This window comes from Taudactylus pleione, unplaced genomic scaffold (assembly GCF_031769625.1).
Source record: "Taudactylus pleione unplaced genomic scaffold, aTauple2 ptg000179l, whole genome shotgun sequence".
NCBI classification, from domain to species: Eukaryota; Metazoa; Chordata; class Amphibia; order Anura; family Myobatrachidae; genus Taudactylus; species Taudactylus pleione.
The window spans coordinates 26,179,541-26,467,898 of NW_028284581.1; the positions used below are offsets into that span (position 1 = coordinate 26,179,541).

A 288,358-nucleotide genomic window follows, 5' to 3' on the forward strand; every position below is an offset into this window, starting at 1 on the left:
TATTCCCAGGGATCACCGCCACATGCCCTGTACACTTACACAGTGACCCATAATCATCTGCATATTCCCAGGGATCACCGCTACATGCCCTGTACACTTACATAGTGACACATAATCATCTGCCTATTCCCAGGGATCACCGCTACATGCCCTGTACACTTACACAGTGACACATAATCATCTGCCTATTCCCAGGGATCACCGCTACATGCCCTGTACACTTACACAGTGACCCATAATCATCTGCCTATATTATTATTTTTTTATTATTACATTTTATTAATAGAGCGCCATAAGTGGTCCGCAGCGCTGTACATACAGTAAAGGGTACACAGAACATTACATTACAATCCTAGGGATCACTGCTATATGCCCTGTACTGTAATCCACATACAGTAATCATCTGCTTACTCCCAGGGAACACCGCGATATGGATATGCCCTGTACAATTACACAATAACAATCATATGCATATTCCCAGGGATCACCGTTACATTCCATGTACACTTACACAGTGACACATAATCTGCATATTCCCAGGGATCACCGCTACATGCCCTGTACACCTACATTGTGACACATAATCATCTGCATATTCCCAGGGATCACCGCTACATGCCCTGTACATTTTCACAGTTACACATTCATCTGCATATTCTAAGGGCACACCGCCACATGCCCTGTACAGGATGCAGTCAGGATCCCAGCGGGCGCTATCCCGCTTGCCGATATCCCGACACTGACAGCCCAACAGGGGACTAAAGATAGGTGTCGAAATCCTGACGCCTATCATTAGCCCCACTACCAACACCTGACATACTGAACGAAGGTAAGCCGGGTGTCTTAGCATCTAGCCGCGCGGGGGGGGACCCCCGGGGGGATGTAGGGTTAGGCTGCCCCCTCGGGAGGTTAGGGTAGGGAAAGGAGGGGCTAGGGTTAGGCACCACTGGGGGGGTTATAGTTAGGCTTTGCTGTTGGCATGACACAGGACAAAGACTTTTGGAGGATGGCCTGGTGTCAAGAAGGGCAGCAAAGAAGCCACTTCTCTCCAGGAAAAACATTACGGACAGACTGATATTCTGCAAAAGGTACAGGGATTCAACTGCTGAGGACTGGGGTAAAGTTATTTTCTCTGATGAATCCCCTTTCAGATTGTTTGGGGCATCTGGAAAAATGCTTGTCCGGAGAATGAAAGGTGAGCGCTACCATCAGTCCTGTGTCATGTGGGATTGCCTCTCAGCCAAGGGAGTGGGCTCACTCACAATTTTGCCTGAGAACACAGCCATGAATAAAGAATGGTACCAAAACATCCTCCAAGAGCAACTTCTCCCAACCATCCAAGAACAGTTTGATGACGAACAATGTCTTTTCCAGCATGATGGAGCACCTTGCCATAAGGCAAAAGTGATAACTAAGTAGCTCGGGAACAAAACATCTAAATTTTGAGTCCATGGCCAGGAAACTCCCCTGACCTTAATACCATTGAGAACTTGTGGTCAGTCCTCAAGAGGCGGATGGACAAACAAAAACCCACAAATTCTGACAAACTCCAAGCATTGATTAGGCAAGAATGGGTGGCCATCAATCAGTATGTGGCCCAGAAGTTGATTGACAGCATGCCAGGGCGAATTGCAGAGGTCTTGAAAAAGAAGAGTCAACACTGCAAATATTGACATCTGACAAAATGGTCTAAAAACACTGAAGCAGCAAACTTTGTGAAAACCAATACTTGTGTCATTCTCAAAACTTTTGGCCATGGCTGTACATGCCCTGTACACTTACACAGTGACACATAATCATCTGCATACTCCCAGGGATCACCACCACATGTCCTATACACGTACACAGTAACATAGGGCCTGATTCAGAGTTGAACGGTATGCTAATGCCGCAGGAGACATCTGAGTAAAAAAGATGCCTCTTGGTGGCATCGCATATCGAAATGCTGTGTCCTAAGACACAGCATCAGATCATCTGTGAGACCATTAGCCATATGAGCAACCCTGAGGTTACTCAGATTGGCCCTTGCTGCTACATAGCCGAGGCCATGAAGTCTACATCGGAAGACGCAGACCCTGTCTTCAACACTCAGAGTAAATGGGGATCACACTGCCACATTTTCCAGAACAGAGGCAGGAACCGGCCCCACCCTGCCTGTTGTTGAAGCAGGATAATTGGCTGTGACAAGGTCAGTTTAAAATTGGATCGCAGCGACGCCATCTTGCGACTGGCCACAAGACGCCATCTTGGTAATGAGATCGCAAGACACCATTTTGCGAATGGCCGTCTAAGCGCCATTTTAGATAATCTCACACTTTAGTACATTTGGCGATAATACTATTAACAGCATGCGATTGCATCTGTGACCATCGCCATAACTTACGGCGATTCATCAAAAGCCCATTTCATGACTTTACGTAGTTTGGGTGCTCTGGTAAAAGTGTGTGTATTATTATAATTCCCCTAAAGGATATATTTCAGAAATGGCTGTACAGGATGTCAAAATTGGATTGCATTAGCTAAACAGAGCAAATGGCCACGTGACAACTAGCCTGTGAAGACAAGCTTCATGGACATAACGTCTGCTCTCACTCCAGGTGGCCCTGCTCGAATTCAGCAAGAGGGTCGTTTGTAGCACCTTACATTAGCAGGGTTCCTACAATAAAATACCTTCAAAGCCAAGAGTGTTATCTGAGGTTTGGGTCTTGTAGCTGTGCTAATTTGCATCTACACAGGCCCTGGGAGAACAAAGATCAGTATTTTGGAGCCTGAAAAGGGTGGGGGCTGCTGGGGCATGAGCAAGTCATGGAATTATAATGCTCAGCATTCCACACTGCTAGGTGTTCACTTCTAGGGATAGCTGAGAGCGAAGAAGTGCTCCCCATGTCGGTCTATGGTGGTCTCCCTCCACACAGAGGGCTTCATTCAGAGGCGGGCGTACTGTCTACGACCGCACGGCCGCCTCGATGTTTGTCCAGTGCGCATGCGCACGAGGGAGCCGGCTCCTTCGTGCGCATGCGTGAGACCCGCTACGACCGACAGCGCCGGTCGTAGCGGGTCTCTTTCCAAAGGGGGCGAGCTGTCAATGTTGATTGACAGCTCGCCCCGTTTGGAAGGCGGGCCGGGGGGGTGGCAGCCCAAATGGAGACATTCCCATGGGAATGCCTGCCATTTGGGGGAGGCCCCACTGACATCACTAGTGATGTCAGTGGAGAGCTTCCGGCTTTGACAGAGCCAGAAGCTCTCCGGGGCTTACGACAAGTGAGACCCTACCCTAGGGTCTTGTCGTAAGCCGCGATGGTCTCTGACCATCACGACCATCACCCTAGCGGTCGCTAGAGCTGTGGGTGTAAACCCACAGCCTAACGACCGAAACAAGCCCAGTTTCTGAGCGACCGCTTGCATCCTCCGACCGCCTCTGAATGAGGGCCAGATTCATAAGACTTCAGATCAGCGTTATCTCTGTGCTCTAATGAATTCATGTGCCTGTAGAGGCTCATGCTATAATTGCGTATTCACTGTGAGTTTAAGTGCACCATTTCTCATACACACATTAATAGGCACAATTGCGCTGTTAACTAGTTGATCTTGTATTTACCAGACTATGCTCAGTTTCTGATTTCACTAATGCTCCTTTCCCTCTCAGATCACAATCTTATCACCTGCACACTTTCCTCCATTACATCAACCTCAATGTCAGTGAAATCAACCAAACCTCCTAAAACCCGCAGAAATATTAATGTGATTAACTTTCAACAACTATCTACCTCTCTACAACAACTCTCACCAATTTCTGCACTCACTTCTCCTGAGACTGCTGCATCACACCTAAACCAGATTCTAGTAAAAGCCCTCGATGAAGTAGCTCCAGCTACCCATCACACTCCGCGTAGACTCAGACGTCAACCATGGCATTCTAACTTAAGGCATCTACAAAAACTCTCACGTAAAGTAGAATGTCAGTGGTGAAAGTCTCGCACTCCAAGTGACTTCCTCACATATAAGTCTATCTACAACTCTTATCGTACTGCTCTGGACACTGCCAAGCAAATATATTTCCAATCTCTTATCTCTGCTCAAGCCTCTAACCCCAAGCGACTTTTTAATACAATTAAACTGCTTCTTACACCTCCCTCACCCAAGCCACCTGCTACTATCTGTGCACAAGATCTTGCTTCCTATTTCAAGGACAAGATTGATAATATCCGAAAAGAAATGTTATTCTCTTCCTCAGCTAGTGACCTACTCAATTCCCTACCTGAACCCTCTGGCACATTCTTTTCATTTGACCCCACAAATGAAGATGAAGTATATACACTCTTCTCATCCTCCTACTCTATTACCTCTCCTCTAGATCCTATACCCTCACAAATTAGTAAAGCTCTGTCTCCTGTGCTCATCCCAACCCTAACTAAAATCTGTAATCTCTCTTTCTACTGGCATCTTTCCATCACTGTTCAAGCATGCAGTGATTACTCCCATTCTGAAAAAACAAAATTCTGACCCTAACACTCTCTCTAATTACCATCCTATCTCCCAGCTCCCATGCCCCTCCAAGCTACTGGAGAGACTAGTCTACACCCACCTCACACACTTTCTTAACACCCACAACTTATTGGACCCACTTCAGTCTGGCTTCCGTTCCCAGAACTCCACAGAGACAGCACTGACTAAGGTAGTAAATGATTTGGTCACTGCCAAGGCTAAAGGCCATTACTCACTTCTAATTCTTCTAGATCTCTCTGCTGCTTTTGACACTGTTGACCACTCTCTTCTCGTACAAACATTACAATCCCTAGGCCTTAAGGACACAGCTCTTTCTTGGTTCTCTTCCTACCTATCTGATCGCTCTTTTTCTGTTCGTTTTTCTGATTCTGCCTCCTCTTCGCTACCTCTATCAGTTGGAGTACCGCAGGGCTCTGTCTTAGGTCCTTTGCTATTCTCAATCTATACCACCTCTCTTGGCAAACTAATCTGCTCTTTTGGATTTCAGTACCATCTGTATGCGGATGATACTCAAATCTACCTATCCTCTCCAGATTTATCACACCTGTATTGGTCCGTGTCACTGAATGTATTTCTGCCATTTCATCTTGGATGTAATCTCGCTACCTGAAACTTAATATTTCTAAAGCAGAATTAATTATATTTCCACCGGCCAATAACAGTTACCAATCTGATCTCTTTATCACTGTTGATAACTCAACAATCCACCCCACCCCACAAGCTCGCTGCCTTGGTGTCATCCTTGATTCTGAACTGTCCTTTGTTCCAAACATTCAATCTGTCTCAAAATCATGTTACATACATCTAAAAAACATATACAAAATTCGACCATATCTCACACAAGACACTGCAAAAACTCTAATCCATGCACTCATTATTTCCCGTATTGACTATTGCAATAGTCTCCTTACTGGTCTTCCCAAAAACAGGCTATCGCCATTACAATCCCTTATGAATGCAGCTGCAAGGCTTATCTTCTTTGCCAAACGTTCATCGTCTACTGCCCCGCTCTGTCAGTCCCTCCATTGGTTGCCGGTTTTCTACCGTATTCAATACAAAATACTGTTACTTACACATAAGGCCATTAACCGAATTACACCAACATACATCTCTTCACTCATCTCAAAATATCTCCCAACCCGACCTCTCCGCTCAGCACAAGATCTGCGTCTCTCATCCCCGCGCATTACTTGCTCCCTTTTACGGTTACAGGACTTTCTTCGGGCTGCACCCACTCTATGGAATGCCTTACCACACACAATAAGACTTACCTCTACTCTTCAATCCTTCAAGCGTTCCCTGAAAACTCACCTCTTCAGACAAGCTTATCAGATTCCAGAACCGACCACATAACCTTCATAGCTTCCATGTCTTATTACATCCCCTCTCACAGTCCACACATAACCTCACATATTGTCTTTCTTTCACATACTCCTGACATTTTGACGACATTCCTGTGTGACTGGATCATGCAGCCCACCAAGAAACACTGCATTCTGGCCGGACCAAATTGCAATATATAGCACCTATCCTTGTGTATCAATGCCTATTTCCCTATAGATTGTAAGCTTGCAAGCAGGGCCCTCTTACCTCTATGTCTGTCTGTTATTACCCTGTTTTGTTCTATCAATGTTTCCAATTGTAAAGTGCAACGGAATATGCTGCGCTATATAAGAAACTGTTAATAAATAAATAATAAATAAAATATTAGCGAATGCATAAGACCCTGTATGAAAACGCTGAATATTAGCTCCATGCACACGCATCTGCCCCAAGTTAACTAGCGTCTTTACATCAAACCCCACATACTCACATATTACATATTCATATACAAGGTTCCATAAGCTTTAAGGTATAAGATTCGAGTATGCACATTTATTATCATTGCTAGGAAATAAAGGTTATTTCGTAACTAAGGTTTTATACGTGATAAGTAAGCCATGTTTGGTATTGTACTGATGCGTACTCTCAACAGTATTCCGGTAATATCAATGGAGAGATCGCAACATGCATTCTCAACTTATGGACCGCAGAGACTTCACGCAACAAAATGTACATTGTATGAACAACTGTTAGGATTTGCATGAGGCGGGAAACCAGAGACCACCAGTTGTTAGAGGCTGGATTGTGTCTATTTGAACCAACCTGTTAAATGCCTTGTAACATATGCCCTCACCTTTAGGACCAATGGTATTAGCAACAAACTTCTCTATTGTGTTGTTTATTCCTAGGGGGTATAAATATGTGTGCTCTGACCCTGGGTTCCTAGTCTTCGTGCTGAATGCTGATTGACGAGGGGTTTCTTGCTGATGCCTACATCTGGACCAGAGAGCGCTGCGTATGTATAATTGTACTTGGGTCTGTATAATCTCTTTGCGCTAAGATTATATGAGGATCATAACGTGTAACTGCTGTACTTTTACTTGAATAATACTTTGTGCTTTGGAACCACAGGTTCTAGGTCTGGAGTCTTTATTTACTGTATGACTGCGTACGCAAATTAGCATCATCCTTAGAGGTTTATAGGAAGGATATTAGAAGGTATAGGCAGGGGTATTTATAAGGTTCAAAGGCAGTATCGTTACTGTCGACGCACATGCATACATTTTAGGATTAGGCCCATAATCATCTGCATTTTCCTGGGGATCAGTACCACATGCCATGTACACTTCAACAGTAACACATAATGTAAGGTAATCAAATCTATTTCTTGATAGATGATTCCCTAGATGGTTTCTTTGAAAACATATCTTTATGCTCCCAAAAAACTTTGTTCCAAATGTCCAAAACAGGAACAGGTCTGTAGTTTTGTCACTTCTACTATTCCTCCTTTTTTCTATGGAGTGTTACTTCCACCATGTAAAAAAAATAGAGATGGAATGTGTAAAACCATATAATTTCTGACACAAAACAACAGACATGTATATAAAAAAAAAAGTTTAAAATTCATTAAAGTGCATCATAATCCGTGCATATAAAGTGCAAAAGTTGGATTCCTACCAGATAGATTAGAGACAAAATGCCTCACAACAGCGTGTTTACAAGATGGTTTTGGCCGGGCATTTACTGCTTGAAGTTTCAGCATATGTTCTGGCCAGGGCAGGTCATCAAATCTACCACTGTGAGTGTGCTCCAGGTTCCCAGATATCCTCTGTCTGTTTGCTGTTTGGATCCTGGCTCACTGCAACCAAGCTCCCTTGTGCTTTCCATTGAGGACAGACAGATACAAAAACTTGGGATCCACTAAAGTGATATAAATAAAAAGGAGGCATAGTGACTACCTACCAAGGACCAGAACATATGCTGAAACAGCATGTGACAGTGGGCCTGATTCAAAGCCGCTCATAAGCGTTCGCTCCGAGCGATGTTTGCCCAACTGCGCATGCGTACGGATCGTAATACGCATGCGCGAACCAGTCAGTGCGACCGAAAATCGTGTGCTCGCAAAATAGCGAATGCCTGCTATTTTGAGTGACAGAATGAGGCGTATGTGGGTGGTAACGGGAAGGTGCTTGAAAACGGGGAGTGGAGATCTGAACGCAGGCGTGCTTAAAGGTCAAAACGGGCGTTTTAATGGTGTGCATAATTAATACAGCAGCATCATTGACCACGTCACTGGGTTATTTTATAGCCAGAACTGCTCGCAAAATTGTGGTAGCAAAAACCAACCCCAAGAATAGCGAGCAGTTCATACCCTGGTTGATGTACTCGATTAATCTAATAAATAGCGGACATGACGTAGGATGCGAGCGGCCAGGGGGCGTATTTTTTCAAAAAACGACTGCAAGTTTTGTTCGCTCGTTCAGACATAGAGGCATGAACAGACCGCAAAGAGCGAACGGTTCATTTGAATAGCCACCCCTATTTTCTGAACGAGCGAGCGCAAATAGCGTCCGGCTCTAAATCAGGCCCAGTGTCCCCTCAACCTCCCCCCCATCTGTGGGACACTGCGGCTTGCAAGTGGGACATCGAGACAGTGCCCATAAAAGTGTGATTGTCCCGCTGAAACTGGGACAGTTGGCAGGGGTGATGGTTCATACCAGCTGCCCCCCTCTTATCGCATTCACTACCAACCACCCAGTCCCAGCAGCACTCTAACATACTTCCCCCTAAAGCACATTTGCAGCACCCAGTCATGCACTCTCCTCCCCCTGCATTCACTTCCAACACTGCAGCAGCACCCAGTCACACACTCTCCTCCTCCAGTCACATCCAACACCCCAGCAGTACCCTGACACACACTGTCACCGCCTCCCCATCTACATTTACATCCAACATCCCAGCAGCACCCAGACATACACACCTCCCCCAAATAAGTATATATAACCATTAGTTACAGCATCTGGCTCATGAGAATCTTGTTCTTAATAGCTACATTTTAATATTGCAACATCGTGGTGTTTTATATTGTTACTATGTATAGATATAGATGTCTGGTACCAATCATATATTTATGTTTTTATTTTCATAATGTTTTATTTTGTTACTCAAATTAGCCTCGTGTGTATACATTCTGACTCTGATTTAGGCTATTACTGAGCGCAGTGTTACCCTTTCTTTTCATGCTATGAGGGGTATTCAATATGAAACGTTAACTTCACTGTTGAAGTTAACGTTTCATATCGGAGTTTTTACCTGCGTTAAAGTATCGGGCGCGCTCCCGCTTATACCTGTATTCAATATAAAATTAACGAAAACGGGAAACTCCGAAGTTGGATTTGCGTAAAGTTACAAATTTTTCTTTAAAAAAATTGTAAGACCCCCCTAAAGTAGTAAAAACATGGGGGATCACTATGGGTACCCCCGTTTTAGCCTTTAATTGAAAGTCGGGGATTTAAATAGCCGCAGCAGGTGTTTTTTTTCCGACATTGAAGAAGTGATGCAGAAGAGCACTTAGGTTATTTTTTTCGTTTTTTTAAGTGGTCCCCTCAAATTTGGGGTACATGAAAATGGGTATTAGCATATTTTTATGTCCCTAAAGTAAGTTTTTAAAAATTCTGCATTTGTGCACCTGCCGCTATAATTCTATTCTAGAAAACATCTGCCGCATACTTGCAGAATAGCCCTGAACCTATTTCCCTATTGTTAAACAATTTTTTCCCATTTTTTTTTTTCACCCCAATTTTTAAATACATTTTTTGGGGTGTCCCTATTTTTTTTTTAAACTTTTTTTGACACAGTTCATTTTTAAATGTCAGTCCCAGGGGTGCAGGCTATTTTTTTTAAGCCTGCACCCCTAAACCCCAATTCTGCACTTTTTTTCGACACCTATTCAATGGTGAAAACTTATCCCCGTTTTTTATCAAAGACTTTTCAAAACTGCGATAAGTCTTTGAAATTGAATATGGTGTAAAACTAAAACCTGCGATAATGACGTCATACATCCGATATTAACGCAAAAACGATGTTATCGCACCCATATTGAATACCCCTGTATATCTTTTTGAAGTTTGCACTAAACTTCGTGCGCTTGTTGATGGTTTCTGTATGCCGGTTGTATTTTCAAATAATTAGCGTCGGGAGCTAGGTAGATTTTCTACTGTTTGCTGTGTGTTTTCCCCCAATTAAGCACCAATACCACAGTACACAAACACTATCTGTTGCTGATTAGGGTCTTCCGTTCTTGCTATTTGCTTCTCCCACAGCAACATCAGAGGAAGCAGGTCTCATCTGTGTGAGGGGGAAGAACCAACAAAGTAGAGATGGGCCATGCAGTCCAGGCTCTTATGGCGCACATCCACATGCCGACTAGGGAAAGACAGTACGATTACAACATCGTAATTGTACCATCGTTCCCCATCCCCTGCAGTGCCTACACTGAATGATCAGTCGTTCATTGTAGGCACCCTCCATCATCCCCGAACATTGGGCCAATCTGTTATCGGCAGCTTGACCGGCATATTCGGGCGATGATTGATGTTGGAAACGACCAGCGGGAGTGCGCATCGCTGGTTGTTTCCGACATTTGCATACCTGATTTGTGCCCAATTAATGAGCGATTGAATGATAACGATGTCATTATCGTTCAATCGCCCTGTTCAATTAGGTAGTGGGTACATGCCTTTACCTGCCCCTTTTATGTACATTGGTGCACTTTCTTTGCTAGACCCTGGACTCCATGGTGGGAGCTCCGGGATTGGAAGGACTACGGCACATGCCCCATGGGCTTAATGCTGTTTCCTGCTCTGGGGCGTATAAATCAGACCCTGTAGGAATGTATGAGGTTAGTGTTACCCCTTCAGGGCTGGCGCCCAGAGGCGACAACCCTCCATTGTCTCCTGTATTTAATCCCCTGTAACTGTTATGCCTACTGACTGTGTAATGAAAGCTTATTTTAACCTAACTATTAGATAGATAGATATTGAAATGCAGGTAGGATGTGCTTTAGAACTTTAATAAGCTGATCATGTGACTGGCTATAAAAGTGTAAAGGCCCCCCATACATCAGAGATTGATTGCAGCAATCATGCAATTTGCAATCCATTGTGTAGAAAGGCCTTGATTCAGAGCCGGACGCTCTGACAGAGCGCTCGCTCTGAATCAGGGCCATCCCTGTTCCTTTTTGGAGCGGCCTCCTGGCCACCCACAGCTGTAGCGAGCGGCCAAAATGATGGCCGAGATGATCAAGACCATCGCGACCATCAGGCTTGCGTCGAGACCCTTGCAGTAGGGTCTCGCTGCTGCAAGCCCTGGAGTGCCTTTGGCTCTATCAGAGCCAAAAGCACTCCCACTGACATCACTAGTGATGTCAGTGGGGCCGGCCCCAGACGGTAGGCATTCCCATGGGCAGCCACGCCCCCGGCATGCCCACCAAAGGGGGCGTGCTGTCAATCACCATTGACAGCACACCCCCTTTGCTGCGAGACCCATAACGACGGCTTGGCCATCGTTATTCGGGTCTCACGCATGCGCACGATGGGGCCGCTCCCATCGTGCGCATGCGCACGATGGGGCCGCTCCCATCGTGCGCATGCGCACTTGGGCAACATCGACCCGCTTGCGAGTGCTCAGCGCTCGCGAGTGGGTCTGAATTAGGCTCAAAAATCTTTCCCTTTTTTAATCGATTTTGGCAATTCTGCAATCGATTGAAAAAGGGAAAGATTTCTATACACAATCCATCGCAAATTGCACGATTGCTGCAATCAATTTCTGAGGAATCAGTATGATTTACCACAGGACCCATGGCCGGTGGTTCAAATCCCGACAGCGGCAGGCCGACAAGGATGAAAATCCCGATCGTCCCCATGTAAGTATTCACTAACCTATTCTACCCCTAACCCTCCCTTAGGGGTGCCTAACCATAACCTTCCGCCCAGTGCTTAACCCTAATCCTCCTCTAAGTGCCTAAACCTAACCCCCCCTTCCCCGCCACCTAAACCTAAGTCCCCCGGGGGGTGCCTAACCCTAACCCTCTCTCCCCGTAGCCTAACCCTAACCTCCCGGGGGGGTGCCCAACCCTAAATCCCCCCCGAAGTGGGGTGAAATGTTCAGTGAATTAACAGTTAAGGACATTTTCTTGTTTAAGATAATGGTGTACAGTATGTAGCAGATGCAACATAAATTACATTTTGAGATATGTACCATAACATTATTGTATCTATTTTGTGAATAAATTGTAGTTTAAAGATTGTATTAACATTTAGATTTTTACAACCAAAAAATAGGGAACTTGCAGAAATAACCAGTGCTTGAAAAGCACTAAGGCAGCAAATGAACATGCAAGACCATATAATTTACTATAATAAAAAGGCAACATGTCAACTTACTTCAATGAAATGTTAAATAAAAGTACAAGATACTACAAGTAGATTAATAATAACTGAAGAAAAAGATAATTTGATGTTTCAATGCTATTAAGCATTTTTTGATATGTATTTCTGTAACACTGTATACCATAACCTATTCAATCAGTCTTATACCCCTTTCAGACAGAGAAAAGAACCTGGTAATTTTCCGGCTCTAGCCGGGTCGACCCGGGTTTTTTTTCTGTCTGAAAGGGTCAACACGGGACCTAATTCCCAGTACTTCGACCCAGGTATTTACCTGGGTTTTTCCCGAGTCTTACACAGGTTGGCGTCTGTCTGAAAGGTGCCAACCGGGTTTTTCTACTCCGGGCATAGTAAGCAGCGCTTATTAGCTGAGATGGCGGTGCATGGGCTGCACTTTTCATGGCCTCATCTCTGTGTGCCATAAAAGCAGTCCATTTATTATGACACACTGTATATTGCAGGGATAATCTGTGTTCTGTGTGAAAAGGGTCGACCCGGGAATTTCCTGGGAATTATGTGCTGTGTGAAAGGGGGTTAGGAGCAAATTCCCGGGTCCTTCCCGGGTTGAAAGATATGGGAAAATCCCAGGTTTTAGGGATTTTTCTGTCTGAAAGTGGTATTATTTGTAGCAATTATTTTTTCCTTCACCATGTTCATAGGCAAACGCAGGGGGGGTTTCCGTCTGCCTCCTCAGCCCACACCATGACCACAATAGAAATAGTACTGTAATAGAATTTTACTAGTGCTGCATGTTCTTCACAGTATCACAAATGAAATAATTAGCACCACCTGTGTATCTTTTAACATGCATCAGTCAGTAATAAGTACACATGTGCAACAACTAGGAGATCTGGAAAACATTCACTGAAACTGCTATAGAGCCCAATATGTACATATATGTCCAGGGCAGTGCCAGGTTATTCTGCTGCTCCCCCAGACTCCTGGACTTGCTCCAATGCTCTGGAATGGTGCCCACATCTAAAATAAAAACATTCAGCTCAGGCAGGATGGCCCTATTGCCGCATCTAATGGGTTACTGTGATTGCTGGTCCTCTATATGCTGGATTTATGACACACAATATACTTTGTATGACGCATATTAAAGCTGGTTAAGTGCTAATTCTACCCTCTTCATGGACTGGCCACACTCACTCTAAAATCAAGCATTTTGAAACCCCCCTCCAGAAGTCCTGCGTTTGCCACTGATGTTATTGTACCATATTTGGGCCTCTTTCTCAGGCCTGAGATGGTCATGGTGAAGTCAGACCTGACATGGTCATGGTGCTTAACTCAATTTGGTTATGGATGTTATATTTCACTATTCCTGGATAAAACTATTTCTCATATTCTACAATAACATAGTCGTTAATATATAAAGTTTTGACCATGTGTTGGCCTCCATCTACATTCTCTTCATTAGAATTCTCACCTGAATTCTTAGGGGGAAATGAATTGTTTTTGCGCACTCAATCATCCATCTAAACCAGTGTTTTTCTACCACTGTGCCGCAGTACACTAGTTGTCAAGTGTGCTGCGGCGGTCAGCTCAGCGCACTTGTACTGTGGTGTATTTTATTCCTGAGGAGGCCAATGTAGTGTTTTATTTCTGTGGAGGCCAATGTGTAAGTATATTTTTATGTGGGAGCCAATGTGTATGTTTTTCATTGGTCTCGCACGCCGCATCACTGGATGGTGTGCCTTGGCAATTTTAAAATCTTGTGTAGTGTACCTCGAGTTGAAAATGACTGGTCTAAACAGATAGGGTGATATTTAATTGTTTAATTCTTTTGCGCATGTCATGCCCAAATATGCTGGCCATACACTAGTACGACCAGCATAAGATGCGATTCATCATGCAATTTCCATTGAACTCCCCGGCAGCTCCCTGGTAGTCCCGGGTGCATGATTTGGTGCGTTTTGACACACGATGTACATACGTTCTCACGTACGATTATTCGCCCCTATACGATGGGTCGTGATACGATTGATCGTGTGCCTCACTAAAAACATGCAATCATAATAGATTTAAATGATGCCGGTCATTGTCATTTTATAAACTGTTTAGTACAAATTAAGCAATACATTACCTTAGTATTTTGAAGCAAAGCAGCTCAGACTCGTTCAAACCTGAAACAGAAATCCATTTGCAACCTAGTCATAGGACTTTCGGATCCAACTAGAATCCTTTTAACACCAGAATGCTTAAAATCATAGTATTATACACTTGTTGTGAAGGTCCAGCGATGTCTTCCTTGCCGGCGGGGTCTTCCACTCAGCTGCTGGCAGCCTATGGGCTACTCTAACATGTGTATGCGTGATGGTCAGTCTGTGCATGTGCATGACTGACTAATCCGAGCGGGGAACCGGCAGTGCCTGAAAGGCTTAGCTGAAGCTGGAAGAGCTGCTGCTGGGAAACAATTTCCGGCAATGGGGATGGCAATGGGTACCTGGCAGCAGCAGCTGATGCAGTGACAAACAATGATAACCTTAGATTACCACTGTTTATTAAATACAGAAAGGATGATATAACCCCTTTAGCAAGTCCTAAAGGGGCTATGCCTTGTTGAGGCCCTGTATCTCTTAATATGCCTACTGACTGTGTAGTGTAAGCTTATTTTAACCTAAATGATAGACAGATAGATAGATAGATATGGTGAAATGCAGGTAGGATATGATTTATAGCCTTAATAGGCTGATCATGTGGCTTGCTATAGAACTGCCAGTTTTCAACTGTATCTGTTAATATGCCTACAGCCCATGTACAGTAATGTAAGCTTATTATAACCTAAGTGATAATGTAGATAGATTATAAATACATTATAAATAGATAGATAGCAATGGCAAAATGCATGCAGGAGGTGATTTTTCACCTCAGAAAAAGCATGTAGCCATAGGGATCATTGTGCCTTATAACCAATGCAGGGAAATGATACTAATGATCTCATTTGAATATATTTATCTGTTTTTTATATATAGCAGTGTCATAATGGGGGTAAGCTGCAATCAGGGAGATAGCTAGACTCTTCAGAGAGACGGGGAGATTGCTACTATTTCAGGGATTCTCCTGATAATGAGGGAGAGTTGGCAAGTACGGAGCTGGGCTGCAGTGGAAGACGGCTCCCTTCTGCTCAGCAGTAGCAGTCTTCTCTCCTCACACTGATCGTGCCTCCCCCTGGATTAGCGCTAGGCCAAGGGGCTCACAGCGCCCCCTCCCCAGCATGCTTTCTTTTTCTAAGGGAGCATTTAGGTCATGCCCCCTCACCTGGGCCGGCTCTTAGTGGCTTTGTATATGTTAATATATCTATATATATATTCTATATCAATACAACTACGAATTTTATCTGGCTGTATATTGCGGTTGAAAAATATTTTATATGTAATAAATATTTTTATATTAATGGTGGCCTTTGGGCCTTCTTTGGGTGTATTCTTGGTGCAAGGGTCTATTTTTAGATACATATCTCCTAAAGAAGATAAAGATCTTCCTATTAAGGAAATCAACCATATGGGAATAAAGCCAAAGTCTTTAACATTCAGAACGTGGACAAGTTGGCCATAGGATTTATCTCTTCCAAGAATTTATAATACTATAAATTGGATTATGAGCTAATTATACATTGGACTTTTATAATATATGTAATTGAAGTGAATAGTTTGTTATTGGTGTCCCTTGAGGCGCTTCTTCTATACTACTATAGAAAATATTGTGTTTTAGCCCCTACCAACAGGGGGGTTGTCTCTGGAAGAATTGCAGCCGTTTATTGTATACTAACTAAAATTGAGTGCAGGTTAAGGGCATTTTTTTTGTGTGAATATATATATATATATATATATATATATAAAAAATATCATACAAACTCGGCACTCACATGCTTTTCAAACTGCAACTCCTTTGAACATAGGGAATGTTGGTTCCAAAATATTGCAATAATTTGTTAAGCTGGCCACCGCTTCACGGTCATTCCCATCTAGCCAGTCCCTACACTGATTCTCAGATAAATGAACTTGATCTGCCATCTTGGCCTCAAGCTTGCATACATTTTAAACAGAAAACTGGGTCCTGCCTTAAAGAGACACACCCAGGGCTATCAGTTAATAAGCACCTGTATGCAAGCCTGAGGCCAAGATGGCAGATCAAGTTCATTTATCTGAGAATCAGTGTAGGGACTGGCTAGATGGGAATGACCGTGAAGCAGTGGCCAGCTTAACAAATTATTGCAATATTTTGGAACCAACATTTCCTATGTTCAAAGGAGTTGCAGTTTGAAAAGCATGTGAGTGCCGAGTTTGTATGATATTTTTTATGTAGATGGTGTGGTCACATACCAAGGGCACCCCAGATGGTCGAGTGCCGTGGATTGAGCCTGTCGTTTATTTAAATTTTGTGGTCACACTTGCTAGGGCACCCTGTTTTTCAAATGTAAGACAAACTTTTTTCTTTTTCCAGGTGCTTATTAACTGATAGCCCTGGGTGTGGTCCTGTCTCTTTAAGGCAGGACCCAGTTTTCTGTTTAAAATGTATGCAAGCTTGAGGCCAAGATGGCAGATCAAGTTCATTTATCTGAGAATCAGTGTAGGGACTGGCTAGATGGGAATGACCGTGAAGCGGTGGCCAGCTTAACAAATTATTGCAATATTTTGGAACCAACATTCCCTATGTTCAAAGGAGTTGCAGTTTGAAAAGCATGTGAGTGCCGAGTTTGTATGATATTTTTTATGTAGATGGTGTGGTCACATACCAAGGGCACCCCAGATGGTCGAGTGCCGTGGATTGAGACTGTCGTTTATATATATATATATATATATATATATATATAGCACTAATCCACGGCAATCACCTTCCTAGATTTGGGGTGCAACATGGTATGTGACCACATTGTTTAAATAGAAATCACAGGGGCTCTGCACTCACCATAATGACTAACAATAATAATAATAATAATAAACAGTAGGGTTTTGGTTTCTGAATTGATCAATGCATTTAAGCTTGCAGCCCCCAAAGTGGGGTCCTGTGACGGGGGCTGCAAGCTTAAATGCATTGATCAATTCATGAACCAAAACCCCACTGTTTATTATGTTTTATATTATTATTATTATTATTGTTAGTTATTATGGTGAGTGCAGAGCCCCCGTGATTTCTATATATGAAACAGAGAATCAGGCGGCACTCAAGCAGACTTGTATAATAGATCCTTTAGTCCACAAGTTTTATACAAGTCTGCTTGAGTGCCGCCTGACTCTCCGTTGTACATTTGGATGTGCCACCATCCTAGGAGGGCACCGCAGCGAGTTATTACATCAGCGGGGTGAGTGCCGGGCATTTGTTATATATATATATATATATATATATATATGGTTGTCGGGCACTCGCATTCAAGTGTATGTTTATTACTGGGGTGCTTTCCAGGGTTGCTTTTTCAGCCTCCCATACATATAATTATGCTATCATCACCCAATGACGCGGAAACACTCTCCAGACTTGTTGGATTCAACAGCAGGATGGCATGCCATAGCACAGAGCAACTGGAAGTAGTTAACAATTCTGATGTTAAAAATACTGATGCCGTGATAAAGGTTCAGCAAGAACCGAAACGTCGGCAAATTAATTTGGTATGCCTAATAAAACTGATTAATATTGCAACTACAAACCAAGAGTGTTTCCGCTTCATCGGGTGATGATAGCATAATTATATATATATATGTGTGTGTGTGTGTGTGGAAAGTGCTCTTATGTTGCGCTAAATCTACAAATCAAGTATTGTTAAATCAGCAATAGTATATAATCATATAAGAGCAATAGCTCTCAATGGATACCCCGTTAGTGTGATGCCCGACAAATACAGTAAGTATAAAAACAAAGATAGAAAGGACGCTCCAAAAAATTATTTAGTTACAAATTGGACCATCCTATAAATATCCAAATGGGCAACTGTGGGAAAACAATGATTCTTTTTTTCAATGTCAGTCAGTTCTTTTTTCAGGATAAAATAAAGTCCTCCTTTAAATGGGACAGATTCAGATGATATCGTCCTTTCATGAGAATAACCACCAGGACTCCTCAATATGAAGAAGGATGCCAGTAGATTAATTTTCCAAGGGACTATTCCTTTCTTTGGGTTCTACTAAAACACAGCCTCACACCAAAAATCACCCAGACAGAAAGGCCCAGAGGCCAAAATTAGTAGAATTAAAAGTATGTATTTGTACATAAATGTTTTAGAACATACGATATCAGCTTACATTTGATATTTTCCCTTTTGGTGAATGCTCACCCACAGGGATAAGAAACAATTCAACCAACCATGTGACATGTGTTTCGTCCTTATAAGGACTTCATCAGGGGTATATCATTAAATAAAGACAAAATAAATGGCTGGCTAATGATGTAAGGTACATAATAATGTTTCCATAATATTAAGTAAAAAATTTCCCATTGGATCATTATATACTATAGCAGAGCAGAGTAGTGGGTGTGCAGCAGGAGAATAAATGTTGTGCGCATGCACACAGCATCTATTCTCAGTTTAGGGGGAGCCTGGGGGCAGTCCAGCATCTCAGAGAGATGCTGGACATGACCCCACAGTTATGTGGAAGGGGGTGCTGTGAGGCTCTTGCTTCGTTCACAGAGACTCCACTCCCTTTCGGCTGTTTGTACAACCTTCGCGATGGTTATACTATTTAATGATTGCTGGATTTTATGTCGGAAGCTCAGCAACCATTCGATGCCGGGCTTCCGTTGTCCATTACTAGAGCACGCACCACGATTGCTTTGCGATTACGTTTGCACAGAGGATCCACTCGCAAAGTGAGTGATAGGTAGTCAGGGTTTAGAGGTGGTAACAAAGGCCCTGATTCAGAGCCGGTCGCTATTTTCGCTCGCTCGTCCAGAAAATAGGGGTGGCTATTCAAATGAACCGTTCGCTGTTTGCGGTCTGTTTACGCCTCTAGGTCTGAACGAGCGAACAAAACTTGCGGTCGTTTTTTGGGAAACTACGCCCCCTGGCCACTCGCATCCGACGTCATGTCCGCTATTTATTAGATTAATCGAGTACATCGATAAGCGTATGAACTGCTCGCTATTCTTGTGGTTGGTTTTTGCTACCACAATTTTGCGAGCAGTTCTGGCTAAAGAAAACCCCAGTGACATGGTCAATGACGCTGCTGTTTTAAATATGCACACCCATAAAACGCCCGTTTTGACCTTTAAGCACGCCTGCGTTCTGATTTCCACTCCCCGTTTTCAAGCACCTTCCCCTGTTACCACCCACATACTCCTCATCCTGTCACTCAAATTAGCAGGCATACGCTATTTTGCAAGCACATGAATTTTGGCCGCACTGACTGGTTCGCGCATGCGTATAACAATCCGTACGCATGCACAGTTTGGCAAACATCGCTCGGAGCGAACGAGCTGCCGCTTACGAGTGGCTCTGAATGAGGGCCAAAGAGGGCTGGTCAAAAAAACGCAGGCATCTCTAACCATTTGAACGCAATTTCATGGGCGTGCATAAATTAGCCATTGCGACTGCATTCGCAACAGGAGAACTCTCAGCGTTCGAGGAGAGCTGCAGTGTCTGTGGCTGGTCAGACTTGTAGCAAGGGTAAGATGGCTGCTTGATGTGCCTCAATGTTTTTTTTTTTTAATCTATTTTATTGAATTTGTAGAAAAATATAGTTACATGATGTATATATCTGATCGAAAATTACATTGATGTACAGATCAACAGATATAAAACATAAAGAGTACAATTATAGCAAGTTGTAATAAAGAAGATAATGATAATAACGTTGCACTATGAAGTATTAAAGAGATACAATGATGTGTATAAATGATTATTATCATTCAATAATTTTTGTTGTACATTTGTGAGTAATAATTATATCACTGAGCAATATATACTTAGAATTACAATTAATAATGGGGGAGACAATAGGATTAGGGAGATGGGGAGGAAAACACATGAGGGTAGTAGGAAAAAAGGGAAGGGGTGAATGAGATATGACCTCATAAGCCTAACAATAGAGAACAACCTCTGACAGAAATCTTATATTAGGATTTAAGATTGAGGATGAGATTCTGTTAGGAGTTGTCTGTGGAGACACCATTCCGTGTGCTCAAACACTTTAAACATATGAGACTGGGTATGTTAATCTAGTGAGTCAATGTAGAGAAAAAAAACTGATAACACCAGATTCTATATTTGTTTGAGCAGAGGGCCTGATTCAGAGCTGAACGCTCTGACCAGAGTGCTCGCTCTGAATCAGGGCCCTCCTACCTGTTTTTGGAGCAGCCTCATGGACGCTCAAATAGCTGTGGGTTACCATTACCACCCACAGCTTATGCGAGCGTCCATGATGATGGTCACGATGGTCAAAGACCATCGCGACCATCAGACTTGTGACGAGACCCTTGCGGTAGGGTCTCGCTTCCACAAGCCCAGGAGTGATTTTGGCTCTATCAGAGCCAAAATCACTCCCACTGACATCATTACTGATGTCAGTGGGGCCGGACTCAGATGGTAGGCATTCCCATGGGAACACCTCCGTCTGGCAGCCACGCCCCCGGCACGCCCACCAAAAGGGGCGTGCTGTCACCATCGACAGCACGCCCCCTTTGGTGCGAGACCCAGAGCGACGTATTTCTCGTTGCTCGCCGGGTCTCGCGCATGCGCATGACGGAGCTCCCTCCGTCGTGCGCATGCGCATTCACCAAACATCGACCCGCTTGCGAGCAAACTTCCCTCGCGAGCGGGTCTGAATGACCCCCAGATTTCCTATCAAAATATAGAATTTGTAAGAGTTTTCCATACACTTCAGCGAGTGAGGGAGATGACTTATGCTGGCCATACACGCTACAATTATCGGGGCGATCCCCCTGATATCGGCAGATCGCCCCGATAATTGTAGCGTGTGTGCGGGCGACCGAGGGTTAAATATTGCTCGGTCGGGCATGCAGGATTGTCCAGCATGTCCGTCCGATGCGATATTTACCCGGTAACTGTTGGCTGCATCTGGCAGTGTATGCCCAGCGCAGCCGACATACAGACATTTCCTGTGTTCAGGAACAGGGAAATGTCTCCTCCCCCGGGGGCAGAGAGCGGATGTCGGGCTATACACTGTGAGATTTCTCTCACAGTGTATGCCGACGACATCTGGGGCTGGCAGCCGGTCTGATAAAATGTCTGTCGGTCTGACAGACATTTTATCTGGCTGTGTATGCCCAGCATTAGAAATCCAGTGTGTTAGGATTATTTTCCTAGATACAGTGTGTTAGGATTATTTTCCTAGATACTGTTACTAGTACAGTTAGAAAAGGGATATTTGATTTACATGAGGGTCCCAGGTTCCACTCTGAGAAATTTGCGCATAAACAAGCTAGGGGATTGGGGGATAGTCTGATCGATAATAAACCATAAATAAAAACTAGAACTTTATTCCAAAATCTTCTGATTTGTCCACAATCCCAGATGCAATTGTAAAAGGAGGCTGAGGTAACCCGGCATTTTACTATATTCACCTGATTGTGATACATTAACCACTTAACTGACAACTTTTTTTCCAAAAGCCGCTCCAAAATTGTCATTTTTTTTATCAGTGAATTAGGTGAGGAACATCCATTTTAACTTATCCAAAATGGTTTCATAAAAGAAAAAAAAAATTTTTTTAGGATTTGTAAAAAAAAAAAAGTTTTTTAAAATAACTGAACATCGGAACCACCATTGGAAACATCGCAATGTTCAATTAGAGACCGGATACAGGAACCAGGTATCTCAGGGGCGTTAGGGGTGAGGTTAAACTTACTTTTCCCCAGCGGCTGCTCAGTTCTGCAGGAGCTGGGTATGGGGTCCTGCTTTGCTAACTGATCAGCAGTGATCGGCAACACAGCAGACAGAGGGGGAGAGGGTGCAGGCAAGCAGTGGGACCAGAAGGTCCCTCTGAGAGCAGCAGCTGCTGGAAGATTTTCTTCCTGCAGCTGCCCTCATGTTTATCTGTCTGGATGAAATATTACGTTCAGTACAGATAAAGAACTTTCTGGTGTGGACATAAAATTACGTCAATGCCAGGCAAGTGGTTAAATCAGGCATATTGAGTTGGGGGAATATATGCTCTTTGTACTGTACGTAGGTGAACCTCTTGTAAATAAGTGGAACCAGGGATTCTCATCATAGAGTCATGATGTTGACTAAGCTGCATTGCATCTGTAATTGACGGAAAATATTTTTGCCATTGCAGAATTAGTTTATCCCATTTTTTTTGTTGTTGCAGAAACAGTAGTTAAAATGGAGTAAATTTATCTAATTCTATAATGTCTATGTTCACATAGATTTAGAACAGATTGCAGAGGATTACGGTCGATATCTGTTTCCTGGGGGGGTAGATCGTGAAGGAGATACCAAAGAGAGATAATGTCTCATCTGAAGGTACATGAAAAAATGTGAGTAAGGGAGATCATATTTTTCCTTTAGATCTCAAAACTGAGAAATTATACCTCCCGGGTCAAACACTTTAGAGGAGTCTGATAACCCTTTCTTTTTCCAGGTTAGGAAGTTAGAAAGCGATGGAGGAAAAGCTGGGTTTCCCCATAGTGGAATATGTGAAGGTTAGTGGATTTCTCTTCAAATTTTTTATTAAGAGTAAGCAATGCATAATAGATATCATGAAATAACGGATTGTGTAGGATGTGGGAGGGAATATCAGTAGCTTTAGTATGTAAAAATGGAAAAAATAAAGCTGCATCTAATTTGAGATCTGTAAAAGCACTTCTGTCGTACAGCCAATCAGCAACACATCTAAACAGCGTGGATAAGGAATATGAAGCATAGTCAGGAACCCAAACTCCACCCGCTGTCCTTGGAGCTATGAGCTTATCCAAAGCTATATAAGGTTTTTCCCTTTCCAGAGGAATTTAGTCATGATTTTATGCAAATATGTAATGTCACGTTTGATTAGACTGATAGGCAGCATCTGCATGAGGTAAAACAACTCCGGGAAGACAATGCTCTGGAAAACCACTACCCTACCCAGGATGGACAATGGCAACAACCTCCAATTGTCCAGTAGAGAAGTTATCTTTGCTATTACAGAGGTGAAATTTTCCTCATACAATCTGGAGAGATCCGCAGTGACCTGAATCCATAAACATTTAATCTTAGTAGTAGCCACGTTAAAAAAAGAGATCAATGAAGATTGAGAAATTAGTCTTTGGGAGTTCCCTAGGGTGAGTAGTTCGGACTTGGCAATATTAATATGATATCCTGCTCTCTTTCCAAATGTATGAATTGTTTGGAGAATGTCGGGTAAGGAGGAAGCAGGATCCGAAACAAAAAGCAGCATATCATCTGCAAACAGTGCAAATTTTAGTTCAATACCGCCAATCCTAATTCCCTTAAATACAGTGGATGAACGTAAAGCAATTGCTAAGGGTTCCAGTGCCACAGCAAATAAGAGTGGGGAAAGGGGGCAGCCTTGCCTTGTTCCTTTATATATAGGGAAGGGGACAAAAAGGACTCCATTACAGAATATCTGTGATTGTGAATTAGAATAAAGTAGTTTTATTAGGTTAATAAAAGGATCGGGGGAAACCAAAATGTGGGAGGGCAGAAAATAAGTGATTCCATTCAACTAAATCGAAGGCCTTTTCGGCATCGAGTGAAAGGATTATATTGTTACCTGGTAGAGAAGAGGCAATAGAGGAATAAACAGCTGATAAGACCCGCCGGACATTAAGGGCCTGATTCAGACCCGGACGCAAGTGGCCGTTCGCTCGTTCGGCGTACGAGCGTAAAAATGTAAAATCAAGCGCTCGCTCGTATGTTCGCTCACAGCTAATCTTCCGCTCCATAGTCTACCAACCCCTCCTCTAGCTAGCGAAAGTTCTAAATAGCGACCGTCCGTCTCCTCTTTGGTTGCAGGGAACGCTCGCACAAGTCAACTCCGGAAGTGGCCCTGTCAGTTTTCGATTGCCTGCTATTTCATTCCGCAAACATACTTGAATCGATTAATGGCAATCACTATATTAAATACCTTAATTAGTATTCACATGTTTGCAATCCATTTTTTTTTTCAATGTCAATAAACTTTATTATTGTTAGTGTGTGTCATTGATTCCGCAGAATACGTACGGTTGGACCAAGGGGATGGTTGTTCAAAATTAAAAGTTTGTTGGAATGCTACTCTTGTTTTGCGTTTTTTATATAGAGATTTTTCATTTTTTTTATTAATATTTAAATTAGCTTACGCATGTCACTGCATCAAGCCTATCATAACTCAAATTATATTTGTGAGGGTGTAGGTCACATGACTCATACAATAACCAATAGAATGCTTTCTGTTAATTTACAAAGTACATTAGCCAATCAAATTTTTTCTTGGACCTTTATTAAAACTGTTTGGTGTAAAAAAAATCATTGCCATCATGAGAGCCGCAGCTTTTTGTCGCAGAGAACTCCTGGTCCTCACTGATGTGATGGACCGAAGATTAACCAACTCCACGGGCCCCATCACTAACCACCGCAAGCGGCTTGCCTACGTGGAGGTGCGACGCCGCCTGCGTAGGATCGGATTCCGCCGAAATATCGGACAGTTGGAAAGGAGGTGGTCCGATCTCCGGCGCCGATCCCCACGCCTGTTGGCCAATTTGCATCAGCAAATCATGGAAAGTGTTTTTTTAAAGAAAATTTAAAATGTAAGCATACCTGCGTGTGCATGTTTCCCGTATAGCCCTGTTTCTTTATTTTGGACATACCTGCGTGTGCATGTTTCCCGTATAGCCCTGGTTCTTTATTTTGGACATACCTGCGTGTGCATGTTTCCCGTATAGCCCTGTTTCTTTATTTTGGACATACCTGCGTGTGCATGTTTCCCGTATATAGCCCTGTTTCTTTATTTTGGACATACCTGCGTGTGCATGTTTCCCGTATAGTTCCGTTTCTTTATTTTGGACATACCTGCGTGTGCATGTTTCCCGTATAGCCCTGTTTCTTTATTTTGGACATACCTGCGTGTGCATGTTTCCCGTATAGCCCTGTTTCTTTATTTTGGACATACCTGCGTGTGCATGTTTTCCGTATAGCCCTGTTTTTTTTTTTTGTGTGTAAATTTTGGATTCTAAATTTTAAATATGTAATAATAAAAAATTTTCAACATCATTTAGGGGCTGAGCGCAGACTACGACGTCTCCACCGTCTCCGACGTCGGGCTCGTCCCCTCTCCCCCACTCCCACCCAAACATCCTCTCCCCACTCTTCCCCAAATTCCCCCTCCACCCCAGACCTTGCAGACCGTAAGGCCCCTCCCTCTCCTCACATTCCCATCCCTCCAACTTCACCCTCCCGACACCCCCCCTCTCTTTTCCTCACCCTCAACGTCTTCCCAAATCACCCCTCCTCCCTCTGTGCAGCACTGGCCCACCTCTGAGGAGGACGATTTTGGGGCACCTGGCCCAGGCAGCATTAGGCCCGGTATGTTTCCCTTTTAAACTATGGTTGCTTTTGCATTTTTTGTTTTTTGGGTGATGTTGTCCTTTTGCCTGTGCAGTTCAAAATTGTTAAGTAGTTCTGATGTTTTGGATATATATCTTTGTGAAACAATGTCTAGGATGTTTTCCCCTTACACATATGACACCTGTCCAAACACTCATACTTGTGTCTTTCTTGTTTAGGGTAACAACAAATGTAGTATTTTTGCATAGTTGTCCCTATTTTGTGTTGAATTTTGATGTCAAATTTTTTTATTCTTTTTTACAACAATCTTTGCGTTTGGCATTACTTTTGTTTTGTAGATGTTTTTATTCTCGTTTTTTGGTATAGTCTGATTTTTAAGTTGTTTGTTAACATATAAATTAAGGTGTCATTTTAGTAATCCCCACATTTTTTAAACCCACAGAGGACCAGAGGCGGAATGAAGAAATTTATTCCGGCTTGCAGAGCTTGAGGGGCCATGTAGTTGGCATGCTAGTGGTCTTGGATCATCTGTTGTCGCTCCTTCGCCACTAATTTTTTTGTTTTCGCCAAAAAATGTAAAAAAAAAATAAAATATATTTTTATTTATTTAAGTCTCATTCCTTGTCTGTAAATCTTAGATTGTGGAACCTTACATAAGTCTACTATTTTACCATGATGTTTTAAGTAATGAAAATTGGATTGTAGAAAGCTCAAGTAAGTATGTAAGCTGGCACATTAAACACCTAACAATACCAATAGGTTTGTAGAATTAACAGCAACAATAGTGTGTTCTTTTTTGGGGGTACCGTAAAAATTAAACCAAACCTGCTTAGGCCTACATTGGCAAACAGACTGATTCACCAAAATACCATTGGTGTTTGTTTTTAGCCACAAAGCGGGGTCAAAAAGATTACAATTTAACACATTAGAGGATTAGACATTAAGCAAGTTTGCCTTTTTTTGACCAGGTTACACTTGTTTGTAATTTACCCAGGAAATGTTTGTTTAACGGTAAAAAAAAGTTTAATGCACACAAATAGTAAACACCAAGTGATTTGTCACAATCAATTCACACAATGAAAACACACACAAAAACCCAAAACACACCCAAAACAACAAAAGTAAAACAACAATCAGGAACTGTTTGAAGAAGTAGCATGCCAACATGATTGCACAAATGAGGCGAAGAAATCATTGTTCCTGAAGTTATATCCAATGTGTCCACATGAAGTCAGTTTTTGGGATCAGGCATCGTTTTTTATGGTAATTTTATGGAATAAAAGAAAAAAAAATGTAAATTGAACATTAAAATCTTACATGTCTACATTGTGTCAATTAACTTAATTTTGGAAAATAATTACCTAAAAAATCTGTCCACAATGTCATTGCGTATGGCCCCCCCACATACTGACCACCGACCAACCTCGGGGGGGCCATCCTCAGGCAAGGCATCCTCTGGCTGCATTGGGACACCACTCCTTATGGCGATGTTGTGAAATATCCCACACAGGACCACAATTTTCGAAACCATAGCCGGCAAATACATGAGCTCGCCACCAGAGTTGTGGAGGCATCTGAATCAGCCTTTTAAAAGGCCGATACAGTGCTCCACCACCTGCCTGGTGGCTGTAAGTGTGGAATTATACTCACTTTGTGGCCCTGGTGTGGGAACCAAATAAGAAGTGAGCAGCCAGGGCGTGCAAGGGTAACCACTGTCTCCTGTGAAAATATAAAAACAATCATCAGAACCATTGTGTAACAAGCTTTGCATTGGTTTCAACAGAAGGTTTCAACTTACCCAGAAGCCACGCATCACCAGCTTGTAGGTTGTTTAATTTGTGCCAAATCCCTGATTGCCGGATGATGAAGGAATCATGTGCACTGCCGAGGAATTTGGCATTCAGGGACAGGATCTGGAGGGAGGCATCACATACCACCATTACATTCAGTGAATGAAAGTGCTTGCGGTTCCTAAAAATAGCCTCCAGCCTTGTGCCATCCACAACCCCTATGATGTGTGGGAAGCCAGCTATTTGGTAAAAATTCGCCTTCGCCACATTAAGGGTACCCATATCCAATGGCATTTTAATAAAATGATGGAGGTGTTTAAAAAGGGCCTCCATCACTGCCCTCAAGATCCTTTAAAAGGAGGATTGGGATATTCCCGCAACTATTCCCACAGTGGTTTGAAAGGATCCTGAGGCACAAAAATGTAACACCGACATTAATTGAGTAAGTGGTGGTATTGCTGTAGGACTGTCAATTTGCCGTTCAAGATCACTCTCTATTAATGAGAGAGTGTCTATGATGATTTGTGGCGGCAGATGGTATCGCCTTAATACATCATCATCTGGCATTCCAAAAAGGGTGACATGTGTTCTATATATCTGGGGCCTTGCACGCCTATGAGGCCTACGCCTCGGACGAAGTTGAGGTTGGTCGGGTTCTGGAACCATGGCCAATATAATACGACCAACATCAACCTGAAATGGTAAGCCAGGTAGTTGTTGTTTTAGACAAATGTGTAAAGAAAAATATACTTATCTTTTCTAAGAAATCCAAAGATGCTTACAGGCCTGGGCCGTGTCATGTGCAGAACACCCTACATTTCAAAAGTAGAAAATATGTTTAAGATTCATTAAATAAAATATGATTGTAAACAAATTGTTTTCGTGAAAAAATAAAGAAGGGAGCACACATTAGTTCAGAAAATAGTACGCTACATTTAGTGTTAAGGCATGATTTTACACAGAAAATTTATAAAAACATTAGTTTGCTAAATAGTACGCTACTTTTACAGTTAAATCAAGACACATTAGTTCACTAAATAGTACGCTACTTTTACAGTTAAATCAAGACACATTAGTTCGCTAAATAGTACGCTACTTTTGCAGTTAAATCAAGACACATTAGTTCGCTAAATAGTACGCTATTTTTACAATTAAAACAATTCAAACATTATTTCGCTAAATAGTACCAAAAACAGACAAATATCCCAAAGTTCAAAAACGTCACTGGGGCAAGGCCAAACTAAAACAAAAAAACTAAATATTACAAACATTTGTAAACTATTTACTATTATTTTTTACGGTGGTTTTTGAAAATACTTACTCAAAAATTCACAAAAAAATAGACAAACAATAAAAAAAAAACGAATGGAAAAGAAAGAAGCTCGAAAAAAAACAAAATATCACTCCAAAAAAGTCCTCCTTCTACTCAATAAGCCTCAAAACCACTCCAACGCCAAACCTCCAACAAACAACATGCCACATTGACTCCAGTCACACCAAGCCATAAATAGTCTTTATTTTCCCGCTCAAATTAAGGACGGACAATAGGAGCGCACAGTCAATGATGCGGACGAATAATGCTGACGCATGTATAAAAACGTCACTGAAAAGCCAAATCGGTCTGCTGTAGTGAGACCTGAAAGTCCAAAATGACTACAGAGCAGCAAAGCAGTGGCCAAGAGGCGCCAGGTAAGTATTTCTCTTTTTTGGGCTAAAGGATTATGTTTAACAATAATTTTGGGAACATTTTACATTATACATTTTTATCTCATTTTAAAAAAAGGTGTGGAGGATGCCATGGAAGAGGCTGCTGGGCCTAGTAGGCCAACTAAACAAAAAAAAAAAAGGCAGCCACAATTCACAAGAAAGGAGATGGAGGTTTTGGTGCAAATGTGCAATGATAACCTGCCACAGGCAGCAAGGAATATGGATGCAAGCCAGAAATGGAAAATGTGGGATGACATAGCCAGTGGTGTCAATAGGAAGGGTGATTTTGAACGTTCAACCCGGGAGGTCAAACGCCAGTACGTAAAAATGACATTTTAGTAAAAAGTGTTTACAGGTCCAAATACTGCAGTAATAATGCCAAATTTTTACCCCACAGATGGAGCGACTTCAAATATCGTCTTAAGCAAAAACTGGCTGATAGGGCTAGGGATGCAGGGGGGACAGGTGGGGGTCCCACCCCTGTGTCACTGGAGCTCACAGATTTGGAGGAGATGGCCCAGGGGTGTGTGCAGGATGAGGAGATGTTTGGCGTGTCGAACATGGATACCGACATGCCAGACTTTCCGGCTCCTCATGTTGCCCCAGGTAAATGTTGTAATGTTAACAACTCAGAAATGTGTTTGGGACAATATCTAGATTATAATGCTACTCTTTTCTCTTTTTTCTCACAGAGACACAGGTGGATGAGTCTGCTCCAGAGGGGAGCTTTGGCCGCAGAATTTCTGCTGGCTCTGCAGGGGAGGAAGCAGTAGATCCGGCTGGGGACCCTGTAGCAGACAGTCCAGGGCATTCCCCCTCGCAGGCAGTGGGCCTCCTCACTGATCTCAATATTAAAACGGATCAGCAGACCAAGATTCTGCTGAGGATGGACGCCAATCTGCTACGGGTGGCGGACGCCCTGGAGCAAAGTGCTGCGGCCAATGTGACCATTGCTAAGGCCCTGGCGGAAAATACTGGGGCCAACGTGTGAATAGCAAATGCCCTGGAGCAGCTCGTTCGCCAGCACATGTTGGAGCCGGCCTCCCTTCCTGCCGGAACATCAGGACCCTCCACCTCTGGCACAACAACAGCCATCTGTCACAGCCAGGGTATTTCAGCATGGCGCTAGGCGAGTGTTACCTGTGAGGTCATTGTGGCGCAGGCTGTCTGGTGGCGGAGCTGGTGTCTGGCGGGGGGCTTTGGCTGCGCGCGTTGTTGTGCGGGCCTGTTGTCACTCTGCGCTGGTAAGGCCTGGCGGCATCTCCATTCCGTTTGGCATGGGCGCCGCCATCTTGCCTTCTGGCCATGTGATGTGGCTGGCCAATCCTGGTGAGCCACATGTTCCCTCCGGCCAGTAACAGCACGGCATGGGGTATTTAGGAACGTGTAACGTGTATCTCAGCCTAGCTGAGAGGGAGTTCTCCGTGCTTATCCTGTTCCTGTGAATTCGCTGTCTGCCAGTCTGCCTGTCAGCTCCTAGCTCCCACTGGACTACCCCGCTTCCTCCATCACCCTTGTCCATACCTGAGTGCCTACCTGCACACCGGGACAGCTCTAATTGTTTCTACTTGGACATTAACCCATTACTCCCACCACAGAACTCTTGTGCACATTTATATATTCCTGGACTTTTATTTACTGCCATATTTTATGTCTACTCAAGCACTTATTAAAAAACCTAGTTTTTTATTCAAACCCGCTTCTGTGATCACTCCTGCTACCACCCCGGGTCCACAAATAACCCAGAACATAACAGTTTGCACTGGCCCCATGGAGCCGGCCATGGATCAGGAGTCAGGAGTGGATTTGTTCCGGTGCATTTCTGGTCATTTAGAAAATCTCTAAAACATGCAGCATCAGATGGCTCAATTTCTGCAAGAGATGTCCAAGCGACAGGATAGTTTGCAAACTTCCTTTTCTACCCCTGAAGTACCAGCATCTACATCCGCATCAGCGTCTGGGAATACAGGAGGCAGATCATCTCCCCACTTACATCTTCCTTTAACAAGTAAATTTGACGGCAATCCTAAACTCTGCCGAGGATTCCTAAATCAGTGTGACATACATTACCCTGCAGCCTGACAACTTTGTAACTGCAAGAACTAAAGTGGCTTATATAGTCTCTCTGTTATCCGGCCAGGCCTTGGAATGGGCTTCCCCACTCTGGGAGCGCTCAGATCCGCTCCTGGATAATTATGCAGGCTTTGTGTCATCCTTCAGGAGGATTTTCGATGAACCTGGGCGTACTGTATCAGCATCATCAAACATCATGACACTGAGACAAGGGGTCCGTCCTGTCAGTCAATATGCCATGCAATTTAAAATGTTAGCATCAGAGCTCAAATGGAATGAGGAAGCCCTCACCTCGACCTTCTGGCATGGGTTGTCAGACCTACTAAAGGATGATCTAGTCACTCGAGAGCTTCCTACTAATCTGAACGACATGATTTCGTTGTGTATCAAAGTTGACCTACGCTTCAGGGAAAGTCAGGCTGAAAAACACAGAACTGACCGGCAAAGGTCATTTACCCCCTCCATTTCTACCCGTCCCATTCCTTCTCCTACTGAAGAGGAGCCTATGCAGGTGAATCATACACACCTCTCCAAAGAAGAACGTAAGAGAAGAATGCAAAAGAACCTCTGTCGGTACTGCGGAGAGTCCGGTCACCTGCTGATCTCCTGCCCCCGTAAACCGGGAAATGCCAAATACTAACTGACGCTGGAGACATCAAGTTAGGAGTTATGAGCCTGTCTCCAAAAATTAAAGCTTTCACGATTACCCTAGCCTTGGATCTTAAACCCAAACCTGTCTTTGCTACTGCTCTACTTGACTCGGGAGCAGTCGGAAATTTCATAACGTCTAGTTTCATAGATAAATTTCAGATTCCTTGTTTGTTTCTCAACCATGCCATCTCTCTGACCTCTATAGACGGACGCCCTCTAACTAACAGGATAGTCACCAAGGAGACTCAACCAGTATTGGTCCGAATTGGGGCACTTCATTTCGAGTCCTTAAAATTCCTGGTGATATCAGAGGCCTCTCAAGAAATTGTTCTTGGTCTACCCTGGTTACGTCAACATAATCCCAGGATTGATTGGAGTTCTATGCAGATTCTGTCATGGGGTATGGACTGTCAGAAATCCTGTCTTCCAAAAATTCGACCTGTAAGAAAGACAGTTCCATTAGTTTCTTCTGCCATTCCCAAGGAATATCAGATGTTCGCCGATGTGTTCTCTGAGCAACAAGCAAATATCTTACCTCCTCATAGGGAATGGGACTGTCCAATTGAATTGATACCTGATAAGATACCACCTTGTGGTCGTACCTATCCGCTGTCCTTGCCTGAGACTCAAGCCATGACCGAGTACATCCGGGACAACCTGGCAAAGGGGTTCATTCGCCCCTCTACTTCACCTGCCGGAGCTGGGTTTTTCTTCGTTGGCAAGAAGGACGGTGGTCTAAGACCATGTATCGATTATCGAGGCCTTAATGACATTACTGTAAAGAATCGATACCCTCTTCCCCTGATTACTGAGTTGTTTGATAGGGTCAAGGGCTCTGTCATTTTTTCTAAACTAGATCTGAGAGGGGCTTACAACCTCATTCGTATCCGAGCTGGAGATGAATGGAAGACAGCTTTTAATACCAGAGATGGACATTTTGAATATATAGTAATGCCTTTTGGATTGTGCAATGCCCCTGCTGTCTTTCAGAGTTTCGTTAATGAGATTTTCCGGGATCTGTTATATGTTTCGGTTGTTGTCTATCTGGATAACATACTGATTTTTTCACCCTCTGTGGCTAAACATCAAGAACATGTTAAAGAAGTTTTGACCCGTTTGAGAGAAAACCACCTTTACTGCAAACTGGAGAAGTGCGTCTTTGGAGTGCCCAGTGTACCTTTTCTCGGCTATGTAATTTCTGGCTCCAGTTTAGAAATGGACCCCAAGAAGGTACAAGCAATTCTGGATTGGACCCGACCTCAGACACTGAAAGCCATCCAGAGATTGTTGGGCTTCGCCAATTATTATAGACGCTTCATTAAGGGATTTTCTACACTGCTGGCTCCCATTACAGCCTTGACCCGCAAAGGTGCTAATCCTGCCCAATGGTCACCTGAGGCAGAGTCTGCCTTTCATCTTCTAAAACAGGCCTTTATCTCAGCACCAGTTCTTCGACAACCAGATCTGGACAGGCCTTTTTTGTTGGAAATAGACGCATCATCTGAAGCTGTGGGAGCAGTCTTGTCTCAACGTTATGAGGGCAACCGAGTCCATCCTTGTGGTTTCTTTTCTAAAAAATTCTCACCTGCCGAAAAGAACTACGCCATTGGTGAGCAAGAATTACTAGCTGTAAAGTTGGCATTGAAGGAATGGAGATATTTGCTAGAAGGCACCAAGTTTCCATTTACTGTATTTACGGACCATAGAAATCTCCTATTTCTCAAAAACCTCCAATGTGTGAGTCCTCGTTTGGCCCGCTGGGCAATATTCTTTGCCAGGTTTCAGTTCACCCTGACCTTCCGGTCTGGAGCACTTAATCAGAAGGCTGATGCCCTATCGAGATCTCTTCTCTGTGATGATCAATCTGAAAATCAAAGCAATACCCCTGTCTTGGAATCAAGAGTTTTCGCCGCATTACAAGTTCAGCCTCCTACGGGAAAATCATTTGTGGCCCCGGAATTAAGGAAGCGGCTTCTCACTTGGGCACATTCCTCTCGCTTCGCAGGGCACTCAGGCACTCGGAAGACCTTGGAGTTCCTGAAAAGACACTATTGGTGGCCTTCTATGAAGGCAGATATAATGGAGTTCATCTCTTCCTGCTCCTCCTGTGCCCAGCATAAATCATCACGACAAGCTCCAGCTGGGGAATTGCTTCCATTACCTACTCCATCACGTCCATGGATGCATCTCTCCATGGATTTCGTCACAGAACTGCCAGTCTCTCAAGGCTTCAACACTATCTGGGTTGTAATAGACCGATTCTCTAAGATGGTTACCTTCTGCCCCTGACCTGGCACAGTTGTTTGTCCAACACATATTTCGTCTACATGGCCTTCCTGCTGAAATTGTCTCTGACCGTGGTGTGCAGTTTACTGCTAAATTCTGGAGGGCTTTGTGTTCTGTTCTTCAAGTGAAGTTAAACTTTTCCACGGCCTACCATCTGCAAAGCAACGGCTCCACCGAGAGAGTTAATCAAGATCTAGAGACTTTCTTAAGAATTTTTATGTCATCTTCCCAGGACAATTGGGCAGCCTTGCTGCCGTGGGCTGAGTTTGCACATAATGCTTCCTACCACTCGTCAACTAACCAAATGCCATTTCAGGTTGTATATGGCCTTCATTCTTGTGTTCCCGAATTCCGAAGCCTGCCTGTTTTTGATGTTCCGGCCGTGGAGGACACGGTGCAGAATTTTGCTGCCATCTGGACTCAAGTACGGTCTGATTTGTTGAAGGCTTCCTCTCGCTATAAGACCCAGGCCGATAGAAAGCGTAGAATAGTTCCACGCATGCAAGTTGGAAGCCAGGTCTGGCTGTCCACCCGGAATTTTCGTCTGAGGGTTCCTTCTATGAAATTTGCACCACGCTTCATTGGTCGCTTCTCCATAACAGAAGTTATTAATCCAGTGGCCTATTGTCTACAGTTACCCCCATACCTAAAAATCCCTAATTCCTTCCATATTTTCTTATTAAAGCCCCTGGTCCTGAATAAGTTCCATAATGCTCTACCTGCTTCTCCTCGAGTCCAGACGGAGAGAGGAGTTGAGTTTGAGGTCGCCCAGATCTTGGACTCTCGTCTACGCAGAGGTCATCTACAGTATTTGCTGGACTGGAAAGGTTATGGTCCAGAGGAACGTTGCTGGACCGATGCTCATGATGTCCACGCTCCCACGCTCATCAGGCGATTCCATTCTGCCCATCCGGAGAAGCCTGGTGAGTGTCCTGAGGCCACCACAAAAGGGGGGGTACTGTCACGGCCAGGGTATTTCAGCATGGCGCTAGGCGAGTGTTTCCTGTGAGGTCATTGTGGCACGGGCTGTCTGGTGGCGGAGCTGGTGTCTGGCAGGGGGCTTTGGCTGCACGCGTTGTTGTGCGGACCTGTTGTCACTCTGCGCTGGTAAGGCCTGGCGGCATCTCCATTCCGTTTGGCATGGGCGCTGCCATCTTGCCTTCTGGCCATGTGATGCGGCTGGCCAATCCTGGTGAGTCACATGTTCCCTCCGGCCAGTAACAGCATGGCATGGGGTATTTAGGAAGGGTCAGTGCCTTCCTTCTTTGCCAGTGCAACATGTATCTCAGCCTAGCTGAGAGGGAGTTCTCTGTGCTTATCCTGTTCCTGTGAATTCGCTGTCTGCCAGTCTGCCTGTCAGCTCCTAGCTCCCACTGGACTACCCCGCTTCCTCCATCACCCTTGCCCATACCTGAGTGCCTGAGCCTGCTGACATCCTGCTCATTTGCTTCAGTTCACTACCTGTATACCTGGCTTGATTATTTTCAGTTCACTACCTGCACACCGGGACAGCTCTAATTGTTTCTACTTGGACATTAACCCATTACTCCCACCACAGAACTCTTGTGCACATTTATATATTCCTGGACTTTTATTTACTGCCATATTTTATGTCTACTCAAGCACTTATTAAAAAACCTAGTTTTTTATTCAAACCCGCTTCTGTGATCGCTCCTGCTACCACCCCGGGTCCACAAATAACCCAAAACATAACACCATCCCTCCAAATGTGCCTAGCCCTATGCCTAGTCCAGAGGCCACAACATCTGCCTCTGGCCAGGCCAGCAGAAGGACATCCCGGACCCGTTCAGGCTCCCTCCCTACCCCGGCCAAACGGGTCAAAAGGCGATGACAGCACTGGCTAATTTTCCCACAATCCTTCTCAGTGTTTGCCCCATATTCCTTAATGCCCAAAACGTCCCTCTCCTTTCTTGTGAATTTTTGATTAGTTGTGTTTGTTTGTGGATTTCAAATGCCACTTATTTTGTTTGTGTGTTTCTAAAATCATTTTTTATTTGTTTTTACGTTATCAAGTTTTTATTTTTTCCCAAAATTTTTTGTAAATAAAAAAAAAACAAAATAAAATACTGTTGAAAATCTGCACAATTCTATTGGTAATTTATTCAAAAACTGGTTAAAAGGTAATCAATCCCGCAAACAAAATTACAACCAATACAACGGAAATCTAAACATTATTCTTGAATAAAAAAACCAAGGGTTAAAAATAATTTATGAGTTTTAATTAACACTTAGCAAAAAACAAAAGGACGATTGTTTTCTTGGCCCCTAAAAAATTAAGAAAAACAACAAACATGCGTACAATATTGTTGCCCTAAAAAAAGAAGAAAACAAATTTGGCAAAAACACGCAAATTGAAAATAAATTTGTAAGCTAATTGATTGTCTAACCCAGAAATTAGCAGCTGAGTAGTTCACCTGCGTACGTTTTTTTGCTACTAAAAAAAGGCTATTTGCTAAACACCTTACAAGCATTTTTGCAATTCAAAACTGATTGTTTTTGAGGCCTCAATTGATAAATCGGGAAACCATCGATGAGCCACGGGAAGAACGAAGAGACCATCGTCATTGCGGTAGAGAATACCAGACCACAAGCTGAGCGAGCAGTTTTAATGGAAAGTGGATCAGACAGTGACGTAACACTTGTTCCGTTTACATTGGCCGTTCGCATCAGATAATTTATGTACGCCCAAAAAAACGCCTCGTCACGCCTGCGTTTTCCCATCTCCACCCCCGTCACCGCCCCAAAACGGACAGTTCTGTCAATCACATTTGACATGTCACTTCCTGTTCGCTATTCGACGAATGACTGATAAAATTGATCGCAATCAGCCGTACGCACATGCGCACTGTTACACCAACGCATGCGTGGTTTAACAACATCGGATCTCTAAGAGCGTACGGCCACTTACGAGCGGCTCTGAATGAGGGCCTAAGTTCAGAGTGTCGCCCCCATATAAATCCTGTTTGATCCGGATGTACTATATGAGGAAGAAGTGGTTTTATACGATCTGTTAGTATTTCGGTGAGAATTTTATCATCTAGGTTCAATAATGAGATGGGGCGATAGGAACCTGGGAGGGAAAGATCCCTACCAGGCATTGGTAACACTTTAATAGTGGCTGTTTTGAAATGTAAAGGCATGGAATGAGAAGTAATAATAGAATTAAGGACTTGGGCTAACATGTTACCCATTCTAGAAAGTAGGATCTTACAGAAGTCAGAGCTAAGGCTATCAGGGCCTGGAGCCTTGTCTTCCCTAAGCCGCCACACCACTCGTTGAATCTCCTCTGGTGTAATAGGTGCTAAAAGGGATTGAACTAATTCTGGTGAGAGTTTGGGAATACCTAAGGTACTCCAAAAGCCTTCAACCAGTACCTCTTCCGGATTATTAGGAGATGAGGAAATTGAGGGCCCGGAATATAGATCTAAATAAAATTATCTCATCACTTATTTCTGCTTTGTTGTTAGATTGCCCTGTGAATTTCTCAGTGGTTGTGTAATCATGGGGGACGTGCACCATTTAAGAGATTTGTAAGTAGTTTACCTCTTCTATTGCCGAATTTATGATATCGGTAATTAACTTAGAAGTGATAGCGGTCACACATAGGCCCTGATTCAGAGCCAGAAGCTCTGACAGAGCGCTCGCCCTGAATCAGGGCCGTCCTCCTTAATTTTAGAGCGGCCTCCTGGCCGCTCATATAGCAGTGGGTGACCACCCACAGCTATAGCGAGCGGCCAGGAAGATGGTCGCGATGGTCAAGACCATCGCAACCATCTGGCTTGCGACGAGACCCTTGTGGTAGGGTCTCGTTGCCACAAGCCCTGGAGTGCTTTCGGCTCTATCAGAGCCGAGAGCACTCCCACTGACATCACTTGTGATGTCAGTGGGACCGGCCTCAGACGGTAGGCGTTCCCATGGGTACGCCTCCGTCAGGGCAGCCACGCCCCCAGCACGCCCACCAAAGGGGGCGTGCTGTCACTCACCATCAATAGCATGCCCCCTATGTAGCGAGACCCATAGCGACGGCTTGCCCTTCGCTATCCGGGTCTCGCGCATGCGCACGACGGAGCCGGGTCCATCGTGCGCATGCACAGTGGGCCAACATCGACCCGCTTGCGAGCGCTCAGCGCTCGTCAGCGGGTCTGAATTAGGCCCATAGTCTGCATGAACTCATCAAAGTGGGTTCTAACCAGAAGATATTGTTGTTTAGTCTCAGGATTTGGTTACATTTTGTATTGCTGAAATGTTGTTGACAGAGCATATTGGAATTCCATATATTTGGTAGAATATTTTTTCTTATTAGCAGAGACATAGGAAATAATTTTGCCTCTGAGTACAGCTTTCGCTGTCATCCAGAATAATATTGGATCATCTCCCAGATGTCAAATTATTGTTTTTATAAGTTTTTCAAGCAGATTCTAATCTTTGTCTAAATTTTAAGAGATTTGGCGAGATAAATTGGGAATCTCCACAATTGGGAATCATGATTATCTGATATATGTAAAGAAGTTGATACCAGAGCATGATCCGAGAGAGAGATTGGTTCAATCTGTGCATCAACAGTAATCGGGAATAAGGAATGAGACAATACAGGTTGAGTCTCCATATGCAAATATTCTGAAATACGGAATATTCCGTTATCCAAAATACCCCTGATCCCAAGCATTTTGGATATCAGAGACTCAACCTGTAGTATATAGTCTATTCTCATTAGTGTATGATGGGCAGCTTATAAACAGGTATATTCCTTGTCTGTGGGATGCAGGACTCTCCACACATCAATTAATTGTAAACTTTAAGCCACCATTGGTAATCCTAGTTTCTGTAAAGTGAGTTTACAAGGTGGTTGTTGAGATTTGTCTAGAAAAGTTGAAGTCACCAAATTGAAATCTCCACATAAGATTAAGGGATCAGATAGTAAGGGAGCAAGGAGTGCTATTAATTTTTGAAAGAATGATTTGGAACATGTGTTTGGGGCATATATATTACAGAGCAAATATTGTCTATTATCGATCTTAAGGGTAACTATAACATATCGACCCTCTGAGTCCTCATGAATCTTGATATTCTCAAATGGTATGAGGCGTTTTATTAGAATGGCAATTCCCCTAGCCTTACAGGTAAAAGAACTAGAGCCAATTACTGACCAACCCAACATGTTCAATTTTGCTACTTCCGGTGGTAAGAGATGGATCTCTTGGAGAAACGCCAAATCAACATTTTGTTTATTTAGATATAACAGACTGTGGGTCTCATTCAGACCCGCACGCAAGCGGGTCTATGGTTGTGCATTGCTCCGGGGCTCGCTACAAACGGGGCGGCCGACAGCTCGCCCCATTATGTAGGCGTGGTGGCTGCACAAACGGAGGCGTTCCTGAAGGAACGCCTGCCGTTTGAGGGCGGCCCTACTGACATCACCAGTGATGTCAGTAGTGAGCTTCCAGCTGTACTATAGCCAAAAGCTCACTGGGGCTTGCGGCAGATGAGACCCTACCACAAGGGTCTCGTCGCAAGCCCGATGGTCGCAACCATCACCTGGCCGCTCACAAAAGCTGTGGGTTGTCACCTACAGCTTAGCGAGCGGCCAGAAGGCCGGCTTTTTTAAAAAGAAAAGCAGCCGCCCTCATTCAGAGTGAGCACTCGCTTTTTGCGAGTGGCTCTGAATGAGGTCCTCTGTCTCCATTTAGCTGGAGAGTTAAATCCTCCCACATTACAAGAACCAATGTTTCTGTTAGGCATTTCTCAATTAAAGAAACAAAAATAGATTTGACATAACGAACCATATATGTGTAGATGTACCCAAATCAGCCTATGAGTGTAAGAGGGGGAGGGAAAGAGGGGGGAGGAATGACATGGGTGGGAGGACAAAACAGTAGTACACCATAGAATATCGGTGGTCACACAATACCATCATGAATATAGAAATATATAAGAACAAAAAAAGTGACCACAAGCTTCCGGTCAAAATGTCTGTATGGGTCATTTATAATTCACACAAGTATAAGATCTGATAGTAAATGGAGGTGAGCTCCGACCACACATCCCGAACATAAACTTGAATAAAATTATGTGACTCCTCCAGTGTTGACAATGTTATCATTAGCTAGAAGATTAAACAGGATCCTCATATTGGAAAACAGATAACAGCGATCTTGTAGTGAAATCCAGATGGTTCAACTAGAAAAGGTTACATCTTCATAATAGCCCGCAATAGTAGAAAAACAACAGAGCATATACTACACCTAAGGGAATATATATTCCATTTTCATGGAAATACATACGTAATCCGGACAGTCAATCACACGTCCGCAGGAGGGGGATCGCTGACATCTGTCGAACCGGATTGGGAGAGTTCCTTTAACTATGCAGCTGCATCCGCAGGTGAGAGGAAGTGTTTATGGGAAGACCCTTCATACAATGTGAGACGTGCAGGATATAACAATCCAAATGTCTGTCCCTCTGCGATTAGTTGTGAGCAGAGAGGGGAGAAAGCCGTTACGGGCCCTGGTCAGCTCCACAGAGTAGTCTTTTAAAATGAAGAGCTTATGGCCTTCCCTTTGTAAATTTTTGATTTTGCGTGATGCAGACTAGAATGTGGTTTTATGAAGATAATTTAGGCAACGGAACAGAGTCACCCGTGTGTGGGGTTTATTTGGGTTGGGGGTCGGTCCGACGCAATGGACCCTGTCTATAACCAAATCTCTGCATTCCTGCTCAATTCCCAGGAGAGAAGGGAGTGTGTTACGTACAAAATGGGCTAGAGATGGACATTTTATTGATTCGGGTAAACCCACCAGTCTTATGTTGTTCCTACGGGAACGATTTTCTATATCATCCAATTTATTCCAAATTTGATAGTTATCAGAAGTGAGGTCTTTTACTGACTGTTTTAACCCCCCTACATCATGAATGGCAGCACCTAGCTGGTTTTCAGCCTGTGTGATCCTTTCTGTGAGATGCTGCATTTGGCTGGTGATGTCATTCACAGCCTGGATTAGAAGGGGTGTGAAGGTGGATTTAATTGCCTCCACTACATCCCTATAAGTAACTGGGGAGTCAGGAGGGCGACATACCTGAGAGGCTGAAGTGCTGAGCGGGTCCGACGCTGATTTTTTTGAAGCAGGGGAGGTAGGATCCAACCCTGAGTCCGGTGTTTCCGGGTGAGCGGTGCTTCTCCTGGCATGGTGCTGCAATAGCCTCTGGCTGATTCAGCGTTGCTGAGGGGAGGACATAACGGTCCATCATGTTCGCGGCAGCAGACAGGGTCGGGCAGGAGGAAGACTAGAGGCTTTAAAAAACCTTTAAAAGCTGTGTGTCAGGGTAGTGAGGATGGAGCTTCAGGAACTCCCATCCTACTCCATCAAACCCGGAACCGGACGTGATGTGCGTCAATGTTATCGATATTTTTGCAGGTAAGTGACGTTGTACACAGATGAAAAGGCAGCAATGGGTGTCCCTATGCTCCAGTGATCTTAGCAACCATTAGCATATTTTGTCAGCAACATTGCGTACAAAATTGCAGCTGTGATCATTTTACCGTCTATCTCTCAGTCAGGCCCTGTATATATTAAAATGGGAGATACCAAGCGCCAAGGGGGAAATAAGTGCAGTAAATAAAAAATGTGCATACAGCTGCCCACCACCTGGGAGTATGCCAACACTCCCAAAAGGCACAATGTATGCCGTGAGTGAAAGAAAGGAGCAAATAGGTGGAACGGCGCTAGATGCACATAATATACCAAATGATATAAAAATTTATTTATTGAAAAATGAACAAATGAGTATAAAATAAATGACAATATAAAATAACAATGGTAAGTCCTCTGACCATGAGCTGAAAATAATGAGCATGGGTACTATGTGTTCAACCTCCACATAAATACAACATACCAAAACATGAAACAAATGTATCGTCTGTTTGGAAATGAGGTCACACTGCAGCGTGTACTAAGAGTCACATAAATAAAAGGTCACATGGGATGCGGATCACTGTGCCATTGTGATCGCTGGTGTGGGGATGGTATCAATGTCCAAGTGGCAAAGTTCTAACCAATGGCATTAGCTGATCGTGTTGCAATGGAACACTGACCATGAGTGTGATCAAGCTGACACTGGTGCCAAATAGGAAATACACTGTGGGCACTGTACCTGTTCACTGCAGTTAGTAGATGTTCACCTAGCTCCCGGCATGGCAAATGCACTCTCCAAGTCTGAGTCGCGTTGTCAGCCTGGATGCGAATGGCTGAATCGCGGCAGGAGGGTGCCGTGGATATGGTGGTGGTCCCAGTGCAGGCACAGGTGAGTGTGGGGAATATCGGCTGATGAATCCTGGTGTATCACCGGCTAGTGGTATTAGCTGTGAGTGCCCCAGCAGTGTTACTGACTCGCTCCAGAGAGGTGATGCGGCGTCAAACCTGACAAGGTTATTGCTGTCACTGTGTTTTGGATAATACTGTTGATGTTCATTTTATCTTATTTTTATTTTTGTTTTCAGTATAATATGCCAAATGTTCCTGAATATTTAGAGACAGATAATTTTTATTATTATTTTGATTTATTTTATTTAGATTTATATAGTATTATGTCTCTTATTTTGTCTTTTATTAATTCATCTGTATAGACATTGTATCTGACCAAATAACCTTTAACCAAGTACTTGAATTGTTGTTCCCTTTCATATGCACTAATTATTGATTGACACAAGACAGGTGTTGAACTGCAGGTGTCTAATTAATGAAATAGGGTATATATAGCCACTCATGTCAGTGCTATTCATGCTGCCTTTTTGATAAAGCTGCTGTTTGCAGTGAAACGCGTTAAAGGATTACAGATATTCCCTCCACACTTTTGTCACACTGCCGCTTGGCTCTCCAGCTTTGGACATCCTTCACCTATGGATTCCACCTATATCAATTTCCAGAGCCTGCACCGGGACTGCCTTTTCCCTGTGGCCGTCTCCAGCTGCGAATCAGCCTGGCTTGCCAGGTCTGATGCCGCATCACCTCTCTGGAGCGAGCCAGTAACACTGCTGGGGCACTCACAGCTAATACCACTAGCCGGTGATACACAGCGCTGAACCCGCCTGACACCAGGATTCATCAGCCGATATTCCCCACACTCACCTATGCCAGCACTGGGACCACCACCATATCCACGGCACCCTCCTGCCGTGATTCAGCCATTCACATCCAGGCTGACAACGCGACTCAGACTTGGAGAGTGCATTCGCCATGCCGGGAGCTAGGTGAACATCTACTAACTCCAGTGAACAGGTACAGTGCCCAGAGTGTATTTCCTATTTGGCACCAATGTCAGCTTGATCACACTCATGGTCAGTGTTCCATTGCAACACGATCAGCTAATGCCATTGGTTAGAACTTTGCCACTTGGACATTGATACCATCCCCACACCAGCGATCACAATGGCACAGTGATCCGCATCCCATGTGACCTTTTATTTATGTGACTCTTAGTACACGCTGCAGTGTGACCTCATTTCCAAACAGACGATAGATTTGTTTCATGTTTTGGTATATTGTATTTATGTGGAGGTTGAACACATAGTACCCATGCTCATTATTTCCAACTCATGGACAGAGGACTTACCATTGTTATTTTATATTGTCATTTATTTTATACTCATTTGTTCATTTTTTGCATTAAATACATTTTTATATCATTTGGTATATTATGTGCATCTTGCACCGTTCCACCTATTTGCTACTGTATCTGTTAATATGTCTACTGATTAGTAGTTTAATCTCATTTTAGCTTCCAACACCCCAGCAGCACACAGACACCTACTCTTCTTCCTTGCATTCAATGTCAACACGCCAGTAGCACCCAGACCCCCCCCTGCATTCACGGCTACAACACCCCAGCAGCATCCAGGTACACATGCTATCCCCTATCAACACCCCAGAAGCACCGAGACACACCATCTTCCACATCACTTCAAACATCTGAGCTGCACCTAGACACACACACCCTTGCATTCACTTCTAACAACATAGCAGCACCCAGACAACTCCCTTCCCTGCTTTCACTAACACCTTAGAACCCACACACTCTCCCTCACTGCATTCACTGTTATGCCAACACCCCAGCAGCAGCACACAGACACACACTCCTCCCCAGTGCTTAAAGTCATCCTAGAGACGTGGTGGAACGTACCCACTCCCGCCCTTGGCACTTTCTCAATAAAGAGACAGCATGTCACAAAAAGGGGTGTGGTCTCAAAAGAAAGGGGTGTGGTCTCAAAAGAAAGGGGCGTTGTCACACAATAGTATCCCCAATTCAAATTAAGCCACATAGTAGCACAATCTTATTCACATTACAGCACATAGTGCCCCTGATTCACATTACACCACATAGTAGTGTCCCTTATTCATGTTATGACACACAGTAGTGCCCCTTTTACACAATGCCCACATTAATGCCCCTTATACACAATGCCCACAGTAGTAGTGCCCCTAATACGGATAATTCCCACAGTAGTAGTACCCCTTACACATAATGCACACAGCAGTAGTGTCCCTTACACATAATGCCCACAGCAGTAGTGCAGGGTAATCACAAAAAGTGGGGAGGGGTGGGTGTGGAAGCAGGGTGAACACATTCAGTGGGGAGGGAGGGGGCAGTGGGAGCAGGGTGTACACACACAGTGGGGAGGGGCAGCAGTAGGAGCAGGTTAAACACACACAGTGGGGGGGGGTGGTGGCAGTGGGAGCAGCGTATACACACACAGTGGGGAGGGGCGGCAGTAGGAGCAGGTTAAACACACACAGTGGGGGGGGTGGCAGTGGGAGCAGGGTGAACACACACAGTGGGGAGGGGGCAGTGGGAGCAGGGTGTACACACACAGTGGGGAGGGGGGGCAGTGGGAGCAGGGTGAATACACACAGTGGGGAGGGTGCAGTGGGAGAGTACAGAGGTATTTTATAAAATGCCGGCCGGGCACGCTTAACCAATGAAAACGGACCCCATTCATACTGAAACCTGCAGGCCTGCAGCACGCAGTTGCCAGTTTCTGAAGCCAGGCAAAGTGGAACTGGTTCCACCACCCATTTGAAGTGGCGGAACGCAGTTCCGCCCCGTTCAGGCCCACTTTAACCCCTGCTCCTCCCCCACTTAACTAAGCCCAGCACAGAAACAATACTTGTTGCTGATCAGGGTCTTCTGGTCCCACAGCAACATCATAGGAAGCAGGTCCCACCTGTGTGAGGAGAAAGAACCAACAAAAGAGAGAGGGGCAGGGAAATTTTACAGGGCCGGATTATAGGCGGGCAGAATGAGCAGTCGCATTCGAGGCCCCCACACTGCTGCAAACATGGGGCCTGATTCAGAGTTGGGAATAGAGGACCTCATTCAGAGCTGGACGCTATTTGCGCTCGCTCATTCAGAAAAAGGGGCCGGATATTTAAATAGAGCGCTCGCTCTTTGCGGTCTGTTGACGCCTCTATGTCTGAACGAGCGAATGAAACATGCGCTCGCTATTTTTTTAAAAACGCCCCCTGGCCGCTCGCATCCTACGTCATCTCCACTATTTATTAGATTAATCGAGTACATTGAAAGGCGTATGAACTGCTTGCAGTGCTTGTGGTAGCATTTTCCTATCGCAATCATGCGAGCAGTTCAGGCTAAAAGACAACCAAGTGACGATGGTCGATGACGCTGCTTTGTTAATTATGCATACCCTTAAAACGCCCGTTTTGACCGTTTGGCACGCCTGCGTTCGGATCTCCACTCCCCGTTTTCAAGCACCTTCCCCTGTTACCACCCACAAACGCCTCATTCTGTCACTCAAATTAGCAGGCATTCGCTATTTTGCGAGCACACAATTTCCGGCCGCAATGACTGGTTCGCGCATGCGTATTACAACCCATACGCATGCGCAGTTGTGCGAACATCGCTCGGAGCGAACGAGCGGCCGCTTACGAGCGGCTCTGAATCAGGCCAAAGGGAGAGATCTCTCTCAACTGTGAACCTGAACAAACCATATCACAATGCAAGGGGTGTAAATACATACATTTTTTTTACATGTGGGGTAAATACTGGCTGCTTTTGCATGTAGTCCACAAATACTGCACAGCTTTATTATTACTCTACAATTTAGATGTCAGTTTGGAAACACTCCTCCCAAATCTAAATCTCTCTGCACATTTTAAATCTGCCCCACCTGAAGCGCACCATGGTTTCACCAACTCTATCAGTTGAGAGAGACGTCTCTCTCTATTCCCAAGTCTGAATCAGGCCCATGGTCCGGAACCTAACAACTCTGAACGCTACATGGCCGTCTCCCGGGCATCATCGCACAGCACAGCCACACATTGACTGACCGTCCGTGACTATGGAAGCCTCACCCCCTCACTGACATATTGCCGCGATTTGCAGGTCTATAGGTGGGGGCAGGGCCTAAACTTGTGAAGTGCCCCCCCTATAAGAAAGATGATGCTGCAACAGGTAGTGTGCTCTAGTTCTTCACTCGCTCTCTCCCTCTGTCTCCCTCACTTCCTCCTTCTCTCTCCCCCTCCCGTCGGCCATTGTGTACCAGTGATATGTCTATGAACTACGTTGTGTGCTGCACAGCCAATGGCAGATGTATCTCTCCATTATTCTGTGTTTACAGGCGGGCTGCACTTGCAGCAGAGTCCACGGGGATGGGGGTGCGATACACCCCCCAGCCAGCTGGACCCGCGGCCAGATGATGGTTGTTCAGTGTGAATGAACAACCATCATCTGCAGATATATATCAGGTATGTACACAAATTTAGGAGCATAGTAGTAATTGTGTGAGATAGTGGCAATTTTATTGATGGGACCCCCACAGATTTGTTGCCCCTGGACCCCCACAAGCCTTAATCCGGCCCTGCCTTTTTATGTACATTGGTGCAGTTTCCTTGATGGAGATCCGTCCTTACAGACCAGACTTCCGGGAATAGGCCCTGGGAGTGGAAGGACTGTAGCACATATCTCCTAGGCTCCCTAGGCTTATTTCTGCTTAGGGGCGCATAAAGCAGAACTTGGAACAATGGAGGAGGTCAGTGTGCCCCCTTAAGGGCTGGCATCCGGAGGTGAGAACTTTTCTTTGTCTCCTGTATTTATGTCCTGATGGTTGGGAGGTATAACATCACCACTAATGGAGAATGGGCCTGTTACTTGCAGGAACTAGTGTTTCTGTATGTATAACAAGCCTGTTCAGCTAAATGAATAGGCTATATGATCATCTGCATATTTTCAGGGATCACGCCACATGCCCTGTACATTTACACATTGACACATAATCATCTGCATATTCCCAGGGATCACCGCTACATGCCCTGTACACTTACACAGTGACACATAATCATCTGCATATTCCCAGGGATCACCGCTACATGCCCTGTACACTTACACAGTGACACATAATCATCTGCATATTCCCAGGGATCACCGCTACATTCCCTGTACACTTACACAGTGACACATAATCATCTGCATATTCCCAGGGATCACCGCTACATGCCCTGTACATTTACACAGTGACACATAATCATCTGCATATTCCCAGGGATCACCGCTACATGCCCTGTACACTTACACAGTGACACATAATCATCTGCCTATTCCCAGGGATCACCGCTACATGCCTACACTTACACAGTGACACATAATCATCTGCATATTCCCAGGGATCACCGCTACATGCCTACACTTACACAGTGACACATAATCATCTGCATATTCCCAGGGATCACCGCTACATTCCCTGTACACTTACACAGTGACACATAATCATCTGCATATTCCCAGGGATCACCGCTACATGCCCTGTACACTTACACAGTGGCACATAATCATCTGCATATTCCCAGGGATCACCGCTACCTGTCCTGTACACTTACACAGTGACATATAATCATCTGCATATTCCTAGGCAGGGGCGTAACTGCAGGAGACAATGAAGGCATTCGCCTCCGGGCACCCCTCCTTCACTGTCCCAAGCAGCTTCCTCCTTTCCCTAACAATAAGTGCCCGCAGCTGCCACAACCAGGGTCAGACTTGCCCGTTGGGCACAGTGGGGCTGCTTGTCGGGCAGTCAGCTATTAATTGACACAGCAGTGGCAGCTGTAGAGGCAGCGGGCACCATCTATGTGCAGCAGCACCGCTGATTCCATTTTCCGGAATCAGTGGTGATATCATGGGGGGAGGAGCCAAGCTGCTGCAGGCGCAGAGGGCTTCCTGCAGCCACAGGCAAAGATGAACGGCTCCCTGAGAAACACCCCCCCCACCCGAACTATGCTGCCCGCATGCAGGGAGTGGAGCCAACATGGGTAGCTCTGCCCCTTTCCAATTTCCCCACAAATTGCAGAATTATTCCTGCCCCTGTCAGCATCCTGCAGCAGCTGCTGAGCTGCATCAGAAAAAACATATATGTGGTATGTATAATATATGTGTATCAAAATGTGTGTGTGTGTGTGTGTTATATTTGTTATTTTTAATGTATATGGGTGTGTTTCATTATTTGATTTTATTACGGGGAGGTGATGTGTTTTAATACTGTCTGTGGTGGAGGTGGTGATTAATGTTGTGTAGGGGGAGGTGTATTAATATTTTGTGCAGTGTATTCATATTATCTTTGTTAAATGTGGATCACTGCTGAAGCTCTCTGCATTATATGGCGGCCACTGTGACACTATGCATTACAAGGCGGGCACTGTGACACTCTGCATTACATATACAAAAAACAGAGTTGCAGATGCACTATGCGATCATTACTGTATACATTTAAATTTATAATATAGAATTTCAGAGGTAGTTTGCATATCAATGGCCACTGATACGGGCCTGCCCACCAGCGTCAAGGTCACCTCATTGAGCAGGTCCCTAACACTCTGGGGTTCACATCTGGGACGCAGGGCACCCCAAAAGTCAGCTCAGCCAAAGACCTCCCCAGGGCATCACACAAAAAAAAGAGTGACAGTGAAGTATCAGGTGTGTAAAGTAATTAACAAGTGTTATAATAATGATAAGGATAGAATATGTGTGAAAAAATACATAAATAATAAACAAACATGAAAGTGATATATAAAGTGACTATATGTATTAAATGGTGATGCCCTGGAGAGGTCCAGCCGGAACAGCTCAGGGGGCCCCACAACCAAACGCTCCACCTCTCCAGGGTATAACCATTTAATACATATAGTGCATCTGCAACTCTGTTTTTTGTATATATCACTTTGAAATCTCAGCATGATGGCACCTTTCATTACTTTTAGGGTGTGCAGTCTAGAGCCCCTCCTTATACCCTGCATTACATGACAAGTGCTGCAACACTATGCATTATATGGTGGGCACTGCGACCCTGCATTATATGACGGGCCTGCGACCCTGCATTATATGGTGGGCACTGCGACCCTGCATTATATGGCGGGTACTGCGACCCTGCATTATATGGCGGGCACTGTGACACTGCATTATATGGCGGGCACTGTGACACTGCATTATATGGCGGGCACTGCGACCCTGCATTATATGGCGGGTACTGCGACCCTGCATTATATGGCGGGCACTGTGACACTGTGCATTATATGGTGGGCACTGATGGTCTCTGCATTATATGGTGGTCACTGATGGTCTTTGTATTATATAGCGGGCACTGCGATGCTCTCTGCATTATATGGTGGTCGCTGTGATGTTGTCTGTATTATATGGTGGTCCAGTCTGTATTTTCTGGCAGTCACAAAAATACTTTCAGTCTGAGTATTGTCTGGAGATCACTGATATGTTCTATGCATTGTCTGGCAGTCACTGCTCTCCATATTGTCAGGTTAGCGGGAAATGGGCTGTCACTGTATGGAGTGTACTGAGTCATATAATACTACTCCATTTTCCTTGGGATGTCAGGGGCATATAATTTGTTTTATGAAGTTAAAGAGTCAGCATGGGGGGTGCGCCAACATCTATGTTGCCTCCGGGTGACTGGGATGCAGTTACACCACTGACCAGGGATCACCGCCACATGCCACGTTCACTTATACAGTGACACATAATCATCTGCATATTCCTAGGGAATCACCGCCTACGGATTATCATTCCTAGGGATCACTGCCACACTTACACAGTGACACATGGGTTGGTTATGGAATCCTGGCACTCTGGATGCCGCCTGTCAAAACACCAACAGTGGCATCCCGATGCTGAGGATCCTGACAAGGGATAAGTATGCTATCCCTCCCCCTTCACCCCCTAACCCTCCCTACCAAACACCCTAACCCTCCCAGTTAGTACCAAAACCTAACCCTCCCCCTTAGTGCTTATCCCTAACCCCCCCTTCCCGCAGCCTAACCTCCCCCCTCCCGCAGCCTAACCCCCTGGGGTGCCTAAACATAGCCCTCCCCACATGCAGTTAACAGTTAAGGGCGCCCGCTGTATTTACGATCAGTATCCCAGCGTTGTCATCTTCAATCATATCAGGATTCTGGTGCTAGCCTTCTGCAGTTCGGAATTTAGGCGCCGGGATTTCATCAGCCGGCATCCCAATCGTAGTTTTTTTTTTTTTAACAAAATCCCTCCCATAATTATTTGCATATTCCTAGGGATCGCCACCACATGCACTGTACACTTACACAGTAACACATAGGGGTAAATGTATTACAGTGGCACGTATAGTACCTCTATAACTCATTCCTGCTTCCCTTCTTTACCGAGGAGAAGCAGGAACCACTACTGATGAGATGTATGAACAGTGGGGGAGTGACGGCTGCCGACTCTGGCAATCCCTGCCTGAGTACACAGCGCATCAGCCTAGTGCTGATGCACTGTCTCCCTTCCTGGCCGGCTCCAGTGGGCATGCACGGCATCTCGCAAGATTCTGCGTGCAGGCCCCCAGAGACAACACTTGCTGCAGCTGGGACAGTATTGTCCCTGCTGTGGTGGTAGGGCAACGACAGCTGAAACATTTCTGTGGACTGGATGGCACAGTCCTTAGCTGGTTCAAATAATTTCTGACCGGCAGGTCACAGAGAGTTTCTTCTGGAGTAAACTCTTTATCACCAGTGCCACTTCCATGCGGTGTACCACAGGGTTCTATACTATCTCCCATGCTTTTTGCAGTATACATGCTACCATTGGGTGAAATAATCAGACGTCATGGCCTGGTGTACCACTGCTATGCAGATGATACACAACTGTACCTGTCCTTTGCTCCAGGTACAAAGGACCCCATAACAACCCTAAAAGGCTGCCTAGCTGAGCTTCAGGAGTGGATGAGTACCAGTTGGCTGTGACTGAACCCTGATAAAACAGAGGTCCTTATGATAAGTCACAAGTCAGGGCTACTGCATAGCCAACCAACAGGACTTACGCTTGGGGGATCAGAACTACAAAACACTGAACATGTGCAGAATTTTGGTGTTGTCCTGGATAGTGGCTTGACACTTAAACATCAGGTATCAGCTACAATCAAATTATCATTCTTTCATCTGAGGAACATAGCCACAATCAAGCGCTTAATTCGCTCAGAAGATCTGCCTAAAGTCATAAATGCATTTATATCATCACGCCTAGACTACTGCAACGCCCTCTACCTTGGACTCCCAGCAAAAGAATTGCACCACTTGCAGATGATACAAAACGCAGCTGCCAGGCTATTAGCCAACCAGCCCTGTTCCAGCCATATAACACCCACTCTCTACTCCCTTCACTGGATGCCTGTCAGATGGCGAATTGTTTTCAAGATTGGATTACTAACTTACAAAGCCCTACATGACATGGCCCAAGGTACCTAAAGCAGCTTCTGACTCCGTACCGTCCCACACGAGTACTGCGATTCGTTGACAAAGGGCTATTAACAGTACCTAGAATCTCCCGGAATTCGTCTGGGGGTCGAGCTTTCAGTTTCGGGGCTCCAACCTTATGGAACTCACTTCCCCGCACAGTTTGAGAGGCCTCCACTCTAGAATCCTTCAAAAATAGACTCAAGACTTACCTCTTCACCCAAGCATTTCACTAATGTCCCTTGTTTAAGCTTATTTTGTGTTTTGTACTGTAAAGGCAAATGTAAGGCACTTTGAGTCCTTTAGGAGAAAAGCGCTATATAAATAAAATTATTATTATTATTATTCTGTCAGAACGGTCAGTGCCACTGATCGTTCATATATTGCCCTGCGCCCCTGTAATTTAACACCCAGGGCCGCAAATAGGGTAGTGCGACCCATGCCATGGCACAGGGCACCGCAGGCTGGAGGTGCTGTTTGGACCTGTCAATTTTCCTGTTTATTATCTTTCTCACTTGTAGCTTCCTCTTCTTTTATCCCCAGCATCTCCTGGTCTCTCCTATCTCTTCCCTGGCCATTCCCCATGAGGCTATGGCCCTTGTTCAGGTGCACTATTTTATGTCCCTATTGGGGGGGGAGAGCGCCAATGCACTCTCTGGCACAGGGCACCAAAAAGTCTAGTTACGGCTCCGTTAACACCAGACCCCTCAATAATACATGGGGGAAAACTGGTATCAGAGCACATAACGTGTGCTTATACCACTTCTTCCCCATATCGCTGGATAATACATCTCCCCCATAATCCTCTGCATATTTCCAAGGATCAAAGCCACATGCCCTGTACATTTACAGAGTAACACCTAATCATCTGCATTTTCCAAAAAACAATTATGTGTAAATTGTAATTGTTTACTATAAACAACAGAGCTTTCAATATCCACTAACGTCAAGGCTGTATCAAGAAATGATATGTTTGGCGTGTGTGTTGCTTTATGGTGTGTGTGTGTGGTATGAGGTATGAGGTGTTGCTGTGTATGTGTGTTACTGGCCAGTAAGAGGCAGTAAGGAGCCAGGCTGTATAAGGCCGTCTGCGCTCAGGCGAGTCCCCGGTTTCCATGGTTACCGACACACGCCGGAGCACGCAGTAAGTACTGAGGTCACGGTGAGGGGAAGCGGGAGCCGGTGTATATGTATCCTGTAGCCTGACTTACATGTATGTAAGGGGACAGTGACGTTCGGTAAGGAATAACCAGGTCGACCTGTTCAGTCGTACGGACAGTGCTTAGATAAAAGTGCGTTTTGGGGTTATATTTGTAAATATCCCTACGATAACTACTTAGAGCTGCTATAAGTTGATTTTATTCATGTGTAAAAAAAATATTGAGGTACTTTTTTTAAAGTAGTTTTCCGCTGTGACTTCACGGCTCGTGAGATTGATGCCTGATGAGGATGACTGTCCTCCATGGCCGCAGATGGTAATGCAGCATGGGTAGGGTCTGCATGTAGTTCTATACATGGGTATGGGCTCTTATAGGGCAGCATTTAGTATATATACATGGGTGAGGTCTCTTATAGGGCAGCATTTAGTATATATACATGGGTGGGGTCTCTTATAGGGCAGTATTTACTATAGTATATATACATGGGTATGGTCTCTTATAGGGCAGCATTTAGTATATATACATGGGTGGGGTCTCTTATAGGGCTGCATTTAGTATATAGAAATGGGTAGGGTCTCTTATACTGCTGCATTTAGTTATATACATGTGTGGGGTCTCTTATAGGGCAGTATTTAGTATATATACATGGGTATGGTCTCTTATACCCCTTTTACACCGGAGCTAAAACCCGGGTTTTTGAAGGGTTAACCCGGGCAGCTCCCTGGTGTAAAAGGGGAGAGAGTTGGATCGCCGGGTCGAGTGACCCCGGCAATCTTAACACGGGCGTAGCCCGTGAAACCCTGCTGTGGGAACAGCACACTCCGGGTCACGATGACCTGGAGTGCGCTGCTAGCCGGCCGATTGGTCCGGCTTCAGTGGCGCTTGGAGATGACGTCATCTCCAAGCGACCACTTTAACTCCGCAAAAGCCGGGTCTATGCAGACTCGACTGCCGTGTGAGCGGCGCTGACTCGGGAATATCCCGAGTCGGCACCGGCAAAATTCCGGGTCTGATCCGGATAGGAACTTTGTTCCAACTCCGGGTCAGACCCAGAATTTAGGTGGAAAAGGGGTATTATACTGCTGCATTTAGTTATATACATATTTTCAACGATTTTCTGTGTAAATTGAGTTTGAAATGAAGTTAGGAAGCATGTAAAATGCAGGTATACTTTTCTGTTCTTTGTCTGACTAATACATTCTAATGTTGTTATTTATAATCAGTGAGTGAAGAGATAATTAGGGGTATTCAATATGGAGCGAAAACGGCGTTTCTGGGAGGTTTTCGCTCGGATGACGTCATTTTCGCCGCTTTTACTTTTACAATATTTTGGAAGAGTTGGTAAGTAACCATACTTAATATTGGGGGACCTTATGTTACCCTGAGAGGCTCGGCAAAGAACCCAGATTTGTGGCTTCTGAGCTTCAAGGTGCTGCTGTAGGATGATGACCCCTAGGTGAAGTCTTAAGTATTTTCTGCGACTGTGCTGTCTGTACAGCCATGGCCAAAAGATTTATTCATGGCTGTGTTCTTAGGCAAAATTGTGAGTGATCCCACTCCCTTGGCTGAGAAGCAACCCCACACTTGAATGGTCTCAGGATGCTTTCATGTTGGCATGACACAGGACAAAGACTTTTGGTGGATGGCCTGGTGTCAAGAAGGGCAGCAAAGAAGCCACTTTTCTCTTTGGACTGCTGATGACTGGAGTAAAGTTATTTTCTCTGAAGAATCCCCTTTCAGATTGTTTAGGACATCTGGAAAAACGCTTGTCTGGAGAAGGAAAGGCGAGCGCTACCATCAGCCATGAATAAAGAATGGTACCAAAACATCCTCCAAGAGAAACTTTTCCCAACCATCCAAGAACAGTTTGGTGATGAACAATGTCTTTTTCAGCATCATGGAGCACATTGTCATAAGGCAACAGTGATAACTACGTGGCCCAGAGAACAAAACATCATCAAAATTTTGGGTCCATGCCCAGGAAACTCCCCAGACCTTAATTCCATTGAGAACTTGTGGTCAATCCTCAAGAGGCGGGTGGAGTGACAAAAACCCACAAATTCTGACAAACTCCAAGCATTGATTAGGCAAGAATACTGATCAGTCAGTATGTGGCCCAGAAGTTGATTGACAGCATACCAGGGCGAATTGCAGAGGTCTTGAAAAAGAAGGGTCAACACTGCAAATATTGACTCTTTGAATAAACTTAATGTAATTGTCAATAAAAGCCTTTGACACTTATGAAATGCTTGTAACTTTACTTCAGCGGTGCGGTAGCGGTGCAGGATACAGTGGTACCAGCGGATGGATCTAGCAGGGTCATTGTGGAGCTAAGTAGAACACATCCGTTTCCCACTGCGGCACTCCAGCACAGTAAGGAACATCAAGATGACACGCGCAGAAGCACAGACGGTGGCCATCTTGGTTAGGGATTGAAGTCTCCCTAAAGCAGGGTTTTTCAACTGCTGTGCCGCAGCACACTAGTATTCTGCGAGCGCTTGTTAGGTGTTCCGCGCGGTCAGATCTGCCGTGTTGCGGACCGGGCAGAGCTGAGCTCTTCTGGGAGTCTCAGATGTGCCCGGGCCGTGATCTATACAGACGTGGTGGTGTGACATCACAGGTCATGCACGACGCGTTTTGAGCCCGCCAGCCCTGCGGCCACAGCAGCATATAGAGATGCCCTGCATTAAGGGGAAATATAACCCACCCGTGGCTACCAGCACCACCAACCAGCCTGCCTCATCAGCCAGCCAGCCTGTGTGCTGCATGCTGTTGACAGCTCTGCCGATGAGGGACAGGTAGGGGCAGAAAAATGTAAATTAATTTTTTACGTGGGAGCCAGTGTAATTTGTGTTGGGGGGGGGGGAGCATTGTGGGGTTTTTTTTATTTGGGGGGCCAGCCAATGGTTTTATTCCTGTGGGGGGCAATGTAGTGTGTTTTATTCCTGTGGAGGTCAGTGTGTGTGTTTTTTTTAATGTGGGAGCCAATATGTATGTTTTTTCATAGGTCGCACACGCCGCATTGCCGGATGGTGTGCCTTGGCAATTTTAAAATCTTGCGTAGTGTGCCTCGAGTTGAAAAGGTTGAAAATCACTGCCCTAAAGGAGCCAGCATGGAATATGCGCAGTAGTGCGCTCTGGTGTAAACATGTTGCTGCTGTATTTCACATCTCCAGGACAGACCGCTATTATAATTTTAATAGAAAATAAATAATAATAATTATTAACTAAATAATAAATATTCTTTACTAATTCAGAGGTATAAGAGACCACACAAGCATACTTAATGCTGGGTACACATGAAGATATTAGGCTGTAAGCAGTGTGTATTGGCAAGACAATAATCTCAATGTCCAATAATTAACAATTGATGATTTGAATTATTATTGGGTATGCTATGGGTCTTACTATCTGCCTATGCATGCCAAAATCACTCTAGTAACAGGCATATATGTTTGATCCTCCTAAGCAGAAGGATTGGCCAGTGTGTGACCACCTTAATGAAAGACGTTCTTTAAGATATTTTCATCGTGAATGTCTTCTAAAGCTGTTAAATTCTGACATTGTTCTTTAAAGTTGTAGGTAGATAGTAAATCAAGCTCTATAGACACAAGGTCATACTGCTTCCATGTACTTTCAGTTCCACGGTATGGATGTCTTTAATATCATTCCTTAATTATTTTAAAGAGTTTTGTTTCCCAGTTAGTATTTAAATGATAGTACTGAAATATGGATCAATGTAGAAAAATGATGACGTTTCCATTAAAGAAACCCATTCAAGATTGTTATAGTAAAGATTAGAAGAGAGAATTATTGATTTAATGCTTGGATTCCATTTATGTATTTATTTAGATAGCTATTTATGATGTGTCAAGGTCTACATCAATTGCAGATATCTGCATTCAGATGACTCACAGCAAATACTTTTGGGTTTTCATTTGGTACAAACTGAGTTTATCTGTAGCATGGTAGATTGTCTATGGTAAGTAGAGTTAATAATTCAGTTGGTTCAAGGGTCAAGAAAATCCACAGAGAGAGTGGCCCAGAGGGAGCACCATAAGGACTTCATAGCCAGAAAATAATATGGAAATTGGTCTACCTCCGCCGATATACTTGTATCTTTGATGTAACTCTTTAGTCACCAGCTTTGCAAATACAAATTCATATGAAAACAGCTTGCCTTAAATTATGAGGGCTGATTGAAAAGTAATGAGACTGCCTCTGTTTTTCTGTCCCATAGGTAGACGTGGCAACGCTATGCTGAATATTGTGAAGCTCATACATCGATATGTCTGATCCTGTGGTTGGACAGCGGTGAAGATATTCGTACATTTCCTCACGGCGGATGAGGAAGACGTGTCTTTGAGATTACGTCAGAGATGTGTGATTGAATCTTGTGTTAAACTTGGAAAATGCGGAAATGTTTCCATACACTGGACTGTTGTTTGGATTCCGGATCATAATGACAAATCCATGGTTCGTCACTCATAACAATTGATGTCAGGAACTCCCGTATCCTCTCCGACATTCGAACGGTGTCCTTGCACGATTCAACACGTCGTCGCATCTGCTCTTCTGTGAGATTTCTGTGTACCCACCTGGCACACATGCGATGCATTTTCAGCTCCTTTTTCACAATATGCTGAACCCGTTCGAATGAGATGCCCAATGAAGCCGAATGTTCGCATAATGTTAACCTTCTGTCATTTTGCAACATCTATGCAGCTTTGGCAATGTTGAGATCTGTAAACCACGGAAGATGGTCTCCCAGAACGCGCTTCGTCAGTCACTCGTCTATTACCCTCTTTGAAGTGCTTCCACCACCGAAATACAGCAGCACGGCTAATTGTTTCCCCACCGTATGCTTGCCGTAACATTTCATGAGTTTTATTTCCGCTTTTTCGAAGTTTAACACAATATGTAATCGCACATCTCTGACGTAATCTCACAGACACGTCTTCCTCATCCGCCATGACGAAACATTTATAGAACTTCCACTCGCTGTGACCAAACAAAGACTACTATGGCAGTCCAACCGCAGGTTCAGACATATCAATGTATGAGCTTCACAATAACCAGCATAGCGCTGCCACGTCTGCCTATGGGACAGAAAAACAGAGGCAGGCTCATTACTTTTTAATCATCCCTCATATATTACAACATTATAAAGTGCTGCAACTTACAAAATACTATTTGGATTCTAATTCATTTTTATAAGGAATTTAGGAGATGAAAGAGTTCTTCTAGGATGTTTACATAATGTTGAATCATCATATAAGCATGATTTATGAAGCGGTAAAATGTGTGAACTGCAGAACATATGATGCTTTGTAATGTCACTTTTCAATTTTGTGCAAATGTGCTCTTATTTACAAGAAGCGCACAGATTGGGGATGGTGCAAAAGTTGCTGAAAGTTGGTGGTTTGGGGCATTCTTTACAGAATATGCCTTATATTGGCCCTCGATAAATACATTTCATGTTGCACCTCAAGACAATTTAAACGAACCAGAGCAATTACAGGGACATTCCTGGGTTAGCAGGTGGGCACAGAGCCTTTTCCTCTCTAGTGTCGAGGTCAAGCTCAGTATTTTTTGGAATAGTGGTGTGTAGTACATGTTGCAATATAGGTGCTGACACATTACTATTATAAATTTACTTCTTGTTTATTGTGTGGGATTGCAAATTCCCATTTTTCTATACTAGCTGCAGGTATGCTACATTGCATGACGCTGTTAAGCGCAGAATTTCCTAGATTTATTGACATCACAACTCGACGGGCAGTTAAATTTGCCTGCCCAGTTGACATGTCAGTGTCGGCAGTCCCTGCAACAAGTTTACGGGCGGTCGACCGGCCTCCCATACACACAGCCAGATGCACTGATATTTCTTTCAGATACAGTATATTGACATCAGTTGTGCTGCAGGGCCCACCTGACATGTCTGTGAACAACATCATTCACATATATGGGCATATATTGGGTGTACGATAGAACGAGCGATATATTTCCAAATGTGTACCCAGCATCAGTTTTAGTTTGAAATATGGTGATTCTGTCTACTATCTTTTTTACATCAGGGTCCATAGGATATCTACAGGATACCTTGGGGTATAGGCGATGACGCCAGACATCGGGCACCACAGAGTTCATTTTCAGCCTCCCAGGATGCACAGGGGTACCTCTCCTATACCCCGTCCCCCCTAGCCAGGGCAAGCCAGTTTCATAGGTGCCCGGCCAGGAGTCGGATCACCATAAAAGAGGGTGGCTGTAAGGCCCTTGAAAATTTTTTCAGGATGAGCTGTACAGCATGGACAGTCAGTACTGACGTCCATGCTGCCGGACCAGAATGCCGGTACTGATCTGGGGATGCTGGTAGGTATCTGGGGGTCACAGCTAGCGGTGACCCCGGATAACCTGGACTTTGGCCGGATTCAAGGGGGCAGGTAAGCGGCGGGGTCCCGTGGAGGGTCCCCGCCGATAACAGTCTTGTCTCCAGGCAGGGGGCTCCCTGGGGACAGGCATGCGCGTGGAGTCAGGAACCGATCCTGCGCTTCCATTAGACCACCAGGGACAGCGGGCTGCGGCGGTGAGGATATGCTCCAGCGTCCCAGGGGTTAATAGCATGCCAGGGGAGCACGCCTTCCCTGTCTGACAGCTGGCGCCTCCCCAGCTGCACAGTGCCTCTCCACAGCGGTTTGGCTGGCTGTGTTCAGCGTTCCTCCCCCGGGCTCGCCTCCTTTCTGCTCCTCGGCGGCCATTTTATTCAGATGTGCAAACGTTGCTGGATGCTGAAGCTGGCGGCTGTGTGGTCCGGGTCCCCCTGCATACTTCTCCTTCGAGCTAAGGTCAGAGTATGCAGCACTGTTTCCTACCAGGCTTCGTGTCTGTGTAGTTGATCATAGTGCTGGTGGTGGTGCAGGGAGTTATTTCTGCATTGTATGTGACTTAATGCTAGCGCTGTTGACTGTACTTTCACTCTGACTGTCAGCCATTTTACTATCTCTGTCCTTTCTCTCTGCATGTAATGTACCAATAGCGGAGGGTGCTGTAACCACTGAGGGTTTATGCAGGGCATGTTTTCTGATATCACGCCCGATTACTGTCACTGCGCCTGTGCAGGAACCACCCTGGGCTTGTTTTGCTAAGGCACTTACAACCCTTATGGGTCAGCTGGCCACACCCCCTGCAATGCCTCAAATGGGGTTATCACAGCAGTCGCTAGTGTCATCTCCCATGCAGGGGTTCCCCAGGCAGCTGATGGTACCCCAGTGTCTCCCACTTTTGCCCTCCCAGGTCTCGCAAGAGCCTGTGTGGGTTAATTAACTGTCCAATACGGTACAGCACCTAACAGACGTTTTGCAGTCATCATTGAGGCCTGCTAAGCGGCCTTTATTGTCTCAGATGGCTCATTATGATGACATGACGTGAGAGATTTTTGACTTTTCAGAACAGGAGCCCCCCCGTACTAAGGAGGTGGAGTCTAAAATATATATACCAGGCCTTATATGAGCAGTCCGTGCGGCCTTGGTTATTGAGGATGACGATCCCCCCCGTGGCCAAATCCAAATATGCCTTCTTTAAAGATATTAAAGGTGATGCCACTGTATTCCCTCTATCTGGTCAGTTAGGATCATTTAGAGGAGGCGTGGAAAAATCCGGGTAAGCAGTACCAACCTCAAACGTTTGGCCTTTGCATACCCCCTTGTGGATAATTTTTTTCTCCAAATGGGAAAACCTTCCACAGGTGGATTCTCATGTCACACACCTGGTGAGGAGTGCTGCATTACCCATGCCCTCCATGTAATCCCTAAAGGATCTTACAGATCGCAAGGTTGAAATATGCCTAAAATCAATTTATTCCCTTGCAGGAGGGGGGGGGGGGGCATCCAGACCCGGCAATGGCCGTGTGCTTTGTAGCCAGAGCTATGGAACGCTGGGCTGATAGCTTGGAGAAGTCTCTAGACGCTGACTCGTCACCTGAGCAGGTGGAGTTAGTGGGTAACCTCAGAGACTCGACTACGTACATTAATAAAGGCAGCCTTAGATATAGGGCTCCTCACTTCCGGAATCTCCTCAGCAGCAGTGGCGGCTCGCCGCACCCTATGGTTGCATTCTTGGAAAGCGGACGCAGATTCCAAAAAGGGATTGTAATGCTTACCCTTTAATGGACAGGTCCTGTTTGGTCCTGATCTGGACAAAATTGTGGCCACTCTGGCAGCAGCTAAGTTTGCGTGTCTGCCATCAGCAACAGTCCCATCAGGGTCTGGTACTTCGCCCTTTTGGCCCTAGACAGACAGGGGCCAAGAAATCTGCCAAGCCAAAGAAGCAGGCTTGGAGTACAAGACGTCCAACTCCCAAGTCGGACGATAAGACCTCAGCATGACGGGATAGACCTCCCCTTGGGGGATCCCAAAGTGGGAGGCCGGCTTCTTCAGTTCTCCCAGTGCTGGTGTCTCACAACCGTAGACACTTGGTAAGAGAAGTGGTCTCTCAGTGGTACGCCCTCTTCTTTTGGCGGAGGCCTCCCAGCCGGTTTTTCACCACTGGCCTTCAGTCAGACCAAGACAAGGCCTGGGAATTCCGGAAGGTGATCCACTCTATGCTCCAGGCTGGAGTTATAGTGCCGGTCCCGTTGTCCCAGAGAGGATCGGGGTATTACTCCAATCTTTTTCTGGTACACCCAAAGGGTCTTACAGGCCCATCCTCAACCTCAAATCACTTAACAAATTCTTGAGGGTTCCTCGGTTCAGGATGGAGACCCTGCATTCCATCATTTTGGCGATGAAGCCGGGGGATTTTATGGTGTCGCTAGATATTCAGGATGCTTACCTGCATATTCCCATTGTCTCAGCACACCAGTGTTTCCTCAGGTTTGCAGTAGGAGACCAACACTTCCAATTTCAGGCACTGCCCTTTGGTCTGGCCACAGCGCCTCGAGTGTTTACCAAGATCATGGCAGCCCACCTGCAGATGCAGGGGATCCGCTTGTTGCCCTATCTGGATGACCTTCTGCTGTTGGCAAGGTCTCCAGAGATCCTTCAGCGCCATCTGCAATTGACAGTCTCTGTGTTGCAGGCTCACGGCTGGCTGATAAACTGGAAGAAGTCATCCCTGGTGCCATCACAGAGGATGCTCCATCTCTGAGTCCTATTGGACTGCCAACATCAGAGGATCTTTGTGATGGAGGAAAAGATCTCTGCATTACAGGCAAAAGTACGCAGTTGCCTGCAGAGTTGCCGGGTGTCTATTCACTCGGCGATGAGGTTACTGGGATCCATGGTGTCCAATGTTCGACATGGTGGAGTTTTACCAGTTTCACTCAAGACCTCTGCAGAAGTTGATCCTCTCCAGATGGAATGGGTTGCCCCCCCGGATAAGGACACAGACAATCGTGCTGTCACCGGAGGTACCTCTGTCATTAGCCTGGTGGCTGCAGACTACTTTTGGATTGCGAATTGGGTCCTTCTGAATTATATATACAAATGCAGGGAAAAAGAATATAAATGTATAAATAAAAATTATACTTCATAAAACAAGAAAGGTGGATCATATGCTTATCTTAATGGGGTAATCAGACCCTGCTCATGGAGGCAAGAATAGTGCAAGTTGCAACGCGTTTCGTCAGTGATTAGACTTCATCAAGGGGCCTTCTATGACAGAATAATTTTGTGGGGAGGGGGGGGCGCAACTGGAAACTTTCGCACTGAGCTCCACAATGTCTAGAACCGGCCCCGAGTATAATATGGGTGCAGGGTGTGCGGTACGGGCCCCCCCTGGGTCCAGGGGGGGGGCGGCACACACACACACATATATATATATATATATATATATATATATATATATATATATTGTATATTATATTATTGGTGAATAGAGGCCAAAATATGAAAATTCTGTCAATGTCCCAATATTTATGGACCTGAATATATGTGTATATATATATATATATATATGTATGTATGTATGTGTGTGTGTGTGTGTGTGTGTATATATATACACACACACACACACACACACACACACACACACACACACACACACACACACACACACACACACACACACACACACACACACTCGGGTCCATAAATATTGGCTAAAAAGTGGAATGTTATGCAATGGCCAAGTCAATCCCCTGACCTGAATCCGATTGAGCATGAATTTCACTTGATGAAGACAAAACTGAAGGGAAAAATGCCACAAGAACAAGCAGGAACTGAAGATATTTGAAGTAGAGGCCTGGCAGAGCATCACCAGGTAAGAAACCCAGCGTCTGGTGATGTCTATGCGTTCCAGACTTCAGGCTGTAATTGCCTGCAAAGGTTTTGCAACAAAGTATTAAAAAGTGAAAGTTAGATTTAGGATTGTTTAGTTTGTCCCATTACTTTTGGCCCCTTAAAAAGTGGGAGGCACATATAGAAACCGTTGTAATTCCTACACCATTCACCTGATTTGGATGTAATTACCCTCAAACTAAATCTGAAAGTCTGCAGTTAAAGCACATCTTGTTTGTTTCATTTCAAAGCCATTGTGGTGGTGAATAGAGACCAAAATATGAAAATTCTGTCAATGTCCCAATATTTATGGACCTGAATATATGTGTATATGTGTATATATATATATATATATATATATATATGTGTATATATATATATATATATATATATATATAAAAAATCCAGAAAAAATGGCACTCAGGAGACAGCTTCAATGGCAAATAATTCGTGTATTCACATCAAACGTTTTCAGGGTCTCAGCCCCGTCATCAGGACAATACACACATACGTATATATATATAATGCGCACACACACACTCTGGGACCAGACATTACACTGACCTGTAGGAAGTAAATATGGATCTGCTGGGCTGCCTTCCCTCCTGATTCCCGAGCTAGACGACAGGATTGTGGGAGCAGGAGGACCAGGGGGCAGAGCTTCGGATGAGTCGGGGGAGGAGCTTTGGCGGGTCAGAGGTGGGCGGGGCTACGGTCGTCCGGTCCACCGGCGCGAGGGGAAGGGAGGGGAGGTGGGCAGGGGGTGTGGGAAAGGGCTAAGCTTAGCTGCAGGTGGCCGGGGGAAGAGTTAGCTGGGCTGGTAGTGACAGGAAAAAAAAAGTATTTTCCTGTCTGCACTGCAGTCAGTGTATGTGGGCCTATTTTCAGTGTGAGGCCTGGAGCTGTAGCTCCACCCGCCCCATTGTTAATCCAGCCCTGGTTTACGATCTGCAGTCATTTACGACCCATCTATATCGTTTGGTCGTTTGTACAATCGTTACGTATGTGGGCACAATATCGTTTGACCTGGAGAGTTCAGGAATTCAAGGGAAATCGCAAACGAGATTGGATCCTTTGCAAATCGCCTTTAGGTCCTCAAATTGATGAATTATATATCCTTAACATAGGGATCAATAGCGAATATCTTTACACTCCTAATACCTGATCCTTTATTGACAGTATTTTGATATATGCTGAATCAATTATAGAATTCGTCTTACTTCCTGATGATACGTTAGGGGTGACTAAAATCATTCGTCTCTATACACACTCTAGTCAGGGTACCCCGTTATTTTATAAGCGAGAAACAAATAAAGGTTATATTTTAATATACTAACTATTCTTTATTATATTATTGAAAAGTGTGCCCCAAAAAAAGAATAATTTTTTTGTCCTTTTAGCCCTGGCAAAAAATACAAACATATTGAATACTTTTATTGATTCCTGGGAGCACCTCCAACCTGAGTAATTAAAACTGATTAATACCATTATCACATATACAGGCTGATTCAAAACTGGAATTAACTTGACTTGCAATTAGCATTTTCCTGTGCCGGATATCTTTTTGTTATTTTCCACCTCTATGTATGTCTGTTTATTACCCAGTTTTCTTCTATTACTATTTCAAATTGTAAAGTGGAACGGAATATGCTATATATGAATCTGATAATAGTAATAATTCCTTTGCAACAAAACAAATTAATCCTAGGTACTTAGGGCCTGATTCAGCTGCAGCTCAGTTTTTTTACACAGATTCCCTATGTTCGGGAATCTGCCCATGCGCCGGACCTGTACTGCGCATGGGCAGTATGGGTCTGCAATGTTTCTCGCAGTCAATCACTGACAGTCTGCTGCTGTTTCGGGGCAGAGCGGGAGCGGCGACTGCCTCAGTTTCCTAAAACAAAGGCATGTCGCCAAAGTGACTAGGCCAGGATCTCCGTTGGTAGACAGAGATTTCCTGGCCTCTTTTCAGCATCTGTGGTGGCCGGCTTGCGCGACCCCATGGGTCACTTAGCCGGCCAATGCTATTGCATATTATCCGATTTTGCATTCTAGATCGCAACTCGAATCAGTAATGCATGCAGGAGGCATTACACCTCCTGCTGCATTATCATATTAGAGCTATCGCAGCTGCTACCATGTAAGCAGCTGTTATAGCTACTGTGTCCGCAGCTGAATCAGGCCCTTAGTACACTATTTGTATCTAAGACACAAAATTGAGGAAAAAGCATGCTCCACACGAGTCGTGCCAGGCGTCTTGGGCCGTATGGCACAAAAGGGATAGGTGTATGAGAAAACATCTGTACAATAAGTATTACACATCAAATTATGTGTGCTGTTTACCATCCTTTTCATGGGTAGCAGTCGGGAAGCCGACGGACGTAATCCCGACCGCCGACTTCCCGTCTGTCTAATCCTGGCAGGGGTCTAATGACAGGCGTCGAAATCCCAACACCTGTCATTAGACCTACGCTGGGAGCCCGACACCCGACTTACCGATCGAAGGTAAGCCGGGCGCAGAGGGTTAGATTTAGGGCTCCTGGGAGGGATTTAGGGTTAGGCACCCCCTGGGAGGTTAGGATTAGGCTAGGGGAAGGGGGGGGTTAGGGTTAGGCACTCCCGGGGGGAAGTTAGGGTTAGGCACCTCCCCGGGGGACTTAGGTTTAGGCAGCGGGGAAGGTGGGGTTAGGTTTAGGCACTTAGAGGGGGTGTTAGGGTAAAGGCACCCGTAAGGGAGGGTTAGGGTTGGGGGGCAGAATAGGGTTAGCAAATACTTACCTTGGATGATTGTGATTTTAACCCCTGCCGGGCAGCCGCTGTCAGGATTTGAATCACCGGCCGTAAATCATACTGATTCCCCTTTTCATATAGCCAGAGTCTGACTACCTCCATTAATACAGCTGTGCAAATTTGGGATTGCAAACTTTAGTACCATTCTCTTGTTGCAGTGGATTAGCTACATACCATTTAAAGCCGGTAACCCATATTTTGAACAGGTTTTCCGTTGGCAAGTAAATTATATATTGTCTCCTACTTGCCCACTTTTGAAAGACTTACAGTATACACTAAAAAACTACTTTTCTCTATAAATTAGGTATTTTGTTGAACTTGATCAATAATTATGTCCCTGAAAAGTGTTCCATGTTATATGTTAATCTTGCATGTTGGCTGCCAGGGTCAGACATTTATTGAATCTGGCAGGCTTTTCCACTACATGCAATAGAAGATTAGAGTCTGAGTCACATATGCTCACCTCCTTGCAAGGAGGTATACAGTCAGGTGCATAAATATTGGGACATTGACAGAATTCTCATATTTGGCGCCTATTCACCACCACAATGGCTTGGAAATGAAACAAACAAGATGTGCTTTAACTGCAGACTTTCAGATTTAATTTGAGGGTAGTTACATCCAAATCAGGTGAACGGTGTAGGAATTACAACGGTTTCTATATGTGCGTCCCACTTTTTAAAGGGGCCAAAAGTAATGGGACAAACTAAACAATCCTAAATCTAAATTTCACTTTTTAATACTTTGTTGCAAATCCTTTGCAGGCAATTACAGCCTGAAGTCTGGAATGCATAGACATCACCAGACAGTGCATGTCAGAGCACAAACCAAGCATGAAGTCCAAGGAATTGTCTGTAGACCTCCGAGACAGGATTGTCTCGAGGCACAAATCTGGGGAAGGGTACAGAAAAATATATGCTGCTTTGAAGTTCCCCAATAATCACAGTGGCCTCCATCATCCGTAAATGGAAGAAGTTCTTCCTAGAGTTGGCCGGCTATCTAAACTGAGCGATCATGGGAGAAGGGCCCTAGTCAGGGAGGTGACTAAGAACCTGATGATCACTCTGTCAGAGCTACAGCATTCCTCTGTGGAGAGAGGAGAACCTTCCAGAAGGACAACCATCTCTGCAGCTATCCACCAATCAGGCCTGAATGGTAGAGTGCACAGAAAAAATTGAGTGGTCCACAAGCGCTGTTAGGAACTAGGTCATACGTTGTCTTTTTTTCCTTTTTTTTGACGTTCACGTGATGACGTCCTACTTCCAAGGAATTCAAGGAGAAATAATATCAGTCATAAATAGGAGCCAGACTTTCAGGTATTTCAAGGAAACCTTTGGGCTCACCCGGGTTAATTACAAAATTCTCTGGTGTGATGAGACAAAGATTAAACTCTTTGGCATCAATGCCAGGCGTTATGTTTGGAGGAAATCAGGCACCGCTCATCACCAGGCCAATACCATCCCTACAGTGAAGCATGGTGGTGGCAGCATCATGCTGTGGGGATGTTTTTCAGTGGCAGGAACTGGGAGACTAGTCATGATAGAGGGAAAGATGAATGCAGCAATGTACCGAGACATCATGGATGAAAACCTGCTCCAGAGCGCTCTTGACCTCAGACTGGGGCGACGGTTCATCTTTCAGCAGGGCAACGACCCTAAGCACACAGCCAAGATATCAAAGAAGTGGCTTCAGGACAACTCTGTGCATGTCCTTGAGTGGCCCAGCCAGAGCCCAGACTTGAATCCGATTGAACATCTCTGAAGAGATCTGAAAATGGCTGTGCACCGACGCTTCCCATCCAACCTGATGGAGCTTGAGAGGTGCTGCAAAGAGGAATGGGCAAAACTGCCCAAAGATAGGTGTGCCAAGCTTGTGGCATCATATTCAAAAAGACTTGATGCTGCAATTGCTGCCAAAGGTACATCAACAAAGTACTGAGCAAAGGCTGTGAATACTTATGTACATGTGATTTCTTAGTTTTTTTTTTTTTTTTTTTAATTAAATTTGCAAAAAATCTCAAAAAAACATTTTGCATGTTGTCATTATGCGGTAATGTGTGTAGAATTTTGAGTACAAAAATGAATGTATTCCATTTTGGAATAAGGCTGTAACATAACTAAATGTGGAAAAAGTGAAGCACTGTCAATACTTTCCAGATGCACTGTATCTCTGAGACGATGGTGTACACCAGAGATGGTATTATATTATGAGAAGAAAGCTGCTGCTGATAACGTTTCAAAGCAGGCGCCTAGTGGTCTGGGCAAAGACTCATAAATTCTGGACCATTGAACATTTGTAGAAAGTAATTTTTAGTGATCAAAGTCACTTCTGCCTTTACGGGAATCAAGCACAAAGAATTTCATCACAAGGTCCAGATTTATCAATGAGTGATTATCTTGTTATCACTAAAGGTGCCTACACACATACTGACTTGCTGACGATCTGACATCGTGCACTATTTCCCTTGAAACTGTCCCCGGCAACTCTGCACACGATTTGGTGTCCAATCTTCAGACGATCTTTCCTACATCCAGTCTTTTTCCAGTGCTGGTCGTCAGATCTGCCCTACAGCACGGCAGATCTGACGTTGCGATGTGCGACCAGCGGGGACTCACGATTTGGCCATGTACAGTATTACACGATCTGTCGTTACAATGCGTCGGAATTGGCCAGATCGTGTAAAATATCGCTATGTGTGTAGGCTCCTTAATTTAATAATCTTAAATGGTGCTCCAAACAATCGGCTTCTTTCATTTTTCAAGCACATGACAGTTAGGAGTCGATTGTTTGGAGCACCATTTAAGATTGATCACAAGAATATCTCTCATTTATAAATCTGGGAATGCACCTTGCCATACTGCAAAAGTTGTGAAGAATTGGATCCCATTGCGTAACATCAGGTTGACGAATTGGCCTGAACAGTCCTCTGACATTAACCAAATCGAAAATTGGTAACACAAAGTTGGGTACAAGATTTCAAAGAAGAAGCCTACAACAAAAAGGAAGCTAATTGTTGCTCTTATGCTGCTTGGAATTTAATCATCTATCAAGCTCTTCTAGAGAACCTGGTTTTGTCAATGCCTAATTGCTGTGCTCAAGTGCATGAGCTGGCCAATCAAATACTAATCATTGTTGAGAGTTTGCTCCACCCTTCTAATATATATGCTGCAAAAAATATTTTTTTTGTATTAGTCTCACTTTTAGGTAAAAATAAAGCTACCTATCCATCATATAAAAATGAGTCACCCCAGAATAGCCAGATAAATTCTCTAAATTCTGGTATATAACATTGCATGTAGCTTAATGCAAACTGGCTTGAATTGCTATCTAAAGTATAGAAAAAGCATGTCACGCTAGCTATGCAGGACTTTTGACCATTGTAACTGTAACGACTGTGAATTATTCATCAGATTAGTGATCAAAGGAAGAGTGTATCTTTTTTTGTTGTTGTTTATCTAATGACTGTATTAATGCCTCAATCGGTGCAAGGGCAGAAACTCTCGCCTTTTTTTTTTTTTTCTCTTGACTAAAAAGAACTCTGCTGTTAATTAAGCCTTACTGATGATTCTTCTTGATATATTCTGACATTACTTGGGTTCCTGGAAGTGAAAGCAGGTAGATGCTGTCATAAGGAGAAGTTTTCCGTGGAGCTATTCCATACACAATGAGGAAAAAGAATTTGTGACCATTGTTTACTAAAAAACATTTTCATATGTAGAGTACTGTAGTATTAAGACCAGAGTTACAACACCTTTAGGAGGCATTACTCTGTTTATGTAGTGAGCTTGACACAATGGTTTTTAAGCCAGAATTTGAATAAAGCCAATCCACATGAGGTGAATGAAGTTGAGGCCACTAAAGGCCTAGTATGATGGAGCAATTGATCTAGTAGGGCAAGGATTTAGCAGGAATGTTATCGTTTGGTCATGAAGAACCTCTACCTATGTGTGTAGGGCGCCCGGCCAGAACAGAATTGTGCCACTCCAGACTCCTGCGTAAATTGCATCTGGGTAGACTCTTGTTTCTCCATTTTTACGATGTTGAAGGGGAGCAATTTTGGATGACATGTTGCTGCTGGATCCATTCTGTTGGCCAGAGTCACGCAGAAATATAACGGATCAAGCCCAGTTTGATGCTCCCTGAAATGGAAGGTATCGGATTTAAGGACAGGCATGCACATGTACCAAGTTTCCAAGATGGTGGGCAGCATATCGTGTGAGAATCCTGCCCAGTGGTGCCACTGGTAAGGCCCCAGACAGTGCTTCAGACCATAGTATTTACACCAACGGGTTTCATGTGCTTATCTGTATACAAATATAGAAATTCATATGCATTTGCTGAAGGTGTGAATGTACTATTAAGTTACTCATTGTGATGAATAACAATCAAATCAAATGTTTGTTTCTCAATCGATTGTGACCCTATATCACAGACTGCGCATCCCTTGATTATCAGCAGAATGTGCATGCTCGGCACCATGCATACAAACCTTTACAGAAGATATGAAAGTGGATGATATCAATGCGGAGCTACTTTCCTATGACCATGAGATGGGCATATCTGGGCATCAACTGGGTGGTTACTGTGCAGACGCATGGTACAGATCTGTGTCATGGGAATGTCCTGGGTGTGTTGCCTGACTTCCGTTGTTGTTGTTCGATATGTGTGGACAGAGAATGGAACACCTGTTTTCAAACATATCTTTTGCATCCAGCATTGAGTGGGTGTAAGTGTTGATACTAATGATGAAGGCTGTGGTTGGAAATACAGTAGGAGGTGCAACCATATGCATGAAGATGGATGATTATTCGTATTAATGTAAGGTTATAAATCTGGCTGCCTTGGATATCCGCTCTTGGCACTATTTTGCGTCTGACCGAGTCAGGCTCCAGTTGTGTAACTTGTAATTAATATATACAGTAGAAATACTGTATTATAATGAAGCATTGCTTTTTATGAAAGCAATTTAGATGGCATCATATATTTAACTTAACTATCTAGTTGTTCTGTCTGAGTGTTCCCTGTTATTTTCATGGATTGGTTTGTGTTTGTTTTCCATACTGAAGCATGCAGGTTATTTTGCTTAACTCGCAGTTGTCATGGTTCACACATTAGGGCCAATGCAGATTTGAACCCAAGATGGCCATAATTGGAACTACATTGTATATATGCCTGTGTGCAGAGCTATACGAGTCTCTGCAGTCAGAATTCCCCTATTTTTATGCTTTGTTTCATAGCCATCATCATTATGCACACTTGTACCAACCTTATCTTTGGTCTTTAGTCATGTATATTTACATGTATGCACAATTCTGTCAACACACTCTCTGAGCTTTGCTTATATGAGAATGCCCTGTTACAGCCCAGTTATGCACTTTAAGTCACAAGTGGAGATAGGCCTGAGATGTGTACATCTCTGCCCGTAGTTGTGTGATATACAAAAAGAGAAAGGAGTGTCTAATCGGTGCACAATTATTCAATATACCTTTTATTTCAAATACTTAAAATATATATTTGAATCAAACTTGGCCAGTGATATATTAAAATACAGAAAAAGAGAGTGAAAGAAATAGAAGAATGTGACTATTAAATATTCTCTTCAAAAGATCTGTCCTCAATTGTCTTCCTTATTTATCTTTGTTGCCGTATAGATTTAGAAGTCTTTTAAATCAGTGAAAATAAAATATTATAGTGGATAGAATTATTGAAAATACACTGCTGAAAATACAATTTTCATTCCCGTTTGTGTGTCCAAGCAATCCTGGCACCTCATAAGTACCCTAATGAAAATCTTTGTAGTTCCCTTTATAATACTGTATAGATCAGAGTAATGGAATATCTGTAAATCAATCATTCATTCAAATCATCCCGCAGTATGGTATATATTAAGTGTCTAAAGTGACTTGATCCAAATGAGCTCTATATTATACCCTAAAACGGGTGATCGGGTAATTACACCCAAAATTATTCAATATGCTTGTACTGGATTTTTTATATAGATGATGACTGATGTTTATCACTTATCCTTTTGTCCCAGGTAGTCTTGAGATTCCATTATGCAGATTTACCAAAATAATTTGAAGAGTAAATCTATACATAAAACAAGGTTAGCACATCTCAAAACAGTTTGTATAGATAATCAGATATTTAAACCCACAGTAATTGCAGTTCCCTGCAAATTATCTATTGATGTATACTTAATTATACCAGTAGGTTATCTTGTAACTAAATTAGCTGTTACGTTATATCCACACTTGATAATTGGTTACAAAAAGTAGCAGGTACTGCAAATTGTATCTACGAGGGCTGATCGAAAAGCAATTAGCCTGCCTCTGTGTTTCTGTCCCATAGGTAGACGTGACAATGCTATGTGGTTATTGTGAAGCTCATACATTGATGTGTCTGAACCTGCGGTTGGACTGCCGTAGTAGTCGTTCTTTGGTCACAGCGAGTGGAAGATCTTCATACGTTTTGTCACGGCGGATGAGGAAGACGTGTCTGTGAGATTACATCAGATATGTGTGATTGAATTTTGTGTTAAACTTAGAAAAAGCGGAAATGAATCTCATGAAATGTTACTGCAAGCATACGGTGGAGAAACAATCGCTGTGCTGCAGTATTTCGGTGGTGGAAGCATTTGATTCTGAATAAAAAAATCAGTCTCCTTACTTTTCAATCAGCCCTCATAAAGAATGTCCATTCGGCATCGTGTGAGAAGCTCACAAGACTATATACTTATATAAGAGACTCACAGTTGTCAACATTGCTAAAGGAATATGCACTGTTGTAATTATCGTCCGAGGTCCGCCGCACAGCACTGTGAGAGAAGCTAACAATGCTATATACTTATATCGGAGACCCGCAGCTCTGAATAACTTGCAAATATTATATGAGACAGCTAATATAGTGGATCTTTGATCAAAGTTATTGGCATATCTATATACAACTTATGTATTGGTTACTTTTGGGATATACTGCTAAATAAATCCACACTTATGTAACCTGTGACAGAGGCTCGCAGTACATAGTGCGGTTACCTTTGGAATGTGGATGGTAATAGAGGACAAGTAGGGTCCCAGTTGTGAAGTATTCACATATATGGGGCAGTGCATATATTGGATCTCTTTGACTGAAGTTATCAATACTTAGGGGCACATATATAAGCAACTAACATTAAGCTCCACTTTATATCCCTCTCAATGGAACAAACATAGCTTAATGAGAGACATTTTTATATACAATTTGCAGTACTAGTGCATCTCAACGCCGTTGCATGGGCGTGCATAAATTATCCACTGCGATACCAGATGCCTCATAAGGTCTCATAGCGTGCACAGAAGTTAGCAATTTCTGGGCTTCCTTAACTGTGCATATGGTCTGATGTTACTCAATGTTACCGATTAATTTGTTATGTTGCCTTAGTATATGGATGTGAGTAAGGGGAAGTTGGCGTCCTTAGGTCAGGCTGCATACGCAATGTGAATGCACACATTTAATTAGCACCGCTAATATCCGCAACTGCGGTGCGTGCGTATAAACAGAATTCCTCTCCTTGCTGAATCAGGCCCTTAGTTACAATTTAATATACATCAAGAGATACTTTGCAGGGAGTTGCAATTACTGTGGGTTTAAATATCTGATTATCTAAATAAACTTTTTGAGATGTGCTAACCTTGTTTTATGTATAGATGTACTCTTCAAATTCTTTTGGTAAATCTGCATAGTGGAATCTCAAGACTACCTGGGACAAAAGGAAACATCAGTCATCATCTATATCAAAAATCCAGTACAGGTTGAGTCTCCCATATCTCTTACTTGGGACCAAGGGTATTTTGGATATCGGAATATTCCGAATTTTGGAATATTTGCATACCATATTAAAATGTCTTAGGAATAGAGCCCAAATCTAAACACATAATTCATTTATGATTCATATACACCTTATACACAAAGCCTGCATTTAATTTTATACAATATTTTCAATAATTTTGTGGCTCAAACAAAGTTTTTGTACAGAATTGAAATTCATTTGTTTTATATACACCTTATACACACAGCCTACAGGTAATTTTATACTGTATTTTTAATAATTTTGTGCCTTAAACAAAATTTGTGTACATTGAACCATCAAAAAGCAAGGGTTTCACTATCTCGGTTATGCTAAAAATATTCTGTATTTCGGAATATTCCGTATTTCTGAATATTTGGATATGGGAGACTCAACCTGTATAAGCATATTGAATTACCCTATCATCCGTATAGGATTGAGAATACTGAGATAGAGGCACTGGAGAAGTTGGGGATGGCATGTATGTGTGTCCCAGATTCCTGTCATATGTATTTTAAACCCCCAGGAAAAGTCTGTTTTACCAAGCAGATTTGAGTGTCGGCTTTTGGTAAAAGACGGATAATGGGTCCTGGGGGTGTGGATGCGAGAGAGAAAGGAGGGCTCCCTCCACAGGGCCGCTTCAGGTGTTTCTGCTTTGATGCAGTGTCTCACACCCTGGGGAGAACAGACATTGAGGTTTTTGTTCTGAGACACTGTGATATTGGTATGTACTATGTTTGTGGTAAGGCAGTAGGCCCTGCCACATGTAGAGAGGGAGTTACCTGTCTAGTTAGAGCCCAGACGGGCTAGGGTTTATTTTTATGTTTTGTTTGTTTGATTATTGGTGTCACACAATAAAAACTGGTGCCGACCAACTTGCACGAAACCCACGACTAGTGCTGTTTCCTGGCTGCTGTGTTAAGGAGGCGTCCATCTACCGCAGGAGAGGGACCCCTTTCCCGATCATATCACAATTGGTGGAGAATGTAGAGAACTGCACACTGAAAATTGCAGCGAGAGGAAAAGTTCTACATTTAAAATTTAAAGTGACAGACACCAATTTGTTGTGTTGGATATCAACTCGTGTTCTGTGAAGTCCATGAAGGTGGCGTCGACAGATGCTTAGAGAAGCCAGGTTTTGCTACAAACCTACACCTGAAGAGAACATGGAGGGCATTGTTAAGACCTTGCTCCAATCTAACAAATCTCTGCAAGAGGCTACCAGATCCCAGCAGGAAGCTACCAGTGCCCAGCAGGAATCTACCAATGTGCAACTAATGGCCATGGAGGCAGCCCAGAGGCAACAAGTCACCATGGAGGAAGCCCTGAGGCAACAGCAAGTTGCCATAGAGGAAACCCGCCAGACCTGAAAAGACGTGGTACAACAGTTAGTAGTCCGGTCTGGAGATGCTTCCACTGGACTTACAAACAACACTCGCTCCATACGGGCCAGTCACTTTCTGCAAAAGATGACCGAGCGTGATGATGTGGAAGCGTATCTTTCGGCCTTTGAGAGAACCGCAGAAAGGGAGAGTTGGCCCAAGGAACACTGGGCAAGTCTTGTGGCACCTTCCTGTCTGGAGAACCACAAAAGGCCTACTATGATTTTGTGCCTGGCTGATGCAAGGAACTATGAAAAGCTAAAACTGGAGATCCTAACTCGCTTGGGGGTCACCTCGTTTGTTCGTGCCCAACGAGTCCACCGCTGGGAATTCCAAATGGAAACGCCTCCACGCTCACAGATGCATGACTCGTCCATCTAACCACAAAATGGCTACAGCCCGAGACGCTGACAGGACCACAGATCGTCGAAAGAGTTGTGACCGGTATCTGCGATCGCTACCTGCATCTCTGCGCAAGTGGGTGAGCCATGCAGACCCTAAGTCCGCAGACCAGTTAGTTGAACTGGTGGAGAGGTATGTGGCGGCTGAGGAACTGTTGAGTGTGTCCCACCAAGCCCCGATTCTGCAACGGCAATCTCTCATGACTACTGGTAAGACTGTTCCAGGGGAGAAGGGTGCTGGGTGGTGGAATGAACTTAATACTGTGGGTTTTTGTACGGGAAACATCCAAGGGGATTACCTGACATTGCCAAAGAGACATGGGAGGGGCAGTCCAGTCCCTATAAAACTGTCATTGAGCCTAGGAAAAGAAAGCCAGAACAGTTATACCATGTAAATCTTATCAAACCTTGGAAGGATAGAGCAGCTCTGTCAGCCATCCCGGCCCCTCCAGTAAACCAGGGCCTTTGGTCCCTGAAGTGACAATAGCTAAAACCCTGTCGACTGTTCTACAGCAGGAAGTTAATTAATTTCTTATCAGAAATAGGGTTTTGTTCTCAGATGTACCGGGAAAAACCACAGTCATTAAACATGACATAATCACTGATCCAGGGGTTAAGATTAACCTAAAGCCCTATAGGTTACCAGAAGCCCAAAGAAAATCGGTGTTTACGAAATTTTAAAAAATGTTGGAACTGGGTGTAATTGAAAAATCGCATAGTGAGTGGTCAAATCCCATTGTGCTTATTCCAAAGCCTGATGAGAGTGTACGTTTCGCCAACTATTTCTGAAAATTGAACAGTGTGTCAAAGTTCGATACCTACCCATTGCCTAGGGTGGATGATCTAATTGAAAGGCTAGGAACAGCCAGGTATTTAACCACTCTAGACTTAACCAAAGAGTATTGGCAAGTGCCGTTAACTGAGAATGCCAAAGAAAAGACAGCTTTATCGACACCAGAAGGGTTGTTCCAATACAAGATGTTGCCCTTTGGGTTATGTGGGGCACCAGTTACCTTCAAAAGGATGATTGACAGAATTCTAAGACCCCATAGTCGGTATGCTGCTGCTTGTCTAGGTGATATAGTTATTCATAGTCCTGATTGGCAGTCTCATTTGCCCAGAGTGCAAGCAGTGTTGGACTCCATCTATAGGGCAGGGTTGACAGCCAATCCAAAGAAATGTTGCCTAGGGATGGAAGAAGTAAAGTATCTTGGTTACACCGTTGGCAGTGGTTTAATAAAGCCACAGGTTAATAACAAGGTGGTTCTTGGTGTTACAAAGTTTCAAGTTCACAGTAGAACACAGGCCAGGATGCTAGCTGGCCAATGCAGATGCTTTATCATGTGTCCATTGTTTGGGAGCTGCAGTTGTTCCACCCATAAGTCTAAACAGAGGGGGGGAGGGGGATATGTGATAGAGGCACTGGAGAAGTTTGGGAAGGCATGTATGTGTGTCCCAGATTCCTGTCATTTGTATTTTAAACCCCCCAGAAAAAGTCTGTTTTACCAAGCAGATTTGAGTGTCGGCTTTTGATAAAAGCCAGATATAGGGTCCTGGGGGTGTGGATGTGAGAGAGAAGGGAGGGCTCCATCCACAGGGCGCTTCAGGTGTTGGGCCTTTCAGCCTGAGACCAGGCTAATTAGTGATTACACCTGGAAGTGGCTCATAAGAGCTGTAGAGTTTTGATGCAGTGTCTCACACACCCTGGGGAGAACAGACATTAAGGTTTTTGTTCTGAGACACTGTGACATTGGTATGTACTATGGTTGTGGTAAGGCAGTAGGCCCTGCCACATGTAGAGAGTGAGTTACCTGTCTAGTTAGAGCCCAGACAGGCTAGGGTTTGTTTTTATGTTTTGTTTGTTTGATTATTGGTGTCACACAATAAAAACTGGTACCGACCAGCTTGCACGACACCCACGACTAGTGCTGTTTCCTGGCTGTTGTGTGTAAGGAGGCGTCCATCTACCCCCGGAGAGGGACCCCTACCCCGATCATATCACAATACTTATATACTCTGGATGCCCAGACTTCTAAATCTATACAGCAACAAAGATAATTAAGGAAGACAACTGGGGGCAGCTCTTTTGAAGACAATATTCATTAGTCACATTCTTCTATTTCTTTCACTCTGTTTTTCTGTATTTTAATATATCACTGGCCAAGTTTGATTCAAGTAAATATTTTAAGTATTTGAAATAAAAGGTATATTTTATTAATTGTGCACCGATTTAGAGTCACTGCTTTTGTCTTTTTGTATATCATATATTGTTCACTATAGTGTCTACGGTAGCACACCCTTCAGAAACTCATAATCAGTGAACATTATAGGATTATAAGGGTATCATAACATAATTGTGATAATTAAAATTCAGTTCCCATAATTCATTTTGAGACACCTGTGTGATGGGATTGACTAGGTTCTAATACGCAAGATACACTCGAAACGAACTTGCTTCGAACTCTCCATCAGCCTCATTATGGATGTATGGATGTATGTATAGATTTTATTTTAATTGAAGGCAGATTTCTATGCTTCATCATTATTTTCAAATCATTTGGTCTTTATGTTTCTATTGTAGTTGAGACTTAGTAAAGAGCAACCCCATAATGGCAACTGGACGTGGTTGGATTCGTCAGCAGCACATTGATCATATGCAGAAACTGAAATCTGGACCAGTGACACCGCTCTTAACCTCATCTAAGATACGTGGAACCTGTTCTTTAAAAGTGAAGCAAAACTGGTATGTACCCAACCCTTTGTTTTATTCCTATAAAGAAGATGTTATTTTGTTGTGTGCTAAAAGAGCAATATGATCATCTACGCATTAAATGTTCCCGATAAATGCAATGTATTATATGTTTGTTATATATTAAAGATTATTATTTATATATTTTTTGCTGTGTAGGGAAGAATGACAAGTTGTGCAATCACAGCACGTGCACTATGCATTTTTACTTTCTTGTACAACATGGCTATACCTTTTGTGCAAATATCCACACACATCATTATGAGTATCAGTCATGTTTTATGAACATTTTGTCAAAATGGATAAAACACTTGGAAAATATGTAAAAATGCAGCATTTGCACCTTGGGGTATTTTTTTTTTATTTACTACTCCTATAGAGAGAATCTTAGTTAAAGGCTTGACTGCCACGCATTTATTTAAAGTTTAATTGTATAGGCCAGTGGTTCCCAAACTGTGCGCCGTGGCACTCTGGGGTGCCTTGGGACAATTGCAGGGGTGCCTCAGGTTGATGGTCCAGCACCAAATCAAATTCTTTATGGTCAATGTAATGTAAATATGCGGACAAACATAAGTGCAAACCTGTCCCCCACCACATAACTGAACATAAGGATGACAGATAAGCACAATTTACTTAACTTTACTACTTCACTAAATATTTTCTGAATTTCTCAATAACAAACTTTTGGCTTAGGGGAGTTGTGAAAACATTGCTGATACACAAGGGCGTTGTGATTCAAAATAGTTTAGGAACCACTGGCATAAGCCATGTTCTGTTTAAATGTTCAAGCTATAAATAAACTGTAGCATTATTACTGTTATTGAGTAATTTCTATTTGCACTAGGATTATCGCCAGACCTGGCATTTTATGTGTGCTTTACTAATGGTAATAAATACTATAGTAAACAAGACTGGGTATTTGCAAATAGACAAAGAGATGAGAGAACTCTGTTGCCATACTTCAATCTTATGTGTCAATTCAATTAAGCGAGAGGGTGGGTGTTTTCGTTGCAGTGGCATGGAAAAGCTGGCAATTGTACCTTACTTCGCACCTTTAGCGTCTCGATCTCGCTCTGGACTCGAGGATCTTTGTATGCAGCCTTATGAACAAAAATCGGCAAGTCCGGAGCTATCATAAGTGCAGCATATAGTGCAAATGAGTAATTTGTTAATTCTAGAAATATTTATTCAGTTTAATGTACTACATTTTGGAGCCGTATGCTGGGGAGATGAGGTTAGAGTAGGGCAGAGGTAAATGACAACTGAGGGAAAGAAGGAATGAAGGAACCGGTCTGTTTAATTTGTACTCTGCTTCACAATTACCAGTGGTAGCCATGGCCTTGGTTGTTGCATGGCTTTGCTGACATTTCTACGGTGATGACTGTCATCCTACATCGTACTTAGAGGTACATTTTACAAATTTTTTGATGGCTGGTGTGTTTTGCACAGTTTCTGTCAACACGGACATTGGGGGAAATGTAATAGCGTGCATCTTTCAGGCATTGGCAGGATCCCGTCGAGTCTGCCCAGAGCCTTTTAAATGATTACCAGATAGAACATACTGGCTGGTATCTCACCGATGCCTGAAAGTTGCAGGCTGTTAAAATTCCCCAATTGTGTTTCTTCTTCAGGGTCCATAGTGTCCACAGGATCTACCTTGGGGTATGTAGTGGGAACGATCCATTGCACCAAACAGCTTACAGCTTTGAAGCTCTCAGCATGCACTGGTCCTCCTCCCTATATACCCCGCCCTCAGCCACAGGCATTCAGTTTTTTTGTTTGGTGTGCTGCAAGACGCATCTGTTATACAGCGGGACTGCCTAGGCAGTGCCAGACTTTTTTTCTTTTATGATTTACCTTAGTTTTTGAACTACTGAGTTTAGCAGTACCAGGCGCCATTAATGGCACAGGTACTGCGACTCCCACTACCTCCGCCGATGCCGAAACACCAGTACCACTGTATGCCTTGAGGTTTTCGGCGGGCCTCAGCGTGGCTTAGCTAGCGGCTTTTGTTAAGCTCTGGACTGCAGTCAGGCACGGAAATAACAGGTAAGCGATTCCTAATGGGGAATCGTGTGCGGCAATCCTGGCATCTGGTGTAGGAGACTCATCGGGTGCAGCTGTGGGTGAAGGCCTCGTGTGACGTGTCCTCACTAAGGCGGCCGGGTCCATATCGTCTGTCACCGGGGATGGGTTGTAGAGGCACTAGAGCACACCAGTGAGCGTCTATTACTATGAGGCCAGCGTACCTGTGCTGTCAAAATCGCAGCTTAGGGGAGATAGGCGCTCCCCCGGCCGGTCCTCCCCCAACCCAGACGCAACTTCCGGTACGGATAGCGTTTGTGTGTGTGTGTACTGCTGTAGCTGTTGGTCTGTCTCCCTGTATACCTCTCCTTTGGTCTGGTATATAGCCCTCTATATCCTACCATTACCCCTGCGAGGCTGGTTGATTCAGAGTCCATTTGCAATAGCAATTGTGCGTATTTATGCATTGTATGTTACTTTAATGCTTGATGCTGTTTTTGTACTGCCTTTTTGTTTTCCAAACTGTCAGTTATATACCTATCACTGTGTTTCTCCTCATCCCCCTTGAAAGGGGTGGGGTGTTTCATTGATAAGGTCACATTGCATTTATACTGTGCACCTTACACCATTTATACATTTGTCATGTCTAAAGGTAAAGGTGAGAAGGATGATCTGCCAGTACTAAGATCATGTGTGTCTTGTTTGGCAGGCCTGTCTGAGCAGGATGTTAACCAGGATAGATTGTGTAGTAACCGTTGTAAACAGCTACCTGTTCGATCCGGTACATCTGCTCCAGCGCTAGAGCCACCCGGGTGGTATCAGGTATTGTCACACTTAGTGGACAAAGTCTCAGAAAATGCGGGCTCCGGCTACGGTATTTCCTCATGCTATGAGGTGTTCACAGCATTTGCATCCTTCTATATGTATGCCCCCATGAATTCATGTTGGGTTAATTCTACTGCTCACTCTAGTCAAAGTATGTCGCCATCTATAGGTCCTCAGCAGCCAGATAGACAAGTGGCGGTAAAGCAGGGGTATAAGATAGGTTCCCATCAGTTGTCTCATGACAACCCAGACTCCTCTTCAGACTCTGTTACGCAGAGTTCTGGGTCTTACTCAGTAGAAGAAGACCATAAGTCCCTTGTGGATGTCCCCTCTCTGGTGAGAGCGGTTAGATCTGTCCTCCGTATAGAGGAAGAGGAGACTCTGCTGACAGCCAAGGCTCTGGTCTTTAGGCGGTGGCTAAGGATTATTTTCCTCAGTTTGAGCAACTTACGAATCTTATGTGTGAGGCATGGAGTACTACTGGTAAGCATTTCCATGCTACAAGGAATATAACCTCTCGATTCCCATTTGCAGTTGGTGAGTGTAACAAATGGGAAGAACGATAGATGCTCATGTCACAAGATTGATTAGGAGCGCTACGTTACCCATTCCTGCAGCATCCTCCTTAAAAGAGGTTACAGATAATGAAAACATTGATTTCAAATAAGTTTTTTATCTGGAGCTATTACCAGACCAGCTATGGCTGTAGCCTAGGTAGCGAAAGCTATGGAAGAATGGACAACATCTCTGGTAGGTACTATGCCTGATGCTACCAGAGAACAGCAGTCTTTTCTCTATCAGATGCGTTAAGCAGCTGTGTATATGGGGGAAGCGGTCATTGATGCAGGTATTTTGACTTCTAGGGTCTCTGCAACTTCGGTTGCAGCTCGAAGATCCCTTTGGCTAAAAACCTGGAAGGCGGATGCAGGGTCCAAGAAGGCTCTTGAATTTTTGCCTTTTGCGGGGAAGGTACTGTTTGGACTAGAACTGGATGACATAATGACTTCTCTGGCAACACCAAAGTCAGCTGAATTGTCATCTATGACTACCCCTAAATTTAGGCAGTCGGCAGCTCAGTCCTTTCGCCCACAGAGTAGTGCAAAAGGTAAGTCTTCCTCTAGACAGAGTCATGGCCGCAAGACATGTCAGCCCAAGAGATCTTGGTCAAACAAACATACGGCTTCCAGGCCAGATAGTCAGTCTACTGTCTGATGGGGCGGGCCTCCCCCTGGGGAGTCTCAGGGTTGGAGGACGACTTGTACAATTCACCCAGGCCTGGTATCAGACAACTACGGATGCCTGGGTTTGAGAGCTGGTCTCTCATGGTTATGCCATCACGTTCCTGAGACATCCCCATCAGAGGTTTGTGGTTATAACCCTTCCTTCAGACCCGGTCAGGGCTTTGGCCTACCGGGACTCTATTGGGGCCCTCCTGAAGTCAGGAGTCATAGTTCCCGTTCCTGTGATGCAACAGGGAAGGGGTTATTCAAATTTTTTTTTGATTCAAAAACCAAATAGGTCGCATCGCCCTATCCTGAATCTGAAGTTTCTCAACAGATTAATCCATGTGCCAAAATTCCGAATGGAAACCCTACGGTCAATTATGCTGGCGATGGAGCCTGGAGATTTCATGGTCTCCCTTGACATACAGGATGCATATCTGCATGTTCCGATTGCACGATCCCACCAATGATATCTTAGATTGGCGGTAGATCAGTAACATTACCAATATCGGCCTCTACCCTTCGGTCTGGCCACAGCCCCTCGGGTATTTACCAAGGTAATGGCAGTGATGATGGCTCATCTCAAGCGACAAGGAGTCAGGATACTGCCATATTTGGACGACCTCCTGATATTAGCACAATCTCAGGAGATGTTGCAGGGTCATCTGCAGATGACCATTTTCTGTTTACAAGAGCACGGCTGGATAATCAATTGGAAAAAGTCGTCTCTTTCTCCAAACCAGCAGATGGTGCACTTGGGGGAGCTGCTGGATTCTCTGGGACAGAGGATTCTTCTACCAGAAGACAAGATTGTGGCACTACAGTCTCGTGTGCGCGGTCTTCTCTGCAAGCAAACAGTGTCAGTACACTTGGCAATGCAGGTGCTAGGCTCCATGGTATCCATATTCGACATGGTGGCTTATGCCCATGCTCTCCATATTTGATTTTTCCTCAATATAGAGCTGTCCTCCGTACTAAGGCGGGTTATCTTCCAGAGGTGGTTTCCCGCTTCCATATAAAAGAGGAGATTGTAGTTCCGGCTTTTGTCTTCAGACCTGTCTACAGGTAAAACTGCCCTGGATGTGGTTCGAGCCCTTCATATTTATGTGGATCGTACCAACTCCATCAGGAAAACAGATTCACTCTTTATGTTGTATGGGTTTCACAAACTAGGCTGGCCAGCAAACAAGCAGACTTTGGCTAGCTGGCTGCGTACGACTATTTGTCAGGTCTATTCACAGGCTGGTCTCCATGTCCCAAACAAGGTGAAAGCACATTCTACCCTGTCTGTGGGACCCTCGTGGGCGGTTAGACATGGCGCCTCGGCTGAACAGCTGTGCAAGGCAGCCACTTGGTCTTCTGCCAATACTTTTATCAAATTCTATGCATTTGATAATTTTGCCTCCCAGGATGCTTCCTTTCGGTGGCGGATTCTCCTCTCTGCGCAGGAGCGTCCCCACTCTTAAGAGAACTGCTTTAGGACATCCGTAAGGTAGATCCTGTGGACCCTGAAGAAGAAAATTAGAGTTATGATATAACATACCTCAGTTAGCTCTTTTTCTTCGAGGTCCACAGGGCACCCACTCTGACGCACCTGGCCTCAGTTGGGATCTGTTCTTTCTGCTTTTTCGTATCACTGAATCCCTCTTCATATGTTGAGTGTTTCTTGTGTGCGATGTACTTCCTTCTCCACTTATCGTCTCTTGCTGTTAGGCTTGTTTACAAACTGAATGTCTGTGGCTGAGGGCGGGGTAAATAGGGAAGAGAACCAGGGCATGCTGGAAGCTTCAAAGCTATAAGCTGTTTGGTGCAATGGATCATTCTTACTACATACCCCAAGGTATATCCTGTGGACCCTATGGACCTCGAAGAAAAAGAGTTAACTGAGGTATGTTATATCATAACTCTCTAATTTTTTGCTATTACTACTCCTTTCACTAGTTATGTCAGGCAAGTCAGCATAGTAATGTTTTCTTTTTATATTATTTTTTTATATTATTTTTTTCGTTCTGGTCACGTGTAGAGTCTTTGGCAAAAAAGTAAAAATAGCATGTTCAAACAAACCGCAATATGAGAAATAAATCCAGGGTTTGGCCTTGCAGCGTCGTGTAGAATCTCATTTAAGTTGCTGCATCGTTGAGGTAACCTTTTGTCCTTTGAAATTCAATTAATGTAATTGTTTATATAAGTGCCTGTGTTTATGATCGCTTCAGGGCTTGGTACACACTTGCCAAGACTGGAAGAGTCAGCATCTAATTTTCGTAATGGCTTGTTCCACCCCCCGCCCCCCACTGGTCAATGGGTTAATTCTGCAACTGTTTTATTTGCAGGTAACACATTAACCACTGACATTAGTAATAGCTGTATTAGCTGTTTGGGAACTTTTCTATTGTATTTATGTGTCTACATAACATTCATTATAAATATAAGATAGAAAAAAAATAAATTTTATAGAATCTAGTTATAGCCATGGAATTGACTAGAATTATGTTGCTGAGGTAGGATACAGTGAGATGATTTTAAAATGAATTCAGTATTCAGTCATGGTAATTAAAACGTATACATTTTATTCACGACAAATTATTATTTTTCAACAAATGACGCTGATTAAAATGATATGCGGCATGCCTAAATTCTGTGTTCGACTTTGGTTATAGCTGCATGCGAAATGCTATGTTACAGTGTCAGCGGATTTAACACTGTAACATTTCACATTTAGATGTAACCGCAGTCGCACACAGAATATAGGCATGCCACATATCATTTTAATCAACAGAAGCTGCTTGTGCATCCTATTCGCATCACTTTGAGAATAAGATGCATTCTAAGGGACAAATTTACATGAATAAACAGTTGGCACCAAGAAACTCATGTTCATCATTGTTTGCAAATGACCATATCCGCTGCTGGCCAGCCACCGGAGCATTAGTAGATTCCGGGCACTAGAGTGTGCCCGGAGTCTACTGCGCATGCGCAGAACGGCAGAAAACTGGCTGCGGCGGGCTTTTTCCGGTATTCTGAGCAGCACTGACACCGGACGTGGGACCACGGACAGGTGAGTTTAAAATAATATGGATGCAGGGTGTGTGGTGCAGGCCCATCCTGGACCCAGGGGCCCGTGTGCCCTGCACACACTGCACCCATTATAGATACGCCTCTGGCTGCAGTACACATTACTGTTCCTGTGATACTTTGTGTACATGTGTAGCATACATTTTCCTAATGATGGTAGAGAACAAATAAATGCACATCCACACGTGATTAATGTGTTCTAAGAATTGTTTATTATGTAGTAATTTATTGTTTATTACATGTTTATTACTCCTTTTCGCCCTGATCATGAATTGCAAAAGTTCTGCCAGTAGATGACAGCAGAGCCATACAGAATACCTACAAGATTATCATATGTGTAGAGGTTATAAGGTTATGGCCTCAAACAACAAAAAAAAAAAGCTAAGTAAACTAATTAAAAGTTATGCCAGGCAAACACTCCTTCCTGGGAGAGGAGACCATTTCATGCCCGAAGAGGCCGACTTTTAACTTGCAAAATATTGCATCAAATTGACGTTCTGGACAAGAATGGGGGAGGGGTGGGGGTACTTTTCATAGGATGGATTGGGAGGGCACAAAGTTGTGGTGTACAGGGAAATAGGATAAATAGGCATCATTTTGAACCAACTATAGTCGCAACAAAATAGTCCAGTGTAACTAAAATATCCCTTAAAATTCCACTGTATATATCACTAGTTCATCAATATGAGAATATCCTTTAAAGCAGGGAATGGGCAATTACTTCAGGTGGTGCTATGTGGTAAGTTTTAATAAACCTTAGACTACCACATAGTGGTGTCATTAGAGGGGTTTGGGCCGTGTGTAGCACCAGATGACACCATTTGAGGGGGTGGCACCAAAATATCTTTGCTATTTAGGCGTCACCCCTCGAATGGTGTCACCGAGCATGTGCATGTCATTTACTGTGCCAGGAGAGGCTAGTGGCTTCCCAGCAGCTCCCAGAGTCATGCACACATGATGAGAACAACCAGGGGGAGTGGCTTTGTGGACATGTGCACGCTTGGCATGCGCGAAGTCTACACACTACTGCACCAGGTGACACCACACACATGGTTGACACCACTGGGGCCACACACGAAATATGTCATTAGGCACTTTCCACATGCCACTTTATGCCATTAGACTGCTCCATGTGCTTCATTTATGTGGTCAGATCCCTCCACATCAACCTTTTATGTCCTCAAACTGCTTTTAATTTCCCTTTTTAATGTCATGAGATGACTACATATTCCCCTTTTTATACCATCAGACTGCTGTGCATTTATGCCAACCGATCGCTCCACATTCCCTTTTTATGCCAACTGACTGCTAAGTGTGCTTCTTTTTGTTATGAAACACCCCTGCATATGTATAAGTCCCCTAGAGCCTCTTACTGAGATCTTCTGCCTATAACAACAACCCGTTGTTCCCATAGAGTTGAATACACTCGCCGGTACTTGGGCGGCTGGCAGTGTTAAGCTCAAGCAGTAGGGGCTTATATAATACAAGGGTGATCGTAGGATATTGGCTGGAGTAGATTCAGAACCAGTATCAACAGGGTTAATTGCAGGACAGATTGTCTGGATAGCAAACGGGTGAATTAACAGACAGCTACAATTATCCGCAACAGCAAGACTTGCAGGTGTAACAGCAACACAGAATCCAACACAGTATATACTGTACATTGAATGGCAGAAGAACTATAGCCCAAAGTTGGTAATTAGCAGAATAGCATTCACTGAGGCTGTGTACTTGCAGATATAATCAGCGTGGAGATATATATATATATATATATATATATATATGTGTTCACTCTAGCTCCGGCGGCAGGCAGGGTGCCAGAGCTAGAGAGGGCAACTTTGTGCGCGCGGGTGAAAAGGGGGCGTGGCCATAAAAGGGGGTGTGTCTATAAGATGCGTCCCCTTTTTCATCATACTTGGGGGCGTGCCCGGCACTTACGGACATGCCGGGCAGCCCCCAAGCGCTGCAAACAGGGAGAATAGATGCCGGGCGCATGCGCCCAGCGTCTATTCTCTGGCGGTGACCGGGTCACCGTACATTTCTCCACCCGCGGGACACTGCATCCCGCGGGTCAAGAATGCACCCGCAGCCTGTGAGGGCAGGGTGCTTTTTGCCCTCCAGAAGGCAGCCTAGCGGGAACGCTATATATATATATATATATATATATATATATATATATATTTATTATACACACACACACACACACTGGTCGAAGAAATACAGGGAACACTTAAACAACATAATGTAACTCCAAGTCATTCACACTTCTGTGAAATCAAACTGTCCACTTAGGAAGCAACATTGATTGACAATCAATTTCACATGCTGTTGTGCAAATGGAATAGACAACAGCTGGAAATTATAGGCAATTAGCAAGACACCCCCAATAAAGGAGTGGTTCTGCAGGTAGTGACCACAGACCACTTCTCAGTTCCTATGCTTTTTGGCTGATGTTTGGTCACTTTTGAATGCTGGCGGTGCTTTCACTCTAGTGGTAGCATGAGACCGAGTCTACAACCCACACAAGTGGCTCAGGTAGTGCAACTCATCCTGGATGGCACATCAATGGGAGCTGTGGCAAGAAGATTTGCTGTGTCTGTCAGCGTAGTGTCCAGAGCATGGAGGCGCTACCAAGAGACAGGCCAGTACATCAGGAGACGTGGAGGAGGCCGTAGGAGGTCAACAACCCAGCAGCAGGACCGCTACCTCCGCCTTTGTGCAAGGAGGAACAGGAGGAGCACTGCCAGAGCCCTGCAAAATTACCTCCAGCAGGCCACAAATGTGCATATGTCTGCTCAAACAGTCAGAAACAGACTCCATGAGGGTGGTATGAGGGCCCGACGTCCACAGGTGGGGGTTGTGCTTACAGCCCAACACCGTGCAGGACGTTTGGCATTTGCCAGACAACACCAAGATTGGCAGATTCGCCACTGGCGCCCTGTGCTCTTCACAGATGAAAGCAGGTTCACACTGAGCACATGTGACAGAGTCTGGAGACGTCAAGGGGAACGTTCTGCTGCCTGCAACATCCTCCAGCATGACCGGTTTGGCAGTGGGTCAGTAATGGTGTGGGGTGGCATTTCTTTGGGGGGCTGCACAGCCCTCCATGTGCTCGCTAGAGGTAGCCTTACTGCCATTAGGTACCGAGATGAGATCCTCAGACCTCTTGTGAGACCATATGCTGGTGCGTTTGGCCCTGGGTTCCTCCAAATGCAAGACAATGCTAGACCTCATGTGGCTCGAGTGTGTGAGCAGTTCCTGCAAGACGAAGGCATTTATGCTATGGACTGGCCCGCCCGTTCCCCAGACCTGAATCCAATTGAGCACATCTGGGACGTCATGTCTTGCTCCATCCACCAACACCACATTGCACCACAGACTGTCCAGGAGTTGGCTGATGCTTTAGTCCAGGTCTGGGAGGAGATCCCTCAGGAGTCTATCCACCACCTCATCAGGAGCATGCCCAGGCGTTGTAGGGAGGTCATACAGGCACGTGGAGGCTACACACACAACTGAGCCTCAGTTTGACTTGTTTTAAAGACATTACATCAAAGTTGGAGTAGCCTGTAGTGTGTTTTTCCACTTTAATTTTGAGTGTGGCTCCAAAACCAGACCTCCATGGGTTAATAAATTTGATTTCCAATGATAATTTTTGTGTGATTTTGTTGTCAGCACATTCAACTATGTAAAGAACAAAGTATTTAATAAGAATATTTAATTCATTCAGATCTAGGATGTGTTATTCTAGTCTTCCCTTTATTTTTTTGAGCTGTGTGTGTGTGTATATATATATATATATATATATATATATATATATACATACATATATATATAAAATAAATAATATAGCCTCCCAAAAACGCTCGGCACTCCCGCTGTGTATGATAGAAAAGTCCTGGGTGCCTTCCCCAAATGGATATCAAAAGCACAAACAAATAGATATGGGCGGCACTCTGTGTATAAGAAAAAAATAAGACTGGATTCCCAGCCTCTTGCTCATTCAACGTTTCAAATTTACTTCAAATTTTTCGTCAGGAACACAGAAATAATGCAAACTTCTTACCTTAAATATCAGTGAAAGACTCCCTCCACCGTGACTGATCATGGCTCCCTCGTGTCCGGACTGCAATGCTGACGTCATCCACCGCGCCGTATCTCAGTGGGTCTGACGGCAGACGCCGGATTCGAGGTTGCCAGGCAACACAGACTAACAACAACAAAAAAAACATCGTATAATGAACACCAACATTAAAAGACAGGAACAACCAAGTAAACAGAGAAAGAGCAGGAGAACACTTCGTATAAAAAATAGAAAAATCTAACACCTACTAAGCCATTAAATATCGCAAAAAGGGCTAGCAGAAATTATCCTAGGTATATAAAGAAGATCTAAGACTACATACTGTAAAGATCAAATATACGAGAAAAAATCTCTAAGGTTAAAGTGTGACTAATAAGGGAAAATAGAATTACAGAAAACAAGTCAATGATAGATTCTCATTCAGGCCGAAAGTTCTGATTGTATTTAAATCATGAATCCAATGGGCCTCCCTTTGTAACAGGTTTCTGGCACGATCTCCTCCTTTGATGTCAGGTGGAATTTGATCAATCATCTTGTATTTGAGAGAGGATAAATTATGGCCAAACTCCTTGAAGTGTCTGGCCACTGGCTGCTCCGTGGTCCTTCCTTCTAGAGCCAAACGTATGGCGCTTCTATGCAGAGCCATTCTCTCTTTTTAAATTGTCTTGTAGTTTTGCCTATGTAATATAGGCCCTCATTCAGAGCCGGACGCTCTGAGCAGAGCGCTCACTCTGAATGAGGGCCGTCCTCCATAAAAATGGAGCGTCCTCCTGGACGCTCGTATAGCTGTGGGTCACCACCCACAGCACATACGAGCGTGCAGGATGATGGTCGCGATGGTCTTGACCATCGCGACCATCGCCAGTGCGACCAGAAGCCTGTGGTCGGGGTTTTCGACCACAAGCCCTGGAGTGATTTTGGCTCTATCAGAGCCAAAATCACTCCCACTGACATCACTAGTGATGTCAGTGGGGCCGGTTTCAGACGGTAGGCGTTCCCTTGGGAATGCCTCCGTCTGGCAGGCACGCCCCCGGCACGCCCACCAAAGGGCGTGCTGTCAATCAACATCGACAGCACGCCCCCTTTGATCAGACACAACGAGCGAAGGAAAGTCCTTCGCTCGTCGCGTCTGGCGCATGCGCACGACGGAGCTCCCTCCGTCGTGCGCATGCGCAGTGCACACCATCGACCCACTTGCGAGCGGACAGCCGCTTGCGAGTGGGTCTGAATGAGGCCCATAGTCCACAAAGGCATTTGATGTAGTAAATTACAAACTGGCTACTACACGTAAGTCTATGTTTGATTTTACACACACTGCGTGTGCGCAAACCCCGGAGCGAGAGAGAAACTCTCTCGCTCCGGAGCTCACTATAAAATGGCCGGCTGTCGATGTTGATTGACAGCTCGGCCCGTTTTGTAAGGAACGCCTGCCGTTTTGTGGGCGGCCGCGCTGACATCAGCAGTGATGTCTGTGGGGAGCTTCCTGCTCGATCAGTGCAGGAAGCTCCCTGGGGCTTGCGGTTGCTGAGACCCAACCATAGGGTCTCGTCGCAAGCCCCGACGAGCGACCATCACCCTGGTCAGTCACTAAGCTGTGGGTGGTAACCCACAGCTTAGCTAGTGACCAGGAGGCCGCACTTAAAAAATAGAAGCGGCCGCCCTCATTCAGAACGAGCGCTCGCTCTTGCGTGCGCCTCTGAATGAGGGCCGCAGTGTCCCCCAGCCTGACTCAGAGAGAAGGATTCAACGGCAAGTACCCAAAAATACTATTTTCTCTTTCGTCTGGCCTGGGGAACACTGGACCATGGGATATTCAAAAGCCGCCCCCATGGGAGGGAATGCTCAGATTGCTCGACCGAAGAACTGTACGCCCAAAATGGACGTTCCCGGAGGCAAAAACATGAAACCTGTAGAACCGCACAAACGTGTGGACAGAGGACCAGGTAGCTGTGCGACAAACTTGTTCAGCCGAGGCCCCGTGATGCGCCGCCCAGGAGACTGCCATGGCCTAGTGGAATGAGCCAACATCCTAGTTGGTTCCGGGCGCCCCGCCTCTGAGTAAGCCCTTGAAATCATTGAGCGGAGCCATTTTGCAATGGTTTGCTTTGTGGCTGGCCAGCCCCGTTTGTGGGCGTTGTAGAGAACCAATAGAGAGTCCGTCTTACGTAAGATCGAAGTTCTGTTTAAATAAATGCATACGGCCTGGACAACATCCAACAGTGATAGATTGTCCTGGTCCCCTGAGGACTCTGTTTTTCCTGTTTTCTCATCTTCAATCGCCTGGTTTAAGTGGAAAGATGAAACCACTTTCGGTTGAAAAGAAGGAACCGTCCTGAGCACAACCCTATCGTCATGGGAAACAAGAAAAGGTGGTTTGCAGGACAAGGCCCCCAACTCAGAGACCCGCTGAGCCGAGGCAATGGCCATTAGAAAAAAACACTTTCCACATTACGAACCGAAAGTCCACGGATTTCAAAGATTGAAGTCATAAGCGCTCTGCAGAAATGCTAAAAACCTTGGCAGGAGGAACTGGGCAGTATGTACTCCCCGCTGCTCACACCACACAACATAGGTTTTCCAAACCCTCTGGTAGTTCTGCACGGAAACCTGCTTCCATGCTCCTGATGACTGAAGGGGGAAAAACCCCTGGCCTGCAAGAGCCCGGTCTCAACAACCAGGCCATTAAAGCCATCTGAGGTAGGCCCTCATGACAGAATGACCCTGTAGCAGAAGATCTGGCTGCAGAGGCAGACTCCAACCCGGCCCCTGCGGCTAGCCTGAGAACCACGGCGAAGCACGACCGGCGCGGCCAGTTTGCAGCCACTAGGATGACTGAAACCTGCTCGACTGTGTACTCTTGGTAACATGGGAATTGGAGGAAGAAAGTAGGCCAGACGGAAGTTCCAGGGAACTGTTATGGCATCCACTACAAATGCCAAAGGATCTCATGGAACTTGCACAAAACCAAGGTCCTTGCAAATGTGGCGAGACGCCATCAGTTCCGCCTCCGGCATCCACCATCTCTGGACTAGCTGTTGGAAAACCTCTGGGTGGAGAGACTACTCCCCTGGCAGGAACGTAGTCCTGCTGTGGTAGTCTGCCTCCCAATTCTCCACCCCGGAATGAAGACTGCTGAAATTGCCGGGGGGGAACGTCTCCACCCAAGAGAGAATGAGACTAACCTCTGCCATGGCAAGTGCGCTCTTGGTTCTGCCCTGTTAGTTTACATATGCCACTGCCATGGCGTTGCCTGATTGGATCTTCACTGGTTGGCCCGCCAAGAGTGCCTGAGCCCTGCGCAGTGCCCGATAAATGGCCCGGATCTCCAGCATATTTATTGGGAAACCTATCTCTGATGACGACCAGGTCCCCTGGAGGTTCACTGTCACCGCTCCCCAACCTCTGATACTTGCGTCTGTGGTGACAATAATCCAGTTGGGAGTCACCAGGGACTGACTCTGGAGAAGGTGATCGGTAATCAGCCACCAGCGAAGTGACTGACTAGTGCTCTCTGACAGAACCAGCAACTGAGAAGAAAGGGCGTCTTAGCGGCCCGTCCAATTCCGGAGAATCTCCCACTGGAGAATCCGTGAATGGAAGCGGCCATACTGGATGGTCTCGAAGGTAGAGACCATCGTGTCTAGTAACCTCATGCCCAGCCAAACAGATGGCCGAGGGGCAGACAGCACTTTCCTGACTAAGTCCTGAAGGGCCCAGGCTTTGGGCTCGGGCAAGCAACCCCTTTCCAGTTCTGTATAGAAGATCACCCCCAAAAACGTCAGACGTTGGCACGTCCTGAGGTGACTCTTCTCGAGATTCAGTATCCACCCATGATGCTGTAACACCTGCACAGTGTGATCCAGGTGGAGCTGAAGTTGGGCAGCGGAATCCGCCTTTATTAGCAAATCGTCCAAATAGGGAATCACCGTTATACCCTCGGAATGCAGTAAGCTTGCCATTGCTGCCATGATCTTTGTGAAGACTCGCTGAGCTGTAGCCAAACCGAACGGCAGAGCCTGGAACTGGTAATGGGCTCTTCCGACTGTGAACCTGAGTAAAGACTGATGCCCTGCCCAAATCGGTATGTGGAGATATGCATCTCTGATGTCGATAGATGCCAGAAACTCGTTTGCCGACATCCTGGATCACTGATCAGAGCGACTCCATGCAAAACCGATCCACCCACAGCCTTGCATTCAAGGCTCATAGATTCAAAATCGGCCGATAAGTGCCGTTGGGTTTCTGGACTAGGAACAGGTTGGAGTAAAAGCCCTGTTCCTGTTGAGACACTGTTGAGAAGGGGTTATAGTTCAGATTCCAGAGGGAACTGATAGCCTGGTTTAAGGCCCGTCTCTTCTCCGTCTCCCTGGGTAATGCTGTAGCGAAGAAACTTTGTGGCGGCTGCCCCCTTAGGTTGATCACATAACCTCGGAAGACAATGCCCCTTACCCAGGTATCTATTCCCAAAGCTACCCACCTGTCTCAGAAAAGGAGACAGCCCCCTACCTTCCCTGAGACTGGATTGGCTGAGATCCTGTCAGGTACTCTGCTTCCCAGATGCCCTGGCGCCTGAATGTGACGGAGAATCTACCCCGGGGGGCAGAACCCCTGGGAAAAGTGTGTCCTTGGGACCCCTGACCTGTAATCGTTCCCCCTCCTCGAAAGGAAGAATGGAAGACTCTGAAATGTGAGCCCTTTAGCTTCTGGGGCACCAGAGGCAGAAAAGTGCTCTTTCCACCTGTCGCCTGGGATATAATAGTATCAAGCTCTGAGCCGAACAGGATGCCTCCACAAAAAGGCAGAGACTCTAAAGCACGTTTAGATTCGGTGTCCGCCTCACAGGCGCAAAGCCAGAGTGCTCTGCGTGCCGCTACTGCCGTGGCTGAGACTCTAGGGGAAATCTGCGCTCCATATTGTGTGGCCTCACACGCCTATTCTGCAGCCGCAGGTATCTGTTCTACCAGTACCAGTAAGTCCTCTCTGGATGAGTCACTGGCAAGGCCTGCCATTAATTTGTCAGCCCACTACTCCATGGCTCGAGAGACCCAAGCAGATGCCAATAATGGGCTAATAACCATTTTGGCGCCCATAAAAACACTTCTAAGGCATCCCTCCAATTTTTTTGTCCAGCGGATCCTTAAAGGAGGCCGCTCCTTGGACCGGCAGAGCCGTGTGCTTTGCAAAACGAGCCACAGCCGCATCCACTCTTGGAGGCAGCTCCCACTTAGCGACCTGCTCCTGTGAAAAGGGATAAAGGGCTGCAAACTTACGAGGAGTAGCATACTTTTAATCTGGGGTCTTCCAGGCTTCCTCTACCAGATCTGAAAGATCCTGAGACACTGGGAAACAAACGACCCTCTTACGCCGCCACTTAAACGGCCCTTCCGCCCTAGCTGAGGCATCAAGGTCTAGACAGTCCAAAGACTGTTGTTCTGCCATAATAAGGTCCTCTGCACCCTGACTTGACACAGTCTGAACCTTCGTTGTCGGGCAGAACCTCCTCTTGGAGTTCCCCTCCTCCTCTTCTTCCTTCCCCTTGGGATCTGACTCCCAACAAGACACTGGATGGAGGAGGACGCTTATGCGTAGTGCGTAGTTTAGACTCCTCAAAGAAGCGTTCCATAAAGGCCGACACTTTGTCGATCCCTATCGCCGAGCGCTCATGGTACGGACCCAAGGAGGATCAGGACCCTGGTAACTACCCCCTTCAACAGCAGGCGGAGAGGGCCAAACAGGCGCTGGTGCTGCTTGGGCTAATTCCTCTCTACAGTGGAGCAACGTCACCAGGTCAGAGAGTGAACGGCTCATAGCCTGAGCCCATGCGGAGTGGCTCCCCAATCTGGATGCGTACACGTGGACCCCAGCTGACAGTCCATACACAAAGCCCCTTCGTCCAGTTGTCCACACAGCAAATTAGCCTGACACTGGGCACATGTAAAAAAATATAGCCACAGTGGGGTTCTGGCCCTTTGTGGACTTTTTGTCCGTCATTAGCGCACCTCCCTTCCTGCGCTGCCCTGCCGCAGCAGTCTGCCCGAAAAAAGCTTTTTTTTTTTTTTCTTTTTAAACAAAATACAAAAAATATAACAAGTGGCAATGAATTTGCAAACACTCCAAGCAGGCACAAGAACAGATTACAATAATACTGAAAACTACTTAGCTGTATGCTGCAGAGGGAAAGGAGCTTGCTTTGTACTCTCTCCAAGCTGTTCAGGCTTGTGTCCTATAAAAAGCTGTGATAAGACTTCCTGGGAGCCTGCATTTTGCCAATGGAGAGTGGGGGGAACCAGCAGCCATGGCTCCTCCCCCCCCGTCATACTGAAGCGAACCTCACTGCTCCTTCCATCAAGTGTTACTCCCCTCAGTAGGGAAAGCACTTGGACTGACCCACATTTACCTACAGCACCTGGTATTCCCAGGTGGTCTCCCATACAAGTACTGTACTAACCAGGCCCAACACTGCATAGTTTCCAAGAACAGCATGTCCAGTGTGGTGTTGCTGTAGGTCTCACCTGCGGTCGGTGGTTGTCGGCGTTCTCCCCACAGGAGCCGCCGGCAAGATGGCGCCTGCCATCCAGGACCAGGCTGACTGCCTGCACCTCTACCAGGTAACAGCAGCGCGCTATCTCCGGTCCCAGAGGGTCTCTTCAGAGACCAGAGTGTGTGGAATGGGGGAAGCGCTCAGCGACATCCCCACCTTAGATGCAGCTTTCACCGCCGCTTAACACTCCAGCTATGTGCTGCTATAAGCAGCGCACAGTACCTATAGTAAATATTACAAATAAAGGAAAAAATCCCTAAGCTAAACCAGAGCAGCCCTGAAAAAACATGCCTCTCTCCACAGGCACTAAACTTACACTGAAGTCAGGGGTTGCATAGGGGAGGAGTTATAGATTTCAGTGTTAGTGCCAAATCCACGCCTTCCCACCTACAACCTATGGTCCAGTGTTCCCCAGCCCAGATGAAAGAGAAATATATTTTATATAGAGATGAGCGGGTTCGGATTTCAGAGATCCGAGCCCACCCGAATTTAGCAGATCCGTGTCGGATCCAAGCAGGCTCGATTTTTCCCGCCTGACTCTGATCTCAAAACCGAGGCAAAACTATAGAGTCTGAAATCTCGTGGTTTGCAAGCTTTCGTCTCTATGATCAATGTAGTATATAAGGGACCACGCGACGGACGCCATTTCACTCCGGCTGTGGAGACTGAACAGGGAGGGTGGGTAGTGTAGGGCTGGGAGAGGTGCTGGTGCTGTCTGCTGTGTCCTGGGCTGGTGTTCATCTATTCTGGCTGGGCTGGTGCTGTCACTGTGCTGTCTGTTGTGTCCATCTGGGCTGTTGCTGATCCATCTGGGCTATCTGCTGTGTCCTGGGCTGGTGTGTCTGTACGTGTTAGGCTTTTTTAATCAATTGTCTTTTTTTGTCTAATAACTTTGTGTGTGTGCATGACTGCACGTGTGTGAATTTTGCAACCACACCTTGGCTACACTATTGGTGCTTGTGACACTGCTTCAAAACCGCAGAAAATATGGAGGGCTGTCACATGCCAGGAGAGCAAGGCCAAGAACCACATGTTGTAGCTACCGCCAGCAGTGCAAGGCCGTCAACTTCCTCATCCTCTATGAAGGCCCAAGCCCCAGGGCTTAAGTCACGCCATCGATATGGTAAAGATACTACTGAAGTTAAGAAAAAAACATTTTAAGGAAATTTGCCTTTAGATAAACACAAAATTGGAAATATGCCATTCACTACACAAAGTGGCATGGAAAGGATAAGGCCTTGGCCTATCTATAGGAAGACTGCTGATTCTGATAGCCCTTCGGAAAACACAACTGTGTGCCCTGAGAAATCGAAATCAAATCCCCGAGGACAGTTCAAGTGTGTCCATGTGCCATGTGTGAGCCAGACAGAAATACTAGTATACTGGTGGATCCTCCAAGTTCCAACATTTGTGTGCCCTCTGTAAATGTGGGGAAGGGCAGTCAACATCTTGCAGACTTAGCCATCGAGGAAGCTTCTGTGGAATTGCACATGGAGGAGGAGGATATTTTGGTAGTTGAAGGTGCTAAGGATGATGAGGATATTGATGATGAAGATGTTGATGATGAAGATGTCCTTTGTGTAAGTAAGGCAACAGCTGTTGCCCATGGATTGAAAAAGCCAAAGCCCATTGTTGTCATGCCGGGACAAAAGACAAAAAAAATCCACTTCTCACGTGTGGAATTATTTCCACCCCAATCCGGACAACAGTTGTCAAGCCATATGTGGCCATTGCTAATCAAGAGTGAGTAGAGGGAGGGAACTAAACCACCTAGGAACCTCCTCCTTGTTACGTCACTTGGAGCGCATTCATCAAATATCAAAGTGTACGTCGCCAAGTTCCAAAACTCAAAATGTAACAAGTCCAGTGTCACCTACCTGCTCGCTCTCTGTGAGCTCCAAGCGCCTTTGATCTCAAACACCCAACATCTGTATCATCAACATCCTCATTAGTCATCGGGAGTAGTCCTGCTGCATCCAATGTTGGTATTCGAAGCATGATTGACTCCTATCCTTGATTCCTCAGAAGGATCCTTGATGACTACGCCTGTTGCTGCTGCTGTTGATGTCAGTGGATCTTCATCCCAAAGGGGACCAGAAGGACTTGTAGCGTATCCTCCAAAAAACAATTAACTGTCAATCGTTTGCAAGGGCAAACAAGTATGACAGCAATCACCTATTTGCACAGCAGATTACTGACAGCATAACAACTATGCTGGTATTAGATGTGTGTCCAGTGTCCGCCATTACTGCAGTGGGTTTTCAACAGTTAATTAAGGTCCTGTGTCCTTGCTACCAGATCGCTTCTAGATTACACTTCGCTAGGCCAGCAATTCCAAGTCTGTACAAGGATATTAAAAAAAAACCTTATTAATGTCCTCAGAAATGCCGTTGTACCCACTGTCCACTTGACCTCGGATATGTGGACAAGTGGGACAGGGCAAACTAAGGATTACATGACTGTGACAGCCCACTGGGTAGGTGTATTGCCTACAACAGCAGCAGCAACAACATCTACCAAAAGACAGCTGATACAGAGGCAGGCTACTCTTTGTATAACTGGTTTCACTAAGAGCCATACCGCTGAGAACCTCTTAGAAAATCTCAGGGAAATCATTGCTAAGTGGCTTACCCCACTTGGACTCTCCTCGGGATTTGTTATTTCGGACCATGCCACCAATATTGTGAGAGCATTACATGTGGGCGAATTCCAACATGTCCCATGTTTTTCTCACACAATTAATTTGTTGGTGCAGCATTTTTTAAAAACTGACACGGTCGTGCAGGAGATGCTCTGTGTCCCGCAAAATATCCAGACATTTTAGACATTCAGCGACCGCTTGTCGAAGATTGCATCACCAGCAGGTACTGTTAAATTTTCCCTTCCATCAGCTGAAGCAAGAGGTAGTAACTCGGTGGAATTCTACCCTCCTATATGCTTCAGCAGATGGAGGAACAGCAAAAGGCCATCCAGGCCTATACAACGGACTATGACATAGGTCGTAGAGGTGGAATGCACCTTACTCACGCACAGTGGAGAATAATTTCCGTGTTGTGCACGGTTCTCAAACCCTTTGAACTTGCCACACGTGAGGTTAGTTCAGACGCTGCCAGCTTGAATCAGGTCATTCCCCTCATCAGCTGGAGAATGCCTGCTGGTCATGCAGATCGTTCACCAAAAAATGACATCTGGTCGGGCCTGAGAGAACTGTCTACTAGTGACATGTCTTCTGTGTGTGATAAGGTCTCCATTCACAGAATGGTAGAGGACTATTTCAGAGATAACATCCTAATAGGCATGTCAGACAGTCCCTTTCAGTACTGGCAGGAAAAAGAGGCAATTTGGAGTCCCATACAAAAACTGGCTTTGCATTAGTTAAGTTGCCCACCCTCCAGTGTGTACTCCGAAAGAGTTTTCAGTGCAGCTGGCAACCTTGTCAGTGATCGGCGTTGGAGGTTAAAGATGATGTTCATTAAAATTAATTACAAATTCCACGAGGAAGATCTCTACCAACAATTACATGAATAAATTACAGAGGCGACTATGGTGGATTCCAGCGGGGACAAATTAATATTGTGTGGAGAAGTGGATGTACACACTGATGGGGATGACGAGGACGACGACAACTAGCCAGTTTGTGTATGGGATAATTTTCATTTCCATGTCCATATCATATTGGCAGCTTGTTTTATGGGGGTCCAAACAAACCAATCATTTGAAGCACAATTGGCAGTCCTTGTCGCTGAAATGATTGGTTTGTTAAACTGTCCTGTTTCGTATACAATGTAAGGGTGGGTGGGAAAGCCCAAGGACTATTCCATCTTGCACATTTTTCCTTTCTATTATGTGCTGGTTTAGGCATTGCTGTCTGACATTTTAAATTAATGTTATGGTTGGTTTAGGAACCAATGATTTATTTTTAAATTAATTTATCAATTTTACAGCCTGGGGCTGTACCAATGAATTTCTTTTTATTATTCAGCTTGGGGCTGCACCCAATGAATTGTTTTTTAATTAATTTATTATCAATTTTACAGCCAGGGGCTGCCCCAACTATCAATTCTTCTATCCTCAAGGGTATCCCAACCATTCTTTGCACAGTCCTCAACTCTATTAATAATTATATTAATCAGTTTTGAGCCAGCAAGCTGGATGCAACCTTTTGGCCCTATAACTAGATGGAAAAAAAATCAATATTGTGAGGTGGTCAAAATTGACTGGAAACGAGTGGAAATAAATGTTATTGAGGCTATTAATACTGTAGGAACAAAAAAAGGCCCATTTTATGTGATTTTAGCTGTTTGATTTTTTTAAGAAAAAATCCAGATTTTTGCAGATGATGTAATTTCGCCAGGCGGAAAAGTATCGCCGAATTCAGTTTTAAAGCCTTTCCGCCTAGGCGGAAAGTCAATGCAATGTAATAGGCGAAAAAGTTTCGCTTATAAATAGGCGGAAAAAAGTGCAGAATTGGGGTTTTGGGGTGCAACGTTGCTGGAACCCCTGTGCAGCCTTAAGACAGTCCTCCAAAGGTAAACTGCAGCAAAAAAATCTTAAAGACTTAAGAACACCCAAAAAAAATTACTTTCATTTTGGGGGCGAAAACAAAAAAAATTGGGGGACAAAGTTAAAAACTAGCAAAATATGCCCGAGGTGTTTTTTTGATTGCAGGTGTTTGCGGCAGGTGGAAGGTGGATTTTTTACATATTTTTAAACAATACTTTTCAAACTTTAAAATATGCTGTCCCCCCCCCCCCCCCCATTTTTCAGGTACCCTAAATTTTCTGGGACTAGTAATCTTCACCATAAAAAAAAATGCTATTCTTCACCACTTAAGCAAATACGGAAAACAGCGCCTATTGAGACCATTTAAAAACACCAAATACCTTCAGCGGGCCAATTCGGGGGTATCCATAGTGATTCCCCCATGTCATTGCATCTTTTGGGGGGTGCCATGCTGATTACCCCATTTTGGAGAGTAATTTCCGCCTGTTCAAGTATCGCTGGGTGCCGTTTTCGCGTACTTTCATATTGAATACGGGGAATCGCGGGGACGCGCGAGTAAAGTTTTCGCACACGCGATGTAGGCTAAAAGTCCACCAGGCGAAAAAGTTTCGCGGGTGCGAAACATATTGAATACGTGCCTGAGACTGTTACATTTGCAGACTAGCTGCCCATTATAGTCAGAGTTCAAGCAGTGAGGTACAGCCCTGCATGGGGGGCTAGATGTTAATTTTTAGTTCCTGAATGCTCACAGTAAAACTCCATTTATTTTCATTTAAACCTGAAAAGCTGCTTGTGGACCCTTATTGTGCACCCAGGCACTGCACCACTGACCTGACTACTGAGCTAAATTACCCCAAGTTTATATATATATATATATATATATATATTTGTGACAGATGGACTCCCTCTTTACGCACACAGCAGCCGGAGAAACAGGACACAAGTCTGGGGTTCTCGGACAAACTGGTCGGCGCCAGTCTTTATTGTACCAAACGCATAAACAAAATAAAGCATAAACAAATCCCTAGACTGGAAAGGGTGGGTCGCGCTTCCAAAAGAGCTGGTGGAGTGGAACTTGTAAGTGGGAGAAATAGGAAGGGTCAGGTAGGTGCTGCAACGTATGCAAGAGTACCAAATCTTGCTAGGCATATACACTGAAAGCAGGATAGGTATACGTGCGCTCCTGTGCAGGGGAAAGGAGTGTAGTATGGAGTGTAGGATGTGTGATGTGGGGGTCTGGGGGTGGGAGGGGGAAAGAAAATGGAGGGGATGTACTAATGTGTGGGTGGGTGAGCGGAATGAAGACTGACAAGTGAATGCGGGTCCAAACCGAAGATTCTCCATCACTCAGTAACTCCTTGAAAAAGGCAACTAGCCGAAACACGTTGGAGACCCTACCACAAGCCACACTCATACTCCCATCAAGCTGCGTAACTACACCTGTCCCCTCCTGGGACACGACGCCGACCCCACAGGACCGTGGGATCATCTGAAGCACGCGGACCTCCGCATCACCCCATCACCATCCAGTTACTACCAACAATCATCCTTCGTGGCTGCCCGTCCACCTGAACATCCCGCGGGATCGCGGAGGCCAGGAACACCACCAAGCTCGGCATCAGGACTATTACCACCACTGCTACCCACCGTGGACCCCTCCCCACCTACCGGTAGGTAATTCCACCTTGCAGCAGAGCGGGACGCCGCCATTTCATTAGACATCCAGGCTATTAGCCTTCCCTACACCCCGGTTGCCACAAGTCTGTCGACCAAAGGTCCAGCAGGGGGACATGCAGGAGTGAGGACCGCACGAAAAAGGAGCCCCCTAAAAGGGTCTACCCCCCCCCCCAACCGTGTGGCCACCGAGATTATTAATACTTTACACTGGGTACCCACCCATGGTACCACCTTTGGGAGCACTGTGTCTACCCAATAAATTAGGTTTTGACCCGCATTCACTTGTCAGTCTTCATTCCGCTCACCCACCAACACATTAGTACATCCCTTCCATTTTCTTTCCCCCTCCCACCCCCAGACCTCCACATCACACATCCTACACTCCATACTACACTCCTTTCCCCTGCACAGGAGTGCACGTATACCTATCCTCCTTTCAGTGTATAAACAAAACCCTAGCCCATCTGGGCTCTAACTAGACAGTAGGTACCCTCACTACCAGAACACTAAAAAACAAGTTCACGTCCACAGTACTTACAGGTTTGTATTAACAGTGTGTCAGAGCAAGCTATCCTGCAGGCCTGCTCTCCCAGGTGTGAGACACTCAACCACAAACAAACCCAGCTTATATTAGCCATTTCCAGGTGCAAGCCCTTAGGAGCTTGCTGTCAGGCTAAAAGACCGAACACCTGGAGTGGCCTGTGGATGGAGCCCTCCCTCTCCACACATCCACACCCTCAGGAGCCATTCCGGCTTTTCTCTAAACTCTAAAGCCGACATTTCTAGTCTGTTTTTCTAACGATACTGCCTTAGAACCTCTATACACTCCTTGCTATACCTTCTAATATCCTGCCTATACCCTCTAAGGATGACGCTAATATGCGTACGCAGTCATACAGTAAATAAAGACTTCAGACCTGGAATCTGTGGTTCCAAAGCACAAGTATTATTCAAGTAAAAGTACAGTCAGTTACATGCTATTGATCCAGACACAATTAGGCGCAAAGGAATTATACAGACCCAAGTACAGTATACATATGCAGCGCTTCCGGACCAGATGTTAGGCATCAGCAAGAAACCCCTCGTCAATCAGCATTCAGCATGAAGACTTAAAACCCAGTGTTGAAGCACACATATTTATACCCCCCAGAAATAGACAACACAATAGAGAAGTTTGTTTCTGATGCCATTGGTTCCCAAGGGGGATGCATCTGTTACAGAGCATTTAACAGGCTGATTCAAATAGACCCAACCCAGCCTCCAACAACTGGGGGTCTCTGGATTCCCGCCTCATGCAACATCCTAACAGTTGTTCATATTATATACATTTTGTTGCTTGAAGTCTCTGCGGTCCATAAGTTGAGAATGCATGATGCGATCTCCACGCCGATGATATCGGAATACTGTGGAAAGTGTACGCATCAGTACAAAACCAAACACTGCTTACTTAGCATGTATAAAACCTTAGTTACCAAATAATCTTTATTTCACAGCATTTATACTAAATGAACAAACTTAAATCTTATACCTTAAAGCTAATGGAACCTTGTATGTGGATATGTAATGTGTGAGTATGCAAGGTTTGATATAAAGACGCTAGTTAACTTGGAGCAGATGCGTGCGCATAAAGCTAATAAACAGCATTTTCATATGAGATCTTATGCATTCGCTAACATGCGACTAGTTAACAGCGCAATTGTGCGTATTAATGTGTATATGAGGAATGGTGAAAGATGCAATCGCAAGGTGCTAATAATAATATCGCCATATGTACTTAAATGTGAATTTATCTAAAATGGCGCTTGGGCGGCCATTCGCAAAATGGCGTCTTGCGATCTCATTTCCAAGATGGCATCTTGCGGCCAGTCGCAAGATGGCGTCGCTGCGATTCAATTTTAAACTGATCTTATCTCAGCCAATAATCCAGCTTCGACATTAAATTTTTTTGTGTTCAGAATCTTCTCCAGAGGCCTTAGGATTTATTTCAATTGGCACTTGGTGTGAGATCTGTGTGTGCACTACAGATCATTCCACACCGATTTCATGTGACCATTTGTTTACATGTTTGTCTATTCACATCTTCAGTTTGTAGTACACAAAAGTTCTACTTTTAGCTGGAAACACATTAGAAATATCTAGTTTTGTTGTCGGTGTAGCCATACATATGGTGGACCAAGGTTAATAGGACCGACAAATTGTTATCAAACCTAAAGACTGCAGATCATGGGTTCCCTTTGTAGTGCTGTCAGTTGCTTACTATGCATGCAGACCAATATGATAATTTGACTATAGGATTTCTTCTTTCTATCCCAAGATTAAAATTCTCCAAAAATGTTGGCTCTCCCACACATTCTAATACTCTTTTAAGGATGGAGGTAGAATATAGAGATTCAGGATTTTTTCTTAATATGATTGGAGGCCACTGTGTAAGTACTTCAAAGGTTAAACTTTTAATTTATTGGTTACCAGGTTATATTACATAATGAATAATTGGCACCTAAACACAAACTTAGGATGCAAATACCCAGGCTTGAGATTGATTTCTATTTCCCTGCCGATATCGGATTTATATTTAAGGTACAACCCTCCACTATCTATTCATTTTATCTTTAGTGTGGTTATAGTTTAAGTTGTTGCATCTTGTTCAGCAAAGAATGCCAAAATAGGATTCCCTGCACTGTTAGCTATTAAGTAGCATTTTACTATTGCATTTAAGGCTAAAGCTGGGTGCACTCCTATGCAATCCTTGGCCCGATCACGCGATATTTGGTGATCGGGCCAACGATTGTATAGGTGTGTGCTGGACCATTACAGGACCATTAGCCGATAAACTGCTTATAACGCTCCTGCAACAGTTAAGATGGAAGGCCGCATCTTCTGTGCTGTTTAATATTTCTTTAGCTGACCTTTACTGATAGCCAGGAAGTTTCTTCCTTTTTATTATCTGTATTTATTTTGTGAGATTTATTTAATTATTATGTGTATATTTTGAGGTTTACATGAACATTGGTTTATTAAAATTAGCGTATTCCAAAAATTTTTGTGGCTCACTGTATATAACACTAGTGCCTAGCTATCTTTTTTGGTATTTGAAATTGATTTCTATTACTCACTGCCTCACTGTTATCTGGTGACTTTAGGTTATTTATTATGAAGTTACTTATTTACACAAAAATATCACTTCAAATCTCTCTGTATATAAAATAAAGTTCCCAGGTCTGGGATCTGTGTGTTCTGATAAAGCAGAAATGTGCCTTTACTTCTTTATTAAATGGATTTCAAACATTAATTGACAGCAATTATCATTAGTTTGCTAAAATATTGTTACAAACATCTGTCTAGTAGATTAACTCCTGATGTACTTTATAAAGTATTTTATTACATTGTGTCTTAAACGATAGACAAAATTGTAATGCTGCGTACTGTAGCGACTCTAAATAATATTACAATATAGTTATCTACTTATATATAGTTCTATATATGCATGTGTGTGTGTATGTATATGTGTGTGTGTATATGTGTATATATATATATATATATATATATATATATATATATAATAATAATATAAAATCTAGGTGATGAATTTCTTCATATATCGTGTGTAGTGATCCATAGAGTATCGCTTCCAGTAAGTGGTTAATCTTTGACTTTTAATTATTAGACTGTTTAGGGAATGTACTAATGTGTATCCAATTTATAGTAGAAACAAAATCTGAAAACTAAGAATCAGTCAGACAAAAAATCCTGACAGATCTTTGCTTTTGTGGGTTTTTATTTGCAAATCAAATCTAATTAAGTCCTCCAGTGCAATGAAAATGGCATCATGCATCTTGCCAGAAAGAAGGGTAATTAGACGGAGCAGTCCAATAAAGAGCTGATGTCTATAATGTTACTCCATGGTTCGCAGGGAGGGGGGAAGAGCGTTCACCTGGGGAGCCATGAATCAACATTATTGCACTTTAGCACTTTATTCAGCTGATCTCACTAATGAGCTTTCCTACTAGTAAGATGCATGAGGCTGCTTTTGCTATGCTTCAAGACTTTTGTTGGATGTGTTTACAAATATATTTACATCAGCAGCAGAATTTTAAACTGCTTTTAACTGTAAAAATGCAGTTTTATTACTTAACGGTGTTTGTTGTAAGGATATTGTGGAATGTTATATTATGTGCTGTTTATGCTGTGTGTGAAGATAAGAATTACAGTTCGTACATAAAAACTGACACCAGCTATTTAATTTCAGTGTGTTGACTGTAGCTACCATGATGATCTTTCTCTGGTTAATTTTCACACCTCTTAGCCCTGTCACTGATAGCTGGATGAACACCAATAAGTAGTCTATGCCTTATGAACACCAATAAGTAGTCTTAGCTAACTACACCTTTTAACATTTACAAACCTAACAATTTCTGTTTCCATAGTAATGCTTTGACTTGGGTGCTTTGCAGTTGTGTAATGGAAATGTATTAAAAAATAGTATCTGCATATTTTCCTGGACTCTAATGTTGACAATGGGGTATAGCACATATTATCTGAAATCATCATACTGTATTGCATTGTATGGTAAAGTGTGGCAGGTGTCCCTCCGAGGCTACACCTGCGGCCCCCAGCTTATTTCTGTTGTATCGTCACATTTGTCTGTCATACTTTGTACAGATGTGTCCTCACTCCTCTTTGCTGCAGTTGCGCTAAACAGCCCCTCTGGGTGTGCCCTTTCTCATGAGACTCTGCTAGTGCCTGGTAATTTTTTAATCTTTTTTAAGTCGCAATGCAACTAGGACGCATCAGGAGACTGATTTAATTTGATATGTGATACTTTTATATCTGTTTCCGGCTTAGTCTCTCGATGAGAATGCAAAGTGCTACGATGCAGCGGCTGTAACTTTTTTCCACACCAAGTTCCATTTACAGACTCGGTCACACACAAATATACAAATGTCACATAACAAATGAATCAGTGCAGTCTCCAGGCGCATTATAGTCACATCATATTGCGACTAAGACGCATTTTCGTCAAAAAAGGCGCCCAACGCTAGCAGAGTTGAGTTGGGCGGAGTCACTCAAGCCAGGCATCTCATGCTGCATGGCGTATTGAGGCTAGATAAGCAAGGAAACATCTGTACCATTTTGTTTAAAAAGCATGCTAATTTGTTATTATAGATGGGTTTCAGTTTATTTGAGTAAATGTACTGAGTTAACTTATTACTGATATTGAGGCCCCTTTGAAGGTTACAACAGATCTGCCTACTCTCCCTCCATTTTAGGGAGCCTCCCAAACTTGGGGAAGCCACGAATCATTTAATTACATCGCAAGGCTCAAGGCCTTAATGACTCGACTCACGGTTCCACTTCCTTCTGCACCTCCTCTGATCTCTTAGAGCTCATCTTAAAAAAAAAAAATTAGGCAAGTACCGCGTTACAGTGCCACTGCCCGGTTGTGGCCTAGGATCGGACGTTACTCACCTCAGCGCTGGCTTCCCCTGACCTCTTGAGCGGCCACACTCCAGGTGCAGCGGCGGGTGATGCGCTGAGGATTATAACCGGGGTCTGCTAGGACATCCATGTGCCCGCTCCGTGATGTGGTTTCTGCGGTTAACGTCATGGACGCAGCCATGACAGTCTATATCCTGATTAGCCCTTTACACCATGGTAGCATTTTTTGCTGTCAGCTGACACTATCCTCCAATGGACTGCTACCTTAGGGTATTTAACTGGGCTCCGGACAACAGGAAGTTGCCTGCACAACGTTGTTACTTCCAATGAAGACTTGCTGTTGCAGCGTTCCAGGTCCCAAGCTCTGTTGCTTCTAATGACTTGTTTCTAGTGTTTATCCACGGTGTGTGTACTCAGTACGTCTACTGAGTACAATCTCCTAGAGTCATCTCCTGTTCCAGTTTTGCGTCTGAAGCCACAGTGTATGTACTTAGTACATCATCCAAGTACCATCTCATTATACGATTCTCCTGTGCCAGTTCTGCGTCTGAAGCCGCAGCGTATGAACTTAGTACGTCATCCAAGTTCAATCTCCTAGTGCCATTCTCATGTGTCAGCCTTGCGTCTGGGTCAACAAAGTGTGTACTCATTACATTACACCAGTACAAACTTTCAGTATATTTTTCCTTTGCCTTCCCTGTGATAGTGTTCTTCCATTTCCCACTTGTGCCAGATACCTGACCAAAGGGCTCTGACCTGCTGCTAGGTGCAGCTTAAGCCCAAATCCCGCTTGGAGGGGTCACCGGTGAACACCTCCCAGTAAGTTAGATTCCACGCCTTTGGTTAGGTCTAGCCAACATCCGGTACTAGTGGATGAAAAAGTAATTTATCCAGGCCCCTCGCCTCCTGTTCTTCTACCAACCTGGGTCCACTTCCTCCAATACCTCGGCAGAGGGTCAGCATAGCCTAAGCGTGACAGCCAACTTTACGAGCCCTGAACTATAGCTGGTCGCCTTTCACTTCTGTATCATTTTATTTGCTTCAGCGTACCGTCTGCTTTCACTAATGGTGTATTTCGCTATGTAAAGAAAAACAAAACAACAACAAAAAAAACAGTACTGGTTTAATCAACTATATGGTTTAAAATGTAACTTTGCATCTTTTTAGTTTTGTACTTAAAACATGTAATCTGCTTTGTGAACTGTTCTTGCTGTAGGAAACAATCTAGATCAGTGGCGGAACTAGCGGCGGTGCAGCCGGTGGCTTGCATCGGGGCCTGCTGTGGTGCAGGACACCATAGCTGCCGCTGCACCTGCCGCTAGTGTCCCCACAAGTGTAGTGCAGACCGCAGTGAGAGTGGTCAGCACTACACAGTAATAAACACACAGCCGCCAGCTGTTATAGCAGCCAGTGAGAGTCAGACAGACTCTCATTGGCTGCCGGCTCCCCCCACATCTCCTATAGTGCAGAAGAGCGGGCTGGGAGGAGCGGACAGCGGCAGGAGCAGGGATTCAGGTAAGTTGTGTTTTTTTTTTTTTTGTGTGTAAGGGGGAACTGGAACAGCATAGAGAGGGGCGCTACTGGGGGCACTGTATAGGGGTGGTGGCCGCTACTAGGGGCACTGTATAGGGGGGCAGCTACTGGGGGCACTGTATGGGGGGTGGCCGCTGCTGGGGACTCTGTATATGGGGGACTACTACTGTGGGCAATGCATAGGGGGGATTACAACTGGGGGCAATGCATAGGGGGCATTCCTACTGGGGCAATGCATAGGGGGGATTACTACTGGGGGCAATGCATAGGGGGGGCTACTACTGGGCCAGTACATTGGGGGGACTACCATTGGGGGCACTGCATAGGGGGGGACCACTACTGGGGGAACTGCATAGGGGGGGACCACTACTGGGGGCACTGCATAGGGGGGACCACTACTGGGGGGCACTGCATAGGGGGGACCACTACTGGGGGCACTGCATAGGGGGGACCACTACTGGGGGCACTGCATAGGGGGGGCCACTACTGGGGGCACTGCATAGGGGAGACCACTACTGGGGGCACCGCATAGGGGGGCCCAAAGCATATTCTTGCACCTGGGCCCACTACTCTCTAGTTCTACCACTGATCTAGATAGTGGCTGTGAATAAAATAAATGGTCCATTCCCACTTTTACTCAGGAGAACAGAGCATGTACTGTGGCATGGAAACAAACTGTGCATTTAAATCCATTCCTAAAAGCTAACAAAAAAGAATGCTGTGGTGGTCCTTTAGAAGGTCAAGCACAAGAAAAGACAGTCAGCTTAATTCAGCAGCGTACGCAATGGCGATTATGGATGCAGATCGAGCGATTGTTTGCCATCGCGCATGCGTATAAGCCGCAGTGCACGTGCACAGCAATCACATTGCGATTAATGACACACGGTATACAGTAAATCCATCGCAAAGCGAGTGACGGGCTGTCAGCATTTGGGGGGTGGTGATAGGGGTGGTTGGAAAAATGCAGGCGTCTGTCCGTTTGAATGCCATTTCATGGACGTGCATAAATTAGCCACTGCGATTGCATACGCAGCATGTGTGCGCTCTGCGTGCAAGGAGACTTGCAGTGTTTGTGGCTGGTCAGATTTGTAAATACTGCGTGACTGGCTGATGTACGTTGATGGTACTGATGTTTACGCAGAAGACAGTTATGAGAAAGCAGCAGTGACCATCTATATGCCGGCTGAGCTTTGGCAGGCATAAGCATATTTTTACAGCTGCATTCCGTGTAAGATCGCAGCTGCGATCGCATTAGCATCCGCTACCGAATCAGGCGCAGTGTCTGCCATCTTATTGTGTCTGACTTTGAGAGCCATAGTCCTGTATAACAAACACAAAGGTGAAGGTGTAAAGTTAAATGTACATCTGTTTGCAAAGCGTATCCTGTGTGTTTTCACACTGGTCCGAGCGTACGCAAATATCAGTGATACAGAGTCATATGCATTCAGTTGTACTTCCACTTGCAATAAGAGTGGCTTAACTCGACTTTCTATATCAGGGTCCATAGGGTATCCACAGGATACCTTGGGGTATAGATGATGACGTCAGGCACCGGACACCATAGAGTTAGTTTTCAGCCTCCCAGGATGCACTTGGGTCCCCCTCCTATACCCCGCCCCCGAGCCAAGGCATCTGTTTCGTTGGTGCCCGGCTCGGAGTCGGATGCACCTGTTTAGAGGGGGGCTAAGATTAGCCCCTGAAGTTTCTTCGTAAGCAGCTGTGGCTGCTCATCTGGAAGTACAGCATGGACAGTCAAGGCTGACGTCCATGCTGTCTTCCCTACAACCCTGCCGGTACCAGAACGCCGGTACTGAACCAGGGATGCTGGTAAGCATCTGGGGTCGCAGCTAGCGGTGACCCCAGATGTTTTGGACCATGGCCGGATTCAAGGGGGCAGCAGGTAAGCAACGGGGTCCCGCGGTGGGTCCCTGCTGAGTACATGGTCCAGAGTCCCCAGACAGGGGGCTACCTGGGGACTGGCTGCAGCGTGGAGCCAGGTAACTAACCTGCGCTTCCACTACCCCCCTGGAACAGCGGACCGCGGCTGAGCGATAGCGCTGCGGCGTCCCAGGGGTTAAATGCATGCCAGGGGAGTGCGCCTCCCCTGTACACAGCCGGCGCCTCCCCCGCTGCACACAGCCGGCGCCTCCCCCGCTGCACACAGCCCTCTCTGCATCTGCTGACTGGCCCTGTGGCAGCGCTCCTCCCCCAGGCCGGCCTCCTCTCTGCTCCTCGGTGGCCATCTTTTGCTGGAAGCATGGTGAGTGCTGCTGGATGCTGATGATCGGTGGCATCGCTGTCTGGGTCCCCCGGCATACCTCTCCTCCGTTGGTTACAGGTCTGTGTATGCAGCGCTGTGTCCTACCAGGCTCTGTTTCTGCGTAGTTGAGGATCAGCGCTGATAGTGCAGTAATTGATTTCTTTGCATTGTATGTGACTTCTGCTAGCGTCTGCTGCCTGTACTTTCACTTTCTACTGTCAGCCATTTCACTGTCCCTGCTCTTCTTCTGCTAAAGCCTTTGTGGTGCGGTGATTGCAGGGTGGTTCTCCCACTATACTAACAAGTATCAGTGAGAGGGGTCACATACTTGCCATCATGTCTGAGAGTGACTTTCCTCTCCAGCTTATTTGTACTACATGCAAGGTACCAATAGCGGAGGGGGAGGGTAACGCGGAGTGTCATTTATTGGCGCAGCCAATTACTGTCACGGCTCCGGTACAGGAGCCGCCCTGGGCTTGTTTCGCCAAAGCGCTTACAACCCTCGTGGGCCAGTTAGCTCTGCAGCCTGCTTCCCCACAGATGGGATTGTCCCAGCAGTCAGTGGTGTCGTCACCCATGCAGGGTTTCCCGAGACAATTGATGGTACCACACAGTCTCCCTATTTCCCCTCCTTAGGTCTCTCAGGAGCCTGCGTGGGTTAATTCACTAACAAGTTCTGTACAGCATTTGTCGGACGTGTTACAAGGGGAATCTGTGTTGCGGCCACATAAATGGCCGGTGGCGTCTCTGTCCGGTCCTTATGAGGACGACGACGTGATGACCGATGATGGGGAGATTCTGGATCTTTCTGACCAAGAACCTCTCCGTTCTAAAGAGTCGGACGCTAAGTCCAAGGTATATATTCCTGGACTTATTCGGGCAGTCCGCACGGCTTTAGTGATTGAGGATGAAGATCCTCCGGTGTCCAAGTCAAAATATGCCTTTATTAAGGGTGACGCCACAGTGTTTCCTCTTTCGGGTCAGTTATTAGACCATTTAGAGGAGGCGTGGAAACACCCTGCAAACGGTATCAGCCTCAGAGATGCTTGGCGGTGGCTTATCCGTTTGCGGACAATTATTTTTCTAAGTGGGAATCCCCTCCACAGGTGGATTCTCATGTGACACGCCTAGTCCGAAGTGCCACATTGCCCATGCCCTCCAAGTCCTCCTTGAAGGATGCTACGGACCGTAAGGTGGAAATCTGCCTAAAGTCCGTTTATTCCCTTGCGGGGGGGGGGGGGGGTCAGACGTGTTTCTGACTTAGGGGCTCTCTCTTGTAGACCCCCTTTTCTGATTTTTTATAGGAACAGGGCGGTGCTGCGCACTCGTCCTGGTTTCCTTCCCAAAGTTGTTTCGAGTTTCCACATCAACGAGGAAATCGTTGTGCCGGCTTTTAACTCCACTGGCCTTTCCGTGGGTGAGGCCACTTTGGATGTTGTGCGGGCCCTAAGGATTTATGTTGACCGCACTTCTTCGTTTAGGAAGTCGGACGCCTTGTTTGTCCTCTATGGCTTCCGTAAAAAGGGTTGGCCTGCTTCAAAGCAGACTTTGGCAGGCTGGATTCGTATGGCCATTTCAGAAGCATATCTTCACAAAGGCCTTCCGGTTCCTTCCTCTGTGAGGGCTCATTCCACTAGGTCTGTGGGTCCTTCGTGGGCAGCTCGACGTGGTGCCTCAGCAGTCCAGATCTGCAAGGCTGCCACGTGGTTCTCTGTCCATACGTTTGTGAGGTATTATGCGTTTGACACCTTTGCCTCTCAGGATGCTTCCTTCGGGCGGCGGATTCTCCTTTCAGCACAGGAGCGTCCCCACCCTTGAAGGATACTGCTTTGGGACATCCCCAAGGTATCCTGTGGATACCCTATGGACCCTGATGTAGAAAATATGAGATATGGTAAGAACTTACCTTTGTTATCTCTATTTCTACGAAGTCCATAGGGTTCCACAGGACTCCCGCCCTGTCGCACCTGTGCTACAGATGGGCTTTACTCTGGTCACCGGTTTTTCCGTCTCCCTCTGGTGAGAATGTGATTCTTGTGTGTGTCCAGATCTTTTTTCTCTCTCTTCCTTCTCCTCCTCCTCTGGCCTATGGCTTGGTACGTAACTGAGATGCCTTGGCTCGGGGGCGGGGTATAGGAGGGGGACCCTAGTGCATCCTGGGAGGCTGAAAACTTTAACTCTATGGTGCCCGATGCCCGACGTCATCACCTATACCCCAAGGTATCCTGTGGAACCATATGGACTTCGTACAAATAGAGATAACAAAGGTAAGTTCTTACCATATCTCATATTTTCTCATGTAGGCACTGTCCAGTGATGATGGAATTGTGGACAGTGAAGATTTTCAGACGTATCTTGCATCAAAGATGGGGCTTGCATCAATGATGATGCAGTCCACTAGCAAAGGTACATACAACCCTTCTCTGCACGCCAAGTGACTTTTTCATGTTTTTTTGCACAAAAAAGCATCTTAGTTGCAACGGATGCGACAACCGCTTCACAAGGCAGCACTGATTAATTTGATATGCGACACTTTTATATCTGTGTGCAACTGAGTTTGAATCTGTACTGTTCCCACTAGGCCGTTTTAGCAGGGCACCGCGCCTTGCTGTTATGGTGACGCCACGATAAATCAGTCGACTCCACCCGCGGGCCGGAAAAGTTCTGGTAAAACAATCACCGGCGAGTGAATAGATGCCATGCGCATGACATCTATTCACACTGCAGGGAGAGCATCTCCGTGAGTGCTGGACACCCCCCTACAGTGATGAAAAGGGGGTGCATCTTTAGGCCACACCTCATTTTGAGTGACCTAACCCCCTTTTCACAGAAGTGCCATTCTTCGATAGCCACCCTGCCTTCCCTAGGGTGAACACTGAATTTGTATATGAAGTGCTACGATGCAGCTGCCTAAGCTTTTTTTTCCTGCCAAGTTTCGTTGTGCTTCCTTTACAGACTCTGACGCACAGATTTACAAGTGTCGCATATCAAAATAATAAGTACAGTCTCATGAAGCAGTTTGTAGAACCCATTTGCAACTAAGACACATTTTCAGCTGAAAAATGAACAAAAAAGCCTCTTGGCGCAAGCCAAGTCGCACGGGACCTGGCAGCTCACTCCCGCCACATGGCGTATTGAGGCTAGGTGTATAAAGGAACATCTGTACTAGTAAGAAACACATTTAGTTCTGTGCACACAATCAGGGAGCAATTAAAGTAGATTGTAGTAAATCTGGTGTATGTCACTCAAAAGTAGTGTGCACTGTAAAATGTAAAATGTTCACTTCTACACAGTTGTATACATGTCAAGATTTGGCTGCCTCTACAATGTATGCCTAGTTTGTTACTAGTCCTCATCATCAGTGCACAATTGCAGCCTACACTATACTAGGTGCAAAAGATACACCTCCAAATGGGCATATTTTTGCTTGCAATTCAATCTGCATAGCCAGTAGTTCCTTCACTGAACTTTGCCTACGTAAGAATGTCCCATCACAGCCCAGATTCAGGGGAATGCCAGATGAGCAGCGCAGGTCAATTAATAGGTTGTACATTACTGTTTGCTGCTTGTGCGTTATTGTCCAATCAGCAGCAGAGATTAGAAACAGGCATGTCTGTCGGCCATTCACCACAGTCAGCATGCTGTGCTCTGCTGATCAGCTGTGGGGTTCCGCTATAGTAATACACTGCACGACAGCATTGCAACTGCCCATTTCTCCAGCAATTTCCTCTTCTGCGCATGCACGACTGTTCGATAGCAGGAATCCTTGATGGTTGTCTTTGTGGGAATATATACCTTTATGCAGATGATACCCAAATTTACTTATCCTCTCCAGATGATTCACCATCTGTGTTGGCCCAGATATGCCTTTCCATCTTTGATATCCTTTCACCACCTCAAGCTTAATCTCTCAAATATAGAGCTAATAATATTACCACAAGTTAGTAGGAGTTACCTTCCTGATATCTCTATATCTGTTGAAAACACAACAATGAAACCTACTTCTCAAGGCCGCTGCCTAGGTGTCATCCATGAATCAAAACACTCCTTTATTTTCCACATTCAATCTTTTTCCAAATTGTGCTGCATACATATAAGAAATATTTCCAGAATACGTCCATAACTTACATCAGACACAGCAAAAACTGTAATTAATACCCTCATTATGTCTCGCGGTGATTATTGCATTAACCTCCTAACTGGTCTTCAGCTGACTTTTCCTACAATCTATTTTGCATTCAGTGCCTACACTGTTTGCCTTGCTGATGCTGCTCCTCTCTGTCAGTCCTTATCTTGGCTGCCTGTATGTTAACACTTCCAATATATAATACTTTTGCTAACATACAAGGCCATAAACAACAACATACATCTCTTCACTTATTTCAAAATATTGTATCTCTGAGATCATCATCTCTTATCCACATGCATTACTGAAATTTTTTCGGGATGCATTCACTCTGTGGAATACCCTCCTTTGCACAACAAGACTTCCTCCTAGTCTCTAAACCTTCAAGCATTTCATGAAATCATCCCTTGGCCAATCTTAACAAATTCTAGAACCACTCACATAACCTCCCATAAATTATTCTACTTCACTAGCTTCCCTTTATAAAATTCACACACAAGTTTATGTACAGTGTTCTCTTTTTACACTCATACAACCCACAGACACCAGGCCAACTTTGTTGTGTGACATTCACTATCCCGGCACAGGGGATGCAACCTGTCAGAATCCCAGCGCTGGCATCCCGAAGGTAAGTAGCGGTGTTGGGGGGATTGTTAGGGTTAGGTACTAGGGGGAGGGTTAAGGTTGGGCACTAGGGAGGAGGGTTAGGTTTAGGGTGCGGGGAGGTGGAGGTTGGGTTTAGACACTAGGGGGCAAATTTACTAAAGTGAGTTTTTAGAAGTGAGCATTAAAAGTGATGTTGCCTATAGCAACCAATCAGATTCTACATAACATTTAACTAGCACCTTCTAGAAGATAATGGATAGTCTGATTGGTTGCTATGGGCACCATCACTTTTAAAACTCACTTCTAAAAACTCTCACTTTAGTAAATTTACCCCTAGGGGTATGAGGTTAGGTTCAGGCACTGGGGAGGGAGAGTTAGGGTAGGGAGAGGGGGAGGATTAGGATACCTACAGACAGGTGTCTGTAACCTAACCCTGTTGGGATGCCGGCGTCGGGATTTTGACTGCCGGCATCCCGTACCCATCCCGTGTAAACTGGTTGGACCATTCGCAATATGTTGCACTTATCCTTTTGTATCACATTCTTATTTCCCTATAATATGTAAGCTTGTGAGCTATCTATTACCCAGTTTTGTCTTATTACTAATTTGTTCTCAATTGTAAAGTGCAACAGAATATGCTAGTGCTATATATATTGATAAATATACCTGCATGTAAGTCAGAATTTGCAGTCTTGGGGACATAAACCCACTATGAATTTTTTTAAAAACTTTTCTCTATAAATAGTTGACATAACAGGTTTTTTGAGCACATCAAAGTTTGGTTAACCTTATCTATAGTTATTTGAGGGAAAAGGTCCACCCAATACGATAGACCAGTTTGAATGTTAGAATAGTCAAAGATCTGGGGTATCTTATAATATGTTATAATTGCTCTCCTCCCCATTATGGTCTTTGACCAAAAAAGGAAAAAAGTGTGAAACCTATCTTTTAGCATAATGTAATGCCTGCAAAATAGCAAACACATGTATTGGAGAGTGTATTTTAGCAGTAACCTGCAACTCAGTAAGAGGTTTCTGAAGGTATTTGGCTACCAAAGAGCTAACTAATGCTGTTACCATCAGCCTGCCAAGTAGAAATTGGGTAATAAGTCTCACCATTCGTAAATTCTGGATTATTATTTAGCAGTAGATGAGAGCTGTGATTTCATAAATCCAAGCATACTAAACCAGCTGATCGGTTGGAGGGTATGCTGGGAGTTGGAGTGTCATAATAGCTGGAGAGCCACAGGTTGGCCAGGCCTGCTCTAAGCCATCATTAGTAAAGGGTTATCCCAAGCCTTGAAACAAATTTACTGTATGTGCATATGTAAAGAAGAGATTAAGAGCCATATTCAATTAGAGACGAAAAGCCATTTTCGCCTGTGTTTTTGCGAAAATTTCACCTAAAAAAAATTTGCCAAATTCAATTCCAGGACCTAAGTGGAAGCAATTCTCCAAAAAAGATTCTCCAATCAATAGCAGGTGAAAAGAAATGCAAAATATTTATTTTGGGGTCAAACGTGGGGAAACGACTCTGAACCCTTGGGACAGCTCCCCAAAGGACAAATCTGCAAAAAAAACTAAAACCTAAGAACACCCCAAAAAGACATATCATTTTTGGGGTGAAAATGTAAAAAGTGGGGGGATAAACATAAAAAGTAGCGAAATAGACTTCTTGGGGGTCCCCAAGTATGGATCAGGTGTTTTGGGGATTGCAGGTGCATGCAGCAGGTGGATTTTTCATGTTTTTAAAAAGTTCACTGTAGAGACATAAAAATATGCTAGCACCCATTTTCAAGCACCCCAAATTTGACAGGAATACTTATTTTCACCAAAAAATACTGCTTAATGCTATTCTTCACCACTTTTACAAAGACGCTAATAGCAAGCAATTTACACAACTTAAGTACCCAAAATAGTCTTATTAGGGCTATTAGTACACATCTATATTGATTCCCTATGTTAATGTATCTTTTTCTGGGGTACAGACTGATTTACCCAATTCTTTCAGTACTTTTCACCTATTCTGCATTTGCCTATTTCCGTTTTCGCCTGATTTGCAATTGAATTAAGCGAAAAGCAGGGACGAGCACGGAATAAATTCGCCTCTGAAACAGGCGAATGAAGCGAAAAGTCTGACAGACGATAACGTTGCCTCTAATTGAATTCCCCTCGAAGTTCTGCTTGGACAAAAATGATTGTTCAATTGCAAAATGACATAGGTATACCTAGAATGCAACCAATCCCTGATCTACCCGAGGATACCTGCATAACTGTACAATTTCATGTTTGGGAAATTTATATTTTCTAGTGATGGTGACTGTTGCAATGTGAGTAATACAATTTTAAGATTCTTGTTCTGCCAAATGAACCTCATCCCAAGCCAAGCCATCAGGACAATTGTCAACATTTGCAAATGGTATAGGAGTTTGGGAAAGTGGATCATTTTAATAAGCCTGGCACAACCAAAATAGGGGAGACCTATAGTCTTCTTAATAGTTAAAAAATGCCACCATGACCCCTGACCCTGGGGTGCACTTGCTCTAAGATATTGGCCCTGTCCCCTAGTGATAGAAGGCAGGGTTTTCAGACATTGGGATTTACCAGGGATTTTCATGGGGAGGCAGTGATACCCTGCTTATACACATAAATAAAGCATGTAGATCCACATGCAAGTGGTCTGGAATGGCAGTATTTCTGGATTCTGGCCTGTAGGGCCGTATTCTAAACAACCCAGTTAAAGCGTTAATAAACAGTTGCTGTTGGACCTTTATTCCAGAATTGTAACTGTTGTTGTTTCATAATAGTTAGAGAGTCACAGCTTGTGTTAACAACTTTTGAAAATTAGGGAGGTTTCACACAAGTCACCAGTGGCATTTCCAAATATAAGTGTAGTTTTAATTTTACAAACATCAAGACAATTTATTTTCTAACTATTAAACCTTTGAAATTGTGTTCCTTTCATTAGGATAGTAGGCATCAGCAGAATATTATTGGATATGACTAAGGCCCCAAACATTTAGAAACACAATAGAATTGTTGGTCATTATTTTAGATCAATCCTCTTTTTTTTTTTCTTATTAAGCAACAACAAACTACTAACTAATGTGTGAATATTGCTGCCACCACATAGAAAACATTTCCCCTCCACCTTACTTCCCATCCTAGTTCTTAAAGTGCTTTTGTATTGTAATCGTTGCCTCTAGCGCATATCGATACCAATGTTCAGCTGATTTGCTGTTCAGCCACAAACACCCTTAAAACTCAATTAAAAATAGGAGGAATAGTTTCTTTTGCGCTCAATCCCACGGTAGAACTCTTACATCTTAACTATGGGCTGAATTCAATTAAATGCTGATTCGTGGTAAATTATCGCACCCGCGATAATCGGGTGAATGTGAAACCGGTGAGATTTTTTCACTATCACAGACCAAGGGCCTTATTCAAATAGAAGCAAAAAGCTGTTTTCCGCAAAAAAGTATCGCCAATCGCGGCTTTTCGCGTGGGCGGAACTTATCTCCAAATTCAATTCCAGACGGTTTTCGCCTACGAGGAAAGTCAAAGCAATGTAATAGGCGAAAAAGATTTGCCTAAGAATAGCAGGTGAAAAGAAGTGCAACATTTTTTTTTGGTGCAAACGTGGGGAAACCACTCAGTACCCTTGGGACAGCCCCCAAAGGACAACTGTGTCAAAAACTCTGGGCAAAAAACATAAGTATTATCATTTTGAGGGTGAAAAATTACAAAGTGGGGGGACAAGCATAAAACCTAGCGAAATAGCCTTCTTAAGGGTGTGCAAGGATGGGTCAGGTGATTTTAGGATGGCAGGTGCAATGAGGGTGTTTTTTTAAACTTCACTTTAGAGACTTTAAAAGATGCTAGCACCCATTTTCAAGTACACCAAAATTGACAAGACTACTTTTTTTCACCCAAAAATACTGCTTTATGCCATTCTTCACCACTTTAACAAGGACGCTAATAACAAGGATTTTAAACAACTTCAGTACCCCAAATCGTTTTATTAGGGCTATTGGGACACTTCTACATTGATCCCCAATGTTTGTGCATCTTTTTGGGTTCAGACTGATTACCCCTCTTCTGACAGTACTTTCTGCCTGTTCTGCATTCGCTGCTTGCTGTTTTCGCCTGGTTAGTAATTGAATAGGGCGAAAAGCGGGGTCGCGCACAAAAGTTTTCGCCTCCAAAACAGGCGATGTAGGCGAAAAGTTGGGTAGGCGGAACTTTTTCACCGAGGCGAATCTAATTGAATATGGCCCCAAGTGAAAAAAATGCAAAATCCCTATTTTTGCCTAAAAATGTGGGGATTTGTTTCAGAACCCTTTGGAGACCCTTCCTAATGATAAATTATCCCCAAAGTTGGTTGTAATTTGAACAAAAATGACCTGTGAAGTTTTGGGTGAAAATGTTTTCTTTGTTGAAAATGGGGTTAACGTATTGATTCTGGTATTTCGGGGGGCTGTATGGATGTGACACATGTTTTAAACATTGCACATGGCTGCTGCAGGTTTTTTTGTTTTTTTTACTTTGTGCGCTTTTACGACACCAAAACATAATTGCACCCATTTTAACATACCCCCAATTTACTTGCAGCAGTAACTTCCCAGAAAAAACTGCTTTCGATTTTTTTAATATATATGCAAATTATAGCCAGCTGACGCAATTTAAGGAGCCTAAATTCTTTTATTACGGCCAATAATACACTTCTAAATTGATTTCCTATGTACGTTAGCCTTTTATTGGGGTACAGACTCATTTTCCTGAATGTCCTGATATTTCCGCCTGTTTTCGCATGATAAATTATCGTACATACCCGTTTTTGCCTGTATTTTCGTGGAAAACGGGAGCGCACATGCCGGAATCGGTGATATCACACAAAATCAAAGAAATTGGCCAATATTATCGCTGCTAATTGAATACGTCCCTATATGTTTAGAATTTTAGAATGCAATAAACCATGTCTAATAAACATGAACTGAAAATTTTAGAAAGAACTCATTTTCATGGGTTTTACCCAGTTTATTTCCATCATTTTTTTAAAATTCTTATAAAGAAGCCACTGAAAATTTTATAGATTTTTTTTTTTGTCATTCTAAATTATGTTATTATTTGCAGTGCTAAAGCTTCAAATGAAAGTTCAACAAACTTTGGTCCCCATGGAAACAAACGCAACAGGAATCTCAAATTGGTCAAAAAAATGTGCGCTGGAGAAAGTGCATACATAGAGAGGTAAGTGAGTTGTCTTAGTGACCAATGTTTTTTGTTTTTTTTCTGGAGATTTTAGACTTTGAGGATACTGTGCCCTTTGACAATAATGATATTGAGTTGATTTTCTTCTGCTCAAATAATGTTTACTGGCTGCTTTTTCATGTAGCACACAAATGCTACACTGCAGTTTAGAGTTGAGCTAGGACATACTCTCTTTTAACCTGTCTGTACACTAAAAATGTACCACCCCTGCAGTTCAAAATGGTTTTATCAATATGAAATCATTATGTTCCTTTTATTTGAGCCCAAGAGTGAGAGTTATATCAAGTTTAAAAGAAATTACATTTTACAGATAGTTTTGCATGGTTCATGAACTAATGCCACACTTGCCTACTTTTGAAAAAGCATTTCAGGGAGATTGTGAAAGCAACACCTATGAGCGTGGCGGTAAAGTGGACATCTGAGAGGTGTGTCATAAACTTGACTTACATCCAAATGTAAATGACCCCCAAAGCAGTTAGTAAAATCTATTTGTTGATGAAAACACACTGATACTTTTCAGGGCTTGCTAATTTTTTTTGTGGTTTTACAAGGGTTCCATATACTAAAAGTGTCCAAGAGAAACCTTATATAAATAGGCACTTAGGGGTGAGGAGTGTAAATAAATTGAAGTTGTATTTTGGGATATTTACCAATTTAAGGTGATTATTAATACACAAGTGCTCCCTTTTTCTTCCTTGTGTATATATAATATAGTTGAAAAGCAAAGGCAGCGTTACTCCAAGAGTTAATTTCATCAGGTTTTTATCAATAAATACATGTGCTCGTCATATAGCAGACGTTCAGAGCCTAACTGGTTCTTTTGTCAAGGTGAGCAAAACAGTCAAAAGGATACAGTCAACAACTCAAAAACTTACCTTAAATACTAAAGAGTATCCACTAAGCTGGAGCAGGCAAGGCCGGGGGGACGTCCTGAGGTGTGTTCTCCACATGGCGAACACTGCATAACTGTCACTTGTAATTGGTATCATTGATCTATATACAGTAAATAACCTTCTCTCTGGTTTGTGTGTGCTAAGATCATAGACAATTCACATTAGAACAGTGGACCTTCTCAGTACTTCACTTGTAACTAGGGGTGAGCGGGTTCGGATTTCTGAAATCCGAACCCCCCCGAGCACCCCCGATCCGAGGCCGAGTCAGGCGGGAAAAGTCGAGCCTGACTCGGATCTGAAATCGAGGCAAAACTTCATCATCCCGCCTTCCGGGTCTCGCGGGTTTTGGATCCTATATAAGGTACCCGCGTCGGCGCCATTTTCTCACTCGGCTGTGGACAGTGAAGAGGAAGTGGGAGTTAGGGCTGGCTGGGCTGTGTAGTGTAGTGTAGTGCAGAGTAGTGTTGTGCTGTGCTGCGCTGTGCTGCTGTTGTCCATAGGGGCTGTGTCCACTACTTCAAAGTCCATAGGGGCTGGCTGTGTTGTGCTGTGCTGCTGTTGTTAATAGGGGCTGTGTCCACTACTTCAAAGTCCATAGGGGCTGGCTGGACTGTGTTGTGCAGTCAGTTGTCCATAGGGGCTGTGTCCACTCCAAAGGGGTGCTCCCCCCAAGTGCTAAAAAAAATTTTTTTTTTCTGTGTTTGTGAATTGTGTGTGCAGTAGCCGCACGTGCATCAACAAAGTAGTGCCAAGCGTGCGCCTGTGTCATAAGTAAAGGGTGCTGTAACCCCCAAAGTACACTCCAAACCAAATAAAAAAATATTTTCTGTGTTTGTGAATTGTGTGCGCAGTAGCCGCACGTGCATCAACAAAGTAGTGCCAAGCGTGCGCCTGTGTCATAAGTAAAGGGCCAGCTGGCTTGACCGTTAAAGGGTGCTGTAACCCCCAAAGTACACTCCAAACCAAATAAAAAAAATTTTTTCTGTGTTTGTGAATTGTGTGCGCAGTAGCCGGCTGGCTCATTTCTTAAAGGGTGGTGTAACCCACAAAGTGCACTACTCTCCAGCAAAAATAAAAAAATATTTTCTGTGTTTGTGTGCTCCTTAGCCGCACGTATATATCAATATAACATAAATGGAGGACCAAACTTTCTCCGATAAAAATAAAATAGGGAAAGATCAAGAACCACTTCCTCCTAGTGTTGCTGCTGCTGGGAGTTGTTCATCATCCCAGAGAGGAAGTAGGAACACCACTACTTTTACTAAACAATTGACCCTCCAACAGTCCCTAGCGATGAGGATGAAGTACGACAGCAGTCATCCTGAAGCAAAACGTATAACTGAGGCCTTGACTGCTATGTTGGTGCTAGACGTACGTCCGGTATCTGCCATTAGTGCAGTGGGATTTAGACAATTCATGGAGGTAGTGTGTCTCCGGTTCCAAATCCCGTCTAGATTCCACCTGCATCCTCAAAGCAGCAGCGACAAGCATGCGTCTGTCTGTTAAAGTGTGGTGACACCCTCAAAGTGTGCTCCACAAACAATAAAAATATTCTTCTTTTTTTTTTTGTCTTTGTGAAATGTGTGGGCTGTAGCCGCACCTGCATCCTTAAAGCAGCAGCGACAAGTGTGCGTCTGTCTGTTAAAGGATTACATCGGTGACAGCATCCAAGTAGGCATGTCAGACAGTCCGTACCTGTACTGGCAGGAAAAAGAAGCAATTTGGAGGTCCCTGTACAAACTGGCTCTATTTTACCTGAGTTGCCCCCCCTCCAGTGTGTACTCCGAAAGAGTGTTTAGTGCAGCCGGGAACCTTGTCAGCAAAAGGCGTAGGAGGTTGCTTCCACAAAATGTGGAGAAGATGATGTTCATAAAATGAATTATCAACTCTTCCAGGGAGACCAGCCTCCAGAACGTACAGAGGGACCTGTGGTTGTGGATTCCAGCGGGGACGAATTAATACTCTGTGAGGATAAGGATGTACACAACACTGAAGAGGGTGAGGATGAGGAGGATGAGGACGACATCTTGCCTCCGTAGAGCCAGTTTGTGCAGGGACAGATTAATTGCCAGCTTGTTTTGTGGGGGCCCAAACGAACCAATCATTTCAGCCACAGTCGTGTGGCAGACCCTGGCGCTGAAATGTTTGGTTTGTTAAAGTGTGCATGTTCTGTTTATACAACATAAGGGTGGGTGGGAGGGCCCAAGGACAATTCCATCTTGCACCTCTTTTTTTTTTTTCTTTGCGGTATGTACTGTTTGGGGCCTAGTTTTTCAAACTGCCATCCTGTCTGCCACTGCAGTGTCACTCCTAGATGGACCACGTGTTTGTGCCGCCCACTCGTATCTCTTAGCATAGTCATCCAGCTACCTCGGTGCAACCTTTTGGATATAAAAACACTATTGTGAGGTGTGAAGTGTTCAGAATAGAGTGGAAATGAGTGGAAATTAATGTTATTGAGGTTAATATTAGCATAGGAGCAGAAAAACCCACAAATTCTGTGATTTTAGCTGTTTTTATGCTTTTTAAAAAAAAAATACAGATCCAAAACACAAAACCCAGAACACAAAACACGGAAGGGTGGTTTTGGCAAAACCAATACAGATCCAAAACACGAAGAAAGATCCAGATCCAAAACCAAAACACAAAACACGAAAAGTGGCCGGTGCACACCCCTACTTGTAACACCTCTACTCTTCCCAACTCCACACATGTGCAAACTGCTACTCCACTGTCTTCTCTAACCTATGAGTCCTGGCAGAACTGTCGGTGCATTTACTGTACACAAATTGAGTTTACAGCTCCAATGGTTATTTTGTTCTTCCACTTGATGGCTACAGGCTTTAGGACCAATCTTTTTTCATCATTCTCAAATCAAAGCTGTGTGTTTTCGTATATTGCTATTTGTTCATATGCTATAATATGGCTATCAGTGGTTTGCAGTAGACATGGGTCACAATGACAAACCATCTAGGATTAATTCTACAATTGGCAAGCACTTTAGTAAATGTGTCCCAGATGGCCTTGTAGTATTAAAACCCACTTAATTTGTTTATATCTGAACAAAGCGGAGTATAGAACAGAGTCCTAGCCATGACTAGTAATAAAGGATATGCTTTCTTTGTGTCTTGCAGACTTCCATTTGAAATACTATTGAAAATTCTTTCATATTTAGATCCCGTCTCACTGATGTGTATTGGTAGTGTTAATAAGCAATTCTACGAACTGTCCAAGGACAAGTAAGGAATTTTCTTGCAGATAACTGTGTGTGTGTGTGTGTGTGTGTGTGTGTGTGTGTGTGTGTGTGTGTGTGTGTGTGTGTGTGTATAATTAATACCCCTTCTTTTTGGATTGTTTTTTTTAGGCTATATCTTATTACAATGAAAATTAATAGGTTTTCTTATCTGTCAACCCTATTACTTTTCTTTTTCCTTTTCTTCAAATAAAATCTAATTTATACAGTATTTTTTCCTTTTTCTAGCTTGCATTGTACCTATTCTTTTGCTGGAAGCTTCTGTCTTTTCACACGTTGTGTGCCATTTCACCTGTTTGTTTACATTTTTTTGGGGAAAATTAATGTGACTAAGGCCTTATTCACACTGGTGTTAATTGCATGCAATTTGGTAGTGCAGAACAGGTCTGACAATAGAAACCACTGTTGTTAATGTCACTATTTTCACTTAAGTTTTTACTAGGTTTCCAGTGCGCCACATTTTTTTCAAATGCAATTTGTTCCATCCATATGTGTTTACCACAAGTATATGCATTGGGACAGTCCACAATAACCTCTAACACACCGGTGGGGAACCTTTTTTCTGCCGAAGGCCATTTTGATATATATAACATTATATGCATGCCCGGTGCAGGCCACACCTCATCCATGTGACATCACACGGGGTGGGGGCCACAATCGCCAGTGATTACAGCAATGCCGGGAGCATCCTGAGGATTCTCCGGGGAGCTGTAAGGGCAGCGGTGTGACCGTCTGAAGCGTCCTATGGACACTCCAGGCTGCACTGCTGCATAGATTCTGGCTGCAGGGTGCCATTCGCAGAAAAAAGCTCAGAGGGCCAGACCAAATGATTCCGCGGGCCTTAGACGGCCCCTGGGCCTGAGGTTCCCCATCCATGCTCTAACAACTAGAAAAAATGTGCTTGCATTTAACACACTTTTACTGCATTTAACACACTTTTGTTTTACTAGCATGAAAAACGCAAATGCAATGCCAGTGGGCACCTGTCTTATATAAGAAAATATATGGAAACGGCGCCAAATGATATTTATATGATAAAAAAATGTAAATAGAAAAACCCCTTAATAAGGGCGTCGGCTCACTCTGTCAAAAACAATATAGTGCTGGTGATGCACTAATAGGTTAAATAAAAATAATGGAGTTGTCCTATCAAGCGACTAAATATTCACAATCAGTGTTCCATTTGTATAGGTGTATAGCAATGTTAATTAAAGTGATTCAGTGTAAAATAAATATGTGACTATATCAGTCTTTCAAGTAAATCAGTAAAGTGCAAAGTCTGTATGTGTGCAATAGTACAGTGCAAATAGACACGTGTATTTTAGCAAAAACGTGCTAATGTATAAATAATATATAAAGAATTCAGTGACCATACATAGGAATTTCATAAATAAAGTGCATATGCTTAAAAGTTTTGTATAAAAATATATATGAATTTATTTAACACAACAACAATATATTAAAATTGAATTAATTAATATTAATGCTATGAACTATGTGGTGAAGACCTCAAGTAAATAATTCCAAGTTTAAAGGATGGCAAAGTGTTCGTTCGCGTATGTGACCGTGATTACTTCCGCCCTCAGAAGTCCTCCGGCATTTCCGCCCACACTCCTGATGGCCCGCGTCATCACCAGCCTCCGGGATCATGCTACGTCACGCAGTCTCCATCCTCCACGTCAGAATAGTGCGCCGTCAGGGGGATGGTATTCTTTATACTCCTGGTGTTCTCTACACTTCCGCCCACACTTCTGATGGGCCACGTCAACGCCAGCCTCCGGGAACAAGCTACGTTACTCGATCTCTATAGTGCCCGACTTTTGTTCACTGTATGGACCATGCCTCCACGTCACGTCCGCCCGGCTCCCCATGTTGTGTTTATGTGGGCTCATACTGTTCCCATAGCGCCCTCTGTTGTATTCTCTGAAAATAAAAATTTTATAAATAGCGAGAATAGAGTTTTTTTCAGATGTGGGTAAACATACCTTTGTGAGGTTCTGGTTTTGTTGTGGGTCCGGGGTGGTAATAGGAACAGACACTGAAGCAGGTCTAAAAATAAACGTGGAGTTTTTAATGAGTGGCTTAACAGACATGAATGTGGTAAACCAGAAAGTCCGGGTATAGCACTAAAGTGCACTTGGGAACTGTAGTGAGGTAATGGGAATAGTCCATGATAAGCAATCCACCCCCTTTGTCAGCTGGTTTTAAAACAATGGCCCTCATTCAGAGCCGTACACTCTGAGCAGAGCGCACGCTCTGAATGAGGGCCGGCCTCCATGAAAATGGAGCGTCCTTCTGGACGCTCGTATAGCTGTGGGTCACCACCCACAGGCTATACGAGCGTGCATTTTGATGGCCGCGTTGGTCGAGACCATCGCGACCATCGAAATTGCGAGCCGGAGCCTGCGGTTGAGGTTTTCAACCGCAAGCTCCGGAGTGATTTTGGCTCTATCAGAGCCAAAATCACTCCCACTGACATCACTAGTGATGTCAATGGGCTGGCTTCTGACGGGAGGCGTTCCCGTGGGAACGCCCCCGTCAGGGAGGCACGCCTACCAAAGGGGGCGTGCTGTCAATCAACATCGACAGCACGCCCCCTTTGATCAGACACAACGAGCGAAGGACTTTCCTTCGCTCGTCGCGTCTGGCGCATGCGCACGACGGAGCTCCCTCCGTCGTGCGCATGCTCAGTCCATAACATCGACCCACTTGCGAGCGGACAGCCGCTCGCAAGTGGGTCTGAATCAGGCCCAATGTCTTGATTCTTTTGTAATTTCTTCAAAGCCTCTTTCTCACGATTATTCAAATTATGTTTCTTAACCTGGTTCACCTCCTCCTCATACAGATCTTTTTTGACCATTTCATAAAATACACTGATGTGATTCCTGTGGGAGATAACAGATGAACTAAGAATGTTATTGGTATTTGGTCTACACAACAACATTATAACGAAGGAAGAATTTCAATATTTGATGAAGACCAATCCAACTACCGCCATCTTTTATTTCTTGTGAAGGAGATGCAGTGGAAAGAGTCATATAACTGGGTGACAATAGATGTACAGTCACTATATACATACATTGAACACACTAAAGGTATAAATGCAGCAAGAATTTTCTTGGAAATGGATGACTCAATGGAAACTCTGCACAAATAATTTTTATGTGATCTTATGTCCTTTATATTGAATCATAACTATTTTACATTTTTAGATAAATTTTACAGCCAAATCTATGGGCACGACTTTTGCACCTGTCTTCGCAAACGTTTTTATGGGGTACTGGGAAAAAGATTATATATACAGTAAAAACCCCTTCAAAAATATTAGATTATACAAAAGATATATAGACGACATTTTAATTATATGAGAAGGCACTGAAGATCTTTTTAAACAATTTTTAACACCTATATCCAGTAATAATATGAATCTGAAATTTACCTCAATTTTTAATACTACAACCATTGAATTTTTAGACTTGATATTAATAGGAGAAGGGGACACAATCTCCACAAAAAACTTCATTAAGTGTGACGATGCAAACAGCTATTTACATTTTAAAAGCTGCCACCTAAAAAATGGAAACAAAATATTCCAAATTCTCAATTCCATAGGATTAAAAGGAATTGCAGTGATATGAAAACGTGAGGAACAAATAGGATTGTATACTAAAAGATTTTGCGAAAAGGAATACCCAGAAGAAACTTTGAATAAGGCTATAGATAAAATAAAACTGGTTAATCGCGATAATCTATTAGAGTATAAAATGGAGAAAAATCAGAAGAAATAAATAATACCATTCATCAGTTCATTCACTGGTCATGAAAATAGGAATAAAAAATCATTCGGCAAACACTGGAATATCCTGATGATGGACTCCATTTTGAAAGGGTTATTGCCCACGAGACCACAGATCGTTTACCAAAGATCTAGGAACCTCAAAGATCTGCTAACTCCAAGCATGTTGAAAAAGAATTAAAAATTATGTAAAGAAGGAATCCAAAATGTAAGGGTTGCTATAAGTATGGACATTGTAACATATGCAAGTACCTTCATCCAAAAAGAAAAATATTTACCAACTCTAATGGATCTAAAGAATATGGCATCAAATAATTTCTTAATTGTAATTCAACCTCTGTCATATACCTCCTGGAATGTACGTGTGGGTTAAAATACGTCAGGAAAACCAAGAGAATATTGAAACTAAAAATACAGGAACATATAAGGAACATTAAAAATAAAGTAGAGGGACACGCGGTTTCTAAGCACTTCATCAGTCAACAAAATTCTTACCCGGATCATTTCACATTTAAAGCTATTGAACATGTTACTTTAGGTGAAAGAGGAGGCGGTCTGGGAAATCTATTATCTAAACGGGAAATGTATTGGATTTTTGAATTGAACACCCTTGCTCCCAATGGCTTCAACGAAAGTTATGAAATAGCTCCATTCTTGTAAGAACTAAACAATTGTGGGGTGTGAGGTTATCTACAATCATATCAACTAGTGAAAATGCCCGGTTTCTGGAAGCAATACCTCGTTGAGCTCAATAAGTACCTGGAAGTGAGACCTTCAGGGAATACTGAGTTTTAGTAGATCTCCCCACTCACATGGATAAAGCTTAAGGAATACCCAGAAATCAGTGGTGAAACTTAATGGGATGAAGGGATTAAGGTATAGGAAGGTATTTACGACCATACCACTGTACACATGCCCAATCTCGTCTGATCTTGGAAGCCAAGCACAGATGGGCCTGGTCAGCCCTGGGATGGGAGACCCCCCGGGAATACCAGGTGCAGTAGATACCTCCACCCTGATGCATAATGCATCCTGCCCTTCGAAACCACCATCTGAAGAAACAAAAGAATAAACATATCAAAGAATCTACAATGGAAGAAGGAGAACAAGACAAAAAGACAAAAATAAAAACATAAATACGGATGAAGTTTAATCGAATTCATTTGAATCCTAAGGACATGAACTTATGATAAAAACAGCGCGTCTCCACTAATATATATATGTGTGTATACTTTAAAAAAATGGGGTCCTACCTGACCATTTTTGGGTCCCATCATAATTTTTGCTTTAGAGCTACCCATATGCCTCTCAGACCTCCCCACATCCCCCTAAAATGCCCATCTGATACCCCCAACAGCATCAGATATCCCCACAAGCCCCTTAAATGCATGTTTTAATGCCTCCATGATCTTTCAGGTAATATGACTTGTCTGTTCACAAAACCCATAGTGAATAAGTAGGTTTACCATATCATCACTTTAAACTGGGACACTCATGGATTACACAGGTTCTGTGGCTCATTAAAACCAGGTGAAATCCAGGCATGAAGTCAGTCAGTCACAGGACCTTTGTAATTAATTCATGTGCCCCATTTTAAAGCGATAGTATGGTTAGCCTATGAATAACGCTTTAGGTAATAGGCATATATATCAAAGGATAAATGCCCCGTCTTTAGACATTATGCCGCACATTAATGCCCTTTACACATTATGCCACACATTAATGCCCGGTCTTTACACATTATGCCACACAGCAATGCCCAGCCTTTACACATTATGCCATGCAGTAATACCCCTTACAAATGATGCCGCACATTAATGCCCTTTAGTCCCCCTATGCATTGCCCCCAGTAGTAGTCCCCCTATGCATTGCCCTCGGTAGTAGTCCCCCTATGCATTGCCCCCGGTAGTAGTTCCCCTATGCATTGCCCCTGGTAGTAGTCCCCCTATGCATTGCCCCCAGTAGTAGACCCCCTATGCAGTGCCCCCGGTAGTAGACCCCCTATGCAGTGCCCCCAGTAGTAGTCCCCCTATGGAGTGCCACCAGGAGTCCCCCATATGCATTGTCCCCAGTAGTAGTCCCCCTATGCATTGCCACCAGTAGTAGTCCCCCTATGCAGTGCCCCCAGTAGTAGTCCCCCTATGCAGTGCCCCCAGGAGTTCCCCATATGCCTCTCAGACCCCCTATGCAGTGGAGGTAGCTGCCCCCCAAATAGGAGTGACCTGGGCATTAGGCCCAGGTCACTAAAGGGCAATTTGGTGGGTCAACTACTGGGGACCTGGGCCTAATGCCCTAGTCACACACCTATTTGGGGGGGCAGATACCTTCAATTGGGCCTAATACCCCCTATGTAGCCCGGGCCTTGTGCCCGCCTATATACCCACAGGCCTATTGCCTGAATTTATGCCACGGCCTAGTGCTCGACAACCCTGGTGGTCTAGGGAGGGGTAATTAACGGTGGCCCAAGGCCGCCTACCCGCACGGTGGAAGAGGCTGCTGGGGGGGGGCTTCGATAGCTCTTTTACTTTCCATCCCCGCAGTCTTCTATGGTCCTCAGCTTCAGTCTCTTCCTTCTTCATCGCGCCGCCTCTTCCTTCTTGATCATGCCGTCTTTTGGCCTCTTGCGCGGCCGCCGGAACTTTTGCAATGCCGCTCTTTACTTGTCTTCGGGAGGACTTCACGCCTCCCCTCCGCCGACGGACTGAACGTTCCCGCTCAGCAGCATCTATTCAAGACACCGCGAGTGGGCGGGGCTATGACGCAATGAGCCGCGATTGGTTCGTCGCATCTGCCTACTATTGCCTGCTGCTAAACCACCGCCACCGCTACTTGGCTTCTGGACAGCGAGCTCCGCTCAGCTCGTGCACGGAGCCAAGCTTTTCCCACCGACACTGGTGGAAGGGACCAGGCGGTCCCTTCACCAGGTACCCGCCGCAGTGGCTTACCTGGCGCTGGTAACAAATACTGTCCCAGCGCTGGGCACGGACGCTGTGCCGATGCTGGGATCAGACACTTGACCCCAGCACGGCTTTCCACAGCAGCAGACAATGAGAGTCTATCTGACTCTCATTGGCTGCTCTATCAGACAGCGTTATGTCTGTCTCTGCAAGGGGACACTCTGTGCTGTAGCCAGCTGTCAGGGATTGGCCACAGCACAGCGCATCCCCGGGGACCTGGGTACTTTAATAAAGTGAGTCCCCAGTGCCCGATATCGGGTAAAATACGCGCTATAGCGCATATTTGCGAAGACTGATATACAGTCAGGTGCATAAATATTGGGACATTGACAGAATTTTCATATTTTGGCCTCTATTCACCACCACAATGACTTTGAAATGAAACAAACAAGATGTGATTTAACTGCAGACTTTCAGATTTAATTTTAGGGTAATTACATCCAAATCAGGTGAACGGTGTAGGAATTACAACGGTTTCTATATGTGCCTCCCACTTTTTAAGGGGCCAAAAGTAATGGGACAAACTAAACAATCCTAAATCTAACATTCACTTTTTAATACTTTGTTGCAAATCCTTTGCAGGCAATTACAGCCTGAAGTCTGGAACGCATAGACATCACCAGACGCTGGGTTTCATCCCTGGTGATGCTCTGCCAGGCCTCTACTGCAAATGTCTTCAGTTCCTGCTTGTTCTTGGGGCATTTTCCCTTCAGTTTTGTCTTCATCAAGTGAAATGCATGCTCAATCGGATTCAGGTCAGGGGATTGACTTGGCCATTGCATAACATTCCACTTTATAGCCTTAAATAACTCTTTGGTTGCTTTTGCAGTATGCTTCGGGTCATTGTCCATCTGCACTGTGAAGCGCCGTCCAATGAGTTCTGAAGCATTTGACTGAATATGAGCATATGATATTGCCCGAAACACTTCAGAATTCATTCTGCTGCTTTTGTCAGCAGTCACATCATCAATAAATACAAGGGAACCAGTTCCATTGGCAGCCATACATGCCCACGCCATGACACTACCACCACCATACTTCACTGATGAGGTGGTATGTTTTGGATCATGAGCAGTTCCTTTCCTTCTCTTCTCTTCCCATCACTCTGGTACAAGTTGATCTTTGTCTCATCTGTCAATAGGATGTTGTTCCAGAACTGTAATGGCTGTTTTAGATGTTGTTTGGCAAACTCTAATCTGGTCTTCCTGTTTTTGTGGCTCAATGGTTTGCATCTTGTGGTGAACCCTCTATTTTCACTCTTGTGAAGTCTTCTCTTGATTGTTGACTTTGACGCATATACATCTACCTCCTGGAGAGTGTTCTTGATTTGGCCAACTGTTGTGAATGGGTTTTTCTTCACCAGGGAAATAATTCTTTTGTCATCCACCACAGTTGTTTTCCGTGGTCTTCCTGGTCTTTTGGTGTTGCTGAGCTCTCCGGTGCATTCTTTCTTTTTAAGAATTTTCCAAACAGTTGATTTGGCCACACCTAATGTTTTTGCTATCTCTCTGATGGGTTTGTTTTGATTTTTCAGCCTAATGATGGCTTGCTTCACTGACAGTGACAGCTCTTTGGATCTCATATTGAGAGTTGACAGCAACTGATTCCAAATGCAAATGTCACACCTAGAATCAACTCCAGACCTTTTACCTGCTTAATTGATAATGAAATAACGAGGGAATAGCCCACACCTGTCCTTGAAATAGCTTTTGAGTTGACAGTCCCATTACTTTTGGCCCCTTAAAAAGTGGGAGGCACATATAGAAACTGTTGTAATTCCTACACCATTCACCCAATTTGGATGTAATTACCCTCAAATTAAATCTGAAAGTCTGCAGTTAACGCACATCTTGTTTGTTTCATTTCAAAGCCATTGTGGTGGTGAATAGAGGCCAAAATATGAGAATTCTGTCAATGTTCCAATATTTATGCACCTGACTATGTGTGTGTGTATATATATATATATATATATGTGTGTGTGTGTGTGTGTGTGTATGTATGTGTATATATATATATATATATATACACATATATACATACATACATGTTGAGTCTCCAAAATGCTTGGGACCAGGGGTAATTTCGGATAACGGAATATTCCGTATTTTGGAATAATTGCATGTCATAATGAAATATCTTGGGAGTGGGACCCCAATATACACACACAATGCATTTATGTGTTATATACACCTTATACACACAGCCTGCAGCTATTTTTATACAATATTTTCAATAGTTTTGTGGCTCAAGCAAAGTTTGTGTACATACATGAAATAAATTTATGTTTCATTTACACCCTATACACACAGCCTGAAGGTAATTTAATACAATATTTGTAATAATTTGAGCCTTAGACAAAGTTTGTGTACATTCAACCATCAAAAATCAAAGGTTTTATTATCTGTCATGCCCAAAATATTCCGTATTTCAGGATTATTTGGATATGGGAGACTCAACCTGTGTGTGTGTGTGTGTGTGTGTGTGTGTGTGTGTGTGTGTGTGTGTGTGTGTGTGTGTGTATATATATTAAATTTCCCAATATACTGAGGAACAACATAATATAAGGTCCAAACTAGATAAGTCTTTATTATTGAATGTTTACTTTTATTGTATATAAAATAGTCCTATAATCTGACTGCTTAGGATAAGGAGGTATAGATATATACAACTTATCCTTTACTAAATTGTTGGATCTAGAGTTTTTTCCATAAGGTATGTTTACCCACATCTAAAAAACCCTCTATTCTCGCTATTTATAAATGTTTTATTTTCAGAGCATACAACAGAGGGCGCTGTGGGAAAAGTATGAGCCCGCATAAACACAAAATGGGGAGCCGGGCGGACGTGACTTGCCGGCATGGTCCATACAGTGAACGGAAGTCGGGCACTATAGAGATCGAGTGACGTAGTTTGTTCCCGGAGGCCGGCCTTGACGTGGCTTATCAGAAGTGTGGGCGGAAGTGTAGAGAACACCAGGAGTATAGAGAATACCATCCCCCTGAAGGCACAATATTCTGACCTGGAAGACGGAGACCGCTTGATGTAGCGTGGTCCCGGAGGGTGGTGATGACGCGGGCCATCAGGAGTGTGGACGGAAATGCCGGAGGAGTTCTGAGGGCGGATGTAATCCCGGTCAAATACACAAACTAACACTTTGCCATCCTTTAAACTTGTAATTATTTACTTGGGGTCTTCACCACATATAGTTCATAGCGTTAATATTAATTAATTAATTTATTAAATTTGATGATAGAAACCGCGTTGTAAGTAAGGAGCGGAAACCGGAAGTGAATGTTTAACTAGCCTAATTCCTAATTAGCACTTAGTGGGGTATAAAAGACAGGTACCCCACTAGAGCAACATCCTCTTGATGAAGTCCCCGCTGGACGAAACACGTTGGGGGCCCGCTTGATTCTTGCTACATGAACTTTAGAAACCTGCTCTTTTTATCTCAGATAAGTTGATATTTTTTATTCAATTGCTACTTGTTTTTAAAACTGTAATTGTGTCTGTGTTATTCTTATGTGCAATATTAACACCCATCCTGATGTGGGACTTGGTGTTTTAATATATTGTTGTTGTGTTAAATAAATTCATATATATTTTCATACAAAACTTTTAAGCATATGCACTTTGTTATTTATGAAATTCCTATGTATGGTCACTGAATTCTTTATATATTATTTATACATTAGCACGTTTTTGCTAAAATACATGTCTATTTGCACTGTACTATTGCACACATACAGACTCCGCACTTTACTGATTTACTTGAAAGACTGATATAGTCACATATTTATTTTACACTGAATCACTTTAATTAACATTGCTATACACCTATATGAATTGAACACTGATTGTGAATATTTAGTCGCTTGATAGGTCAACTCCATTATTTTTATATATGTGTGTGTATGTGTATGTGTGTATATATACTGTATATAGTGAATTGTCCAGTGAATAAACAGTTAAGGGAATTCTCATATTTAAGACTTACTATGTATACTTTTAAAATACATTTTGTTTTAAAAGTTGGAATGAATAATTAGAATTTACAAAAAAAAACAGGAGAGATGTAGAAATTACCAGTGAATGAACACTCAATGCTTACAAATCAAAAGACAAGTTCACTAAATGAATAATATGACTTGCATCAATAAAACATAGTCAGTAGGTCTGATCTCAGATTCTATGCATTAAATTTAAAGATTACTACACTGAACATTAAAATATTCATTAACTGGTAGTGTTAATTCACTGGCTGATTTACCCTATAACCGCTTCAGTATCTTCTCGCAAATCAACATATATGAAAGCAAAGTTTTGATAGTTCAGGGAGATACTTTTTATACAGTAATCCCACTGAATGACTTTGTAGTCACACTGAAATAGCTGATAACAGAGAATAGGTTGCATAGAAATGTAAATAAATTTTAACCTATCTTAATTCCTATCAAGATTTTCAATGTTTGAGAACTTTTTTATAAATATATGCAAATGTCAGTAGTAGTTTTAGGTTGAACAATCTGTGATTTGGGTTTAGTGTCACCCTATGAACAATTGGATATTTATATTTCTTTTGTTTCATTTCCATCCAGCCTAATATGGTACAATATATTGTGTCTAAGAAAAAAACTGCGTTGGGACTGTTTAACTGTGAACTCGTTAAGGAAGAAATTAACTGAGACGACACTTACAGATAAACAGCCAGGCTATTGGAAGAAAACCTATATAAGTGAATTAATAGCTGGTAGAGAAAATAGAATTAACAACATTTTGAAATCTGCAAAGAATTACAGTGCCAGTGGAGTGCCTGCTAATATGGAAAAGGCAGTAAAGTAAGTAATACAACTTTAAATATTTGTAAATTGTTATTTTGCTTTTATTATATACCTCTGGGGATTGTGCCCATAACTAAAAATTCTAGTATACATGAAAAAAGAAATGTCCTTGTTTTAAAAAGCACATCCAGACTATGTACAGTAACAAATCTTTTCAATCATTTAGTATAATTCTTTATATATCTTGTAATAATTGCTTTGATTTAAAGTCTATTTCATTTTGTGACATATAGAAGCTAAATGACTGCATTTTAATATTACATATATGTTCTCTGTTTCTCCTCATTGGTCATGTCCAGGATGTCTGGGTTGATTTGGGCCCTTACATTCAAAGATCTCAGTGGAAAGGAAACAGTAATTGAGCAGACTGACATTCAGTTCAGAGATACATCCCTTACTGTGACTTGGAATAGTTATCTTTGGCCGGCTTTTAACTCCCTGACCACAATTCAGCTCCATGGAATTACACCAGTGTTAATTGATAAATGTTCGGGCCCTTGTAAAATTGGGTATGTATTATATTTAAAACTTTTACCTTAATTTGAATCTTGTTCAAATTTGTTCTTCAGGTTTTGTAGGAACTTACAGAAGAATGATAAATGTCTGTCATGTTCTTATCAGTCATTTTAATTTAATTTAAAAAGGGTGAAACAAACAACTTCATGAGACTGCACTGATTAATTTGATATGTGACACTTGTATATATGTGTGCAACCGAGTCTGTATACAAAGCATAGCGGAACTTGGCGAGGAAACAAGCAGCGGCCACTGCATCATAGCATTTCAAATTAATTAGTGCAGTCTCCGTTTGCGACTAAAATGCATTTACAGGTGAAAAAATGTTTGTCGCAAGCTGAGTTGCATGGGACCTAGGGCCTGATTCAGAGCCGGACATTCTTTGAGAGCGCTCGCTCTGAATCTGGGCATCCCTGTTTTTTTTTTAAAGACGGCCTCCTGGCCGCTCGCTAAGCTGTGGCTCGCGGCCATCGGGGCTTGCGACGAGACCTTTGTGGTAGGGTCTCGTTCCCGCAAGCCCCAGTGAGCTTTCGGCTCTAATAGAGCCAGAAGCTCACCCACTGACATAACTCGTAATGTCAGTGGGGCCGCCCCCAAATGGCAGGCGTTCCTTCGGGAACGCCTCCGTTTGGCCAGCCACCCCTCCTGCCCGCCTCCAAAACTGGGCAAGCTGTCAATCACAATCGACAGCTGCCCCGCCTTGGTGCGAGACCCGTAGCGACAGAGTGCCCATCGCTGGCCGGGTCTCGCGCACGCCGGAGCCGGCTCGCGCATGCGCACACCGGAGTCGGCTCTGGCATGCGCAGTGGGGGACCATCGACCCGCTTGCGAGCGCTATGCGCTTGCGAGCGGGTCTGAATCAGGCCCCTAGTGCACTCTGAAGGACTGTTTGACGCGACTGCAGCAATAGTGTATGAGGAAACATCTGTAACTTGAAATAGATTTCTGTGGTGATATGGGGAGCCAAGCTAGGGATTTATAGATTGGAGAAGTGAGCGAGGAATGTAGGACTGCTTGAAGTGATAATAGTTGTTTGAAGGGAATGCCTGAGTAGATGTGGGGAATGAGATAATGGATAATAATTTCAGTTGCATACACTTTCCATTTATATACAGCCAAGTGTAAATTGTGCTTATGCAGCACTAACACCTGTAGAAACGGTAACTTAAAATTAAACTTGAAGTGTATGAGTATGGGCCAAGCAGTGCGAAGACTAAATAGCGGTACAACCAAGTTTAACCGTCTAACACAGGCCAGGCATTGCTTTAAGCTCACAGGTACCATTTTACTCTAGCAGATATTTATGTTTTAGCCAGATAAATGTAATTGAAACAAAAGGGTATAGTTCCTAAATGTTAGTTTGTTAAAGTCACCAATGAATGGCATCTTTGACTTTTGAATTTAAAACAGCAACAGAACTAAATGTTAAACCAGCCTTGTTTAGCATTTGTTACAGTTGCCAATTTAAATCCATCGGTCACAAACGTCGATCATTGGCGGCTTTGACAAACCAATATTTAATAAATCTACCTCAGTGTTTTAAAATGGCAATGTCTTTTAACTATAGCTTTATAGTAGTATATGTTGAAATTATATTTGTAGCAGAAAATAATTGCCTTTTTGTTTTTCTGTCATCAAGACTTCAAAGACTCTCACTCATTGCGGAATATAACATGAGGGACCCCAGCAAATGTGTTGGCCAGGACAAGCATGTTAAACTTCTCTATTTTAATCCTGGCCTATTGCTTGGATTGTGGAAGGTAACCTTTCAGTTGCTTTCATATTTCTATACGTAGCTTTGTAGGTATTCTGTATGTGAATATTAGATGTTTACTTTTATAGTGATTTGATGTGTTTAAAGGACAAAGATCCGGAAAGTATTCACAACCCTTCACTTTTTCCACATTTTGTTATGTTACAGTCTTATTCCAAAATGGAATAAATTAATTTTTGTCCTCAAAATTCTACACACAATACCTCATAATGACAACATGTAAAAAGTTTTTTTTGAGATTTTTGCAAATTTAATAAAAAAAAAAACAAGAAATCACATGTACATAAGTATTCACTGCCTTTGCCATGAAGCTCAAAATTTAGTTCAGGTGCATCCTGTTTCCACTGATCATCCTGGAGATGTTCCTACAGCTTAATTGGAGTCCACCTGTGGTAAATTCAGTTGATTGGACATGATTTTGAAGGCATACACCTGTCTATGTAAAGTCCCACACTTGACAGTGCATGTCAGAGTACAAACCAAGCATGAAGACCAAGGAATTGTCTGTGGACCTCCGAGACGGGATTGTCTCGAGGCACAAATCTGGGGAAGGGTACAGAAAAGTATCTGCTGCTTTGAAGGTCCCAATGAGCACAGTGGCCTCAATCATCCGTAAATGGAATAAGTTCGGAACCACCAGGACTCTTCCTAGAGTTGGCCGGCCATCTAAACCGAGCGATTGTGGGATCAGGGCCTTAGTCAGGGAGGTGACCAAGAACCTGATGGTCACTCTGTCAGAGCTACAGCATTCCTCTGTGGAGTGAGGAGAACCTTCCAGAAGGACAACCATCTCTGCAGCAATCCACCAATCAGGCCTGTATATTAGAGTGGCCCCTCGGAAGCCACTGCTTAGTAAAAAGCACATGACAGCCCACCTGGAGTTTGCCAAAAATGCACCTGAAGGACTCTCTGGTCTGATGAGACAAAGATTGAACTCTTTGGCATGAATGCCAGGCGTTCTGTTTGGAGCAAACCATGCACCGCTCATCACCAGGCCAATACCATCCCTACAGTGAAGCATGGTGGTGGCAGCATCATGCTGTGGGGATGTTTTTCAGTGGCAGGAACTGGGAGACTAGTCACGATAGAGGGAAAGATGATTGCAGCAATGTACAGAGACATCCTGGATGAAAACCTGCTCCAGAGCACTCTTGACCTCAGACTGGGGTGGCTGTTCATCTTTCAGCAGGACAATGACCCTAAGCACACAGCCAAGATATCAAAGGAGTGGCTTCAAGACAACTCTGTGAATGTCCTTGAGTGGCCCAGCCAGAGCTCAGAATTGAATCCGATTGAACATCTCTGGAGAGATCTGAAAATGACTGTCCACCGACACTTCCCATCCAACCTAATGGAGCTTGAGAAGTGCTGCACAGAGGAATGGGCGAAACTGGCCTAAGATAGGTGTGCCAAGCTTGTGACCTCATATTCAAAAAGACTTGAGGCTGTAATTTCTACCAAAGGTGCATCAACAAAGTATTGAGCAAAGGTTGTGAATACTTATGTACATGTGATTTCTTATTTTTTTTTTAATTAAATTTGCAAAAATCTCAAAAAAACTTTACACTATGGGGGTATTATGGGGTATTGTGTGTAGAATTTTGAGGACAAACATAATTTTATTCCATTTTGGAATAAGGCTGTAACATAACTAAATGTTGAAAAGGTGAAGCATTATGAATACTTTCTGGATGCACTGTACTTCTAAATATAGGCTTTGTGCTGTTTTCAGTGTCTACATGTACAACATATGCCATATTTGCTCATTAATTGGCAGTTGATTCCTAGTGGACAGATACCAATTTATCTGCATTTTCTTACACAAATGTCCATTATACATACCTACAATGTGAAGGGAACAAATTGAGCTGAATTTATTCCTTCCATTTTGCAGCGTGCAAACTTTTTATATATTTCATAGCAATGGGCACACCTCTTAAGTTTACTCCCCCTATCTTACTCTATCTATTTCCATTAAAAACATATCCAGAATACACCAATATCTTATACAAGACACTGCAAAAACTCTAATTTATGCGCTCATTATCTCCCACATTGATTATTGCTATAGTCTCCTTACTGGTGTTCCTCAAAACAGGCATTCACCATTAAAATCCATTTTGAATGCAGCTTTAGGGCAAATCCTCTGCACTAAACATTCATCGTCTGCTGCTCCCCTTTGTCAGTCCCCCCATTGGTTACTTGTTTTCTACCAAATTCAATTTAAAATAATTTTACTTACAAATAAGGCTGCTAACCAAACTTCACCAGCATACATCTCTTCGCTTATCTCAAAATATCTCCCAACCTGACCTCTCCGCTCTGCACAAGATCTGCGTATCTCCACATGCATCACCTGCTCCCATTCACGGTTACAGGACTTTTTCAAACCTTCAAGCGTTCCCTGATAACTTATCTCTTCAGGCAAGGTTATCAAATTCCAGAACCACCTATGTGACCTCCATAAACTATCCTACCCAATCATCATGGGCGTAACTACCGTAGGAGCAAGGGGTGCAGCTGTTATGGGGCCCAGAGCTTATGGGGTCCCATCTTCCTTGTCAAAGTTACATGTGTTTTATATACATTTTTCACCATTGGGTGGTACATAGGAGCTTCAAATACCTAGTTATGCCCCTGCCAATTACATCGTCTCTATTCAGTTGCTAACTTGTTTTGTTTATTTTAGAAGAGTCCCGAAATAGCATTTGTGATGGCCACACTACATTACCATCAACTGCTTGAGAAGAGTTTTTGGGGATCTGCTGAAAGGTAATATTCTATATTTTTTCAAGGGCGAGGTACTTCGTGGTGTATCTGACATAGCTAAACTATCTTGCTGCAAGGTCTGCTAGTAAAATTGAAAATATACCTGTAATAAAGGCAAAATCACTTAATGTATCTGAGATGATACTTTTAATGTAAACTGATTGAATTCTGAATGACCTTTTTAATGAGTCATTGATCATTAAATTGACCTGGTCAACTTAACCGTTCATAGTACTGCTCACCAATTGTGACAAACTCCAGCCACAACCAAATAGATTGCATACTGCATGACCTATATCCATTCCTTTATGCAAGTAATAACAGATTTAAACATTTAATAAAACAAGTTTTATGAAGAGTCATTTAGTGACTTTTTTTGGATTGTTGTGGTTTAACCTCATTAGTTGCGTATACTAAGGGAATTCTAATAAAGAATTATGTCAGGTGTATGACATTATAAAAGCTCCTTTACTGTATGTAGTTTCAAAGCAAGACCAAATAACAGATGAGTGTACAGATAATGGGTATGTTTTTTAGATGACATTACTTTACTGCATGATTTTTATTTCTTTTATAATTGGGAAAAAAGTAGAAATATCTGTTGTAGTTGCAGAGTATATTCTTTTGTACTCTTACATTTTTATATGTAATAAGGATTTTTTTTTTGGAGGGCAATAGAATATCTCCTGAAACAAAGTGGGCTCTAAATAAATATACAGTCAGGTGCATAAATATTGGGACATTGACAGAATTTTCATATTTTGTCCTCTATTCACCACCACAATGGCTTTGAAATTAAACAAACAAGATGTGCTTTAACTGCAGACTTTTAGATTTAATTTGAGGGTAATTACATCCAAATCAGGTGAACGGTGTAGGAATTACAACGGTTTCTTTATGTGCCTCCCACTTTTTAAGGGGCCAAAAGTAATGGGACAAACTAAACAATCCTAAATCAATCTTTCTCTTTTTAATACTTTGTTGTAAATCCTTTGCAGGCAATTACAGCCTGAAGTCTGGAACGCATAGACATCACCAAACGCTGGGTTTCATCCCTGGTGATGTCCTGCCAGACCTCTACTGCAAATGTCTTCAGTTCCTGCTTGTTCTTGGGGCATTTTCCCTTCAGTTTTGTCTTCATCAAGTGAAATGCATGCTCAATCGGATTCAGGTCAGGGGATTGACTTGACCATTGCATAACATTCCACTTTTTAGCCTTAAAAAACTCTTTGGTTGCTTTTGCAGTATGCTTCGGGTCATTGTCCATCTGCACTGTGAAGCGCCGTCCAATGAGTTCTGAAGCATTTGACTGAATATCAGCATACAATATTGCCCGAAACACTTCAGAATTCATTCTGCTGCTTTTGTCAGCTGTCACATCATCAATAAATACAAGGGAACCAGTTCCATTGGCAGCCATACATGCCCACGCCATGACACTATCACCACCATGCTTCACTGATGAGGTGGTATGTTTTGGATCATGAGCAGTTCCTTTCCTTCTCCATACTCTTCTCTTCCCATCTCTCTGGTACAAGTTGATCTTTGTCTCATCTGTCCATAGGATGTTGTTCCAGAACTGTAATGGCTTTTTTAGATGTTGTTTGGCAAACTCTAATCTGGTCTTCCTGTTTTTGTGGCTCACCAATGGTTTACATCTTGTGGTGAACCCTCTATATTCACTCTTGTGAAGTCTTCTCTTGATTGTTGACTTTGACACACATACACCTACCTCCTGGAGAGTGTTCTTGATTTGGCCAACTGTTGTGAAGGGGTTTTTCTTCACCAGGGAAATAATTCTTCTGTTATCCACCACAGTTGTTTTCCGTGGTCTTCCGGGTCTTTTGGTGTTGCTGAGCTCTCCGGTGCATTCTTTCTTTTTAAAAATGTTCCAAACAGTTGATTTGGCCACACCTAATGTTTTTGCTATCTCTCTGATGGGTTTGTTTTGATTTTTCAGCCTAATGATGGCTTGCTTCACTGACAGTGACAGCTCTTTGGATCTCATATTGAGAGTCGACAGCAACTGATTCCAAATGCAAATGTCACACCTAGAATCAACTCCAGACCTGTTACCTGCTTAATTGATAATGAAATAACGAGGGAATAGCCCACACCTGTCCATGAAATAGCTTTTGAGTTGATAGTTCCATTACTTTTGGCCCCTTAAAAAGTGGGAGGCACATATAGAAACCGTTGTAATTCCTACACCGTTCACCTGATTTGGATGTAATTACCCTCAAATTAAATCTGAAAGTCTGCAGTTAACGCACATCTTGTTTGTTTCATTTCAAAGCCATTGTGGTGGTGAATAGAGGCCAAAATATGAAAATTCTGTCAATGTCCCAATATTTATGCACCTGACTGTATGTATATCACAATAGCCAATGCAATAAATGGATACACTTCTGTCTGACTGCAGTCCCTGGGTTCTCAGTGAGGACACAAATGGCTGAATATTTCCAATGAAACTTTAAAAATCCAGGAGCTTGGACTCCTCACACTGGGCCTGATTCAGAGGTGGACGTAGTTGCAGCTGCATTTTTTTTTGCAGCGGCAGTAGTATACAAATGCTAGTTTCAGCCTTTCCCTTGGGCATTAGTGTGCGCCGGACTGTATAAGCCTTGAGATGCCCTTTTTCAATGTCCGTGGATAGTGTAACTCCACCGACGCTTCTGAACACTCCACCATTGGCACAGCATCACATCCACCATCGTCACTTGCACTAGCCCATGGCCGAAGCATTGTCTCCTCAACTCTAAGCAGTACCAGATTAATGTCCACGTGGGCCTGGAGCTGAAATTTATGAAGGGCCTATTGTGTGCTGGTGCGGGTTTGTGATCAACACCGCAGAGAAGTCCTCCTAGGCGGGCAGAGGTCATGTGATGGTGCAATATATCACTGCACTACCTCCCCACACTGCATATACTGTCCTTGCTTGAGAAGTTTGATACATTTTGATGATAGATATGGGCTATAGTACGAAAGTTCTGTCCATTTCTTATTGTCAGTACCAACCCATATTCTAGTGCTCCTCAGTAGAAAGGAAAGAAGCTACGGGCCAGATGCCTGCACATTCCACTTGCTAGACGTTCCCTATCTCAGGGAGCGTCATGTAATCCATATTCCAAAATAATTCCAGAACCTGTCACCAGCTCACCACTGTGCCATGAACTTCCCATTTCTTACTTCAATACAATTCTGGTCACATGCAAACAAGTTGTGCCTGTTATCACCATTAACTGTTTGCCACAATCCTCTTTTATTTAATTCAATAACCAGATTACATAGTTCTTCATACATTATAGATTTAAAAGTTATTGTGAAGGCAGGATGAAGCAACCAGACATTTGAAGGATTCTCCTAACCACTTAACTGACCAATATCTTTTTCAAAAAGGTCTCCGAAATAGTTGATTTTCTTTTAAAATGAGTTAAATAATGTAAGTAATGAGGGGTAGATGTAATAAGCTTTGGAGAGTGATAAAGCGGAGAGAAGTAAGCTACCAACCAATCAGCTCCTGTCATTTTTACAACACAGCCTGTAACATGACAGTTATGCACTGATTGGTTGCTACTTTATCTCTCTCCAATTTATCAATCTCCAAGGCTTAGTTCATCTGCCCCATGTATTTAAAAACATATATTTAATAATATTTTACAAAATAAATATTCCTAGGGGTGCCTAACACCAGACTCTACGAGTGTCTAGCATACTGCTTTATCATTGTAATACCCCTGTAAACATCTGACGTGTCCCTTCTGAGCCGGAAGCAGCAGAGCAGTGCTCCAGATATCCAGATTTGGATATAATGCTCACAGTGGGGTTCTTCCGTGCCCCCCAATAGCAAGACAACCTAAGATGCAGAAGGGACACATGATGTCAGTGGTCAAACTGACCAGTGACACCACAGCTCAGCTCCTTCAAGGGAGAGGAAATTACTCTGATGAGATGGTTGGGGGAGAAGCAGAGCCTGCGGTCACATGGGATGCAACTGTGGCAGGGAAAGCCCACCTGCCTGTGATTGCATCCCATGTGAAAATGTGAGGGAGGTGGTTAAGAATAATGTTGGTTATAGGAGCCTTGGTATCCTGCTGTTTTTTATCGTGATAGGCAATGCATCAAATTAATATGCTGATGCTGTACAAACCCCCCACAAAAACTCCCCATCAAGGACACTGGGAAATAAGGAAAGACTATCCCATAAATTCAATAGTGCATTACAAAACTCTGATTACCATCTACTAAATTGGATTTTAATGTCTAAAGGTAACTTGTGCAATAGAGTAAGAGCCTCATCTGCCATTCTTCTTCAAAACTTTTGAGTCCAGCACAATAATTATGATAATTTAAATTACTCACCAGCTGATACTTTGGTCCATCACTGTCTCACAGGCACAGTGTGCTGCTGCTTTCTGCACTTTGATTGGTGTATAGCATCAGTATGTGGAGTTTTCACACCCCTGTGATTGGCGGATGGCCAGAGCTATCCACCAATCAGGAACAAGCAGCGTCACTGCAGTCTCTTAAAACGGATATGACACTGCTGCACCGGATGCCCCCATGCCATGCCTATAATGAGGCTGTCACTGAGGTGCTCAGCTGCCTGTCACTGTCTCCTGTTGTACCTCAGTGCCTTCCAAGTCAGCATCCTCGTGGCAGCCACGGCTGGAGGATGGTGCTGCTGTGCCTGCTGCCGCTCCTCTTTCTGTATGTGTGCACCGAGCAGAGTGCCGTGAACAGCGGCGCAGCATGACCCTGCTCACTTGCACGCCCAAACCCCCCCATTACTTGCCGTGTGTGCACCCCAATGCCAGCAGGGGCGGATAGTAAGATGGGTGGGTTGTGGGGTTGGCAACAGGGCAGGTGACACTGCCGGAACCCAGTCCTGTGAGCTTATTTTTATGGAGAGGCCTGGACCTGCAGCTCCACCCACCCCATTGTTAATCCGGCCCTAACTCTAAGAATTGCCTCAATGGCTGTGGCTCTGCATTTGGGAACCCAACCATGTTCACTGTCACGCTCCTGACACTCCCATAACACCCCCATGAGACAGCCTTTTTTTGTGTTCATTTCAGGCCACCTCCCAGACACTGCTCAGAAACGCCCAAGGTTTTGCCGCACCAGTTCTAATGCCAGAGTGTCTCATACGCAAAAGCGGACTCTGGGTGCACTCAGGGGAAACTATGCACCGTAAGCGCTTATAGCATTTATTGCACAGTAGCAAAGAATTGCTCAACTGCGCAAACCTCAGCATTGCGTCCACCTCAGGTCCACTGTCAGTCATCATTGCTCATGTAAGATGCACAGTAGAAATGAAATATGAGTGTCATGTGATTATATACATTTTGTGTAATTTAGGTAGGTTAGAGCTTGAATTAAGGGTCAAATACTATTTATATCCCGCACTAGGGGTGGATTATGATGAAAAACCATCCCGGGAAAATTCTGATAGCAGCCCTAATGGGGATGGGTCTGCTGAGGGGGTGGGGACTGTTGAGGGGAGCAGGATATTCCCTCCCATAGTGGCCATCTTTGTATCTTTGATGCAGTTGCGTCTGCGACTTAATACTAATGCCAACAAATCCCTTCCCTGGTGTGCATCTGAGTGTGCAAGGACTAAGACACCCACTATCAGTGTGCACAGACGCTGCACTCATGCTTTGTGCATCTTTAGACGCCATCATCAGTCGCGCCCTTGAAACTTGCACCAGCCCTATGCTAGGGGCAGATCATTCAAATAAGTATGGCCTCCAATGTGAGCGATTCAGTGTCTCTGTACACAACCATTTTTCTCAGCACTCCTGTGTCACTCCAATAACATGCCCATCGTTACATCTGCGTCTGATTAGCCAATCCTGTGTAACGAAACAGGAACGGCCAACACATTTCTGATGCACTTCTTTGTGTGTGTCCGAATCTGTGCTGCATATTTGTACAAACACCTTCAGTATGTATGCATGGTTCAACTCAGACAACAAACACCACTCCACTGCGTCCAACATCGCCGCTGCATCTGACTCAGAATAAGGCCCATAATGCTGTATACTATGCCATACTGGTGCTTGCTATATAATATAACTACAAAAGGGACTTTCATATTTACATTCATTCATTCATATTTACATAGTCACTGGCGTGATATTTTGGTGACTCACTAAAACTCACTTACATGGTTGGACTCCATAGGTCATAGGGTTCACTCTATGTCCGGTGCCGGACCTAGAGAAAGGGCACTTCTGCGCGTGTCCAAAAAGGGGGTGTGGCCAAGGAAAAGGGGTTGTATCTGTATGTTACATTCCCTTTACGCCAGTCTTGTGGGCGTGCCCTGCACTGACATACATGCCGGACAGCTCCCAATCTCTGCAGTCACGCTGAATGGATGCCGGGCGTCCATTCATCGGCAGTGACCGCTGCACCGCCGTTTACCCCACCCGCGGGCCACTGCGGCCCGTGAGTGGGGACAAGACCCGCAGGCTTGTTTCAGCGGGGCGCCACGCCAGAGGGCAGGGTGCTTTCTACCCTTTAGGCAGGGCACAGAGCCTCGCTGAAACAGCCTAGCGTGAACGCTAGATCACATGACTGCACATTATTCCCCAACCGCGGTTTCCAACATTACCTGTAAACAGATCCACCTGTAAACACTAGCACAGGGGGCGATTCAATTCAGTGTGATGTTGAATTGCCCCAGGAAGGAGTTACTGAAGCTATTCAATTGACCACACTGTTAAGTCATACTAGAACCACTTAAGTCGTGGAATGCCAGTTACCGCACCTTAAGCTGGGTATTTAGTCGCGCTAACCGGCATCTTCTGACCAAAGTGACGGCCACGATGCTGTTAGCGCTGCGCTAACCCGGAAAACAGCACTTTAGTAGGATTTCTGCTGTCTCCTCAGAAGAGTGCAAGCACAAATCCTCTCATTCGGAACAGCACGGTCAATTGAACAGCTCCATGAACACCTGGTCGGGCTATTCAACATCACGCTGAATTGAACCGCCCCCAGAGAGACACTGCTGACAAAATTATAGCACATCACCACCTCACTAACTGACATACTGTACACATTTCAGAAAAAGTTAATCTATTTAAGGGCCTCATTTATTAACGAGTTTTTCCATTCACAACGAGTGATAAAACTCGTTGCGTATGATAACGGTGCTCCGGCCAATCCGCTCCCAACTGTCATTTTTCAAACCGATGACAGTTGTTAGGTGATTAGCTGGAGCACCATTATCATGCACAACGAGTTTTATCACTCGTTGGGAATGATAAATGAGTCCCCTAGTCACTTACACTATTCTACCAGTTAAGGGGACCTGTGTGGGGGAGGGGGATGGGGAGTGCCGAGGATGAGGATGGGTGAAGTGTTTGGAGCTGTGAGGCTAGGGGACGTGTGTGTGTGTGTGTGTGTGTGTGTAGGAGGGTGCCGCGATTGGGGAGTGGGGAATATTTGCAACTATGAGCAACAAAGGGGACCTGTGTATGTGGGTGGGTGAAGTGTTTGGAGCTATGAAGAGAGAGCAGGAAAGGGGACCTGTGTGGGGGGGTCGGGGCTGCCGTGGATGGGGGTGGGGGAAAGTGTTTGGAGCTATAAGGAGAGAGCAGGAAAGGGGTCCTGTGTATGTGTGGAGGGAGGCTGTGGATGGGGGGTGAGGGAAGTGTTTGGAGCTATGAGGAGAGGACCATGAAAGGGGACCTGTGTGGGGGTGGGCGATGCCGCGATTGGGGGTGGGGAAAATGTTTGGAGCTATGAGGAGAGAAGCAGGAAAGGGGACCTGTTTGTGTGTGCATTTGGGGTGAAGCTGCTGCGGCTGGGCATGCGCAGCAGCTCCCCCGACCGCCATTTTTCTTTAGCTACAGTGTACTAATTTTGCCCGATCGGAGCTGAGCTAAGTTCCGATCGTGGCAGCCGGCAGGAGAGGTGAGTAATGGGTGGCCGCCAGCCACTACAGGGAACAAAGGGACCGGCCCAGCGGGAAGCATCCCGGTGGCCCAATCCGCCCCTGTCCTGCACCATCCAGTCCATGCTGCCGAATCCAAAGATGCCTCAGTCTGTTGTTATGTAGGGAACATACATTTGAATGGACTGTTCATGGTTCAGAAAGAGCCCATAATTATAATTAAAAGATATGTTTCCAAAATAAATGTAAAATAAAGAATCCTTTTTACAAGCTCTACAAATGTTATTTCTAAACATAGAACTGAATGTGGATATCTATGTTGACTGCATGTCTTCTAGAACTGCTATTAATATTAGGTTACAAACTGCCCCTGCTTGGGAGGAGTTGGATGGATTGGGGGTATTCTTGGTGCTTGGGAGGAGTTGGATGGATTAGGGCATTCTTTGTGCATGAACTACCTTGTTTTTGCAAAGTGGAATAATTAGATTTTTGTTGTGCAAGATAGAATGAGGTAATGATTAGAGAAGGTGAATTTTGGAAGACATTCCATTTTTTAGGGTGGATGCTAGCCTTCCTACCTCTAACTGGTCTGAGGTATCAGAAACAAGTCTTATCCAAAACTATAATACACAGCATTTTGCATCTGGCTGAAAAAAATAAAATAAATTACTGTAAGGAGTGGCTCTAAAATGGATGTAGGTTGAACTTGTATGTGATGTTTTATGGTTCTAACCATGAATCACTTCTAGCATTATACATTATTAATTTTTTATTTCTGTTTTTTTTTTTTTATACTTTATTTTTGTTTGTAAAGCCCTTACACCTTCCCTCTGCATATTCCAGTCTTGGATGATATTGACTCAGAATATGGACTTCACGGGTATCGGCTCCATATTGATATGTTCAGTGGACCAAGAACATACCTATGCAGAACTTTTCGTGGATTGTTTTGTCGAAAAGGTAAATGTATACTGTACACTTTATTACATAATAACAATTGGATACTTCTATTTTTTAGTAAAATTTTCATAAATAAGACTAGATTTAATTTAATTCGATTCTTGCCACTGATACAGTGATTGGATTATTTTTCTGGCCTGATAAAGTCTAGATGATATTTGATTATAGGTTCTGAAATATGAAGAGAGTAGTGTTATACTGGGTACACACTTTAATGACGGAGCGGTCAGCAGACCACTGTTCGAGTCTGACATGTCTGGCCTGACATCACAACTGGGCGAGCATTTAAATGTGCCAGCCCAGTTGTGATGTTAGAGAAGGCGGTCCCTGCATCCAGGGTATGGGCGGTCTGCGGGTCACCCTTACACAAATGTGGTTGTACCGCCTGTGCTGCAAGGCCAACCTAATATGGCTGTGAACTACCCTGTTCACAGCTATATCGGGTGAATACACCTGCCAATGCTCTCGCAACATATCGTTCATTGATCGAACGATATATCAACACGTGTTTACTCACATTTAATTTCAAGGAAATGAGATCCCTGTAATAATCCACTTTTTTGCTGGTGTTTGTAAATAACCATTGTTTTGCCTATTTTGTGGACACTGTGGTTTGAAGACTCTTAACAAGTCACAACTTAAGTATTCAGTATTATTTTTTGTTTATTTGTTAATATGCTTTGAGATTGTAAAAGTCACTTTGTCCCCTTGTGTCCCATACTCCAAATATTACATTACAGGCTTTGACTGAGTAAGGAAACTGTGCCTAGAAAATTGTTTCTATAGTGTATCCATAAATTAAATATTTCATATCCTATATTTCCAGCATCCCAAATTTCCATATATTGACAACCTTTATTGATCCATTTTCATGGTTTTTGAAAGAAGTACCAAACTAACTGAAACATGGATTCTAAGGAAAATTTATTATAAAATGAGGCATTTATTTGCAAATTACTATTAAAACACTTTTTTAGGAAACAGAGGTGGATTTTTAATGGAGCACATATAATCTTACATATCACATTGTTGTTTAAATCCTAAAGGCACAAATATGGAGTCAACAAACTTATTAAATTAAAAATAAAGAGGTGACTAGATAGCGAAGTATGAATTTGTAGATTTGACATGCCACAGCTGCATGTTATTATAGCTGTATACATGCCATAGCTATAAATCTCTTTTCGAATACTGGAATTATACACATAGGCCCGTATTCAATTTGAGGTGAGCCGTGATACTTTTTCGCCTCCTGCACTTTTCGCCTACATCGCGTGTTTTGCAGGTGGAAAAGTTTCGCGCGCGTGCCTGCTTATCCCCGTATTCAATTTGAAAGTAGGCGAAAACAGGACCCAGCGAAACTTAAACAAGCGGAAAGTACTGTCAGATTTGGGGAAGTCAGCCTGACACCCCCAAAAGATGCTCTGACATGGGGGTTAGCTATGGTACCCCCCGATTTGGCTTGCTGAAGGTATTTGGTGTTTTTAAACGGGCTCAATAGCTGCTAAATAGCGTTTTTGTACAAGTGGTGCAGAATAGTATTCAGGAGGTTTTTTTTGCCTAAAATAACTTATCCCAGCAAATTTGGGGTACTTGAAAATGGGGGCCAGCATATTTTAAAGTTGCTAAAGTTAAGTTTAAAAAAACGTGAAAAATCCACCTGCCGCAAGCCCCTGCAATAAAATAAACACCTGGGGCATACTTGGGGACCCCCCCAGAGTCTAGTTCGCTAGTTTTTAACTTTGGCCCCCAACATTTTTTTTTTCGCCCCCAAATTCAAAGTGATTTTTTGGGGTGTCCTTAAGTCTTTTTTTTTTTTTTTTTTCACACAGTTTACCTTTGGGGGACTGTCTGAAGGCTGCACGGGGGTTCCCGCAACATTGCACCCCAAAACCCCAATTCTGCACTTTTTTCCGCCTGCTATTCATAGGCAAAACTTTTTCGCCTATTACATTGCATTGACTTTCGGCCTAGGCGGAAAGTCTTTCAAATTGAATACGGCGATAGTTTTCCGCCTGGCAAAATGACGTCATTGGCGAAAAGTTTTCGCCAAAACACGCGACAACGGCTTTTCTCTCCAAATTGAATACGGGCCATAGTGAACAGTAGGACATGGACAAAAGAATAGGAGAATATCATCGAATACAGGGGTTGACAACCTTTTGCTATTGGTGTGCTTTCTAAAATTTAATTTAGCTCAGTGTGCCAGTTCTACATTTTATATTATAGAGAAATATCATTGCAATAAAGAGTATTCTAAAATGTCAGTGATTAAAATACATAATCCAATTATCTAAAGTACAAAATATACTTGTAGTAAAACACAGCAATGAATAGTCACTTTACTTTTAGAAATAATTTTAAGGATCTTTTATTTGTTTTTTGTTTTTTTCTTTTAACAAAATGTGTCAGCCACGTTGAATAGGGAATAATGCCAGTGTGTTCTGTAAATGCATATTAATCTCTGCATTATCTGGATTTGTAGGAGCCCATTAGAGTAGAAGGATGTACATATGATATCTCATCTTGAGTGCTTATTCTATCAAGTTTTTTAGCAACATGCTGTAATATGATTATCCATGAGAGGGTGCTAGTGTTAACAGACGATACAGTGTTGTCCATATGTAAAGGCTATTTAGAATTATTTCAGTTGGAAATTGTCATAGCAATCTAAATTAAATTTTTTTTCTTCTGTGGAAAACTGACATTTAAAACTGTGGTACAAATAAACAGAATTGACTGAGACATTTTTTGTGAAGACATTTTAGAAAGATGTGAAAGGTGTAAAACAGTAACTACAGTATGAGCATCTAAAGGAAAATGATAAATATTATTTTATATATCATGAGAAAAATTATATGTGCTGGGTGTGGGAAGTAACTGCGTGTAAATAGTGAGGATAAATGCGGGTGATCACCTCCCACTTGAGGTGAAAGATATAAGGCGAAATTATGAACTAGGACGTGTTTGAAATAGACAAACTAAAATGGTGTGAAGTAAAATCGACACCGCTGACCAAATATAACTCATTAATTGATGCTCAAATGCATAGCAATAGTAAGCTAATTTTGATGGTAACATCGTAACAGTTGTCAAATGGATTTGTATATAGTATATACAGTGTACCCTGTAAAGAAATTACAACATGAACTACATAGTGTTATTTCAACAATCCTTGATGGTCTCAGGGAGGGAAAACACCGATACTGCTGTCTGTTTAATAGTAATAGCATACATTGCCAAGTGCTGTTAGTAATACTAAGGGACCTATGTATCAAAGCTTGACGAGAGATACAATTGTGAGATATAAATCACCAACCAATCAGCTTGTAACTTACATTTCATAGGCTGTTTTTGAAAAATGTCAGTTAGGAGCTGATTGGTTAATACGTTTTCTCTCAGTTTTATCTCTCATCAAGTTTTGATACATAGGTCACTAAGTATCCAAAGGACCAACAACGCTGAGCATATCACAGCAGTTTAAATAGTCAATCAGCCCTAAGTTAATGCAGTGAACTAGTAATTAACAACTATCACTTTAGGGTAAGAGCAGAGTATAGAGTTGTTCATTTAAGTGGGCTGCAATCTCCTGTCCACAGTTTGCCATAAGCATTGGACTGGGGATGTGAGTTGCAGCACCACAAGCACAAATAGGATAGAACAAGACAGAAACTGCTGTCAGTGCTCACACTGTATATTGGCCTGATGCAACTAATTGCAGCACAGGGAAGTTACACGGGGAGACACTGATGAGAGTACTGTGAAATAAGACAAGAGACAGGGTACCATTGACAAAGTGAGTTCCCAAGGTGGAGAAGGTGAGCGGTGCTGGGGGTTCTTATTCACTTACATACACCATGTATTTTTATACATTTTCTTTATCCACATACTCCACACCTCACATGGTTTACCTTCACACTTACACTAATATTTTACTTTTAATACTATTTTTAGTACCTTAGACACTCAACTGTATTAAACTTAATTTTGGTTGTGGCACATATTGTTTTTAATTTCACAAATGATTCCATAACTTTTCTTTTATCCCCATCTACATTATTTCCAATTCTCCACGCCACTATTCTTCATTCACACTTCCACTTCTCCATACCCCATCCCTTCCTCCCACTACACTGTTTAGTTATTATCTATACTAGCTTTGCAGAACTACATCTGCAATTTTATTTGCATGGCTATACAAAATCACCATCACAGCTCTGGTTTTGGATCTGTATTTTGTTAAAAAAAATTATAAAAACTGCTAAAATCACATAATTTGGCCCTGTTTTTGTTCCTACAGTATTATTAACCTCAATAACATTAATTTCCAGTCAATTTTGACCACCTCATAATGTTATTTTCATCTAGTTTAGGCCAAAAAGTTGCACCGAGCTAAGTTGATTTCTAAGCTAAACGACAGCAAAGGGCGGTACAAACACGTGACAGTTCAACTTCCAACGTGATACATCTAGGAAACAGAGTGGCACTGCAGTGGCAGACAGGATGGCAGATTAATAAACTATACAACCCCATATTAGAAACCAAGAATGTTTTCATTAATCAAGAACTGGATCAGATACCTGAGAGAGGTGAAGTATGTATGAAGTGGAACGTGGGAAAAGGAAGGAAGGATTGATATTTAATTAAATTTTTTTATTCCAAAGCCAATTTATAAGGGAAGAGGGGGAGAGCATTAGAAGTTTTAACTATAAAAAAGCAAGTCAAAGTGGAAAGCATTGTTAATAAACAAGCATCCACAATCCCAATGAAGTTATTTAATTGATTAGTGTTGATAAATTAACCATAAAAAACTCAAATCAGAGAAGTAAGCATTGTTGAAAAACAAGCATCCAAAATCCCAATGAAGTTGATTCCTCAGGATTGAAGGCCAAGTCAAATTGAATAATTAATTATACAATTTGATTATATTAGTATGTATCTGCTGAGAAGCTGCAGGAAATGGGGCCTATATGCCTGGATGAGAAGCTGGTGATGGATGGCATTACAAGATACAAAAGAACATGAATGCCCCAGTAAAGTACAGTAATATACAGTACACTGCCTGTGAAACACACACAATCTTGGCAAAGCTCATAATTTAACTAATGAGACACAGACTTACTATTGAAGAGATATATGTTGATCTACAGGCTTGCCTTGTGAACTTACCCTGTGTAGGGATAACCAGATATAGTTACACGATATACTGGTGACCAGCTATGAAGTATACACACACCTAAGTGCGTGCTCTGTAAAACTGAATTGCACAAACTATTTGATATTCGGCTATGACTATATAACCCTGCAGACCCTGATCTGGACTTAGTGATAGCCTATTCCGCGGCATACATATATTCTAAACCACGGCACTGTGATATACTCTAATTCACACAGCATAACTATTTTAGTTATGAAGTATATTATCACCGTTGCTTAATAGAATATGGACCGAATACTACAGTATTGTGATATGTTTCTATACGGGACGATTTTTCTACATACTTATTACCAGAAGTGTTGTCTGATTTGATATAGATGTAATGCATTATTTGTGTGTAAACAATGGTATTGTATGTGAACTCCTACGGAACAACAATAATAATAATTACGTTTAATTAAACATATGGGCACCCACTGTTTGGAAATAAGCTGCTAATATAATTGAGTTTATAAAAAAATATCAAGAAATCAGGTGCATATCCATTTCTCTCAGTTTGTGGTGACTACCACACTAGATTGCAACTCGAGAATGAAACTGTTGCAATAAAATAATACTATTTGCAACAAAATAACCATAACACAGACACAGTTGTTACCACAATTGAGACTGCAGAAGATTATATCAGCAATCTCTTTTCAGATTAACTAGACAATAAGGAAATTCTCCTAAGTGAATAATTAGAATAACGGCACAGGACTGGAATAGTCAATAATATTGTCATTCAAAGAGCAACCAATAGTAAATACAATTATAGGAAAATAACAGAAAATAACCAAGATAAAAACAGACAGACATATGAGGTTGACCCCTTGGTCTTTATTTTAAAACACATTTTTATTCATTTTTTTTATTCACTTTTTAATTTTTTTACTTTTTTATTCTTGAGCATATACTGTACATTATAAAAATAAAAATATTTTTTTCTTTAACAGATATCAATAAAGGTTATATTTTAAATATTATGTCAGACAGTATTTTTGTGCACCAAAACAGACCTCTTTCTTCCAACCTCGTTGGAAAGTATGTGCAAAGCCCATAATGAAAAGTGCTACCAGATGGAATTGTCCTTGGGTCCTCCCACCCGCTCTTATGTTGTATATTAAAAAGAACATGCACAGTTTAACAATCCAATCACTTTAGCGTCAGGGACTGACACTTTTGTAGCTGAAGTGATTAGTTTGTTTGGGCTAAAAAGCTTACCAATGGGCAGCTAACGGTATGGTTAATGATGGGATTAAGGCAGCTAACAGTGTTGTTGTTAATGATGGCCTTAAGGCAGCTAAGCCTTAAGGCAGCTAAGCTGCATATGGTTTTTGTATAATATTTGACAAAAATCTGTTAGGGCCACTGTATAGTGTTTTTGGTAGATGCAGGAAAAGGTGACCTCTAGAGGAGCAGTTCTCTGACTGAAGAAAGTGTCTGTAAGATTTTTTTTAAGTAAGTGGTAGTAGACCCTTGATAAGATATCCTCTGTATACAATACTTATAACCCTGGGTGCTGTAGCAACATTGGTAAATGGTTTGTTTTACACATTTGATAGAAATGTGTGAAAATTGTCCTCTTCCGGGACAAGATACAGAACAAACTAAGGCCCTGATTCAGAGCCGGACGCTCTGACCAGAGCGCTCGCTCTGAATCAGGGCCCACCTCCATTAATATGGAGCGTCCTCCTGGACGCTCGTATAGCTGTGGGTCACCACCCACAGCATATACGAGCGTGCAGGATGATGGTCGTGATGGTCTTGACCATCGCGACCATCGAAACTGCGAGCAAAAGTCTGCAGTTGAGTTTCTCAACCGCAAGGCCAGGAGTGATTTTGGCTCTATCAGCACGCCCCCTTTGATGAGACACTCCGAGCGAAGGAAAGTCCTTCGCTCGTCGCGTCTCGCGCATGCGCACGACGGAGCTCCCTCCGTCGTGCGCATGCGCAGTGCGGACCATCGACCCACTTGCGAGCGGACAGCCGCTCGCGAGTGGGTCTGAATGAGGGCCTAAATTCAGTACTAAATTGCCCTATCCCTTTGCTGTTCTACTCAAAATGAAGCTAAATGTTATTCTGGCTGTGGCTAAATGTTTAACATCTTGGAGGGTTTTTCACCCCTGTATTGAGGCCATTTTCCAACATTTGAGCAACATCAAAACCACTATTTTATGTGCACAAATGTTTTCTTTTATGGTTCTTTCTTCAGTATTAATCCACATCTCCAAACCTGCAAAATGCAGTATTTTATGCAGAGATTTTCACAATAAAATCTACACTTGAAAATTAAAATATGTGGTCTCAATTTAAAAAACGTACTTTGCGTTTGAATAATATTGTAGCCCAACAGGTCCTACCATTTTTTAAACTAAAAATGTACTGCACTAATTTAGGGGACCCTTTTTGATTTTGATTTTACACAAAACAGGAGAGACATGGGCTTTAGCTCTCCTCCCCATCTTTGGAAAATGTTATATTTTGCGTACTTTTATTTATTGTTTGATAATTAGACAATTACTACATAGAGACCACATTGTCTGAAAGAGGGGACTCTCCTTTGTTAAACAATTGCTGCCCCATGTGTTTGGAACAGTGTAAGGTAGATTATTTTTCTCCAGCAAATCATGATATTGTCTGGTGATTACCAGACAATAGCTGCTACGTGTCTTAAATCATTCAAATGTATGTGCCCCCACTTAAACATGTACAATTATAGGGGTGATAGGACTTATAGTAGAGATGAGCTGTTAGCCCTTGGTTTTTGGTTCACAAAAATCTTTGTGTTCTGGCTTTACCCCCAAAAAAAATGTTTGGGCCATATTCAATTAGAGGCGAAAAGTCCGTTATCGGCGATTATTTATCGCCGATGACTTAATTTTCGCCAGTTTCATTTATCCCCATATTCAATTACAAAAACTTTTCGCAGGTGCGAAAAAGTCTTTGTATAAAACCGGGAATAAGTTTTCAACACTCAATAGGTGGTGAAACAAAGTGCAGAATTGGGGTTTTAGGGTGCAGAATAATAAAAAATAGCTTGCAGCCTTTGGAATATCCCCTGAAAGTAATCTGTGTAAAACATTTTTTAAAAAGTTCCTCTAGACACCCCAAAAAAGGTACTTTCATTTTGGGGGCGAAAAAAAAAATATTGGGGTAGAAACTTCTAAACTAGCAAAATCGACTCCGGGAAGGGGGGGTTCCCAAGAATGCGGCAGGTGTTTTCTAGAATGCGAGTGGTTGCGACAGGTGGATGTTTGAAGAATTTTGAAAAATCACTTTCAAAATATGCTTGCCCCCATTTTCATGTACCTTAAATTTGATGGTACTAGTTTTTTTCACCACTTCTTCCAAGACGCATTTATGCACCTGTCACGGCTATTTAAAAACCCCAATTACCTTCAGAAGGCCAAATCGGGGATACCCATATTGATCCCCCATGTCAGACCATCTTCTAGGGGGTGACAGGCTGATTTCCCCAAAAGTGACAGGACTTTTCGATACTTACCTTTCCATTTTCACTGATTCCTAATTGAATACGGGGATAAGCGGGGCACGCGCCCGATACTTTATCCCAGGTAAGGACGGTGATGTTGGCGAAAAGTCCGACTTTCTCCTCAAATTGAATATGGCCCTTTGTGTTTTCATTTTAGATTTCATTAAAACTGGTCAAAAACAGTTAAATCTCTGGCACATTGGAGGCATGCCATATCACAGTGGGTCTGGACATTACCCTGTGAATGTAGACACTCCTCTGGTTGGCATTTTTAGAACAATAGGCATTGGAGACCCCTACCTCCAGAGCCTTTGATAACGAGACTGTGCTGCCTAAATCAGGGCAGTTTGGAGGTATGTCTCTGTGGCTGTTTCATTGCAGGCTTGGAAAGTGTGCAACCAACTTAAGGTGCGTACACACGTAACTATTTTTTGAACAACGTCGTTATCATTAAGTCGTTCAAAAAATCGTCCAGTTTCAGGGGCAAAACGATGAACAATAACTACCAATGCGCTCTCCCATTTGTAGTTGGTAATCGTTCATCGCTCGTTCATCGCTCATTCTGACTGTCCTACATGACTATTTCAGCTAAGCACAGCCATCATCGTTGATGAAATCGTTGTGAAAATCGTTCATTTCATTACCTAAATTCATTCTATCTTTCAAGGGAAAATCTGAAGGGAAATCGTTAACGAAAATAGTTAACTATACAAATCGTTACGTGTGTACACACCTTTAGTATAACTTAGTCATGAGTAGCACTATAAAAAAGGCAACGCTTCCGTCATTCTGTCCTGTCCCTTACTCCTTTGTCATTATTTGCTGCTGTTTTCAATCAAATCAGTGTTACTAAAATACTGTAGATTTTATGCACTGTGTAACATGATTGCATATTATCCTGGCCAAGTTCACCCCAATAGTTGTTTTTTTTTTTTCTTCAAAGAACATTTACAAATTTGATGTCATAATCTGTAGGTTAACACATTTTAATTATGGTGCAAAATGAATATTGTTTCTTTTACATGTTTTAATGTTAAAATTGATAAAGGTTAATGAGCAGCTGCAGTTCTAATAAGGACTGATGTCAAGTTTAGCACAGATTGCCATGCAGCTGCATAATTACATTTTACTTTAGCACTGGTGTTTCTCTGCTGCCTGCAATCACCTTAGACAGGCATCCCTATTGTGTTGGAGTATTTCATCTGTAAAGGGGAGCTGCTCTTTAATCAGTGCTCCATGTAGGGGATTTGCTTTGAATATGAATCAAAAAATGTTTTCTGTTCTTTCAAATAGAGCTCGTGTTGTACTGCTTTTCTGTGTATTGCTATGGTTGTCAAGTATTCAAGTGCAAGAACAACATAGCAATGGTGTATACCTATGTTTGTTAACATTTTTGTAAGAGGGCATTATTAACTAATGTTGTGGATACAATGTTAATGGTTTATAGTTGGATTATATGTGTCCACACACTATAAACTGCCAATGTTTTCCTATTCTTTTTATGTGCCTTTTGTGCATTATACAGAGGTGCAAGTAACTGTGCCCACAGCGTCATCAGCATTCATCAAAGGGATTGATGAAACCTATTTTTCTGTCCATGTTTGAAAGAGTCCTATGGTGACTCACCGTAGATGCATTAAAAGGTCCTTTGTATACAGGAGCTATGACTCTATTGCTTATCTCTTTAACTGTAATCAGAACAGCAATTCTGCTTTAAATATTTTGTTACATTGTGCATACAGCTAAAACCTTTATTTAAAAGGTTATAACATTGAAAATTGGTAATAGAAAGTACTTGGTAATATCATTATATCACATTACTAAGGATTTCTGTGGTAGTGAGCAGGCCATGAATGTGCAGAGAAGAAAAAGGATGTAACTTGCTTTTTTGGCCCGTATTCAATTGCAGGCGAAAAGTATGGGACTTTCCGCCTACATCGCGTGTTTTTGGAGAAAACGCTTTCCACGCGCCCAACCGCTTTTCGCCCTATTTAATTCCAAAGGACGCAAAAACGGCACTCTGTGAAACTTGAAAGTCATCTCAATAAACGGGAAAATCAGCCTGACACCCCCCAAAAGATGCACTGACATGGGGATCACTATACATTCCCCCGAATAGGCCTGCTGAAGGTATTTTTGGTACTTAAATGGTCTCAGTTGGTGCTGTTTAGCGTTTTTACATAAGGGGTGAAGAACAGCATTTAGAAGTTTTCTTTGGTGAAAATAACTATTCCCAGCAAAATTGGGGTATCTAAAATATGCTACCCCCCATTTTCAAAGTGGCTAAAGTTTAGTTTTAAAAAACATGAAAAATCCACCTGCCGGAAGCACCTGCAGAGTAAAATACACCTGGCCCATACTTGGGCCTTGGAGTCTATTTTGCTAGTTTTTAAGTTTGTCCCCCAATTTTGTACTTTTTCGCCCCAAAATGAAAGTACTTTTTACACAGTTTAACTTTGAGGGACTGTCTTAAGCCTGCACGGGTGTTCCCGCAACGTTGCACCGCAAAACCCCAATTCTGCACTTTTTCCGCCTGATTTTTCGCCTATCCAAATGCATTGACTTTCTGCGTACGCGAAAAGTCTTTGCAATTGAATATGGTGGAAAGTTTCCAACAGGCGAAATGACGTCATCGGTGAAAACTTTTCGCCGAGAACGGCTTTTCGTCTGCAATTGAATACTGGCCTATGTTGCTAATAGATCCATGTTTTACACAGTGTTATGTTAGTGATGACAAGAGTGCTTTGAAGTTTGCTTTAGCTACAGTAAATATGAAAAAAATATTTAAATACTATGCAATAGAATATACACTTTTGAATAAATACATATGACAAACGTTAGTGTACAGTAACTACACATAATGGTATGAATAAACTCTGGAGACTTAAATATTGGTCAAATGAAGCCTCCCTAATTGTGTGAAAGTAAAAAGGGATGTTATTACAGAGAGATTTTTCCTGCCATTCCTAATTCCCTTAAATAGTACCCATAGGAAAACAATATATATTTGTAACATTTTATTGGTCGAGCTTTTAGCTTTGCGGCTCCGACTCTATGGAAATCACTTCCTGGCACAGTGCAAGAGGCCTTCACTAGAATTTTTAAAAACTGAGTTGACTCACCTGTATGCTCAAGCATTTCACTAATGTCCCTTTCGTTGCTATAACAATACAACCCAAATGAACGTTGTAAAAGTATGGGCGCTGGTATGAAAGTGTATGAGAAATGCACCGTAAAAATTAATCAAAATATATATTGGATAAAAATAAATAAATAAAGAGAGAATAGAACAAAACTTGGAAAATAAAGATAATAGGAGCAAGGGAAGGAAAGGAGGGGGGGGGGGGGGTGAAGAGAACAGGGCTACAATAGAGATAAGTGGAAAAGGTAACAAGAAAGATGGCATAAACCTTTTTAATTTTTATAGTCTTAATAGACTAGTTTGGGGGGGTGCCGGTATGCAGTGCTGATCCCGCAATGGGATCCGATGTAATAGTCACAGTTCCACCTAACTCACCCTATCTATCCTGGCCTTACCGTTGACTGAGCTACAGACTCCCGTCTGAGCCGCGACCACGTGTTGTGCCGGGTTGGCGCCGCTTGATGACGTAGGACGCCGGGCGGTGTAGACGGTCTGGTGGCGGTAATTGCTTCACTGCTCCCTGGACACTTCCTCCAGCTCTCCAACGCGTTTCGGACCTCTGCAGGTCCTTTGTCAGTGATGGGGAGTGATGTCTTAATGGCTTATTTATAGGGTAAACTTTATTGAAAAAAAGGGTAAAACCCGGATATCCTGTCCCGGTAGTGTGCAGGAAAAGGGAGGTAAACACATGTTCCTTTATCCTGTTCTATACTCCATATTAGTTTATGCCAAAAATGATGGGAAAGAGGGGAAAACAGGGGGAAACATTACATAGAGGAAAAGAAAAAGGAAAAAATAGATATAAGGAATAAAATTAAATAAAGAGAAGTGTAAAAAGAATAGTAAAAACATTTTTTTTTTAAAAGAATTAATTTTAGCTATAAATATTTCTAGCTAAAATTCATTCTTTTCAAATTTTTTTTTATCCTGTTCTATATTATGGAGTATAGAACCCCAATGGACCTGGAGTGGATAATAACCTTTGGTCATGAAGAAATTGAAAGAAATGCATCCGTTACATGTCCACGCACCTGAGACCAGCGTCCGTGCTTGTGGTAATGTAGGCCATAGGTTTTCATGTTTAAGCACACACCTGCGACACTGATGCAACTCTTTTTAAGTAACTCCTCCTTTTCATCAGTACCTGCCCAACAGCTTCCATAGGTTGTCTGAAGTCTACTGGCTTATCTGATTAATTTTCATTGCTTGTGATTCTCTGGATTATTTTTGTGTATTGTGCATGTACTCTTTGCCCCCAACGTTGGATTGAATCATGACTTTGCACCTGAATTGCTTACCTGCTTTTATTTCTTCTGCCTTTAATTCATTGCCTAGCAAAACTAGCCTGTGTGATGTAACCTGTGAATTCTTACAAAAAATTCCATCACTTTAGTGGGGAGGCCATGGTGAAGACATTGTGCTCTGCTACCTGGGTTTGAATAAAGGATAGGGATTTTGAAGATTCTTTCATTCAGATGATCTGTAGAATACAACTTTTCCTGTTTTTATCTTTTTTACAGCAAAATTACGCTAACAACAAACTTTTTTAAACACGGATTATGGGGTAAATGTAATAGTGTGCAAGTTTGGAAAACTGGTGAGTTTCCGGCATGTTTCCTGCGAGATTGAAATCGCTGTATGCAATAGAAAATAAGTAGAGGCAAACTCACCACATCCGTTCTTGCTGCAGCACAACATGTCCTCCAGATGTTTCTAATGTTAAACATACAGCTCGCTGGAAGTAATAGGTATAAGCTCGCCAGACAATTGACTGTCCTTAGGCCAATGAGATTATATGAAATCTGACATACCGTATAAATCCTATTAGCTCACATATGTGGCTTATCTAAACACATTCATTGGCTAAAAAAACAGGCCACAAGCCATTACACTACAAAAAAAAAATCACTTTTGTAATGTTTTTTTTTTTTTTTAAATATAGTTTAAAAGTTGACATGTACAACATATCTACATTGCAATGTAAATACAAACAAAGAAATATCAGGGTGTGGTGGGTCTTGTCCGAGGAGCTGAAATCACAATCCGCATCCACAACCAAGAGAAATACAGTACAATCAATTAAGGCAATAATAGGTTTTAACATGTGAAAATAACGAGAAATTAGGAGGCAAGGTACATATCACACTGTAAAGAAAGCCGTGATTGCCTGAGCCGAAAGAAAAGATGGGTCCCAGGGACCCCGCTCTTTAAAAAATTGGAGTCCTACCAAACGTTTTCTGGGTCCCATCTAAATGATGGTTTTCTGTAACTCTAACAACTTCACAACTACAGCCCATGAAGTATGTACTGTAGCAGATGACATTGGCCCAGATAGGAAAAAAACAAACACATTGGCCCCAGTGGGAATAAAACCAAACACATTGGCCCCCACATGAAGAAAAATGCACACATTGTCCCCGATAGGATGATAAAAATAAAAAAAGACAATTTGGTTCCCACAGGAAAAAGAAAACACAATTGCCCTTGACAGGAGAAAAAACACCAGACACAGCTACATGATGTCATGTCACCGCATCACCATCTCTGGGTTCAGACTGCGCCTGAGCCACCTGAAAAAGTCCAGCACTGCCAGACTACAATGATGCAGCATGGTGGGTGCAGACAGAAATTATGGGGTCCAGTAGAAATGAAACAAGTAGAGCTCCACAATCAAAGGCACACAGATAGGGGGAAGCTGGCAGATGCTCACAAAAGCTTGGTTGGCAGAGGCATATAAGGGGAGGGTGGGTAGGGGGACAGAAGGGGGAGGCAGAAGCACACAATGGGTGGGCGGATGCACACATGGGGGTTGGGGCAGAGGCACACATGTAAAAGGGGTAGATGGAGAGTGACAAGTAAATATATAAAACAAATTGTAATCATTAACAGACATACCTGGTGGTGAGAATGGGGGGTGGGGAAGTCAAAGAAATGCAGACACTGATTTTATATACTACCAGCAGCAGGGAGTGTGTTTGGGGCAGCTCTAAATACTCCCCAGGGCCTGGCAGCAGTGGCATCAGATTGGCTCCCTGTCACTGCAGCAAGCTCTCAGTCGACTCTGTAGTACTTTATAAATTGGTGTGGTGAGCGGTTTTGGGACCTTCCCTGCTCACCACACTAAGCTCCGCACAGCCACTGCACTGAAATGACAGGCAGCCAAACTGATTCACAGGCTGCCTGTCACACAATGCTGCCGGGCTGGCGGGTATGGACAGGTATATTATTTATGTAAAGCAGCCAGTCACTACAAGCACTTAGGACTATTCCACAAGCCCAACTACAGGTATTGGTGGTGACCATCATGCTGATTTTACCCCCATGGGTGACAGCACTCACACTCGCCACAGACAGGGATGAGGGCCCCCGCATACAGTACACACACACAGGGGTGAGGGCCCCACATACAGCCAGTATACACACAGGGGTGAGGGCCCCTACATACAGTACACACACAGGGGTGAGGGCACTCTCACCCCCTCCCACCTGTACTGGGCTGTATATGTGCTCTGGGCCAGTCTGTCATCTCCCCCTATTGACTCCTCCGGATGAGGGGGCCGCGAACCAGTGGTCCAGCATGGTATACGCAGCGCACACAGCGCGACCCCCGCATGGAGGCCTGCAGAGCCGGGTTATCGTGCAGCTGCAGCCCCTTCAGGACCAGTGTACCAAGCTCACCGTGGGGGCTGCCATCCAGGCTGTGTATGTATCAGAGTCTGTGCTGTGGTGTACCAAGTACCCGGGATCCGTTCTGTGTATGTACCAGGCGGTGCACCTGGCAGCCGTTTGGTAGCGCCCCCTCCCCTGGTACAGACATCAACGGACCTCCCACTCAGGCTGCTTACACACTCTGATGGCCCTGGGTGTGGGTCCCAACAGCAGCCGCACAGCGCTCACTACTGTACACTTACGTGATGCCGTCTTCACTTCAGGTGCAGGGCAGTCTTCACTCTGGGTCACTGAGATGCACTGTAGTGCCGCTGGCTAGCCTGACTCCACCCTCTGTTTTTTATAGCTTGTAGCCGGGCCAGGCTCTTCAATTTCTTAATGAGGAGGCAGGGGATTGGTTGCAGCGGAGTGCGTCCCTGGGGACCCGCCCATTCTAGAAAAGTGAGTCCCCGGTCCTCAATACCAGGTAAAATACGCGCTATAGCGCGTATTTGCGATCACTGCAAAGGCAAGGAATAATACTTTTTAGTAGTTTTGGATCATCTAGGAGAGCAAGATCTTTCCATTTTGCACCCATGATGAAATGGAGAGTGGACTAAGGCGGGCAGTATGTTACCAGTGATTTAAAAGGGGGCTCCACTATTAAGGATGTACCACATGGTGAGTTGAAAATATATTTCCTCAATGCCTCTTTATCATTGGAGGAAAGGCTATGGACGTAAGGAAGCCATGTGTCAATTTTTTTTCGACCATCTTTTCCGTATTTAAAGATGCTTCCACCCAATCTATCATAAAAAGATGCAAAATTTTGTGATGTACTAATGTTAACGAAGGGGGAGTTGGAGCTATCCATTATGATAATATAGTTTTTTTAGTTGCTGCCGCCAAGTTATCAAGGAGAAATCATTGACCTTTAGTGAGTGTAGATACACTGACGACATGGTTTTGTAATTTAGATGTGAATGTTCAATGTATGGGAAATATAATTTTGAAGGTCTCTCCATAACATCTGCACCTGAGGACAGTCCCATAAACAATGTATAATGTTCGCCTCTAGGGTATTACATTTGTAGCTATTGTAATTGGGGGGGGGGAATCTCCAATAAGGAACTTTAACTACAGTAGGTGTGTAATATGTCCTGTGCAAATTTTAATATGCATTTCAGTACTGGAAGACATAGAAACCAAATTTTTATTAAGTTTAAGGTAAGAAGTGACAATTATCATTCATTGAGAGATCCGAAAACTCAGTCTGTCACTTCAGCAATCCTGTGGTATCAGCCTTTAATCCAATAAAGGACAAGGGTAAAGGTGGGTACACACTAGATGATATGTCGCTCTGATCCGCGGTATCAGATGACATATCGGGTATCTCGTCTAGTGTATACCCATGATATGCGTGCTCCTGCGTGTCCTTAGCGACATCTCCTGTTGGCCCTACTGCAGGGCCAACGGGATGTTGCTAAATGTGTAATGCAGTATTACATGTCTCCCCCGTCGGATCTGGCATCGACAAGTGTGTATGCACTTGCCACGTGCTGGGTCCCATCACTGGTGATAACGCACTGGGTACACGTTGGCTGTTTTGTAGCCAGCTTAAGAATATATATAAGTGGTGAGTGAGCTCTGAGAACGTCGACGTAGTGCACCATCCTGTCCACAGCTATAGTCTTCAGTCTGCAAGGTTTGAGGGTGTAAGAATTGGTAAATTTATTTGAGACCACCCGCATACCACTGTTTAAATTGAGGAGAGGTTCTACCAGATGAGAATGAGGGATTCCCCCACAGAGGTAAAAAGAGAGGAGTGTTTAGACAGCCATAGGCTTGAGTGAATCACACGGCCGGTGACACGTGAAATATTGTAATTGTCTTTTATCATTGGGGTGAATGAAGGGGGATGATTGTGCAATCAGGAGACAAAAATTTGGTGTTTACTGAAAGTCTGCTCCACAGAACTGAACGTACAAATGTCCTAACATCACAATAGTTTGCAGCCAAAGTGTACTGCTGAAGACATGGCAAATTTACCCCTGTCAGAATCCCGTCACTGGCATCCTGAAGGTAAGTAGCGGGGTTAGGGGGAGGGTTGGATTTAGGGTGCGGGGAGGGGGAGGTTATGTTTAGGCACTACAGGGGGAGATTGGGTTCAGGCACCGGGGAGGGAGGTTTAGAGTAGGAAGAGGTGGAGGGTTAAGATACCTACCCACAGGTGTCAGTATCCTAACCCTGTCGGCGATCATTCATACCAATTCTACTGAAAGAAATGGGTGTTTTTAAGTGTCACTTATCAAATTAATCAGCACAGTCTGCTGGTGCGTACTAGTTCCATCACATTGCAACTTAGATGCATTTTCGGCAACAAAAGATGCCCGGCACTAGCAAAGTCTCACCGGATCTGGCGCGCCTAGACAGGCTTTTAGCATGACTGCAGCAAGGACATAGCTGTCTGTAAATTTTTATACAGTTGTGTAGATCAGAAGTATACTGTAGATCTTGTGAGTCTGAACCCCTAGATGGTCCCCAGAATATATATATTTTTTTGCTCCCTTAAGTGTAAAATATTCATTTTATTTTACTCATTTGTGTTTTGAGAACAATGGCACACTGAATTGTGGGGCCCTAGCAAACTAAGATTGAACACTGATGTTCTATATTACAGCTGACATCTTGCCTAGATTATTTTGTGAAAGAGCTTGGGCATAGTTTTCAAAAGACCATTTGGAAATATCAGCTGAGTGCTGGGCATTTTAATTTTAAATGTTTAACCGTTATTTCAACATAAAACATGAAAATTTTTTCCTTCCAAAGTGGATTCTCCCTGCCAGAAAGTATATTTGGTCAATGTATTTAATGCACGAGTCAGTTGCCTACATATGAAGCTTATATAAACCAATACTATGCTTGTGCCCAGTGGCTTAACTAGGGGGGATGAGCAGGGCACATGCCCTGGGTGCCGTCGGACTGGGGGGCACCACCGGCCGCGGTCCAGGACAGTGGTTTCAAATCAGTAGTGCGGTCAGCACTGCACAGTAACAAACACACCGGCGCCAGGTAGTGCACTCGTACTACCCGGCGGCGGTGTGTTTGTTTTAGCAGCCAATGAGAGTCAGCAGACTCTCATTGGCTGCTGTACCCACTGCCAGAGCTGGGCTGGAGCTCACTCATGAGCTCCAACTTCCGGCTCCTGCAGTGGGTGATGGGAGAGACATTATGACGTCTCTCCCATAGTGCCGAACGGGAGGACAGAGGAGCGGACGGCGGCTGGCGCAGGAGCGGAGATTCAGTTAAGTGTTTTTTTTTGTGTCTTTGTATTATATATGTAAGGGGCACTGCATAAGGGGGACCACTACTGTGGGCACTGCAGAAGGAGGACCACTACAGTGGGCACTGTATAAGGAGCCACTTCAGGGGGCATTGCATAGGCGGGGACCACTGCTGGGGGCACTGTATAAGGGGCACTACTGTGGGCACTGCATAGGGGGGACCGCTACTGGTGGCACTGTAGTAAGGTGCACTATTGGGGGCACTGTATAAGGGGCACTACGGGAGGCACTGTATAAGGGGCACTACTTCAGGGGGCACTGCTACTGGGGATGTTGCATTAGGGGCACTACTACCTTGGGCATTGCAATGGGGGCACTAGTACTGGGGGCATTAAGGTGCATATGGAAAGGAATGTTCCCAGAGTGACGAGAAATGGTGGTCTCATGTTGATACGCCCATAATTTTTAGTGGCCATGCGCCTTGTGAAATGTGGCCACGCGCCTTCAGCGTGCGCACATTCTGCAACCCGAATACCAGTGCTGGGTGCCTGGAACCTACACTCTCAAAGAGGGATATAGAACCCAGTCCCCAGCACTCAGTCGACCACCGCTCAGCAGGAACCCAAAAAGAGAGGGCCTTCAGGGCAACAACACCATCAATGATCACCAGGGGCATATGTTCATACCAAGAGCCCAGAGGCGAGATTGTTGTTGCCCCCCCCAGCTCGCATTCACTACCAACATCCCAGTCCCAGCAGCACTCAGACACACACACCCCCTAAACCACATTCGCTGCCAACGCCCCAGCTGTACCCAGATACACTCTTACCCCTCCACATTCACTTCCAACACCCAAGCAGCACCAGACACATGCTTTCCTCCCCCTGCATTCACTGCCAGCACCCAGACACATACCCTCCCCCTCTGCATTTACTACTAACACCTTAGCAGCACCCAGACACACACCCTTCCCTCTGCATTCACCTGCAACACTACACCTGCAACACCTGTTCACCTGCAACACTACAACAGCACCCACACACTGTCCCCTACATTCACTGCCAAAACACAGAAGCAGCACCCAGACACACACTCCTACCCCAATTAGCTACCAACACCCTAGCACACAAACACTACCCATTGCTGATGAAAGTGTTCTGTTCTTTCTATTTTCTGCTCCTTCAGAGGCGGCATGTCCCTCATGTGTATTAAGGGGAAGACCAAGGAGGGAGTGGCCATGCACTCCAGCCTCTGCTCTGCCCCTTTTATGGACAATGGTGCAGTTTCTTTGCTGGTGATCTATTCCCAGAGACTTCAGCGTGTGCTCTGGATCGCATAAAGCAGAGTCTGGAGCGAATTAGGAGGTCAGTATGCCCCCTTCAGGGCTGGTGCCTGGAGACAACCTCCTACAATTGTTTCTTGTATTTCCACCCCTGATTGTCACACTGATGGTGCGATGAGCAGAGAGTCCAAGAGACAGGTTTGGAGCTGCAATGCTGAGAAGAATAGTGGAATTCGCTGAGCAGCAATACAGTCTGAAGTGTGATACAGGAACAGTCCACTTCAACCAGCAATGAGCAGGTGAGTTGCAAGAAGACTTGCTTGAAGTCAGAATAACAGCAAACTGAAGACCTGGCACTTTAAAGCACTATTACAGTCTATGGTTTAATCAGGATACTTAAGACTACTGCACAGGCTGGAACCAGAATGTAGGAAGCAGGCTGAACATGACTGGATCCGGAATGGAGGACACGTGCTGGAGGTATTCAGGCTGAACCAGTATGAAGGATACAGGCTGTAGACATGCGAGCTAAACCAGACTGGATGCGGAACTTGAACCGGATTGGGTACGCTTCAAAATTGGCTGAACAGCAGCTTGAACCGATCCTGAACCAGAGTAGAACAGTAGTTTGAAACGGACTTGAACCAGAGGAGATCAGTAGTTTTAACTGGACCATTTTTTGGTCAAAATTGCTGATGTATGGACCCCATTACAGTACAAAACAATGCAGAACACGGGACGCAAGCTATATAAACATTTCTGCATATACTGTCATAATACTCTCAAAATTAGTGCTGGCTGTTAAACCTAAAGGTTTGGTGCCATTGTGGGCAGTGGGAAGATGATGGTATAAGCTAGGGAGGGAAAAAGCACATGAGGGAAGAGGGCCCTGCTCGTGAGTGGTCACTCAGAGCTAGCTGGTATGGAGTTACTGTGCCCCATTCTGCACTTTGTACACACAAAAATGTATCACATGCTAAGGAGTCACAATGTCTGACTATTCACACAATTTACGTAGTAAATACCTGAACAGTATTTTAGGAGAAAAACTGAAATATTTTATAATATGAAAGGATTGCTCCTACAGTGGTAGGAGGTAGGACTATGCTGTGACAATAACTTGCACTGAGATTTGCTTTCAGATTTTTTTGCCTTCCTACCAAGTGAGACCTAAATCTATGTAGCAGATGTGTCTCCCAAGTGCTGGAGAGGCCATTTACAGTAGGCGAATTTATGGAAATCCAAGGAGTTTTGCGGATGCGTATTCAGGGCCTGATTCAGAGCCGGACGCTCTGACCAGAGCGCTCGCTCTGAATCAGGGCCCTCCTACCTGAAAATGGAGCGGCCTCTTGGACGCTCGCATAGCTGTGGGTGACCACCCACAGCTTATGCGAGCGTCCATGATGATGGTCAAGACCATCGCGACCATCAGGCTTGCGACGAGACCCTGCGGTAGGGTCTCGCTGCCGCAAGCCCAGGAGTGATTTTGGCTCTATCAGAGCCAAAATCACTCCCACTGACATCACTAGTGATGTCAGTGGGGCCGGACCCAGACGGTAGGCGTTCCCATGGGAACGCCTCCGTCTGGCAACCACGTCCCCAGCACGCCCCCTTTAGTGCGAGACCCATAACGACGGCTTGGCCGTCGTTATTCGGGTCTCGCGCATGCGCACGACGGAGCTCCCTCCGTCCGCATGCGCATTTGGGTACCATCGACCCGCTTGCGAGCGTCCTGCGCTCGCGAGCGGGTCTGAATGAGACCCTCAGTGTGCTTGGTAGATGAGGTTCGCTTTTATTTCTCTCAAGGATCGATAAACTACTGATAATGTTAAATTATCAAACAAGTAGGCTGCAGTTTGCAGTGTTGTCTGCAATGGTTTTCTTTGTAATTGTAAGGAAACAAACTCTACACATTTACCCTTGCAGTGATTTCATAATATTCAATATTCAACTTTCTTCTTGCGGCTTACTGCCAACAGGGCTTTGACTGAATATCAAGAACAAGATTTTGTTTCTTTTTTTTAGATTGCTGGTGTCTGCTTTTTGGTTAACCTTGACAGCTGCCCTACAAATCTTCCAACTCTTTTATCCTTGAGATTTACACATTTTCAGAATGTTAAGTATGATGAAAGATTTGAAATTATACAGGCTGAGATAACACTAATATGTTTTTTTATATTATTCTTATTACCGTTCTCCTAACAAACCTTTCTCTTTTTAGCATATATTATAAGATGACTTGTGCAAAAGCAGGAGTTGTAGAGGGGGATTTCCATATGCGTGATTAGTCCTTGTGGTCCAGTCCCACTTAAAAACTACTGTAGCACAAATTGCTGAAAACGTTAATGCTGGCTGTGATAGAAAGTGTCAGAACACACATTGCATCACAGATTGCTGTGTTTGGTGCCGCATAGCCGCAGACTGGTCAGAGTGCCCATGTTGACCCCTGTCCACTACAGAAAGGGCCTACAATGGACACTTGGGCATCAGAACTGGACCATGGAGGAATGGAAGAAGATGGCCTAGTCTGATCACATTTTCTTATACATCTTGTGGATGGCTGGTTGTGTGTGTGTTGTTTATCTAGGTAAGAGATGGCACCAGGATGTACTATGGGAAGAAGGCAAGACAATAGATGCAGTGTGGTGCACTAGGCCATGTTCTGCTGGGAAATTTTGGATCCTGGCATTCATGTGGATGTTACTTTGACATGTACAGTGCCACCTACCTATACATTGATGCCGACCAAGCACGCCACTTCGTTACAACAGTATTCTGTGATGGCTTTGTCCTCTTTCAGCAGAACTATGTGACCTGCCATACTGCAAACATTTTTCAGGAATGGTTTGAGGAACATGACAAAGAGTATGAGGTGTCCCCCAAATCCCCCAGATTTCAGTCTGATCGAGGTTCTGCGGGATGTGCTTGAAAAACACGTTTGAACCATGGAGCTTACTTACAGGACTTTAAGGATCTGTTGTTAACGTCTTGGTGACAGATACCACCGGACACCTTCAGACAGGGGCATCTTTAGAGAGGAGAGGGCTCGTGTGCATTCCCCGTCCTGGCCCCCTCCTCTCTTACCGGCGGCCGGCAGTCGACTAACGTGGCTGGCCAGCCACCGGAGCATTAGTAGACTCTGGGCACTAGAGTGTCCCCGGAGTCTACTGCGCATGCACAAAACACTGTACAGCGCTGACACCTGGCGCGGGACCTCGGAGAGGTAAGTATTAAGTAATATGGGTGCAGGGTGTGCAGTGCGGACCCCCCCTGGATCTGGGGGCCCGTGTGCACCGCACACCATGCACCAATCATAGATACTCCCTGCCTTCAGAGGTATTGTGCGCTTCAAAAGCTCAGTCCTGACACCTGTGTCTTCTACCTGTCAGCTGTTTATTGGTTGTTTTGGTCAAGGGTTTTAATTGAGCACTGAGATCCACACATAAAGCAAACTTGATAGCAGAAGCTTCTGCCACTGCTAAAATTGTATTATAAACTACAGGTTGAGTCTCCCATATACAAAATGCTTGGTACCAGGGGTATTTTGGATAACGGAATATTCCGTATTTTGGAATAATTGCATACTATATGAAATATCTAGGGAATAGGACCCAAATATACATGCAATGCATTGATGTGTTATATACACCTTATACAAACAGCCTGCAGGTAATTTTATACAATATTTTCAATAATCTTGTGGCTCAAGCAAAGTTTGTGCACAGAAATTAAATTCATTTATGTTTCATATACACCTTATACACACAGCCTGAAGGCCATTTCATACAATATTTTTAATAATTGTGTGCCTTAGACAAAGTTTGTGTAAATTGAACCATCAAAAATCTAAGGTTTCATTATCTCAGTTATGCCAAAATTATTCCGTATTTTGGAATATTTGGATATGGGAGACTCAACCTGTACTACTCTTATAGTCAACATTGAGCCGTAGGGTGGGGAAGGTAGCAGTTCTGGACAACTGGAGCCCCCAACTCCCCTCTGCGTTTGACTATAGATGTTGTAACCTTTAATGTAATTCATCTTTTTATATAATTTTTTTTTTAACATTTTAATAAAATTAATTGGTAAAATGCTGTTTATATTTTGGTACCGTGCTTTTCCCTTCTCTGCTAGATCCACTTGGGATCCTTGCTGTAGTTTAGCTAGTGCAAATCGCTTCAATCTGTCAGAGGGTGAGTACCAATTTGTTTCACCTTCACGTGGAAGCCAACTTTGGTTATTAACTTATTATTATTATGTTTGTATTATATAATTTGTTCTTTTTAATCTGTGAATCCTACAGCTTACCATATTGTAGCTCTGAGACAGGCATATTTATCTACACCTTTCCAGTCTCATTTTAAATGGTATCTTATATAGTTTGGTATGACTTTAACAGCTCCTGCCACCTCTTGTTAACAACATCTGAAGCATAGAAACGGCTGTGATTTTGGATCCAGAACTATCTTATTGTTAATACACTTGTGCAGAGATGTGATTTACTGAACAATATGAGTGACATTCTGTTTAAGTGAATGAGACGTTTGTGGCGTGAAGAACTCGTGATCAAATTCTAGACCTCAACCTGCTTTTTATTGTTTATTAATTAATTAAAAGTGACTTGTGGACTTGGTGAGTGTCATCTCTTGTTTCACTGCAAGTTAATTTGTCTTTGATTTTAATTATTTTCACAAAAATGAGTGTGTATGTATTATGTGTGTATATATATATATATATATATATATGTGTATATATATATATATATATATATATAACAAAACTTTGAGGAGGAGGCTGCTGTGTTAAATTGCCAATTATTTGTGCCATTTGTGTGCTACATACAGATGTGTCCTTACACATTTTAGCTGCAGTCCAGTTAAAAAGCTCTTCTCGACGCGCCAGGTCCTGTGAAACTCTGCTAGCACCGGTCATGTTATGTGTCTTTTTTTTTTGCCGAAAATGCGTCTGTGTCGCAATTTGATACAACTAGGACACACCAGCAAACTGTACTGATTAATTTGATATGCAACACTTTTATATCTGTGCGCGACTGAGTTTCTGAATCTGTATACAAAGTGCTACAATGTAGCGGCCCAGCTTTTTTCATTCCAAGTTCCATTGTGGTACATATACAGACTCAGGTGCACACAGATATACAAGTGTCACATATCAAATTAATCGTCACAGTTTGCTGGTGCGTCCTCGTCATGTCAAATTGTGACTTAGATGCATTTTTGGCAAAAAAAAGATTGCTAACGCTAGGAGAGTAGCATGGGACCTTATGGCTCACTCACGTCAGACAAGTTGAGTTGCGTGGTGTATTGATGCTAGATGTATGAGGAGTCAGACACATCTGTATAAAGTCAGGCAGTAATTTCCCTTCATGCAAGAACCAATGCATCTTCATCTCTTGCATTGCTACATGGTTTGTCCAGGTGCGAATTTAGCCTTTAAATAAGGCCAAATATTTTTAACAATCCACCCGGTCCCATATACATTACATGTTACCATCCTAAGGAACCAAAAACAGTGACTGATCTACATTGGTGTACTGAATTTTTCCGGGGTATAACATCTGCAGAAACTCCATTTATGATATGCCTATGTTCTACCTGAATCTGGTATGCAGTTACACTCAGTGTCGGACTGGGGCATGAAGGGCCGACCAGGGAATGCAATGGTAGGGGCCCAGGCTTAAGGAGTGTGGCCAGCAAAACAGAAAGACTTGGCCAACCATTAGAAAGGACATGCAAAGGATAGGGCCTTTTTATTAAAAAAAGGACAGTGGTGTGTGTAAGCACCACCCACTTTGATTGGCAGGAGGGCTAATCTTAGTGTGGTTTCCATAGAAACAAGTCAAGCACCCAAGTTAATCCATGACCCTGCTCCACCCATAGAGGAGGTGGTGGGGCCCTCAGGCAGTGGGGCCCAGTGGGTATTTCCCCTGTATCCCTGTGGGCCAGTCTGACCCTGGTTACACTCTGTTGATGTCCATGATTTTATAATGTTTATATATTTTATATGTTTTTATTGCTTATTAAACTATAGGGAACACTTATGATTTATCCTGAGGTACAATAAGAGCACATTCTTCAATATAGCTGCCAGTTTGGTGTGCAATTTCATAAGAAAATATTCTGTGAGCAGTACTCTTACACCTTTGCTAATAATTAAAATAAGGATGTTCTACACATGTTGTGTTTCTTTTTTCTTGGAGAAACATTAGATCAATTCTCTCAATGGATAATTGATCTTTGTTTTCCAGCAACTGCAAATAAGAACTATTGTGTTTGTTTTAATACCCTGTCCCAATTAGAGCGCACTTAGCCTGTTTGTATGTAGCATATATTTAGGTGGATAAGTGTAACCACCTAAGTGAGAGCTGCTCCATTTAAAGCTGGGTACACATTAGCCGATGTGTCCCCAGCAGAATAATGCCGGCGACGGGACCCGGCATGCAGCAAGTGCATACACACTTACCAATGCCGGGTCTGACAGGTGGGAGGGACGTGTAGCATGACATCGCTAGCGACATCTCATGTCGGCCCTACTGTAGTTTCCTGGGTTTAAATCTTCAAGTTTTATTATGTAATGTCATCAAAATCCATCCAGTGGAAGGCCCAGAACAGGCTCCATGGGTCAAAGTTCTGTGCGGTGCTCTCCGCCATGCATTCCAACCGGGACCCCAACCACTCCATTAGGCATCTCAGACCAGTTGTCACCGCTGTGAAGCTTTCATCCAAATCCATCCAGTGGAAGGCCCAGAACAGGCTCCCTGGGTCAAAGTTCTGCCCAGTGTACACCAACGACCTCAATCCCCTACTATGTCTTCAGGGATCCAATGTTACCACTCTGTAGTTTTCATCTAAATTATGTGATGTCATCCAAATCCATCCAGTGAAAAGCCCAGAACAGGCTCCCTGGATCAAAGTTCGGCCCGGCGCACTCTGCTATGAGGTCACACTGGGACTCCAACCACTCCATTAGGCATCCCAGACCAATTGGCAGAGCCGTAACTAGACTTTTTGGTGCTCTGTGCAAGAGAGAGCATTGGCGCCCCTCCCTCCTCCCCATTTTTTAAATAGGGACATAAGATAGTGCACCTGAAAAAGGGCCATGGTCTCATGGGGAAGGGCCAGGGAAGAGATGGGGGAGGCAAGGAGATGCTGGGGATAAAAAAAGAGGAAGCTACAAGTGAGAATGATAATAAACAGGAAAATTGCCAGGCCCAAACAGCGCCCCTTGCCCTGCGGTGCCCTGTGCCATGGCACTGATCGCACCACACTAGTTACGGCCCTGTCAATTGCCACCCCTTTGAAGTTTTCATACAAATCCATCTAGTGGAAGGCCCAGAATAGACTCCCTGGTTATGCATCTATATATTATACAGTCCGAGACAACACTCACAGCAATTTCATAAGAATAGTGGTACTGCAACACTCAATTCATCCCTCATAGACAAGGTATACAACCAGCACTTACAGTTTCAGTAGATGATGGAAGGCTTTATTCAATATATCATCATAATACAGGCAATGACAAAGGGGCAGATGCCCAACAGCCGTTTCAATTGATCTCAGTCAGTCTTCCTTATTTGTAATGATGAAATTTGCAGACAACCAATGCATTACTCACTTTATTTTATCTAATGCTTGAATGATGTGTGTGATATTGTTCAATATGACTATAGTTTCTTTCTGCACCATAGGTTCTTATTTATTTGTAAATTACTTTTTTAATCTTTTTTTTAAATTAATTCCATAAAACTCATTAGCAGTGTACATTTTTGTGTACACTGCTCAAAGAGAATCCCTCTTGCTTAGCGAGAACTTCACTCCACAATCTTTTGCAGAGGGGAACCTGAAACCCTTGTCTTGTATACTGTACATTTTCTTTGTAGTACAAAGCTTCAGAATCAACACGTGGCTTTATGGAGGTTCAAATACCCTACATAGTAATGGGTGGCTATTTATAGACAGTGTCCTATAACTTTCATATACAGTCAGGTGCATAAATATTGGGACATTGACAGAATTTTCATATTTTGGCCTCTATTCACCACAACAATGGCTTTGAAATGATACAAACAAGATGTGCTTTAACTGCAGACTTTCAGATTTAATTTGAGGGTAATTACATCCAAATCAGGTGAACGGTGTAGGAATTACAACGGTTTCTATATGTGCCACCCACTTTTTAAGGTGCCAAAAGTAATGGGACTATCAACTCCAAAAGCTATTTCATGGACAGGTGTGGACTATTCCCTCGTTATTTCATTATCAATTAAGCAGGTAAAAGGTCTGGAGTTGATACTAGGTGTGACATTTGCATTTGGAATCAGTTGCTGTTGACTCTCAATATGAGATCCAAAGAGCTGTCACTATCAGTGAAGCAAGCCATCACTAGGATGAAAAATCAAAACAAACCCATCAGAGAGATAGCAAAAACATTAGGTGTGGCAAAATCAACTGTTTGGAACATTCTTAAAAAGAAAGAACTCACCGGAGAGCTCAGCAACACCAAAAGACCCGGAAGACCACGGAAAACAACTGTGGTGGATGACAGAAGAATTATTTCCCTGGTGAAGAAAAACCCCTTCACAACAGTTGGCCAATCAAGAACACTCTCCAGGAGGTAGGTGTATATGTGTCAAAGTCAACAATCAAGAGAAGACTTCACAAGAGTGAATATAGAGGGTTCACCACAAGATGTAAACCATTGGTGAACCTCAAAAATAGGAAGACCAGATTAGAGTTTGCCAAACAACATCTTAAAAAGCCATTATAGTTCTGGAACAACATCCTATGGACAGATGAGACAAAGATCAACTTGTACCAGAGTGATGGGAAGAGAAGAGTATGGAGAAGGAAAGGAACTGCTCATGATCCAAAACATACCACCTCATCAGTGAAGCATGGTGGTGGTAGTGTCATGGCGTGGGCATGTGTGGCTGCCAATGGAACTGGTTCCCTTGTATTTATAGATGATGTGACTGCTGACAAAAGCAGCAGAATGACTTCTGAAGTGTTTCGGGCAATATTATATGCTCATATTCAGTCAAATGCTTCAGAACTCATTGGACGGCGCTTCACAGTGCAGATGGACAATGACCTGAAGCATACTGCAAAAGCAACCAAAGAGTTTTTTAAGGCTAAAAAGTGGGATGTTATGCAATGGCCAAGTCAATCCCCTGACCTGAATCCGATTGATGAAGACAAAACTGAAGGGAAACTGCCCCAAGAACCCAGCGTATGGTGATGTCTATGCATTCCAGACTTCAGGCTGTAATTACCTGCAAAGGATTTGCAACAAAGTATTAAAAAGTGAAAGATTTAGGATTGTTTAGTTTGTCCCATTACTTTTGGCCCCTTAAAAAGTGGGAGGCACATACAGAAACCGTTGTAATTCCTACACCGTTCACCTGATTTGGATGTAATTACCCTCAAATTAAATCTGAAAGTCTGCAGCTAAAGCACATCTTGTTTGTTTCATTTCAAAGCCATTGTGGTGGTGAATAGAGGCCAAAATATGAAAATTCTGTCAATGCCCCAATATTTATGCACCTGACTGTAGATATGTCAAGGCTCCTGAATGAATGTGATTCTGTATACCATGCCCATCCTCCTAGTCCAGGTAAGGTAATGGTGCACGTGATAATTGGGTAATTGGGGTGACAGCAAGTATAGCAGACTATATAGCTCAGGGTATGCAAAATACGCGCTATAGCGAGTTTTTACGCTCTACAGCAAACTGGGGACCCAGATTTTAAAACTGATAGGGTCCTGTAGGATCCGCTGGGTCTGTTTGTGCTGCTGTAGCCAATGGCTGCTCTGCAGCGTCTCCCCCCAACCAATGGCTGTGCTGCAGCGTCTCCCCCAGCCAATGGCTGTGCTGCAGCGTCTCCCCCAGCCAATGGGCGCATGGCGTCTCTCCCAGCCAATGGGCACACGGCGTCTCCAGCCAATGGGCACGCGGCGTCTCCCCCAGGCTGTATGCGCGGCGTCTCCCCCAGCCAATGGGCACGCGGCGTCTCCCCCATCTTGTGTGCGCGGCATCTCCCCCAGCCTGTGCGCGCGGCGTCCATCGGGCAGCAGAATTGTCGGTGGTGCCGGGACCCTCTGGCAGCCTGCGCTCCTTCAGCCAGCTGAGCGCTCTGCACACAGGAGGCAGGGAAGGTGGACACTGCATGGGACAGGAGGAAGCTGTAACAGTGACCCGGTCGGCGGCTCCCAGCAAAAGCAATGAGGTAAACACTAGCCCATGTGCAGTCTATCTTTACCCCCTCCCTACCCTCAGTTCTGCCCCTGCTGCTATCCTAACTATTGCTTGCCCCTAACCTCTTCCTTGCCCCCAGTACTGCCCTAGCTGCTAACAACTCTTTTCACTTATATGCCTCCCATACTGCCCCTGGTGCTATCTACACTTGCCCCCTCTCTACCCCCAGTGCTGCCCCAGCTGCTATCCTGACCCAAGTCTGCCCCTAACCCCCTCCTTGCCCCCCCCCAGTACTGCCCTAGCTGCTATCTACCCTGGCCACTCCCTACACCCAGCACTTCCTGTCCCTAACCTCCTCCTTGCCCGCAGTACTGCCCCAGCTGTTATCTACCCTCGCCCCCTCCTTACTCCAAGTACTGCTTGCCGCTAACCCCCACCATACCCCCCCAAGTACTGCGCCAGCTGCTATCTACCATTGCCCCTCACACAAACTGCCCCTAGTACCCTCCATGCCCCCTAGCACTGTCGCATCAACTGTCTGCACTTACCCCTCCCTACCCCCTGCACTGCCTGCCCTTACTCCCCTATAGCTGCAGCTCTACCCCAACTTTTCCCTGCCTTTACCTTCAGCTCTACTCCAACCCCCTCTACCCCAGCTGCTATATACCCCCCCCAGCACAGTCCCAACTGGTGCCTGCCCTCAACTCCCAGAATATGTAATGGGACCCAGAAAAAGTGGTGTAGGACCCCAATTTTGTAAAGTGAGGGGTCCCTGGGACCCACAATTTTTTCCACTCACCGCGATCACTGATAGCTGTGGCCCTGTTCCCTATGACTCTGACCTTTACAAGTTTACACATTACATTTTGATGACATACAACATTTTTTTTATTATTTATTGTGTATTAATCATTTTTATATAAAGACTACCTTTTTATTTTCTCTCATGCGATGAGTTATGGTAATTTTTTACTTTATTTTTTAAAAATAATTATCTACAGTACTATGGTAGTTTTTATAATTGGTCAAGTTCCACAGTTCAGTGGTATATGGAGTAAACCTTGTTTAAATTACATTGTACAGGGAATATTATGTTGAGCTTGATATTAATTAGCTGTTAATAACAGATGGTCAGGGTATTGTTGCAGCTGTTGTAATTTTGGCTTGGGGCCATGAACTAAATCAAAAGGATGTAATTAAATATATATACACTGTGGATATTTCTTCACAGGTATGGTTTCCATTAAAGATAGTATAATGAAAAAAAAATATTCTTATCGATTCATAAAACATAATGTCACAGGGTTGTTCAATTATATTATTCTGGTTTCTTGTCTTTTGCATGCAAATCACATTTACTGTATAGAGAGTATATTGTATAGGTAAACATACATGAGAGCAATCCTATAGGACCCTTGCGCCTTGAGACTCCTTGGGAGATTACAGATCAGAAACCTTCCTGATGTTTGCTGTTCCCCATAAAGGTGTAAACAAATATAAGCAATGTTTTGGACACCGCAATACCCGATTTATCCGCAGCCACATGTGCGAGGCTCTTGCAGGAGATGGTGACTAATTGACTGTACCTAATAGACTTGTATGGCGAACAGGCTAAGACCATTGCTTGTTTAGTTATATTTGCCATTTGTATAAGTACAGTGGAATCTCAAATATTCATTCTAAGTATGATGCTGGATGATGGAGAAGAACAATGAATTCAGTTACATAATAAGTATATATATATACACTGTATGTGTGTGTGTGTGTGTGTGTGTGTATATATATATATATATATATATATATATATATATATATTTATTTTTTTTAAAAGCATGTTTTTGATTATGCTGATGTGCAGGGCATGCATTGGAGCTTGGTCACATTCCACTTTTGGGTGAAATGGGGATAATAATACTTTTGCATGATTACAAGTGCATCCTGCATGTATCTGTTTTGAAGGAAAGTGACAAAAGTAATTTCAAAGTCCTGCCCACTGCCATTTAACAGTCACCCCTTTATTTTGTCAGCATTTTTATTTTTCTTCTGAAATCTACTTATTTGAACAATATTTTCAAATGTGATTATTACATGTGCCACCTATTGTTAATTTGAAGGATTAAATTAAATGAGTATTTGTACTTATATAAATCTGCTTTACTGCATCAAGTGTCTGGATACAAAATATACTGTATCCCATTGAATGAACTGGACAAGTGATCTCTTTATGGGGAAATTGTTCACCCTTTATCCCGTTAATGCCCCTGTAAATAGGGGCTCTACACTTCTCAAACCTTATCTAAAGTTCTCAAAACATATTGTTTTTGCTTGAAACAATTATATTTTTGCAAGTTGGGTGAATGAGTTCACCAAGCCTGCATTTAGCTCTGCTCATTGCATTAGAATATGCAAATGTATGCCTGCCCCATAGCTGCACAAACGGCAAGTACAGCGGTTCCCAAACTTTTTTGAATCATGGCACCCTAGAGTATTAGCACTGTTTTCATGGCACCCCTAAGTTTAAGTTTGTTATTGTGAAATTCGGAAAAAAAATATAGTAAAATAGTAAAGTGTAGTAAATTGTGCTTACCTGTCATCCCGAGGCTCAGTTATGTGGTGGTGTACAGGTTTGTGCTTCTGTTTGTCCACATATTTACATTACATCGACCACAAATAATTTGACTTGGTGCTGGACCACCACCAACCTGAGGCACCCTAGGGTGCCACGGTGCACAGTTTGGGAACCACTGGGCAAGTAGATCCATGATCACAGTTACATACAACAATAAAATGAAATAGTACTCCCAATAATTACCTACCCCCCCAGCTGTTCTCACTGAGGGGGGATAAGTAATTATTGGGATTACTATTTAATTTTATTGTTTCATGATCACAGTTACATTGTTTGTCCTGAGGAAGGGGAGACGCTCCCCCTCAAGGAGGGCCCTGGAGCGGGTACATTATTGAGAGCACTGGAGTGCCGGAGCCTGTGTATGTGTGTGTGTGTGTGTGTATGTGTATGTATATATATATATATATATATATATATATATATATATTAGTCCTGCATGGACCAGCACTCACCCGATGGTTTTCAGCAACTCCGGTGCCCTCTGGATGGATATCAAATACAAGAGCAGTACAAACAGGCAGAGGCACTCGGAGATTTGATACACGTAAAAAATTTATTAAATACACATGATATAACACCCAACGTTTCGGGACGCACCTGTCCATTTTTCAATGTATAAGCATAATGTGAAAAGAACCGCTTACCTGTATAAATAGCAGAGAAGCCCGCCAATATTGTGGAAAGAAGTGCCCCGTACAGATGAAACCTCTCTTCCGGACCCATGACTGCTGGAAGTGACGCCAGAGTGTTGTCAGGATGCCGTAGCCCTGGCAACAGGACCTCTGAGCGTCTAGACAACGCGACTGTAGTGTGGAAAAAGAAAGAAGAAAAGAAAATGTGACACTGTGAGGTGAAGAATATTACAAAAGAGCTATCACCAAGTGTGTAGTAAGGATAAAAACATGATACAACTGATGCTCTATGATAACGATAATAGGAGTACTATGTGGACCTATAGTGGAGCAGGAATAGGACACGCAAGATAACAACGAAAGGAAACTGGGCACAACGGAGAACAGTTATAGAGAAAAGAATAAAAAATATATGAGACATATCAAAAAAAATGAATCTGACAGTAAATATACATCAGATCAAATACATAATTAGTTATAAAAATAAAATTTTTTAAAATACAACAAACATAAAAATTCCACTATGGCAATCTAGAAAAGACATCAAAAATAATACGTGTCTGTGCACTGTGTATTAATGAATGCATGTAAATGCAAATGTAAGTATGTGAATACGTGAATAAAAAATAATAATAAGAGGCTGTGTGTGTTTACACTAATGAGCATAGTGAATCATGTACTAAACGTGACAAAAATGTGCAGTATAAAAATGTGCAAAAGTAAATGAGAAAGGTGATGGTAGTGTAAATGCTGACTATGAATGTAGTGTGTGAAAAAATTATATAGTCAAAATTGGAATCAACAATACTGTTAAAGTGATGAATGGGATCATTCAGACAGTCCATATATACTCAAAAAATGCTCCACTCTATTTTCACGTTAAGACCATGTGGATTCATGGTGTTTAAGTTGAAAATCCATCGCATTTCCATTTGCAATAATTTGCCAGCTTGATCACCGCCCCTCAGGTTCTTAGGTACGTGGTCGATTAATTGATGTTTAAGATCTTTAAGACTGTGGCCTTTTTCAGCAAAGTGCCTGGTCACTGGTTGGTCCGAGCCTTTTTCTGTTAATGCAGATTTGAGAGCAGATCTATGAAGGGCCCTTCTTTCTCTAGCTGTTCGAGTGGTTTTACCCACGTACGCCAAACCACAAGGGCATTTGATGAGATAAACCAGTGATTTTCAACCTTTTTCAACACGAGGCACACTACGCAAGATTTCAAAATTGCCAAGGCACACCATCCGACGATGCGGCGTGCGCGACCCATGAAAAAACACAACATTGGCCTCCACAGGAATAAAACACACAACATTGGCACCCACAGGAATAAAATGCACATACCTTGGCCCCCACAGAAAAAAATAACATTGGCCCCCATAGAAAAAAATATTGGCCTCGACAGGAATAAAAAGCATACATTGGCCCCGACAGAGACAAAAAATAAAAACCCCACATTGCTCCTCTCAGGAAAAAACAATCAATAGGCCCCACAGAATAAATCTAAAACACTTTAACACAAATAAAAGAAAACATTGTCTGACCTCACAAAAAATAGAATCCACATACCTGCAGAGCAGTCAGCAGCGTGAGAGCGTGCAAGCATGCAGGCGGGCAGGAGAGCAGACTGTCTGTCCTGTGGAGCGGGCATGGTGGGCAGGTGAGTCAGTGGCTGGGCTGGCTTGCGGATCGGGTATGGCGGACTGAAAATGCGGTTGAAAACCGCTGACATGAACGACGAAGTACAAGTTAGAACATGTCTGATTTTGAAAACCCTACCAGACTGAGGATGTGAAAAACACTGACCGGTGGACATGTATTGCACGTAGTGCATTTCAGGCATTTATAACAGCCAGGAGTCTTGCTGAGGAAATTAGTAGAAACTTGATTGGAATTCATCAAAACAAAACCCGTTATGTCCGTATGTACTACCATGTCTTTGATGTTTTTGCCTCTAGTGTAACAGGTTAGATGTCTCTGGTTTTTATAGCACATTAAGTTCTTATCTGTGTTCACTAGGGGCCGTAATGCTCTTGTGGCTCTAGGTATCACCTGGCTAGATGTATTATATTCAGTAACAAATGGAATGAAATGGTCTTGTTTTTGAACATAGGGCCTGATTCAGAGCCGAACGCTCTGACCAGAGCGCTCGCTCTGAATCAGGGCCCTCCTCCATGAAAATGGAGCGGCCTCCTGGCCGCTCGCATAGCTGTGGGTGACCACCCACAGCATATGAGAGCGTCCATGATGATGGTCGCGATGGTCTTGACCATCACGACCATCGGGCTTGCGACGGAGACCCTGCGGTAGGGTCTCGCTGCCGCAAGCCCTGGAGTGATTTTGGCTCTATCAGAGGATGTAATTACCCTCAAATTAAATCTGAAAGTCTGCAGTTAAAGCACATCTTGTTTGTTTCATTTCAAAACCATTGTGGTGGTGAATAGAGGCCAAAATCTGAAAATTCTGTCAATGTCCCAATATTTATGGACCTGACTGTATATGTGTATATACAGGTTGAGTCTCCCATATCCAAATATTCCGAAATACGGAATAATTTTGGCATGACTGAGATAATGAAACCTTTGATTTTTGATGGTTCAATGTACACAAACTTTGTCTAAGGCACAAATTGTTAAAAATATTGTATAATATGACCTTCAGGCTGTGTGTATAAGGTGTATATGAAACAACTGAATTTTATGTATGTACACAAACTCTGCTTGAGCCACAAAATTATTGAAAATATTGTATAAAATTACCTTCAGGCAGTGTGTATAAGGTGTATATAACACATAAATGTATTCTGTGTGTATATTGGGGTCCCATTCCCAAGATATTTCATTATAATATGCAAATATTCCAAAATACGGAATATTCCATTATCCAAAATACCCCTGGTCCCAAGCATTTTGGATATGGGAGACTCAACCTGTATTACAGTGCCTTGCAAAAGTATTCACCCCCTTTTGAATTTTTCATGTTTTGTTGCCTCACAACCTGGAATTGAAATGGTGCATCATATCGTTCACAGAACATGCCTACAACTGTGAAGTTGTGTATTTTTTATATTGTGAATCAAACAACATTTAGGAAAACATGACAGAAAACTTCAGCTTGCATTACTATTCATCCCCCTAAAGTCAGTAATTTGTCGAGCCACCTTTTGCGGCAATTACAGCTGCAATGGATAAGTCTCTATGAGCTTGCCACATCTTGCCCCTGGGATTTTTGCCCATTCCTCAAGGCAAAACTGCTCCAGCTCCTTCATGTTGGATGGTTTCCGCTTGTGAACAGCAATCTTCAAGTCTGACCACAGATTCTCAATTGGCTTGAAATCTAGGCCATTCCAACACATTTAAATGTTTCCTCTTAAACCACTCGAGTGTTGCTTTAGCAGTATGCTTCGGGTCACTGTCCTGCTGGAAGGTGAACCTCCATCCCAGTCTCAAATCACAGGCAGACTGAAACAGGTTTTGCTCAAGAATATCCCTGTATTTAGCACCATCCATCTTTCCCTCGACTCAAATCAGTTTCCCAGTCCCTGTTGTTGTACTGCCACCACCATGTTTCACTGTGGGGGTGATGGGATGTGTTGGGTTTGCACCAGACATAGCGTTTTCCTTGGTGGCCGACAAGTTACATTCTGACCAGAGCACCTTCCTCCATACGTTTGGGGAGTCGCGAACATGCCTTTTGGCAAACTCAAATCGTGTCGTCTTATTTTTATCACTGAGTACTGGCTTTTTTCTGGCCACTCTTCCATAAAGCCCAGCTCTATGTAGTGTATGGTTTATTGTGGTCACATGCACAGATACACCAGTCTCTGCTGTGAAACTCTGCAGCTCCTTCAGGGTTACCTTTTGGTCTTTGTGCTGCCTCTCTGATTAATGCCCTCCTTGCCCAGTCTGTGAGTTTTGGTGGGCGGCCCTCTCTTGGCAGGTTTGTTGTGGTACCATGTTCTTTACATTTGATGATGATGGATTGGACGGTGCACTGGGGGATCATCAAAAATTTGGATATTTTTTTATAACCCAACCCAGAATTGCACTTCTCAACAACTTTGTCCCTAACTTGTTTGGAGAGCTCCTTGGTCTTCATGGTGTGCTGCCTCTTGCTTAGTGGTGTTGCAGCTTCTGGGGCCTTTCAGAAAAGGTGTGTTTATACTGACAGATCATGTGACACTTAGATTTCACACAGGTGGACTTTATTTCACTAATTTTGTGACTTCTGAAGGTAATTGGTTGCTCCAGAACTTTTGAGGGGCTTTATAGCAAAGGGGGTGATTACATATGCACATGCCAATTTTCTGAATTTTATTTATAAAGATTCTTTTTTTATATATATTTTTCTCATTTCACTTCACCTAATTAGACTATTTTGTGCAGATCCATCACATAAAATTCAGATTACAACCTGTAATTTATTTCTTTTTTTAATGTAACAAAAAAGGTAAAAAGCCAAGGGAGGTGAATACTTTTGCAAGGCACTGTGTGTGTGTGTGTGTATATGTGTGTGTGTGTGTATATATATATATATATATATATTGTGACACAGTCAGATTAGGGGGTCCTACTCCTGGGTAGGGGACTCCTTCCTTACACGGCAGTCGGGAAACAGTACGCCAGACTGGATTCAAGTACAAGCTGGTTGGCGCCAGTCTTTATTGTGTAAAACAGAAATAACAAAAAGAAACCATAAACTTAAATCCTAGCCCTGGCTGGGCTCTAACTTTACAGGTGGTTCCCTCACTACCAGAACCTGGCAAGGCCTAATGCCCTCACCAGCAACAAAGGCACAGCACAACACTCACAGATCGGTTTTCCCAGTGTCTCTGAGCAAACTCCCTGTCTGCTCTCCCAGGTGAGACCCTCAGCCCTAAACACACTAGGCTTATATTGGCCACTCTCAGGTGGAAACCCTAACAAGCCTGTTACCAGGCTGCAAGGCCCAAAACCTGGAGCGGCCGTGGGTGGAGCCCTCCCTCTCCTCTCACCCACAACCCCCAGGTCCCAAACCGGCTTTTCAAAAAGCCGAGACTCAAGCCTGCTACACTGCAGACTTTCTCCTGGGGGTTTAAAACACATAAGACAGGAATCTGGGACAAATGTACCTGCCACAGACCACTTTACCAGTGATCCTATCACATATCCCCCCCTTTGTTTCGACCTGTGGGGCGGAACAACTGAAGCCCCAAAACAATGAACGCATGACAACGCGTCTGCATTGGCTTCCTGGCCTGTGTTCCACTGCAAATTTAAAAGTTTGTAACGCCAAGAACCATCTCGTAATTCTCGCATTACTGTCCTTATTTTCGGACATCCACTTCAAAGGGGCATGGTCAGTGATCAATTTGAACTTTCTTCCAACCAAGTAGTACCTGAGAGCCTCTAACGCCCACTTTATGGCCAACGCCTCCTTCTCCACTGTGGCATAGTTTCTCTTATGTACATTCAACTTTCTGCTAAGATAGAAAATAGGGTGTTCCTCACCCTCCTTGTTCTGGGACAGGACCGCTCCTATACCTACTTCTGATGCATCGGTTTGTACTATGAATTCCCTTTCAAAATTAGGAGTCATCAGGACTGGTTGGGAACACAACGCTACTTTCAACTCCTGAAAAGCTTTCTCTGCCTCAGGACTCCATTCTACCATGACTTTTTGTTTGCCTTTGGTCAGGTCAGTCAGTGGGACTGCCATGGTGGCAAAGTTGGGTATAAACCTCCTGTAGTACCCCGTAATTACCAAGAAGGCTCTCACCTGCTTCTTATTCAGAGGCCGTGGCCAGTTTTGTATGGCATCAACCTTATTGAGCTGAGGCTTTATCAGGCCTCTGCCAATGGTGTATCCCAGATATTTTACTTCCTCCATGCCTAGACAACACTTTTTTGGGTTGGCTGTCAAACCTGCCTTATAGATGGAGTCCAACACTGCTTGTACCCTGGGTAAGTGAGACTGCCAATCAGGACTATGAATGACCACGTCATCCAGATAAGCAGCCGCATACCGTCTATGGGGCCTTAGAATCCTGTCCATCATTCTTTGGAAGGTAGCAGGTGCCCCATGTAGCCCAAAGGGCAACATCTTGTACTGAAACAAGCCCTCTGGCGCTGAAAAAGCTGTCTTTTGTTTGGCGCTCTCGGTTAACGGTACTTGCCAATACCCTTTGGTTAGGTCAAGAGTGGTTAAATACCTTGCCGTCCCTAGTCTCTCAATCAGTTCATCCACTCTTGGCATCGGGTAGGCATCGAATTTTGAAACACTGTTCAACTTTCGGAAGTCATTGCAGAAACGCACACTCCCGTCGGGCTTTGGAATCAACACAATGGGACTTGACCATTCACTATGTGATTCTTCAATAACCCCTAACTCTAGCATATTTTTAATTTCTTTCGACACCGATTCTCTTTGTGCTTCTGGTAACCTATAGGGCTTTAGATTAACTTTAACCCCTGGGTCAGTGATTATGTCATGTTTAATGACCGAGGTTTTCCCAGGTACGTCAGAGAACAGCACCCTATTTCTGATCAGAAACTCCTTGACCTCTTGTTGTTGAATTGCCGACAGGGTTTTTGCCACTGTCACTTCGGGAACTAAGGGCCCTAGATTTACGGGAGGGGCTCGGACGGCCGACAGTACCGTTCTATCTTTCCAGGGCTTTAACAGATTTATATGGTATATCTGTTCCGGCTTTCTTTTCCCCGGCTGGTAAACTTTGTAATTGACCTGTCCCACTCTTTCTAAGACTTCAAAGGGCCCTTGCCATTTAGCCAAAAGTTTATTTTCCACAGTGGGAACCAACACTAACACTCTGTCCCCAGGAGCAAAGCTGCGTAACCGAGCATTGCGGTTGTATACCCTCTGCTGTGCCTGTTGAGCCTGTTCCAGGTGCTCTCTCACTATCGGCACTACCGCTGCAATTCTCTCCTGCATTTGAGAAACATGCTCAATCACCGTTTTGTAAGGACTAGATTGCCCCTCCCATGTCTCTTTGGCAATGTCTAGTAACCCCCTTGGGTGTCTCCCATACAACAAGTCGAAGGGTGAAAACCCGGTGGAGGACTGGGGAACCTCCCTTATGGCCAACAATAAATACGGCAATAAGTAATCCCAATCCCTACCATCCTTGTCGACCACTTTCCTAAACATGTGTTTTAACGTCTTGTTAAACCTCTCGACCAGCCCATCGGTTTGGGGGTGATAAACCGAAGTTCTTAACTGTTCAATTTTGAACAGGCAACATAACTCTTTCATTACTTTTGACATAAACGGTGTACCCTGGTCAGTTAGTATCTCCTTAGGTATACCCAGCCTGCTAAAGACATGAACTAGCTCTCTGGCAATGGTCTTGGTTGACATATTGCGCAACGGGATCGTTTCCGGGTACCTGGTAGCGTAATCCATTATGACCAGAATATACTGGTGTCCCCTGGCAGACTTCATTAAGGGTCCAACCAAATCCATCGCTATTCTCTCAAACGGAACCTCTATAATAGGCAATGGGACTAGTGGACTTTTAAAATGTGGTCTGGGAGCATGATACTGACACTCAGGGCAGGATGCGCAAAAGTCAGATACCTCTTTATGAAGCCCGGGCCAGAAAAACCTCTGCATTATTCGCTCAGTGGTTTTCTCTACCCCTAGATTGCCTGCCGTTATATGACCATGGGCCAGATCCAACACTGTTCTTCTGTAGGCTTTGGGAACTATTAGTTGTTCCACAACATCTTCCCCCTTCTTAGTCACCTGATATGACAAATCCTGACACATTGCCATGTGGGGATAGGACAAAGGACTATCGGGGTCTACGGGTTTACCATCAACTACTTTTACATTCTCCCTGGCTTTTACCAAAGTAGGGTCATTCAACTGCTCCACGGCAAAGACCTCTCTTCTGACCTCTAAATCAGGCAGATGATCCATTGGCCCAACAACACTTCCCACCTCAGTGGGAGGCACATCAGTTGGTGGGCCACTGTCACGCTCCGCATTCTCTAGTTCGCCAATCATAGTAGAAAAAGGGAATAACTCTGACTCAGAAGAAACTCCCTCCTCCACTACATCGACAACCTTCTCAAAGGGATCGGGGTTGTTCACTTCTGGAACAAAACGGCTTTCCCACAACTTCCAGAAGTGAGCAAAGTCTCTCCCCAATATTGCATCGTACATCAGACCATGCACCAAACCCACAGAAACTATAGCAGAGCCACATGGTGTCTCGATGTTCACCTCGGCAGTAACATAATATCGAGTATCCCCATGTATGCAGGTCACACCAACAGTTTTCCCCTTATGCCTCAAGGGGTTCACCAGCTCAGCTTTCATAAGTGTCACCAAGCTACCAGAGTCTAACAGTGCCTCTACTCGGTTGCCATCTACTGTGAGTACACACATGTGCTTATCAGTCTCAGCCTGCCGGTCAGCCGTACAGGCTGTCTGTGCAAATAAAGACCCCCTGCGGTAGACATGAGCAGTATCACATTGCATAGGTTCAGTTGTAAGTGAACAATTAGCGGCAATATGGCCGAAGCCACCACATCGGAAACACTGAGTCATATTAATGTCTAGTCGTTTACGGGGCAAGAACCTTCCTGGCCTGGCAGGCCTGTCTCCAGGTTCTACACCCTCAGTCTTAGGTACATTCCACCGCCCAGCACCCTTCTCCCCTGGAACAGTCTTACCAGTGTCTGTGGGAGTTCGCCGGTGCGCCATCGGGGCTCGGTGGGGCATACTCATCAGCTCCTCAGCCGCCACGTACCTCTCCACCAGCTCGACCAACTGGTCCGCGGACTTAGGGTCTGCATGGCTCACCCACTTGCGCAGAGTCACAGGTAATGATCGCAGGTACCGGTCCATCCCGACCCTTTCCACGATCTGTGGTCCCGTCAGCGTCTCGGGCTGTAGCCATTTTGTGGACAGATGGACGAGGTCATGCATCTGTGAACGTGGAGGCTTGTCCATATGGAACTCCCAGCGGTGGACCCGTTGGGCACGAACAAAGGTGGTGACTCCCAAGCGAGTTAGGATCTCCTGTTTTAGTTTTTTGTAGTCCTTGGCATCAGCCAGGCATAAGTCGAAATAGGCCTTTTGTGGCTCCCCCGACAGAAAAGGTGCCACCAGACTTGCCCACTGCTCCTTGGGCCAACTCTCCCTTTCGGCCGTTCTTTCAAATGCAGTGAGGTAGGCCTCCACATCATCGCCCGAAGTCATCTTTTGGAGGAAGTGACTGGCTCGTATGGAGTGAGTGGTGGTGGGAGGACCAGTAGTAACATCTCTGGGCTGGGCGACCAGGTGCTGTACCACCTCTTTTATGGCCTGGCTGTTTTCCGCTAAGGCCTGGCTGTTTTCCGCTAAGGCCTGGCGGGTTTCCTCGACGGCGACCTGTTGTTGCCTCTGGGCTGTCTCCAAGGCCAACAGTTGCACCCTGGTGGATTCCTGCTGAACTCTGTTTGTCTCCTGCTGAGCTGCTGTAGCTTGGAGCAAGGCCTTAATAATGTCCTCCATTTTGTCCTGGGGTGTAGGTTGGAAGCTGAACCTTGCCTCTCTGAGCATTGGCTGACGCCTCCTCTATGGGACTCCAAGGACACAGTGTTATTTCCACACTCACCAATTGGGTGTCTGTCCCTTTAATTTTTAAACGGAAAGTTTTCCTCTCGCTGCAACTTCAGTGTGTGTGGGTGCCCGCATTCTCCACCATTTTGTGACACAGTCAGATTAGGAGGTCCTACTCCTGGGTAGGGGACTCCTTCCTTACACACACGGCAGCCGGGAAACAGTACGCCAGACTGGATTCAAGTACAAGCTGGTCGGCGCCAGTCTTTATTGTGTAAAACAGAAATAACAAAAAGAAACCATAAACTTAAATCCTAGCCCTGGCTGGGCTCTAACTTTACAGGTGGTTCCCTCACTACCAGAACCTGGCAAGGCCTAATGCCCTCACCAGCAACAAAGGCACAGCACAACACTCACAGATGTACCTGCCACAGACCACTTTACCAGTGATCCTATCACAATATATATATATATATATATATATAGTTATACACATATATAGTTAACGGTGAGCGCGGCACTCGACTCCAAACAAATGGACAAACACACAGTAGGTATTTCAGCGTTTCAGTATTCTCGACACTATCATCACTATCCTGACGATATGGGGAGGGGGAGTCGAGTGAATGAGTGCCGCACCCACCGTTTACTACCAATATCGATTTGTGAGGGCACCGACTCGGGTTAAACCAACGTCATTGTGGGAGTGCCGGACCCTTGGACTGACATATATATATATATATATATATATATATATATATATTATACCCCAACAGAATCTTGCACTCACTAGTTTAGTCCTGATGAAAATGTTGATTCATTGAAACGTTGACCACAGGAGTAAAATCCATTTTGCAACATCGAAACCCCTGAGTGCCGCATTATTTGATATATATATATATATGTGTGTGGGTGTGTATATATGTGTGTGTATATGTGTGTGTGTGTATATATATATATATATATATATATATATTATACTGTGGTGAGAGGGGTTGTCTCTCACCTGAATTGGTGGGATCAGCTCCCTCCAAGGGAGTCTAGAGTGATCCCTGTCCAGTTTGCAGCAAGGGAGGTGTGGAACTCCGTGTTTTTACAATTGTACAGGCTCAGCTGCTAAGCAGCAAAGGAAAGGTTTAAAACTCTCACACACCTGTTGCTCATTGCCCTGATACTGACTAGCGGCCAGATAGTGTTGTAGTGCCACGGTCCAATGGCTATGCTGGGAGAGCATGGCCAATTGTGGCTGCAAGCCACTACTGACTGCTAAGCACAAGGAGTGCTGGAACCTTTTATGTTTGTTTACTTATTTTCTGTTATGTCCCTGTGTGTGTCCAGGCCTATGCTCACATATTTTAAGATGCTGTGTGTGCTGCTATTAAAAGCCACTGCTTTACCAAGTACCTGCCTGTCTGGAGTCCTCCTTTCAACACCCCGTGTTTTATTATACACACACACATATAATATAGAGTGGCGTCTCTCCCCGCTATTGCACCCGGTGGGGAGGGCTTCAGTGCGTGCAGTGGCGATGCATGCTGGGAGAAAGGGTCGTGACCTCATGGGAGGGGCGTGACCTTGCGGCCCGAACCCCGTAACAACTGAGGAGCTCAGGTGGAGGGGGGTCCCAGAGTTGCGGACTGCACCCGAGGACCACTCTGCGGGCAGTGACGGCTCCCTCACTTCAGGAGCCGAGTGCAGCACAAAATGTTACAGTGCAGCACCCGGCTCCTTTCACTGAGGGGTAGTCGGCATTTGGTGCCACCCGCAACCCCCTTGTGACGCCACTGTATATACATATGTATATCCACATATAGCACTCACATCTCCATCAGTATTTCAACAGCTGGGCTGTCTTCCCACATCTTACTGTGAGGTTGTCATATACAATATAGAAAGTTCGAAAATCAGGGGCACTCATCAGGTACTTTTACATGTAAAGAACAGAATTGTATTTCTTACTTGTTGCATGTCACATAACAAAGTGCTGTAATTTCTTCAAACGTTTTCGGACTCCACGAGTCCTTCATCAGGAAGCACAGCAATGAGCAATAAACAGCACATGCAACCCACCAAACACGCACATATATGTATGTATGTGTGTATGTACAGAGATGTCTACATAAGGCTATTAAACGGCACGCAGACGGTAAGTCTGTTGGGGTTCTAAAATTGACTCTACCAGAATTCTTTTTTCCAGCAAGTTTGATGTCACATCGAACTATTAGAGAAAAAGTCAATAAACATTGGCCGATCATTACAACCGACCCTGCTTTGGGTGCACTTGGCAAAAGACCACCAATATGTGCCTATAAACGCGGTCCCAATTTACGGGATATGCTTATGCGACCTACTTTAAAACCAGCAACAACTACAACTTTTTGGTTTCCATCTAAGAGAATGGGTGCTTTAAATGTGACGACTGCACTACTTGCAGATCACTACTGACTGGCAGTACCTTCTCTCATCCACACAGTGGAAAAAGAATCAAGATCAAACATCAACTACACTGCATGATGAATTTTGTAGTGTATATGTTAATTTGTCCGTGTGGCCTCCACTACGTGGGGATGACCAAGAGATGTTTCCGTGAACGGATGGCGAACCATCGCTCCACGATTAGAATGGCGTTGGAGCTGAAAAAATCAAACAAGCCAGTGGCAACCCGCTTTCTTGAACAGGGACATTCTGTGGCAAGTCTCAAGTGTATGTTAATTGACCACATACCAGTCCTTGCCAGGGGCGGAGATCGGGAATTAGCTTTGCGCAAATGTGAAGCTAGGTGGATTTTTGACCTTGATACATTGGCCCCTAGAGGACTTAACGAGTCCAACTCTTATAATATTTTTTTGAAGTATTATATTGTTTTTGCATGTGTTTTTTTTTTTTTAAAAATTTAAATTTTTTTGACCTTGCACATGAGGATACTAATATTTGTATGTTTTTTTTTATTTTTAGTTTTTCTATATAATTTTTTCTATTTTATTTTATTTTATTTATTTTTTCATTATTGTGGCTTTGTTATTGTTTTTTAAATATGCACTTGGTGGTTATTAATAGCCATACTATTTACCCACTATGATTAACTATATTTCAAGTATACCAGTAACATATTAACAAAGAAATTTTCTTGCTTGTGTGCAATATGCTGGTAATCCAGTAGATGGCGTATATATAGGCCTAATTACACATTGGCTATGCGTTCCTATATGATGGCATGCAGTCTAATTTGATTTTTGACCATTAATGTTGTCCGGACATGTGACTTCCGGTTTTGGCGTGCGTTTCACGGTGGTGGAGCGCATGCCACTTCCGGTGGTCGTGTTCCTTTAGTTTCAGCATGCTCGTTAACCTGATTTTTGCTTCTTAATGTGGATCGGACACGTGACTTCCGGTGTTGGCGTGCGTTCCACAGTGGTGGAGCGCATGTCACTTTCGGTTATCGCGTTTTTTCAATAATATTATACCTTTAGCGCTGGTGTGTATAGTGCTGGTCCTACTGTATGTTCTGCACTCAGGCAGGAACGCTCTACTTAATGTGAGTGGTTCTATCTGGAGAGTTTAATGGTATTATTGTGTTTGTACTGTTTTTGCTACCCAGCAGGCTGTGCGGTTGGGGGTGGCACCTTGTGTTAATTGTTTGGGGTATTTAGTCTGGCTAGTATGGTGATGGTGTATATCCTGCACTTGGCTGCCCATTAGGAATTGTTGTTTCATGGTTGCTGAAGTCTTGATAAAGATCCTGGATTGGGATCGAAACGTCGACTGGACTGAACCCCTGTATCTTGCTGCTATGGGTATTTCAAAACCTGTTTTTGCATATATAAATAAGTCTTTTTTCATATATCTGGTGAGTGCCGTTTATTTTCTCTGTATATGAATGGACAGTTCTGCTGCCTTTAAATTGAGCACCCCGCCCGTATTCTTGTCATATTGTATATGTATATGTAAAACATATACACACACCGTGAGCCAGGTGCGGTGAGTGTGGGCTTTCAAATCTATACTCTACAGTGGAGGAGTTCTACTCCAGACCCTATAAGTCTCACTGATGATGACACCATTAAGGTGTTTTTAGGACAATTAGATTTTGTTGAATTTCCAGCCGAAACATCGCTGGATATATATATCATAAATTGATTAATTTATAAAAGAAGGAAATAGATTTCACTCTGCATGGACAATTTCTTTCTGAATATTTCAGGACTAAAAAAATCCCTAAGGATTTTAGAGTGAATAACAGTCCCACCATCGTCAGGAGCAATCCTGCATTTTGTAGCAGATGCTTTGGAATGTTAAAGAATTTGCTCATTGGCGATAATACTTTGTTATAGAGGTGGTGGGAAATTAACTTTCTAAATTTAGACCAGAAATTGAAGCCTTTGCCAACTTGTTGATGAAAAGTCTGAGAGCTGGTTGGTAAATTGCATGCATATCTGGATAATTTTAATATTGATCTTGTGTCATTTCAATGATGCAAGTTGGAAACAGTGAATAATGACTTTAAACATCACACTGTCTATAGATGGTTAATGGGTGAAATAGTAACCCACGTTCTTGTAGATTTACTAGAGCGTCACTTACCAAATAATACAAAAAAAGGAATTCTTCTTTCTCGTAATCCGCTTCAGAGTCAGAATCTGTATACAGTCTACCACCTAGACCCTCTCTTTTAGCAGTAGCGAGTAGGAAACAGGTTGAAAAAGAGCCTACAAGAGGGTTTAAAAAAAATACTTTCTACCCACCTTCTGATTGAGTATTAAACCTATTTGAGAGTGGTCAACTGCCAACAGGAGCCAGATATAAAAAAAATATTATGATAATGATAACACAGGCTGAACACTAGGCATTAATATCTTTACAAAATACACCAATTTAGTTATATGTCCTGCAGCCAAGATTAGAGCTGTTGTGCTCCAAGACTTTAGTGAATTTGATTAGGAACTTTGTTTATTGGTAACTGATGCATATATAAAAAACTGAAATACAAACCTATGTTTGATCTAAAAAATAAATTGATTGCATTATTTATGAAATTACATTTAATAACCAGTTGTGGGCATAGGGTCTGATTCAGAGCCGCTCGCTGTGACAGAGCGCTCGCTCTGAATCAGGGCCGGGCTTTTTTTTTTTTTGGAGTGACCATCCACAGCTATGCGAGCGGCCATGATGATGGTCGCGATGATCAAGACCATCGCGACCATCGGGCTTGCGACGAGACCCTTGTGGTAGGGTCTCGTTCATCGCAAGCCCCAGAGAGCTTTCGGCTCTAACAGAGCCGGAAGCTCTCCACTGACATCTCATGGGAACGCCTCCGTTTGGGCAGCCACCCCCCCGGCCCAATCACCAAACGGAGCGAGCTGTCACTCAACATCGACAGCTCGCCCCCTTTGGTGCGAGACCCGGAGCGACGGAGTGCCCGTCGCTAGCCGGATCTCGCGCACGACGGAGCCGGCTCCGTCATGCGCTGTGGGCCACAATCGACCCAGTTGCAAGCGCTCAGCCCTTTGCGACCGGGTCTGAATAAGGCCCCTAGTCCTTTTAGAATGCCTGAATGTGCCTTTTCCAGTTTGCCCTATCATGTATACCTTAGCATAAGTTCATGAAACCCATTCTAAAGATCCTATGGCAACCAATTATTTCATCACGGAAGTCTCTTCTATAGCTAATGTCTCAGTTTCTTGATGGCTATCTACAAAGAAACCGTTGCTGGTCGGATATCCACATATCTCAAGGATGCAGGAGATTTGATCACTAAATTAAATCTTTTAGGTTCTGTGCCTGAGAATCCATTACTGGCTGCTATTGATGTGGGTACCCTCTATACCATCATCCCTCATGATGATGGTATTGAGGCAATCAGGAGAGCTCTTTGTCAATTTGTAATGTAGTCAATATGCCACTGATTTAATTTTTGCTAGGTCTTTTAAGGTGTGTAATCAAATACAATCATTTTACATATAAAAAAAGAGCACTTTGTACAGCAGTCATGTACAGCTATGGGACCTACTTATGCGAACATGTTTATGCATGGCTATGAACAGGCAAATATAAATCCTAGGTGTAGTGAAAGTATCTTTTATTTTAAAAGATGTATTGATATTTTTCTCATCTGTCTAGACAGTGAAGAGAGTTTGGGCAAGATGATTACATAGCTTAAATCAGTCACTTCTATCAGGTTTACATTTACAGTCAGTGCAGAAAATTTTGACTTTCTTGGAAGCTGCTCAAATCAATTTGGCAATACTCTTCAGGTGCATGAAAGGGAGGGGTCATACTAAACAAAAAAACAGAAAGGGGGTGTCCCCCAGCACACTAAATTGTACCTGCAATAATACTTCTATGGTACTAAACTATATGGTAATAGAAATGCAGAGATATTTGCTGCATGCATTTGCAAATACATGGTAAGCCACCAGGCCAACTTCACGGCTTCTCTGATAACGGGTGGTCTCTACACTGCATGATAATAGTACCCACTCTGGACCATGTAATTGTCTATTGTAAGGCCTCATGTTAAAAGGCACATACAGAAACACATCCATATTGAGAGCCAGCTTGCCTGGGATTCACCCCTTGGACCTTCAATTATCACTACAAGAACCAGCATGCCCTCCAAATGCTGGTTCCATCTATGCCTCTCAAAACAGCAGACATAACAAAGGGGAAGCTGTTCAAATCAATTTTGCAATACTATCTGAAGAGTTGAGTTTCTGGGGGCTTGCCCAGTTTTCTGGGGGTTACTAGGCAACCCCCTGCCTCTCTGGGTACAGTGTGGATCTTTTACCACTGCTTGTTGACACCATCCAAAATAGCAGAGCAGGTCACCCCCTAGGATAGTGTTATATGATGCGGCCAGCATCCTCCGCATCCCTTTATTGATGCCACTGCAACCATCCCTCATCAGTACATCATGCTTTTGACACTGATTGTGCCAACAAGCCAGTAGCTAAACAGTTTTTGGAGAAAGGACACTTTCTCCAAAAATATACATTGTATGATAATAGTTCTCGATCAGCACCTCTTTCAAGGGGAGGCTAACAATTTAACTTTAAAATGTTCTAAATCTAGATAGATCTTTGATCTAGGTACTATGAGAGAGAGCTTTATCAAGGCCTCAAGCTTCATCCTACCAGACCTGCTGGTGATGCTCTGACCAAGTCGCCTAGCCATCACAATCTGATCCTTATGCTTGCCAATGTGCTGCCCAATATATCCCATCAATGTTATTCACTTCACATCTGTCAGTGGTTTTAATGTTATGGCTGATCGCTCGCTCGCTCTCTCTCTCTCTCTCTCTCTCTCTCTCTGTCGTGAATGAACACTACCAGTGACTGTACATTTTAATGTTTAATACACTAATCTTAAATCTTAGTGCATACAATCTTAGATTAAATCTATTGACTGTTTTATTGATGTAAGTCATATTATTCATTTATTGGATTTGTCTGTTCATTTGCTAGCTTTGTGCGTCCATTCACTGGTAATTTCTACTCTTCTCCTATTTTTTGGTTGTAAAATTCTAACTATTCCTTCAATCTTTAAACCAAAACTGTATTTTAAAAGTATACATAGTAAAAATGATGGCTCATGTCTGAAAAACGTTTTTATGTTGTATATGCTACATACACCATCCCCTTAAACTATGAGAATTCCCTTAACCGTTCATTCATTGAACGATTCACCCTATATACACAAACACAATGCTTGGGATTTGTTTTATACCCTCTCCCAAGATACTTTAATATACCCAACACATCAATAACCTTCATACCCCAACTTCATCTGCAGATGTTACTACGAGTGGGGTATGAAATCCTGGCGGCTTAATAGCCGACAGTGGAAGCCCGACAGAAGCAGAATCAGAAGCGCAGGTAAGTCACCTAACCTTACCCTTCTCCCCCCCCCCCTGACCCTCCCTTAGCGTTGGGCACAACCCCGGGAGTTTTAGGGTTAGACACCCCTAAGTCCCCCCAGGGGTGCCTAACCCTCACCCCCCTCCCTGCACCCTAATCCTAACCCTCCCGGGGGGGTGCCTAACCCTAACCTCCCCCCAGTGGTGCCTAACCCCCCCTTCCCCTAGCTAACCCTCCCCGGGGGGTGCCTATCCCTAAGTCCCCCCAGGGGTTCCTAAACCTAACCCTACCCCCGTGGCTACGTTCGGGAAGCCGTCCTGACTGGATTCTGTAATCGAGCTAAAGATAGGTGTCTACATTTAGTTGCCTGTCTTTAGTGCCATGTCGGGAATTTGATCGGGATTCCAACGGACAGCTTCCCGTCTGTCGTTATATTTACTGAATCCCGTTACTACATACCTCCACAGATAGTTCTTCAGGTTGAAGGTGTCTCTGTTCAGACAGATCTGCAGAGAGGGGAAGAGGAGGGGGCAGGAGGAGGAAGGGGCAGGGTAGAGGAGTCTCTGAGGCTACAGCTCAGCAACGTGTGTAATGCACACAGTTGGCCAGTGCCTGCACCATGCATTAAGAAGTCACTAACCGCGGTATCAATGAGACCTATCACACTTTTATCCCTATCAAAGTGTCAAAGCTGCAGGGAACCCCACCGCCAGCTCTGTCAGAATGTGTACAGTGGCCAGCACCTCTACAACATGCATAAAGGCATCATTAGCGTAATCTGTGTCAAAGTCGTGCTGGTGGTGGGTTGCAAACGGGCACCCTAGGGACCACACAAGGCCCTAAGCAGCCATGTACCCTTGTGGGTAATCCAGCATTTACTTCTTTGGGTAGGTAGCCTTAAATAAGTGCAGTTAACCTGTTTCATTAAAAGGAACAAAGTTAGCATTTACATTTATCATGTTTTACAGAGTATATCAAAAAAGGTTATATTCGGATGTCAGCCATAGGTCTTAAGAACAACAAAGAACATGCTCCTCTTGTGGGTAAAGTCGACTTTTTGTGGCAGACCCTAGCATTTAGCGGCAGTATACAGGTAAATCTTATTTTAAAAACATTGCTCAAATTATTTAGTATAAAAATAGAATTTTTTGCCTAAATAGTTCTATTTATTTTAGAAGACCTTAATACAAAAGGATTAAAAATATTGCTTATTCTTTTTTAAGGAGCAGTTTTAGTAAAGTACCTATGTTGAACATTGTTACTGTTCTGCATATTTGAATAATAATTCTCTAATTTTACAGAATTGCTTTATGATGGATGTTACCCTTTTGGATGAAACTGAAACACCATACTGGTGTTTTAGTTCTCCAGTTCAGCTGTGTCCAAACAAATGCTCAGAAACACTCTATGACTTCATGGGGCAGAGCTTTTATCTGATCTACAAAGACTCTGTGGGAAAGGTTTATGCTGAACTTATTTGGATGAAAGAAACAGAGGAGCATTATTTAATAAACTTGATATTGTATTTAAATACAGAGAAAGTAAACAGCTATTTTGGAACAAACTACACAGTAAGTAAGAATATTCTTATTTATTTTTCACAATCATTTATTATTTTGAAATATTTCAATATATCGTTCATTTTGCATAAAAAAGCAATGTAGTAAACCATTTTCAATGATGAAGTAAACGCTAAAATAACCAGACATGAAAATATATTGTAGCACTCAGGCAACAATTGGTCATGCATTGGAGCCAAATGTATATTTTGCAAAAAGAAAGTAAGATTTAAAGCAATTTATGTTAAGAAAAACTGGTATCCAAAATACTGTTTTCAATATGCCACTTTTTCTCACTAACTACTTAATCTTTGAGATGATGCAGAGATTGCAATGTAAGCGTTTAGGTCTTCTTAATAGGATATTAAAAGCAGATCTAATTGTTTTTTCTAAATCCAATAATTTAGGGTTATGCACACATTGTAATTTTTAAAATGTGAAAGTGAAAATTTTAACTCATCACATTCTACATGATAATAAAGTTTAACTTTTGGTACAGTAAATTAAAACTAGTAGTATTAGTGGCCACTTTCCATGTGTTGATGGAGTGACTGCAGAAAGGATGGGTATTTGAAAACTTGGACAACTATCTTTTCAATTTAAAATATGCTGGCTTAATCTATGCATATTTTCTTCTGCCAGAAGGCAACATATACGTAAATAATGTTCAAATACTCTTTCAGTTGGGGGATACAGTATTAATTAAAAAAAATGTCCCACACATATATACAACGCACTACTGTAGATCACAAATTAATTAATGGAACAATCAGAATTTTTTTCTGCACTGATAGAACAGTTGTGATTCATAAGCAATTATGAATTAAAAAACACAGTGATAAAACATATAAAGACTTCTGTTCTAAAGAAGAATGCATACATATTTGTCAAAAATTGCCCTTACTCTTAATTACATTGATGATCTAAATGAGAATGTAGTCATTTAATTGAAAGGCCCCCCCCCCCCCCTGTGATTTGTTCATGACCCAACCAAAATGTTCAGTGATTACAGCCTTTACACTACTCAACATTCTCTGCTTCTGACGTGAATGTGTTTTCCCTAATTAAGGATGCTGAATTCAGTGGACAAATCAGATTTTCAAGTCACATTTATTAGATACACACAATTAATAAATATCTGAAAAAAAGTAACACAAGTGAAAATTTAAATTAATCTCAATTATACATCCTTCTTTGGAACATAGGATCTGATTCAGACCCACTTGCTATGATGCGATCGCTCGTAGCTGGTCAATAGTTGCAATCTGCGTATGCATTGCAGTGCGCGAACCAGTGCGAACTCTTGGGAAGCAATCGCTCGCTCCGCATAGACAGCCCAGCAGAGTGAGTGACAAGAGAAGCTGTTTGTCCACTAGGCAGCGTCATAGTACATGTCACTTGGTGGGATTTCACACTGAAGTGATCGCAGTGCTTGCAGCAGGGTATAGTCGACCTCAAGCGCTGCACTCGCATCCGATGGTGCTCGATGTACCAATGTTTTCATGCACTTCCAGGAGATGACGTGCGCAAGAGGGCGTCTTATGAATGGCTGGTGGGCATCTGCATGCACTAAATGATCACACACCAAGATATAATGGACGCGCTAATGCCTTTCAGTGCGATCGCCTGCCTTGCTGGGTGTGCTCTGGATTTGCATACGCAGGCTGCGAGCGAACGCATCTAGCGAGCGGGTCTGAATGAGCTCCATAGTTCCCCTCTGAACACAAGTATGTTGGTCTCTGTGTGTGCTTTCATTGCACTCCAGAAATAACGATCCTGGTTCCTGGGTTCTTCAGCATACAGTGCACTCTGCATCATCAGGTATTTAATCTGCAATTCACTGATATCGTGCAGATTCTGCTCTATCCTACAACTTATTAAGCCTGCAATATAATAATCTATCCCTGCTTACAATATTCACTACAGTGTTCCCTATAATCTTAAAAACCTGCAAATTATACATTGCTTTTTAACCACAATAATTGATTTTTACTAATCTACAATTACCTGCAATACTATTTAACCATCAGATTGTAATACATTGATACATTATACTGTTTTCCATAATACAGTATTTAACCCTAACACTGCCTATCTCTGCAATATTATACTGTTTCAATACCTCCTCCAACTATATCGGCTTGCAATGCTGTTTTTTATTTCAGTAAGCCCACATTGAGAAAGATGCTGTCCATGCAATGGATACTTCCATACATTCTGTAATACACTTTAATTAGCTCTAACATAACGTACAATAGCAACTCTCCCTCCATGTTTTCCTTGCTCTTTGACTTCCATTCACACAAGCTGTTCTCTGTTCTTTGTTTTATAATTCCATACGTTCTGCCTTTGTCATCTATGTTATCCCTTCATGTTTTCTGCCCTCCATGTTTGTTTGCTAGGCTTTCTGCGTTGGTCCTCCATGTTTGGCTCTTTGTCTCTCTATGCTTTGTCGGTCATCTTGAATTGACCATATATTCTCTCTATCACACATACTCTCTGTCATGCGCACACTCAGGCATGTGCAATCACATGCTCTGCCGTATGCTTTCTCTCTCTTGTACTGTACATACTTTATCTGTCAATCCTCACACATATGGGGCCTATTCATCATTACATAATTATCACTAGTGATAATTATGTATTAAATTTGCTGCGAGTTTAAACAAGTTTTTAAGAGACATTCATCATGCCTCATTGCCTACAGATTCACTTCCGAAAAGCTGCTGTTTTTGCAAAGTCAGCTTTTTGGAAAAATGATACTTTTCCCCTGCAGCTGATATATCCATAAGGACTATATACCTCACACTGCGCATGCACTGTTTTCTCTAAACGCACACTTGCAGTGCAGTGAAATGTGTATTCAAACTATATATATATATATATATATATATATATATATATATATAAATAAATATACTTTTAAAAAACGCATTTTATTGCACAGTAACTGTCCCGTTATGAAGCTAGCACAGTGCGTGCTGTGCTGTTCATGTGGCCATAATGGAAGGCCTGCAGGGGAGGACAGACAAAGGCAGCGACAGTGAGCGGGAAGGGACCAGCCTCTGCGGGCACCGAGGAGCCTGGCGAATGGACAGGGGCAGCAATGGTGAGCCGCAACAGATGAGCCACTGCGGGTGCCAGACAGAGCAGAGGAGGTGAGCCAGAGACCAGCCGCTGCGGTTGCCGGGAAGCCTGGAGGATGGACAGAGGAAGTGACAGTCAGCCGGAGGAGACCAGCCATTGCGAGCGCCGGGGAGCCTGGAAGAGAGGACGGACAAAAGCAAGAGGTGAGCCGCAGGCAAGGCATGCACTGTAACCTTCCCTCAAAGCTGCAGAACCCCCCTCCGCCACTTAAGAATGTACATGTAAACAGACTGTACCAGCTGCCGATGCTGTAACTTCCCCCCAAATATGCGTCTGCTGAAACTACCATTTCGGAGGCTGTACGCTATCTCAGAGTGGCATACAGCGGCACTCACAAGTTCCGAAAAAAATGCTTTTTCTGACTTAATGAATGGCATAATTTCTACATTCCCATACTAAAGTATGGGGACTGTGGAAGTTATTGGAGGGCAATTGTAACCAGGAGATATATTTGATATCTCCTGTATTACATGAATGATGAGTAGCCCTGACACTTAATTTCTACAAAAATAGGTGAAACTTAAAATTTTCACCTATTTTTGTGTAAATTAAGTGATGATGAATAGGCCCCATATACATGTCTATATAGAAAAGAAAACTGGTCAAACTCACACGCACTATTTCCATGTTACATCATTATACACATACACCCTAAATTTATATACACAAGAAAGAGATTGAATTTACAACAGAATGAGGTACCACATTACTGAGATTCAAACTTCAATACTCATTTCTTCTCGTATGTACTATATGTAATCATTTATATGTATACCATATATGATCTTCCAGTCACCTTTTGAAAAGTAAAAGTTTCTTACTACATGCAGTATATGGACTTGGGTTAAAAAAAAACCTAATGATTGCATTGTTAATTTGTACCTACAGTATAATTATTAGAGATAAGTGGGTTCGGATCTCAGAGAATTTTGAGATCCGGGTCAAGAACCGAACGTGTGTTCGGTTCCCCCGCCAACCCCGGATCTCAAACCGAGGCAAAACCATAGAGACGAAATCTCGTGGCTCGCAAGCTTTCTTCTCTATGTATATAAGGGACCACGCAGCGGCCGCCATTTCACTCCGGCTGTGGAGACTGAACAGGGAGGGTGGGTAGTGTAGGGCTGGGAGAGATAGTACTACTTACCTGTGCTGGTGCTGTGCTGTTCTGTCTGCTGTGTCCTGGGCTGGTGCACTGCTGATCCATCTGGTGCTGTCACTGCTGTGCTGTCTGCTGTGTCCATCTGGGCTGGTGCTGTGCTGTCTGCTGCGTCCATCTGGGCCCAAGTTCTGGACCCGAAAAAAAATAAAATTAAAAATATTGTCTCTCTTTTTTTTCTGTGTGTGCATGTTAGGCTTAGCCGCACAAAATACAGCAGCAACGCAAGTTGCAACCTAGTGCTGCCCGACTCCAGCCGTCATCAATCTGTGCTCAATCTGGACCCCCCCCCAAAAAAAAGTGTCTCTTGTATATTTTTTTTCTGTGTGCACACGACTGCACGTGTGTGAATTTTGTAACTGCACCTTGGCTACACTATTGGTGCTTGTGACACTGCTTCAAGACCGCAGAAAATATGGAGGACTGTCACATGACAGGAGAGCAAGGCCAAGAACCACATGTTGTAGCTGCCGCTAGCAGTCATCATGATAATGCAAGGACGTCAACTTCCTTGTCCTCTATTAAGGCCCATGCCCCAGGGCTTAAGTCATGCCATGGCCATGGATATGGTAAAGCTACTTTTACTGTAGTAAAGAAATAAAAATCGAAAGGCAAGTTGCCTTTAGATAAACAAAAAATTGGCAATATGCCATTCATAACACAAAATGGCAAGGAAAGGATAAGGCCTTGGCCTTTATTTATGTTGACTGCAGGTTCTGATAGCCCTTCTGCTTGTAGTAGTAGTGGTGGTACCATTAAAAAATTGGAAGTTGTTAAGAAGAGTAAGACAGCTCCGGAAAAAACAACTGTGTGCCCTGAGATATCGAAATCACAAATCCCCGAGGAGAGTGCAAGTGTGTCCGCGGTTGCCATGTGTGAGCCAGACCTAAATACTAGTGTACTGGAGAATCCTCCAAGTTCCAACATTTGTGTGCCCTCTGTAAATGTGGGGAAGCACAGTCAACATCTTGCAGACGTAGTCAGTGAGGATGCTTCTGTGGAATTGCACATGGAGGAGGAGGATATTTTGGTAGCTGAAGATGATGAGGATGTTGATGCCGAGGATGCCCTTTGTGTAAGTAAGGCAACAGCTGGTTCCCATGGATTGAAAAAGCCGAAGCCTATTGTTGTCATGCCGGGGCAAAAGACATAAAAATCCACAGTTGTCAAGCCATATGTAACCATTGCCAAGCAAGAGTGAGCCGAGGGAGGGACCTAAACCACCTAGGAACCTCCTCCTTGTTACGTCATTTGGAGCGCATTCATCAAATATCAAAGTGTATGTCGCCCAGTTTCAAAACTCAAAACGTAACAAGTCCAGTGTCACCTACCTGCTCCCTCTCTGTGGGATCCAATTGCCTTCGATCTCCACCACCAACACCTGCATCATCAACATCCTCATTCATCATCGGGAGTAGTCCTGCTGCATCCAATGTTGTTATTCGAAACATGATTGACTCCTATCCGTGATTCCTCAGAAGGATCCTTGATGACTACGCCTGTTGCTGCTTCTGTTGCTGTGAGTGGATCTTCATCCCAGAAGGGACCAGGAGGAAGACTACTTGTAGTGTATCCTCCAAAAAACAAATAACTGTCAAACAATCGTTTGCAAGGGCAAACAAGTATGACAGCAATCATCCAGTTGCACAGCAGATTACTGACGCCATAACAGCTGTGCTGGTATTAGATGTGCGTCCAGTATCCGCCATTACTGCAATGGGTTTTCAACAGTTAATTAAGGTCCTGTGTCCTTGCTATCAGATCCCTTCTAAATTCCACTTCGCTAGAAATTCCAAGTCTGCACAAGGACATTAAAAAAACCTATTAATGCCCTCAGAAATGCGGTTGTACCCACTGTCCACTTGACCACTGATATGTGGACAAGTGGGACAGGGCAATCTAAGGATTACATGACAGCCCACTGGGTAGGTGTATTGCCTACAACAGCAGCAGCAACAGCTACCAAAAGACAGCTGATACAGAGGCAGCCTACTCTTTTGTATAACTGGTGTCAGGAAGAGGCATACATTACCGCTAAGAACCTCTTAAAAAAAACTCAGGGAAATCATTGCTAAATGGCTTACCCCACTTGGACTCTCCTCGGGATTTGTGATTCCGGACAATGCCACCAATATTGTGAGAGCATTACATGTGGGCGAATTCCAACACGTCCCATGTTTTGCTCACACAATTAATTTGGTGGTGCAACAATTTTTTAAAAATGACAGGGACGTGCAGGAGATGCTCTATGTGGCCCGCAAAATATCCGGACACTTTAGACATTCGGCAACCGCTTGTCGAAGATTGCATGACCAGCAGGTACTGTTAAAATTGCCCTGCCATCAGCTGAAGCAAGAGGTAGCAACTAGGTGGAATTCTACCCTCTTTATGCTTCAGCGGATGGCGGAACAGCAAAAGGCCATCCAGGACTATACAATGGCCTATGACATAGGCCGTGGAGGGGGAAAGCACCTTACTCAAGCGCAGTGGAGAATAATTTCTGTGTTGTGCAAGGTTCTCAAACCCTTTAAACTTGCCACACGTGAACTTAGTTCAGACACTGCCAGCTTGAGTCAGGTCTTTCCCCTCATCATACTTTTGCAAAACAGCTGGAGAAACTGAAGGAGGAACTGAAACGGAGCGATTGCGCAAGGTATGTCGGACTGGTGGATCAAGCCCTTGATTCACTTCACCAGGATCCAATCTGTTGAAATCTGAAAAATATATTTTGGCGACCATTTTGGATCATCTGATGAAACCGCAGTGTCATAGGGTGGAGAAACGCGTCAGATGACTTGTGGAACGCAAACCGGAAGTTGCAGGCCCGATATCGGAAGTAGCGGAGCGCGAGGTAGTCAGCATGTCTCAGCGTGTCCCAGCAACTAATACACAGCCAGTGGTTAAGAGTGCCGTGATTCAGCAGTAGAGGTCCCTCTGCCTGAGGTTGCAAGTACCTCTGGACCGCTTGATGTACAGCGCTACTACAACTGACACACTGTGTCCAACACTGACTCTCACATTTGGCTAGTATTGCCTAATTTCCTCCCCCTGGATTGGTGTAGAGGTCAGCTTCACCTCGTTATATTCCCACAGTAATGGATGGATGGTAATGTATGAAATATACAGCAGCAGGAGTACTTTTCAATCTGCAGCAATTTAAGCTGCTTTTTCTCATCTGCTAACCAAACTGTGACTGAACGTTACTATTAACTTACATACTAATTGGCAGTGAATGGATACCTATACTAACAACTATTAATACATATTTGCTGACTACTACTAAACGTCTACTCCATACTCTGCTACCATAATATGACAGAACTGATGCCTATAGATCTATGACAAAGTGGTCGGCATATCCCAATTGTTTATAATATATTGGTATTTTTTATGTCTGTCATATATATTATTTAATAGGTTAAGCCAGATCCGTGCTATAATTTGTGGCAATTAGCCTTATTAATCATTCCACCTATATTAGAATGATTGGATTGATATAATGTATATTTGATTGTTTTATATGGAATAAATCTATTTTTTAAACCAGTAGCCAATTACTAGCGCTCCCATTATTTTTATATTTAGTATTGTATTATTATTTTTGGTAAATTCACAGATTTGCCTGTGTGGGGGCAGCTTTAGTGGCAGGTTGTACTAATCAGAACCACATATTGTTGATTAGATATTGATTAGCGCCCACTTTATTATCTCTCTTTTTTTTCTTTTTCACATATGAGGGTTGCTGCTCCTCATTTCAATAATAAATGGGGAATTACCATAAGTCCCCAAGTTTAGGGCTCGTAGTTTTAAAGGTCTCCGGATGGCCTCTCCCTTTGAGTCCTTGTTAGGGAAGCTCCCTTCTGCAGTTCCACTCAAATAGATGACCCTGTCACAGCTTACCAACGTGTTTCAGGAGACCACTGCTCCATTCCTCAAGGCAATGTCAATTCTTCACTCCTCAAGGGTATCCCAACCATCATCTTTGCACAGTCCTCAACCCTATTAATAATTATATCAAATCAGTTTTGAGCCAGCAAGCTGGATGCAACATTTTGGCCCTTTAACTAGATGAAAACATCAGTATTGTGAGCTGTGAGGTGGTCAAAATTGACTGGAAACGAGTGCACATAAATGTGATTGAGGTTATTAATGCTGTAGGAACAAAAAAAGGCCCATTTTATGTGATTTTAGCTGTTTTTTTTTTTGATTTTTCAAGAAAAAATCCAGATCCAAAACCCGAAAACAAATCACGGATGTGAGGTTTTGGCAAAACCAGGGGAGATCCAGATCCAAAACCAAAACACGGAGGTCGTCCTTAATAATTATATTATAATGAAGTAGATGAGGTTTTTCATGGTTTTGTCAAGATTTGTGATACTTGGGTGGTGTAGGCACGTTAAAAAAGAGAGTTTGCACAGATCTCTAGCTGGGACTCTGTGTCTGGGGTTGCTTTGATTCAAGACAAACCTTTAATAAGACTGTGTGGAAAGACTCTTAAGAATATCTAAGAGGTCACAGATGTTGCAATATAAGACATAGCAAAAACAGAATAAAGTGAAAAATATTGTACCATATCCTAACAATTGTGAAGAGTTATTAGTGGTCCAAAGTGTATTTTATGTCACTATTAAAACCCTCAGTGTTAGGAGCACAGAAATAAGATGCTCAGTGTGCCAGGTCCCACATCTTTTTTTTTTTTTTTTTTTTTGCAGAAAGTGCTTTAAAGTCCCAATGCCATGCCACTAGGACGCACCATGAGACTGCATTGAAAAATTTGCTTAGCGACACAAAGCGCTTCGATGCAGCGGCCGCAGCTTCTTTCTACGCCAGGTTGCAATTACAGACATACACAGATATACAAGTGTTGCATATCAAATTAATCAGCGCAGTCTGCTGGTGTACAGTCTGCTGGTAGTCTCATCGTATTGCGACTTAGATGCATTTTCTGCAAACAAAAGACACCCGACACTAGCAGAGTTGCGCAGGACCTGGTGGCTCACGCCAGGCATGTCGCGCTGCATGGGGCATTGAGGATAGATGTAGGAGGACACATCTGACTTGCTGTGTAATATACAATTATAAATACCTTAGAATTTAGGGTCTCATTCAGACCCGCTCGTGAGCGCAGGACGCTCGCAAGCGGGTTGATGGTCCCCAAATACGCATGCGCACGATGGAGGGAGCTCCGTCGTGCGCATGCGCGAGACCCGGCTAGCGACAGCCAAGCTGTCGCTCCGGGTCTCGCACCAAAGGGGGCGTGCTGTCGATGGTGAGTGACAGCACGCCCCCTTTGGTGGGCGTGCCGGGGGCGTGGCTGCCAGACGGAGGCGTTCCCATGGGAACGCCTACCGTCTGGGTCCAGCCCCACTGTGTGATGTCAGTGGGAGTGATCCAGCCTCACTAGTGATGTCAGTGGGAGTGATTTTGGCTCTGATAGAGCCAAAATCACTCCAGGGCTTGCGGCCACGAGACCCTACCGCAGGGTCTCGTCGCAAACCCGATGGTCGCGATGGTCTTGACCATCGCAACCATCATCATGGACGCTCGCATAAGCTGTGGGTGGTAACCCACAGCTATGCGAGCGTCCAAGAGGCCGCTCCATTTTTAGGTAGGAGGGCCCTGATTCAGAGCGAGCGCTCTGGTCAGAGCGTCCGGCTCTGAATCAGGCCCTTAGTCTTTTAGATACATGTTTTGTATGCTATATACTGTATATGATTGTACACATAGTTTTAATTCATACATTGGGATAATTGTGCTGCATTGCTTGAAATTTTTAATCACGTGTTTTTTTTTTTTCATGTTTTAGGATTCTCCTGATTAAACAAGGGGCACATTTGGATCTTTCAGAAATTGGAATGCTTTAACATGTAGACTAGGATTTTACTGACACTACTGCAGTGTATCTATAGTGCATGAGAATCCAAGTTAGTTATGTTTTTTAATATCCATAAATAAAAATAAGCAAAATAATACAGTTTCCTTGTCTGTCACATAATTCCCAATGTCATATACACTTATACATTCTATGATGCTAAGAAGATGCTTCTTGAAAACTGTTGAACAACATGTATACCTTGATTGAAGCTGACTGAAAATTGGGTTGATTTCTTCTCTAGTGAACTAAAAGTGTCTCATCCTATTGACCGTAAACACTCAATACCACATCTTTTGATTTAGAATACTATAGAGGTCAGTATGTTTTTTTATCACATTGCATTAAAATATCTCTCAATAGAAAGGAGAGGTTATAGTATAATTCAAGCTCATTTATATATTTTATTTAGTTACTGCATGTAACGATGGGACGATTCTTGTTTCTTTTGTTTTAAATTTTTAAAATAGCTAAAGTATACAAATTTTCAATTTGGGTTAAATTTTCAGTTTTGCTACTTTATTTGCTTTTGTATTTTAGTTTATCGTTAAATTATACTGTATTTCTTCATAACTATTTGTGACTTGTTTTTGGTTTGATATACATTAAACAGTAGTTGTGTATGTTAAATGGTCAAAAGAATAAAAAATGCATTGGCAAAGCAGCCATTGTTTATATACCATTACTGATCATTCGCTTTAAGCAGCCCTACACCTAGTATAGTAGTGCAGAGGCTGCTTGACTCCTCAGAAAATCAACTTAATATTGCAGCGGGAGGAGAGGACTGAGAGGACCAGTCAGAAGCTTAAACATTGTAGAGGCTGAGGTACATTGTAGAGGCTGAGGTAGAGGCTGAGGTACGTATGAGCTGTGTAAGCAAACCATTAACTAAATATCCTAGTCCTGCAGCTGAGGCTGTCTCATTATTAACCACTTTGCTGCTTAAAGTGAGTGGGACTCGTCCTAAACACATTAAATGTCCCCCTATAAAGTTCCTGTTGTGAAGACTGGAGGAATGGGCTTGATGAAAAGCGCTGCAGGATATGTGTGCAAAATAAAATAAGTGATCTCGCCATGCTGGGGGCCTTCATGTAATTAAGGTAGGGTTACCACCAATCCATGATTCCCCTGGACAATCAGAGAATCTGTCAAGAGTCTGGTGGCTGTTAATCCCGGATGGGCATCTTCCGAAAATTTCACAGGTATATGTATTGAGGGACGTAGTGATGTAGTGTATTTATGTTGTACAGCATATGAGGAATGTAGTGAAGTGTATAGGGAGGTAAGTTGTGTAGAAGTGTTGTGCAGCATACGAGGGGGGATGAAGTGAGATGTATTGCAGTGTATAGGTGGATGTAGTGCAGTATGTAGCAGGGATAAAGTGCAGCGATGTAGTGTAGTAACATAGTGCAGCTTATAAAGCAATTAGTACAGTAATGTACTGCAGCATATGGGGATTCAGTGCAGTTATGTAGTGTGTGTGATGTAGTGCAACATATAAGTGACATGTAAAACAGTGAGATGTGATGTAGTACAGAGTAGTGTAGGACTAGTACAGTGTAGTTTAAAGTATAGAGGGATCAGGGATGAAGTGCAATGTAGGGCAGGGTGTACAAAGGATCAGTGTTGCAGTATAGGCTATAGAGGTATCATTGTGGTAGTGCAGAGATGAAATGGGATCTAGTGCAGATTTTGGAGAGTTCAGGGATGTAATGCAGTGTATAGAGAGGTCAGGGATGGATTGCAGCATATAGAATGTAGTGCTGAGTATAGACAAACCATAGGGATTGTATGAGGATGCTCTGAGACATATATAGGTTCATGAGGGGATTCTGAAGCATATTAAGAAACAACATGGAGCTCTGAGGCATGCAAAGGGGCATAAGTCGCTCTGAGGCATACAAGGAAAGGAGTATGAGGGGTCTCTGAGGCATATAAGGAAAGGGGCATCAGGGGACTCGGGCATATCAGGGAGCATGAAGGGACTCCAAGGCATTTAGAGTGACATTAAGAGTCTCTGAGGCATGTAATTTACATGTTGAGCAGATGGCATATAAAAGGACATGTGTCCCATCTGAGAATTAAAACCGTTGTCAACCTACCTCGGTTGTGACCATACCCTTTGTCATTCCCCCTGTGCGGAATTTAAAAATGGAAAGGTGGTAACCCTAAATTAAGCCCTACCCTTTCCATCATAAACATTGCAGAAATTTTTAGAAGCCAAAAAACAGGTCTCATCAAAAATCCTCCTGAATGATGTTAAAAATTCTGGGTAATTATTCAGTAGCGGATCTGATCGCTCCCAGAGTGGAGAAACCCAATCTAGGGCTGAGCCGGGCAATAAAGACACAATATAGGTCACCTTGGTTTTAGGAGTAGGGAAATTGGAGGGTTGTAAAGCAAAATGTACATCACACTGGTTGAAGAATCCACGACACAGTTTAGGATTGCCATCAAACTTGCCAGGTGTAGGTAAATACAAACGAGGATCTCCAGTAGCAGATACCACAGAAGTGAAGGCAGGCGTAACTGCAGGCATGCTTGGAGTAGTTAGTGTAGTTTGTAAGGTATCCTGACGGAGAGTCCAATTCTTGCACATACTTGCTAATTGCTGTTGCATGATTCCCAATTCTTCCAGACAAGAAGCCATGCCGTGATTTAAATCTGTTCTGGACTCCTGTCGAGTGGCTGAATCCATTAGGCCAGTGCAAACTGTTAGAGTCTGAGTTTGTTGTGGACCCGGAGTGGTAACAGGAAACACCTTAACAGGTTTAAACTGAAAAGTAGGTTGTTTAATGTGAATGTTGGTAGACATGAACAATAAGATAACTAAAGTCCAGTAATAACAAACTAATAACTGTAGCAGGAGGAAACTGTAGTGAGTGGGAATAAACAAATGTCCAGCACAGTGATACAGATGAATATGGTGAATACAGATGATGAATAAGGTGAATCCAGATAGACTGTAAAGGTGAAATGGAAATCCGGGTATGCAGAGTAATGGCTTGAGAGGGATATCCGGAAATGCTGTGATGATGGTTGAAGGGAGAACCCGGAAATGCTGTGATGATGGCTGAAGGGAAAATCCTGTAATGCTGTGATGATGCTGAGAGGAGAATCAGGTAATGCTTTGATGATGGCTGTACAGGAATGGGTTGACTGCGGAGACAGGTTCAAGCAGGAGTGGGTCTGGTGGAAGGTGCAGGGTGATCTCCAGCAGAGAGCAAGGCAAGACAGAGCGGTGCAAGCTGCAGGGAGCCGAAGGCAGACAAGGAGCTATGGCAAGCACCGGAGCACAGGTCTCAGGTTCGGAGCACAGTAACTCACAGCTGACGCTGTGAAACACGTTGCACTGGCAACTACAGGGCGCTCCAAACACTCTTAAGTACCCAGCAACAGAACGCGATAGGCCAGAGAGAGCAGGTGACCCACAGACGATTGGCCCTCTATGTCACATGGCCAAAGACAAGATGGTGGCACCAAGACAGTTGTGACGTGGAGACTCCACCAGTCTTACCCCTGTCAAGACGTCCCAACACTGGCATACCTCTGTGTACATGCAATGCCACACTCCCCTGCCGGAAGGCCCTCGCCACAGCGCCCTCACTGGTAAGGACCGCAAACCTCCACGCTGTGAAACCTGGGTCGTGACAATTCATATTTGAAAGGTTGAAATTGGGTTGGGTACGGGATGCCGGCACTCGGGATCCGCAAGTCAGAATCCCGCCACCGGCATCCCGACCAGGTTAGAATGCCAATGCCCCTAGGTTAGTAAGCCTAACCCTAGTCCTCTCTTCCCGCAGCCTAAAACCTAACCTCCCCCCTAGTGCCTAAACCGAACCCTCCCTCCCCACAGCCTAAACCTAACCTCCTTCCTCCTCCCACAGCCTAACCCTAATCCTCCCCATACTAACCCTCCTAACCCCAGTACTTACCTTCCGGATTTCGGTGGTTTGGATGGCGGTGCCGGTATGCCGGTATTCTGACAAGTGCTGGAATCCCAGTGGTCAGCATTCTGACCGCATCCCATTTGAAAGAGTCTCCTTAATATTTATCGTCTGGGGACCACAGACATTTCATATGCTGACATTTCAGATGTCGACATTGTGAACATGTCAACATTCTGCACATGCTGACATGTTTACTGTCATTATTTTAACAATATCGACATTATGACTACATTCTGTTCCTCTACCATGGGGCGAAACATGATTATGTTTTAGAGGTAGATCAAAAGGGCTACATAATTCATGTCACCTAAGCCTTTGGAACTAGACTGAGCATTATCCAACCCGAAGGGCAACAGGCAAAACTTGAACATCTCCATGGGTGTTACAAAGGAGGTTTTCTCACAATCTTTCGGGTAATGTCTGGTGTTTTAAAGCAAAACTATTTGCTTTATATTCTATATTAATTGTACGTAGGAGAAATGTATTTCCACAATTCTTTCCATAATTTTTCTGCAAAAATAAGGGAGTAAGGACTGCTGATGTCCAAAAAGTACTTTTATCATTATTTTAGTTGTGAATAATAATGCACCCTTATTTTCCTCATTGTCTTTCCATAATACACTTTCACTTTCAAATGTAATACAAAAATGAAAAAGGCCACAAGAAAATAAACTGAAGTATGTATTAAAGTACTAGTGTGGTAAGATTGTGGATCATTTTATTAGTTTGCAAGTAGGACAAATATTGCAGTTTTAGAGAACTCTAGAAAAAAGAAAGTAGCTTAAACTCATGTTTGTAGTAAAATATTGTCTTTGCTAAATGCTATTAATATTTTTTTTCTAAGAAAATTATGAAAAAGAAATAATGAGATAAAAAAAAATGTGCAAATACGTCACATGGCAGTCCACTGTGGTAGTTATACTTCCTTTCCAAATTTGGCATTGGACTGCAGTAAGTGAGTCCAATTTCTATTCATATTTTTCCTTCGCTATATTTAAATTTTTAATATTGTGATAACCATCACAGTATTTAGAATATTTTTTCACTATTCCTACGGACTTATTTCTAAACTTAATTCATTACTTAATTTCCAATATAATAGCCTTATAAGCAAATAATTCCACCAACAGCTCCCAAACATCATTTTGGAACTTAAAAACATTTGTCGCTTATCACTGTAACAGTGTATCCAACCTTGCTCATAATTTCAATGGATTATTAATTGATCTATCTTTTGCATTATTTCACTAATGCAGAGCAGTGCAGAAACAATATTTCAGTTTAAGAAACAGGAGCATTGTAAGGAGACAGAGAGTGAATGGGGTGTGTTACTTTTGTTGTCCTCGTTTAATGGGAATCATTTTGCACCTCCCATGTCGCACTTCAGAGGAGAAACAAATTCCAGAAGTAATAAACTACCAATACATAGTACTACCTGTAATAAGATTAATAAGACAGTTCTCACGTCCTCATATCATTATGATTAACATATATGAAGCTAAAGAGGCTGATTCGGAGTTGCATGCACAGCCACACGCAGCAGTGTCTATTGGCGTTCGCCTGTCTGTGAGTTTATGTAAATGCTGCTCTAAACTTCTTCCCTTGGTTCATCAGTGCAGCTGAATGTACAAGGACTGAAACGCCCACTTTTAGTATCTAAACACACTGTAAAACCGACTGGTGCGTCCATAGATGCCACCATCGGTCGCACCATTGAAACTTGCACCAGCCCTATGGCAGATACAGTTTCCCTGTCTGACTATGGCCTCCTATGCCAGCGTCTGTGAATGCTGCATTTTGCATTGACATACCCACCACACTACCATAACATGCCCACTGAACTTCCCATTTTTGCTTGCATTTCTAGCCACCACCCAGTAATGCCCATCACATTTATGATACCGTCTGTACTGACCACATCAGCGCCTTCGTGTGTACACTCTGTGTAATGCATGCACCGTTTCAGTTTTCAGAAATTTTCATGCGTGTACAGCTGCAAAATTGCTTAACGATGTTATAATCAGCATTGCGTGTGACTCGGTATCAGCACCAAAATGAGCACATCTTCAAGTGATGAACTGTAATGCCTCACAATTTTTTCACTAAAATTTATAACATTTTGTTAAGTTGTTAACACTACAGCTCCCAGTCTTCGATGATCTGTGTGAAGTTTGTATTTTCTCTGTTTTTGCATGGGTTTCCTCAGAGTGCTCCACTTTCCTTCCATACTCCAAAAACATACTCATAGGTATATTGGTTGCTTTCAAATAATTAACCCTAGTGTGTGTGTACATGTGATAATTAATATACTGTAGATTTTTTTAGGTCTCCTGGGGCAGCGACTGATGTGAATGACTGACTGAAATATTATCTGTAAAGGGCTGCTTTATATGTGTGTATTATATAATAAATGTTAATAAATAAATAAAAATGGTTAAGATGAAGGTTAGTCCTAAGAAACAGTTTCTCTATTCCATTTATTTTTTTCCTTTTACTTTGATTTTTGTTTTACTTTTTTTTGATGTTTGACTTGATTTTTTTTTTCTGGTTATATATGTCTAGTTTTCATAGCGTCCATTGTAGTACAGCTATGTTAACTATTTTTAAAGGTTCATGCAAAACAAAACTGAATAAAACACAAAATGTAGCTTGTAGGCTTACTATAGTGTAATATTTATGACACTGTGCTGATTTAGTGTATGCTGGAAAAAGGCAGTATGATTTATGTTTTATGCAATACACAGCCAATCAACATGTAAGTGCGATTTACAATTCAGCATACTTTATTTTCTTTGAATTAGAAATTTGCATTGGTAAAAGTAGCACATCCACACACGGCAAATGTTTATTTTGGTTGCTGTATGTGTTTCATCAAAGGCGGTGTGTAACTTGTAAAAAAAAAAAAATTGTGCAAAAGTTTGGTATTCAGAAGAATATTGAGTTATTCTCTTTCATGAGCTAAAGTGATAATATTGTCCTACTGGAGAGAGAATAACGTCTAAGGGAGTTTGGATTCAAAAGTCGATACCATTCATTTCATGGAAGCCTTGATATCCAATCCCCAACAGAAAAGAAGTCCTCAAGATATGGTCTGTGTAAAATAATCTTATTTAATAAAAATGTGCTTTCACTGACAGTCACATTCCATGCGACCATCCCCAAGCATTTTAAACAAACATTATTTCACAAAAACAAGCTTTATTGGATAAAACAAAGAAAAAGGTAAAGGGTGGTGTCAAAGTTATCACAGGAAAATGAATGTCATTCCAGAGTAATAACTAGCATAAATACATTTACAAATAGAATAGGCGCTTCAACACATGTACAGTATACAATGCAGGAAAGAGGGGGTTAGGCCTGAGGTAGGTTGCTTGGGAGCTTATAAAAAAGAGGAGAGATGATGCACTAAATCAGGACCCATCTGTGACAAATTCATGCTACTGATAGCACTTCATCAGTGGGGTGGAGGCAGAGGGTGGAGACCTAATGTTTCCATTTCAAAGGCAAAGTGTATTTTTGTAATAATCTTAATGAGCGGAGCAGGGGTTTTTCCAGTATTGACCTATTACTGGCCAACAAAATGTGACCATATTGTGTTTGGGAAAGGTGGGAGGGTAGCTATGTAGGAGAGTTACTATAATAATGAACTTCAGTCTTGGATTAATGACTTGGGAGCATACAGTATGTATTAATAATCGCACAGTGTCTGTTTACGCTACTGGATGGAAGCCGCAGGAGAGGAATCAGAAGATCTGTGAATAAGCTTCCATAGATTTAAAGTAGTTTACATCATTGCTTTTCAGAGTTTGATACATAGGAGTCACATGTAATTCATATTGATAATCATCAGCCTTATGCACTAATTAGCCTTCTGCCGGAGATGTCTGTGAAATTTACTACATTAAGCTATTAGTACATAGCAGCAATTCATAAATTTATGCAGGAAAATGCAGTTTCTACATAATTTTATGCAAAAGACTCTTTACAAATAGGCCCCTATATGTATTAAATCTGACACCATTTTTGGTTGGACTTGAGGACAGTCCCAAAATATATGACATAAGTTTCATACAGCAAGCACAATTTTGGATTGAGAAGGCCACATCTTGTGTAACCAACCTGGAGTGAGACAAAGGCGATGAATTAGTTTTACCTGTAATTCTAAATGGTTGTAATATTTAGATATTCGATGCGTATAGAGGTTCACCAGTTCCTACTGTTTTGCTGAAAGTGGTGATTACACATCTCCCACTGTAACTGGGATTGAGACTTTTCCATGGAGATGACTTTTTTTGTAAATGGTTGTATAAAAATAAATAGCACCTCTTTTGCAACCCTGGGGAAGCCTACATAAAACATCCTGAGGTAGGAAGGCAAGGGACCCGTGTGTCTCAGCAATGCTCAAAATCCATTGGTGAATCTGCACGAGCTTGAACAGATTGTGAGGGGGTAGGTCATATGGGGCTTGGCGTTTAGGGAAGGGAATAATATATCTAACATGTAGGACATTCACAATATTCATGATTCACCTATCACTCCAAAAGGACACATTTAGGTGTAGTATTAACCTGGAAAAGGCAACCAACGAGAGGGAGCATATGGGAAGAGTTATTTCCTTGGTGAGGTACATGTTAACCCAAACTTTGTCTGTGTCTAGTACAGTTTTGGGGATAGTGGATTGCAGAAACATCATCTGTTTGGGGATCCAGATGAGTTCTGTCAATGGATAACCAAGATCTAGGTCTTTTTCCTGGTCGACCCATGGCTTTACGTTTGGAGGCAGTGGCCAGTCTCTGAACTGGGAGAACAAGCATGCCGCATGGTAAGCAGGAATGTTCAGTGCGCAGAGCCCCTGTTTACTATGAGGTGTAGTAATTTCAATGCCATATGTGGGGTTTACATTTCCATATGTAAGAAAGCACTAATTTATACACTTATTTCTGGCAATGTTTAAGATTAGGATTGTTTAAAAAAAGATACATTTACTTTCCTAAAACCATCATTTTAAAAATCTGCTGGGCAGCCCAGCCAAGAAACCTCAAAGCCTAGACAAGCTTTCACAATTCAGATATATGTGTAAATGGATTGAAGGTTAACATCAAAAACATCCATGAGACGTCACAGAATATCCATTTACTGGTGCTTACTTTGCCACAGCCATCTACATTGGAGCCACTGGCCTGGCTTGCCGTAAGTCCAGCTAACCCAGCCATCCATCTGCTGGTAGGAGCAGCAGTCCCACTGCGCTGTGGTGTCATACCCATGCAACACTTCCATCAGGCACTATACCGCTGGCGCTTGTCATTGTGCATTACAGCCTACTATATTATCTGGTAAGTCCATGTACTTTTCATTTGGAGATAGATCCACATAAACTCCCCAACTAGGTGAGCTAATTTGCAATTATCAAGGAACATTTATTGTTACATGCCAGTTACTCCTTACACTCTGCAGAGTGTGGATTATACTGTATAGTTACTTTCAACACACAGTTTCTATCTACAGTCTATTTCCAGTTTGGATACATAGTTTCAGTCTGCAGATGTATAACTTTTTTTGTTCACTTTAGCTGAAGACATTTTCATTATCACTACCAACTATTGTGGATTGAAATATGTGCACATATAATGAATTGAATGTACTTGCAATAAAAAAGGTTGTAATTCCAACTCCAATGGCTATTTCATATAAGCGGGTTGACAATACCAATAAACTCTGGCATTTATAATTGTAAATGTCAATGAAAGAGGTAATCCAATTGTATAGGATGCTAATTACCAGTCTGATCCGATGTTGTAATGATGCTCCTAGAACAGAAGGGATCTTGCAATATTAAGGGTGATATTAATCCTTGCTCCTCTATTGAGCTACACACAAATCATGTTTAGGTGTATTGCTGCAGCACCTGCTGGGAGATCCAATGTCAATATTACAATCCCGAATGTCTGTTCAGATGAGCCGGGGAGTTGAGAGCCAGCGCAGCCACTGTGTTATCAACAGATATAGTAGTTACCCACAATCTTTAACCAGTTTCGCTCTAGTAATGGGAGCTTTAGTAAAGAGCCTTTGTTAAGAATGTGTCAACCTTCTGAATGTTGACTTTTTTTGTTGACCAAGCGACACGCACGTATCCTCTGATATATTCTTAGCTGTTTCGAACAGTCTGATTATTTGGCTACAGGTTGTTCTAACTTTGCCTGTGTCAAGTGGCCATTCAGAAGATGAAGGTTGATAACAAAAAGGTGCTCAGAACCATAGATAAAAGCACCTTAAAATAAATTAAGGGTCTTATTATAACAACACTGAAACATTGTGATAGTTTATTTGATCACTTTGTCAAAACTCCTATTTTATTTACTCATATTAGCAAGAAGTTGTTTACAGATTACTATTTGTCATTGCAAAGTTCAGTTTTGACACCTTTAACATTTTTATTTGGTGCTCTACAATAAAACCTGTCCCATGTATAAGCTTATCTATCTGCACAGACATGCTTTTTATTGTCTGATTCTCCAAAAAATTTAACCACACATCATACTTTAATCCATGTACAAATCATCACCAATTTTAGAGAAAAAGCTTTTTTCATTCAGTCGAAACTTTTAAAGTGGTTCATAAAACACAAATAGATTTACTAAGCAGAATCATTCAAAAATTCAAGTATTTTCTTATCTTTCGAACACCCCCTCCCCCCAAAATTTGGATACTTAACATATATTTGTCTATGAATGCAGAATCTTTCTGCTGTGTCCTTCAGTAGTTTAGCAGACAAGAAACTAAGTATTTAAAAATAAAATGGTAAAAATTTAAATTTATGGGATGTAGTCCAAAGGTTGACAATGTTTCACATTCATAATATTGACACCACAGTGTCCACAATTATGATGTCAACATTGTTAAGAAATGTCAAATGCAATATGTCCACATTCTCAGAATGTCAACAGTTGAAATGTCGACATTGTCAGAATGGGTTATGAATAGTTACTAGAGGGAGGGTTAGTGATAGGGGGAAATACTAATTGGAACGCCAGAGGATCACAGCTCTGACCCGGAAATTGGTAACATGACCGATGGAACCCAGAAGCCAAACGAGAGATGATTAATGTCGACATTATGATTGTGGACATATCATACCACACCCAAATTTTATATAGAGCTGTATAGAACATTAATCTTCTAATACCAGCTTGACAGGAGCCTCACTACCCTGTGTTGTTTGATTGAATTGGCAACATTTTGGCCCCTTCCATTTAAAGCTTACCAACACATGGAGTATACTAAGCTTAAATATTGTGTGCTACTGTAAGAATTAACATGCTTTGGTTGGCTACAATATGTTCTCATCCCGACTACTTAATTTCTGCTCTGTCCCCAGTCCATCAAGAAAAAATGCAATTGGTGCTAAATTTAGTGAAGACAATTATAAATAATTTTCAAAAGTTCACAGTCTTATTTTAAATGTTAACTGTATTATGTCTGATTATATCATTTTAAAATGTAACTAGGCAACTTGCTTTGAAGGTTTAGTGGTCACTAGCATTTACCCGCAGCTTAGCTCGCGTGGATGTCTGTTATTGCTCAGCTGAACTATATTACAGTAGTGGCATCTAATATTGGGATGTATATTTTATATTATAGACATTAATCACAAAATGTCTTTGTAAACAATATTTGCAGTTTTTCCTTCAGGGACTAACACAAAAAAATGTTGGGGCTACTAACTTGTGAGCAAAACTGCCCATGGGAGAAGTAGCTGTTGTGAGATCTACGCCTGCAGCCCTGAAAATTTGTCCCTGCGACTTGTTGATCATCATAGTGAAGCACGATTACAGAAAACTGCAGGTGCTTGAATTGTAAAGGAAATTTGTTGGGGCTAAGGGGTATACGTGATGTAAACACAGTCTCACCTGCTCCAGATCCCGTTAGAATCTATGCCTCAATTAGATTCCTCTGTAGAGCAGTGACTTTAAGTCGGGTTTCACTGCATAACTTGGTTGGAGTCAAGTTCTGCAGAGGCATTATTAGAACACCAACTTTCAGTGCAATGCCATGTGCGGGTAGTCCAGCTGCACTATTTTGTAGATCCCAAATCCATTGCTACTTAACCTACAGTAACTTTGAAAGGTTGCAAGTAACATGAGCAGCGGCTCTATGATTTGTATAATTTGTCTTGGTGCACCATTTACTGAATTGACGTACTGTATACGGCAACTTCATGAGTCAAGGTAAGCTGCCTGATTAGTGCTTAATACACATTTGGATTTTCCGGCGAAATAGATCTTGAGATATATATCTATGTATTTCTATATGCATACATATATAACTTTGCGTTCGGTGTATGTATATATTGTATATATATATTTATACACATATAGTCATTTTGGACTTGAGAAGCCTGTGCAAATTCTGCTAAAAGTATATTTGCCACAAAAAAAATCTATTAATATACATCTAGTAATTTTTGGCATGAAGAGCCTGCACACGCCGAGTGCCAAGCATCTGATTTTTCCTTTATTGCTCCTCTCCCTGATGTCACATTGAGATAATACATACCTTAGTTTCTTTCTAGGTGACTAAGCTATAGAATATTGAAAATGCAATCCAAATTCATCCCGTAGTTTTTGTGTGATACCGAAACAAACAGACAAACACAAATTGTAAAACATTTTTTTAGCCATAATTCATACACAGTTCCAAGGAGTATATTTCTTAATAAAAATTCTATGTACAGACACAATCATTACAACTTTATTATAAAGTATAGGTTTTGTAATATTTTAATGGAACACAGATTTAGGATTACCTATTGTCCTGGATTCTTTTGGACTATCTGGAAATCCGCATCACTGTCCGGAGTCTGTAGGGTGCCCAGTCAAAGATGAGTGGTGTCCATGAATCTCTGGCCAGGCACATCTCCGGTAACATCACTGTCAGTGTAACACTGGCCGGCACTGTATGCTGCTTACAACATTATGGTGACATATCAACATGCACAATTTCATATCAACATGCACAATGTTGACATGTTCATAATGTCAGCAGTTGGCAGGTCGATATACTATTTTTTTCACTGTCAGTGTCCTAACTTTAACTGCAGTCTAACCCGAATCAAAGCTTAACGCTAAACCTAAATCTAACAGTGACATGTACTGTTGACATTGTGACTGTCAACATTAACAATGTCGACATGTTCACAGTGAAAATATAGACATTCTGATTTTCAACATAATGACTACATACCATGTAATTTTCACCTTGGTCATACTGACCTGTATACATTTTTTTTTTCACAAAAACTTTTCAATCACCCTCCCACCCCCACTGTGTCTCGGACACCATGTCCTACCATTCCTGATTACAAGCTGTAGAGAGCCATCATTCACATTGATAATACTGTAGATAGAATTCATACAATGTACATATTTACTTGTATCTAAGCCACAGGACAGCTCAACACATGGTTCACTTACTCAACACCTGCAGCAGAGGGTGCTTTGAAGAATGAAACACTCTTGTCACAACCAGGGTTTCTCGGCATGCCGGCCAGCAGGTATTACCTGTGAGGACGCTATGGCGAGGGGCGTCTGACGGTGGTGCTGGCATGTGGGGGGTGCATTGGCTGTGCGTAGTCCTGTGTGGGCATACTGTCACTCTGGTCTAGTTAGGCCTGGTGGTGCTTCCGTTCCGCTCTGGCATGGGCGCCGTCATCTTGCCTCCGGTCATGTGACCTAGTCGCCTTATCCTGGTGTGTCACATGCTCTCTCTGGCCTGTCACAGTGCAGCACTTGGTATTTAAGGGAGTGCCGAGCTTCCTCTCATTGCCAGTGCAGCTGAGAGAGAGAGTTCCTGTGCTCATTCACCTGTCTGTTGGGATCATTACCTAGCCTGCTTCACCCTGCCTGTTCCAGCCCCACTGCCTCCTCTTTTGCCTCTCCCTTGCCTGAGTACCTGTGTCAGCTGTTACCCTGCATCTTGCCTCCACTTGCAGTTTCCCTGGACATTATGTCTCAGCCTGCAATTCACTTCAGCCTGCCACTCACTTCAGCCTGCAATTCACTTCAGTCTGCAACTCATTTCAGCCTGCAATTCTTTTCAGCCTCACAAACCCTGGAGTACTGGACTACCTTCTATCACTACCTGGACTTTTTTCCGTTGCATCACTACAGTTTCCCAAGTGCACTTTAGACTTTGTTTTTCCACATTCATGTCTGTTAAGCCACTCATTAAAAACTCCACGTTTATTTTTAAATCTGCTTCAGTGTCTGCTCCTTTTACCACCCTGGACCCACAACAAAACCAGAACCTCACAACTCTCCATAAACTGTATGATGGTCATGCATATCTTGTAGATACCTCGAGCATGTCATCTATTCTTTTATATACAATAGTGGCCAAAATTGTAGAAACCTTTTGGAAAATGTGCATTTTTGAAGTTTAACAGCTTATAGCACTAATATATTTTAGTATTATACTAAAAAGCATACATGATTACAATGGCAATTTCATTTAGAACATAATACAATGAACTTTATAACAATTTTACATTTTGAAAATAGTTATATTTATTGAACTGTGGGAAAGTACATTTCTTAGTTTTGCACAATATCCATTAGCGCTTTGTTTGGAAGCCTTTTGCTGCAATTACATACCTCCCAACATTGGTGGCCAGTGGATGGGGACCCTTGGCATGCCTAAGGCGCGTCCATGGCAGGAAAGGGAGTGGAGCCTAGGGAAAAGGGGGTGGAGCCTCACAGCACCCCTGTTTCTGCCACTGTGGGGGTGCCCAGCACTCTCCAAGTTGCTGGGGTGCCCCTAGGCTCTCTCTGCACTGTGCATAGATGTTGTGCGCATGTGCACAGCGTCTATTCATCCGCTATACAGAGCAGTGGTGTGTGCTCACCCAATCTTCCCACCCCCTCTACTGTGAGACACTGATGTATTTACTGCTATTTAAAGTGTCATTGATCGCACAAATTCCTCCCACATCTTCACAGGTGGTGTTGTGCACTCAGGTAGCAAATGTTCTCCAAATCTTCTGTGGACATATTTCATTCCATCACTACCAAATATGGATATTCTGGTTTCGTCACTCCAGATGACACACTGTTCCATTGTTCTTCTGACCAATTAATATGCTTTTTAGTCCATTCTGTCTTTGAGAGATAAAAGCATATTTTTCCTTGGAATTCTGGTCTTTAATCTAAAATATTGAAGTCTGCGTCGAACAGTCCTGGCACTGATGTTTACACCACATTCACGTAAATCATTTGAATAGCCTCAGATGATTTTCTTCTGTACTCAAGCATAGTTTTTTCATCCTTCTATCACGGCATGGTGTTGTGGATCTTTTCGTACCTTTACCAGTTTGGTTTTGAATTGACTGAGTCTGTTGATACTTATTCCACAGTGCCTCCTTTGGTTATCTTCTTCACGTAAAATAGTCAACTCTTTTTACTTTGCTTGTCATCCTAAATAAGTTACTCAGCTTACTTCAAGAAATGAAAGTAAAAAACACATAAAAAACAGTGACCAACTTAGTGATAGTAAAAGAACTAATTAAGATGTTTTACTATCATTTCTGGTAGCAACAAATATGCTCCCTATCTTTATTTAGCTATAACTTTTTATGTAATAAAGATAATTCTTTGCAGTGCATTATATTATGTATAAAATTATCTTTCCAATGAGATATACCTTCATAGGATTTTCTTTAAAAATAATGCAGTTATATGCAATTGAACCCTAAAATCACACATTTTCCAAAAGGTTTCCACAATTTTGGCCTCTAGTGTATACAATTTGACTAATGCTACTTATAATAGCTGAAATTACCATGATGAAAATAGTATTATAGAGTATAAAGACCCCTGATACTGTATATCTTGGAAAGTTTTAACGGCTTAAATCACATAAAAATTGCTAAAAATTTTAGATTTGGATTTGAACACTGTACATTCCATAGATCTGAATGATGAATATAATAATACTTGCTTTACGGATCAGTGATCTAACTTCCAATTTGTTTTTCCACACTACAAATATGATTGAATATCCCTTCCTGTCTGGAAGACAGCTAGAATTACTGTGTTAGAATGACAGGCGTGACTGATTTGTTTTTATGTTACATGTCCTCTATAGTGGTTGGTTTCTCTATATGTGCTTTACAGTCATTGAAGCAATAGTATATAGTGATTTTTTTTTAGAATAACAATTATTAATTTTGATACAGTAATAGAAAACACTACTTTCCTTATTTACAAGATTTCTCAGTTTAGATGTATTTTCTGAGAACAGTGTAGTACCATTTGCAAATTTCCCAGCCATTTCCATCTTTGATTTAATGGATCCATTCACCAGTTACAGCACCTTTTTATGTCCTTGTTACAAATCTGTATTAGTGAGATTTACATTACCAGACTTATTAGCACACATTACTGCTAATATACAGTACACATGCAGGATAAGACATCACTGTTAATATACAGTTGGAGGATCCTGTCGAGGTGACACCAGTGTCATTGTGACAACATCATTACATTAAAGATGCTCTTTACGTGAAGCATGTGGCGTTGACACTTGATGCAAGAAAAAGGCAGTTGCAGAGAATTTTATATAATGACTCAATGTTATATTGAAATAGTGGTTAAAATTCTCTGCGACTGCCTTTATTTTGCATCGAGTGCCGTCACCAATTGCTTCATGTTTTACTGGCCTTGGATCATATTCTATCAGAGGGCACCTGCATTACTGTAATTGTATTATATATTGGGGGGGGGGGTGCTGCTTGCCACAGATAAAATACACAGACACACACATCCAATAGAGATCAAGCATAGTATTTTTTTTTATTTAAGTGGGCACCCCTCGGGAATGGGTATTTATTCACTTTTGAGTGAATTCTCCAACTTACTGTACTATGCTATCTACAGACCTTGGTGAGGGTGAGGCTTGTGTGTGAGTTCATGCAAATAATATGGATTTCAGCAATAGGAATAATCAATTATTATGCAGTCATCAGAAAGAGAAAGATCTGGATTTTATTAGCAGACAAGGTTGATAATCTGCAGTCATGGAAGGATTTAATGATCCTCAGTTTAAGATAAATTGAGTACTTTAAAATGAAACTGCATATAATTTGAAATTAAACTGGCGTCCTGGGGCAAGGATTAATTTGTGATTCAAGAAAAAATATATATATTTTGCACTGGGAAATGACCTCAGTACTTACATATTTTTGTACAGCAACCAACTCTTTTACTTATTAGTGATAAAGATTAATTCTTAACTTTTTCTCTATCTACAGTATATATCTTATCTATATAACGTAGAAACAGAATTTGTAATTCGAGAATGTGGAGTTTCACAGAGTTTCCATCCAGTGAAGTAAGCCTATAAATTATGACTAGTCTTAAAAGCTCCTATGCAACTAAGCAATTTTTTGCACACATAAACTGGAAGTATATATTATGTGTATTGATTTAAAATAAAGCAAATGTAAAGCCATACATTAAGTGCTAACTCTCATTCTTGGTTGAAGCCACCCTTAACTAATAATGAACTACTGTTTGACAGAGTGTAATCACAAATAGTAAAACTGAATGAGCTTTTTTAGTGGGACTGCACCGTTTAGACCCTGGTAGGCCTGAATCCAAAGGGTTTCTGGCTTCACCAATCAAAAAGGGCAATTTCGAAAAGGGCGCTGACAGTGATCCAATCATGGTTCAACGCACCAGAACTCCTCCACCTTGTGCTGGCTTATATTGGCTGGTGTGAGTTGGCTCAGGGCAATTTGACGGCAGAGGAGAACACTGTTCCACCATGGCAGTCAAAAGAAGCAAGACATCAGAGATGATGCGGTCTACAGAAAATATGTCGGAGAAGATGGTAAATAGGTAATGTACAGGGTGCTCACTATGTGGGGGGGAGGTGTCGGTGCAAAGACCTTGGTGGAGAAAATCCATTATTCTCCTAATACATAAGTTTAATATTCATACATGTAAACATGTACAGGAGGTCTGCGCCTGATAAACAACACGATAAGTTATATATAATATAATGGTAACGATATCCCTTTTATTTCAGTCACAATGCTTCCTTAGGGAGTCTGGAGCCCTCCAGAAGGCTGACACGCGTTGGAGAAAGAGGTTTCAAGTAACCAAAATACCAGGGCAAGACACTCTGACAGCTCCAAGTCTCCTTCCTACCCAGTGAAGTTGAGCGTGCAGACACCCAGCCGGACCTTGCTGTCTCCTGACGGACACAGCTCCAGAGGACACTGCGGGGACCAGGCCGGTGTGCAACTGAAGCACGCACACCGGAATACGGCCCGGATGATCGTGAAGTAGCAAGAAGACAGAAGACATCGGGCAGGTGAGGCCTCACCAGAGACTGTACATGCCGGTCAGGCTACGGACCTGTTAATTGAGATACCATGGTGACACTCTGCGGTGGGGATGAGGGACGCCTCACAACCCACCGATCTCCATCCAGATATCTCATATTTCAGTTGGCCATTTCAAACTCTGCAGTAGCCATTTTTAATATTATCACATTTAAAAAACACGTGGCATGCTGATAGTGTATGCCACCTGCAATCCTGATGCTCGTTTCGCTATGTCAGCTTATTCATAGCAGTTTGCTCCTATGAGTAAGCTGACATAGTACACGCCGCGTGCAGTCCTGACGAGCGTTTCGGTATCAGCATGCCATGTGTTTTTTAAATGTGTTCCACCTAACCACGCTGTACTCCTGTTGGTATGATGTATAAAGTGTATGTGAAAGTGCCGCACCAGACATAGAGGAAGAGAATGAATATTGTGTGACGTGCACCTCAATATAGGTCCATATCTCAGAAAATTGTATTGAATTTACCTGATGGGAGACATACTTGGTGACATTGCTACTACGCCTGAATACGGGGCTATAGATATGCTCACTAACAGTCTCATAATAGCATCAATGGAAAATAAAACAGTTGCAACATATTGTAGCTAATCAACTATTGATACAAATACAGTGTGTCAATTGACCTGTTACTATAGACTAAGAGAGACACTAATATATATACCAGTATTGATCCCTGATGGGAGATAATACGCAATTATACAAGATAATAATGTATATATGAAATGGATGCAGGCCTGCATCATGTGTAATACTAACACATTTCAATTGCATATTATTCATTAAACGTTTTTTTATGTGTGTATATATATATATATATAAGGAAGGGATATATCACTATGTCTCATATGAGGGATAATAGGAAGTAAACTATGAAAATACCAGCAGTGAAACATTAATAATACATTTTAACTGGGAATTATTTTTGGTTATAAGATATATTGAATTACTACACCAACAGGGACCTTTAATAATACTTACCAAGCAGGAGTACAATCAAAATTAGTCAGACAAATTGGATTAAAAGCACAATGATATAAAAGAGTGAATAATTGTGGACAACACAGAGTTTTATGAATTTTATTATACAAAAAAAAACAAAAAATATTTTGCTGTTTATATTTATGTTTTAATAAAGGTTATGTTTTATAATTCTTTAGGGTCATTACTGAACATAATATGATATGAGTTTAGCCTGTGAGTGCCCCTTAAAGGAATACTTTGCTCTTTTTTTTTCTAAATGCAATTACTCTTATTCCTGGGTGCACCTCCCCTATAGTTATTATAGTTGAAGTAGGATACCTAAATTTGAGAAAAGGCAATATTTAGATAAGGGTCTGTGTGGATATTTTCCTTTTTGAAAACAGCAAAAGAGCTAATGCCAGCCGCCAAAATCCAGTTAAAGATTGAGGTATCGGGCCCCGGAAGTCCAGAGGCAGCAAAGGGATTCACTCTTAGGGTGTATACCCAGAAAGAGCCTGTGGAGGAGTCACTGGCTGAATCCAGACTGGTTCAGCCAAAGGCTACAGGACTGGTAGGACCCTGTTCAATTTTCCACTAGACCTCTATGGTTGTAAAGGGGGATGGACCTGTAGTCAGGCATTAGGCCCATGGCACGTAAGACACTAAGCCCTATAGTTATCAAACTGGTCCCACTGATAGGTGGGCATTTGGCATGTAATAGCACTAGGCCCTATAATTATCTTATTTGCCCCACTTGTAGGTGGGGCACTAGGCCCTTTAGTTATGCAATTGGCCCCACTGACAGGTGAGCATTAGGGCTTTGGCACATAAGGGTACTGGACTTTTCCTATAGTCATCTTATTAGCCCCATTTACAGGTGTCTATGAGGCCCATGGTGTGGAAGGGCTCTAGGTCTTATAGCCTCATAAGTCCTACTGATAGGTGGGTATTAGACCGTGGTACTTGAGGGCACTAGACCTCATAATAGTATTCAATCTCCATGGTTAGGCAGGTGCTGGGATTGGGGCATCTGTGGGTGGCTAGCCCAAGAGGCCAGGATGAACTGAATGCCCCAGCAGCTCTTGGTGTGAAGGGGCTTTGCTCCCACATCATGTTGAGCACTGAGTGTGTTCCTGTATCGAAGGAGCGGCTTCAGCTGCTGCCAATGGACTTAGCTGATGCGCCTGCTGCCAAATTGCTGTTAGGGAAGGTTTACATTGGAAAGCCAGCCTGCATAGAAATAGGATGTTGACATAGTAGTGTTTGTTTTTGACAATGTATGGTAGTTTTTGCTGGTCACTTGCTATTATTAGGATTGTTAAGTATTGTTAGCTGAGGCTAGTATACCACACTTCAGTTGGTTAGTCATACCACTGACACATTAGGCTACAGTTAGTTTTGGCCAATGTGTCATTCAGTAACCTAGTTGTTTAGAGGAGTGACAAGTAAAGCAAATGGTAAGGTGTGTGCGGGTAGTGTATATGCAGGTGCTTGCGAGACCAACAACGAGGTGACAAGAACAGTGTCAGTGAGAGTTACGTTACTTCTCTTTATGTCTTTGTCCTCTCTCCTTTTCCCTGGCCCAGTAAGTAACTCTACCTGTTTGTATATATTCTATGTCCCACTTCAGCTGTGATGGGACAGGGTGACTGAGGACTTCATTAGGGTGATGGTCTTTGTTACCCATTTTCTTGTAGTATTCCCCATGCTAGTGCCATTGCACTTACTATTAATTTCTTCTCTGCAGGTTTATATACAGTGCTGCTGAAACAATATGGCATCTGCTCTTACATACAGAAGAATTGGGAGGTGTAATTGCATACAGTAGATACAGTACGTATGCATTAGGATGTGCATATATCACATTAGGTGATTAGCATTCTGTTTGCATTCCATTCACAGCAGGCATCCAGAATTGCGTTCAAATTATGTATGAATCAGGCCCTCTGAACATTAGTGTAGATTGCTTAATTCTTTCAATTTTGTATTGGATGAGCCTAAAAGAATTCAGTAAGACACATGACTGCTGATACGAATATACATAGAATTAGTCACGCAGCAACCATTTAACCATTGATCTCTCCCCCTCTCTTCTGACTCGTATCTCCAACTGTCTCTCTGCTATCTCTTCCTGGATGTCCCAGCGATTTCTTAAACTTAATATGTCTAAGACAGAGCTGATCGTCTTCCCTCCCTCCCACATCACCTCACTTCCCACTATTTCTTTATCAATTGATGGAATAACTATCTCATCTTGTCCCAAGGTGCGCTGTCTTGGAGTTATCCTGGACTCATCCCTCTCCTTCAAACCACATATCCAGAACCTTTTACAGTCCTGTCGTTTCCATCTCAAAAATATTTCTAAGATCAGACCCTATCTCACCCAGGATGCTACCAAAACACTCATACACTCACTGGTCATCTCCAGATTGGACTATTGTAACCTCCTCCTATCTGACCTCCCCAAATCCCATCTCTCTCCTCTCCAGTCTATCCTTAATGCTGCTGCACGGCTTATCTTCCTCTCCAAATGCTCTACATCTGCCTCCCTTCTCCTACAAGCCCTCCACTGGCTCCCCTTCCCTTTTAGAACCCAATTTAAGGTTCTTACGCTCGCTCACAAAGCCCTCACCCAATCTTCTCCCATATACATCTCTTATCTCATCTCCCTTCACGCTCCTCTCCGCCATCTTCGTTCAACTAATGCACGCCGCCTTTCATGCCAGCTGATTACTTCCTCCCACTCCCGCCTCCAAGATTTTTCCCGCACTGCTCCCCACCTCTGGAACTCTCTCCTACTCCCCAATCAGACTCTCCACCTGTTTGCAATCCTTCAAACGGGCTCTCAAGACCCACTACTTCATCAAAGCCTTCCAGCTATCATTCTAACTCCTTGCTACATGCTCCTTCCTCCCCATGTACCCCATCTGTGTCAACTCAGTTTGTCTTCCCCCACCTTTTTAGAATGTAAGCTCTCACGAGCAGGGCCATCTACCCTCTTGTGTTTCTCCTTACTATAGCGTCATTTACTTCTTACTCACCACTAGGGCACCTAACACTTGGTTGCTTATGCTCTTTTGCTTATCTGGGTGATATGGTCGCTAATGTAGCAATATATATTATCCATGTCCTGTATTGTATTGTTCTGTAAGTCACTTGTCTACAATTTGTTTATGTACTTTGTAAGGCGCTGTGGAACACTTGTGGCGCCATATAAATAAATGATGATAATAATAATAATAAACAAATAGTAATAGCACAGATCTGCATGATTGGTCCTAGCCACACTTTTATAAATTCTATGTTTATTTACTTAATTATGAAATACACATACCATACCATTCAGGCAGGTGAGTCCAAAGAAGCTGTTGATGATGATGATGCCTGACACATTTTTACTGGGGTTAATTTTCAGTTGGACACCTTTGCAAAAGATGTGGCATATTTACATATATACTGTATATTTAGTTAGATGTATCTCAAGCAAGCATGTATACTGTATATTTAGTCAGATGTATCTTAAGATACATGCAGATCAAAACCAGTAGCATTGTGCCAATCCTACTTCAGCAAGCATGTATACTCCCTGACTGCCACCTCTCTCCACTACAAGCTGTCCTTAATGCTGACCCAGCTCATTTTTCTCTCCAAATTTACTACATCTTCCTTCCCGATCCTTTATTCTGCAAAAGATTATGATCTCTCCTAAAAATCCTTTCCCTTCAGAACCCAAGTCAAACTTCTCACAATCACTTACAAAGCCCTCACCCAATCATCTCCCATTTACATCTCTGATCTTCTCTTTCTTCATACACCTCCCCGCTCACTTCTTTCCACACATGAACTCCGCCTCTCCTCCCAACTGACTACTTCCTTCCACTTCCGCAGCCCAGATTTTACCTGTGTTGCTCCTTACTGTACTTCTGGAATGGTCTCCCCCTCCCTATCAGACTCTCCACCTCTCTACAAAACTTCAAGCAGGCTCTCAAGACCCACTTTTTTTTATCAAAGCCATCCAGCTCTCATCCTAACCCACTGCTCCATGCTCCTTGCTCACTGTCTCTCTACTGTCTGTCTGCACCTCCCCTTTAGACTGGAAGCTCTAATGAGCAGGGCCATCTTCCATCATGTGCTTTTCCTTCCCTCACTTTTACCATCACCTCCTCCCCACCACCTACAATGGCAACCAACCCTTGAGTTTTGCCGTCCTACTGCTTATTTGAGGATTATGACTGCCAATGCAGCAATGTCTACAAAGCATGTCCTGCAATTTTCTGTACTGTGTCCCTTTTTGCTTGTTTTGTTCATACTGTTTCTGTGTTTTGTACATTGTAAGGTGCTGTGGACCCCTTTGCAGCACTATCTATATATATATATATATATATATATATATATATAAAATAGAAAATAATAAATAATGCTTCATGACAGCATAGGGTAGCATATAGATGTGAATGTATTTTTAGTAAATGTGAAAGCCACATTACCCTACTTGCACACAGTGTCATGTATAGAAGGGATTCTTGTTTTGGAAGTTATTAATAAACATAACACAAATACATTCAAATACTACTACCTACTGTTTATGAGATTGCTGCTCATATCTTGGGACTTTGTGCTCAGTCATTCCTCCTGCCAATATCTCCTTAGCCATTTGGCTTCAGTTCACTGTCACTGCCTACTGAAGAACGAGGGAGAACATCAACCTCACCCTTGCACAAAAATATAAGTGCAAACTGCTGCTGAGACTTTAGCTGTCTGGCTTCAGACTATTAACAATTACTGACAAATCTCAGGTGCACAACTCCAAATTACTGATAATTTATAAATGCAATACAATTTTGCAATCAATAGAGGTTTTTTAGCATAATCATGGCCAAGGTTATGGGCCTACCTACCATATCCAGGTAACCTCTTTAGGGTTGCATTTATATATTATCAGTAATTTATAGTTGTGCACCTGAGATTTGTCTGTTTCTGTGCCTGCAATTAGTCTCATCAGGTAGCACCTCCCATTATATATATTTAGGATGTGCAGTCCAGGAACCTTTCCTATATACTCCATTTAATGTGATTTATTGCACACCTGAGGGAAAGGAGACGCCCTCAGTCTGGATTAGCACCCCTTCCTTATTGGTTTAAAAGCATGGAGTCTGGTAATGTATATGCACACTAGTATTAGGCACAATTCTAGGTAAGTCCTACAAGTTATATACTGTAGTGCAACTTTGGTTAATTTTTGGGGCGTGGGTCCCCCTGGATTGCTTTGGGTGATCTGTTTCAGGGCACCGCATTATATCACATTTTTGTTTTATAACACATTTTAACCCGTCACTGTTTGTTTATTATACATGTACTTCACTTTTTTATTTTCATTCTTTTTAAGCAGCTGTGGCTGCTCTTATCGATCTCTTTTGCACGGCACTTTTCTTACTATGGTGGTGCCCTGCGGCGGCTTAGCTGGGTTAGTTTGGGGTGTCCTGGGCTCTAGATTTGAACCCCAGTATGTTAGGGACCTACCCTAAAGAGGTTACCTGGATTTAGTGGGTAGGCCCATAACCTTGGACATGATTATGCTAGAAACCTCTACTGATTGCACAATTTTATTGCATTTATATATTATCAGTAATTTGTAGTTGTACACCTGAGATTTGTCTGTTTCTGTGCCTGCAATTAGTCTCATCAGGTAGCACCTCCCATTATATATATTTAGGGTGTGCAGTCCAGGAACCTTTGCTATATTAACAATCACTGTACTGATAAATGAGCAAACATACCATTGTTTATGCACAAAATTTCATTGTATTTCTCACCTATCTGGACACCAACTCTACTCCTCCACAACTTCTCATTCTGAGATGTTTTGTATTACTGTAATGTGCAACATCAAGTTCCTTTAGCTGGATCACAGAGGGTGGGCATATACCTGAATATACTTTCAATCAACTACTTAATAACTAGAATGTGATATACAAGTGTCATGAATAAGTTGTGAGGGATATTCTCTGCACTTTACTGAGAATATCCCTTTACATAAGCAATAGAGAGAGAAAATAATTCACACTTTGGCAAAGACTTAAATTTGTTTAATAGCGGATGTACTTTTTGAAGCATTATACTACTGCAATTTGTGTTTTATATGTGTAATATAGGACGTTCATATGTGTATTTTATTTTATATGAATTATTAATATTATAATAGAGACAATTCAAATCTTTTAAACTGCTTTTTTCCCTTTACTTTATTAAGTAATGCAGTCTTAATGTTTTGCAATTTGTTGGTTGCTTTGATGTTGTAGATATGACTGCAGCCAATGTTTTATTGTATATACACAAATATAGATAACATTTATATATAAGTTTAGCCAGCGGTAACACCCATTACGTTTGTAGTGCGCCGCAAAGTTGCACGCTGGCAAATGGGGCGTGACCTCGCAGGTTGGGGGTGTGGCCTTGTGGGTAGGGGGCATGGCCTCACTGGCCAAACCCACGTTTTAGTCACTCCGGGGGTCCCAGAGATGCGGACTGCACATGGGGACCAGTTTGTGTGCAGTGCTAGCTCCATCACTATGTCAGGAGCGGAGTGCTGCACGTAATGCTACAGTGCAGCACCTGGCTCCTGTCACTGAGGAGTCAGCACTTTGGTGTCACCCCTCGGCGGGTGACACCAGTGTGCGGGTCACACACCCCTTGTGATGCCACTGAGTTTAGCCCCTAAAGCATATCTTCTAGCTGCATGAGAGCTATTCCACCTGACATATTTATCTGTGCCTGCATCCAGGTCTATGTCAGTCACTGAAAACAACCTTGCTGTACTTGACCTATGCTTACCCACTGCTTCACTCCCCCACTTCTCTTTAGGATAATAACGATCCCAGTCAGAAATGTGCAAAAAAAACAAATGTACTCTAAATGAGTCCCAGAGTATTTTTTAAACATATTAGGTGTTTCTGTCGATAAGACAGGTTTAAAATGGAGATGGTGGGTGGAACGGCTGATTTGGTAGGCTTAGTTGTTGTGCAACATATGGAGAAGGAGGAGGAAATGATAAGAAGAATGTATGAAAAGAGGCTGAAGAATGTGCTGTGGAGGTTCCGGAGTCTGGCAATGTAGACAAAGGTTGGCCTTGGAATCTCTGGTAGGCCAGGAGGTTATCATTATCTTTTATTTATAAAGCACCACAAGGGTACCTAAGCTCCATACAAGAGGAATACAACTGACAATAAGATACACAAGTACAGACTAATAGAAACAAGTAAACAATTTCACATAGATTCATACAGTAATTATACATATGTAGATAAGACAAAAAGGGAGAGTGCTTACAATCTATAGGGGATATGGGTGCACATAAAAGGTAGAAGAGTGACATTTAGTTCTGAGTGGTATTGGGAGCCAATGGAGTGATTGGTAGAGGGGAGCAACATGGTAAAGCAATGAAAGGTGAATAGGAGGTGGGCATTAGGGTTGAGGACAAACTGAAGAGGGATGAGGCAGGAGTTTGGAATGCAAGAGATCAGTAAATTACAATAATATAGGTGGGAAATAATTAGTGCATGTAAGAGAATTTTAGTACCATCTAGGGAGATGAAGGCCCAGATTCTGTAAATATTGAGCATGTGGAAATGGCAGGATTTGGAAAAGGATTGTATGAGGCGGGTGAAGGAAAGAGTCAGGAGTTTATTCAAATGGTTAGGCTCAATGAAGCGAACATCCTGAAGCTTTATGAGTAGCTGAGGAATGTTTAAGTGCCTTTAACTGCACGCTTCAAAGCGTGATTTACACATAATCTGTGTGCTCATAAATATTGGGTATTTCACTACACTTTTCTCAAATGCTCTAATTAGAGATGTGCACTGACCATTTTTGCTGATTTGGGTTCTAATTCATCGGCTAGCTTTGGTTTTGCCAAACCGCCGTCACTGGTTTTAGTTTTGCATTTGTTTAAAAAAAACTTGACAAAAAAAGCTAAAATTACATAACTTGAGCCACTTTTTGTCCCTAGAGAAGTGTTAAACTCAATAACATTAATTTCCACTAATTTTCCAGTAAATTTTGACCACCTCACAGCTCTCAAAATTGTTTTCATCCAGTTTAGGCCAAAAATTTGCACCGAGATAGCTGGCTGACTAAGTTAAGTGACAGCAGTAGGCAACACAAACACAGCACTGGCGACTGGGTCAGTGACTTCGGCCGCAGACTTACACACACACAGAAGCCACCAGCCACAGCCAGAGCACATTGGGGGATATAAGGTAAGGGTACCCTGCACGCAGGGAGCCACAAGTTAGTGGCTTTCACCACCGGAGCATGATACCTCCGGTGGTGCTGGTAGTGAGGGGCACCCAGTCTGACCGCGCTCACCACTAGACCACCAGGGACTTAGTATTGTAGCAGGGGCTTCTTTATTTGAGCCGCGACCATTTCCCTGGGGTTTAGACCAGCCGGGGGAGATGGACGCTTCCTTTATCGTCCCCCCCCCCTTGCTTAGGGTGCAGAAAGCCCCAGGCACGTTTCTATGCACTCCTCCCCCACTATAATAAAGCGGCCATTTTAGCTATAGTCTGTCTCAGCGTCTGAGTGTGCAGCAGGGCTCCTGTCTCCTCTGATAGCCTGCTCCCCGCAGCATCGTGTGGTCTGAGTGTATGGTCCCTGTATGTAAGTGTACATTCCTCAACTCTGTGCCGCTGGGGCTGGTCACTGAGGGTACATCCCTTGCAGGGGTGAGTACTTTTTAAGTTGTATACTTAGCTGGTAGTGGCTACAGAAAAGCAGGTATATTTAATAGTACCAGTGTGTTCACTGCATACTAACACTAAAAGACCCTGATTTGCTTACACCTTACTAATTGTTTAGTGTGTAGTTTTTCTGCGATTCACAGTATGTCCAGAAATAATGCTACAAAGGAGGCTGGCACTACTACATCTCGCTTTTGCAGACAATTTCTTAATGTAATTTTTTCTCAGGATCCGGAGCATGACGGTCTGTGTGTCAATTGCTTTGGGGCCCTGCAACAGGTCATTTCACCTATGGCTTCTTCTTAAGAATCGGCTTGGGCATTGCGGCTGACTCAGGTAATGTCACAAATGTTAGACCATATGTCAATGCCAGTACCACCTGTCCCTGTTACTGTGCCACAGCTCCCCATGGTGGAGCCATCGTGGATGCAAACTTTTTCCCAGTCTGTCCACGGGTTAGCTCAGGTGTCCATGTCCTTTCAGCAGATGCTGGATAGAGATAAGGCTCCTAGGCATAGACCTGCTCCACATGAAAGTTCCACTCCATTATCTGCAGGAGGTTTGGATTCCGAGATATTCTCAGATGGCGAGGCTTCCATTACCTTAGACGTGGAGACCTCTTCTGTCCCAGAAGAGACTGTCTCCTGTAGACATGGAGGCTCTTATTAGAGCAGTTAAGACTATTCTGCTAGTTGAGGAATCGGAGCAACCTCCTAGGTCCAAGGCACATGTCTTTAAAGGATAGAAATAGTCAGTGACGTAATGTCCATCTTCTGCACAACTAGAAGACCTCCTGGCAGAGGCGTGGACTCACCCTAGTAGATGCTTCCAGGTTTCTAAGCATATAGCTACCTTTTACCTTCTTCCTGCTGTGGATAGGGCTAAGTGGGAGTCTCCTCCCTCAGTGCATTCCCATAGTACTCGGCTTATTCGGTCATCCCTCCTACCTATTCCTAACACAGCATCTCTTAAAGATCCAACAGATAGGAAATTGGAAAACTTCTTAAAGATAATTTATGTAAACACAGGGGCTCTAGCTTGTCGAGCCCTGGCATTGGCTTGGGTGCTAAAGCTGTGTGCCACTAGGAAGACACTTTGGAAGAAGGTTTCACCATAGAGCTGTCTTACTTTCTACAGTTGAACATATCAAAGAAGCAGCTTCTTATCTATCTGAAGCATCTATAGATTCGGGGATTTTGACCTCTAAAGTTTCTGTTTCGGCCGTGGTGGCCAGAAGAGCTCTCTGGAATCTAAGAAGACTCTGGAAGCCCTTCCCATTTCAGGTGATGTTCTGTTTGGTTCTGAATTGGATAAGATAGTGACTACATTGGCTACTTCCAAATTGTCTTTCTTGCCATCTGTCACCACTACGAAACCCAGGACTTTAGCATCTTGTGCCTTTCGCACTCAGGGTAAGGCCTGAGGTCAGCTATTCCCAAGAACCCAGAGTTCTGCTCCTAAAAGCTCCAAGCCCAGAAGTAAACAACCCTGGTCCACCAGACGTCCAGCTTCAAAACCAATGGACAAGCCTGCGGCATGATGGGCGGACCTCCTCCCAAGCGACCTCATAGTGGGAGGCCGGCTTCTTAATTTTTTGGCAGTGTGGATGCAGACCACAACAGATACTTGGGTCAGGGGAGTGGTGTTTTAAGGATATGCACTCACCTTTTGTCAGCATCCACCTTTTAAGGTTCTTTTCCACCGGCCTTCCTACATAGCGCAGAAAAGGCAGATGCTCTTGAGGCATCTATTCACTCTTTCATGGCCTCAGGGGTCATTATTCCTGTTCCCCCATCCCAAAATGGGTTTGGTTTTTACCCAATATCTTTCTAGTTCAGTAGCCGACCGGCTCTTTCCGACCCATCCCAAAGTCTGCATGGAGTCCCTGCAGTCCATCATTCTAGCTTTGGAACCAGGGGACTTTATGGCATCACTGGATATACAGGATGCCTTTTTATCTATCCCTATCTGAACCAATTATAAACATTTTCTCAGGTTTGCTGTCTAAACCAGACACTACCAATTTCAGGCATTACCCTTTGAACTGTCCACAGCCCCTTGGGTGTTTATGAAAGTCTTACCTTACCTGGATGACCTGCTTCTCTTGGAACTCTCTCCAGCAATTCTCTGGGATCACATCCATATGACGGTGGAGGTACTTCAATCACATGGGTGGATCATCAATTGGAAGAAGTCCACGCTATCTCCATCCCAGAATATGCTCCATCTGGGAGCCTTGTTGAATTCCAGTGCTCAGCAAGTCTTCCTCCCTCCAGACAACATTGTATCATTACAAACCAGAATTCGCACCTTTCTCAGTCAGCGGCAAATGTCCATTCACTTGTGCATGCAAATTCTGGGGTCATTGGTGTCAACTTCGAGTACGGACAGTTTCACACCCAGCCTCTCCAGGGTCTCATTCTGAGGTGTTGGTTCAAGTTACGTCAGCACCTCAATGCTCATACTCTGATTCTCCCCCAGGAAGTTCGTCTCTCTGTACTGTGTAGGCTCCAGCGTCCTCATCTGGGCAAGGGACACCCCTTTTGGATCCAGGACTGGGTCCTTCTCACCACCGATGCAAACCTTTGGGGGTGGGGGGCTGTAACTTGTGAACTAACCTTTCAGGGACATTGGATAAGTCAGAAGAGACAAAATAATGTTTATATAGGATCACAGCGCACAAAAAGTCATAAGCAGCAGATTAAACTAAAACAATGATTCACCAAATCAAAAACATCTAAACAAAAAAAAGGGTTTAGTATATAACCATGCACCAGACTTAAAAACAGATATGAAAAGACCTAAAAAGTCTCAATCTAAATTGTCTGGTCTCACCCACACATTTGCAAGACACAGAGAGCTAACTTTTACCACTGCTTCTGGGCATGTAGAAAGGTCAGACGTTTTTGGAATAAAGTTTTGAGCTATATAAATTAAATAATGCAGCTGCGATTACCTATGCATATTATACCTATGCTCTTCTGCAACTTTGATATATGGGTCCCTTTCTTACAGAACCATAACAAATCTGAAGTGTTTCCTTTTCTCACTGGCATACTGATGGTGGCAAAGAAATTGATTCTGTGAATGTGGTTGGAGCGGTGGCCCCCTAATTATCAGCAGTTCAAACAAATCTACTGGAGATTCTATACTTTGACAGACGATCCACATTTCCAGATATAGAGAAGGGAGTGGAGAGATTCTTTAGCAGATGGAGAATCTTTATTTAACACTTAAATAATTAATTACAATCTGACATAATGAAAATATTAAAAAATACTACATGGTCTTTGACTAGAAGACTGTCTGCTGCTTCATCATAGACAGCTGAGTTTATCGTCTCTCCACCTCCCCCCCCCCTTCTTCTTCTTAAATTAAATGGATGGGTTCTGCCAAAGTACGTGGAAAATTTACATAATCTGCATAATAGACGGATATATGTTTATAGAACTATTGACTGCAATGAGATATAGTAAAAATGTGAAATGGTAGCCAGACGGGACCTTTCCCTCTCCACCTCCCCTCCCCTATTTTATCTTCTATTTGTTTACATCTTTTGGATTCTTCTGAGTACTGAACATTGATTATGACTACAGCGAAATATTCTGGTAATATAACTTGATGTATTTTACGCTTTGAATTTACTGGGTATTGCTGTATAGATTGATTGTGTCTCAACATGTATAATTTTTAATGTATGTAAACATTTTGCAAAAGTTTAATATAAAGATTTAGAAAAAAAATAAATAAATAATAAATGTGTATTATTGTGTTTTACAGTGGGACTACAGGTGACAGTGTGCCTGCCCTTTAGCTCTTCTGGAACTACAAGTGTCAGCAGGAAGTCGGCACAGGTACCCCCACTTTAGAGCGGCCTCTGTTTGGCTGGCGGCCAGGCAAATGATGTAAACCACGAGGGCTCCGTCATTTGCTTGGGAAGAGATGTATGTGGAAACACATACATCTCTTCAATGTTCGTGGTCCGGGTAAACTCGTTTTTTTTTAGTATGACCGGGACGCTGGAGAAGATGACCGTTCGGCACCAGAAGGTAGGTGAGTATTTTTTTTTTTAGGGATTACAATGGATTTCTACTGGATAAGGGGACCGATCACCGGGGACAATGTGAGTATGTATGTGTGTGTTTAGTGTGTAATAACATTGTACCTTCTACGGTGTGTGTATCTACTTCTGTCACTCTCATTCCTCATTGTGTCATCTTTATGAGTGTCTGGCCTTTATGTTTCCTCCTTTGCCTGTGCTAACCATTAATACTCTCAATACTATTCTTATTATGTCTATATACCCTTATAGTTAAAACTAGAGATGTGCGTCGGACCATTTTTGCTGGATTTGGATTTGGCTCTGATTTGTCTTCCGGATTTGGATTTGACAAACCGCCGTGATTGGTTTTGGATTTGCATTTTTTTTTTTTAAATTGAAAAAAAAAAGCTAAAATCACATAATTTGGGCCTTTTTTATGTTCCTAGAGTATTATTAACCTCAATAACATTAATTTCCAGTCATTTCCATACAATTTTGACCACCTCACAGAGGTGCGTAGTCAGAGCGCTTTTTCATACACACTCTGGGGTACTACAATGTACTGGGGTGCAGTTTACAGTACAAACAAATACAACAATTTTTATTTTTTAAAACTGGCAGCTTGGCTCACACTGCGTGGAGTGAGACTACTTTTATGCTCAAGCTCTTGGGTACTACAGCGTCCTGAGGTGCAATGCACAGTACAAATAGATACAACAATTTTTTTTTTAATTGGCAGCCTGGTTCACACTGCGTGGAGTCAGACCATTTTTTGTGCACATGCTCTAGGGTAATATAGTGTACTAGGTGTAGTGCGCAGAACATTACAAATAGAACTATTTTTTTAAACTTTTTTATTATTTTAACGCTGTGTGGTAATACAGCCCCAGCAGCACAACCCCTCAGAGATGGACACAGCCCCAGCAATACAACCCCTTAGAGATGGACACAGTCCCAGCAGCACAGCCCTTTAGGGATGGACACAGCCCCAGCAGCACAGCCCCTTAGAGATGGACACACAGCAGCACAGTCCCTTAGAGATTGGCACAGCCCCTTAGAGATGGACACAGCATCATTTGGACACCGCAGAGCGCAGCATGCAGAAGCGTGGCTGATGAATGGTGCCACGTCCCGGCCGTGGCTCCTTATGTGGAATCCAAACCCCATAAGAATCAGACTCAGGGAGAATGATGATCGGCCTCGATCTGACATCCGATCCTGGTGGGACACCTCAAACCAGGACTCTGATGTGGTCCGGATTAAGAAGTTTGGAGTGGACCAGATTCAAGGTAGTTCGGACCTATCATCTCTAGTTAAAACGCTTCCCATTATAAAAACTGGTTTAGATACTTGTCACTTACAGGATATGTCTCCTGTAATTGGCTGATGTTCTTCCTCATTGCAATTGGACAATACTTGTGTCAATCATCAGTAAAGCTAGGTGATTAGCCCATAATCGCTACTTATACTTACCTAGATGAAGGACCAGAACTGACTTTGATTCTGTTAACAAGCCGGTCATAACAGCAAAACAAATGGACCAGATGGATCATGGAACACCTGTATTGAGCATTCAGCATCCTGACTCTGCACACTGAGGGCCTGATTTAGACCCGCTCGCGAGCGCATAGCGCTCGCAAGCAGGTCGATGGCCGGGCAGTGAGCACGCGCGGCGTGCGCGAGCCCCGTAGCGAGTGAATTTTCACTCGCTGCAGGACTCACTACAAGATGGGGTGGCTGTTGATTGTGATTGACAGCTCGCCACGTTTTGTAGACGTGCAGGGGGGGGTGGCTGGACAAGCGGAGGCTTTCCTGAACGAAAGCCTGCCATTTGTGGGTGGTCCTACTGACATCACCAGTGATGTCAGTAGTGAACTTCCTGCTCTATTAGAGCAGGAAGTTCACTGGGGCTTGCGGTGGATGAGACCCTACCACAAGGGTCTCGTCGCAAGCCCGATGGTCACGATAATTGCGACCATCGCCAGGCCGCCCACTAAAGCTGTGAGTGGTCACCCACAGCTTAGCGAGCGGCCTGGAGGGCGGTGAAAAAGAAAACTGGCATGCCCTGATTCAGAGCGAGCGCTCGCAAATAGCGAGAGCCTCTGAATCAGGGCCTGAGTCTCCATTTCTGCAAGTACACTAATACAGGTATCACTCTTCCTGCTGCTTCTTTCTGTGCTATATCATCGGTTTACAGCATTTGCCAGCTGTTTAATATGTTTACAAACCAAAAGCAAATGCACACTATGCTCCAGGAGGTGTGTTTCTGAGATTCTCATTGGCCATCCACTGTCCCAGTGACACACTATCAAAGCAGATGTCACATATGCTGGGGGCTAGTTTTCTCCTTTTCTATACCTGAATTAATACTGACTTTATACAATAAAAGTATATACAAAATATTTGACAATTGTATTTAACTATATTCAGACAAAGACGCTAATTTATCTTAGTGTCTGTACAAGATATTTACAAATTATCATGCACATATATTTCCCCAAGTTTTTATTATATGTATTTTCATTTGCACCTTCGATTTTAGTATGTATCACAGTCAAGTATTTAAAATTACTTTGTACACCTTTGTTTATTTTGTCCATGGTTATAACTGGCACCTTGAGTTAATACAGCTGCTACTTTTGTTTCATCTGGAATACCATATGTTTTATGCAAGTTCTCCAATGTTATCATATAAGTAAATTGATGTTATACACCTTATTCCTTGCAACTATTGGTACTATTTTCTTTTTTTGATTGTTGTTTTTGGTGTGTTTGTTGAGTATCTATTTAATTATTAAAAGTTAAGCTTTATATTTATAATTTGAGTGCCCCTGAAAAATGTTTTCTTCCTCCATACCAAACCCATGTTCTATGGATGTAAAATAATTACTTTTCTCATGAGAGTTGTAGCGGTATAAGCCATTTTGCTATCACATCCTTGAGTTTTTCCAAGAAACTGACACCAGCATGCCTCTTAGTGAAGCCAGTGATACAGAGAATAGCCTGCCTGTAAATGAGCTGGCAATGTGAGTTAGATACGGCTGCTACTGAAGGCAATAAACACACCCGGTGGGCTGTCCCTGTCATGTAATCTTTAGTTTGTCCAGTACCGCCTGTCCACATATCTGTAGTTAAGTGGATAGCCGTTACAATGGCATTTTCTAGGAAAAGAATAACTTTTTGTTTAAGGTCCCTGTACAGGTGAGGAATTGCTTTTCTGATTCGAGATGGAATTCAGTAGTGTGGACACATGTCCTCAACTAACTGTCCAAAAACTCAATACATTGATGGCGGATATTGGATCAGATTTGATGCTAACATAGCTATCATGGTTTCAGTGATCCTCTGTGCAACAGGATGGTGGCGGTCATACTTCGTTCCACTTGCAAATGATTGTTTCATAGACAATTGTTCTGTGAAACTACTTCTTCTTCTTGGTCCCCTTCTTTGATGAAGATTCACCCCCAGCAGCAGCAGCCCTAGCGTGCAAGGATTCTTCTTGGGAATCGTGGATAGCGGAGTCGTTTTACCTTCGCAAATAGGATGCAGGACTACCTCCAATCATTAAAGTGGAGGTTGATGATGAATATGTTGGTGGTTTAGATTGCATGTTTTTGTATCTATCCATGCTGCTGGTAGCTGATGCTGGACTGCTTGTTATTATTTGATACGATTTTCCAGATTTTGATAAATTATTTGTTTGAACCTTCTGCAAATGACATAACAGGGAGGAGCTGCCTAGATAGTTAACGTCCCTACCTCTACTTACTTTGGCACAATAAATAGTACAGATGCTTGGACAGATGTTGTCAGTATTTGGGTAAAATAAAATCCAAAAACAAGAGGTGGCTTTTTTGGTCATTGCCCAGGCATTGCTATTTTTCTTATCACTGGCAAGAACTGCTGCCACTGGTGGCTGACGTACTATGATACAAATTACACCATCCTCCTGAATTTTATCAAACTTGTTTTTGTCCAACACATCATCAACATTCACATTTATCCCCCTCATCCTGTTGCACTTCCAAAGTAGCATCATCATCATCATTGGTTTTAGAATTACTCCTCACATGTGCAGAGGATTCAGGAATGATGGAAGGTGTCAGAAACAGAAATGTCAAACTCACACAAATCTAGTAGACATTAGACACTCCTCGGGAATCTGTGAAGTTTTTTAACACAAAGTTTGTTCTTCAGCCTCGTTCTTTTTGTGCACCGATTTGCCTGTTTTAGAGGTGACACCTCTAGAGCCATAAGGGGTTGCATGCAAGGTTACAGAAGATTCCTGACTGTGTGTATCCCTGGCTGTTGCAATTAGCATTCTAGTGCATGAAAGAGCAGTAGCAGGACCATCACTCACAAATAAAGGCCATGATCTGAGCCTTTCCTTTCCACTGTGATTGGTGGATGGTATGTTGGCAATTTAAAGTTTTTTGGCAGTAACTTTTCCCTTCATAGTTTGAGCTGATGTTTTCTTAAAGATCTGCAAATATTGTGTAGAACTGGATTGTACTTTCTTAAACCTTTTTCTTATCCATTGACTTTCTTTAAAAGTAGATTGTGAAGTACCATGATTGCCAACTTTTGTTCTGGGATACTCCTGATCTTATATAGACTGAATCATGATTGATTTACACCAGACTTTCATTTTTTTACACCAGAAACATGTCTTTTTTGGACTTTTATTGTTTTGGGGTGCAGCTGATGGGGTCACACCCAGTACGCACAGTAATATATGCTGCCTCTCAAAAACACACAATCCAATCTCCCCTTGAAATATAATTTAAATTGAATTATAAAAGATTTTAATTTTTTTATTTTTTTTAAAACAGGAAAATATGTCTTTGGGATGCAGCTCATTTAGACATAGCAGAGTATTTTTGGACAGCTAAGATTTAAATCACACTGTCTCTGCCCTCATACACAAGTGACAATATACACTGCAGTGTAGATAGATATCCTTGTGAAAAATGATTGTAAATGCAGCTCATTTCAAGTTCACGTCTAAGAAACATATACAAATTCCTGTACTGGTTTGCAGGTGCTACTAGTGTCTGATAAACAAACACAGTGGCAGCAGCCTGTTTGCATTTTCCACTGGATTGCAGGTGCTAGCTACTGTAATGTGTGAAAAACAAACACATACAGTGACAAAGATGCCTACAGTATTTTAACTCTTCCCACCCACTATTTCTACCTACAAAATACTCTCTATTGGTGTCTCCAATACAGGGCCTGATTACCAATGGGGTGGGTGGAGCAGCAGCTCCAGACCCCCATCAAAATAGCCCGAAAGCATTTGCTGTGAACAGAAATGTTTTTTTCCTGCAACAGCCTCACTGACAGCAGCTGTTATCCACGACCCCACCTACTGAAACCCCCGGCAGGCTGCTCACCCTCCCTCCAGGCCACCAGCAGTTCAAACACAAAACAGATATAGAGGGCCACGGGGGGGCACAGTTGATGGCTTCACTAGCCTTCTAATAATAACTTGGCACAACCACCATGCCGCGTCACAGAGGTGCTGACCCCACCTGGAGCTCAGCTCCATGAAGGTTGCCCAGGCTGCCTTGTGACTGATGCTGACTCTCAGATATCATTCCGACTGACTACTGATCGGGATGACGTGCGGGCTGTTGGCTGCTGCTGGTCACTGAGCCTCAGGCAGTGGCTCTCTAAACTTAAAAGGTACACAAGCACTGGCAGAAATTATATTATTTTAAGCAGGTATATATATTTGAGTGTACTGTGGCTTGTTTATTCAGTATATATACATTTTCTTGACGGGGACTGCAAGCTTAAATGCATTGATCAATTCTTGAACCAAAACCCCACTGTTTATTATGTTTAATATTATTATTGTTAGTTATTATGGTGAGTGCAAAGCCCCTGTGATTTCTATTTAAACAATGTGGTCACATACCATGTTGCACCCCAAATCTAGGAATGGTGAGTGCCGTGGATTAGTGATTTTTGTATGTATATATATATATATATATATATATATATAAAATATACACATATGTCAGGGTTTGCATTTATGGGCTATACGTGATATATGCGGGTAATGACTCGGTATTTCAAAATAAAAAGGTGCCATAAGAAGTGTTGCAGCCAAATAGATCTAGCTCAGCTTCAGTCCTGCTTTACTGTTCCCCAGCTGCCTTTGCCCCACATCAGTCATTGCAAGGTGCAAGCACTGGCTGGTTCCTGAGTGGAGAGGATGGTGCTGTGCTAGCAGGGTGAACCCTGACAGGTCCCACTGACGCAGAGCAGGAGCAAGCCTGTTGGACCAGAAGTTGCCTATCCCTGCAATATTCAGGAGGGATGGGAGACTCTTAAATCCCCTCGGAATCTGTGAAGCAGCCCAGGCAGGGCTAACTTGCTCCCCAGTGGTAAACATTCTTGGGAGTATGAGGAGTGAAGTATCCCCAGTATCCCCATGAGCAAGCTTTTAAACTCATATTGTCCACCCACCTCCCTCCCTACACAAATACCCACTGCTGTCAGATGTGTGCCATATGTTATGGATTCTAACTTTGATAAAGCTTATCCTCTGATAAAGTGGCTTCTGCTTTTCAATTTGGCATGATGTGTATTGGGGGCACCACAATGTGGAATAATGTGTATCAGGGTGAGACTATGATGTGGCATAGTAAATACCCTGATCACTACAGTGTGGCACACTGTGTTCCTGGGCATTACAAAGTAGCATAATGTGTATTAGAGGCACTACTATGTGGCATATTGTGTATTGGGGCACTACTTTGTGGCATAATGTGTATTAGAGGCATAATGTGTGTTTGGGGGCACTACGATGTGGCATAGGTTGATTCTGAGTCAGATGCAGAATCGCATGCAACAGAGTTTATTAATGGTCGCTCATCTGCAAATGCTACTACAGACTCCTTTCTTTGTCTACATCAGTGCCCCCCAATATACCAGGTCTGAGATGCCTGCTTTCAGCATCCATACACGCATTAATACTAATTGGTGCATCCTTATATGCCACCATCGGTTGCACCATCAAAACATCCACCACCCTATGGCAGGTGCAGTTTCTCCGTATGACTATGGCCCCTTATGCCGTCGGCTGTGTATCTGTACATGCAGCCGTTTTGCCCACTGACTACACCCCTTGTGTCCTAAACTACACTGCAAACATTTTTAGAATCAAAGTTCTGGAATGTTTATTTAAAATTATGTGCACTGATTAAATAAAGCCTAAGCTTTGTGCCCTACAGAAAGGTTGTTACACTATTGTTTCATTATATCTTTTCAACTGTTTTACATTATAATTGGACCCTGAAACCGTGAAGTAGTACCTCCGTTTTTTATACATTATGGGTACCTGGTGCAGTCACTGGATAGATAGATAGATAGAATGTGTTAGTATTATTTTCAACCATTAATGTTAATAACATATGTTAGATAGATGTGTGTGTGTGTGTGTGTGTGTCTGTGTGTGTGTGTGTGTGTGTGTGTGTGATGACTTGGAGTAATTATCTGGTAGATGGGTGTCAGTGGTGCAGTGTCTAAGATGCTCATTCAGGGTCCACACATCTTGTCAGGTATAAATAAAAGAAAAGTGCTTTACTGTCAGCATAGTGTAGAAAGAAAACTACTAATGCCTAGCCCCCATTAAGGGCACTGACTCACTTCTTAGCCCCTGACTATCGTTGGGCAGCTAGTCTGCAAATAAAGTCGAAAGTCTCTCTCTGCTTCTTGCAGAGTCTATCACAGGCTCTGGCCTGGCTGTTACACAAAGTTTCTCTTGTGGTCCTCCCTGCCTCCTGTAGGTATGGACACAGGCTCCTGGTCCCCAATGGCTTGGCTTAGCTTCACTGGGCTCTCTGGCTGCCACAGTCCCACTTAGACTGTCTCCAACAGCAGCCTGACTGGTCTGCCTTCTCATCAGCCCACAACTGGGCTCTCTCCACAAGGCAACCTCTAGTTGTGGCAAAACCTAGATTTTGTACTCTGTGTGTGGATCCCTTCAGCCCCATACAGAATCCATGGCTCACTATCACCATCTCTGGTGATCCTGTCACTATATATATATATATATATATATATATATAAATAAATAAAATGTATACAGTATTACTTTAATAATAAATGAGCGCTTGAGATGGTTGATAATAGGCAGTAGCTTTGCCCTTCATGGTGCTAGCCACACCCTACAGCCCACATCCCCTGTACAGACCAAAATTCCCCCACAACAGTAGTCACACCCCTGCCTTACTTGTCAGACTCCCTGCGGCAGCACACAATAGCCCCTTCATAAATTTCAGCTCCAGGCCCATTTGGACCTTAATCTGGCACTGCTCTTATGGCATCTATTGAAGTACAACTACAGCCCATGTTTTCTCCATACACTCTCCTATGTGAACTGGAGCCTTATCACGAGGATAGAACTCTTGTATGCAATCTCAAATACACAAATTCTATGATTTCAATGAAAATGTAAAATTTAAAATGTAATCAATGTTTTAGATTTCTGCAAAAACAAACCGCTCATCTCTACTTTTTACAGTGGGCCTGATTCATTAAGGATCGCTATTGCGGAAGCGTATGCAGATAAAGATTGTTGCTACTGCGCATGTGCGAAGGCACCACTTTGATCACGGAGACCACGGAGAGCCATCGCAGAGTGATTGACAGGCAGTGAGCGTTTGGAGATGGTGACTGTGAGGTGGTTGGCGGAATGCAGGCATACCTATCTGTTGAACGCCTTTGCATGGGCGCCCATAATTTAGCCAGTGCGATTGTATAGGCAGCTTGAGTACTTACTGCGTGCAATGAGGTTAGCGATTTCTAAATAATGTCAGTGCTGCTGTAATTCTGCATGAGGGGCCGAAGGTACTCAATGTTACAGATGTTTATGGAGGTTTGCAAGATATTACGGATGTGAGATAGCGGTAGTGGGTGTGTCTATGCTGGCAGTGTGTTGGCATTGCGATAGCAATCATTAGCATATCTTTGCAGCAGACCTGCGTGTGATTACGGAGCTGCAATCGCAATATCGATCCTCATTGAATCAGGCCCTGTGCATGCACACCAAAAAATGTGGGTGGCATGATTGGCATTACATCTAAGCCAGGCTCAAAATGTGCTGCTTTACTTTGGTGGATATATAAGGCTTTTTTTTTACGTTTTATGATCACCAATTCTCATGGGTGGACTAAAACATTTTGAGTTTAAATGCTTCTAAGTGTATATCAAACCCCCAAAGTTTCTTCTGTCTTCTGGACAGTGAAAAGATATTGACATATAGACAGGGCCATTTTAAGGCAGGAGTGATTCTTTGTGAAAATGTTCAAGCCCTCTGCCCTGAAAATCTTGCATATGCATCGATGGTAACAAATACTCTGGCATAGTGCCGGAGTCTGAGCTATCTTCTGCACATGCGCCATAAGACATCACAGTAAGCATGGTGCAGGCACAATGCAATGGATGCAGGGTGTGAGGTGTGAGGACCCCTGACTCAGGGGATATGCCATTGTATATAGAGGAGATTGCTGGCACTATATGATTAAATGTTCATAACAAAATGAATAATGATAGAATGTGGAAATGTGTCATTGTGTAAAAGAACATTAGGCTGGGGAAAATATGGCAGAGGAGGAGTCAAATTTGCGCTTATATTACAGAATTTTGATGTTATTAAGTTCAACTTCAGCTCTTTTAAGATCAGAATAAACTAATTTCCCAATTGTCTACAGGGAATTCGTATGTAACACCGCCGGTTCTAAGCCCGGCGGATGAAATCCCGACACCGGAAGGCCGGCAGATGAAGATCCTGACTAAGGGAAGTAAGTACCCTAATCCTCCCCTCTCCCCCCCCTAAGCCTAACCCTCCCTTAGTGGTGCCTAACCCTAACCTCCCCCCAGGGGTGGCTAAATTTAATCCCCCGCACCCTAAACCTAACCCTCCCAGGGGTTGCCAGCCCTAACCTGTCCCCAGTGGTGCCTAACCCTAACCCACCTTTCCCTAGCCTAACCCTCCCGGGGGGGTGCCTAACCCTAAATCCCCCCTGGAGTCCCTAAACCTAACCCGCTCCGACACCCGGCTTACCTATGTTCGGTATTTCGGTATTTCTACCGCCGGCTTCCTGACTACATCCTGTCTATAGTCCTCTATGTCTTGAATGGGCCCATTATAAAAAAAATGCAGTTTTCTCATACAACCTTCCAGCCAAACTTATAGATAGGCATGTACAGGTTTCTTGGCAGCATAACATGTAAAAGTGTCAAATATAACCTTTTGAATCCTCTGGAATCTCCCACTAACAGCAGAACCGTAATTTTCATTATGTAATTTTTAAATGGTACTAAATGTTTAATAAAGTGATCTTCCCTGGCTGTAATAATTATCATTTTCCTGTGTCTTCTTTCTTGCAAAACACAGTATATTGATGCTTATTTTGTTGTTCAGGTCACCAGTGAATTTGCAACATGTCCTAGACCAGTGGTTCCCAAACTGGGTGCCTCAGGGCACTTGCAGGGGTGTCTCGGTTTGATGATCCAGTACCAAATAAAATGATTTTTAGTCAGTGTGATAGGCAGAACCAGTGCTAATGGCTGCCAATCAAAAAATATGTGGACAAAAAAAAGCACATCCCTGTCAAACACCACATAGCTGAACCTAAGGATGACATACCGTATAAGCACAATTTACTTTATTTCACTTTTGCTGAATTTCTCGATAAGAAACTTTTGGCCCAGATGTGGCGTGGACAAAATGCTAATACTCTAGGGTGCCGTGATTCGAAAAAGTTTGGAAACCACTGTCCTATGCAAAGAGGCCGGAGGAACCCGGCAGAGGAGGAGGATCAAAGCTTTGCAGGTCTATTTCTCAAGAATGGTATGTGTGTGTTAAATAATGTACATCGCAATTAGGCTTTATTCCATCTTCACTATTAGTGTTATTAAAAATGTTAATAATACAATGTTGATTAGTGTTATAGTGTATTATATCTTGATTGGTCGAATTCACATGTGCATATTGTTGCAACTGTATCTATAACATATTATTTTACAAAAGGTATAGATTAAGTATTTAAATGGTATTTATAGCATAATGAGAAGAAAGTAAATAACAATATTTCAATTACATTAATATTCCAGTATAAGAACGATCAGCATGTAGACTAATCCTTGTTAACAATTTCCTAGATAAATTCAAGGGAGACATTTTTTTTCGTTCTCCCTTGCCTTTACTATTGATTTACAACCTTTGTTATCCTTAGAGATTACAAAGCTTAAATAAATTAGATTTCAGAACTCTAGCCATTTGCTTCACCTTGACATGATATCCCAGTCAAGTCATGATAAAGCACCATTGCAGCACTGGAGGAAGAAATACTGAACAAATAGATCTTTTTTTTTACAGCAGACCTGTCTTTGGAGCAATCAGAAAAAAATATGACAATGGATTTTTAGGTAGAAATATCTGTCCCACAGTGTACAAAATATGTTTATTTCACTTATTTGAGTATGCTAATTGAAGAATAATACCAATGGTTTCTCACTGGAATTACAGTACCAAAAATGTCCAGTCCTCTAAAGATGAAATATAAATTTCCCTTGATAACAGTAACATTGTGATACCCAGAGGAGAGATTTACGTTTAGAGAGCCCCATCCAAAAGATTGTGAAATACTTTATAAATAAACACCCAGTTTTAATATAAATAATGTGTTGAATACATTACATTTATTTCAGAGTACAACTCCTGCCTGAAGCACAACTTGGCTGGAGAGGGTGCACATCCGGTATGAAGCACAACTTGGCTGGGGAGGGTGTACGTCCAGTAGAGTGTATTTTTTATCCTTGCTTGCCAATACAAGTATATTTACAAAATACATCCACTAACCTGGACCACACTGTTGCAGACATCTTGTTAACTTTTCGGATACCTCCATCAGCCCAATACAAGTCATCTTGCTTAAGCACTGTATGGATCCAACACTCCATCATTTGTGGTAACTTTTGGGGAGATGTATCATAACTTGGAGAGAGATAAAGTGAGTGGAGATAAAGTACCAACCAATCAGCTCCTAACAGCTAAAATTTGACCATGCGTAACTTTTACATTTTTTCCAATTGACCATGTATGGTTAGTACATTGATTTTGCCACTATCTACTGGGACCTTACTAGGAATCCATATTTCTGTAACTTAAATACACATTTTAACATATATATTTTAATATATACCTCACAGCACTGAGGTCATGGGTTCGATTCCCACCACGGCCCTACCTGTGCGGAGTTTGTATATTCTCCCTGTGCTTGCATGGGTTTCCTCCGGGTACTCCGGTTTCCTCCCACACTCCAAAAAATATACTGGTAGGTTAATTGGCTCCCAACACTAAATTAACCCTACTGTGTATTTGCATTTGCATGTCACAGGGAATATAGATTGTAAGCTCCACTGGGGCAGGGACTGATGTGAGTGGCCAAATATTCTCTGTAAAAGTGCTGCGGAATATGTGTGTGCTATATAAATAACTGGTAATAAATAAATAATAAATAAATGTGACTAATTGTTTTTCATTTGATATTTTCCATTTTAAGAAATTAATGTTGAATTTAAAGCTGTCCAATAATCAATTTATATGTACTTATACTTAATAGAGGTATAGCGCTGTTTTATAATTTTTCTAGTTCTTATTTGCTATTTTTTCTTGTGCTTATTTACATCTAGTTTTAGTTGTGTGTTCATAACATATATACCTTTCCATAATGTAACCTCATAAGATTATAATGTAATCTAACACCAGTATTTTTTCCTGGGTTTTCATACTGCCTTGCTAGAAGCCATCCAGTGCCCACACACATACCGACTTGCTCCCAATCAGCCGATGTACACGATTTCCCCTGAACTCTCCCCAGGCAGTCGTGGTCACGATTTGGAGTTAAAAATGTCCAATCTGACTAAAGATCTATCGTGCAGCCAGTGCATTGTATCCCAGATTTTCTAATCTGCCCTACAGCACGGCAGATCTGAAGATGTGATGTACGACGAGCGGGGACGCGCATCGGCATCGTGATTGAGTGTAGAAACTCACGATTTGGCCATTTTTTACATGATCTGTCGTCACGATTCGTCGAAATCGGCCAAATTGGATGAAAAGTCGGAATGTGTGTGGGCACCTTTAGTGTATGCTATCAAAGGAATTTTAGATTTTTAAAACTGCATGAAATTAAAATATTTAGTTGTTTAGGAAATATGTTTGATTTTTTTATGATACTCAATTGTACGCAGTACTGGGACCTTTTTATGTATAATTTTAAATTCTTATAATCCTTAGTTTTAGAAACAGGAAAAAAATCAGTGGAATAATTTCAGAAATGATTAAAATAAGCGTCTAAAGACTTGTCCAGAGTATGGAAGCTTCTGTAAATCTTGTATTAGCTTATCATTTTAGGCGAGTGTAGGTATCGTTTTTCTAAATACTGACACCTTTATTTCATAGAAAGAAAATACTGCATACCATAGTCCAGTAATATTCTCTTTAGAATAAAATATCTACTTAGCTCCCAGTTAGTAGGGGCTGACTATATAGATAATGGTAACATTAATGTATATGCTCCAGAATGGGGGTTCTTATTTTACTAATACTTGCCATGAAAAACTGATGTATTACTGGTGGTCAGCTGCATTGCATAATCAAAATTTTAACCAAATAAAAAACAAGTTTAATTAATTTTCTGTAATTAGATTAAACCTTGATATATATTTTGCCATACACTTTTGCCTTCAAAAATAGAATATACAAAGTGTTGAATGTAATCAGATATAAAAATCGACTTAATGTTAAGAATCTGGTTGCATGAAAATCTTAGTTGCAGCTGAGGCAGAGTTGCACAGATCAGGCTTGTGATGCTTCTGAACTGCGTACACAGACAAAATGTGTATATTCGCCTATAGGCAGAGTTGCACGCATCTGTCTGTTCGCCCACCCTTTATGTGCATGCTTGTTTTTCTAGTAGTCATCATCATCAGTGTGCATTCACTCTGGCCCTATACTGCCAAAGATACCCCTTTAAACAAGAGTATCTACGCTTATGTCCAGGTCTGCATTATCCATTCTGTCAAAACACTGTCTGTGAACTTTGCCTAAGTGAGAACAACCTATTACATACTAGTAACACCTCATCCAATCATAAGTGTAGATTAAATTGAAATGCCTATGACTCACACTTGCGTACACTCAGTTTTGGCACTTGCACAATCTGAAAACACCCAAGACACGCTCTGCCAACAGGTGTACAATATATTAAACTCTATAAAGCCCTTTGAATACACATACAGTGAGATGTACTAGGTCTTTGAGAGTGAAAAAGTGGATAGAGATAAAGTACCAACCAATCAGCTCCTAGCTGTCATTTTTCAAACACAGACTGTAACATGGCAGTAAGGAACTGATTGGCTGGTACTTTATCTCTCTCCACTTTATCACTCTCCAAGACTTAGTACATCTACGGCATAATCTCTAGATTTTCATTTATTCAATGTTAAATTATTGTTATGTCTCATCAATCAAATAATTCTTGAAATGATCTATAAAGAAGATGAGCCACATCTGCCCTGCATTCCAGCCAAGATACTTGATGTATAATATCACAGTGAGGAGGCTATTGAGATGTGTTGCTGTCCTAGACTTTATATTTTTATCTGGTCCCTTTAGCAGCAGTCATTTTCCAATTGTTGAAATAATGATAGTCATTGGATACAGCATAATAATATAGTAGTCTTTTTTGAAAAGCTTATACTGCCTCTAAGTTACCATTTACTAAGATTAAGGTTTGGTTCTTGCAGTGTCCTGTTTAATCCATGTGATTTATCTGCAGGCATTTTTGCTATCTTGTCATGTTCTACAGAGTAAGAAAAGTGACAATATTTTACTGAATTCCACATATGAGATCATGTAGTGATCTAGTTTGCTAAGATACAAACAGAACAACCTCTTCTTTCACCCCCAACCTATTTTTTATTTGTTGAAATAAACATTTAAATGCCATCTGCAGTGAGGGTAACCATTTGCTACAGTATTTAATTTACAGCAAATATGAAATTGATGGCCTTCAGGTCTCTGTGAATCATTTTCTTTGCCAGCGTGTGTGACAGAGATGGCGTGACATGGTTGACCATAGAATGCTGCAGGTGATGATAAATTATCAGCTGATAATACAGAAGGCTCCATATGTGTCTCTGTCATTTTAACCACTTGAGAAAAGTCAAGTCATTTAAAATCCAAAGTATGTGCCAAGCTTCCATCAATACTAACAATCTTCTTGTTCTTCCTTTGGAGCTAGGACATTTTAGGAATTAATTTACTTACAGATAAAAGAGTATTTTTTTTCCTCTAAAAATAAGCATGCAGAGATTCTCACAGTAGCTATATTATAAATATCTATGTTGCAATTTTAATTTCAGCAGAAAGCATAGCCTTCTCCCCTGGTTATAAATAATACACAACAGTGAATGAGATTGATTAGCATTTCAATAGTGTGGTAGAATCTCAGTCCCTTTATGTTGATGTTTCTTGGCAAAAATGTGCCATTCTGTACAGCAAGAGTGAAATGTTTCTCTAAAACATACTCAGCCTTTTATATCTACGGTTCAAAATGTTGTGATACAGTACCTTTCTCACTTAGCAATTAGAGATAAGTGAGCTGCCATGTGTGCTTATTTTATTTTATTACATCATGATCATGTTTTGGTGTTGTTTTTTGCAAAACTAGGCTTATCTTTCTATTTAAAAATTGTAGTTTTAACTACTGATAATGTTTCTTTTTTAGTGAGTTCTTGTTTGTAGCACAATACATTTCTTACTTTACACCATACAGTATGTGGCCAAAGTGTTGATCGTGATCGACCAGTTGACTGTGGACATTTGATTGCGGAAACTGAAGCTGCGGCTGTTCCTGTTGGCTGTCATGTGTGACAGCAATAGCCAATAAGAATTAGGCTGAAATGCACCTGGACATTGCGGTTTCAACTACCATGATACAATATTCTCCACCACCACCGTCAAGTGCACACTGTATTCACGACACAAAAAATACCCACAGCATGCACGCTCCTAGCCAGCATCTCTGCATATATTGCTACAGCCATGCTGAGACACAGCGCCTGCTACATAATGCAGGTCTACCAAGAGCACAATCTGGATAATCAAAAGGTAGCATACAGTCAGGGCCGACCCTTAGTGAGGTCGAACAGGGGTGCCATCCAATAGAGGGCGCACCCCTCCCAACATCAGTGCTGTCCCTCTGTTCCAGCCAATAACTATAGTGTCCCGCGGGTGGTCTGGTCGAGAGGTTGGGCACCCGCCACCACCGCAGCTATACGGCGGGGCCGGACCCCGGAGTGGCTGAATGGATGCTGCGTGCATGCGAGCGGCATCCATTCAATGCCGGGAGACGGCTGGGGGGAAGCCCGGCTAGTGACGGAGTGCTGGGCTCTCCCCCAGCCTGATGTTACAAGAGAAGCGTGCCATGCCCCCAAGTAACGTCACTTAAGGGGCGTGATCTATGGTAATTAGGCCATGCCCCAATTTCCGTGCGTGACTTGGAGGCACGGGATACAATGGTAGGCACAGGGCGTGGCTACCCCTGTAGCCGTCCCTGCATACTGTACTGTGTGAACTAAGATTGGGATGAATAATCATATTATATAAACTCAGTTATTTCAAATGACATCGCCATCATAACACATCTCTCAATAATTACCAATACTGTATAAGGAGTTATTTTAAATTGCCATCACTGTTATCACAAATATCCAAATAATCAGCAATATATGTGGACAATTAGTTCAAGTATAGTAACATCATCAGTATATAAGGTAAATAACTATAGTCCTGATTCGGAGATGTACGTACCTGATGGTTAGCACCAGGGCTTAAAGTGTTCCTGGAGAGGTGGTGGAACTCATCTCCCCTGCAGCCTACTCCCCCCCCTCCCCCTCCCTCCCCAGAAGCTTTGGGGGCTATGAGTGTGAAATACATTTTAGATGCTTTTTTTTATCACTAATGCCATCAGCTGAGACTACAATGTTAAGTCACTTAAAGAGAAAAAAGAAATGTTCTATATCAGTGTAATTTTTCTGCTGTGCTTTTTTGTTATGGGATCCCCACAAACTATTCTGTCACTTTCCCCCAGTTTGCAAACCCTACGTACTGCGTTCACTTGATTCTTTCCTTACCTATATGCTGGTTTCTCTGACAATGAGAAACCTCTGAAGAAATTGAGCCCCCTAGGCAGACAGAGTGGCTCTCTGGCCCTGATTCAGAGCCGGACGCTCTGACAGAGCGCTCGCTCTGAATCAGGGCCGTCCCTCCTCCTTTTTGGAGCGGCCTCCTGGCTGCTCGCATAGCTGTGGGTGACCACCCACAGCTATAGCGAGCGGCCAAAATGGTCGCGATGGTCAAGACCATCGCAACCATCGGGCTTGCGACGAGACCCTTCTGGTAGGGTCTCACTGCTGCAAGCCCCGGAGTGCTTTTGGCTCTATCAGAGCCAAAAGCATTCCCACTGACATCACTAGTGATGTCAGTGGGGCCGGCCCCAGATGGTAGGCGTTCCCATGGGAACGCCTCCGTCTGGGCAGCCACGCCCCCGGCACGCCCACCAAAGGGGGCGTGCTGTCAATCACCATCAACAGCACGCCCCCTTTGGTCTGAGACCCATAACGACATCTTGGCCATCGTTATTCGGGTCTCGCGCATGCTCACGACAGAGCAGCCTCCATCGTGCGCATGCACACTTAGGCAACATTGACCCGCTTGCGAGCGCTCATGAGCGGGTCTGAAACAGGCCCTCTGTCTGTGGGACTTCTGTGCGGGGACTTGGTGGAGGTGGAACTAGTTCCACCTACCATTAGAGGTGATGGAACTCAGGGCCTGATTCATACCCGGTCGCAAGCGCTGTGCGCTCGCAACCGGGTCGATGGTGGGCCAGTGCACATGCGCACGACGGAGCCGGCTCTGTCGTGTGTATGCGTGAGACCCGGATAGCGACTGGCACTCCGTTGCTCCGGATCTTGCAACAAAGGGGGCGAGCTGTCGATGTTGAGTGACAGCTCGCCCCCTTTGGTGGGCGGGCTGGGGGAGTGGCTGCCCAAACGGAGGCATTCCCATGTGAAAGCCTCCGTTTGGGGGCGGCCCCACTGACATCACGAGTGATGTCAGTGGGAGAGATTTCGGCTCTGTTAGAGCCGAAATCTCTCTGGGGCTTGCGGCAACGAGACCCTACCAAAAGGGTCTCGTCGCAAGCCCGATGGTCATGATGGTCTTGACCATCGCGACCTTCTTCCTGGCCGCTCTCTGTGGTCACCCACAGCTATGCGAGTGGCCAGGAGGCTGTTCTAAAAAAAAAAAAGACCGGCCCTGATTCAGAGCGAGCGATCTGTCAGAGCGACCGGCTCTGAATCAGGGCCTCAGTTCCACCCCGTTCCTGCCCACTTTAACTCCTGGTTAGCACACATCTACGATGTTGCACAGGATCCATTCTGCGCATCTGCAGAACGAGTACTGCGATCTCGCACACAGTTCCCCCAAGCAAGTGCCTGATTGACAAGCAGAAATGTTTGGGGGCAGTGCGGGGGCAGGGATCTTTCCAGATATGGGAGCTTGTCACCCCCATCTTATGGGAATGCTGAGGCCAGGGTCTGTGTCCATGGATGTAGTCAATATTGCCCTGCACTATAGGAAAAAATAGTTTTCTATAGATAGGGAACACAATGTATTAGCCCACAAACATGGGCACCCTGTCTTGAAAGAGGGGAGTCATCTCTTTCAACTAATGTGTGCCCTAAGTAATTAATGCCTGGTGATCACAAGACAATAATGGAAACAGTACTCACACAAAAAACTAATTTTCCACAGATGTGGTGGATCTAAACCCCATGGTTGATTGGTTGATTGTTTATCACTCTGCACTTTATCACTTTCCAGAGCTTCATACATCTGCCCCATTATCTTCCACATCTTGTGTCAAATAAAAAAAGTTGTCACTCTACTAAACAACCTACTGCATTAGATATGTTCGGCTGGGTGTGGTATAAGAGATAGAGGGTAATTAGACAGACAATGTCTAGATAGACACCAGATTTTAGACAGTCAATAGTTAGACAGGGAAAAAAGTTAGACACAAACAAAAGTCAGACACACTAAAATTAGACATGTAAGAAGTTCGACAGGTACAAAAGGTTGACAGGGTCAAAAGTTCGACACAAAAATGGGCAACAATTTTTTTGTTTGTTTTTTAGCCCTAATCTTCACCCTAACCCTAACCCCCCCCTTGGTTCCTAACCTTAATCCTCCCTTCTGGTGCCTAACCCTAACCATCTGGGTAAGTGCCTAACCCTAACCGTGGGGGTAAGTGCCTAACCCTCCAGTAAGTGCCTAACCCTAAACCTAACCCTGTTCCTAAAAAAAAATGTGTTGATCATTTTTGTGTCAATCTTTTTCATGTCGTACTTTTGACCCTGTCGATCTTTTGTATCTGTCGAACTTTTTACATGTCTAACTTAAGTTTGTCTGACTTTTGTCTGTATCAAACTTTTATCCTTGTCTAACTATTAACTGTCTAACATCTGGTTTATATCTAGACATTGTCTAACTAATTACTGTCTGTCTATGGTCCGGAACCCGTTGGGCTACTGTTAACTTCTACACAGTACACGTACGAATGTAACACTGATTAAGAGTTAAAATAAGTATTGTAGTAATAAATGTATGTTATAATATGGCAAATGTGTAGGAACTGCTATAAATATTTTACATATATGTGAAAATGTTCAATGAGATATGTTTACATAATTCATGTATGAGGTACTATTTTCAAGGTCCCGTGAGTGCCACAGTTTGCTTTGTTATCCAACCATCTGAGGGCAACTGGGCAAGGACAATTTTACGCTGTGGAGTGCCGGCTTTACACTTCTAGAATTTTGAAAGTTAGGGTTCTGAGGCACAACGTAATGCAGCATAAAACAGTATTTTCAATTCCACCAGAGGCTCATGAAAAAGGGTCAGCACACCAAAGTAAGCAAAAAAATATCAAAGCATTTATTGAATAATGAATGAAGCCATCCTGTCTTCAAAAAATAAGTCCAATACACATCAATGCATTGGAAGCAGTAGGGATCATGTCAAGTTCCATTATGGTAAAGGGTAAGCCTATAAAAATTTATATATTTTATGATGCACATACAAAGAGCTCCCCCCCACATCGTCAAGTGCAGCAGCATCTTCAGACCTTCAGTAAGACACACTTCCATAAAAGTGGTGATGGTGAGTGATCTGTCCTGCTGAGTAGTGCAGTGCACAGTTCCCTCTGTCTGCTGCTCCTGGGCTTAGGAGAGAGGAGGAGACTCGAGACTGGACTGGGGAACTACTACTGTTTGGTACTGTATACACAGCAGATCCCCTTCGGCCATCTCCTCCAATGCAATTCACAGACTTGAGCCCTGCCGATCAGAGCTCTCTGAGGAACTACGGGCTGCACTTTCGGTAGCTCTGATCACTGCTTCGGCATTCAGTGCAGGGATGGAGACACAGTTGTCTCTGACTCTCAAAAAAAAACTTGGTCTGCCAGCGGGGGGTTTCTCGATACTCAGAAACCCCCCCTACATGTGCACCTAGGATCAGACCAGACCAGTCCACCCTCCTCAGCTTTTTCCCACTTACTGTACTCACCTTATTTCCTTAAAGGCTTTGAATCTCTTCTTCTTTTCTTCTCCCCTGTCAGGCATGCTCCTCACTCATCGTGGCTCCTCCGACCCCTCCCTTCAGTGGTGCAGCACGGCATGACGGCCAAATCAAACTTTGTTTAACAGCAGGCCGCACCATGTCCTGCAGCTGTAGGCTGGTGGTGGAGCAACCCAGCTACCAAATAATTATTGGGAACCGGGTTGGCGACGGCAGGCAGTGGCAGCAACCGGGCCTCCTGCTTTTGTTAATGGGGTAGTGTAGGGTTGCAGGCTGTGTAGCAGCCGTAGGAGTGGACAGCCCCCCCCAGGAATCCAGTCCTGGCAGCCCCCCCTGATGGCGGCCCTGGGTACTACTTTGTTTGGTGAGGATGTGCCTCAGTGTATAGCAAACACATATACTAGAAGAAGGAGTGGAATGATATAGCTGGGAGTGATCGGGTTCCTGTCAGTGAAAGAAGGGCAGGGTAGAGAGAGAGAGAGGGATAAACGGAGCTGCCAGCTGACTGACAGTGGGGTTTACAGATCACTTCCTTATGTGCTCACCCCAGTGTGTCCTGTGCGGCAGCTGAGTTATGGACAGCTGCCAGGCGCAGGAGGGTGAAGCTGGAGAGGGGGCTGGTGGGCTTGGTAGTTAGAGCCAATACTCATTGGACCCTTGTACCAAATAAACTGATTATGATGAAAATTGTCAGCCACTTCTAATTGGCTGAATGCATCTGATCCCTCCCAAATATGCTAATAATATAATAATGTTCCTACTGCAATTTATTCACATTATTAAAGTGATATTTGCAATCTGCCCACAGCAATAAGTGCCCCGAGAGGGGGTAGGGAGGGTGGGGGGCAGATGTGCCACGAGGGGGGGGTGTTGCAGAATGTCAGCTGCACTAAGGGGAACAAAAGGGGAGGAAGCTGATGGGAGAGGAGAGAACCAGGAGGGGTGAGAAATGATTACTGTTGGTAGCGGTGCTGGATGCAGGGGGTTGTGGAAAAAAGTGCCACATTTCCTAAAAGATGTGTGAACCACAGAATAAAAATGTTTCAAAATGTATTCACGATATACAATGCACAATAAAAATAAATTAAATATGAATCTCAAAATACTTTCCATATTCAGTATTTTGCAATAAAACACAGAGGACAAATTGTCCGAATTTATCAGAGTCTCTCACCCTCTGTTTTTTGTTGCGGTGGGCACAAAAACTGCAGGTCCCGGGTGAAGCACCTCGGCACCACCGCAACAGCTTGTAGATGGATGGATAAGGATGAAAACAGCTTTAAATGGTGTCTCTCTTAGGGTATATTCATGCCTTCCAAACAACGCATTTCGGAGCGGTGCTCCTTCCTCAGGATTGGATGGAAAGAATATGAAAAGCTTGTCCTTTTATAGCCCTCAATGAGGTTGTTAATTCCAATGTTTCCCTCTAACTCCCGGGTTACTTCCGCCGGAAATGACGTGTGCGTTCCATTTCGTAACTTCCGGTCACAGACTTGGTCACCGGAAGTGACACTTGCGTTCCATTACTTTTCTTCCGGTTGCGTTCCAAGCGGCCATTTTGTTGTAGTTCTTCCGCTTTCTGAAACTGAATTTGAAAATTAATTCCTGATGTCCTGGGACCCTTTGATGATATATCCTCCAGCTTCCATTACCTATAATCTAGGCTGTACTTCATATTCCAGCCAAGTCCATCCCTATTACCGGAAGCGAGGGATTTCTCCATTTTTTTCATCATGGATCCCAAAAACGTTACATGCAAAAAATTAAGATAAAATAAATGGTGAATATATATGTGTCACAAACCGTGCTAGAGACCTCTGGCTGAGACCCCTGCATCTCCCCATGCGCTTATGTCATCGCGCCTTGCTGAGTCGCTGGCCGCTCATGTCAGTGGAATCTAGAGTGAAGGCGGTTCCCTGTATCCCCGCTGTTGCCTATGTGTCCCAGCCACACTTCCTTGTGCTTCCTGCACTTCAGTGTGTCAGACCTCTGGATCATGGGCGTGGCCATCTTGGATCAAGTCAGGTGGTCCAGATACATCCAGTCAGCAGCACTCTCCAGTTGCTCCAGCCAATCAGCAACCGACCAGGGGTATAAAAGCCCTTCCCTGACTCTCTCATTTCCAGTACAATAGTGCTCTTTGCTACAGCAAGACCTTTGTTTCTGAGCTCCGTTGGTTTCCTTTTCAGTTTGCCTGCCTCAAGTTACTGTATACTACAGTCGGGAGTACTCCTACTTCCAGTCCAGCACACTCCATCCCGGAGTCCTATTCAAAGTGCTCACCCAATCCAGCACACTCCATCCCGGAGTCCTATTCAAAGTGCTCACCCAATCCAGCAAACTCCATCCCGGAGTCCTATTCAAAGTGCTCACCCAATCCAGCAAACTCCATCCCGGAGTCTTATTCAAAGTGCTCACCCAATCCAGCACACTCCATCCCGGAGTCCTGTTCAAAGTGCTCACCCAATCCAGCACACTCCATCCTGAAGTCATATTCAAAGTGCTCACCCAATCCAGCATACTCCATCCCGGAGTCCTATTCAAGTGTTCTCTCCAATCCAGCATACTCCATCCCAGAGTCAGACCAAAGTTCTCAATCCAATCCAGCGTACTCCACCCAGGAGTCACATTCAAGTATCCAAATCTTATTCAGCAAACCTCAGCCCAGACTCTATTTCAAGCTTCAATTTTCCTCGTCTAATTCTACAGTTCCAAGTTCCAACAATACTTTTTATTATTTCAATTTTTAATGCTTTTATAAGAGGTCTTATTTGTAGGGTGTCATGCAGGTTTTTATATATGTCTTCATATATATTCACCATTTATTTTATCTTCATTTTTTGCATGTAATGTTTTTGGGATCCATGATGAAAAAAATGGAGAATTCCCCCGCTTCTGGTAATAGGGATGGACTTGGCTGGAATACGAAGTACAGCCTAGATTATAGGTAATGGAAGCTGGAGGATATATCATCAAAGGGTCCCAGGACATCAGGAATTAATTTTCAAATTCAGTTTCAGAAAGCGGAAGAACTACAACAAAATGGGCGCTTGGAACGCAACCGGAAGTAGAGTAATGTAACTCAAGCGTCACTTCCGGTGACCAAGTCTGTAACCGGAAGTTACGAAATGGAACGCACACGTCATTTCCGGCGGAAGTAACCCGGGAGTTAGAGGGAAACATTGGAATTAACAACCTCATGGAGGGCTATAAAAGGACAAGCTTTTCATATTCATTCCATCCAATCCTGAGGAAGGAGCACCGCTCCGAAATGCGTTGTTTGGAAGGCATGAATATACCCTAAGAGAGACACCATTTAAAGCTGTTTTCACCCTTATCCATCCATCTACAAGCTGTTGCGGTGGTGCCGAGGTGCTTCACCCGGGACCTGCAGTTTTTGTGCCCACCGCAACGCAAACAGAGGGTGAGAGACTGATAAATTCGGACAATTTGTCCTCTGTGTTTTATTGCAAAATACTGAATATGTATATCGTGAATACATTTTGAAACATTTTTATTCTGTGGTTCAAACATCTTTTAGGAAATGTGGCACTTTTTTGCATATATAAATCTTACAGTAATTTGTGATATGGGTCAATAGTTCACAATAGTTCACAAATATTTTATTATTGCTTCAGAAAAATAATTTCAATGATGTAAAAATTCTATATATGTTTAATTTAAAGCGTGCTTTACATATAATTAGCTGTTTATAAACAATTTCTTAAAATGTTAGCATATTTAATGTGTTATAAAACACTTTTTTTTACCTTAAACCACTGTGTTTCTTGAACATTGCTAAATTATTTTTTTTCATCTCAGTGCCTGCAACCAATCAAACATTTGTCCAATTTGCACTAAACCATTCAAAGCTATAGCAATAGACAGACTTTCTTACTGTCCATCTGCAGCTATTTTCTTTCTAATTTCATGTTCAAATCAGTCTGTTCTCATATTTGGCTCATTGTGTTTGCAAGGCATTTTTTTAAGATTGCATAATAGCCAGTTGGTTGCTTTGCTATAGCTTGAAAATTAGTTGCTTTGATCTCTTGTAAAACAAATAGGGTCTCGGTGTGCATGCATACATATTTCTATTGAATCTTGCAAGTGCTGTTATGCTACAAATATATATATCCCTGCCATACATTTGAGTATGGGGTTGTAGTCGGCAATCGGCATCCCAGTGGACACAACGCAAGCGGTCAAAATCCTGGCACCGGAATCCCGGCTCCAGAATCACGATGGCTGCGATCCTGACGTTGAGAGTTAGGGTTAGGAACCAAAAGGAGGGTTAGCATTAGGTTGCGGAAAGGGAGGCTTAGGGCTAGGCTGAGGGTTAGGGGGAAGGGTTAGAATGCTTATCTGCATGCATCAGGATTTCCACCACTGGATTACACTGCTTGATTCTGACCACTGGCATTATCAGTGCCAGAATTGCATACCCAACCCCATGTATGTTATATCTGTAAGACTGTCCAGTGCCACTGAATCTATGGCACAATATAAATAAATGTTGATGATGATGATGATTACAGAGATTTCTTGTAATACTGTATATAATGCAATAGTTTTTACCCAGTCCTGATTATTCTCTTGTTGGGGGCACTCGAATGTAAAGGTTATAATAAGGATAATATATAAAAAATTACTTTTATTAGATATATTTTAAAATACCAAAAACAAGTCTGAGCCTGTTACTTATTGGCATTACTGTTGGAATAACAGCTATAACTTATCACAAGCAGAACACGAACATACATAGAACATAAGACAACATATAATACAATACTTATCACAATTATGTGAAGCTAAGTGAAATATTACAAATAGGTCTATAATTCTCTGTCTCATACAATATTGAGACCTATATAAAACATATACTAGTTCAATGACCTCATAATGTCGTCATAGCACAATGGCTAATCAGAATTACGGCAGAAGCATACAAGCAAATCTTCTAGAAAAGAATGTGATAATAACCATACAATATTCAATATAGGTTACGTGAGATATCACAGCACAATAACACTGAACAGTAATCAGAGAAATACAATGATAAGGGGGTCAGATGAAATAATAGCTGACCCTGCAAATATCAAAATGAATATAAGTAAATCACAGGTTGTAATGAGAGGCAGATCACACGTAGGTCGCCTGTGATGCCACCCAGGTACTTGTAGACAGTAAGGTTATAGGAAAAAGTAAAGCTACTCCTTTATGTGGAGTTTACAAAATAGCAGCTGCTGCATGCCATTGTATAACCATTGAATGGCATGTGAGCGTACTATAAAGGTACTCCCAGGGTAGGGAATAAGTACAATGAGTATCTGCTGTTGGACTGCGTTAAAAAGAAGGTCCTGGTGTAAACATTGCAGGAACCTCTAATAGGTGCACCCCAATGAGAGTACTCATAGAGACAATAGTTATCGTAATGAAATAACACAGCATAGGTTTGCGATCTGTGCTGCTGCCAGTCATATACCAAAGGTAGTGGTGAGTGGTGAGTTGCTGTGGACCAATAGAGGGAGTTAACACTTGGACCTATTGACAAGGATATTGCATCTGCAACACACAGCACCTGCTCTCCCATTGGTCACAACGCAGGTTAAAGATCACCTGTGTATCACAGTCCACATGCATCTGACTGAGGAAGCGTCAGTGAAACGCGCATCTCAGACCCGCGAATCCGGCTGTGTACAGGCGGGATTCGTCATGGCAGCATACTGACAGGCTCTTCTAGTGGCAGATTTTCTATACTACACACCGGCTCCCTGGAGGTGAGCGCTCAGGTACTTTTCATACTACACTTTCTTTAGCGCACTGAGTGGCTTTATTTAACAGAGACAAGTTTGTGACCCTGCAATACCTTTAGGGCAACAGAGCTCCACTTGTCCTGTACTAGCCATAGTGCAGCTACCCTCATACTCTTTCTTCCTATCACTGCATATGCGATCTGGGTTTCCCACCACTCACCACTACCTTTGGTATATGACTGGCAGCAGCACAGATCGCAAACCTATGCTGTGTTATTTCATTACGATAACTATTGTCTCTATGAGTACTCTCATTGGGGTGCGCCTATTAGAGGTTCCTGCAATGTTTACACCAGGACCTTCTTTTTAACGCAGTTCAACAGCAGATACTCATTGTACTTATTCCCTACCCTGGGAGTACCTTTATAGTACGCTCAATGGTTATACAATGGCATGCAGCAGCTGCTATTTTGTAAACTCCACATAAAGGAGTAGCTTTACTTTTTCCTATAACCTTACTGTCTACAAGTACCTGGGTGGCATCACAGGCGACCTACGTGTGATCTGCCTCTCATTACAACCTGTGATTTACTTATATTCATTTTGATATTTGCAGGGTCAGCTATTATTTCATCTGACCCCCTTATCATTGTATTTCTCTGATTACTGTTCAGTGTTATTGTGCTGTGATATCTCACGTAACCTATATTGAATATTGTATGGTTATTATCACATTCTTTTCTAGAAGATTTGCTTGTATGCTTCTGCCGTAATTCTGATTAGCCATTGTGCTATGATGACATTATGAGGTCATTGAACTAGTATATGTTTTATATAGGTCTCAATATTGTATGAGACAGAGAATTATAGACCTATTTGTAATATTTCACTTAGCTTCACACAATTGTGATAAGTATTGTATTATATGTTGTCTTATGTTCTATGTATGTTCGTGTTCTGCTTGTGATAATTTATAGCTGTTATTCCAACAGTAATGCCAATAAGTAACAGGCTCAGACTTGTTTTTGGTATTTTAAAATATATCTAATAAAAGTTATTTTTTATATATTATTCTTATTATAACCTTTACATTCGAGTGCCCCCAACAAGAGAGTTTTCTTCTTCTTCCCCATACTACATTTATCTATACTCTCATGGGGAGCACCTCCACACTTTACAATATTTTTGCTTGACACCTATACTAGGGTTTGATATTTATAATTGTGGATTTTCATTATTCTTTTGACTAATTATATCCAATATATTATATCCTGTGCGCAAACTATATCCCCCTATTCCCCCCTTCCCTGGTCATTTATACCAGTCCTGATTATATTGTCCAGAATCAATGAGTTTTGAATACATGTACCTGTTACAATGAGTGTAATATGAATTTCCACGTAATATGAGAACTTTGGAGCTTTGGGCATTTTAAGAGAGGAGGGATCCTGTGTGCAGACTTATTGCAGGACCCCTCCTCTCCGGTGGTGCCATGTCGGCCATGAATGCAGAAGTGCCATAACCTACTGCACATGTGAGTCACCAGGAAAATGGCCGCCGCACTCTGGAGACAACGGACAGGTAAGTATAAAGGCTATAATGGGTGCAGGGTGTGCATTGTGGGCCCCCCTGGACCAGGGGTTCATGTGCACCACACATCTGCACCCATTATAGATACCCATGGCTTTGGTCTCTCCAGTTCCTGCATGAGCATATATGTAGTCTATCCCATTAAGGAAGATGAAGGCACTATGTAGAGATGAGCAATGCTACAGATTAAATTTCATGGTAGAACAAGCTGCTTCACTGTGGTACACATTGGCATATCTATAATGGGTTCAGTGTGTATGGTGCATACGGGCCCCTGGGTCCATGAGGGCCCACATCATACACCCTGCACCTATGTTTAATACTTACCTCTCTGGAGTCCCATGTTGGTGCTGCAGCAACAGCAGAAATCATGGGGAAAATGGCACAGTGGCCATATTTCCTGAGTTTTACACATGCACAGTAGAGAAATAACAAGAAATGTGGTGTGACCGCCATAATCTCAGAGACAATACAAGAGTCTACTGCACCGCAGAAAGTTGGGGGCTCGCATGTAGTCTGCACATGGCCCCTCCTTTCTTTAAAAGTGACTGGTGGCACAGAGTTTTGTCTATACAATCAACTGTATTTGTAAATTCCCATTTCACAAAATTGATGATCTAAAAATCAGTGGCGGGCAACAGGTTGCCAATTAGCTACCAGCAGGTCAGTAAAATTTCACCTGCAGCCCCAGCTCTGTGCACCTGCTCTACTTTGTTACAATGCAGATATTAAGACTGATAAGGAGCAGTTAGTATCCACATCTTGTGACCTCCATTGCACAATATGTAATCTTAAAACAATATAATTTTACCTGCATTCTACTCCTCAACATTTCCACAATATGTCATTTAAATATGATTTTATTCCAATATTTTTTTATACATATTTAAGGGCATCCTTGACTATACTTCTTTATTATTATTGAAATTTCAACATAGAAAAAAGAAAAACTTGATGCACCATACAACCATTAATAATTATGCAAGGTTTTTGGCATAAATTTGGGCAAAGTTATGAGCTTACCCACCATTGTCAAGGTAACCTCCATTGGGTAAGTCCCTAATACTATGAGGGTTCATGTCTGGGGCATGGGGCACCTCCAAACCACCCCAGCCAAGCCACCCCAGGGAACCATACAAAATAGAATAAAACATAGCAGTGAAGTGTTAGGTAAGTGAGAGTGGCTTAGTGTGGAAAGTGTTAGAAAAAATGAAAAATAAATGTGTGAAAACGTAACATAAACAAAAAAACAAACATAGAGTGATATAAAGTGTTATAAGTAAGTGTTAAGTGGTGTGGTGAGGTCCAGCCAGAGCAGTTCAAGGGGCCCCATGCCACAAAATTCACCCCATAACTGACTAGCTCCATAGTACTAAATGTAAGACCTACATGTGTTTAGTACTATGGAGCTAGTCAGTTATGGGGTGAATTTTGGGGCATGGGGCCCCTTGAACTGCTCTGGCTGGACCTCTTTGGGGCATCACCACTTAACTTATTTTTAGCACTTTACTGCTATTGTTTATATTCTTTTGTGTGTTGCCCTGGGGTGGCTTGGCTGTGGTGGTTTGGGGATGCCCCACACCCCAGACATGAACCCCCATAGTGTTAGGGACTTACCCGATGAGGTTACCTTGACGATGGTGGGTAAGCTCATAACTTTGGCCAAATTTATACCAAAAACCTTGCACAATTATTAATGGTTGTATGGTGCATAAAGTTTTTCTTTTTTCTATGTTGTAATATTAAGTCTCAGCTATGTAGCACATCCCACTAGAAAGAGCTAGGGTGTGCAGTCCAGGCCCCCTTTCCCCAAAATATTATTGAAATATGCCTGCTATTATTATAATTGACCTATGAAGGTATTATGACTGTGACACAATGTATACTTATTACTATAATATACATGCTTGCCCAAATAATAGGTTTTCTGTCTTAATTGCCATTGCTTAAGTATAAGACCATTCAGTTTGTACTATAAAGTTCTAGCCATAGACACCTGCTGCATGTTTCATGTGAATAGTGACAAACGCATAAAATTCTATAAGACACCATATACTGTATGTTTGTCATACATATTGCTAAAGTCAACCTATTATTGGCCATGCACACTGTCAATCACAATATATAAGCCACAATTAGCAGATCAATTTATATAATCTCAGACTGGTAGAGGTTTCAGTAGACTGAACGGTGAACAAGCCCCCATAGCGGCAAAACGCGTGTCCATCTGGGATCCTGTCAGAGCTGATGGGAACTTTCACAGAGGAATATCGATCCTCATACTTACCACATACAGGTAATTTCTATCTCTCTTCACCGCCCTTCTATCTGGTCCAACAGTGGTTCTCAGCAATGCTATTCAACAGAGACAATGTCGGCTAAACTATTTGGAAAACAGAAGTGTTATTACCTTCTTTCTCTGCCTCATTTCATCCCAGATCCTCCAAACAACTGTTCACTGCCCAGGCACATGACTGGAGCTATGGATCAACGTGTTTTGGAGATACGACATCTCTTTTACTTTACAATAAACAAAACACCATCTTATACAAAGACTTTCTCTAGTGCTGATCAATTTTTCTATTATTGTCAGATCTGTTACAGATTTGAATCTAACTATATGCAAATCAATTATTTGATACTAATAGATTCATTGTTATGTATGAATGTACCAGAAACTGTGTATATTTTAGTACCACATTACACTTGTTACACAGCTTCCATTTATGAATACAATCATGCTAATTAGTAAACTTTGTGTATGATTTGCATGTTTTCATCAACTGAGAGAGGATGCTCACCTGTACATACTAATTGCAATTCACCTAGTTTGGATATATTACTAAATATTAGAACTATATATATTCTACCTGCTGCCACTATCTCTAAACCCAAAGGAGTATGAGAATTTACGTAATATTTTTACCTGAGATTCAGAGGTGATGCACAACATATTTACTAGATGTTTATTACAATATTAATAAAATTTCATGTCCTGTTATCTTTTAAAACAAATATATTTTTCTTGTTTTTCACATATATTTTGATTTCTATTCATGTGTTTGTTATCTGATAAAAATTGAGAGAACATACCCTTTTTTGTTTACAAGTCTTTTTATTTTGATGTAATAATAATTATATACTGTATTCTTGCTGCTAAATCTTTTAATTGATAATTATTAAAATGTATTATTTTAAATGTATCATTTTCTACCTAAAAGTTTCCCCCAAAAGGGGTTTTTATTTTATTCTGCCTTTGCAGGATACCCTTGGTATATATCTATACTCTCTCACTAACCAAGGAGATCACTACCAACATTTGGATCTAAACTTTATTATTTTTAATATCATTATTTCTGTATTTGTTGGCTAACTATATCTATGTAATTGCTAAATCTCCTGTGCAGGATTTAAACCTTTTCTTTTGCACTATAGGCAAACTCTCAACTCTTCTGGTGGCATTAGATGCAGAAAAAGCCTTCAACAGGGTTCAATTGACTTATATGTGCCATACACTACAGAAGGATAAGAGTAGGAGGAAAGAAAGACTGCACTAGTCATCTGTTTATGAAACCTCACAGACCCATACTGATATATTTATATCTCACAAGACTATTGATATAGGACCTGATTCAGCAAGGATTGCAATTGCAAAGCTGCATGCAGGCAGCTTTGCAATTGCAACCATTCCAAAAAAGCAAATGCAGCAGGAGATGTATGACACCCCCTGCTGCATGTGCGATCCCAGCACTGCGAAGGAGGTCGCAGACTGGCATCACCATCACGACCACCGGTGGTCGATGGTCATGATGGTGGGCGGCCAGCCAGCTTGCGAGCCCAGCAGACTTCGTACGTCCACGCAGTCCCTGGGCTGGCCACTCCCGGAAAAACGGGATGGACACGCCCTGTTTCCGGAAATGCCGGCCGACCCAGCCCCCACATTACACCTTAAATGCCTCTGCCTGTCAATCAGGCAGAGGCATTCAAGGGCTTGCGTGCATTTTATCAGGATCCATTTTGCTTACTCACAGAATGGGTCCTGTGCACATGCAGATTCCCGATAATCGGGAATCTGCGTTCAGCAGTGCACTTGCTTGCACTGCTAGATCAGGCCCATAGTGTAACTCCTGATACAGGAATTGGCGCTGTCCACCTAGTTTCTGATGAAAGAATGATGTGGTGGCCATGTCACTGTACACTAAATAAAAGTTTGGATGATTTTTAAATTATAGATCTGTTATTACATGTCTCTATGGGTGAATGTTATGTGCCAATATATATGGGCATCATATTATATTACACTCAGACTTTCTTATCGATGGATGCAGGCCCGGGCCAAGCCTAATTATTTTGGTAAGTGCATATATATTTTTGGTGCTCCTTAGTGGAAAAAGTACACAGATAAAGTTGAAGGACTATGGGCCTATTTATCAAGGTGGTTTTGCAAGACATCAGCACCCAATACATAATTATGCCACAAAGCAGTGCCCCAACACATAATATGCCACATAACAGTGCCCCAACACATAATTTCACAAAACATCAGTCCCCCAACACAGATTCTTTTCACAATAAACTATGCCACATATCAGTGCCCCAATACATAATTATGCCACACAACAGTGCCACAATACATAATTATGCCACACAACAGTGCCACAATACATAATTATGCCACATAACAGTGCCACAATACATAATTATGTGACACATGAGAAAACAGATCTCTGTGGGAAGCATAGTATCCAAGCCCAACCCCTAGTCTCTCAGCACAGGAAGTGGAATGGCACAACCCTCCTCCAATCCAAATGACTCTCATCTGGAGGTTAGCATGGCACTCCAATAAGGGTCTGGGTGCATTTTTCCATTTGCAAAATGGCAGGGAGGAGCGCCCTGCTAAACCAACCTGACATGAACCTACACATCATACACCTGTTTCTAAATCTAATAAACACCTTTGTATACTCAGAGCATCCAATATGCCTATTCACCTCCACTCCCATTTACCCCATCAAACTCTTTTACCCATCCTGTCAGAGTCATTTAACCCATTTAGCAACCATTACCCACCCCACCCATCACACATTCCCTTCAAGAATCCACAAATCACTTAATCCCCTATTAAACCATTCCCTCAAGAACCAATCAATCCCCCCCTGAGAATCTGTTAACCTACTCCTCTCCATTCCATTATCATTTCACCCTCCCTTAACACTTTCATCCACCCTTCCAGCTCCTATAACAGCACCCAGCACCTATTCACCAATTAACACCCCAACTCAGCTCAGATTAACCCATTCATTAATCACTTCATCCTCCCAGCACACATTAACACATTCACTCACCCTGTCAGCACTCATTATCTCCTCAAAACACAGACACATATATCCACACAAACACACATATATACATACATACATACATACATAAACATACATACATTATTTCACCTCACCAAGGAGAAGTAATTCGGTAGCAGCTCCTTGTTTCTGAAGTTTGGGAGGGGCAGGCTTGGACTCTAAGGTTAGAAGGAGAGGACCTGAGGAGCTGGAAGGGGTGGTCGCTACACTGCCTGCATGTTCCATATCACTGACTGTCACTGAATGCAGATACTGTACCTGACAGCCAGTAAGGTTCTTCTATTAAGCCTCCAAACCTCTCCCTATCCCCTGGCATCACACTGCAGTCCACTCTGCAGTCGGTGAAATGGAACATGCAGACAGTGTGGTGCCCACCCCTTATCTGTCATCAAGTCTTCTCCTCCTGCAGTACTTGCAGTCTCAGTCTGTTGCAGACTACAGAGAGAGCCAGCACCCTCAGTGTAGCACCTTACTTGGCTACATACCCAGCATAATGATAGGGCTGGCTTTCATGGCTGTGTATGAAAAACTCACTGTCCCTCCTTCCACAACCATTGGCATAATCCTAGATGTTCATATCAACTCAGGGGAAATGATGCATTTGTTTGTTTTGGATGTAGAATATATAGATTGTGCCCAAAACACTAAAAAGGTTGTCAATGGGAAATATATATGCCCCAGGCTTTTAGTTTCTGTCTGGTAGACAGAAAATGATTAACATCCTTGATTGCCAGACCACCTGTGAGAGGCTGATAAAGGTTGTGTCAGTCTCTCACTGCCTAAGGATCAGGTTAGAGTTCTGTTCAGAGACCGTGATTATTGAATGATAGTGCTGTGCTAAAGACTACTGTTTTGTGAGAGGGACATTTGGTCCTTCCACTTAAAGAGAGATAATAATATTTTTTAGTTAGATCCTGGGCAGGCCTGGATTTAATTTTATGTTTTGTTTATTTTTGTGCTGCTAATAAAACTGGGACAAGTTCCTGCAGCTAAAGTGCTGGACTGGTGTACTACTACTTAGCTGCTGCATCACAAGTGCACCCATTTACCCCAGGAGATGGCACCCTTGCCCTGATGTTGTCACACATGGTGCATAATGCAAGCAAGCATTGCACTTAAATTGCAGCCATTAAAACTATGTGGAAATTTTGTAAAGTGACAGACACATGTAAAGTGACAGACACACTCATAGTGTGAACTTCTAGGTGATGTCATCATCAGATGCCTAGAAACCAGATTCTGGTTCTCTCCTGTCCCAAGAGATAACATGGAGGACATAGTTATGAACTTTCTACAGACTACCTCTGTGCAGCAGGATTCCTTTAATTGGCCATTGAGGTGATTGACAGCACCAAGACTGTGAGGCCTTAAAAGAGGTGGTGCAGCATCTAACAGCCCTGTCTGGAAATGCTTCCTCAGATGTCTCAAATAGAACCACTTCCACACAGGCTAGTCATTTTCTGCAAAAGAAAACAAATAGTGATGATGTTGAAGCCTATTTAGCTTTCAAAAGAAAAACTGAGAGGGAAAGTGACCTAAAAATCAGTTGGAAGGGCTTTTGGTGCCCTTCCTGTCAGGAAATTGCAAAAGGTATATTTGATTTTATCCTTATGGATGGCAAGTACTATATCAAACTATAAGGATTATAACATACTAAAAACTGAAATTCTAACTAGTTTAGGTGTTACAATTACTGTTCAAGCACAACAAGTTCATCACTGAGGATACCAAGTGGATAAACCTCCCTGCTCTCAAATTCTTGACCTCATCCATCTTACAAAGAAGTGGCTACAGTCAGAGACTCTAACAGGGCCACAAAAGGTGGAAATGGTCATTATGGACCAATATCTTAGTGAACCTGCCTGGAGTTCTGTGCAAGTAGGTGAGCCACGGGGACCATAAAACAGAGCAGCTTGTGTAAATGGTGGAGAGGTACAGAATGTGGCAGCTGAGGAACTGTTGAGTGCACCTGAACAGCCCCTAGTCCTACAATGCTGACGCTGCCCCTGGAGGTCTGGTAGTTGGGGTGGAAGTGCGCTCAGGACCCGGAGAAAGGGGGCTGCTGGGATGGCTGACCATGTTGATGCTGATGCTGCCCCTGGAGATGAGGTGCTGCATCTGTCCCTGGACTGGGGATTGCGGGAGCAGGCTGCAATACAGCCATGGCAGCGGCTGGCTCCTGGCATTGGTGGAGGGAATTATAGCCACAACAGTGGCAGGAATGAGCACTGAACAAGGTATGGGGATCGCAGTTGGCAACCTAGCCTTGCAAGTGCTTATAGTTGGAAGCTCCATCCATGCAGGGAAAGGTGGCAGAAGCAGGGGAAGAGGGCTGGAGTTAAAGTTAAACTGCAGCTTTGCCCCCTAAATCCCCATTTACCCAGTTTATTCTTAGCAAATGTTCAGTCCCTTCCCAGTAAATTGGATGATATACAAGTGGATCTCGCAAGCAAGTACTATTTAAGGAATTGTTCCATTATAAATTTTTCAGAGACTTGGTTAAATAGTTTAGTCTGGGATTCCGCTGTATATCTTATAGAAAGGATATTATTTAGGGTAGACCGGACTGCGGACTCAGGTAAGCTCAGAGGCTGCGGACTCTATATATCTGAACAATAAGTGGTGTTTTAATGCTACCCTTATTGAGAGTTTCTGTTCAGCGGATTTAGAATATTTATTGATTAAATGCAGGCCATTTTATTTGACTAGAGAATTTGCAATTGTTATAGTGATAGCTGTTTATATCCCTCCCACAGGCAAATGTGGGATGCGCACTGGACACTTTATATAATATTTTAACCAAATTGCAATCTATTTATTTGAATGGTATTTTAATTGTGGCAGGTGATTTTAACCAAGCTGATTTAAAAGTGGTACTGTCAAAAAATTTTAAGAATATTATGGTTCCGACTCTGATCAAGTCTACACGTATCTTAAAATGGCCTACAAGACTGTTGTGTGTCCCGATATGGGAAAATTGGACCATGTTTCCTTTGTTATGATACCTTTGTGTAAGCCCTTGGTCAGACATGTTGGCCTATTAGGAGATCAGTTTTAGTTTGGCCTAAGGGAGTGACTGAGAGGTTACAGGACCATCTTGCATTTACTAATTGGAAAATGTTAAGAGAGGAATCCATGGTAGAAGGGTCTATAAATATTGATCTTCTGACCACTATGGTTTTGGGCTAAATTAGCTGTTGTGTAGAGCATGTGACATTAAGGAAAACATTTAGGGTATTCCCAAATGAGAAACCATAGCTAAATAGTGAGATTCATTCCCTATTTAAAGCTCGGAATAGGGCCTTTAAATCCGGTAATAAGGAAGTGTATATAAAGTCAATGTCTGACTTGAGGAGAGGTATTAAAAGGACCAAAATAGATTATTCGACTAGGATGGAGAATACATTTAATCAATGTAAAGATCCGAAGAGTATGTGGCAGGGGCTACATGATATTACTGATTATAAAACTAAAGCGATTGAGTTAAGCGGTGTGAATAGTGCCTTGGTGGAAAACCTGAATATATTTTATTCTAGGTTCGATAAGGAAAATGTTTCTGAAATCAAGGTCCTGGAAACTCAACCTGAGGAGCTACCCTTAGTGCTAGACGAATTTTCAGTACTGGAGTGCTTGCATAGTGTAATCCTGGGTAAAGCTGCAGGCCCTGATGGGATTCAGTGGGGGGTTCTAAGAGACTGCTGTGACGAGTTAGCGGGGAGTTTTAAGTCAATATTTAATTTGTCCCTTGCATACTGTCAAGTTCCCAAATGTTTTAAAGCAGCAACTATTGTCCCTGTTCCAAAACAGGGTGTGCCTAAATGCTTAAATGATTATCACGTGATTGCTCTAACTTCTAACTTTGTCATGAAATGTATTGAGCGTTTACTGCTGAAACATATTAAATCTCACTTTGCTGCTGAATTTGATCCTTGTCAATTTGCTTATTGGGTAAATCGTTCTACAGATTATGCTAGTTTTACAGTTTTACACATGGTGCAGACCCACTTAGAGCAAAAGAGGTCTTATGTTAGAATTTTATTTGTTGATTTTAGTTCTGCTTTTAATACTATTATTCTGGTGTCTTTGGTTTCTAAGCTTTCTCAGTTAGGTCTAAATGGGTATGGTATGTGCAAATGGGTCTTGAATGATAGATAGGCCCCAACTGGTTAAGTTAGGGGGATGTGTTTCTGGGGATGTTTTGCTGAAAACCAGTGCCCCACAGGGGTGCGTTTTGAGCCCACTACTATATTCTTTATTTACTCATGATTGTGTTTCAACTTCACAGTCTGTTAAGATTGTGAAGTTTGCAGACGACATTGCCATTGTGGGTCTGATAGGAAAAGAGGGGGAGGAAGCCTATCGGTATGAGGTGCAAAGATTGCTTGAATGGCGTAAGGACAATTGTTTACTACTAAATACCACAAAAACTAAAGAGATGGTAATTGATTTAAAAGGGCGGATTGTGGATCCAAATTACTAGTGGTTTTAGACTATATGATTATTGAGGAGGTGGATTCCATTAAATTTCTGGGAGTTCATATCTCAAAGGATCTGACCTGGTCTCTAAATTCTACATTTGTAGTAAAAAAGGTGCAGTAATGCCTTTTATTTCTGCGGAGACTGAAGGCAGCTTGTTTGAGTATGGAGACACTCCTAAGTTTTTATCGTCGCATAATAGAGAGTTTCCTGACTTATGGGATTATTATTTGGTTTGGGAATTGTACTGCTGCTGATTGGGGTGCTCTTGAACATGTGGTCAAGACTGCAAGCAAAATAATAGGTGCAAATTTGCCCCAAATTCAAGATCTGTATGAGAGTAGAGTATTAAAGCGGACTAGAAGTTTTTTTATCTGACACTAGTCATCCCAACTGTGGGCTGTATTCAATTAGCATCGAAAACTGAAGTTTTTCACCAAAAAATGGCGATAATTTTGCCTAAAAACAGGCGAAAATGCAATTGCCATCATTGGCAAAATCGGTCGCAAAATCGGCCAATATCGGCCGATCGGATGGCCGATTTTGCCAACGAAGGCGAAAATGGCCGATTTTGCCTGTAATTACAATTAATAAATTGTTTAATTGTAAAGGTTCTATCAATCCCCTCAATATTTAAGGTTTTAGTTCTATTAGCTATGTGCTGGCAAGTTATACACTTGTTTGTGCCGCATAAACCTGGGGGTCTTGTTGGGAGCCAGCTGGATCCTAATATTAGTGTGTTTTGTGAGTGATTTTAATGAGCTAGGTGCTAATTTGTTCTTCGGAGATTTGTTCTTCCTATAAACAACAGTCTGTTTTACTGGTAATATTTGTTTTAATATGGAATCATATTTTAACATAGAATAGTTTTTCTCTATAATCCGTTTAATCATTCTTGAAGAATTATTTAGAGACTAAAGAAAAATGTCCCTATATATTTTGTTTTTTAATTACTCTCATCCTAAGTTTCAGTAATTTCTCTCTTTCCATGTTTACAACTTCATTATAAGCTTTTTCTAATAAATCTGCAGGGTAGCCTCTTTCCATGAAGCTCTCACAAAGGTTTTTTTCTTGTTCTGTAAAGGTCTCAAAATTGGAACAATTGTGTCTTATACACATTAACTGACCCTTAGGTATATTTATTTTTCCAGGGGGGATAGTGGCAACTTTTAAAGTGCAAATAATTGTTAGAATTCACCACATTACAGTAATTCACAGTCATAATCTGATTATCAATTATCTGTAGGGTCAGGTCCAGGAAGTTAACTAGATTCTTGCTGTATGTGTATGAAAACAAGATATTAAAATAACAGGAATTAAGGAAAATAACAAAATATTGTGCACTAGCAATATCCCCATCCCAAATAATAAAAAGATCAATTATATAATGGCCATAGAAGACCAGGCTCCCCCCGAACTCACCTCCCCACACATGGCAAGACTCAAAGTCTCCCATGTATAGGTTAGCATAGCTTGGGGCAAACCTGGTCCCCATTGCCATCCCAAGCACTTGTAAATAAATAGTGTCTGAAAATATAAAGTAATTGTGAGTAAGAATAAAACGAATAGCCCGAAGGATAAACTCCAGATGTTGGACTGTCAAGGTGTCATCTTCAAAAATACATTTTGGAACTGCATTGATCCCCAACTCATGCAGGCTATGGGTGTATAGCTCTTTCACATCAAGCATGAGAAAGGCATACCTTTCATTCCAATTAAATCCTTGTATAGAATTTAGGAAATGTGTAGTGTCTTTGAGATGTGACCTTAACCGTATAACATGAGGTTGAAGGAAGAAGTCCACACAAAAAGATGGGATGACCAGGAGGTGCAGTGAAGGACTTGTGAATTTTGGGCAAATAATAAAAAATAGGAGTGACAGGAAAGGAGACAAGCAGGAATCTTTATACCTCCCTGGAGATGACCTCCATGTCAAGAGCTTCATTCAATAGTAATTTAAATTCAACCAAATATTTTGTGGATGGATCAGAAGAGAGCATGTGATAAAAAGTCTTATCACTAAATTGTCATAGGGCTTCAAGCATATAGTCATCTCTGTCAAGGGTGACTATACCCCCTCCCTTATCTGCTTCTTTAATTATTATATAATCATTTCTATTTTACTCATGGAGGGCTTGTCACTGATTTGTATATACGTATAGATTGGATTTTCTCCACACAGAAACTTTTTAAATAGCTGCTAATCTTTCTAAATGGTTCAATTTCGGGACTTTTTAACATTTGTATCAAATTTAATATGATCATTGCCGGACAATTTGTCCGATGCTGCTTATTCAACTACACAGCTGAATTTGGTCCTACTGTTTTTGTTTCTTATTAAATATTTTTTTATTTTAGAACTGATTGTATTTACTTGCTACTTTCAATCTCTGTGGTTGCTATATTTATCTATTTGTGTAGGAATATTAACATGATCATCATCATACAAAAGCATTTCAACCAGACTTGTGCCCCCTGTGTAACTTCCTTCCACCTACATCTCTGAGCTACACCATCACTGCATAATCTCCTAGCCACACCATAATCTCCCCACCATATTGTCTCTCAGCACACCATCACATCCCCCCTGCATCAACTCTCAGCACACCATCATCTCCCTACAGTGTCATCTCTCAGCACACCATCATCTCCTCCCACAGATACACACACTGACACATATACACACACACACTGGCACATATACACACACACTGACATATATACACACACTGGCACATATACACACACACTGACACATACACAAACACACTGACATATATACACACATACACTGACATATATACACACATACACTGACATATATACACACATACACTGACATATATATATATATACACACACACACACACACACACACACTGAGAAAGCCTACACAGACACACACACCTCCTTCACACAAATGCAGCCAGGACCCCTCCCCAGCACCAAACATGAAAAAACTAACACACCTATGATGAGCCTCCCCATGGCAGCTTAGCCTCCCCTGCCCCCCACCCCAATACACTCCTGCAGTGAGCGGAGACTGAGAGATTACCGGTGAAGGAAGAATCACTCTTCACCCAGCACAGTGGCAGCTCTCATGTCAGGAGGAGAGAGAGTGGGAAGAAGTCTGCCAGGGAGAGGCTGCACACTTCTGCTGCAGCTCCCCATACAGGCAGTACAGTCAGCACCAGGCTAGCATGCACAGTTGCCTGCTTGTTAAAGTAAGTCGGGACACAATGGTGGTGATGGTGAGGGTTGGCATGCGGGTACGATGCCCTGGTCGGTGGCACCCCCCCTCTGCTGGGTTTGTCATGGTGCCCAGGGCACAAGCCCCACTCGACCCCCCTAGTTACACCACTGTTGGGAAGTCAGTAAATGAGGAGAGCAGAATTATATACCTTCTACTGAAGTAAAAATGTTGTTGAACCAGTTGACTGTATGTCTGATTTAGAAGTGAGAAAATATTTTGTTGCCTCAGAACAGTTAAAAGTTCCTAATCTGGTTAAGGCAAGAGAGAATGGAAAAGTGGTTGATGGAAACCCAGTACAGCCTGATAGTAGGTTCTCATAACCTCACATGGCAGTACATCGTGATTTGTTGTATGAAATGTCCAAAAAAGATGCAGATATTGGTGAACAATTGTTTGTTCCTAAGGAATATAGTAGAACAGTGACCAAAACTAATATGCAAATTGATACTACACTAATTATAAAATCGATAAATTTGCCATGGCAGACAAATATAGTAATCAAGACACAGTTTAGCACAAACTAATTTTTAATTTGTATATAATTTTCAATACAATTCATAAAATGCATGCACAATTCATATATATAAATGTTTCAATATAATATAGTAATTTATCCATTCTAAAAATAAGTAAAAGTCACCAATTATCAATTAACTACTGTCACAATGTATTATAGCATGATAAACATTTATATATGTTGTGGGTATAAGCAAGCTGTGAATATGAAGAAACAAAACCACAGAGTCCGTTTACCACAAAGTGTCCAGCTTTATATTTTAAGGCTCTGTTTTGGCATATTTCTTCTCAATGTTTTAAATTATATGCGATGCTCCTGTGACAAATAAACTTAAGTTGATAAGAGGCCACGATTCCGGGCTCTCAACTATTGAACAGTATGAGGTTAAATAATTTTTCATAAGAAATAGAGATTTTTATGACATACCTGGTAAAACAACAGTCATTAAATATGACAATCACTAAACCAGGAGTTAAGGTTAACCTAAAGCCCTTTAGAATACTAAG

The 288,358-nt window shown here is 43.0% G+C and overlaps 1 protein-coding gene and 1 pseudogene across 2 annotated transcripts; both read left to right on the forward strand.

The window, feature by feature from the left end:
• The first annotated feature begins 53,063 nt into the window (after nt 1–53,063).
• Nucleotides 53,064–214,615, forward strand: FBXO15 (F-box protein 15). Of its 2 annotated transcripts, none has more exons than XM_088475981.1 (12): nt 53,064–53,144; nt 78,417–78,578; nt 121,625–121,738; nt 125,787–125,891; nt 137,257–137,496; nt 137,799–138,008; nt 139,655–139,775; nt 142,479–142,561; nt 151,276–151,421; nt 203,317–203,441; nt 203,650–203,919; nt 214,017–214,615. In XM_088475981.1, the coding sequence occupies exons 2-12, from the start codon at nt 78,445–78,447 to the stop codon at nt 214,029–214,031; spliced, it is 1,563 nt and encodes a 520-aa protein (XP_088332107.1). In that variant the 5' UTR covers nt 53,064–53,144; nt 78,417–78,444; the 3' UTR covers nt 214,032–214,615. The 2 variants fall into 2 exon arrangements, with proteins under 2 accessions (XP_088332107.1, XP_088332108.1); XM_088475982.1 differs by lacking the exon at nt 53,064–53,144 and adding an exon at nt 53,163–53,238.
• On the forward strand, nt 130,590–130,708 carry LOC148519969 (5S ribosomal RNA; annotated as a pseudogene).
• Nucleotides 214,616–288,358: the final 73,743 nt, after the last annotated feature.

What these genes read in the sequence shown, in the direction of transcription:
- FBXO15 (XM_088475981.1), top strand. Translation starts at nt 78,445, where the DNA reads ATGGCAACTGGACGTGGTTGGATTCGTCAGCAGCACATTGATCATATG. An exon ending in AATATGGAAAAGGCAGTAAA is followed by an intron (nt 137,497 to 137,798) that starts GTAAGTAATACA and finishes GGTCATGTCCAG; the next exon opens with GATGTCTGGGTTGATTTGGG. An exon ending in CATTTAGCGGCAGTATACAG is followed by an intron (nt 203,442 to 203,649) that starts GTAAATCTTATT and finishes CTAATTTTACAG; the next exon opens with AATTGCTTTATGATGGATGT.